At 35.6% G+C, this 288,358-nt stretch overlaps 1 long non-coding RNA gene across 1 annotated transcript; it reads left to right on the top strand.

Annotated features, from left to right (window-relative positions):
- The first annotated feature begins 132,959 nt into the window (after positions 1-132,959).
- On the top strand, positions 132,960-287,827 carry LOC120314325. The gene is made up of 3 exons (XR_005558408.1): positions 132,960-133,162; positions 266,869-266,942; positions 287,712-287,827. It is a non-coding gene; the product is annotated as an uncharacterized LOC120314325 (long non-coding RNA).
- Positions 287,828-288,358: the final 531 nt, after the last annotated feature.

Genomic DNA, 288,358 nt, shown 5'->3' with positions numbered 1-288,358 from the left:
AGAGGGTGCGTCCGTGCACCAGGAAGACGTCCGACGAAACTCCGAGGAGGATCCGGACGAGGAAGTCGACCGTCTACACCCCGCGAAGGAAGAGAACCAGAAGGGAAGCTCTTCGGCTCTGCTCAAGTGCATCGGCTGTGGAGGTCGCCACAGGAGAACCGACTGCAAGTTCCGCTCCGCTACCTGCCGGGCATGCGGCAAACAAGGGCATATTGCAGCTGTGTGTCTGAGCCGACGAAAGGCACAACCCCAAGAAGAACGCCTGAAAGGTACCAGATTCCCCAGCCAGAATAGGGTAGGGTTTTGCGCTTCGCGAAGAAGCATCTGTAGAACAGGCACACACAAGCCCATGAAGAAAAAGCTGTCACTCAACGTGAAGCTACAAGGGGTTCCATTATCTATGGAACTAGACACAGGGTCTGCCCTGTCCATCATTTCATTGCATACATTTAGGAAGATTTGTTCCAGTAGTGGGTCTAAGGCCAAGTTAAGGCCTTCTGATATTGTATTAACAGATTTTCAGAACTCAAGAGTGTGTGTTAAGGGGGAGGCCACCCTTAACGTGCAATACAAGAGCTTTGAAGGTCCACTAGACTTATTAGTAGTAGGGGGTGAACGAACGAGTCTCATAGGACTCGATTGGTTTGAGGCCCTGGGGATACACGTCACAGGACTCAACAGCTTACAAACACTCGACCTACAGGAAGTCTGCAAAGAATTTGCAGATGTTTTCAGCCCCCAGCTGGGCACATTCAAAGGACCACCTGTGTCCTTAAAGCTAGACCCCACTGTCACTCCCATTAGGATTAAAGCAAGAAGGGTCCCTTTTGCTTTAAAAAGTAAGATTGACACTGAATTAGACAAACTAATCCAACAAGGAATCCTAGAACCTGTTGATTCCAGCCCATGGGAGACCCCCATTGTCACGCCTCTAAAGGCAAATGGGGACATTCGCATTTGTGCTGATTACAAATGCACACTCAATAAGGCATTGCAGCAACATGCCTATCCTGTTCCTGTGGTCAGTCACATCCTGGCCTCTCTCAAGGGGGGGCGTGTTTTTGCAAAGCTTGACCTAGCTCAAGCATATCAACAGCTGCCTGTTGATGATGATGCTGCCATAGCTCAGACTATTGTGACCCACAGGGGAGCCTTTCAAGGTAAAAAGGCTACAGTTTGGAGTGAATGTCGCTCCTGGGATTTTCCAAAGCGTAATGGAAAACACACTACGAGGTATACCAGGGGTCTGCCCCTACTTTGACGATGTCTTGATTGCAGGAGACTCCACACACATTCTAGCTGAAAGACTTAGGGCTGTCCTGTTAAGATTCAGGGAATCAGGCCTCAAGCTCAGAAAAGACAAATGCAAGATCGGGGTGCCTTCTACTGAATTTCTGGGATTCAAAATTGATGCTGCTGGGATTCATCCTGCTGAATCCAAACTAACTGCTATTTTACAAGCACCCAGGCCAAAGTCTAAGGCCGAACTTCAGGCCTTCCTAGGCCTCCTGAATTTCTACAATTCTTTTCTTCCACATAAAGCTAGTGTAGCTGAGCCTCTTCACAGGCTACTAGACAAACAAGCTGTGTGGCTGTGGTCACAAGCACATGAGGCTTGCTTTAAAGAAGTCAAGGCCTTGCTCACTTCTAACAGTGTTCTTGCACATTTCAACGAGTCTCTTCCTGTGTGCATCGCTTGTGATGCATCCCCCTACGGGGTTGGAGCTGTCCTGAGTCACCTCAGGTCTGATGGAACTCAGGTTCCTATTGCATACTACTCCAGAACATTGTCTTCTGCCGAGCGCAACTACGCTCAGATAGACAGGGAGGCTCTGGCTGTTGTTGCTGGAATTAAAAAATTCCACGATTTTCTATATGGCAGGCATTTCACGGTCTTCACTGACCATAAGCCTCTGCTGGGACTGTTTACCAACACGTAAGCAGACTCCCCACATCATTTCCCCTAGAATGCTTAGGTGGTCTATTTTCTTGTCTGCATATGATTTTTCATTACTCCACAAGCCTGGGAAAGAAAGGGGCCATGCTGATGGCCTCAGTAGTTGCCTCTGCCAGTAGTAGAAGCTGACCCCGCGCCAGCTGTCAACATTCTATCAATCCAAGCCTTGCCCGAGCTCCCTCTTAGTGCCAGGGATGTTACCGCTGAAACAGGTACAGATCACACACTTTCACGTGTCCGATCCTGGGTCCTGTCCGGGTGGCCTGAGCACTGCCCTAGTCCTGAGTTTCAGAGTTTCTGGTCCAAAAGGAACGAACTGTCCCTTTCTCAGGGTTGTATGCTTTGGGGAAACAGAGTTGTCATTCCCACCTCAATGAGGACTAGGGTCTTAGAATCCCTCCACGAGGGTCATCCTGGCATTGTCCGTATGAAGGCTCTTGCACGAAGCCACTTGTGGTGGCCTGGTTTAGATAACGATATTGAGGCTAAGGTGCACGCATGCCACCTGTGCCAACGATCTCGCCCAGAGATGCCCCAAGCTCCTGTGCATAGATGGGAGGAAACACAGTCCCCATGGTCTAGTGTGCACATTGACTACGCTGGGCCCTTTCAGGGCCAGTTCTTCTTGGTCCTTGTTGACAGCCATTCAAAATGGCTTGAGGTTGTGCCTGTATCATCCACCACCACTGCAAAGACTATTCAGGTACTGAGGGGGATTTTTGCTGCACACGGGCTGCCAGATGTCATTGTGTCCGACAACGGTACCTCCAATTCACCGCCTCGAATTCCAAAGCTTTCATTACAGGCAAACCTGATTCGGTCATGGACAGTCTTGCGCCTTTTCACCGTCCACCAACGGTATTGCTGAAAGAATGGTGCGCCATCGCAATAGGACGCTTGAAGAGACTCACCTACGGGGACTGGCATCAAGGTTGTCTGACTTTCTCCTGTCTTATCGCACCACGACCGTTCCACTCTACAGGGCAGAAGTCAAGCTGAACTTCGTTGGCGGCCTGCGCCAACTTACTACTAGACTTGACCGGTTGCATCCGGACAGACTGCCTTCATCTACCTCACATCCTAGGGCAACTAGACAACTACTTGTGGGTGCCCCGGTTTGGGCTCGCAATTACGGGCCTGGTCATACATGGGTCCCCGCTTCTGTGTCCAGGATCACAGGTCCTCTATCCTACGAGGTTGCCCTGGACAACGGTCGTGTCCTACGTCGGCACATCGACCAACTTCGCTCTAGGCGAGACTTTTTCTGCTGAGACTCCTGGGTCTTTTCCAGGGGGGGAGGGGGACCCTTTGGAGCAAAGGGAAGGGCAAGAGCTACTGCCCATCTCCACTGAGGGAGCCACAAACGGCTCGTCCCAAGATTCCGCAATTGCTTCCGAAAAGAAAGTCATGGAGCTTACACACAACAGGCACTCACGCATACCAGAGGGAGTCACCCCAGGGGCATACTCACTTTCCACACACACCACACAGCACTCCAGTCACGGAGGATACCCGGGGGCATCCCAACAAATCATTCCCCGCAAGAGAGCTGGCACACAATCCCCAAGGTTGGCCTGACCTTACCCCAAATTCCACAGGGGGTCAAACATACAGGGAGGTGGTCGACGAACCAAGTCCCGACTACAACACCTCTAGCCCAAATCAGGGAGTAACTGAGTTTTGGGAAAGTACAGAAACCCACACAAGCCCGGACACAGAACGGGGTTCAGGGAATGGTCAGCCTCATGCAGGTCTTGGACTGAAATAGGAGCGTTCTACAGAGACGCCCAGCAGTGGCTATCACTTCAAGGGGCCTGAGGGTCTACAGCTAGGTATGACAACCAGGTCACAAAGCAACAGAAGCCCTGGCCTGACGAGCCCGGTGGGCAAGCAAGCAGGCCAGGCATCGGGGCACAGTCCTTGGAAGACACCAGGGCACAATAGAGAGAACAGGCTCACGCCTCACTCCAGTCAGGGGACTTATGCCAGTAACACAGAGCTAAGAAGGTCACAGAGAGCAAAGAAATCTCCTAAGTATCTAGAAGATTACATAACCTTGCTGGCAAGGCAAAAGCCAGTAATCAGTGGGAGCCCTGGGGAGCAAAATGTCATATAAAATAAATGTTGTATGTTGGTAGTAGTTTTAGCCCGGGGAAAGGGGTGTTATGTCCCGAGCCTTTGCAAACGGCTCGGGCGTTTGCAGGCAGTCCCGGGCAGGTGCAAAGCTGCCCGGGACCAGACAGGCTGTCGCCAGCGCCGTGCGCATGCGCGGGTGCTGGCGCGGGAAAAGTAACCCATTTACCCGGGAGTTGCCTATATAAGAGGCTGCGAGGCGTTTGGGCGAGGCTGAAGCCATCTTCCTGTAAGCTGAACGCTGAATAAAAGAAACTGAGAACTCCAGCTGCTTCTCGTGTCTGTTTTCCCGCCAAGGACGCAACACAAACTTTTGTTGTTCTGGTTCTTTTAACAATAAAAGAATAAAACAATAAATTTGTGCTATATTTTGTTATTTGTTTAAAGACAATAGAAATAAATGTTCAGAAGGATGAGAAAACATTTAATTGGTTATTGTAATCCAAGTAAAAGAAAATCTGCACACAAAATTTCTACCAAAAATAGTAGTTCATAAATTGAAAGTAACATTTCTCCTAAATCTTATACAATAAATATAAAACCGATGTTTTTATTATCTTATAAAAATTGATTAAACATTCATATGCAGAACACTTCCTTTCTTATTTTATTCATGATGTTTATTCATGTAATATTTCAGTTTAAGTTTTTGTATTCAATTTCTATTCTGATACATTTGCTAACACTAAATTTTTGGTTCTACTTTCAGTCTAGTTACACAGAAGAACAGAATTTATTTACATTTGACTTACTGGCTGCAATGTGTGCAGTATTCTTCCCAATTTTATATCATCAGCAATTTTAGCAATCTAGGTCAGTTATAAAAAGTAAGAGACAGTAGAAGCTGTTGTAAAGATGTCTCTAGTAAGGCTCCTATTTTTCTCTTCACTTTGAAAACTACTTAGAAAAAAATATTTTTAATCTTCCTTGACCTGAAATGCAGATTATATTATTGAAAAAGGAACTCTAATTTTGGTTTTCAACCTTAAAATCCTGGGTATAAGAACAAAAACTAAGAATATTTAGTGTCCTGAATATCATATATCAATAGCCAAGCTGTTGGCAACTGTTGTAGATTGTCTTGAACTCATAGCAAACATTTCTGAATGCCTTTTCTTATTCGTATTGGACCAGCATCTTCACATTTAGTTAGACATATTTCCAAGAAGGACTTATTTTGTTCCCTTACTTATTTTATTTTATAGTGTACTATCTTTTGAAGATTATTAGAACAATGCACAACAGGTGTATCCAATCCGTACCTTATGGACTGCATGCAACCGTGAAAAGCTGCCCCACCAGATAATAAAAATATAGAAAAATAAAGGAAATTTGTTATTTATGCCTATTATCTATTATCAGTGATGGTGAACTTTTTAGAGAGTGAGTGCCCAAACTGCAACCCAAAACCCACTTATACATCATCGAGTGCTGGGTGGGTATGACCCATTGGCTGGGTGTGACCAATTGGGTGGGCATGGGCAATTGGGTGGGCATGGCTGCGGTGGTAACAGCAGACTGGGTGGGACTAAAAAGTTCAATCGATCAATTCCAACTTTGCAAGATCTTTTTTTTTTCCGCAGAAGTTGAAATTGACTGATTGAACCTTTTTTAGGCGGAGGCCTAAAGCAAAAATTTTTTATAAAACCCAGCTGAAGGCCTAGGACTGGGGCGACAGCGCGTGTGCCCACAGAGAGGGCTCTGAGTGCCACCTCTGGCACCCGTGCCATAGGTTTGCTACCACTGATCTATATTATATATTTTATGTGTGGCCCTAGGAAATTAATCTTCACTCAATTTGACCAAAGGTTTGGACAACCAAGGCATACAATATATAAATAGCATTTATAAGAACAAACAACTAAACAGTTATTAATAAAATCACCCATTCTAAGGAGTACAATAATTAAGATAAACTTTGTGTAGGAGAAAAAAAGTCTAAAAACTCTACCTGACCAGGAACAATGAGAGGTCACTTGTACTTTTTCTCTCATTTGCTTACAATATTTTGAAAAGGTCCAGTACTCTACAAGACAGATGTACTGATGAATGACAAGCAGGGTCTCTTTTGCTGGTTTTAGAGTAAAAACTGAGTGATATTGTACAAGATGATCTTGGACACACTTGAGTTCTAAGCCATTTACGTTTTTGCAGTCTATATATTAAATGATCCCAATAATCTACAAGCATCATTCTGGTAAACAGATTTGTGTAGCCACAAAGCAAGTTGCTGCATTCTAATTGAGACATTATTAGAGCATAGATCTTGAACCTAAGGCAGAGGTGTCAAACTTGCAATGTCACGTGATGTGTTGCGATGTATTGTGACTTTTTTTCCATTGCCGGCAATGAGGTGGGCACAGTTTTGCCATGATGCATCTGGCCCATGGACTGGCAGTTTGACATCCCTGGCCTAAGGTATCACAGACCAGATGACACTGCAGCTGCTGCAGCAGCTTACACTAAATGAAGACCATCCCTTTAATAGGGGAAGGAAGAACCAAGACTTCATAAATGTTCCTTTGTAGTGAATATACTATCTCAGTGGCCAGAACCGGCCACGTTCCTGATTCCTAAGTGCATGGACTACCTCTCCATAGCACTTTCATCTGACCTAGATTTAGTTAAGGTTTGTTTGTTTTTTGGCTTCAGTTCAATCTAATTGATCTCAGCATCTGTCAAGCATCTATAAAGTCCCTCCTGAATGAGGCTGAACATGAATTGGAACTGAGTGTCATCTGCATAGGAATAATTTCACACTCAAAATTTTGGGATGGCTTCTCCTAGTGAATTTGTGTCACTAGGCAGGAGAAAAGTGAAGGGCAAAAAAGTTTCACCAATCATTTCTGTACTAATAGTCCTATAGAGAGCAATGAAGATTCTTAGATCACTGAATTGCTTCAGCAAAAAAGTAGGATCACTGTTAAGGATCACTGAAACAGAGTCAATATGTCAATACACACCCTAATATAGTTGCTTATTATACTTCTAATCCATTCAATAACTAAAGTTCCATCCACTGAATCATAATGTCATGTTGCTATCATCTTTATGTTGCTTTTAATTTTACTTTGGCTTCATTTTATTTGCTCCATTAAAGAAAGTATGTAATGAAGAAATGTTTCTTGTGTGATCCATTTCATCTGTAGCTTTGTTATGTTTATTAGGATTTGTAAAGTGATAATTAGGCTACTTAGACAATTTTACAATGAGCTTCCAGTTACACTGGTTAAATATAATTTGATTGCAATTCTCCTCCCATATAAACAGAATTATCCAAAGAATTATTCTCCATTGAAATCTATAGTAAATTGTATACCTCACGTGGATAAAAATACCTTCTGTGGGCTTCAAAAATCTGGAAATTTAATAGATAATGACAGATATAGAAATTTCTTACTTTTCACAGAACCTAATAATCATTTGATTTTTTTTGTAACCTGGATATGATTTGTTTATATCTATGCAGCTCTGATATTGGAGAATAAATAGTATATTTTCAGCTGCAACTTTTTAATGTGCACATTTTACATCAGTATATTATAATGGAGCCATTTGTTTATATAAAACAATTATCATTTTAATATTAATATTAATTAAAATATTTACTTGATTGATACAACTCAGTGACTTAACTTTAAAAAACTTTATGATTAATTTTGTTGAGATTTACTATTGCTGGAAAGAACTGAACAACTGGACTAAATAGAAAAATGAGGTCACAGTATTCTTAAACCCATATGTTTGAGAGTAGACTCTATTAAAACTCAATTATGACCTGTGTCTCACTAGACATGTGTAAGATTTTTGCCTAAAGCAAAATGCATTTCTTAAGTAAATTGTTAAGATTAATCTGTGTTTGTACATCACTACAAATAGATCTAATCAATGAATAGGCAGTGGGACCGTGATTATTTTTCTAACAACTCATTGGCTTTATTACATTACTATAATGTGTGTAAGCTGCTTGGCAAAATACAGACAAGGATAGACTTCCTACAACTTTAATGACTGTGTCAATAGTCTTTAGTAAATGTTGCCATAATGCATTATACCCTATTCTTTGCTATTACCTTGCTATTTCTTCAACACCAGGAACATTAAGAAGATAGATATCCCATGGTATTCTAGCCTATTGGTTGCATATTATTAAGTTTTGCCGTGTTGCTTTTGCTTATCTGAAAAAGTGGATTTCAAAACACAATTATAGAGTGTGTTTTATTTAATATTCAATTATTGAGCTTCTAGTTAAGCTTTGAATCCCTTCTCACACTATTTTTGACCCAAATAACTATGGTAATGAATAGAAGTCTTCATATCCTTCAATATTTGCTGCTCTTATTTATCAAATATTCTACAGCAATTATCCTACTTAACAATAAACCAGTTTTAGTAGAAGTTACAAATCGCAATGATTATGGACATGACTCAGTAATCAGGTTTGTGAAGAGATCAAAATTTTCCTCATTCTGTTTTGTATGGGAATTTTTTAGATGACTTAAAAGATTTCACTAAACGAATATACATTTTTTCCCCTTTTCTTAAAAAAAATTAGAAGTATATTGGTTTAGTGATCTTGTAGTATGAGGCTGAATTTCAGCAATGAAATGTTGGAAATAGCCCTAAAACAAAGCAAAAAACAAAAAAAAAATACAAGATAGAACAGGGTAGGACAGGGAGAGACTTTCTGAAATAGGTATGATCTGATAAACTCATGTAAGTTTAAATTAAAAAAAATATTTTACTTTGAATGTTCTAACTGGGAGTTATATATTAAACTGTTCCATTTTTTAGACCGTTTTTCTTGGTAGAAAGCATAATCCTTGAATTAAATAGCTAAAGCAGGGGTGTCAAACTGCCAGCCTACGGGCCGGATGCATCATGCCAAAACCACACCCACCCCATTGCCAGCAATGGGAAAAAAGTTGCGATACGTTGTTACACATCACCTGACGTCACAAGTTTGACACCTGTGAGCTAAAGCACGGCATCTGTATTATGCAGTAACTGTACTTTTTCACATGTAGCAATAGTCTTAGAAATAAATGAGATTCTGTAACTACTTTCATTAGTTTTCCTACCCTAATTAGTGAACCACATTTTGAGGTAGATTTGGAGTTAACACTGGAGTTAATAAAGATTAGCTCCATCTTCAGCTGGGCTTTTTGAACTTGCTTCTGATTGGTATCTGGATTCTGATTGGCATCTAGAAATCAGCACTGTGGTTTTCTACACTTAATTTTAAGTAAAATCTTACTTTAGTAAACATATAAAAATCAAATTGAAGTTGACTACATAATTTTATATTTGTATATCCATACGGAAGATGATAGCAGGAAATAACAAAGCAATGAATTTCAGTGTAATTATTTAAAAGGCTGTATTTAGTGGATAAGTTGTATATTACTTGGATCCTACAATGGTTATCATATGTATTTTACTACTGGAAGAGCTCTGAATGTAAAACAACCACTGATAGTTAGTAAGTTATTCTGTATGCATTCTAAAGATGATAAAGACTTGATTCACACAGTTTTGATTTGATTTTATACATCCTATGGGGTACGACTAAGTATTGTTTAATATTGTGTAAGCAACAAGCCACTATACCTTGTTTAAGAAACCATGGTTAGAAAATGATGCTTTAGTTTTATATGCAAATGTATTCATTCAGTTGCTAATTAAGTTTGATACTTTTTGTTCATAAGTAAGGCTGTTTATAGATCCTGAAGATTGAACAGGGCCATGGAATGATTGCCCAAACTGGAGAAGAAAATTAAATTAAAAACATGACACATTTCTGAAGAAATGTCTCCTATATTGCCTAGAAAGTGAAATAATGACATTGTCTAAGATTTATTCTTTCATTCTTTGCCTGTTCAGAATGACCTGCTTAACTTTGGCAAGGAGAGCATGTCATGGGACTAAATTATAATTATAATAAAAGTATAGCATTAAAATTGCAGTGTTAAAGAGGAAGAACTGAAGGTGAGAGATAGTAGTTTCTGAATGATTGCAAATAAGCACGTAACCAAGCTTCAATTTATACTAGAAACTTCCAGTTCATATTCTTAACTCCTAAAAGAAATTAAGTACTTTGTATAGTTATTCATACCTAAAAAATTGTACAAGAATTAAAATTATTCTACAAAATAATTGAAATAATAATCTCAGAATCTGAGACTTCAGTCAAGTTTATTAAATTTCTAAGGCAAGAGAAAATTATACTTGCTTTAGATATGATCCAAATTCTCTGACTATTATCAAGCATAAACATTGAATGTGCTGTAAATAAAGGATATATATAATTTCCCAAATTTATTCATTATTTTAAAAGTAATCAGTGTTGTTTTTTAAAAAATAAATAAATAAAACAAATTTAGTCTGTTAAAAGCAAATATATCTTTCGCACATATATGCAAAATGACATTATATTTCCTATGTAATTCATCTATCATTCAAATATTGCCAATATAATGCATATTGAGAGTGGGAGGTAACAATCTGTGAAAAAGGGAAATGGAAAAGTTATACTTGCAAATTGATATTCAATGTGCAAGGCAAAAATATATTTATATATGTTCAAATCTAACAGATAACCTGAAGAAAAATTAGGTGTAAATATGGATCTTCCTTTTGTATGCTGATTGTATAACAAAATCCCTTGTTCAGTCAGATTTCTCATGGTTAGACAAACAGGTTAGCTTGTTTCTGCATGATCCATATCCTGGGGTTCACTGACATAAAATTAAATATTTAAATAATTAACATCCACGAGAAACTGCACTTTTGTAAGAAAATATCAGACTGAAGCATGTAACACATACTTATATTTATAACCAGTTTACTGCTAACTATGTCCTAAAGTGCTCTAGTTCTAAACACAACAGAGATGCTGTGATCTTCATGAGAAAAAGTACATCTCTACATTAAAAACTGCTGGAATAAACAGACATGGTTTTTATAACTATAATAAAATGACAACACAATATCTACAGTACTGTATTTGTTGTTACCTTTTACAAAGGGGTGAAGGACAAGACATATTAACACTGAGATCAAGTAAAATCCACTAGGGACTCAATTACATAGTTCCTGCATACTGACATTAAAGAAATCTATGCCCAAGTGCTGCATTAGAGGGAAGTAGAACCAAAAAAATGCTTTTAATCAAATTTTATATGGTTATTAGCAACAACTTGCCATGATTTTAAATATTCCTTTTATTTGTACTATTGGCTAAAAAATCTGAATTGACTTTTAAGGGGTGATTGGTTATACCGGCTTCAATGTCTTCAGCAAACCTATAACTATATTAAAATGACAGGATGTGAAAAGTGTCTGTAATGAGCAAACTTCTCCTTTATGTGTTTGCATCTCAAGTGTTGTAAGTTGTGGATTTGGTGCCATTATTATTATTCATGTTTTATCATGCTTCCTCCCATCTCAGATAAATAAGTCTGCTGGGACAATAAAATAAAATATCTTCTGTGATTTTCTAAATCTTACTTTCCAGAATACTATTTGCCAATATTTACAGAATATTGGCAACTAGAATAGCATTTGTTGTGGATGAATAAAAATAATAATTTTAGAGTTTCAAAATTATGCATTTGTAGAAAGGGAAAAAAATCTATTAACATTTTAAATAGAATTAGTTAATTATTAGATATAGTGGCTATCCTAAGTAAACTATGGTATCAAAAATAATACACCTAATTCGAAGAATAACTGCATAACCCAAGTAAATCAAATGAAACCTGATTATGTAGCTATATAACATTACTTTATTTTGTCTAGAAGATTATAACAGAAAGTCATTATAATGGAAAGACCCACCTTAATATTGTATGCAGTTCTAGATATCCTATATTAGGAAGTATTCATTTAAACTGGGTTTAGAGAAAGCCAACTGGGAGAATAAAGGAATTAGAAACCAAGCTATACAGAGAGACAGAAGGATCTGGAGATGCTTCCCTTAGGAAAAATAAGATTGATACAACAACACTCTTCAGAAAAGCATGCTACATAGAATTATTCTCTGATATTCCAGATCTCTGAACACTGTTTAATGGTACAGTAGTTGTCACTTAACTACTTGATTGCTTAACAAAATTCAAAGTTATGACCGACCTTAAAAAAGTTACTTAAGTTCTTTCTTCAAAGTTATGATTACTGTCCCCCACAGTCACATGATGACATTTTGGGTGCCTGACAACCAACTTCCATTTATGTCTGGTTGCTGCATCTTGCTGTTATGTGATTGAAATTGCTGACCGTTTTGGCCAGCTTCTGGTCTTTCTTGCTGAAAAAAATGCCCATTTGGAAGAATGAATTTGCTTAACAGCTATGTGATTCAATTAACAACCATAGTGACTTGCTTTGCAAACATAGAGCCATAAAATCTAGTTAACCCATATAATGACTGCAACAACTGATGATGGAAATTCCAAGCTCAATTGCAGTTGTTAAAGGAGAACTACCTGTATAGAAATATACATTTTAGTTTAGAAAAACCTACCTAATAGTACAAAATGTTTGACACTGAAAATAATTACTTTGGGAAGTGATGAATTCCCCTTCCCGATATTTGTGGAAGCCAAGGCCAGAAAGCCATTTGTCATAGATGTTTAATTTGGATTGCTGCACGGAACATGATTTGGGACTTGATGACCTAAATTCCCAATTTTATAATACTGTTATTATTTCTTTTCCTACTATATCATAATCATCCTCATCATCTAAAATTGTATTCTATAAGAACTACACCAAACTTCAAAAGCAGCCTGCAAGTAATATGTTACCGAATTCGATCCAGAAAATTAGCAGGATGTGGTCTATATTCACCAATGAGTCATAGACTAACCATTTGTCATAGATAACTTTTGGATAATTTAATCTAATAAATTCTGTTCTGCCCCATGAAATGGGTTGTATTAAATCACTAGGAAATAAAAAGTAAAAAAAAAAAGGAGTAAACATTATTGCTACTAATCATGTCTAGCCAAATTCGTTTATAACACCACTTAGAAAAACACACTTTGATAATATTTTAATTATGATATTTATAAAAAGGTATCCAAAATTTATTAATAAAATTGTTATGATAAATTGACATATTTGTGTTAGTAAATCTGTGGCAAAAAGGTATACTTTTTATTTCTTTCTACCTGTGTAATGACTGCTGACAGAAAAATGATTAAGATATATCCTTTACCTACAAACCATACAATACCTTTCTTTGCATGTTATGTTATCCTCAACAAACATTGTTTTAATAAAAAAAATACTTTGCAAAATCATTGTTAAACAAATGCCCTTAAAAAGGGAAAATTCTGTTTAATTAAATTTTTAATCCAAGCCAGAAAATTCTGATTCAAGTATAAAAACCAATGTGATCATAATAAGCCAACTGAAGTATTCATGAAATTATTGCATTTACTGGCTTTCAGTAAAGTTGTTTTAGTATTTCTTAACTACACAGTTCTTTGTATTTTCATGCTTGAAAAGAATTTAGTTTTTCGAATCATAGTTGTTGAAATTTCTTTTTGATTAAATAATATATCCATGTTTTTATTTGTAGCTGCTATAGCATTTCTAAACATGCTACAATCTAGAAGCATGTACTACATGTTAACAGAAAAGATATATCTTATGAAAACAAGGATGAAATAATCAGAAAGTTGCAGTTATCATTTCTAAGTCATTACTGTGTTACAGATATGTCAACTTTGAAAATCCTTATGAGATAGTACAACGTATAATGGAAAAATCAATGTACACAGAATATTAAATTTTACTCAAAGCCTTTAGGCAAAGTGCAATGTTAAAAAAAAAAATCTTAGCTTTTTTGTGACTAAGGAAAGTGAGGAAATGCAATTTGGAGTTGCTTTTAGCACTTGGGCTTATGAAGTAAACACTATTAAGTAAACAATGGTTACTTAACAGTATGAAAACTATCCTAATTTAATCATTTGAAAGGTCAGACACTTCTTCAGTCCATTTTTTAAAAGATGTCTGAGATTAGTGATTTTCATGAAAGAAACTGATTTATATAAACTTACTGAATAATGATATCTGAAATAGCTGAAAATGAGTACAAGAAAGAGAAAATGAAATATGATGTTTGTACTATATTTTATAAGAACTTCATCAGAAGACAAGATTCATTTGAAGAAAGCATTTAGTATATTTTTACAGCTGACATTATTACTGTTCTTGTATGTAGGATAGATTGCATGCTGTATAAGCAATCTCAAATTGTACAAAATTAAATGGAAATTCTTGGCATGATATATATGATATTCACATGTTTAACATATGATTACTGTAGCTGAAAATCAGTATGGACATGCAGTTATGATATACAGAATCATGAAATATATATATAAAAGATATATCGCTATATCAGAACTGTATAGATGTCAGATATTATTGAACCATCCCCTACAGTGCATCTGGGTTGATTATTTATTTATTTATTTATTTATTTGTAATTTCATGTTTCTAAACTGCCCATCTTCTTCAAAGAGGGGCATTGGACATATAGTCTATTATACAATATAATATAACTGATAAATAAAACAACATATAAACATTAACATTAGAGATTAAAAATTAAATTAGTGTTAAAAATTCAAAATTATAGAATAATGACAATTAAACATCAAAAGGGGGCAAAAGTCCTAAGATGTAGCATTGGATTATAACAGGCAGGGTGTCTGTGTGTGTGTGGGTGGGTCTCTCAGGGCACTTCTCAGCCCATGGTTGGGAGATCCTCTGGGCCTCCAACGCAAGGTTGCAGAGCCAAGTGTTTGAGGACTTTCCTCACCTCTGAGGGCAAGATGTTCCACAAAGCAGGGGTAGTGGCAGAGAAGGCTTTCTTTCTGGATCCTACCAGTTGAAGTTCTCCAACAGATGGGGTCTGTAGCATATTTCCCTGCCTGATCAAATGAGATGATGTATTTGACGATTAATATTTGGAAGACTATATGTTGCTCACCTTATTATATATTTGTATATAGCTAAGATAGAACTTTTAGCTTCCATTTGTTATCTTTTCCCTGTCAGTTATCATATTATTATGTAATTTTTGTCTAAACATTATAATTATATATCATAACATAAACTTTATGTTATGATAGTATAATATTTAGACAAGAATTACATAATAATATGATCACAGACAAGGAATGGATAACAAATGGGAGCTAAGAGGTTTATCTTAAAGTGATCTTCTGCTCTCAACCTTCTAAGACAGTGATTAAGAATATTTACTATAAAAATAATTAATAAACATTACTACAAGGCGAACAAGATTTTAAAAAAGGAATCAATGTAATCCGATCACTTTTTATCATTCTAAAGCAGAATTTCTCAACCTTGAAACTTGAAGATGTGTGGACTTCAACTCCTAGAATTCTCCATGCTCACTGTGGAATTCTAGGAGTTGAAGTTCACACATCTTCAAGTGGCCAAAGTCGGGAAACACTATTCTAAAGGATAAGCTTAAACAGAACAAATTGTGCCCTTGTATTTTGAGAATGTGAAACATATAAAATCATCCTCCCTCCCTCCCTTTTGAGTCTCAGTGCTATATGTCCTTCTAGAGTTCTAGTAAAAGTCATCACTCCTTGAAATTTTCAGGAAATAATTCTATGTGCATTCAAAGTTGATGAATATATTAAAACAACAGGGCTTGGATTATGACTTCTGCCATTTTTTTTTTAAAATTCCCAAATCCCACTGCTGTATAGAATTACAGAGAGAACTATCTACTTAAGCTAAATCAATATATTAACTGCTTATTTTTTTCTAACATCTGAGTTGGCTTCCCAATTCACATTTTCCAAACATAAAACTCTCCCCAGACAGAAAGTCCCTTAGGATTTGCTACTTATATTTTTCTTTCTTGCCAACCGTAATCAGTCTTCCTATTAGCTGGAGAATTTGTTCCACAATAATTGAGCCTAAATTCACTATTCTTACCAGTGATGCTTACTTTTCTCATACCCAGAAGTAAAACTATCCAATGGTGAGAATCAAATTGAACAAAGACTCATATGTCAAAAATAAGTGTTTGAATGAAGAAAAAAAAATCAAACTAGGAAGATATAGGCTCTAAATTTGCAAATCCCTACATGTAATTTCATGTTCTGTATCTCTTCAACTAATAAATGCACTGAAACTTTATATTAAGCAGAAATATCCTTCATGGTTACTTAGGTTTGGCCCAGGAAAGAAAAACATGTTGAGTTAATGTAAAATAGTATGAATAAAGTTCTGAAATAGCAAGAATAAGACTATTTTCATTAAAAGAAAAAAATGTATCTACTGTAGTGGAATATTGTAGAGTTCAAAGAATATGCAGGGGATTAAGAACTTAAAGAAACCCGAAACAAAATAATGTGCATTTCTAAATAATTGTTCTCAGAATTTGGTGTTTTTAATACTTGGTAAATCCATGAAAGTCAGTTCAAAATTTCAAGAGGAGACAGAAACACAAATGGAGAAATTCAAAAAATATAATTGTTTTAAGAATATGTAGCCTCTTTAGGTAACATCATCATATAATTCTGTTTCTATGTTTTAGAATCAGCCTCGTACCTAAAGCAAAGTTGATGATTTGTTGAGCTGGAAAAGATAAGGATACAAAGTTTTAAGCAATACATCTAATCCTGAATAATTATACAGAACTTATTTATCTCCCAAAATATGTTAGGATGGAGACTTTTTAAATTCTTAATTGTTCTGAGTAGTGGAAAGGAGACAGACCTGGCAGATCATATCAAGTTTTGCTGCTATTTTCTAAAAAAAATTTCCTGGACCTTTATCAGACTAATAATATCCATAATAAACTGAAAATGTACACAAGATGAATATTTTATGATAATGTAGCATATTCTTGATTAAACAGGGGAAAACATATATTTTTCATAATATATATCTCCCGTTGAGTGATTTAGAATGGATTATTCAAGATAAAAGAATAATGATGAAACAGAGAATAAAACAGATTGAATTAACTCTTCAGAGAACACCCATAAGAAGAATGATGATACACAGGCATAGAAAATGAGCTACAGAAGTCCCAAAGACTTCCAAAACAAGGATATAATTGCTTGCCTGTCACATGACAATATCTTTTCAGAAGATCTGATTATACATTGACAGATTTTTTTTTTGTTCCCTGAATACATCATAGTATGATTCTTTTACATTTTTAAGAAATACCAAATTAGCACTTAATTTTCAGAGGCCAGTACGTGAAAATATGAAAACATATGTGATTTTACTCTATCTTCATGGCATCTTGGCCCATAGTCCCAGCTATAAAATATTTGACTGATGCACATATAAAACTTTCCATAGCGGGAGTTGTACAGACATTCCTATTCCTTATATATCTGCAACAATATATGTTTAAATAATCAGCTATTGAGTGTACAAAAATCAAGAGGCAGAATATAGCTATAGCAACCCTATAAAGACCATAGGACAGCTTGTCACAATATTTATATATTTAATACTTTATTAAATATCTATTCTGACATTTTGTTAAGGATCTCAATGCAGTATACATGTGCTATCTCTTCATATTCCTGTCAGCTATATTGTGCTGACAGTGATTGGTCACGGTTCACCAAATGAGCTTTTCTAGCTAAGGATGGACTATAGCAGTTTCCTCAGTGCCAGTAAAACATTATAACTATACTGGATTTGATTTATGAAGATAAAACATCACATAGCTAATAGATACAACTAAAGAGATTCATAGGTAAATTAATAGGTTCCTATAATATTCTTAAACACAAGATGAACCTCTGTTTAGAAAAGCAAATAATATTCAGTATTCATGTCTATACCTACTATTCTCACAATCTCATATCAAGAAAAAGAATATATCTTGAAACAGTTTATGTGAATATATATAGAATCTCAAAGATACTTTTTCACAAGGCAAGTGAACTTTCTTATTTTTCTTGGAAGATATTTCACTTCTCATCCAAGAATCTTCTTCAGCTCTGACTGGATGGTGGAGAATGGAAGGATTTATATTCCTTGCAGACAGTTGGTCATTTGCATTCTTTTAGAGAGTTGTTGAGGCTTTATCTGTGTCATCATGGTCACCTGAGTAGTGCAAATAAGTGTGGAGCCTTCTTGGAACTGTTGAAAGAATTGTACTGTAGACTAGAGACAGACGATGTCATATCTCTCCCCCTCTGTTGAGAGAGGGCTGTTCAAATTTTGACATATATGACGTCTTTGATCCCTCTTTCAAACCAGCAGTGCTCTTTGTCCAAAATGTGGATTTTGCTGTCTTTGAAGTCCACATTTTGCTGTCTTCCACAACAGAGGGAGACATCATCTATCTCCAGTCTACAACACAGTCCTTTCAACAGTTCAAGAAAGCTCCACCCCTATTTGCACTACTCAGGTGACCCTGAAGACACAGCTAAACCTCCAGATGGTTTCAACGACTCTTTAAAAGAATGCAAATAACCAGCAATATGCTAGGAATATAAATCATTCCATTCCCCACCATCCAGTGAGAGCTGAAGAAGCTTCTTGGATGAAAAGCAAAAAGCCTTCCAAGAAAAACAAGAAAGTCCAGTTGCCTCATGAAAAAACATCTTTGGCACAACTATGACTTGGTGACTGAGAATCTCCATAGACTAATATATAGAATGTTTTCTTAAATTATTCATTATATTTTTTGTTCACAAGTAAAAGATTTCATGATATTGAATTAAAAATAGACACTGTTAACACTGGACTAAGAAACAATTTGGTCTGATCATTTTTATCAATATTCCACTATGTTAGGTTTTGGATGTTATACCTGTCATAATTTTGCTTTACATAACTAGTCCAGGAACATATTCGACAATAGATTTTGATATTGTATTAGTGGAAGTAGTTTTTGAGTAAAATTATATGGACAAGTTAAAGGACAAGTTATGGAATGGTAGAATAGCTCTAGAAGTGGCTGATTTATTCATGGAATCATTTAATGGAAAACAAGCTGTTTATGTGACTGTATCTTTCTCCTGTTAAGAAAAAATCAACACAATTATATTTATGAGAATAGAAACAGTTCCTGGTCTTGAAGATGATCCAATTGAGCATTAAAACAGGTATTGATTTTTTTTTTTCTTGTTTGAAGTTTTTAAAGATTTTTAATTAATAAAATGCAACACAGCATTTGGTTCAAGATAGCTGGCCAGAGTTGTTGAGTCGGGGAGCATACAAATTTAATAAATTATGGATGGTAGTACAGTCAGCCAGATGTTTAGACTGGATTTGGCATTCTTTTCCACCTTACCAAGGACTTCAGATAGGCAGATGTTGATGTTGTTTGGTGGTCTTGTAGAATGTAAAATGTTTTGAGTAAAGCTGTCTTTTGAAATTCACCATGATTTTTGTGATTTTTTTCAGTGTCAATGATGTTTAAGTGGTATTTCAGTTGTTGTTGTTATTACTGTTGGAAAATTCAAAGTACTTAAGCTACATAGCTAAATTGTAAGAATTAGGAAACAAGATCCTCAGCTATGGCAGAGAAATAGAAAAACAGATTTTTGCAAGGGATAATTAAACTCATCTATGACTTGGTGCTTCAAAGTAACAGTTTGCCTTGCTGCAGCCACTAAAGGTCTTAAAGTAGAGTATAGAACATAGAGTGACAGAAGAGAAAAATGGAGACAAAGGGACCTAGTTTTGGGAGAAAGTCAAGAGCTCAGAAGCATATAGGTTCAGAAGCATATAGGTTCCTTTGTCTCCACTTTTCTCTTCTGTTTCTGATCTTTCTGTGTCCTTGTATGGAAGGCCTGCCCATTTATTTTTGTCTTGCCATCTTTTTTTTCCCCCACTTGTGGTAGATGTTTCTCATATGACCCTAATGTTGAATGTGGGGAAAAAGAACAGAGAAGCAGGAGAAAAGAAAAGAAAGATTTCCGAGCTGTCTGAAAATAACAGGTAGGACATACACATACCCACAAACACCCCATACACAGAGAGAGTTTTACTTTTGGCAGAAAAAAAAAAAAACTACTTGCGAGCAAGAGATATAAAGGAGCAAAGGCATGAGACTTTTTGAAAAACAGTCCAGAGCATCTTGGATTGCTTGGCAGCACAAATCATTTGGCAACTTGACTAATATAGAATATGAGAAGTTTCACTTGCCTGGGTTTTTGGTTGGAGAAAAAACTGAGAGGAAGAGATTAGATGTCTAGCCAAAAAGGAAGAATCTTCAAAAAAGTGACTAAGAAATTGCTGTAAGAGGCTTTTGCCAAAACAAATTGCAGGGATCATATCTGCAGTGGAGAAGAGATGCTGTACTTATAAATGCATCCTGGATTTTATACATATATTACAGGGCTTTTCAACCTTTTCACCCATTGTACCACTTTTAGGATATGGCAATATCCGAGTACCATCAGTCACCTAACAAGGTGTCAAAAACTTGATGATTTAAAAAAAAAGGAAAAAAGTGATGAAGTACAGATAGTCCTTGACTTACAACAGTTTGCTTAGTGACTGTTCGAAGTTAAAATGGCACTGAAAAAAGTGCCCCCAAGTCACAGCCGAGCAAGACACCTGCCTGCCCCCCCAGCGGCACTCTGCCTCCTGTCTGAGGTTTTCATTGTTGTGAGCATTTCTGTTGAGGATTGGCAGTGGGGATGGGGTGGGAGGTGTTTGGTTTTTATTCCCCCCATCTGCTGGGTGGTTGCAGCAGGTTTTGGTCACTTCACATGACCCTGGGAGACTATGACCGTCATAAATATGAATCAGTTGCCAAGCATCTGAATGTAAATCAGAAGACCCTGGAGATGCTGCAACATTCCATCTGATCGGCGCTTCTTCTGGGCTAAGCAGAAGTGCCAGGATCAGCGCCGAGCTCCAGCTGGAGCCTGGCGCTGATCCTGGAGCTTCCGCTTCTGCTGAGCCCTGACAACCATGCAGCTCCAGCCATCTCTCGCTCAGGCTTGTTCGGTGCTGCCACCGGTTCAGCTCATTCCACTCCCCCACTACCACTTTTCTAGGATGGTCACGTACCACCTGCCAGGTGCCAAGTACCACAGGTGGTACTCATACCACTGGTTGAAAAGCCTTGATATATTACACTTCTAGAGAGACAGTTTATTCAATAGCTTAGAGTTTTTTTGAATTTAGTATCTACTTGTGCATTATATTGTTCATGTGTCTGTATGCTATTTCTGAATGATATAAGTAAAATTCCCCTTTTGCTCTTTGTTGCTGGTTTTCTTTTATCTTTTTTGTTGTTTCTAAATATTAATACAAACAAATTTAAATTAAAATGAGGTGCAACACTAGATTTTTTTAAATAATACATTAACACCATTAACAGAATAAATATTGATGGGACTATCAGTCATTCACTGTTTGACTTCCTTCGCTGTTTCTTCCCTTAACTAGTTGCAGGATTTATTCTTTGTCAAGTAATTTGTAAAATGAGAAATCACCTCTTAAGAAAAGTGAACAAATTGGGTCTCAAAATTTTAGATTTATACTGGAAAGTTATTAATTAAAAGAGGTATAAGCTTTGCATATCATGCAAATACAGTTTTAATATTTTCAGTAGAAGATGAATGACCATGTAGGTATCAGTTCTGCATAATTTCCTCTTTTTTCTAATAATTGTTCTTTGCAAATTCAACAAATGAAGAGTGACATGAAGATATTAGCCAGTCTGGTGCGATCAAAGCAGTTAAGTCCAATCAAAATGTTTAGTGAAAATAGAAATATGCCCCTAAAAGTATGGGAAGAATTTTTAATAGCTGAGGTATATCATTGTACATTCTAGAAATATAATAGAATTAAACTGGATATTACCATCATATTGGGCTTTAGTAAGCGGATGCTATTATGTACTCAGTTGTTTTTCTTTTTACAAAACATTTACTAAATATTGTTTTAATTGTTCCATGATTTATTTGGAAATCACTGGAAGTTATGCTGAAACACAATGGTATCAAAATGTGTAAAATAAAACAATGAATAATGAATTACAGAAAGTCTATTTTTCCTTTTTTTGAATGGATTTATTTTTCAAAGGGAGTGTTTATTTTCTAATTCATTGTATTTAATAATCATGACATGTATCAGTAGTTTTAATATTTGAAGATAGGAATAAAAAGACTGGATATATGTACTTGATGTTTCTTTTCATATTTTTAATTTTAATGCTCTTGAAAAACAACCATACGTCCAAAATAAATTGGGAAATTTTGAAGAACTTCTTTTTATTTGCCAAATAGTGCTGAACCCCATCCATAGTGTCTCCCCCAATACCATTGAAAGCTGACTTCTTAATTGCTTAGTCCTTGGGAGCATGGCGAGGAATCTTCCAGCTTCCACATGCTGATAAGTCACAAGACCAAGCAGTTCAGCTAGCAGGCCTAGCTGATATGAGAAGTCTCCCTTATTGTTCATGTCAGAATAACAGAATAACAGAGTTGAAAGGAATCTTGGGGGTTTTATAATCAAACCCCCTGCTCAAGCAGGAAACCATGCACCATTTCAGACAAATGGTTACCCAATGGTTATCTTCTTAAAAACTTAATGTTAGAGCACCCACAACTTCTGGAGGCAAGTCATCCACTGATTAATTGTTCTAACTGTCAGAAAATTTCTTCTTAGTTCTAGGTTGGTTGTTTCCTTGATTAGTTTCCACATCACTATTCACTATTCAGTATTCCATGTCAATGTTACTACTGTAAAGTGATTTCCAAAGACTTCATATGTATAGCTTATCTGATTTATATATTTTTGTTACTTTAATTATTCTACTTTTATTAACTTCAAGGATTTACTCTAAGAGGTAGTTCAAATATTTTAAATAAATTTGGGGTGATGACTAACAGCATCCACTTCACTTGTATGTTCCCACATTCCCAGATCTACTTTAAAAAGGTGGATGGGAGTGGAGGGGCTTCCAGAACAAATTCAGGGATATGTGTAATGATTGAACAAGTTATATCATGAGAAAGTCCTGCTGGTTTTATCCCTGTTAATATAAATGGGAATGCTTATATCTTTTTATCTGAAACATTGAAAAAAATAATTGGAAATGTACTGCATCTGTATCATGTAGAACAGAACAGAACAGAACAGAATACTTTGTTGGTCAAGTGGACACACAAGGAATTTGTCTCCGATGCATAAGCTTTCAGTATACACACAAACAACAAGGTAATATAATCGATGTATATACAAACACACAAACAACATGTACATACAAACAACAAGGGTACATACAAACAACAAGGCAATATAATCATTAGATACCCATAGGCGAAGGTAGTAGAAAAGATGAGAAGGGTAATAATATAGCCGTACTACATTGGTAAAAATACATGTAAAAAAAATATATCAGTCCCTGACTCCAAAGAAACTATAAAATATTTAAATATACATTTTCTTTCTCCTAACATGATGAGACATCTTCCCTTTCTTACCAAAGTTGCAATCAAATAAGTTACTTGGAGGTAAGCTCCATTAAACAGCCATTTATTTCTGATAAAAGTATATATTCTCCACTTAGATAATAAAGACATGGTGCATTATTTGTCCTTTGTTAGCTACAAATTAACAGAACCATTTATGTTTGTAAAAGAGATCAATATGACTTGATAAATTCATTGTAATAATCTCCTTGTCCTTGAAGTCTTTGTTACTTTTTTGAAAGTAATTAATTGATAAACACCACTCTGCCCTTTAGCCAATTTATGAGCGAAGCATTTAATTTGTAAATAATGAAAGATGGATCATTTGCTATCTTATTGATTTAACTGCTTCCAACATGAAAACATATTCAGCTAATATAAAATGATTTTCCTATTAGCAGAGTAGTATCTTCCACTTACCATTTATTAAAGGTAAGTTTATTCCTTCGAACCCACTGAAAGTTGGAAAATAAATAGGGCCAACTTTGGTTTGGAGCAGAAAGAAAGAAAGAGAAAGAGTGAGTTAAAATACAAGCCAGATAAAGCTGAGAGCTGCAAAGAAAAATATTACAGAAAAATTTCCCCCAACATCTCTTTATGGGAGACGCAATTGGGCAAATACCTTGGACTTGTTCAGAATGAAGCATATGGAACTAACTCGCATTGCATTAATGCAATGCAGACAGAATACAAGGGAAGATCAGAAGCAGATAGGTACACAGATAGATCTAACATATTCGTATTTCACAACACATATGTCCTACAATCACTACTAAGGAAATGGAAGTGAATTCCAGAAGCCATTATCTGCATGCTTCCCCTAAGGGAATAGCTGCTGAAAATGATTGAATTCATCTATACATGTGTACATTAATTATAGTAATAACTATATAAATCAAACAGTAACTTCACAAATACTAATATCAATGATCTCTTTAAAGGGTACAAAATAAAAGGGAATGAACATATTTTTTTAAAAAAGATACCCACGCAAAGAATAGGAGTAGATACTGGATTTACTTGAAATAATGACTTTAAATTTCAGATAACATCCTGTTTATAAAAGGAAAGATTATGAATATCAGTATATATTTTCATAGGGAAACATCTGATGCAGTGCCCTGCTTTTATAACTTGTCAACTATATTTGCCAAATTTAGATGGTCCAATTCCAGGAATTCCTTTCCCCAATATGTGTTAGTATTTATGTGATATACATAAGTATATATATACATGTGTGCGTGTGTGCCTACTTTTGAGAACCGTACTTTGAAAATGGCAGGGCCAATACAAATATTAATTAAAATTTTATGTTAAAATTAATTAAAATTAATTGCCTGTATAAAATATAAAGCTCCATTATAAAATTAATTGAGTCCCCATCTGCCTCCCAGCCAAATCACATGTTTTGAATAACACACAGACCCATGTGGTTTTTTCCCTACCCCTTCTTCATACTAAAATAACAAAAGGAGGTGGTGGTGGTGGTGATAGATTGGAGACGGAGTTAAAAATAATTTAACTAAGGAGAGAGGGTTGATGAAACAAAACTGAATAGAGATGAAGTGAGGAAAAAAAGCAACTGAAAAAAGAGGGCAAGATAAGAGACAGAAAGATTAACATATAGATGATCTGAATATATAGATGATCTTCAGTGCTTATCGGGAATTACGCCTCCAAATTACTTGCACTTTCCACCTGTTTGTTTCAACGGTATCTTTTGGTCTTCACACCAAATGCAAGATGACACCCAATTACTCTCTCTCAGTTCACATCTGATTATTTGGTGAATCAAAATTAAAATAATTATTTTTGAAATGATTACTAATGAGAATTGTACAGAACAAAATGGAATGTAGCAAAAGATAATCAGTCATCGAACACCAAATATTCTAAGATTATTTTTTTAAAAAAGGAAAATAAAGAAAAAGAATCAAATTGAAAGAGCATATTCTGCTTGATGAAATAATATCTCAATATCTATAAATAAAACAAAAATCCTTTTTGGCAATCTATAGAAAATACCTGAGAAATGTCAAGAAGAATGTCTTCCTTCTGTATACATGGTAAAAAGATCCAGAGTAGTTGTCTTTTTAAAACAGAAGTGGAGAACTATGGCCCCTTTAGGACTTGTGAACTTCAACACCCAGAATTCCTGTGCTAGACATAATTCCCCACCCCTGTTTTAAAAGAAAGATGTTATGGTTAAGGATGCATATTTGATTAATCAGATAGTCATTAATGAAAACAGTAATGAATATATATGTATGGGATGTATTCAAGAGTCCAAATTAATAACAACATTAGAGACAAAATTTGTTCAAAACTCTTTTGATGGTTGACTCATTTAGTTTTACTTATTTTGGATTAGCAAAGTAGATTTAAATGGGTGAGTTCAATAATAATTGTATACCCTTTAAAAATATGGAAAAAGTAAAACTGATGAAAACCTAACTTGCCTTGTACACTTATCCAAATCTTAAAATATTAATGCAACACTTTGAGCCTGAAGTAATTAATAGTGGATACAAATAGTTGTTCATTAAATCTTTTACTATTTTTTCTACACTTTAGCATACATAGCCATCTTGCATCTTGCATATTAAAATAACCAAATAAATTGGCCATAAAAGTACAAAATAAAGATGTATTTTAAAAACAACCATTCTCTAAATCAGTGTTTCTCAACCTGTGGGTCGGGACCCCATTTGGGGTCAAACAACCATTTCATGGGGGTCGCCAAACAATGCAGTCTGCCATTTTTTCCCCCTTTTCCTTAGCTGTGCTACTCCCTTTTATTCTATTGGCTTTCAAAAGCCAATAGGAATTGAATAGAGTCTAATTCTATTGGCTTTCAAAAGCCAATAGGAATTGTCCAGGCTGTTTCTGCCCTGCTGAGCCCGCCAAAAGTCCCATTCTGCAAACGGTGCTGCACCAGTTGAATAGTCCTCGACTTACAACCGGTTGAGTAGTCCTCGACTTATGACCGGTTTGGGGTTGCGGCATTAAAAAGTTGAGAACCACTGATCTAAATCATATTCAGTTTTACTTTTAAGGAAAATAAGGCACCAGTTTACTATGTTCTGTTTCCATAAGGCACCTGTGTTCAGGACTTATTTAAATAAGGATTATTATACCTGTATGTTTTGTTCAACATTACTAAATTAAAAATAAGCATTTATGAAAGTCTCTATTTTAACCTATAGTAAAAGTGTACTATCTTTGGACAAGAGAAATCAGCCCAGTCTGCTTTCCATGAAGAAAAGCATCTGTTTCAGTTAGTTACTCAGTTAATTACATAGTTAGTTATCAGATGTTTCTTGCTAGAAAGAAGCATTTCTAAAACTATGATTTGAATTTAAAAATATTTTGAACATCCTTGTAAATAACCTGTTATTGCGTTGTCATCTGTATTAGCAGCACAATATTTTGGGCTGGATCATTATCATAAACTACTGAATGAAAAATATTGATTTCAATATTATTTTGTCTTTGACGTGTTCCAGTTCAAGACAAGATTAAAAGTTCAATTTTAGTGACAGATTTGGCAGTTGTTGTCAGCTAATGGTTATATCTGTTTGAAAACTGTCTTGCATCAAATAAGGACAGACAAGAGTTTGAGGACACAGCTATGTGGGAATCCTAAAGAGGAACTATACCAGATGGCTATCTTGGTGCCTGGAGAATTTCCTACTTATATAGTTTTCTTGCCCAGGCTGAGTTATTAGTAAATCAGTTTGATCAGCCAACAACTACTGTGGTGAAACCAACTTTAAGTATCTGGAGAATTAGACTCTTCTATGGTGCTGGAGTTTCAGATTTTTTATTTTATTTTAGTTTGGCTGTAAATGTCTGATGTCTCACTTGAATGTCAGAATCTAAAATTTCTGATTAATTTATCAAAGATCTAATATGGTTATAACTTTATATTAGATATTAAGAGTTGCCAGACATGTTTGAAAAAGTCATAATGTGGCAACAGCCTTATTACTACTCTCTTTTCTGGAATGTTTGCTGTTTGTTTGAAATAAGTTATGCTTCATAATCTGTGGATGAGGTTCAGAGTTCTGTTTATGCTTATTTTCTTCTATCATTGAATCTGCAGAGCAATACACACAGATAAATACACAAATACACATATGTTATCTTGAATAAAATTTTACTCTAGAAAGTTGTGCTGGAACAAAATTGGACCAGAGAGGAAGAAAATGTTTGCAATGAGGATGGAGAAAATCCCATTGTGATAAAACATTTTTGTTTGCATGATATTAGATTTATTCCCATATTTCTAAGAATTAACTTGGGATAAGTCCCAGTAAAAATAAATATTCAAAATATTGTTTAATAAAAAGAAACAAATTTTAATCAACAGTCTTTTTACCACTTCAAGTATGTATAGTCATTGTTTGAGGGGCTGGAAAAATGACTTCTTACTCTAATGAAGGTATGTCTATGTAATCTGATTGCTGACATTTTGTTTGAAACACCTCATTAATTGGGTAATTGGTATCTTCGATCTCTTCCTATCAACATGGAAAATATTATTCAGCTTTCACCCATTGATTTGTATTGTAAACAGCTCCTCACTTGTTTTATGACCTCAAACATTACATAGGTTTCAAAATAAATGGATTGCCTAAATACCATAATACAATATGTAAGAGCTGCATATAATTCCTTAAAATTGATTCACTAATAATATATAATAACATATAATATTGCTAATAATACTAATAACATGTATGAATTAAAATTCATGTCTTACATTTGGACGAATCTAAATAATCCCACATAGATCTACCCCACCCCAAAATCTCAGAGATAAATATTAATTTTGATGGCCATTTAAAGATGATTATTTAATGGTTAATGGCTAGGTCACAAATAGAACTATCTTGTTTTTTTTTACTTTTTCCCAGACATAAGGTTCTTGTAATAAATTAGCTTACAGTAAGACTATCTTTATGAAAAAAAATTGATTTATATTATCCTTTATAAAACATAGCTGTTCTTATATCTCATTAATGTACTCCACATTCATAGCTATGTTATTACTTGCCAACAATTGGACAGTCATCAATTGTTGATGCTGAGACAGCTGGAACAGAATTAAACTGAACTGAGTAGAGCTTCTTATTATACTTTGGTATTCTTTCTTTGCTTAGATATTAGAATATAGAATAATAGAGTTGGGAAGGAACCTCAGAGGTCTTCTAGTTCAACCCCCTGCTCAAGCAGTAGCTCCTATACCATTTCAGAAAAATGGTAGTCCACTTTCTTTTTGAGTACCCATAACTTCTGAAGGCAAGCTATTCCACTGGTTGATTGCAATGTTTTAGCTTCGCTTTCTCATTGCAACATTGCAACATGGAAAATAGTGTTTTATTTTTCATGATTGTAACATTATATCTACATAATACAACTTTGATGCCCTCAAGATGTGTTGGACTGCAATTACTAGATATCTTGCAGTGTCTTGGAATCTTGAGAGTGGGTCACCACCTTTGTCTTATCTTCCTGCCTAATGAAATAGGTCACTTCTCCAGGCTTAATAAAGAGAAGATAACCCATCTCTGGGATGTATGTCTGCCTCTTCAAAAAAACCTCCCACAATTTTTTCACCCAGACAGTCCGTATATTATGGATCAACCTTTTTTTAAAAATATAATGTTATTAAATTTCCAAAATTAATAAAATACAGAATAATGGAGCAAAGAAAAGTGAAAAAGAAAAGCAAGACAAAGAAAAATTAAAGGTGTAATAGGAAAAGAATATCCAGACCATGTCTTCTCAAACCACTTCCTCAGCTAGCACAATATAGTAAACACTATTTTGGTACAAGAACACCTAAGTAGCCATCTTCAGGCTACTTAATAGGAGAATATAATCCCATAGAGGTGATATCATGAGGACATGTCTTCAGCAAATGGTAAGCAGAGCATTTTTGTGCTGGGATGTGCTCTCAGTGTTTATAGGAAGAGAGAAGGCAACTCTGGAATTCCCAGCCAGACTGGATATTACAGAAAAAGTATCTTCATTTTCAAGGAGCAAATTACTTATGGCTTGCAGAGTCTAATTCTATTGGCTTTCAAAAGCCAATAGGAATCGTCCAGGCTGTCTCTGCCCTGCTGAGCCCGCCAAAAGTCCCATTCTGCAAATGGTGCTGCACCAGTTGAGTAGTCCTCGACTTACGACCGGTTGAGTAGTCCTCGACTTATGACCAGTTGGGGTCCCGGCATTAAAAAGGTTGAGAACCACTGCTCTACAGAGACTCATATTGCTTTGACTTTTCACTTCCCTTTTGACCTACTCATTGTCTATAATATGTATATGTTATATATCTCTTGAGCTTAAATTTTTCATGTATTTGATGAAATCAGATCTGCCCTGAAAAAGCAATATGCAAAAAAAGGGGGGGGTCAGTGGTGACAAATTAAGACTTTGTTTGTTTATATTGCATACTAATGTCTCTAGATCTTTAAACTATCGGAAAGTTCATAATATTATATTATACTGACCATGATGTTAACTTTCACCATAGTATTTTTACTCTCACCTATTTGCATCTAGATGTTTTAATTTGAATTATAAATATGTTCTTTACAAACATAGGTTTATGAAGTACTTTAAGAAGAAAATGAAGACTAATATTCATTAAACTTAGTTAAATTATGTTTAAAACACATATTTTTTTCAACTAAAATCTAAAGAACATCAATTTCTTTTTAGAAAAAAAAGTCTTCATTTTTTATAACCTTTAAATCATAAGACTATTCCATTTAAGTCATAAAAGTAGTACCCAATTATTTCAAGCATTGTTATTACTATGCTCAGAAACAGAAAGTGTCTCATCATCATTGTGTCTGCAATCAAAAAGAAAAGAGGAGAAGTCATTTTAAGAAACAGAGATAGCTACTTTCTATTTCTACAGTACTGAAAGACTGTTTATATTGCTTAATGCCAGGAATAAAAGTTTGGTATTCTGTCAGAGAAATCCATTACACAAATAGCCAAACATTAATCAGGGATGCTTACAGATCACTGAAGCAGAAATAATGACATAGTCCCCAGAATGTATTTTTTAAAACTATAAGCAGACCAGGAAGAGAGGAAGGAAATATGAGCAGTGATCAAATGTTTGTTAAAAATGTATGAGATGAGTTCATATTTGCTGATACAAGATTTTGTGAAATGTTTGTGATTTTAACAAAGGACTTGTGTAAAATAAACCTTTTCTCTGTGTTATAGTTAAATACAACAATAGAGTACAATAAAGCTTATAACTGAAATATCTAAAAGTATATGTGTGTGATTGTGTGTATTCGATGGAGAGAGAGAGAGAGAGTGAGAGAGAGAGAGATGAACAGTGCCAAAGATAAATATTACTCAGGCATTACATAAGAAAAAATGGCACAAACAACTAACAACTGTTAGCTCAAAAGATAAATAATTGTAAGAAATAATATTATGATAAAAGTGTTCTCAGTTTTTATAGCAATTCAGTAATTAAATATGACATCTTAAAAAGTTGAAATACAAGACAGACAAGCCTATATATTTCACATTTGTTTCAAGTACAAATTAATTATTTCCTATTTTTAAAAAACGTATTAATACTTTGTAATTCCACAGCTTCATTTCTGTTCACATGCTTTCTTAAATATATCCGAAGTACAAAATTCATATTGTTAAAGATATAATGTAATATTCAGAAATTAAGAGCAGAGTTCACACCTTCCACCTTGTATCTGTGCGTTTATTATGTAATTCCTGGATCCCCAGCATCATGTCTTGGATGACAGTCCTCCTTCTGCCGAAACATTCCACAGATCCCACCAAGCTTTTATTTATAATTAAATAAAATAATGGATAAAGTTATTCTGTACAGTAATGCAACGATTTCAGACATTTGTAATCCAACTATGCCTTTAAGCACCAGATAAACTTCTGTGATATGCTCAGAAAAATAAATGTTGATTGCTTTCTGCTAATTTTGTGGTTTTACCTACAGTAACATAATCATTTGTAAACATGCCCATAAAATGCTCTCAGTATTTAAACTGTAGTCACTTATCAAATAAGCTAGTTGAAAACTCTGTTTTCCATTCATTGCTGCTTGCACTGCTACAGGCTTTGGTGTAAAGAAGTGTTGTGCTACAGGGAAATAATAAAACCCTATACCATTTCGGACAAATGGATGTCCAGTCTCTTCTTAAAAACTTCCAGTTTTGGAGCATTTATCGCTTCTGGAGGCAGGTTGTTCCACTGGTTAATTGTTCTAACTGTCAGGAAGTTTCTCCTTAGTTCTAGGTTGCTTCTCTCCTTGATTAGTTTCCATCCGTTGCTTCTTGTCCTGCCTTCAGGTGCTTTGGAAAATAGCTTGATTCTCTCTTCTTTATGGCAGCCCCTGAGATATTGGAACACTGCTATCATGTCCCCCCTCGTCCTTCTCTTTGTTAAACTAGACATACCCAATTCCAGCAGCCTTTCCTTATATGCTTTAGCCTCCAGTCCCCTAATCACCTTTGTTGCTCTTCTCTGTAATCTTTCTAGAGTCTCAACATCTTTTTTACATCGTGGTGACCAAAACTGGATGCAGTATTCCAAGTGTGGCCTTACCAAGGCATTGTAAAGTGGTATTAATACTTCACGTGATCTTGATTCTATCCCTCTGTTAATGCAGCCTAGCGCTGTGTTGGCCTTTTTGGCAGCTGCAGCACACTGCTGGCTCATATTTAAGTGATTGTCCACTAGGACTCCAAAGTTCCTCTCACAGTTACTACTATTGAGCAAGGTGCCACCTATACTGTACTTGTGCATTTGGTTTTTCTTGCCTAAATGTAGAACCTTGCTTTTTTCACCATTGAATTTAATTTTGTTAGATAGTGCCCAGTGTTCAAGTCTGTCCAGATCCTTCTGTATCTTAAGCCTGTCTTCTGGAGTGTTGGCTATTCCTGCCAGCTTGATGTCGTCTGCAAATTTGATGAGTTCCCCATCTATCCCTTCGTCCAAATCGTTGATGAAGATGTTGAAGAGCACTGGGCCCAGAACAGAGCCCTGGGGCACCCCACTACACACTTTCCTCCATGTAGATGCGGTTCCATTGAGGACCACTCGCTGAGTACAGCCGGTCAGCCCGCTATGGATCCATCTGGTGGTGATTCTGTCTACCCCACATTTTCCTATCTTATCAAGTAGTAGGTTGTGATCTACTTTATCAAATGCCTTACTGAAGTCCAAGTAAATTATGTCCACAGCATTCCTCTGATTCACTAATTTTGTCACTTAGTCAAAGAATGCAATAAGATTTTTCTGGCATGATCTATTTTTGACAAACCCATGTTGGCTTTTGGTAATGACTTTGTTTGCATCTAGGTGTTCGTTGATTTGTTGTTTGATTATCTTTTCCAGGATCTTCCCAGGTATTGAGGTCAGGCTGATAGGTCTGTAATTTCCTGGGTCCATTTTTTTCCCTTTTTTTCAGGATGGGAACTACATCAGCTTTTTTCCAGCCCTCTGGTAGTTCCCCTGTGCTTCAGGATCTTTGAAAAATATAGTTCAGTGGTTCCAAGATCATATCTGCCAATTCCTTGAGAACCTTGGGGTGTAATCCATCTGGTCCTGGTGATTTGAACTCGTCTAGACTGGACAGGTGTTCACTTACCATTTTCTTGCCTATCTTAACTTGTATTTCTATTTTGTTTTTTTTATGGCACTATTTTTGATAGGTTGGTCTGTTTTTTCCCTTTGTGTAAAGACAGATGCAAAAAACGAGTTAAATAGTTCTGCTTTCTCCCTGTTGCTTGTCATCTTCTTGCCACTTTCCCCCACTAATGGACCAACCATTTCCTTCATTTTTCTTCTTTTTTACATGTTTAAAGAAGCTTTTATTTTGTAATTTTTGACTTTGGTCGCTGTTTTGCATGCTTTCACATTCTGGTTTAATTCATTGAAAGCATAATAGCCTATAAATAAGAACTGCACCAGAGAACCCCCTGGTGATTTTAATAACAGGCAAGTGTTCATTTTACCACTAAAAGGGTGTTTGTGTGTGTGTGTGTGTGTGTGTGTGTGTGTGTGTGTGTGTGTGGTAGGCAGTGGATTGTATGAGTTTAATTTTAGTGAAAGACAATCTTCTTGCAAGATTGGTAAGTAACTTGGCAATTATAAAAATGCAACAAGTAAAGACCAGTTGTATTTAGAATTTTCTTTATTAAAATATTTAATATCATAGTGACAAATTAAAATTCAAGTGCATTTAGGGAGGAAATCCATTCTGAAATTATGGAGATTAGCAATATTTGTCTGTGATTACACTATTTGGTAAAATGAGATATTCATATGTTTAGAATAAAGATAAGGCACCTGGGAAAAGGTGTTTTTTTTATTTAAATAATGGTAACTTTCATAATCAGACAGAAGACAGAGGTGTTTATGACTTCTTGATTTTTAAAACATAACTTAATTTTCTACAAAAATAAAATGATGAATTCTGTTAACAAAAAAAGAAAATAAAATAAATTGTGATGGGAAATATTACTTTAAAAAAAAATCACAGTCTAAATCACCCCATCTTAGTATGGATCTCTGGGTTCTAGTTCATTGTATCCTACAATATATGTGCACGTAGCTCTTCTTAGCAGTCTTTATGATGTTTTTCCTAAGAAATCTGGATGATGCATTTTTAAAGGAGAGTGTTGCCCAGAAATAATCCTCGACAATTGATCTCAAAATTTCTGTTGCTAAGTGAGACATTTGTTAAGTGAATTTTGCCCCATTTTATGACCTTTCTTGCCAGTTGTTAAGTGAATCACTGCAGTTGTTAAGTTAGTAACATGGTTGTTAAGAGAATCTGGCTTCCCTATTGACTTTGCTTGTCAGAAGGTCACAGAAGGTGATTGCATAACCCTAGGACAGTGTTTCCCAAACTCGACAATTTTAAGGCATGTGGACTTCAACTCCCAGAATTCCACAGCCAGCAATGCTGGCTGTGGAATTCTGGGAGTTGAAGTCCACATGCCTTAAAATTGTCGAGTTTGGGAAACACTGCCCTAGGAAACTGCAACTGTCATAAATATGAGTCAGTTGCCAAGCATCTGAATTTTGATCATGTGATCAAGGGAATGCTGCAACAGTCATCAGTGTGAAAAACAGTCACTTTTTCCAGTGCCATTGTTAACTTTGAATGGTCACTAAATGAATTGTTGTAAGTCAAGGATTATCTGTACTTGGTTCCAAAGATGGCAATCCCACTCTTAAACAAATTTATTATATTAAACATTTTTCATTGTAACTGGGTTTGTCAGGAAATATATGGATTTTGCAGCACAATTGTAAACTAAATCAGATTTGATTGGTGAGAAGTTAGGCCTTATTTAGGCTGCTCACCATAAAATACCTTCGTTCTTTGACTCTAAGCTATTATTCACTCCCATTTTTTCCTGTCTGTTTCACTAAGATGTGCAATAAGTGTTTGGGGTTTAAAAGAAGAAAAAAACAGCAGTAACAAAACTGCCTTTTAACAATTTGGTTTTCGTTTGGACTTTTTCAGTATTTTTCATATACTGGAATTGTTTGAAGGATACTCAGGCTTCATAATTCTAAAGCATTCAAGTCGTCTGCTTTGCTAAAGCAAACCATTAACATGATATGTGCAGTTCTTATATAGGGGATGAAAGCACAGGACTGTGTCCCTTAGATAGGCTCAGCCTGGGGCATTGAACAATATTTATGATGGATGATGAAGGTTGGAAACTGCCATTTCACTATTTCCTAGACAGACTTTCAGATTCAGGAAAGATTGCATCATTTCCTGTTTTCATGAACCATATTACACCATCACATGGGAAAAGTTATAATTCATCCTTTGTCTGGAGAACATTTTTGTTTTAGCTCTCTTGTCTTTTCTATTACAATTTCACTGTCTACAAACTTGCCTAAAAAGAAATTTTGTACTATGATATATACATAACAGCACATACACTTTTAGGTTTTCATAAATAGTTAACTGGAAGAATGCAAGCCTACCTTTTACTTTTTGTTGAAAAGCATTTAAATTAATAATGTATTTTTGCTTCAATGGTAGAAAGAGCTATCTCTATGTTTAAAATTGTTCTTTCTCAGTGCCACTTAGCAAGAACTAAACTGTGAACTTTTTAGCAGTTATTTATGTTGCATGTCCCTGCAGTTCATTTCCATTAAGATAGATCTTGCTGCCTCAATTCTCCCTGGAGATGTGTTAATCACATTAAAATTATTTGCTCTGGGCCAGATCTCCTGGTGTGTACCATATCCAGAATTTTAACAATATTGTTCAAGAAAAACTATAGGTTATTTGCATATGTTCACATTCTTGGAAGATAGAATACAAGAACCAGTGCTTTTTTTCTTAAAAAAAAAAAAAAGGTGCTGGAACTCACACACGTCATACAACCCGCTTTGCCTACCCTACAAGTTCCATCCAAAAAAGGTGCCGGAACTCCATTCTGGGCGTTCTATGAGAAAAAAAGCCCTGACGAGAACTACTTGACAGAACGAAATATAGTGTTTCAAGAAGGGTAGGGAAAATCCTTTCAAGCACCAGCATGAAGAAGTGTATATGGATATTACATATATGTTGCCCTGTGTGATCTTGTACATTTGTATGCATATATGGCCTGTTTGTTGCTTTTCTGTAAAAACCACAGTTCCTTTTCTTCCTTTGTTTCATTATACTTTTTTGTGCAAACTATTCACAAAATGTCATGATAAAGCATTTTTAATGTTTGTAGATATGGGTTTCAATAGTGAACTAAAATAACTCAGAATCAGTAACTTTCTTTTAGCTTTTGTTGAAAAAAATACTTAAAATTAATAAGATGGATGACAGACAGACAGACAGACAGATAGATAGATAAGGGAGAATGGTAAGGAATAATGTGTACTATTATGAAAATGATAATCGCCAATTGGAATTACTTTTCCTAAAATGATCTGTAGATGATGATGGGGTCAAATGTGTCACAAGTTTGGAGTTGATAGACTCCCACAAGAGACCCAAGTCCAGCCTCCCATGAATTCCATTGACTCTTATCTAGGGCCAATTTGCCTTGACCATTAGTAGATCAGATTCTTGTGTATAGATAATGTGTAATAAACTTGAAGTGTTTTGAACATAACCTGTTCCTGGTTACTTGGCTGATATGATCAGGGCATAGCTATCTTTATTCACAGTAGATACAACCCAAACTAACTCCCATGCATGATGTAACCTGTTCTCCACTTCAAATGAAGGTTCATGGGAGTCAGGTGGCATAATAAATAATAGTAATAAATAGATAGCAAAAAAAGTAGTAATAAATAAAGATTGAGACAAATTGAGAGCATTCAGTTCAGTTTTCCATTAATCCCAAAATTAATTTACATGTTCAGTAATATTTGAATGATAATTCATGAGGTGTTTTTGAAAGTAACAAATGGGCACTATTTTTTAACCTTTACGTTCTTTTGACCAAGTTCTGCTTTTTGCTGGAATTTCTGGGAAAATATTTATTGCCAGAGATTTTTGAACAGACTGTCAGATTTTTCAATGTTGAAATCTTGAACTAATGTCTGCTGCGGTAAGGTCATTGTCTAGCAAACCACACAGATTTAATATAGAATGCACTTTAACTAAAAAAGTTGAGGTTTATGTTGTTTACTTTTCTGTTATTGTAACACAGCAATTAAAGCTAAGAGATGACTGGATAGTAAGTAATAAAATAGATGCTCTCAGTGATCTCATTAAAAATTTATATTGTTTTATAATGCCATATAGGATGATACTGAGCTGAAAAGAGATTGGCAATAGGAAGTTATTCTTAGTACAAAGCATCAGTGTATATAAGGCATTTTTTTTCATGACATCAGCAATTAGATTTAACTGAGGTTAATGTAGAAATATCTACTATTGATTCAGTATTGGAAAAAGTATGACAGCATAATAATTTACTTAAAAGTAGATATAAGGATACAGTAATTGATATAGTATGATTCATATCTTGCTTTAATATAGAGTTAACATATATACCATTAAAGGAACTCAATATAATTGTGTTGCAGCAGTCATAATACTTTTACCACGGCTTTTTGTATGAATAACAACTCCTCAGTCTTGTTAATCATATCCTGGAAGTAAGTTCATTTATTTATATGAATAACATAATTATACTTTTAAATCTTTGGGAACTCACCTGTCTACTCTCCCCCGGATACTATGTGCTCATGCCAAGCCAGCCATTCATTCACACAATCCCATGCACTCTCCTTGACGCCCACTGCACTACCACACACTTCCCAACTCCTGCCACATCCCGACACACCCTCCCCAACATATGCCACACACCCTCCGCAACTGACACTGTTCCTCTTGTACACCCTCTCACACTATCATGAACCTCCCCAACCTACATTGCATCATTGCTCAACTTTCATGACCTTTACAGCATCTTCATGCACCCTCCCTGACCATTGCTTCACCTTTTGTGCATCCCTTTGCATCTTCTCTGAGATATGCTGTGCTGTGCTTTTCACGTACCCCCCTCCTACCCTTTCACACTCTCCACAACACACACCATGCTCTTGTACATGCTTCCTGGCCTTCGCTGCATCTTTTCTGCACCCCTGTGCACCCCTTCTCCTCCCTTCCTACCGACCAATTACCTGCTGGCTTCCCTACTGACTTTGGTTGTGGGAAGAGGGTGGGAAGTTCAGAGGTTCAGTTAATAGCAGCAACTGGAACTTCAGACGGTGACATTGTGATGCAGGAAAAGGTCTTTAGGAAATCTTCTCTACCCTGGACACCAGTCAAAATTTTAATAGAATTACCTGCTCTGGTGTTTGCTTGTGCAGAATTTTTACTTAGGACCCATTGGTCTCATGGAAATAAATGCCTTATTTGGTCTATAAGGTGCCAGAGGCATGATTTCTAGCAAGTCCAAACTATCATTGTTATCTTTCCATGGATATATAATTATAGAAGTTCCTATACCTTTAGAAAACCCTTAGTCCACAACAGTGCCAGATGCTAGATCTGAAGTGTAACTTCTGAACGATATCAGCCTGTGCTTGAATAAATGTTGTGTTTTCCTTCAAGGTCAAGGCTCTGAGCTTCTTTTTTAACACAATTTGCTAATCACTTTCTGAATCACCCCAGGTTATATGAGGTCTGATGTAGGTTGCTTGCATACTATTTGCAGCAACCAAACAGGGCTGAAAAGAAATTGTGATTAAACTGTATTTTTATCTGTACATGTTGGAAACTATTATTGAAACATACTAAATGCAAAACATTTGCCTTATCAGTAGATTTATTCCCTTACCAATGTACATGTGACTTAGAGTTAGGGCTAGGGTTAGAAGCATATAGATGTTTATTACACTTTATTGTGGGTTTCCTGATCACAGATCTTAATAAAATATCTTTGCATCATTGATATATTAGTCCATCACTCTGAACTTTATCTATAAATAAAAGGTTATACAGTAGGTATGTACATGTCTCTGTTAAAGTCACAGACAACAAGGAGCTTCCAGTGATTACAGTTGTTTCCAGTGCTGTGAATTGTTCACAATTCCTTTATTTTTTAAAAAATCCACAGGAATCTTATCTTCTGCAGCTTTAGTGTAAGTCATATTTTCTCTTGTATTTTCAGATAAATTCATGCAGTACTGTCAGTAGTTATAAACCTTCAACATCTAAACTATTTAAATTTAGCTTTTACATTATAGAAGAAATATACTATTAGAACATATATTCCAAAAGAATATGGTGGCAGCAAGACTACATCTAATTTTAGGAATGCCCAGGCATCCTGTTAACTGTCCACAAAAAGCTGTCATATATGAACTCAGAGAGTGCACAGAATATATATTTTCTTTTTCCTTCTCCAAGGAGGGCCAGTAACATACTTTAGACCAAGTTGCATTGGCAGAGCTAATGAGCAACTATTAACTGCTAGAGTGCCTGGCACTCTCCAAAGTGGATCAAACTCCAAATAGAGAAAGATGCTTCTTTGGGACCTAGAGAACACTCACTTCTTTCCTGTACTATAGTGTCAAGATGGGGAAACTAAGAGGCACCAGTGGAAGTTCTAGCTTAGTGATAGCGAGCCCTGATGTGTGTGAAACATAACACGGCACAGTGCTTTGAGTGACACAGCAGCATTCACCAACATTCAATACCAAATGCTTCTGTTCCTCTAGGGGGCCTAAATCAGGGGTCCCTAAACCACGGTCCGTGGACCGGTACTGGGCTGCAGCATGCTAGCAACCAGTCTGCACAAACAAGCTAAGTCCCATCTGTGGGATGCAAGCAGCACATAAAACCACACATTCTCCAGTCCATGGAAAAACCTTTCTCTACAGAACCGGTCCCTTCTGGCCTAGGTGGTGGAGAGATAGAAAATTGTTTCTCTTTTCTCTGTGTCTTTCTGCCTGTTTCCCTCCCTCCTTCCCTCCCTCCCTCCCTCCCTCCCTCCCTCTCTCTCTCTTCCCCCCCCAGGTGTATGTGTGACACACACACAGAGAGGAGGGGAATGCCAACAGTTTGGCATTTTCCAAATTTTTTGACAAACAGTGCCCCAAAAGGTTGGCTATCGCTGTTGTGGGTCATCAGGAATTCACTCTCACCTTAATTATACCTGTAAGTGCTATTACTGTTTCTTATCAGATGCTTAAAACTATGTCTTCTAGTTCTGCTTAGATTGCTATATAAATTATTCTACAATATAGATCTAAAATTGTGATATAGCATTTCATAATAATATGCGGTTTACAATTCAAGAATTATAAGAACTCTTTATTGTCTTAGAATCCACTGGGTGCAAGATGCATAGTTTGGTTTTGGATTTTGGCCAAGAATAATAATTTGTGATTTGAAATTTTAGAAGAAGGAATAATATGGCTTTTGTTGTCAATCTTCTGATGTATTGTTATTTCAGCTGCATAGTCAAAGAAAACCGTAGTAATCATTTAGAACTTTAAAATTTTATTAGATAAGAAATGTTCGATAAGTTTGATTTGGTTCTTTCTATCACAAAGTCCCATGGTAAGATTTTCTAAAAGTTCTTTTTAGGTTATGTGAAGTTTCAATATGTACCATGAGTAGCCTTAAAATTATACAATAAAATTGTCAGAGGACAAATAAAATAAACTGACACATACCTTGAGTTTTTATAATAATTTAGACATAAATATTTTAAACATTGTCTTGATAGGTACTTAAAATTGATTTTGTGTGCCATAATGGAGAAATGAACTGAAACAAGGCAAATGTTTATAATATTTTCTTCCTACTCTTTTTGTTCTCCTCCTACGTCAATCCCCTTACTAAGTAAAATTCAGAATTAAGCAATGCTTCAGCAATCCACTGCAAAGAAGGTGCATTCTTGGTAATTTCCTCTTGAAATTTACAAATCCTTTGTCCATAAAGCAAACCAAAATGTATTTTTCCACATAACTCATTTTCTTACATTCAATCTGCTGGAGTTCTTAGTCCAGTATTAGTGTCTGGCATTTCGAAGCGGTAAACATCTTTTTATTTTAGCAGCAAATCTTATACATCCATTTCATAGCTTTTATAGCAATAAAAATAGACTACGTACATCATCTAGAGTGGGCTGCAATGCTATTGTTTTGCTTAGTGCTCTTTTCTGCAATGGTCAAATAGTTCCTTTGAGACCAAATACTGGTACTTTGGCATCTGTACAGTCTATGTAAGACAGCTTGTGTCAAATGAAGAACTGTGACAAATATTTGTAACAAGCATGCTAATTAAATAAAATAGTGCTGTTCAGAACTGTGAAGGAAATAAGATTAATAGCAAATTGAAAATAATTTGTCAGTTTCATTCTAATTGATTATGATGTTGCTATCTAGAGAAATGCTGATGGTAGTCCATTTGGGAACAGCTGAAAAGAAATATTTTTTTTTATGAACAGTTTTGTTAGTGTTGAAAGCCTATCCCCCACTTACAGACATTATCACAAAGAGGACCAAAATGGTTTTGTGCTGAGAAAATACAGGCTTGCCCTTGAATAGTTTTTCTACCCTTATTGACAGTAATTAATGGTTAGCCATGTGCTTCTTGACTCCTAGTAGGTTTGGAAAGAAACATGTTACTTAAATCCAGTCTAAATTCCAATCTTGTTCAGGAATACTGAGTGCCTTAATTTCCCTACTAGATTAATTTGCTGAGGACAGAATGTAAGAATGCCTTTTTTGGGGGGAGGGGGGTCTTCTTGTACTTTTCAATAATGCATTTATTTTATTTTCAGATCTGGGATTAGGATTACAATATTCTGTTCCAATTCTCTCATTCCACCCACCCACTAATTTTTATATAAAAATGTAGAATGGTTTTATCTAACTTTTCATCTCTAAGTCTTATCTATTTTATCCATATCATACTGGTTGCTAAAGAGGATTTCCAGTGCTACTTGAATTTTTTTCCTTTTTAATCCATAGACCTGTGAAAGTAGAACAAAAGCAGGTTTTTATAACATTTACTGTTTACTTTGTGAGATAAAAACTTCACTCGTCCATTCATACCACTTCAACCCAAAGTATAATTGGCCAGGTTAGAATTAAACTCTAGTAGAATTAAGGCAGGGCACTAACATAGAATACTCATTATACTCTCACAGGATTATAGCTGCCTTACATATTATGTGTTCCAGTAAGGCAGAGGTGGGGAACTATGATCCTTTTATGACATGTGTTCTTCAACGCCCAGAATCCCTGACCCAGCATGGTTTGATGAATCTGCTTCTATGGAACCTTTCTGCTTCTGCTTCTATAGATTTTGCTTGTATGGCATGCTTAGTTTGGGAAGGTGTTTTTTTTTCAATTACTAAATTGAATTATGTAATTTTATATCTTAACAGTAAATGCCTAATTGCCTAATTTATGCTTTCACTGGTAATTCTCAACATTTTAAACAATAAATGGGAAATATTAAAAACTTCTCATTATCTCCTTCCCTCCCAAAAATGCTTCAAAAACCCCAGCAACAATTAAATGGCCTTTGTTTAAATAAATTGTTATTCTCATTTTTAATAATGCAGTAGAAAATTAGAATGTTAACCAGGGGTACTTTGTTGTTGTTGTTAACTGCGAAGTCGTGTCCGACCCATCGCGACCCCATGGACAACGTTCCTCCAGGTCTTTCTGTCCTCTACCATCTTCTGGAGTCCATTTAAATTCACACCTATTTATTTATTTTATTTATTTATTTATGAGACTTATATACCGCTTTAAGTGCAAGCACTCTCTAAGTGGTGTACACCAGTAAGCAATGTATATATATATTTACATTGCCCCCAACAATCTGGGTCCTCATTTTACCTACCCCGGAAGGATGGAAGGCTGAGTCAACCTTGAGCCGGTGAGATTTGAACCGCTGACCTGCTGAACACAGTCAGCTAAAGTGGCCTGCAGTACTGCACTCTAACTGCTGCGCCACCTCGGCTCTTCAGTGCACCACCTACTGCGCACCTACTGCTTCAGTGACTCCATCCAGCCATCTCATTCTCTATCGTCCCCTTCTTCTATTGCCCTCAATCTTTCCCAGCATTAGGCTCTTCTCCAGTGAATCCTTCCTTCTCATTAGGTGGCCAAAGTACTTGAGTTGGGGTACTTTGTACATACCTAAAAAGAGGAAAAGACAGCATGGTGCCTGCAGAAATGTACCTGAAAATACCTACTCTAGACACTGGTAAACTGGTAAACTCCTTGCTTTATTTGGACTACATTATTTTAATTAAAGCAAAATGAATAGAAAGAAAGAACATTCTTTTAGCATCTTCATTCCCGGGACAGCCATCGAGATCATACAGATACTATAAGGCAGTCCTTGACGTACAACAGTTCATTCAGTGACCGTTCGAAGTTACAACAGCACAGAAAAAAAGTGACTTATGACAGTTTTTCATACTTATGACTGTTGCAGCTTCCACATGGTCATGTGATCAAAATTTAGATGCAGTCACATCACGTAAACATCTTTTGTAAACTTCTGGCAAGCAAAGTCAATGGAGAAACCAGATTCACTGAACAACCGTGTTACTAACATAACTGTTACGTTGTTAAGTGATTCACTTAACAATTGTGGCAAGAAAGGTAGTAAAATGAAGCAAAACTCACTTTACAAATGTTTCACTTAGCCACAGAAATTTTGGGCTCAATTGTGGTTGTAAGTCGAGGACTATCTGTGTATCTTTTTTGCCCTTGAGTTAGTATTGCCAGGCCTCTAAGCTAAATGTCTTCAATTTATATAAATGCTTTTTCTTTTAAATTAGTGCTGCTTTTTACTAAATGTTTTTGCTTCTGTACTTACTACAAAAATGAAATGAATCTTTGTATTATAAATAGAGTGTTCCCAAATACCATCTGTGAACTTTTTTCACATTGAATTATAAGTCTGTTTTAAATATTATAGAATATGTTCATATGGGTTCAATAATCAGTAGTTTAAGATGCTATTGAATTCTCACATTCTATATGGATACATTTAGCACTTCAATAAATATTTATTTTAAAAATGAATATGGCTTATATAGTTTGTTTAATACAAATAATTTTTAATAAGGGGCATATGGATATATGCTATTAATATAATATTTTGTAATAGTGAGCAAGAGACTAATCTTTCCATTAGTCTTTTTATCTGAACTGGCTGAAAGATGTTAGTATGAAGACAGAAAAATGCAATAGTCCAGTAGTCATAGTTGTAATTGGGCTACTAGTACCATCTCACTTTCAGTCTGACAAGTTTTGCATGATGTATTCTGAATATCCATATTTGTGATTAAATGGTTTTATTTGTCTAGAATCGAGAGAAGATTTCTTTGTAACCATATTGTCGTGCCTAAACTATTTCCTGAAAAATCTGCTTATTTTATTTTGAACATCTGATCACAATGTTCCTTTTCTGCCCAAGTGCCTTGACCTATTTCTTCTTTGAAATCTTTTTCACTGATCGGGGAGTTTTTAATTCCTTAATAAAATATTCTTTATATCTTAAGATGATTTAGTGTGTGGACAATGTCACATACACATTGTCCCTTGTGAAGAAAAATCTAGTTTATAATTTAAGTATCCAATGATTTATTTAGGTTTTATAACCTACTTTAGAGTTAATTTTTGCAAACCCTTGAACCAAGTTTCCAAACCATTGTTAAATTGATGGTGTGTAAAATATGTGTTTGTGCCTTGATGGAAGAAATTGAGGCTACCTTTAGAAGGTCAGACTGAAAATTGTAGAAGATTATTTTTTTATGCTTATTTTTTTCCTGTTGCCCTTATTTCATACAGATTAACTATATGTATGACAGGACATTCATTTTAGTTTTACTGTCATAAAGCCTAAAATGTGCATATTTTCTTAGCTTGGTTCTGTTTAATTCTACTCTTCTTCTAAATTTCTGGACAACTACCCATGTCTGATTTTTTTTTTTTAAAAAAATGTGCTTTTGACATTTGATTTTTAAATATTAGATTATCTGCGACAGATACCTAGCATGTACATATTTTCCATTCACTATGTAGATATAAACAATATCCAAATATTTACAATGTATTTTTCATAAGCATCTTGTGGTAGAAGATGTATTAAGGTGTTTTTTTAAGCAAGCCTCTATTTCAGATGCAAAAATGGTACGGTTGTTATTTCTTTTTGAGGGTTAAAGTATGCCTTGTTGTCAAGAGGATGAATGACTTCATTATGACTGCAGTGCACGATAGAAGGAAGAATGTCTGGAGTACAGAAAGGGAACTTGCTGAGCTTAGAGGATAAATAATCCTTGGAACAACTGATTTGCCAGTGATGGCTAATACATCATCTCAAGTAGGAAATATACAAGCCATTCTAGAGAAATCATGCAAGGAAATAAAATGTTGATGAAGTGAATATGTAGTAGGTAAACAATTACCTGATAAGTCCCTACGGAAAGAAAGGCATATTCTCACGATTATTTATTTATTTATTTAAAATCAGTGAAAGAGATGATCATTCCCATTGTTTGCTCCAAGGAAATGAGTGGATTATGTTGATTAGATTCATTAATTATTCATGTTATACCCAGGTGTTCAACATTCAATAAAATGGATCCTAAAGTAGTACATAATGTAGCTTAATTATAGGAAATATTAAAAACATTCAGGGATCTTTGACAGAAAGGGTGGGCACTTATTCTGTCCCTACCCTGAGGGATGGGATAAGATATGTTTTCTTTCTATTTCAGATCAATGTTCTGCTGGTGTGAAAAGCCTTAGTAATTCATTCTTTTGTTAAACTTTTGAAATTAATATTTTAACTGGGTAATTGCATTTTATTTTGGTACCTATTTGAATGATCATAGATGATGCTTCTCTCATGAATTTTTATGTGTTTCTTGGTTTCTCTGAAACCTTGCAACTATGTGGAACCTGAAAGTGAAACAGGAAATATTTGTACCAATTCATTAAGGCTGAGCACTCTGTGTCAGAAATTACTGTGTAGAAAAGGAAATAAAGGAGAACCTGCCCCAGGTTTACCACCCCAATTATTTCCTAGCATTACATTGAATTTAAAGTACTTTTAATTCTGAATATGACACATAAGCTTCTGATTTCTTTTGACTTATTGTGTTGTAAACAACATTGGCCATAGTGATTTTAAGTAAATGGTATTGTTCTCATGAGAATAGCACTAGGACCTTGACCTTAGAAACATTAGTTTTGACAATGATAGAATACTATTTTATTCATTATCTTTGTTTTCTTTCTATCAAATATGCATTTGACTACCTTTTATGCACATTTAAAGTGTATACACACACACACACACATACATACACACATATACAAGTGCTTTTAATCATTTAGGAATGTCCTGGATTTCTAGTCTATCCTTATTTTCAACTTATAATTTTCTGATGTTTTACTGAAAACCGTGCAAAACCTGTGTGTATCAAAATGTCTATTTAATGGTAGGTTTTTATAGGATTTAAGAGTACACTTTCAAATGGTCCAGTGGTAAAACTAGTAGGAGCTTATTGAATGGATGTCTCTTTTAATGGTTCCTTTGTACTTGAAATTTCATTTTCATTATGTATAAGCAAATAAATTATGGGTTATAGCAAAGAAAATATATTGTGGAATGAGCTTTTGGCAGTTCCTTATCATAGAAAGACTATGTAACTGAGTCAAGCCTTTTTATTTTGCAAGGCTAGTGGTTTAATGCTGCACTGTTAATGCTGTACTGTGGTTAAACAGGTTTGCATGAAACATTAATATTATTTCTATTATTTATTTTTATTTCTTAAATTTTTATAACTTTCCAGCTCTCTGCTGTGAGTATGGGTGGCTTAAAAAGTTAAAAACACAAATAAATAGAGAAAGAACAAAAAATATAACTACAGAAATCATTAAAAATAATAGCAATTATTAAAATATTTAAAGAACCCATATTTTGTGGAAGATCATACAAAAAACATAAAAACATTCATTTTTCTAACAGTACAACCACTTATCAGGGTCTCCACCAATGTCATTTGATTCCCAGACCAGTGCAAAGCCAGGTTTTTAGGCTCTTACATAAAGCCAAGAGGGTCGGGGATAATCTCTTCAATATGTGGTTTTGATTTCCCCATAAATCAGATAAATATGCATATTATATGTTGCATTTTTCTTCTATTCTTTTGCCTTTGGTTTAATATTTATGCAGTTTTTAAATCTACATGTAACAAATTACAAATAAATTCTCATTTCCCTTTATCAGTTAAAGATACTATAGCTTATATTTCATCACTTTTGCTTAGGTTTGCTTTTCTGTGCACTAAGTTACTAACCTATTTATAACTTAATTCCCTGAGTGTATACTTCAAGAAGATTTTCTCACTTTTTATTTCATCTGGTAGTAATAGGGCAAGCATAATATTATTAAATTGCTTATGTTGAAACAGTGAATGCTTTCAAAATTATTATCTTGTAAAATAACATGTTGTCAAGTGAGATCTTTTTTTCACTTTGCTTGTCCTTCTTCAATGATGGTTGGTCCCTCACCATTCACTGATTTTTCACTAATTTATCTACTGTAATTTCCCCATAAATTTACATCAGAGTGACAAATTTCCAGGTCAGCTGAATCCTGCCATTTTAAAAATACTTTCTTCAAGTATTAATTCATGTTATATTTAAAAATAAATCAGGATGGACGACATATAACTTCAGTTAATATTTTCTTTAGTGAATGTTTTCTTCCATTCCTTTGTGCTTTAGAAATTGCTGGTTTGGACTATATTATTATTGTAATGTGATGAAACATTGGTACTTTTCTTTTTTTCCTCTTGCTTCATTACTTTATACCCTCCTTGGCTGCCTGTGACTTTTGATTTAGGAGATTCTGCATGACATTTTTTTGTTGAGAATTAAGTGAAACAGAATATTCATGGACAATGCAGATGGTAGCAGAGATAAGTGGTTCTATGAAGAATACAGTCTTCATGTAAACTCTTCAGTCACATGAACATTTGGATATTTTTTCTTAAAAACAGAGAACAATTTCCATTCCATTTATTTGAATTAGAATAGTAAAAAAAAATACAACAGATACACTTGACATAATAAGCATTTAAACAATATTTATTTCAAAATATTTTTGCTATTATAAGGGGTGTTGTCACTTATTTATGCATTGGATAGCATGGAACAGAAGGAGGTTGATACGTAAATTTCAAAAGGCAAAAGGCAAATACTGAAGAGGAAAACCAAACTGTATCTTCTTTCCTTTCCTTTTCCTCTTACTATAATTTTCAGGTAATTATTTTTTCCAGTCTTTTCAATTCTCAATAATAGCTAAAAATAGGCCAAGGGTAGTCTGATCTTGTAAGAAAGAAAGAAGGCTGAAAAAAGTATTGAAGAAATGGAGCATGGACATATAAATTGGTAAAGAAAGGATCACTTTTTTTGTTGGATCTAGTCTGGGCTGGTATGATGACTGTGGGTCTTAACCAATTAGTTTTTTTTAGCAGTTAGTGATAGTGCTGGAGCAGTGACATCAGTAAGGCCTGGAAATTTTGAATAGGATCCTTTTTAGAAGTAGTAAATTTATTGATTTTTTAAAAAAAATGTTGGTGAATTGTTGAGTGCCATTGTGGGCCTTATGTTTTGCAAGCCTGATTCAAATAGCTAGCTAGCTAGCTAGCTAGATAGATAGCTAGCTAGCTAGATAGATAGATAGATAGATAGATAGATAGATAGATAGATAGATAGATAGATAGACAGACAGACAGACAGACAGACAGATTCTCATTAAAAGGAAGTACAGAAATATACCAAACATACTAAATAGGAATCAGCTCCAATTTAGATATCCGTTCAAAAGTATTAGAAAAATAAAACACAGTTTTCAGACAATGAGTTTAAACCACCTAAATCGCTAATAGAAATAAATAACAATTGTATCAAGCTGTTTCAGCATCAATCTAAAGTCTTACAGAAAAAAAATCATTACACTGTTGCATTAAAAAAAGTTTCTGTGGTGCGTGAGATGAACCTCAAATGAGAAAAAAAATTGCTAAAACTAAGATCCATCTATTGAGAAATCAGATACTCTTGCTGTCATGAATTAATGTCTGTGGACTGAAAGGGCATCTATCCAGTAAAGCACTGCAGGTGTAAAGGGAGGTGGAACTAATCTATATACCAGGCCTCTACTTGTGTGTAGTTGAATTACTTCAGAATAAGACCTTGTATTTAATGCCCAGCAACAACAACAACAAAAAAGACTGGTATATTTCTTTTAGATATCAACAAAATTGTAATTCTGTGGGCTTCCTGGTAACTTGGCACAAAGATGCTTCATTAACAGTTTCTGAATAATAAAGCCTCATGATGTCATGAAACCTCATTTGGTATAGTGGCTAAGATGCTAGATTAGAAACCAGGAGACAACGACAACTCGTGTCAAACAAAGATGGGATACAATTCTAAAAAATAAATAAATGTGGTTTGCTGTCAGACCTTCTAGGTAAACCAGACTTGGAAATTTGTTTAAAAAATCTTTCCGCCTCTTTTATCCAGGCAACAATTTCTATATATGTCTGTCAGTGTCATCTTCCTTACTTTCTACAAAAAGGGTGTCAATCTCACAACGTCACGTGATGTGTTGTGACATATTGTGACTTTTTTTTCCATTGCTGGCAATAGGGTGCGCGCGGTTTCAGCATGACACATCTGGCCTGTGGGCTGGCAGTTTGACACCCATACTTTACAGTGTTTCACCCCAAGCCCATTGTGAGGTAATCCACATTCATATATATCTCCTGCATTTTAAAAGTAGTGATTACATTTTTTTTTCTCACCAGCTATACCATATGAGTAATCTGAGATGCCTTCTTAATGCTAGTCATGAAGGATACACCCAATTCCTTCTGGTCAGCCTTTTTTTTTTTTTTTAATTCCCCTTCATCACTGAATACTGACCTCCATGGCCATTTTGGCTAGGGCTACTGGAGGGATTGGATTCCTAGATTTTAGTCATCAAACAGCCCATTAGATAACTAAATTTGCCATCTGTCAAATTCCCCACTTGTCAGCTCAGGTCTCAGCCCACACTAAGGAGATTAATAGGTGGATGTTTTTTCCATTGACAGCTGACACATAAAAATGAAGAAACAAGAATCAATCAATCAGTCACATTTTTAACCTGGTCCCAGTTTCCTGGGTTTTCTCATTTGTTCTTGAGGTAATCAGGGCAGTGCAAATCATGCCAGTATATCTTGCTGTTACCACAAAGACTGGAGGAACGCACACGTTGTGTGGGAAAATATTTTTGTTCAAATAAATTTCAAAAGAAACCACCATAGAAAATGCATATTCTGCTTTTAAAATTAGAATGAATGTCTTCTGTAATAGAACAATAGCAGAGGGTACTTCATGACATAGCTTTAGTTTTAACCTACATATAATACCTCACAACGCTAGTTATATTATCATAAGAAGTAGTTTCCAATTTTACTTTTGCAGCAGAGTCCAATTCTTGGGTGAACGTGTGCTTATCATAAAAGATTAAGGCCTATAGTCACACCGAGGTCTTTTTCATGCTGTGTGTCTCCAGGCAGATATCAGGTGGCAATCTCTTGAGATCCCCTGATATTTAGAAAAAAAAAATTCAGGGCAAATTGAAAAGGACATGTTGCAAAAGTTTTCTTTAAACTAGGTAACATTTAATTATAAAATAAAATAAGACTTGGAGTATCCATTTTTAATAAAATAACAGTTGCACAGTATTTACTTCTGGTAGAGGGAATTGCTCTCACATCTATTTATAAGATTAATTGTGCAGATATAGGAGAAAATATGAATCTCAAATGGTTGAGCTGAAATCCTATGTGATTAAATGAACACATCCATGGCATGTTTTCAATATCAGTATAGAAGTCATTTCTCATTATGTTCTTCTGCATTGGTTTTTTTTTTCTAATTTCCCAGTCTAGCTTATAGTTCAGGGATTGACTGATATTTTCTCATCCAAATAAGAACATTCTGAAAAAGCATTCAAAATAACTGCTTCACAATATGTTTTATCCAGAAAAAGCTCTTGCTTTGGCTGATAAGAGCAGCCACATCTTTGGCAAGAGTTGTGTAGCTGCTTCAAAAGTTAACCCTGATTTTACATTCATAGATACTTAATTTTGTGGGTATGAGTAAGTTCAGAATCTTGGAATGAAGTGAAATGATGCAAGGATTGTCAAAGATTTAAAGAAGCGCTTAGTTCATGATGACTTACTGCAAACTACCTTTCTTAAATATTTCTCATACCTATACCTGCACTGCACTTTGGGGGTAAGCCAATATCAAAAAGTGAATAAAACTTTAAAGTGTAGTCAGGCTTTGATATAGAGTCTTCCATTTCAGAAACAATTATGCAGTTGTGAAGAGATTTTGTTTCTCCAAAAGCTGTGGCAGTTCCGGGCTGAGGCACTGTTCGAGTCCATATTTTTAAACATACCTATTAGTCAGTTGGAGAGATAACTGACTCCAACTGACTGAGTCATCATGCTCCTTGCTTTATTTCAGGAGGCAAAAATGAAGTTTATTAAAAGTTGGTTCCAAACTGGTTTAAATGTTAAAAACTCAAGTGACAGGCCAATGGTTATATATTCAGTTTGGACATATATTGCATCTTGATCCAAACTGATTTCAAAAGATTTATATATCTTGTAAAGTAAAGAGAGATTTCCATAATATCCTGAAACTCTGGAACCATTGTGAAGCTTCAGAGATTCCAGAAAGCTCAAACTCATGCAACTTGGTTTTGAAAATTATTCTGATCATAGTGCTTTAAAAAAGAATGTCAACAGAAGAGTATCACTGGGCTGGGTAATTACATGTAAACTGACAGAAAATCAAAAGATGTAAGTGAATAAATCTATTTCCTCAAATTTTCAAGACCTGTGTCTCCTTGCATGAAAATATAAATTATCTATTAAAAACATAATATTGCTTTGTAACATTAGTTTGTTAGTGGTCATAACTTTCATTATATATCATTTAAATAAAAACAATCATTAAACAGTCAATGAAGCATAAACACCAATGAGACAAATAATAATACATTTATTGAATTCCTCTTTCACAGGGTTTTAATTAAATAAGAGGATAATGCTTAACTTTTAAGCATAGTTCATTTAATCATTTATTTACGCCTTACACAGTAATTATTTTAATACATTTCCCTTTAAAAAGTAATTATGCTTTTAGTCTAAGGTAGAAATTGTGAGCAATATTAGACCCCCCTCTCTCTCTCATACACACACACACACACACACACACACACACACACATACATACACACACAGATCTTTTGTAAGTTCAAAAGAATGAATTACAATGTTATATGTCCCTCAGCTAATTTATTTTAATGGTAAGTTATTCACATGGTTAATGTTAAGTTCAATTCATTCACGGGAGTAATCATGCGGTGGCTGCTTTCACATTCAATCACTCTATGGAGAATATTTTTTGTATAGCTGTTAAGAGCCAGAAATATTCACTGCTGTCTAAAGTATGAGATTATTGCATATACAAATAAGACCTCTGATAACCTGTATGAATTTGAAGCAATCACAAAGATATAAGAAGCAAACTGGCTGAACATACTAGGGCAGTGGTTCTCAACCTTTTTAATGCTGCGACCCCCAACCGGTCATAAGTCGAGGACTACTCAACCGGTCATAATTTTGTAATTTTGTATGCCGCCCTGAGTCCCTAGGGATTGGGCGGAATATAAATTTTATTAATAAATAATAAATAATAAATAAAGTCGAGGACTACTCAACTGGTGCAGCACCGTTTGCAGAATGGGACTTTTGGCGGGTTCAGCAGGGCAGAGACAGCCTGGACAATTCCTATTGGCTTTTGAAAGCCAATAGAATTAGACTCTATTCAAGAGAGTCTATTCTATTGGCTTTCAAAAGCCAATAGAATAAAAGGGAGTAGCACAGCTAAGGAAAAGGGGGAAAAATGGCAGACTGCGTTGTTTGGCGACCCCCGTGAAATGGTCGTTTGACCCCAAATGGGGTCCCGACCCACAGGTTGAGAACCACTGTACTAGGGCCATGGCTAATGTCAGTATTGTGTGGAACAAAATAACAAAATGTTTCTGAAATAATAAGATGTCTAGTATAAATGGCATTGTTCTGATTATCATCCCTGATCCAATAAACCAACTGCCCCCAACCTTTTGGGTGCCAGGGACCAGTTCTGTGGAGAGAGGTTTTTCTCCAGACCAGAGGGGGCATGGTTTCACATGTTCCTGCATCCCTGCACATGCAGGGATGGGGCTTTACACATTTTCATGGCCCAGTTTCTGGTACACTGCAAACTAGAGTTGGTCCCCAGCCTGGGGGTGGGGACCTCTGCAATAAGCTATTTTTGCCCAGACACTGTAAGGATAAGTACTGATTGTTGCAGTAGGTTGATAGAGATAACAAGCTTGACCAGAATAGAATAGAATAACAGAGTTGGAAGGGATCTTGGAGGTCTTCTAGTCCAATCCCCTGCTCAGGCAAGAAACCCTATTGCATTTCAGACAAATGGTTGTCCAATCTCTTTTTAATAATTTCCAGTGTTGGAGCATTCAAAACTTCTGGAGATAAGTTGTTCCATTAGTTAATTGTTTTGTCAAGAAATTTCTTCTTAATTCTAGGTTGCTTCTCTCTTTGATTAGTTTCCATCCATTACTTCTTGTCCTGCCCTCACATGCTTTGGAAAATAGCTTGAATCCCTTTTCTTTGTGGCAACCCCTGAGATATTGGAACACTGCTATCATGTCCCCCCTCATCCTCCTCTTCATTAAACTAGACATACCCAATTCCAGCAACCGTTCTTTATATGTTTTAGACTCTAGTCGCCTAATCATCTTTGTTGCTCTTCTTTGCACTCTTTCTAGAGTTTCAATATCAGAGTCTCAACAACAGTTAAATGTTCATTTTAATCTTATTCACAAGGAGCTAGTATGGACATTTCTTTATTTCATTCACAATACTTATCTGTAAGTTTTATGCTATATATCTTAGAGGAATTAATATCACACAAGTTTATTTTAACAGATAACCTTGAACTTGCCCATATGATAGGATGATTCTTTCAACTGTGATCTAGAGGGATAAATAGGCTTCCAAATTAATTTGTATCTCCCTTTTGGAATTATAACTATTTAAATTATTGTTCTTATTCCCCAAACTAATCAGTACATATTAAAAAGTATTACATCTAATTTCATCACATAAGTCAAGGAATAGTGAAAGTCAAGAAAATAAACTTTTTCTATGGAAAAAGTAGTTTTTCATTATAAAAATTGCAGAAAAAAATATTTGTGTCTATTGTAAACAATAAAAAAGAGCTTTTTAAAAATATCTGTTTCTATGATCTGGATTTTAAGGTAGCTGGATAGTAAAAAGTTGTATAATACATTATAAACTGTAATCCTATGTACTGTTTGATTAAAGTAGTCCTATCCTGATTGATTGATTGGTTATAATTTGGAAAGTAAACAAAATTTAAATCAATTATAAACTCATGCCAGTAGCACATTGCATAATCTGAAAGAAAACTGGCTGTCTATACTGTCATTACCGCAGATTTTACATCATAATTAATGCTTGGAAGTGTGCTTTACTAAATAACTTTGTAACTTCTGATCTACTTATTTCACTCTGTCACTTTTCTTTGTATTGGATGTGTAATAAGGCAGATCTTGCATTAGGATGTGTCACGGCTGAGAAAGCAACAGGCTTCTGCTTTCTTCCCCCACAAAGTTCACAGCAAATAATTTAGTACCACTTAACTTGTTTTAGAGGGCAGACACTGACTGGAGAAGTGCCAGGCTTTTTTCCCATCTGAATTTATTTCCAGTTCAGAAATTTTCAGATTTTATTAGGTTGTGATTACAATTAAAAATGTGTTTGATTGAACAAATTGCTAAATGTTGCTTTTTCACAAATTCAGTAGTAATGTTCATAATGGAATATTTCAAGTTACTTACTTTATATTTATGAAGAATAAGAAACAGGTAGGTGTTAATAAGTAAGTAGAAGGAATCAACTGAAAGAAATGCTTATTGAATCCTTGTGATAGAATGTAGTAATGTGGGTTCCCAGGAGGAAGGAGATGCAGTCCAGAGAGGTAAGAGGCAACTCACTTCAGATATTATGTATGAGAGAAAGAGGATGAAGATAGTCTGGCAAGAGTGGATAAGTGATAACAATGTTATCAATGATATTTCTTCTTCCAACCCAATTACAGGGTGGTGCACTTAGACTTCTCTCTTCACAAGTTCCCAAAAACAGCATTATAAAATTATTATTTTGGTGTTTCAAAAGGTGTTTGAATAAAAAGTGGGGATATGTAGATACATATTAGTCTATTCATTTTTCTTTAGTAGGTAGAAGATCCCATCCCTGTCCCATCCAGCTCTTGGCTCTTGTAGGTGTGGTTTTAGCATAGTTTTTATTAATATTTCAATGTAGATTCATCTTAATCTTTTAATTATTTTTCAGATGTTCTGATAATTTGTAGGTCGCCTAGAGTCACCATGTAGAGGCGGCATAGAAATTCAATAAATAAATACATGAATTCTTTTTGTTTTGGTCTAAGTATGGACTTTAGATAATTTTTATCTTACATAAAAATGTGTCCAGACAAAACCAGTCATGCATAATTATATTACCAGTTTTAAATTCAAAATCTTGGAGGCAAATAATTAAAGCAAAGGAATATATATATATATATATATATATATATATATATATATATATATATATATATATGTGCATTGCAGAGGTATACACTAACTAATTAAGGAAAAAATAAGGTGTCAACGCTGCTAATATTGAATATTCTTGCTTTGACAAAATATGCAGAACTGTAGAACTGTCTGGTATTTTTAGAGTTAATTCAGATGACAGAGAAAAGGGAGGAGATAGTAAGGAAAGCCCGGGAAAATGAACGGAAGTGAATCTTTGCCCTCCAAGTTAATTGGAAGATGTGAATCATGACTCCAAAATAGGGGAGGGGAAATGCCTGGAATGTTATGTGCAAAGGGAAGGGAAATTCAGATCTTGGCATCTATCATGCCGTGCTGACACGTCTCTACACTAATAAAGGTTTTTTTAGGTTAAACCATGCCTGAAAATTCTTTGAAGTGTTTCATTAGTCAGACACATGACATAAGGCTTATAAAAAAAGAAAAAGAACGTTTAAGGAAATTGGTGTTATTTCTATTAAGTTTTGGGGAAAATTACAATTATTGTATAATGTGGTGTTTTAAATGGCATTTATATTATTTTTTATTTAAAAGTAATGTTTAATGGTTAATGATAACATTTAGCTAAAATAGCATATCCACGATTCAAATATTGCAAAATATTGCAAATTTCACATAGAGCCAGTTCGATTGACCAGGTTAGATAGAAACTGAGAGATTGTGAGTTCTTGTCCTGCTTTGGACCCAAAGCCAGCTGGCTGACCTTGAGCTAGGTCAGTAGTGGCAAACCTATGGCATGGGTGCCAGAGGTGGCACTCAAAGCCCTCTGTGGGCACATGTGCCATTGCCCCAGCCTTGCCTCCCCCTGTGACCCCCTCATCACCAGCAGCCCCCCGAAGGAGAGTTGCCCCCGAGCGTGGGCCACGTGGAGCAGCGCAGCAAAGGACATGGCAACCAGACAGTGTAGACAAGACTCTGCCCTCACGCCTCTTTGTGCAAAGTTGATTCTGTGGGGCGGGGCAGAGGGCGTGGTCCCCATGGCACTGCTGGGTGATCTGCAACAGGCCCTGGAGGCAGTGAGTGGCCCTGCGGGCAGGTGGGTGGGGGCAGAGGTGGGGCAGGGGTGGAGCAGGGGGGAGGCCAGTTTTGGGGCACTCGGTTTCTAAAAGGTTCTCATCACTGAGCCAGGTACTCTCTTTTTCAGCCCTAGGAAGCAAGCAAAGGCAAAGGAAATCTTAGTAAATAAATCTTGCCAAGTAAACTGCAGGGACTAGTCCAGGACTAGTCACTGGGAATCCCTATTGATCCAAAGGCAGCAAATAAAATATTAAAATACATCATAGAAAAGCCAATCAAAGATTTTCCTAGCCAAACATAAATTCAGATTGAAATGAATCTAGATATTTAGAAATTCCTAGATTAAGAAGGATTCTTGATTTAGGGAATGATTTTTAAAATGAAGGTGTTTAATGTATGTGGAATTATAACTGTTACAAAGAGATGTTCATGATCTCTATCTTTACTTATAGCAAGTGCTTCCTCTGCCCCTTTCATTCAGATACAAAAGGAAGGCAGTATAAAGTACTGTTGTATTGTTCATAATCTCTTTTCTGTCAAAAGTAAGGTTCTACATTTAGGCAAGAAAAACCAAATGTATAGGTACAGTATAGGGGGTACCTTGTTCAATAGTAGTAATTGTGAGAGGGATCTTGGAGTCCTAGTGGACAATCACTTAAATATGAGCCAGCAGTGTGCTGCAGCTGCCAAAAAAAGCCAACACAGTGCTAGGTGCATTAACAGAGGAATAGAATCAAGATCATGTGAAGTGTTAATACCACTTTACAATGCCTTGGTAAGGCCACACTTGGAATATTGCATCCAGTTTTGGTCACCACGATGTAAAAAAGATGTTGAGACTCCAGAAAGAGTACAGAGAAGAGCAACAAAGATGATTAGGGGACTGGAGGCTAAAGCATATAAGGAACGGCTGCTGGAATTGGGTATGTCTAGTTTAATGAAGAAAAGGACGAGGGGGGACATGATATCAGTGTACCAATATCTCAGGGGCTGCCACAAAGAAGAGGGAGTCAAGCTATTCTCCAAAGCGCCTAAGGGCAGGACAAGAAGCAACAGATGGAAACTAGTCAAGGACAGAAGCAACCTAGAACTAAGGAGAAACTTCCTGACAGTTAGAACAATTAACCAGTGAAACAACCTGCCTCCAGAAGTGGTGAATGCTCCAACACTGGAGGTTTTTAAGAAGAGACTGGACAGCCATTTGTCCAAAATGGTATAGGGTTTCCTGCCTGAGCAGGGGGTTGGACTATATGACCTCCAAGATCTCTTCCATCATCATCATCATCATCATCATCATCATCATCATCATCATCATCATCATCATCATCTATTATTATTATTATTATTATTATTATTATTATTATTATTACACCTATCCAACTGTACTTTAAATCATTTTGGGAATGTATCTTATATTGGGTCCTTTTTCCTTTGAACTAAATATAATATCATGTTAAATGTTTTGTGAACTGATGCTCCCACCCTCCAAAGTACAGAATTTGATTGCTTCTCCTTGGTGGATGTGTATTCTTATTTAAAAAGAAAAAAAGTGAAAAAAAATAAGGGGATTCAGTATCAACACATAATTCAGTATAATTTTCAAGAGGCAAATTAAGACGTTTATTCCTACCAAATTCTCTTTATTTTTATTAATCAGATTGTTATCTTCCTATAATCACATAATTATTTTTTATAACTTAGACTGATTTGACATTCTGTTTAGATCAGGGGTGTCAAACTGCTAGCCCGCGCGCCAGACACGTCACATGGAAGCCGTGTCTACCCCATTGCCAGCAATGGCAAAACCGGCCTGATATGTTGCGTGACATCAAGTGACGTCGCAGGTTTGGCATGTCTGGTTTAGATGATATTTTTTCAGATGAAAAAAAAGTTTGAAAATAAATGACTTTATAGGGTGCCAAGAATCGCACAAGTACTGGGATTCAATACATACAACAGAATAAATGGCCTGTTTAGTACTAAATCTAAAAAAATCTTCATGCATTTTTCTTGAAACACTTGAGAATGATCTTTGTTTCATTTACTGAATATTAGGAGCTCTTTCATACTTTGTCCCATTTTTACCTAATGTTTAGTTAGCACCTATTAAATACTGAATATTTTTCCAGTCTAATATTTTGTCTACTTAATAACATCAATTTAAACTCCTAAGTTGTATTACATTACTGTCATGGTGGAGGAGGAATTGAGAAAGTGTTTGAATTTTTCAAAGTAATGTTCATAAGGATTAGAAAAATATGAAATTGTTTAGCAGATTCTGGCATTGGAGTCTAGCAAAAGTGCAAGTTCATGCATAATATAATTAATGTTTAGAATTGCTGTCACAAAATGTGGTAGCTACTGAGTTAAAATAAATGTATTTTTTTTAAATCACAAAGGACAGGGCTATTAATAACTGCTAGACATAATAGCTAAATATACTATATCTCTTCCAAGTTCAAACACAGTATGTTTCCACAATACAGTATTTTTGTAATTCATGCCACATGCTGAAGACTTCCAGCAAGGGAAACTGATGGTTATATCCTAATTTGGATTTCCTGGCTACTGCTTGAAAGCTGGCCTAGCAGATGTATTTTCTATCTGCACTAAAAAGGCCTTTTGGGGTTCTTTCATTTTCTTAAGGACACATGCATTGTAGCTAAGTTGTGTGTATACATGTGTGTTCAAAGGGATGTAATGAAGGTTTTTAAGGGAGCATTCCTTTTTCTTTTTATACAATGTAGTAGCCTGGAAATCAAGGAATGCTGATTGCCAATCTTTTTAAAACAACACCTGGAAAGAACCAAGCCTTACACCTGCTGTGGGTCATAATTATTGCTGCATTATGCAGACCCCATGTGCTTAGTGTGGTCCCAAGAAAGCCAGCACAGTCTTGTTTTCTGAGCAAAAACAGCAGCAGGCTTTTACAAAGCACTATGATGGCATAAATGGCTTACTTATCAAATAGTCTGCACTCCAAGGACTTGGTTTGTAGCAGAACAAATGCATATATTTGAAGACTTAAAATTAAGTTGTTTCTATAGCTTCTGTTTTGAAAACAGGCTTTTTTTCTTCCCTTCTTTCTTTTATTTTCTTTTTTTTCATGTTACAAGCTAACGGAAGATTTGATACAATTTCTTTCACTACCCTGCCAAACCCATAAGCTTTGATGGCAGAGCCTTATAATCCCTGGCGTGGAAATAGGAAGCTTTAAGCCAAGCATTGATTGGGTTTTAACTATCCTCTTGGGAATCAGTCCTATAGAATTATAAGAAAAAAAATATTATCTTTGCTTAAATCAAAAAGGTTATGTAAATACATTGCATACAAGTTGGAAGCATAAATCACAGATGTTATTGTGATGGAAAGTTTGTTACCAGAGAAATCTACAGCTTCCAAATTCCAATGTGTTAATTAAAAGGTGACATCTGGTATACTAATTTATGCTAAGTGAAGAAATGTTCAGATTAAAATAGGATGTGTTTAAATGTTGTTAATGTCATCACAGGGAAACTAAAAGTCATATAAGTGAGGTGACTCTGACCCAAATGTATGTAAGTGAGTGTGCTTATCTGAATTATGATGTCGATGAAAAAAGAATTATATGCATGTAAATATATACTGTAGCTCAAAAATGATACATCATATTATATTTTAAATACCTTAGATCATTGTTGCCTTAATCTCCATATAAATTTCATGGTTACCAATTTACCAGACTCCACCATGATTACTGAAAAATGTTTTAAGATAAAGTAGCATATAATTGCATACAAGGGATTATTTGCCACTGTTATGCATTTTTTATAACCTGGCCTGAAGCACAATACTGTTTTGTACAGTTATTTTTAACTCTTTATGACTAGATGGACATAATTTTGCCTAAATCGTCTGTCAGCTGCTATGAGTCCTTGTAAACTAATGTGTGTAGCTTCCTTAATAGCATATAGTCATCTTGATTTCTCACAATCATCTTCAAAATTTCCAAGGATCGTGATCTTCTCCAGTCATCCTGCTTTTACATTAATTTCCAGAAAATTTAAGGTTCATTACTAGTGTTTCCACCGAGGTTCATTACTAGTGTTTCCACTTTAGCTTTATCTCATCTAGTATTGAATGATTTGAGGTCCAGGTCTACTGTTTTCAGTTATTACAATTTAAAGGGATACATTTTCTTTATGTAGCCTTTCTGATTATTCAGGTGTTATGGCCAAAATCATGGCCTTGACAACATTTGTTGCCAGTATGGTGACAATGCATTTTAGCATTTTGTCTAGATCTTTCACAATATTCTATGAAATTCTGTGATATTCACATCGATGTGTTTATATGTATATTTTTTCCCTTTCTTCCTTCTTTCAGTAAAATGAGAGCTCAGATTGTTAGAAGCAATATGCTGACGTTGTAAACCACCCAGAGAATACGATAAAGCACTGTTCTGATTCAGGTCACGTAGACAGATACAGGGACCAGTAAAGTTGTTTATTACACTGCTAAGCAGGTGGCGCTCCAGGGTTGTTGGTAAAACTCCACTCCACTTTTCCCCACAAAACAACCACCAATCATCAGTGTAACTCAGTCACACCAGCTGGATCCAATAATCACCAGAACCTGGCCGTGAAACAGGAAGAAAGTCGAACTCCACAAATCCAGTGGACAAGTTGCAAAACTAAGTTTGTAAGCTGCAATCCAGAGTCAGAGTTCGCAAAACAAGGAATGTAAATCAAAACATGAATCAAATTCAGGGTTTCCAAAAGTCAGGGGAGTGAGTGTCGAGACAAATGGTTATTCTCAATGAACCCAACCTCTCCCAGACTTTAAATCAACCCGAACCAGATGTTCCTGCTGTGGAGGGGCAGGGCAGCCTCCTCATAAGTAGTCTTGCAGACCTTATCTGAGTTTCCCTACACTCCACTCTCTGGATCAGTAGATCAGATGAGGAAGATAGCTATTCCTCTTCAGAGGGATTTGTTATTGCTGCTGCCCATCTGCAGTTGATCATCCCCTGCATTCGTGAAGACCAGCAGCTGCCTGTCTGGTTGATCATTTTCCCTAATGCCAAAAAGGTCTGGGACAACATTTTACTCAGTTCCTGGATTCTCTGGATATTCCAGGAGAGATGTATCATCCCCATCGGATGGTCTTGGTTCTGACTCCATCTCCTCCAAACTGGGATCCAATGGGGCCGTGACAAGCACTGTGGGACAGTGTATAAGTCTAAGTGCTATTTTCCATTGTAAATCCTGCTCTGTTACATTAGAATTCTTCAGTTATATGTCCTCATAAGCACTTCATTTTAAAATGTTTATTTGGTTAAAGAGCTGGTTCATCCAAATATAGTGTACTATATAGTGGCTAAGGATTTAGATTATGAACAGTAAATCCCAGTTAAAATCATAAAAAGAATACATTATGATTATGTTCCATGTACTATTATATAAACTAGCTTGAAGTGCCTCACATGTGTGAGGATATATTGTTTTGGGGAATATAGATACCCAAATAGCTCTATAATTGGAGATTTAGAGGTATTTGGATCAACCAACACTTTGCCAGCATAGATTGACTTGATTGTGAAAGGACATTCATTGGTTAAGCAATAGAGATCACTAGACCTGTCATGGATATCTTATGACCCTTCATGAAAGAAAAGTGATAAAGAATACAAGTTTGGGAGACACTTGATTTAATATTTAAATTGAGGATGGAATTGCCTGACAAACTTATTATAAACCATGTTAATTTTTTAATGAAGGCATAATCATCTTTTTTCTCTTCAATTGTCATTTTGGAAGACATATTATTTTTAGATTACATTATCAACTTTCTTATTTTATTGTGCATATTTTTATGTTGGTATTGTGTGTGTATGCGTGTGTATATGTGCATGTATGTATACATATATACATACGTATATGTATATGATTTGATTTCAATTTTTATTTTAAGGAATCTTAAAGTAGAAAACGGAAGAAGGGGCTTATAAATAAATAAGTATAAAAGTGACATGGGCCAAAATAAATGAAAAGAACAATTATTGAATGAAACAATAATTGACATATAACACCATATATGGTATAGAAAGTCCATAAGTAGTCCTAATTTATTAAAAGTAGTTTGATCTCAAAATAAATTAGTATATGAATAAAGTTCTGATTAGAGAACATATTCTATAAGATACAAATGTAGCCTAGGATGGCAAAAATAAAAATGAGACAGAGATGTGCCAATGTACTGTGTCCAGAAATGGAAGATTCTGGGTAATGTTCCATTTTTCTTCCAGATCATGTCAATTCAGAGCTAAATTTTTAGCTTCTGTTCGGCCTAATTCTGGAAAAAAAAAACCCTGCTAATTCACTTCCAGAATGGTTGAATTGGTATAGTCTGGAGGAAAAATAGATTGTTGGGAGGACTTCTTGAACTGAATTGTTTTGTAAGAACTTAATATAAAATGGCCAATAGTTACACAAGTGATGTGGCTCACTTAGCTGCTCTTTCTGAGTTCTGTAGAAGTTAATGTAATATTCACATGGTTTTATTTTAATCATGTTGTTAGTCTCATTTTCAAAAGGTCAGATTTTGAATATTTGAAAATTTGAAAAAAAAAGGCTTTGGATTTTGTGTAAAAATGGCACCCCCTCAACAACTTATTAAAGAGGCTAACTTATTTGGACTTCTCTATGAGCTTGGAAAAAAGTTCTCACAGATTTAAGGAATCTGTTCATTAAAGCTAACATTAAAGCAGCAGAACCTGATTTTCAACTTTGTATAAAAACTTGGAAGGGGGGGGGGAGGAAAGACTTTATTCCATAGAAAGAAATTCTCCTCCTTTTTGCATGAGGTTTAAAATACTCGTTTGAAGATCAAATACCACTATGAATATCAAATTCTTAGCTACCTGAGAAATTAGAACATTATTCTCGCAAATGAATAAATTAATTAATAGATTAACAGTAATTAATCTAATTATTAATAGATAATCTAATTATTAATAGATAATGGTCAATAATTCTTAGATTTCTTTGAGAAACATGAGGCCAATTAAAGAGAATCACAGAAGTCAGTAATATTTCAAAGTTTAGAAATCAAATCCTCTTAAATGTATACTCTTTGCCTTCTGCTATTCGTTTGGGGCTGGTGAGCTTTTCTTTTTAAACTTCATTATTTTTTTCCTAGATTTGACATTAGAGTAAAGAGTGCCATATTTCTTTGAATGAATTGCTTTAATTATTCAGCTGGTAGCAACAATGAGGCTAAGAAAACATTTCTGACATTCTTGGCAGGGCAGAATAGTCTTGCGTGAACTTCTCTAAAACAAAATCTTTAAACAATGTGCTTCAGGATAGAAAAATTGTTCCTTCATCCTGAGCCACATCATATTTGCATGGTCAATCTGTTTTATACATATCAGCCACCCAGTTCTTGATTACATTTCACAATATGTAAGTAGATTCTACTCACACAGAAAATTTTATTTTTTCCTGATGTCTGTTACACTCTATAAAATCTGTTCCAGAAGGTCTCCAAAACCCAAAGCATGTTTTACTGTGTGGCAAAAACAAAGGCAACAGCCCGAAAGAAACAGAGGAGATCTACTGTTCTACCAGATGTCATTTCACTGGTGGATTAATTTTCACAATTCCACTGTTCACATCATAGCATAGCTAAACAGAGAATACAGTTTAATTTCTTGCATTAAGTACTTGCATATACATTTATTTCTAATACAAAGAAGCAACAATAAAGATAAGAGTCTAAGTTTAAAGAGCAATTAATTTTTCATTGCCTACCATGAAAAGAGTTAGTTTCACTCTTTTATTCCATTTGTTGCAGTCCTGATTTATGACCATTCAAAGTTACAGCAGTCCTGAAAAAAAGTGACTTATGACCTGTTCCTTTCACTTAAACCATGATAAGATAAGATAAGATAAGATAAGATAAGATAAGATAAGATAAGATAAGATAAGATAAGATAAGATAAGATAATCTTTATTGTCATTTTTTACTGTGGGCACAACGGCACACATCAAAAATGAAATTTAGTTGCCCGCTCTCAAAGTGAAACACATACATGATGCACACCTAAACATACTATGTACAACATATGTATAGACCCACACCCCTACATATACATAGCAAATAAATATTAAATACTGTCCATCTTGAATATATAACGGAAGGAGGAAGCTTGAGAGTTCACAAGGTTAATGCTATATGGAATGAAACTATGGCTGAATCTGGATGTTCTGCCACCTCCCAGAAGATAACAAGAAAAACAGGTCGTGAAGACGATGTGTAGTGTCCCAGATAACCTTTCGGACCCTGCTCAAGCAACAGTTCCGTGCTATGTCCTGGATGGAAGGGAGGGAACTGCCAATGATCTTTTTGGCCATTCTCACCACTTTCTGCACCGCTTTCCTGTCTGAAGCAGTGATGCCTCCAAACCAGACGGTGATGCTGTATGACAGGATGCTCTCGATTGTCCTTCTATAGAAAGTGGTAAGGACAGGGGAAGGAAGATGTGCTTTTCTCATGCAATGCAAAAAATGCAGGTGCTGCTGTGCCCACTTCACCAGTTTCTCACTGTTGAGTGACCAAGCCATAGTGTCCACACTGTCATATGATCAAAATTTGGGCACTTGGCATCAAGTTATTTATTTAACAACCATGGTAATTTCCTTCGTGACTGCAGCAAAAGTTGTAAAATAGGGCATGAATCAGATAACAACTGCCTCACTGATGTTCCAGTCTCAATTGAGTTTATATGTTAAGGACCATTTATAGTAATTATTATTAGCAGATAAACAGAAAGCAAGCTGACATTTATAATGAACATTGTATAACAGGCAGCAGCTTATGAGTGGGTCACTTTGCAACTATTCAAAATTACAATAGACTTACCTGGGGTACTTATGATCTGGTGCTGAAGTTCCAATGGCCACACACACCTCCCCATGATTAGATGACCTCATGTAGGGTGTTTAGCAACTGGCCATTATTTACAGCTGTTTGCTGTAAACTCAGCATTTATTTCCCGTGTTTTGGCAAAACTGGCCTATAAAGAATCATTAGTTCACCGAAGAGTCATGACATTTCCTTAACTACCTCTGCAAAAAAGATTGTAAAATCGGGCCAGTGTGTGTTACAACTTATCACTGTAATGGGCAGGCTCTCATAAATTGAGGATTACCTGTATTTAGAAAGGCTTTACTTCAGATACCTACTCTTATCTGTAGATAGGCAAATCTCAATCTGAGAAGCCTTTGGTTACCCATATATAAAAGTTTGTGCCGTTCTGTGTTTTAACAAACGCATCATCTCTGTAACATCCTCTCATAAGGTTTTTATGTATCATTTCATCTGCTGATATATTCAAGCCACAAAACACTTAACTTATCATACTTTAATGGGAACAAAGCCAGGTTAAGTGAAGGCGTTTGTGGTTTGTGGATCTTGTAAAAGGTGTTGCTATGTTAAATGTATTATGAACAACCAATTCCAATGCATAGACTGATAGCTATTTAATTTACAAACACTACACAAGTTTTGATTTAAAGGTTGTACCTAGTTTAGAATATCTTTACTCATTACTTATCCAGAGGCAAAACAGTATTTCATATGAATGTAATTCATGCAAAAACAATAATCATATGCTTATTCTCTTTTTTCTTTTTCTCTCCATCACTGTGAAATAATAGTGTTGTTGTTTTTTTACATGTGTCTGGAAGATGTTCATCAGATTTACATTTTCTTATTACAGAATTCAAAAATAAGCCACACTTCACAGCTCAAAGTGTGGAAGATGTCATTAAGCTGGCTGTCTAATCAAGAAGGTGTAAAAAATTTAATTAAACTAATGGCAGTCTGACTTAATTATTCTAAAATATATTTATGCACGTTCTATATATGTGATTATAATTTTCTAGAGGTATAGCTTCCATTATACTAAAGTGAACCTATTTGTAATAATATATCAATTTCTTACCATTCAGCAATAATATTAAAAATATCCTTGGCATCTGTAGAGGAAGTATTTATTGAACCTGTTCGGGCAAAACATTCTTAATTGACATGTATAGGTGTGCAAACATAGACAGAAGAAAGACAGAGATGGGTTTGGCAGGTGCAGAAGCAGATTAACAAATGATTTTGCTGCAGGTTTTCAAGTATGTATTTAGTTTCATGAGAAAAGCACAATTGCTGCACTTCCTACAGTGAAGTTAGCTGAAAACATGTTCTTTGCATATAGAAAAGTCTGTTAAAAGAAGATATTTGATAACAAAAGCAGGAAAGATCTCTGTATTTGTTTCATATTCAGTTGGAAAATATTGAGATAATGTTTATTTATTTAAATGTGTAAGAAACAAGCAAATAGGCCAAATGAAAAATAAGCAATTGTTAATACTTTTCTCTTGCTAATGGTTTGAAAAAGTATGTTTTTCAAGAAATAATTACTTTATCTGACAAATATTTCCACAAATGACAATAAGCTAAGGAGTATTGATTTAATAATCAAATAACAGTTACCAATATGGCTGGCAACGTCTGTTAGGAAGAATTTTAATAGATAAGCAACTGGTTGACAATATTATCAGTAGCTCCATCAGCATCTTAAAAGACTTTCTGAGTGGCATTGGGTTTTTTGTATAGAAACAGTTCTTACATTCTTCTAATAAAACGTAAGTATAATATTTTGAATTTCATTTAAAGTAAGTAGAAATGAAAAATTAATTGCAATATGTCTTCAGTATATTCATGAAATGGAAATGTTGTGTAACAATCAAAATGAATATTTTGATATATATATAAAAAAATTTGCAGACCACTATATGAAATATTATGCCTATAGTGGTCTGCTGTTTTTGCCTGCCTATATTTATTTGTATATATTTTTCTTTGATTTACAATTTTCCATTTAAAGTTGATAACAAATTGTGAAATACTAAAAAATAAGTTGATTTGGAATTTGTGGATTTGTTTGGGAAGTACAACTTAAGTTCTTAAAAGGACAAGTAAAAAAAAAATCCATTTAAAAGAAAAAACTTGGGAGAGTTTTCCTGACACAAAATTTCAAAACAGTTACACAAATTTTATATGTGATGCACAATCAGTTTTTTATGTGAGGGCCACAAGATGGCACCATCAAATTTGTCATCTTTTTCTAAACAACAACTGCCAAACAAATATCCAAATTTTAGAAACATAATTCATAAATTCATTCATGCTTAAAATAATTGAGAAGATGGGTAATATTTTATGTCAAAGCTTCTATATATGTTGTAATATTTTTTTAAAAAAGAAAAATATTTTGTCATTTAGAATAGTCTATTCATTCATTCATTTTCAGAGCAGCTTTGAAACTCAAATTCAAACACTTAATTAAAAATACCTGACTTAATAATAGACATCAGTTGATTGATTTCAAATTGTATTATCACTTAACATGCAGTGCAACTTGGATAATTAATATCTAATTAAATGTAATAAATAAAAAGCACTATAACAAAATTAATTCATCCTCTCTCTCTATTCTGCAAATATTTCCTCATGTTTTAGGAATAGAAGATTGTTATTAATTTCTAAGCCCCTTAAAATCATTTTAGACTAATATGTTTGAACTCAATATATAGATAAAATAGAAATATTTGGGGCAGAAAAATATGATCAGACTAAGACCATGATCTATTCTATTTGGATTTGCTTTTGTTACATTCTTTTTAAAGACCAATTCCACAGCTTGAAAAGTGTCCTGAACTCCCACTGATTGTGGAAGAAATAAAATCCAGGATTTCTTTTATCTGCTTTGGTTGATGTGTCAGCTACAACTTGCAGAAGTACATATTTATTCCCAAATACATTGTAACTGAAAAAAAAATGTTATTGGCTAATAGTGCTAGTTATTTGAAATTTATTTATTTGAATCCAACCTTTATTAGGCAGTGAGCATATCCAACACAACTCCCACCTCCTATTTTCCCCACAACAAAAACCCTGTGAGATGGTTGGGTTGAGAGAGGGTGAGTGTCACCTCATGCCTAAGGCAAGACTAGAACTCACAACCCCTCACTTTCTAGTCTGGTGCCTTAACCACTAGATCAGCATTTCTCAATGTTCGTGTGACGGCGACCCCCGCCACACGAATGTGCTGCGCATGCGCGGCTCGCATGCGCGGCGGTGCCCCCTAAGGGGGGAAAATGGCAGATCGCATTGTTTGGCGACCCCCGTAAAATGGTCGATTGACCCCAAATGGGGTCGCGACCCATAGGTTGAGAACCGCTGCACTAGATCAAACTGGCTCTCCATTACAAATTATATAAAAAAAAATATTTAAGTTTAATGCTATTTGTGTGTTGTTTTCCAATTTGCTATTTTATTTTGTGGATTGCTTAAAAAAAACATTCCGTTGAAATATTGGGATCTACTTTCAAATTGGAATGGAAATACGGGGGAGGGAAATCATGACTCTTTTTTTAGGATGATTCTATGTGATCACTGTCAGACCAATTGCATATTAGCATTTCTAATTTATTTATAACCATAATATGGTTATATTATGCTATAGATTCTACAGATACTTATGTGTATCTGAGACAATTATTTATAAAATCAACTGAATGAATGGCTGCTATGATTTTTATTTTTATATTTATTTATTAAATTTATATGCTGCCTGTCTTGCAGTTTGAGGCAACTCTGGGTGGTTTACAATGTAATAAACTATATAAATATTAAAAAACAGATTAAAATTGCAGAGGATTAAGAGCAATCTAAAAAAAAAAATCACAGGTTTGGAGCAGACCAGAGATGGTGCTTTAACTGTAAATGTACCAATCACCTCCAGCCTAGAGCTTTTCCTTCAGGGCTCCATGCCAGGTGGCATAGCCAGGTTTTAAGCCTTTTCCTGAAGGTCAGAACAGATGGGGGCTGATCTCACCATTGGTGGTAAGATGTTCCAAAGTGCAGGAGCCGGGGAAGAAAATGTTCTTCTCCTGGACTCCAAAAGCAAAAATTCCTTGGCTAATGGGACACATAGTAGGCCTCTTCTGTCAGGATGTGTGGGGTGGGCTGATCCTGTTGGGTGAAGACAGATCCTTGGATATCCTGGACCTTGCCATAGAGAGCCTTAAAGTTTATAACTACCTCAAACTAACTGAATTAGACCTGAGAGCAGATAGGCAACCAGGGAAGTTCGCGTAACAGTGGTGTTACATGTGCCACCCTAAGGGGTTTATTTATTTATTTATTTATGAGACTTATATACCGCTTTAAGTGCAAGCACTCTCTAAGCGGTGTACACCAGTAAGCAATGTATATATATATATATATATTTACATTGCCCCCAACAATCTGGGTCCTCATTTTACCTACCCCAGAAGAATGGAAGGCTGAGTCAACCTTGAGCCGGTGAGATTTGAACCGCTGACTGCTGAACACAGTCAACTAAAGTGGCCTGCAGTACTGCACTCTAACTGCTGCGCCACCTCGGCTCGGGTTGTCCAAAACTGTCCACACTGCCACATTCTGGACCAATTGTACCTTCCAAATATTTTTCAAGGGTAGGCCCCTGTAGAGTGCATTGCAATAATCGAAATGATAGATGGTTGGGCATGAGTGACTAAGTACAGGGTCTCATGATCCAGAAAAGGGCATACTTTGGCCAATCAACAAAATTTAATAATACCTAGATTGTAGTTGACTTGGAGTGGAGTTACTTGGGGTTGATTTTATTTGAATGGAAGGAGGGGTGGTTTTTTTGGACTGACTTGTTTGATTAAATGGCAGTATGGGAAAACAGTGAGATCCACTGAATAAATTTAAAAATTCTACATCTCTCTCAATTGGAAGCACTTCTGATGATCGTGGTGGGGGTGGCTATGTTTGAAGGAATGAAAGAAGGAAACAAGTGTCAACTGGGAAGCCAAAATGGAAATGAGCACAATAAGACCTGAGAGCTAGTGGAGTAGACTATAGAACTGGCTATGCCTACTGATCTGGCAGTAGTCTTGTGTGGCTTTGCTGATTCCTTGGTTGGACTTCAGAGAGAAAGAGGTATCTGGCCTTCACACCCACAGGTTGAAGATTATGAAGAGGAATGTAATCCAGAATTTTCTCTTCCATTCACCAAGTTATATGGACTTGTTGGATGTAAGTGAACCCAGCGCCTGAGCCAGAATGCAGCTTCCTACATTAATTTATCTCACTTCTTGTTGATTTGTTCAAAAGCACTCTTAAAACTTGGCTTTTCTGCCAGGTTTTAGGCCAGATAGGTATAGCTGCTGGCTTGCATGCTCTATGATTTATTAAATATATTGTCATGTTTTCTGGATGGCTTTCTTTATCTTCTTTGTATTTTAAATTGTTTTAAAGTTGTAAGCTATGCAGAGTTGCAAAGGTATATTATGGCCTGTGTAGACTCAACAACGTAGACCAGAGTAGAAATCATAGCCATGTATGCTAATATACTTTTATTATAAAATTATGGTAGAAGGATTTTGAAAGTCTGAATCCGCTTTCCCCTTCTTTGTTTTATCTTGATGAGAACCATGGAGTGTCATGTCTGAGATGGGACAGATTTCTTTTATCTGACCATTGTGTTAGTTGCTGCTGTTCCTCCTTTCCTGATAGCTATTCTTTCTGCCCCTTACAGTTTTATACAGTTATCAAATAGTATAGCTGGGTTAGATTCTCAAAATAAATAAAATTTAATATAGTCACTGTAGTTGCATCTATACTAATTAAATATATGGCTAAACATAATTATGAAAGTGACTGAGCATCTGAAGTTATTTTTCTTCAGTGTAATCTGGCTAGTCCTCCTATGATATTTTGCTGGCTCAGTCTCTAAAGTAATTTTTTTTCATAGAAACCAGAAAGTTAAAAATTCAAAAGCTGCTTTTAAGGTGAGATGTAGACTTATAAGTAAACAACTTTGTAGCATTAATGAAACATGTAGACCAGGCAATGAAAATTATTTGCAAGATTTTGGAAACTATTCAAAAATTCACATATGAAAAATCTCTGCTGAAACCTGGGACTTTGTTTTGTCATTTACAGTGAGAATTCACTGTGCTTCTTGCTACAGCAAAATTCTGCCGTGATTTCCATATCATCTCCCCAAAGAAAACTAAGGTTCTGATAGGACTTTTGAAAAGTTGGGTTTTATGCATCCAGATTTAATTAAAATCAACTCACTATTCAGTTCTTGCTGGTCTTTTTGCTTCTATCAGTAATATAGAGGAGATCTCAGAGCTATGGAACAAATACATTTTACTACTTATGTTTAAGAAAAGATCTCAGAAAGAACTCTCCAATTCTCACCTTGGGGGAAAAAAAGCAGTTGCTAGATTGAATTGATGTTTGTTCATTTTGTAATAAAACAGCTACGGTAGAAAATTCTGCTAGGTCATCAAGATTTCTGTGTAGTCAGCAACAAATCTTGTGCTTCTGTTTTATTCCTTTTATTTACAGAGTGGTTTTTTTATTTATTAGAACAGAGATATAAGTGACAAGTCATTTTGTTGTGGTCTAAGTCTAAAATTATTGAAGGCCTCTTCAGTTTTCTTCAAAATAAAGAAAATCCAAAATTGAGAAGAAATCCCCAAACTTTGACATATTGGCATGGAACCGCCATTTTCTCCAACTTTATATATTAAAGAGCAAGCTGAAAATGTAATAAGCTTAAACAAGCAATAAAGTGTATCTTAAGTATAAACAAATGAAGGATTTGATGGATATGCTTCAAGCAAAAGTTAATACTAACCACAGGCAGAACTCTAGTTAAACAGGATGTTTTGATAACTTTGGAGCAAACTAATTGAATAAAAAATATGCTTACATATTTGGAAGCACAACTAAGCAAGAAAACATCCTACAGCTTTCATGATAAATTTATTCTACAAAATAAATAAAATAAATAATTTATTGATTGGCTCTCAGGTAGAGATCGAGCTGTAATTAAAGCACCTTCACCCACCCACCCCCATAGATGTTCCCCTTTCTGGCAGTTAATTGTCAAATTCTTGAGATTTATAAAAAAAATAAGGATTATCAGTTCATAATCTGAAAAAACTTGTTCTTGGTAAGACTCAGATCACAATATTTCCTGATATTTTGGATATCAGGCAGATCTTCTTCTGTGACAAAAATAAAAATAAGCTTTCAGTATGGCACTGAGTACATGTAAACCTTGACTTATAGCCATTTATTAGTGACCATTCAAAGTTACAACAGCACTGAAAAAGTGACTTGTGACTGTTTTTCACACAGCCCTTTGCAGCATTCACATGATTACGTAAACAAAGTCCAGGCATTTGGCAACTGGCATGTATTTATGACAGTTGCATTGTCCCAGGGTCATGTGATCACAATTTGTAACCTATCCAGTCGGCTTCCGACAAGCGAAATCAATGCATTATTTTCCTGGCTATTTACAAATGGCTTCTATTTTATTTCATTTTTTAAAAAAAAATAAAAAAATAAGCCTAACAACACTTTTTTCTACATCTGTTAATTTATCTGGTGTTTTTTAAAAAAGAAGTCAAAACCTCAACCAATAGTATTTCATTATTTTTTGTGTGTGTAATTGTTAAAATATTGTCGAACTTTTGGGTTTTTTTTACAGTGCTATTTTAATATTTTAAATGAATTCAGCAACTTTTTTGAATTTATTTTAACTTTGAATATTAAAACACAAACATTTAGGGTCCTGATACCACTAAATATACTAAACATAACAGGTTCAAATCTGACATTACATGGTTACATAAACGTCAGAAGGACTTGATGGAAGAGATTTATAGTATTACTGTTACCAAAACAAAACAAAAAACATAAGTAGTGGGAGTTTATATAAAATGACAGGAAGTAATACCAGAAACTGAATAGACAATAATCATTATATTACTATCATGATTGGAAAGAGGATAGAGGTTAGTAGCGGAGAAATTGGATTAAAATTTATGGCTCTAATTTAAATACTCTATGCATATATTATGATTTTTTGGATCTATTTGATCCATATATATCTCGCTATTATAATCTATTTGTGGACAGCAGTTGATTACCATGGGTGTGGGTGGGTGGGTTACACATTCAAATCTAAGCCCAGCTACAACATTGTGGCTTTTCACCAGAGATTTTTCTAGACAAAATCTTTTTCAGATCCTATAAAATTTGTTTTCACTGAAGTGACTTCCCTCTTCAAATTGTGAACTAATTTGCTAATTGGTTTATGGACAGTATAGACAGTATTGAAACTTTACACTATAAAATGCTATTTAATGAAAAGCCCAGTAGTCAGAAACCTCTTATCACCCATACTTCCAAAAGGGATTCACTCTAATTGTCTCTACTACTTCAAATCTCTTGCAGCTGGTTGTGTGCTGTTGCCTTCAAGGGTTAAATCTTCAGTCCCCTCCCTATTGACTATGGGATTTGTTTTCCAAACTATTTTCCCATTTCTCCACGCACATTAAATTTCTAGTTCTTCACTCCATAATGAGTGAGTTCAGTTCTTGCTCTGGTATTCCTTGCACACAGTTTTCACTTCATTATGTGTTTGTGAATAGTCTTTAAGCCAATAAAGAGAAAATCCTGTCCTAGTTTCAAATGTTTTTTTTTTTTTTCCAAAGTATCACAAAGAAGTATATAAATTTGATTTAAAATGTATTAAATCTTTTTCTTCTCTTCAGGTAAATCTTCCATGTTTGTATGGCCAATGACCTACTCTATGACCCTATCCTTATAAAAGAAATTCCAGATGTAGGTGTATGTAGGTATTTGCATGTATCTCCTTTGAGTTAATCTTAATTCTTAATGACCAGTTTTCTTGGCAACAATTTTCAGGAGTGGTTTGCCATTGCATTCGTCCTAATATTGAGAAAGAAGGATTTACCTAGAACTCCAGATTTCCCACTTTCTAGGTCAACATCTTTAACCATTAGCCCAAAGTGGATTTTGGTGTATGTATGCTATGATATAAAATGTATAGATATTTTGAATTCCAAACTTTCTTCTGATTCCTTTTTTTCTGTTTGGAAAATATTTCAGTCTGGTACTGCTGATTACTCTCAGAGAGCTATCATACCATCATAATTATTAAACCAATGATCATACATGTTCTGTCAAGTATAAAGCAATTTTATTAATCTGTATATATGTTCAACTGCTATCTGGCATTTTTTTCCTAATTGTTTAAAAAAGGAATAAGCAAGTTTGATACATCTGGATTAGGTAGAAAGTACTAATTGTAGAGAAGAGCCTAACACTTTGAAATTATTAGTAAAATAATACACATTCATAGCAAATGTTGTAAAGACTTTCTCAGCAGTGTTGCTTAAGGCATAGAAATTTTAGCCAGTGATTCTAAAGAGAAAGATGCACAGGAGAAACAATAGAAAATCCCGCCTAAGGCTCTGCATTGATCTTTTGGTTGAATGATGTCAAACTAAGTAAGAAATTGATGGTGATGGGATTACTGGATGGAAGTGCTGGACTCTCAAGTGTCTTATACAAGCAATTTTCCAAAAGGCAGAGTTAGTCTGGTCTGTTGTTTCTTTTTTCTTGTAGTCTCTAGCTATTTATTATAATACATTTAATGCTTTTAAACACTTAACAGGGCAGCTTATAGCAACAGAATAGTATATCAAACAGTAGTATATCAGACAGTTATAAATTCTATAACTGTCTCTGCCTGCCTGCCTGCCTGCCTGCCTGCCTGCCTGCCTGCCTGCCTGCCTGCCTGCCTGCCTGCCTGCCTGCCTATCTATCTATCTATCTATCTATCTATCTATCTATCTATCTATCTATCTATCTATCTATCTATCTATCTATCTATTTTCTATCTATTTTCTATCTATTATCTATCTATCTATCTATCTATCTATCTATCTATCTATCTATCTATCTATCTATCTATCTATCTATCATCTTCCCTGTGGGAGATACAGTTGGAAGAGGCAATTAGGCATGATTCTGAATGCTGTTGACCATTAGATTTTTTGCCAAATGTTCGTCTCCGTTCTGGTTGTATAATGTAGAACCTGGTGTATGCAGATTGCAGATCTATGGGGTTTTGCCTCATTTATTTTTAGGAATATTATCTTTTTTAGCAAAAAGAAATGAACGGAATATATATTGTGATTGAACTTGCAGGCTACATTCCCACTGCTTTCTTAACCTGTCCACATACTATAATAAACACTTTTTTCAAGTATTTAAAAGTAGCAAATTCTCAGTAACTGCACTGGAAGATATATTACCTTTCATACTAGTAGCAATATAAACCTGGCATCAGTACAAGTCATGAATATCCTTTTCCTCAATTAACTTGGTTATTCTCCTTTAGAAGTGACCAAATGTAAGCCTGTAATGGTTGAGCCCGATTCATCTCAGAATTGCTCAGAATCTTGTTCAGGATCTTTTCATTGTTTTCCTGACTATGGTTAACAGAAGATGAGCTGTGTGATCTGCATACTGATCACAATTTAGGTGATGTGACTCAACTACATAGTGCAGTGCTTGACCTCTGCTTTATATCAGAGATATCACAAGCCAGAGTATCATTCAGTTGCATGTTACAATAAGAAAAGAGAAAGAGATATTCAGTGACAGTCGATATCAGTCAGGTAAACAGATCTTTTGAAGAAATGGACACTTGCTTGAAGCAAATATGTGGATGCTTTTGATCTTCCTGGTTATTGTGACATCAGCACAATGGAAAACAAGAAGGAAATGCAGTTTCTGCAAATTTGAAATCCACTAGTTTATTAAACCTTGCAACTGTCAGAAATACAGTATTTCATACTGTGGAACATTTTATTCATAAACCTCTGATATCTCCAGTAAGGCATAACATCTATATATATGAATTGTTCTTTGTACATAGTACTGAAAGTCTGATCCTGAAATGGATATGTCTCTTTGTAAATTCTTACTCTTTTCCAGACTGCTTCCCTTACTGTTTGGCTGTAAACTCTGTATTAGAAATATGCCTATGCATTAGTTAGAGATCTAAGTAAAGATAACTACTACACAGAAATGGGAAATATGTTTATAAAGATTTTGAAATGCAATTGACTGCAATAATGTTATTATACAATAATAATGTGCAAAAATGCTAGCAAGGCTTTTGCTATCATTAACTGGAGATTTAAGGTTCCTTTGTCCTCTTTGCCCCATATTATATTTTTGATATGCTTTTTAAACTGTGGGCCACTAAAATCTATGTACTACTAAAGTAGGAATAAATGAAATAAAAAGTAGGAATAGTTTAATATAGAAGATGGAATGGCATTAGGTAACAACGTTTGAACAGCATACTGCAAATGCCTTTGATAATTGAAGGAATAATAAATACTATTCCTATCATAACTTTTTTAATTGAAGAATTTTTTTAATATCAAAAGTAGCCTACTTTTGAGAGCAGTTTTTCTCACAATTTTTTCCCAACCCTGTAGCAGAAATCTGCTAGAAGTAATGCACAGTATTTCTTACAATTGTAATAAAGCTACAGTATCCAAGGTGAACAATGGTAATTAACATTAGCTACTGTAATTTCTGGTGTATAAGGCGACTCGGCGTACAAGACGACCCCTGACTTCAATGCTGATTTCCATGCCTAGAAAGTCATCTTATACACTGGAAACTACCATAATTTCCAGCATATAAGCCGACTCGGCGTATAAGACAATCCCCGACTTCGGCGCCGATTTCAACGCTTTAGAAAGTTGTCTTATACGCCGGAAAATACGGTACATGTTATAGTTCCTCTATAAAGGTCAAGGATATAAAGCTATGAACTACAATAGATCAAAAATAAGTTACAGTTAATGGATGTAATTGTTTAATATTTAATTGATTGCTTTTAAGATTACTTAAACATTTAATGAAAGTACTTATTATTTTCTAAACATAAATTATGAACTGCAATTAAATGTATTATTTTTAATATACACAGGCTAATGTTTAACATTTTTCTTGATGTATCTGCCGTGAAATTGATGACTTACAAAAGTTGAAATTAATCTAGGATTTATGTGCATATGGTACATACTTAGTCTCTAGCAAAATCACTAAAATGAAGACTTTTTTAAAAAAAAATACACACCCGTCTTATTGCATTTCGGATAGATTGCTCAATAATGGAAGTTACCTAAGGAAATTCCACCATAAAACTCACATAAAAAAAAATACAAAATCACAGTACAATTGTGTTCTCCCTTACACAATCCACATTTTACATTTACAACAATAGCAAAATGTCAGGCAGCAGCTGAATCACATTGTGTAAAAATTCTGACCACTGTAAGTGGTAGTATTGTCTGGCACAAGATCTTTAAAAAAAATTCTTAAAAAATCATGATCTTTCGTGGAATTCTAGGATTCTCTGGAACTCCATTTGAGAACAACTAGTTAACTGAAAGGTTGATTGGTGGAATTAGATTAACATGTAATGTCTGTAAATCACTATCAAAGCCACAAAGTCCTACATGGATCATTGATCACAGGGTTGCAATCTGTAACAGAGAACACATTTTATCTATACTGCTATATCTATTTTCAGATAATAACAAGAATTCCTTCAGAAACCAGATGGCTCCATGCAAAGTATGAGGGTGAATATATAAAAATCTATATCTTTATATATTCTTAAGAATATATATTTATGTGGCGGATACTATGTTTTCATCTACATGGAATCAGTAAATCCCCCCCCATACACCCCCCCACCAGACCACAGGCTCTTCTCCTCTCTTTGTCAGCCGAGTCAAGGGAGTATATACAGAAAGTTTTTCAGACAGACATATACACATACATACATACATAAAGATGGGAGGGACTTTATTCTGATCTCTGTGAAAAAAGAAATAAGGTCAAAATCTTGAAAGTTGGGTCCTTTAATTTTTTTAGGCTCTAAATAGATCATTCAGAAAAAAAATGTTTCAAGGCTTTTCCCCTAAAAAGTATTCAGAAAACATAGATGAAGAGCACACTTTTGTTTATATCATGGATGGATAGCACAGCATTTTAAATGGTTCAAACTCTTGACCTGAAAAATCTTTTTTTTTATTCAGATTCTCCTGAATTTAGCTAGTGATGGCTTTTAACTTTGAATAGAAACCAAAATTAAAACTTATTTCAGAAAGTAGAATTGCAGTACAACATCTTTCCCATCTCAGGAGATGCTGAAAAGATCTTTTTCTATCAAGCCACATGGCTGTGTTTACTGATGCTTAATAAATCATAAAAAAATTCTACATATACATATATATATACACGTATACATATACAGAAAGTTTTTCAGAAAGTTTTCGGTCTGATTGATTGCACTGCACCTTTGGCATTTTGACTGCTATACTGCAGTTCTACTTTTTATGATCTCTTTTGCCTTGCAGCCCCCCAACTAGGGGTATTAATCAGGCTCAAATTGCTACTGTGATACATTACAAATTCAGATTTCTTTTTGCTGACAAGAGTTAAAGATTTAAGTGGGAGACTAGTATAGCTATTTTGGACTCATTTGTCCTCATCAGCTAGCCACACCCCTTTCTGGGATTCAAACCTGGGCAGTTTACATGCTAGGCAGTTGTATTAACCACCAGACCACAGGCTCTTCTCCCCTCTTTGTCAGCCGAGTCAAGGGAGTATATACAGACAGTTTTTCAGACAGACGTATACACATACATACATACATACATAAAGATGGGGGGGACTTTATTCTGATCTCTGTGAAAAAAGAAATAAGGTCAAAATCTTGAAAGTTGGGTCCTTTAATTTTTTTAGACTCTAAATAGTTCAGAATTTATGGTATCCTCTAGACCAGTGGTTCTCAACCTGTGGGTCGGGACCCCATTTGGGGTCGAACGACCATTTCACGGGGGTCGCCAAACAATGCAGTCCGCCATTTTTTCCCCTTTTCCTTAGCTGTGCTACTCCCTTTTATTCTATTGGCTTTTGAAAGCCAATAGAATAGACTCTCTTGAATAGAGTCTAATTCTATTGGCTTTCAAAAGCCAATAGGAATTGTCCAGGCTGTCTCTGCCCTGCTGAGCCCGCCAAAAGTCCCATTCTGCAAACGGTGCTGCACCAGTTGAGTAGTCCTCGACTTACAACCGGTTCAGTAGTCCTCGACTTACGACCGGTTTGGGGTCACACATTAAAAAGGTTGAGAACCACTGCTCTAGACTAGTCTTTCCCAGGCGATTTACTTCTGGAATAGGTGACTAAGCCTTAAAAAAATGTCCATGTTTTTACCTGAGGCAGCCAAGGTAGGAATGGATAGTCAGATCTATAGATGTTGGTTGGGAAAAAGTTTTTAAAGTTTTGTAATCTGCACTCATTTATGGAATATATAGATTTTATTCAACTATAACTAAAATTAGCTGAATTTGATTCAGTTCTTTCTTCTCCATGCAAACCTATTTACCCACAGGATACCTAGATAAGGAAGAAGGTGGATAAATTATAATTGCCATATTCTCAGCTTTTATTTACAACAAAAGCCAGTTGCAACATTTTAGAAGTAAATTATGACTTAAAATTTGAAGTTACTATTATTCCCATTAATTTTACAAATAGATAACCCTATGTTGCTTTTTTAGTCAATAATTCAAGTCGTAGAAATGATTAATATGCACACAGTCTGCAGAATGAATTTCCTATTTCATTTTTCATGAATTGTTTATCTTCCCTAAGGGAAATGATATTTACCTCAGAAAAAAGGAAAGAAATTTAATAGCAAAAGTGGGAACTTATCTTGTCACACAAAAGAGAGGGAGATGGAGGGAGGGAGGGAGGGAGAGAGAGAGAGAGAGAGAGAGAGAGAGAGAATCTGAGTTTCTAAACACTTTTCTAAAATATCCAGCCAATGCATGTGCCAAAAGAGCAAATAAGGAACTGTGAGTTAGGTCAATGATGCAAGGTATCCTGGAGTTTTAATGCCTATTTTGTTTGGAATATTATAGCAGCCTATGTTTAGTTTTGTTATACAATTGCTTCATCTAACCTCTTTGGAGCTTTGGGATGGAAATGAAATGACAATTGAAATCGATAGCATAAGATGTTTATTAATCATAACAGTGACAACATTATAGACATGTTAGAAAAAAATTAATAGAAAACATAATTGGAATGATCATTGTTTGAGATAAATATCACTATCTTTACCTGAATCAAGTTTCAGTTTGTTTTCCATCATCCAGTCGATTATCAATATCAGATAATGACTGATATTAGATTTCTGTGCTGACCATCTTGTCTAGAGACAACTCTAGACTCTAGATTTAGAACTTGATCAATTTCCTTGTATTCCAACATGTACTTGTACATTTTAATTAAGGGTGAAAAAATATAGTCCAGACCACAGTTCTACCTGATGAGGAACAAGAAGTAGGCTTGGTACGGAAAATCTCAAAATTCAGGCCCAATTACCTTGACACACCTGGTGACATCAGATCTATATTAAAAGAAGTCAAGTAATACAAAAGATTTTTCATATTAACTGATTAAAAAGTGGTTGACAAACAGTATGCCAATCAAATGAATTAATAAAAACATGTTCCTTTTTCTGTTTATAAAGGATATTTTTCACCAATCCCATTAGTATTTGGTACAAACACTTTCAAATCTGTCAGGAGAGTCCTTTCTACGTGCAGATTACAAGGCTTCTTTGAAAGCTAGCTGCTTATGCAAGGGACACTTTGAAATTATTTCTGAAAGAGATAGTGGAAGATGCAAAATAATTAACAAAAAATCTTTTGGGGGGGGATTTTAGATCCCTTAGCAATTTTTTTTTTAAAAAAATACACAAGCTTATTCAGAAATCACACAAGAATAAAGATTCAAAACAATAAAGATACAAAAAGGAAGATAAAAAATAAAACATAATAAAAACACCATGAAGCAGAATTTTTAAAAATACACTTTGCCTTTATCATTCCTTACGTTTTTCATAACTGCACACCACCACTTAAATATTTGTATTAGGCTCAAACATTAAACATTACTGCTCTAATAAGTTAAATAAATACATGTATCTGTTTAAATAGTTTCATATCTTATTTATTTTTAATTGGTCTCTTAACATTCTTCCTTAAAAAGAAAACTGATTTCAAATGTCTAAATTTGCTTTGCTGTGTAATGTGTCATGTATAAGGGAGCCATTCCTACTTGAATGTAATTAAATGTCTGTTATGAATATACAGAAGCAGTTTTGACATTGCTACATATTTTCCAATTTTGGTCTGGCATTCTGATATTGTCAGCAAAATTTCATTTTCCAATGTTGTGCCAATATCTGCTTGCTGCCTTAAGCATATATCTTAGTAAACTATTGTATTGGTCATTTCTAATGTCTAGAGTTACCCCCATTAAAACTATTTGTCATTTAAATGCAAACTTTTATTTTAAAATTTCTGAACGTTTGACACTTTAAATATTTTAGAATTTCTTTACAAGATTACTACACATGAAAACAAGTTCCTTCTTTATTAATAGTAATATATTTATTACTATTTATATTCTGCATCTGCTTTCTTCTTGTATTAACACTTAAGGCAGATTGCAATCATTACAATCTGCCTTACAAATTATAAAACATAATAATAAAATTAAGGCAGTAAGAATCAAAACTACATTCAGAAGCATTTAAATCAACTAAGAATTAAAAGCTTGGCAAAATAAATGTGTTTTCTTAGATATTGGGAAACTGGGAGCCCAATGAGGTTTCCTGGAAAAGCATTGCCCATGTCACAGAATCAGGCTTCTGTCAGTAGGAATAATTTTCTAAAAAGCCTTTGCTGCTGAACAGTTGGGCAGATAAAAAGATAAGTAAGATAAATATCTTATGTAGAATTATTATAATTCATAATTAATTAATTTATCATTAGAGAGGGTGTTTTGCAGACAATCTTTCCTAAGCTATTCAACACTTAGGACAATGCCACTACCTTAAATTTGCTCAGTGGACAACTGGGCAACCAGCAGCCATTGACAGTCATTTAGTGATTCTTTTAATTGTACAGTTAGCAATCTAGCCCATCACATTTACTATTTTTCAGATATTTGCTAAGAATAGTATGATGTATGATGTAGCTGACTGATTATGTATCATTGTTGTTTTTGAGTCATAGTGATCACAAAGACAAATCTTCTGCTTGATGATCTATTCTCAACCTGTTATTTCAAGTGTCATGGTTCTGACAGACAGACAGAGATGAATAAAGCAGAATTCCGAGGCTTGCAAATTCCTCAAAGAACATGTTTATTAGTTACAAAGTATCAGCACGGTCCAGAGCGAAACCAAGTCTGGATACACAAACAACAGTTTCCCAATACAAAGTTAAATGTCCCACCCACAAAAGCTATGTAAGCAACTATGTTCCCAATATGATTATTTGGTGGGCTTTCTATACAGCACCCAGTCTCTAGTCTTGGGAGCAGCCGAAGACCTTGGTTCCCACGAGACAAAATATTATTTTGACTAGTGAAGCACCTAGGCAACCCCCTTCCCTCTGTTCTACAAAATTGAAAATTGTGGAAACCTTTTGGGAAAAGTATACAATAGAAATGCCACCTTTGGTTAAGTTTCCATCAATTTTTCTTCTAATTTTTTTATAACTGTAGCCTTGTTCATTTAATAATACTATTTTATATCGCTTTCTGGGCAACCATTACTTTAATTTTATTATGTTTTACTAAATGAAAGGAGAAAAAAAAACAACCAACTTGATAGTGATCACATAACACACTGACAAATGTCATCTCAGCATCAATACATGACATCAATAACTGAATCCTACCGTGATTGGATTGGCTCATTGCCAAAACAAGATGACACCTGATTGGCTCTCTAAACACTCATGCTCATTGGCTACAATCAGGTGAAGGAAAGCTACCTGATATCAACCTAAGCAAGTTTGCTTCCTTTTTCTGATTATTTGGCTACAACGTTTCATAGAATACAGTACAGATAAATGAACAAACTATGTTGCATTACATTCTTGATTAAATTATCTTTCCATTGATATATTATTTTATGGTACTTCTCCCCCCCAAAAATGGTGTTATTAGCCATCAAACCTCAAAAATACACTTTCCCCAAAAGGTTTCCACAATTTTGGCCACTACTGTATGTGACAACCTAGAATGAGAAGAAAAAATGGCTGCAGCCTTGCTCATTTGTAGAGTTGACATCAAGCCTCTCAATGGTGCACTCATTTTCACTATAGGTAAATCCATCCATCTTGCTTCTGGTCATTCTCTTCTCTTTTCTTCCTCCTTTATGAGCATTGGAGGCTTTTCCAGAGAACTATGGTTTCCCATAATATGTCTGAAATAAGATAATTTGAGCCTGGTCATTTGTGCTTTGGTGAGAATTCTGGACTGAATTGTTGATGATCTATCCATTTGTTCTCTTGACTCTCCATCATTTTCTCAGGAGTCTGTTCCAGCACCGCAGTTTAAAGGCATTAATAGTTCCAACATGCAAAGGACTTTGGTAATTGGTTTATTTCAGTGAAAAAAGTGGAAGCAGGCAGTAATAAGTTTATCAGTTGTTGCATTTAAACTTTACAGTGACAGAACTTATTTAACTGGAAAAGCAAAATAATGAAAAATAAATTTTCCAATTGAGTTTTGAATTTAGATTCCTTTTCCTTAAATCTTACCATTGTTCCACTGCTATTCTCTAGATTTTATCATGCATTTTATCAGGCATTGTATATTTTGAACCCTTTGACATATTTCTGTAACATTCATATATGCATAATCTGAAGCATAGCTTCTAATTCTACAATTTTAAAATATAATTCACGATAGCAGTGTTTATCCAGACACATACAGTATGTACATACATACATATATGTACACACACATGCTAGTCTACATCACCCATATTCTTGTGGCATTATATCACAAAAGAAAACAATCAAATCAATTTTATTGTAATCTTTAATTGACTTTATGCCATGGCAGAGAAATAAGAAACAGTGAAATCTGAATTAAGACCTACAGGTTAAAACTGGTTACACAAATATTGGGACCATACAAAAAATAATGCAGCATTTATTAATTTTTATTTTTGTTAAAGTTTTAGTGACTTTAACAATTTGTTCTGGTGACTCAGTTGCTAAGTAAAGCAGTCGCTAAGTGGAAATCACATCACTGTGATTCTGCTTATGATTTTACATCTGCTTTTCTTTGCTTTACACTGCAGGGGTAGTCAACCTTGGCTCTTTTATGACTCGTGGACTTCAACTCCCAGAATTCCTGAGCCAGCCTAGCTGGCTCAGGAATTCTGAGAATTGAAGTCCACAAGTCATAAAAGAGCCAAGGTTGACTACCCCTGCTTTACAGCATGGGTGTCAAATTCACTGTGTCAGGTGATGTGTTACAATCTATCACAAATTTTGATGCATTGCCAGAGTTGGGGTAGACAAGGCCTCTGTATGATGCAACAAGCCTGCAGGCCAGCAGTTTGACACCCCTGCTTTACAGCATCAGAAGAATATAACCCCAAACATCTGGGTGACTGCAAAAAGCAGACAGGTTTCCAGAACTCAGCTCTTGAAGAAGCTGAGTAAAAGGGGAAACCTTGTAGCTCTTCCCGCCCTCCCACTCCTATATTTGTAATGTTTACCTCAGATTTGGGATAATTAGCAGGAAGAGAATGAATGTTTGTATTTACATTTTTTGGGAGAGGAAAGGATTACAAAAGAGTAAGCAGGCATACAATGGGGAATACGCATTGAAAGGAATGTGCTAGTGGTAACTGTTTTCCTAGTGCACTTGTGGTTATGAGCTACTTAGGAGGCAAACAAAAGCATAGTGTGAACCTGAATAGCATGAGCCAGCTGGAGGGTTCTAATCAACTAATTAAGGTCATAGAGCTTAGCTTGTTAACTTGTGGTTAGTACTTTTTTTAAAAAAGCACTGGGCTGGGGAAAAAAGCACTCAGGAAGAGATAACTTGTTTAAACAAGGCAGGAAGAGGAGAAAAAAATGGATCAGGCAGAGCTTTTAAAGGGGTAATTAGCTATATTGTGTTTGTTCTTCTACATCGAGGATTTTTTTTTTTTTTTTTAATTTCACATGGTCTTAGAATAGTGCTGGTAAGTTCCAGGTTCAAGTTCCCATTTTAGGGTAGGCAAGAAAGGTAGGGAGGCAGGGATTTTTGCACACTTTAGCACAGAGATAGCATGTGCTAAGATCCTTTGTTTATAGTGTAAAATTTTAGTGCAGCTTGCAAACTTCCCTGCCAGCTTTTCGATTGATTTTCTGGGGCAACTGGTGGAGAAGATTGAAAATGGCAATCACATCCTCATGGGCCTTTTGTCAAAAGGCTGTAAGTTGAAAGAAGTTGCCAAGCATCCATCTTGTGATCATGGGATCATAGAGGTGATCCTGGTGGAAAAGGTGGATTTTTTTGCAACAGTTGGAAATGCTTGCAAGCCTTAAAGCACTTTCCCTGAGCCCATCATTATCGTTAAGTGACCAGTCAGTAAGCGAGGACTACCTGTATACCTTTTTTGTATCACAAACATGCTCCAGGAGAAAAGTAGGCAAACATAAGTCAGATACCTCCACATGATTAGAATACAAGCTATTTATTGCTGGAAACAATCAAGTATTTAATATTTTTAAAATGTCTGATTAAACAAGAACCCCAAGGTTTTGAAGGAACTGGTAGATGTGATCTCAGGACCACTGAACCATATCTTTCAAAGATCCTGGAGCACTGGGAAACTACCGGAGGACTGGAAAAGAGCTGATATAATTCCCATCTTTAAAAAAGGGGAAAAAATAGATCCAGGAAATTACAGACCTATCTGCCTGACCTCAATATCTTGGAAGATTCTGGAAAATATAAGCAACAAATCAGCAAACACCTAGAGGCAAACAAAGTCATTACCAAAAGCCAATATGGGTTTGTCAAAAACAGATCATACCAGACAAATCTTATTGCATTCTTTGACCAGGTAACAAAATTAGTGGACCAGAGGAATGCGGATGTGGATATAATTTATGTGGCCTTCATTAAGGCATTTGATAAAGTAGACCACAACCTACTACTTCATAAGATAGAAAAATGTGGGTTAGACAACATCACCACCAGATGGATTCGTAGCTAGCTGACCAGTCGTACTCAGCATGGGATCCTCAATGGAACTGCATCTGCATGGAGGGAAGTGTGTAGTGGGGTGCCCCAGGGCTTTGTTCTGGGCCCAGTGCTCTTCAACATCTTCATCAATGATTAGGATAAGGGGATAGATGGCGAGCTCATCAAATTTGCAGATGACACCAAGCTGGCAGAAATAGCCAACACTCCAGAAGATAGGCTTAAGATCTTGACAGACTTGAACATTCAATGGTGAAAAAGCAAGGTTCTACATTTAGGCAAGAAAAACCAAATGCACAAGTACAGTATAGGAGGTACCTTGCTCAATAGTAGTAACTGTGAGAGGGATCTCAGATTCCTAGTGGACAATCACTTAAATATGAGCCAGCAGTCTGCTGCAGCTTACAAAAAAGCCAACACAGTGTTAGGCTGCATTAACAGAGGGATAGAATCAAGATCACATGAAGTGTTAATACCACTTTATAACACCTTGGTAAGGCCACACTTGGAATACTGCATCCAGTTTTGGTAAAAAAAAGATGTTGAGACTCTAGAAAGAGTACAGAGAAGAGCAACACAGATGATCAGAGGACTAGAGGCTTAAACATAGAAGGAATGGTTGCTGGAATTGTGCGTGTCTAATGAAGAGAAGGACTAAGGGTGATATAATAGCAGTGTTCCAATATCTCAGGGGTTGCCACAAAGAAGAAAGTGTCAAACTATTCTCCAAAGCACCTGAAAGCAGGGCAAAAAGCAACGGATGGAAACTAATCAAAGAGAAAAGCAGTCTAGAACTAAGGAGAAATTTCCTGACAGTTAGAACAATTAATCAGTGGAACAACGTGCCTCCAGAAGTTGTGAGTGTTCCAACACTGGAAGTTTTTAAGAAGAGACTGGGCAACCATTTGTTTAAATTGGTATAGAGTTTCCTGCCTGAGCAGGGGGTTGGACTAGAACAGGGCTTTTCAACCAGTGGTATGTGTACCACTTGTGGTACATTAATGAGTGGCAAGTGGTACGCAGCCCTGACTAGCCAAGTGTAGTGGGGCAAGAAAAGAGCCAGCACAGGCAAGGACTTGCAATGAGAGAGTCCTCCGGAGCTTCAAAGGCCCCAGACTCACTTCTGCTCATCCTCCCATGAGAAAGGAGGGGGGGGAGACAGGAGAGCCTATAAAAGGAGGCAGTTTGGGCAGGAGAGGGAGAGAGAGAAAAAAGCAGCAGCCTTGGGAGGAGGCAGAGTCAGCTGCACCGAAGGGGAAGAAGGAGGGGGAGGGTGGGGGAGAGGAGATCAAGCAGGCTGGCCATGAGCCAATCTACAACTGCTGTGGCAGCCACTTGTGCTGGCAGCAGCAAACAGGCAACAAATGCAGGGGGTGAGGAATCGCCCTCCAAGAGGAATGAAAAAAGGCAGTAATGGCTTGAGGTGAGGCACAGAGGAAGGAAAGAGATGGAGAGTGGAAGGATTCTTATGTACTTTTGTGATTTTGAAGTTCTGGGATTTGTACAATGAGGGCTTTGTGTTCTTAAGGAGTGTTTGGCAATTTGTGTTTGGCTGATGGCTGATGGCTGATGTCTCGTGTTAGCTTCTATTGCTCTGCTGTTGTTAGCTATAAGTTTTGCTGCAAGGGATTTTGAAGTATTTTTCTCCTGAATGGATTTTGCCTGTGGCATTCCTTTACTTATGAGTGGAGCCATTTGGGGAGGTTGCCTTAGCTGGAAGCCAGTACTTACATTTTTTTTTTCTTCCTTAAGTGCCGGCTGCACTCCTTACTTTCCTTTCTAGCCAGTAGCTAATTCTTAAAGGGGAATGTGCCTTTTTAAGCTAGTTCACTCAGCAGCTTGTCTTTTCTGTCTCTGGAGATCTTTCCTTGTTTGATCAATATATATGAAAGAGGGAAAATATGGGAGGGGTTCAAATTCTACCTTCAGAAGGAGATGGGAATGAGAAAAAGGGAGGCAGGGAAGGGAGGGAGGAAAGGAAGTCCCGCCTTAGCACTTGGCCACCAGCAGCTCTGTCATTGACTTTGCTTGTCAAAAGGTTGCAGAAGGGGAATCACATGACCCTGGAACACTGTGACCATTATAAATATGAATCAGTTGCCAAGCATCCAAATATAAATCACATGAACCTGGGCATACTGCAATGGTCATAAGTGTGAAAAATGCTAATAAGTCATTTCAGTACAGTTGCAACTTTGAACAGGTTTTTTCTTTAGTCATCAAGTTTTTGACACCTTGCTAGGTGGTACTCGAATATTGCCATATCCTAAAAGTGGTACAATTGGTAGAAAGGTTGAAAAGCCCTGGACTAGAAGACCTCCAAGGTCCCTTCAAACTCTATCATCATCATCATCATTACTGAATTTAATTCATAAATTACTACTATACAAAAGTGACATCTACAAATATCAAATATATATGTATTTTAAATATATATAAAATAAAATAGTTTTAGGATTTGGATAGCTTTATTAATAGAGTTCCTAATTTAAAAAAAATATTCCTAAAAATTCTTAGACAGGCTTAAATTAGTCTGTGAACTTTTACAGATATACTTTTATTTTAAAAGCACAGAGCTACAGTAAATAAAGCTTTCCGTTATTGTTTATGTGTCTCTGACAAACATTTCTCTCAGGATTTCTCAAGTTGGCTATTAAAATCAAGTGTTCTGCAAAGCTTTGAATATTGTTAATAGTTAAATTCACCTGGAATGCTCCTAACTCCTTAAATGCTCCGTTAGGTATCTAGTCTCCTCCATCTGTACATTGAAGTTATACACTGTGTATGAGAATTGAATTGGAAGGTAACAATAAGACAATGTGAAAAAGTGAATGATATGTTAGGATCATTCTGCCTCAACGATTTCTTTGCCCTCTAAGACTCTGGCTTGGACATCTAAAAATGGCTAGATTGCAATTGTCATTCTAATTTGATAGTAGATTTAATCTGATGTTCACAACCTGTCTTTATTTCATTGACTAGCTCCAAAAGGTAGGCCACTGTGTTTCTCTTCTAGCAGATATGGAGCTAAGATTGTCAGCAACAGGTTTCTAAGGTCCTTTGTTGAACAGAATCCGTTATACAAGTGGAAACTCAAAGGCATTGTTTTAAGCACTGACCTTTCTGGTCCTTGAAATAAACAGGTGCATTTTCTCAAGTTTGTTTTAATATCTGAAAGGAGGTCAAGAATACATACGTGTGCATGTTTGTCAAAAATTGCACTCTGTTCAAAGAAATTGAGCTTTTAGTACATGTATTTTGCTTTCTTACTTGCTAGGATTTTCTTGAGTAAAAAACAGGTGTTCAGCCAAGTGGTCAAGATTCCAGTTTAAGTTGTTAGCCATTATATTTTGCAAAGTAGATGTAGAGGTTATTAATAGTTGAGCATTGTCATCTTGCAATTCCATGAAACAATCTGATATCTGCCTCCATGTAGCAAAGAATACTCACCATTAGGTTGTGCTTCACTTGTGCTGTACAGATGGTCCTTGACTTTAGTGTCATTTAGTTCATTTAGTGACTGTTCGAAGTTGCAACATCACGGTCATGTAATCAACATCACGGTCATGTAATCAAAATTCAGGCATTTGGCAATTGACCATATTTATGATGGTTGCAATGTGCAGGGGTCATGTGATCCGCTTCTGTAACCTTTTGACAAGCAAAGTCAATGCAAAAGCCAGATTCACATAACAACACTGTAACCAACTTAACAACTGCAGCAATTCATTTAACAGTGATAAGAAATGTTGTGAAAAGGCATGTGACTCACTTAACAACTGTCTCACTTAGCAACAGAAAGTTTGGGCTCAATTGTCATAAGTTGAGGACTACATGTATAGGACTGGGAAAGTACCACTTCAGAAAAGAAGAAAGTTTAGATTTCTTCCATCTCAACAATATTATGAAAGTCCCCTAAAAACTCTGTCTTGGAATCAAGTTGGGTTAAGAGAATTATGAGTGTATATTCATGACAATACAGGAATATAGTCAGCCTGCAGTGAAATATGTATGTGGTAAATGCATAATCTTAGCCATATTCAAGCAGATGTGTCAAATAATTAATGAATCCTGCAGCATATTTTTTTCTACTAGATCAAACTGTTAAAGTAGTGGCTGATGATAAACTGAGTTTATGGTGAACTGCTAAGTCCAATCTTTGGTAGTAAATCTCCCAAGCTAACTTCTTTCAGCATGAGAACTAAAGTCAATATAGAAAATGCCAGTCATTTAAATCAAATTCTATCTGGTGTCAATCTCTGTAAAATTTTGTTTGAAGTAATGATCACAAATAGTTCATGATATAGGTAAGAAAGACATGTTACTTAAAGTGTGCTTAAAAGTTTGTTAAACCTGTTGAATTTTCAATATTTCTGCATTAATATGACTTTAAAAAAATGATATGTTCACACAAGTCCCAAAACTAAAGATAACCCATTTAAGCAAATGATAATTTGTTTAATTTATTTATTGTTAATTTATTAATTAACTAGTTAATTTATTTATTGATCAAAATAATCCAAAGCTATATATTTGTGCATGACAAAAGTATTGAACCGCTACACTTATCAGTTCATTTGAGGGGAGATTAAAGTCATGAATTTCAATCAATGGAAATGATAATTAGATGTACGTGTGAGAGGTCCTGCCTGATTTAAAGAACACAATGCTGGGTATTTATTATCATAGTCTGATCATTATAACACGGGGATGTGAAAGTGATGTCTTGGACAAAGGTGATTTCTGAGGAACTCTGAAAAATATTTGCTCATCAGCCAGGAAATGGTTACAAAACTGTTTCTGTAGAGTTTGGACTCCACTGGTCCACTATTCAGATTTTATTCAAATAGAGACAATGCATCACTATTCTTACTCTCCAACAATAACACCAAGAGCAAGACAGAACGGGACAATGCCACCACCTGGCTGTGGCTACCTGGCCACCACCACCTGGCGGACGCTTCGCGCCAGCCAACTTGCCACAGAGACAAATCACTACGAGCGTGGACTCTCCACTCTGGTTTCCAAAACCAGCCTCGATTAAAGGGAGGTGAAAATTCCTTCCAGTCTGCACTCTTTCTCTGAAGGTTTCCTTATCTTGCCTTCCAGTTCCCCCCTTGTGTTGGCAAATGCTAGTCACTGTCAGGACATTATTGAACAACCATGGAATGAATGGCCGGGCTGCAAATAGAAAGCCACTACTCTCCAAAAAAAGAATATTGCTAGCTGTCTATCACCCTGTGAATAAAGTTATTGGAAAGTTACTGGAAGAATGTTTTGTGGACAGATGATACCAAAATATAACTTTTTGGCTTCCACAAAAAGCTTTAAGTTTTGCAAAAGGCAAACACTGCATTCCAGCTTAAGAACTTTAGCTCATCTGTGAAACATGGTGTCAGGGGCCTGCTCTCTGCCTCTGCATCAAGATTGTGTGCCATCATTGATGGAACTATAAATTCTGAAATCTGCCAGCAAATTTGCTAGAAAAATGTCACGATAACGTGAATTGAAGTACAAGAGACAGTGGGTTATGCAGCAAGGCAACAATCCAAAAACACAGCAATCCTATGACTAACGTGTGGTTAAAACTGAAACTGAACAAAGTTAATGTTCTGGAATGGTCAATCCAAAGCTTAATCCTGTAGAAGTATTGTGGAAGGACTGGAACTGGACAGTTCGTGTGATGAAACCAACCACCAACCATGAGCTGAAGCTGTTCTATGAGGAGGAATGCAGTAAAAGTCCTCTAAACTAATATGCAGGAGTTTTATCAACAGTTATTGACAATATTTAATTGCACAAGGTGTTACACCTTAAAAGCAAAGGTTTACCTACTTGTGCCATACACCACCACATATTCCTTATTCAGGATCTTTCTACTATTAGGACCACCCAACTTATCCAAATTGTGACCATTTTGATCTGAAGCTTTACTAGGGAACAAAGAGCCATAAAAGGCAATTTGTCTGATGTGGATGGAGCAGGGTTGTTTTTTCTGGGTTACATTTCCAGGACAAATAATGGAAATAGAATAGAATAGAATAGAATAGAATAGAATAGAATAGAATAGAATAGAATAGAATAGAATAGAATAATAGATGGAGGGGACCTTGGAGGTCTTCTGCTCAAATCTTCTGCTCAGGCAGGAAACCCTATACCATTTCAGACATATAGTTGTTCAGTCTCTTCTTAAAAACTTCCAGTGCTGGAGCATTCACAATTTCTGGAGGCAGGTTGTTCCACTGATTAATTATTCTAACTGTCAGGAAATTTCTTCTTAGTTCCAGTTTGCTTCTCTCCTTGATTAGTTTCCATCCATTGCTTTTGTCCTGTCTTGGAGAACAGGTTGACCTCTTCTTCTTTGTGGCAACCCCTGAGATATTGGAACACTGCTATCATGTCACCCCCCTGTCCTTCTCTTCATTAAACTAGACATACCCAATTCCACCAGCTGTTCTTTTTTATGTTTTAGCCTCCAGTCCCCCAATCGTCTTGTTGTTCCTCTCTGCATTTATGTAAGAGTAAGGGTAGAAAGGGTGTGGTTTTTCAAAGGCTGAATCAATAGCTTCGTATATCAATAGAAAATTTGTTAAAGTTCTTTTAAGATAGTAGTAGGTGTTGCGTAAAGTAATTTTACATTATTACATTCAAGATCACTCATGATTAATGTATTTTAAGTTATATTTGTGTAAAGCAGCATGAATTAGAAATATGTGGAACAAGTATCAGTGTTTAGGCTTCCATGTATTATTCAAGTCCATCAATTTTCTGCATATTTTTAAAGTGTAAGGAAATGTATCATACCTGTCATTCACTATTTGTTTAACACACATAATTTCATATGCATTTTCCCTAGTGTGTACTTCTGAGGGAAAATACAACTATACCAATGTAGTATTTTTTTGTATATAATTCTTAAACATACTATATTTTTGACACATTTTTTCTAAATGCACGTTTCTTCAGGATTGCTTTTGAATAAAAATATTATTGATATTTTTATGCTTTTCTTCCTATCTGTGCCATAGGTATGCCTTTTTGGAATCTCATTTTCAATGAAATCCATAAAATCCTAAGATAAACTCACGAGTTGAGTTCCTGTTGATTAATGTGCTATGAAAACTTAGTTATACATTGTTTGCATAAAGGCTGAACTAAAAAAAGGGAAAATTGTCAAAATAACTTGAAAATTGTATTTTTGGGAGAAAGTGCATTTAGAAATGAATATTTTGCTTGGTTAATAAAGCAACGATACAGCAGAATTATGACTGAGCTTATGCGAAAGAAACACAGATCATATATTGAACTATTATCGTAGTCCATTCTTTTTATTACTTTCTATCAGGCAGTCATTTTATATCAGTAGATGTAGTCCATGTTTATGTCTGTCACGTTCGTTGCTAAGTGAAGTGATTGGAAAGTGAAATATCTCAATTTTACAATTCTACTTCAGCTTTCCTTTACTTTACAGACCTGCTAAGGGCATAAATGCAAAGACTGGTCACAAAATTACTTTTTCATCACCATGGTCACCAGTTGCTCAAAGAGGCAGTCATTAAATGAGGACTTAGATCTATTTGAGCAGCAAAGATCTGAATAACCTCTAGATGACAGAAAATAAAGTTCTATTTATCCTTTGCTGCATATTAATCATCCAGATTTTTGCACCACTGAACTGGTAGACTCACTATAATAGTATTTTCTTGGAAAACTATATAATATTTAATGCAAGCAAGGCATTATTATATAAAATATGAGTGGCACATCTAAGGAAAGTTATTCTATTTTGTGAATGTGGCATGAAGTCAATGTATGTGCTGCTTGATTTATTTTCAGGAAGAACTGCCAGCATAATAATACTTCCACATACTTAAAGGCAGAAAATGTCTTCAGTGCTATTTCCTTTTAAAAGAATAAGACATCATCTTTAAAGTAATACATTCTGGGATGAAAATAAAACATCAAAATATTCCACAACTGCAAAACAACCTCCTTGTATTGAACAGTTTGAATATTAAACATATTTTAATATGCCACTAAATTATTTGTACAGTGAAGAAATACGTGGGATTACAGTTAATCATGTGTTTATACTAAGATTTTTAGTAGGATTTGCCTGTGGCTTTGCATATTGGCAAAATTGTGACAGACAAACATACCTCTGAATTCTTGCAAACTATCCTAGCAGGTGGATAAAATTCAGATGTCCTGTTATATTTAAGAACGTTATAAGTTATTTTTGCAATATAATATAATTATATTGCAAAAAAATCACTATTTTTTTGCTACTGATTTTCCTGAGGTGACTTCAGTAAACATATGCTTGGATCAGCTTTCCTACTTGGTACCCTCTAAATGTTCTAGATAGCATCTTTCACAATTTTCCAGTGAAGAACTTGTAGCCAACATATCTGAAACTCAGATTTTCAGAGAGACTGGTTTAAGGTCTTCATAAATTACAGAGAATTAGCAACACTTTAAAACATGTTTACTAATACTGTGGACTGTTGTTCATGGGTTTGTCTTGCCTGGTTTGTACTTGTTTTGTACTATGCTTGCTCTATAATTCATACTTATCAATTACCAACAAGTGACAAGAAGTTTTATTTTTCAATTAGCTTGCTGCAAAGGCTAACATTGATGTTAGGGCTGAGAGGAAGAAAGTTGTCCAAGATACATTCTTTACCTAAGGAAGGTCTATAATCTGGGTTTTTCTATTGCTAGCCTACACTTAAGCACTGAATCATACTTTCTGTATTTATTGGTAGATTATGTTTCATTAGCAAGTAAGACAACATTATCAGTGCATGATAAAGATTTTCATCTTTAATCTCTTTTCCCCTCTGTGTCTGTCTGTCTGTCTGTCTGTCTGTCTCTCTCTCTCTCTCTCTCTCTCTCTCTCTCTCACACACACACACACACACACACACACACACACACTGCCTTGGTTGGAATGTGTTTTCTTTAAAATTCCTTGATCGGTGTATGGTTTCTTCCCTGACAGAGGAAGGAGTTAATTCCCAAAAGGTAACATCACCACTGAAAAGCCCATTTTCTATGCCAATCCGTATTATTTTTTAATAGTAGAATTGGAAGCATCAGATGTCAGGTTTTTTTGGTTGGGCAGTTCTGCAGAACGGTCAGATTTCACAATATGTAAAAAAAATAAGAGTAGCACAATTTACTTTTGTAATATTTTCAGTAAGTATATCTTCCCATAAAATACTGTTATTGCCATTTGTGTACCATTTGTCACAATCTTCGTCAGTAACATAAAAAGTGTAACCTCAATACAAAATAATCTCTGTACTCTGTTGTTATATTGTTTTCCAAATACGTAGCAGATACATTGTAAGAATTATTAAACAACTCCTGAATGCAATATTCTACACAAATGTCTCAGGCAACTTCAGTAATGAAAAGAATCCATGCAATTTTGGATACAAATTAGTTAGACTTGCATCACATACTAAATATCTGAATGACATTTAACTAATCTATGTAGCTGTTAGCTAGTGCAAAATCTTGAGTGCTGGCTGACGATTTATTCTTGTTTGACTTAAGACAATTTTATATTAAATGAAAATTCATACACACACATATATATGATGCAGTGATGCAGTTGTAAAGAATGACATCACATGATGGCAATCTGGGTGTTGTTCTTGTTAAGGGAGGATTGCAGGTCATTAAATACAACTTGTAACTTCCTGTCAGGTTCCAACAAGCAGGATCAATAAGGAAGCCAGCAGGAAGCCATAAATCCTGGTTGACTCATAAGCCAGCAGAAGTGAGAGAGGCAACATTATTAAATAATCTGAATATTGTCTTTATTTCCCAGAATTAGAAATGTAAGAATATAGTGTGGTTCTTATCATTAGCTATCATGTTTACTATTAAAAGGCTCTGGAAAACTAAAGATCATTTTTTTTGTGGGGGTCAGTAAAACTTAAAATGTTTAGAAGCTGTACTACCTGAAAAATTAGAACAGCATGAAAGAGCTTTAAAGATCCAAACAATCAATACAAATATTATTTAATATTTCTTACTTATATAAGCAACATTGGCAATAGTCTTTGTGTCTTTGTGGATAGAAATACTAAATTAAAAATGGTCCATTTTTTCACTCTTAATCTTAAGTGTCATATGTATTCATGAATATGTACTATATTATGTTCTTTATAAACTTGTTTTTTTTTCCTTTCTGTTTATTTTTCTATATACTTATCCTTTGTTTTAATGTCCAGTTCAAATGCAATAAAAATACAATTCAAAATTTAAATGGGAATTTTTATTTCATGACAATATATATTTTTGGCAGCTTAATTACTTGAATAAACCCATGGTTACATTTTTGTCCTGTTAAAAAAAGAATTTTATATAGCAGAAAATAGAAAACAATTCTGCATACTGCAGTTTGTAGCAATGAAAATACTAAAAAAGAATGAAGAAACACTTGTGTTTGACATTCATTTTGACAGCTGAAGTACAGGTTGTCCTTCACTGTCCTTCATATTATAAGGAGGAAAGTAGATTTGTTTTATCTTGGGCATAATAAGTAACAGTGTCAATGAGGCTAACAGATGGCATGTATTATGTGGCCATGCAAAGAGATTATCATATGCAGTGAGAATGGCTTTTACAAATTCTATAAAAATTATTCTTGCTTATTGTGACAATAATTTAGCTCAAAAATATTGTTCATTTTGATGTTACTGATTTATCTTTTTTGTGTAATGAAGATGATGTAATACTTGGAATAGTATTTAATTCTGACCCTTTAGAGTTAATTTCAGACAATAAAAAAGACTAATACATTGTTTTATTGGGTTAGATTTTACATAACAAAGATAGTACAAATTATGAAGTCTTAAGAATCTGTTAATTTTTTTTCCACTGGTTCTCCAACAGTTTTTTTTTAGTTAAATAGAAAAGTAACATTTTGCCTTAAATTGTTAACTTATTCATTATATTTATTGAGCTGTGTTCAAGCTTCATGATTTAGAGCATGGGTCTTAAACTGCTGGCCATGGGCTGGTTTCATCATACTGAAGCTGCGCCCACCCTATTGCCGGCAATGGCAAAACTGGCCCGATATGTTGCACGACGTCACTTGACGTCGTGAGTTTGACACCCCTGATTTAGAGACTGTGGTCTGGAAACCTGAAGCTCAACACAGCCCAAAGATATCAGCTATAAAAGCCTACATTGGTATATATTTGATATTTATATTTACTTCAATCAAACTTTTATAAGTTCTTTAATTATAAATGATATTTGAACAGTACTTTTGTGATACAAGAACATTTAAGGACAAAATAATATTAGTGCATTGATCTAAACTATAAATATTGTTTGGTATCATTTAAAATAGAATAAATAACAGAAATATACAGTATGTATTAATAATGTAACAAAAGATATTCTGGAGATCAGAGCTCTGCTACCCCAAGGAAGAAAAAATAAATGAAAGTCTTTGGGGGAGAGACACGTTATCTATCCCTGCCTTAATTTATGACTGGTCCTAAACTTGGTTCCCTCTCATGATATCCTTTATATTTTATTTCTTTAAAAAAAACAGTAATGCTTGTAAAGAAACAAATGCTTCTTGTTTGTGTGTTTCAACCAAAGTAGCCCTCAATTAGCCTGCAAATATTCACTTTAATGTATGTAATGGAAGTTAACAAACAGTTGCAAAAAGATGTTAAAATAATGTACCATTTTTACACCATTCATCATAAACTGCTATTTAGACAACTGAGCTTGCTGATTCATCCAACAGACTTGATTAGTTTTAACTTTATTATTATATATGTGAATGCACTTTGAACAGGTAAAGTGAAGTACAGTAATGAAGAGAATCATTTTTTAATCTAAAGATTAAAGTTATCCTGCAAAGCCTGGGTTTGGATGTCACTGACATCATCATTCAAGGGGTTAATTAGGATGTTTATAAGGAAATTTTCTAGCTACTTCTTGAAAGTGACAACATTTTACATTTTTAATTAGCTAATTGTGCAATCAATTAATAAGTTAATTTCCCAGAATCTAACCTAGTCATATTTTGCTATAAATAAAGAGAATTACTTCTAAAAACTGAAGAAACAGACATAATCTAAGCCTTAGATTATTTCTGTTTCTTCAGTTTTTAGAAGTAATTCAGTTTATTTATAGTATATTTAGATTCTAAGGAGCTAATGTGTGTGTCAGAATTTCTAGTTTACTATGCCATAAAGGAAAATGTATGAATGGCATGCATAATATCAATAGTTTGAATTTCCTTTAGGGTTGTTAAACAGATTAAACAGAAAAACACATTGACATTGTCTTAAAAATACATACAATTGCAAATTTTGCCTTCCTTTTCTGTTGCAGTCAATTTGCAACATGATTGTTGACAGATGTTCAGTTTGGTGTGTAATTGTTTCTAAAACACAATTTTTATGGGAAGCATGACAGCTTCAGAATCTATTAAACATTATACAAATCAACTCAAAGACGTGTATATAACTACTGCAAAAATTGTTTAGCTAGAAGTATCATCTTCTAAGCTTACTCTAGATCAGCAGAAAATTTAATGACATTTTCAGTTTAAGGTTAGGAATACATGTGTTTATTTTTTATTAATATCAACTGTTCCAATTTGTACTAATGAAAGTAATCTGCACAAGAATGATTTTTAAATCATTAATATGGAAAAAACCTGATCTTATAAAAAGCTGAAACAATACCTGAAGCTTTCTCATTTTAAAAACCTTCCTGCCCTTTTTCTTTCTTGGAAATCTTTCTACTCTGTCAAAATCAACTTGAGGCAACTGACAGCAGAACATTGGCTATAAGAATATACTTTTGTTCTTTTGGAAATCCACCTTTCTTTATTCTGACAAATATTAGCACAGGTATCTTTCCTGTTGTCCTGGAGAAGATCTAGTAGCATTATTGCACATAATTAATCAATCTTTCTAAGAATCTGAGATTTAATAAAATCTTTTCAGTGTTTTTAGATGGAATTATAATGGTTTTGGGGGTATGACTTAGGGGACTTTGTGTTGTTAAGAGTTACCCCCACATAACAACATTTCAGCAAAATAGTTCAAGGAAAAATGCAACCTGTCCTGCTTCTCCATAATGTTAGATACTTCTTCATAATTGTTTTATCTGGCATTGTTTTGCTATCAAATCAACAATATTTACTGCAGTGCAACCCTGTTTAAAAACAATCTTGTTTCTTGATGTCAATATGATCAGTTAGAATTGCTGCAGTAGAAATCTTCAATTGTGTGAGAAGAACATAGCACAGTGGGGGGGATTTATAATCCTGTGCTTATGACTGACGCTTGCATAGTATATCAAATCCATTGCTTAATGTAAAAAAAACAACATCATTTATTTTAACCTTTTTCTAGAAAAAAATCTTATGTCGTGGAATATTTAGGGTCTTTCCCAGAGGTTGAAGAATAAATGAACATTTTAAAAAATAGGTGGGCTCCAGGAAAGGGTTCTTTACATGACCACCTCTTTTAGTTTAGATAGCATTATTCCCTCCATCAAAAATCATTCACATTCATGACTGCCTGACTATTAAAGCCAGGAAAAACATGTGTTAGTTCAAAGATGGTAGAGCCTGTACTGCAGAAACCACTTTCTTGGGGACAGTGAGCTTCAAAGAATCCCATGTAAGAGCACAAGGTCCAGCCATTTTTATCATCTGGGATATACTATTCTGAGGTAAGCAGCTTTATCTGCCAAGAATCACTCCAAATCATCCAGAGAGCTTACCAGCTCACCTCTATTAAATCTACAAGAAACCTGGTAACTTTGAATAAAGCTGCCAGGTGAGAATCAGTGGATATCAGAGAAAAAAACTTTAAATCTGAACTTCAAAGTTAAATTCTTTTTTTTAATCAAAAATATAAAATATAATTTATAATATTTTATTTTATTATATGTAGATCATATGAGTTTGTTTCAATTGAGAGAAGTTGGATATGTCATAATAAACAATGTAGAGCAGTTCCCATTTGTAGGTTGATTATAACTTTCAGTGAAGGAAATGGTGATTTAGATGCTTCTGATGCCTTTGAAGACAACATCCCAACTCTGTTATCTTCCTGTATAAAAAGAGGGCTTTTTCTTCCTCCACATCAATGTTGGAATCCAGGAATCAATGCATGTAGCTCCTGAGCTATTTGCTCTCATGATTAAATCATAGAAATGGAGATTTCCTCAGTTGACTTATGAGTTGAACAGCAAGGGCATGGGGATCATCATCAAGATCATAGCTGTGGTGTAGCCAAAACTATGGACACAAGAACCAACCTTGTTCATTTCTAAATCACATTTTGGATTTATTCATCTCTACAGTTAGAGATAGACTTTTTTGGATCAGAGAAGTACTGCTCTTTGGAGGCTTTCATTATTTCTTGAGCTGCATTTGAATTGAAATATTGTTAATTCTTATTGCTCAATTGGCAAACATTTGGAAGAAAAGAGTTTAATAAGATTTAGATGGAAATAATTTTGTTTTATTTTTGAAATACAGAAAGTTGGACAATTTCTTTTTAACAATCTGGGATTACAATCTGAAGCTTTGAATGGGCTTGGTGGTGTTTTTTGTTTTTAATTTACCTTGCCGCCAATTGGTTGACTAGATATTAAGAAAGAACATTTCATTTTGGGAGCTTTGATAAATTCTTTCTTTGAATATGGATTAGAAATTTAATATGGAATATAAATGAGGCAAATGCTGCTTAGAATAGAAAAAAGACTTTTTGTTATTTGAGAAAATTGAAACAATATACAGTTTGTTTGCAAGAAGCAAGATATAAGAAAAAAAAGATGTGAAGCATCTGATTTGTAATACTGGGTGAAAAATTTATATCACTTGGTTTAAAAAAGATCAATGCAGCAGTTTTGTATATTAACCCACAATTAAAACCAAAATTATTATTGATAGATGAACATGGTAGATATGTTGCTATTAAGGTTGAAATTGTTGGTCTCTATGTTTCAAATGAGAAAAAAACATTTTTTAAAAAAAAATATGGACTAATTGACTATGTTTTGTATGAGAACTTGTATTTTAAGGGGGAACAGGAATGGGGTAGTAGCTCCATTGTTTGGTTGAACTCCAGATAAGGAAATTAAACCTAACCAAGGCAAATTACCAAAATCTCTGGTAAAGAATTTGTGGTGGACAATTGCAACAAGAAGCTAATTGAATTCTTTGACAATAACTTAGATAAAAGAGCAGAATTAAAGTCCGTTTGGGATGCCAGCAATGTTTTATGAGAGGCTTTTTAAATTCAACATAAACAAGAATTGAAAAAGAAATTTCAAGAAAAAAATGTAGACTATTGGGGATGAAATTAAAAAGAAAGAAGAAGATTCACAAAAGACACTAACAGATAGAACTATTATATACCAAATTATAATTCTACAACAACAATTATCTCTGCTAATAGTAAGAGAAATAGAGATATTAAAATATATGAAACAGAAGAATTTTTAGTTGCAAAATCCTGGGAAATGGGTGCCATATAAATTTTAAAAATGCAGACAAAAGAAAATGAAGGATATAAGCTATTAGTGAATGAGTATACAGAAAAGGTGTTTTTTATTACTATTCTAATTTGTATAAAACCCAAGATATTTTCCAAGAAAAAATGAATGAATATCTTAAAATACAAAATTTACCAAACCTTTCACAGTCCTTCAGTCAAATTATAAATAGTGCTATCAACAACTATGGAGATATTGGAGGCTATAAAAAATTAAATTAGGAAAGGCACCAGGACTTTATGGTCCTTATCTATATAAATAAAAATGTAAATGTTCATTTGTTCAAAATCTTAAATTTCCAAAAGTTCTTCACCAATTGTTTTGAAATTTTGACACAACGTTGCATTCGAATACACGCGTGTTTTTATATACCTATATTATATAGATGTCATACCTGTGACAGGTAAAAACATGCTTTTTGTGAAAAACAGCGCCATCTGTTGGACATAAAAGCAACACACGCTACAATTTCAGAAAATATCTATATCTGCACAGACAATGGAACAACAAAAAATATTGTATACCCACATATTAAACATATTACAAACGTGTGCTTTTTCTTTTCTTTCTTTTCCATTTAACCAGACTGAGCCACAGCAACGTGTGGCCGGTAACAGCTAGTTATAAATAAATGCTTTGAAGATCAGTTTTTACAGCTGCTTCAGTAAATGGTGAATTTCATTTAACAAGATGATGTAAAGCAGAATTCTTAAAAGAGGCAAATATTGCATTGTTACCAAAGGAAGGGCAAGATTAAATTTCTACTAGGAATTATAGATAAATTTCTTTTTAAACAATGCTTGTAAAGTATTTTCTTTAAGTTTTTATAAGTTTTTTCCTAAAGACTAATGTAGATTTTTTTTACTTTAAAGGGCAATTAAAAGATAATTGAGAACTATAACAGAAGTATACTAGATGTAATAGAACATTTACAACAAAATTAGAAATAAACTATATTAATTTTCTTAGATGCTGAAAAAGTCAGCATCTTCACAATTTGAACTGGTCTTTCTAGTTTAATGTTATGGCAGATATGTATTTTGATAAGAATTTTCTTCATTGACTCAAGTTAGTATATACATCTCAAAAGACTTGACTTATAATTAATGATGGTTTGACCAAACCATGTGGTATTTAGAAGGGATAAGATAGGGTTGTTTTCTGTTGGGTCTTGAGGTTTTGAACAGAAATATTGCCCAAGATGAGAAGATGATGGATTTTTTTTTTTAAAAAAAGAGATCTTTGGCTGACAATTTTGATTTTACAAGCCTCTCTAAAAGGGATTGACTTTTTAATAAAAACACTGAAAGATTTTGGCGTGTTAGCAGGTTTTAAGATCAATACATAGAAAACAAATATATTGGTTAAACACATAAACTGCACAAGATGAAGATGTTTCGATGAAAAAAACTGCTTTCCAAATTGGAAGTAGGTTAAATATTTCAGTGTTATGTTGACTAGTATGAACTATGTCATATCAAATAACTACATTAAGGCATTGAACTTAATTAAAGTTACACTAGGATGGAGAAAATTATAATTATCATTTTTTGCAAGAATTTATGTAATCAAGATTACATAATCTATGTTTTATTTAGAATGTTATTTTTATGTCAGACAATACCTATACTGATGACTGGCATACCATTTAAAAAATGGCAAAAAGTTATTTTTAAATTTCTTTGGCAAGGCAAGAAACTGAGAATTAAATATAAATATAATTAAATATAAATGCCTGCAGGATATTAAAGAAAGAGATGGGTTAGGGCAGGGGTCTTCAAACTTGGTCCTTTTATGACTTGTGGACTTCAACTCCCAGAATTCCTCATCCAGCGTGGAATTCTGGGAGTTGAAGTCCACAAGTCATAAAAGGGCCAAGTTTGAAGACCCCTGGCTTAGGGTTACGAAATTTGAAATTGTTTCTTGCAGTTTGTTGTCTAGTTTGAATGAAAGAATGACTGACTTTAAGAAATAGAAGGTTATTGAATTTGAAAGAATATGACTTAAGATATGGATGGCACAGTTATTAGTGCTTGGATAACATCAGGGAGAATGTGGATTTCAAAACTTATTTAGCTAGATGTGCCATATTGAGATTTTGGATTAGGTATAAAACAAATCCTAAGATCCCTTTAGGGTTGTCAATCCATGAAGCCTTTTTTAGAGGGAAGTTAAGTTAAACAAAAATGTTTAATTGCGCTGATTTGTTCATTTTTTCTCAACAATTTAATTTAAAACAAAAGGTTAGAAAGTATTACATCCCTTCAGTTTCCCTTCGCTCCACTAATGGCAAGATGTAAGTAGGACAAGATGATTTATGAATTTGAAAAAGGTAAAACTGAATTTGATATAGCAATAGCATTTAGGCATATATGCCACCCTATAGCATTTACAACACTCCCTGGGCAAGTCTACAATGTAAGAATTATTTGTATATTGCCGAAAACAATCTAGGTCCTCATATTACCACCCTTTAGGAATGGAAGGCTAGTCAACCTTGAACCCCATTAGGTTCAAACTCCAGGCTGTGGGTAGAGTTTGCCTGCAATACTACAGCATATTTTAAACACTGCACCATCAGAGGTGAAGATATAGAGATATAAAGATGTGGAACTCTGTACAAATGGTGAATCCCTATTGATGAGCTACTTCTCAATGAGAGAAAAGATGCGGATGTAATTTATTATTTATTTCTTCACTTATTACATTTATAGAGTTGCCCATCTTATATAGTGACCTTCTTCATATTCTTCTTCCTTCTGTTAAAGCCACCTTTTAAAAATTATAGTATTGTGGGATATGGGTTGGGAATTCTATGAAGAAGAAGTGATTAGTGAGAATCAACTTCCCTGTATTCTCTCAACAGCCCTTCCTTTACATAAATCTCAGTTTGCTAAAATGAAACTCAGATATTCATGGAAGGAAAACTCTGGATTGCAATGTACAGCTATGAACAATAGAGAGAGGTTGAAAGGTTAGAGAAAAAAAAGCAAGCCTGTTCAGTACTGTAAGATAATTAACTATGCTATCTGTTTCTTAGTTCAAAAATATCCAGAGCTTGTATCCAATATAATTGATGGAGGTTAAGCGAATTGAAGAAATGGGTTTAGCAGATAGATAATAGCTAGCAGCTTTTTACAGCTGAATAAGCTAGTGGGCATTAATATCTTAAAATAGAATTCTATAAATTAATTATAGTTACTTTCTTTCTTTGACTATGTTGGCAATCAACTTTATTGGATAACCTCAAGGTCTAATATAGAATATATAAGAAAGAGAAGGAGTTTTCTCTCTTTTTTTTTTTAGTATTTCTTCCAGCATTCACACTTGTGTAAGCATGGCCTATTCTTCATTTCTTGTTCTATTGTTATATTAAAATTACAGAATGTTTAGCTTTGAGTGAAAGCATTTGAACAAATTTAGTTGCCATTTTTATATTTTTTTAAAAAATTATGGTTGTTCTATAACTGTAGGTATATAAAAATCAGAGCTTGATAGAGTACATTAAAGTACTTTTTTTCAGTTTGTTGCATATATTTATTAAATAAACAAAAAGCCTATTTTAAACAGTTACTTAAAAATAAATTCAGTACTGAATGGCTCTTTCCCAGCTAAGTGACCATAAGATGAAGGAATAAACTCCAAAGATTGCTTCTCTAGTTTTGGGTGGAGGAATGAGGAAGATTCTTCACTGTAATTTGATTGGCTTACCAGCAACAATTTGTATATACACAAATATTCATAATTTTATTTTAATATAAGCATTTAATGATTCATTTTGTATGCATCCAGTTCCTGAACTCATGCAGCATGCAGCAATATACAATAATGGATATATGGCTGGCTGGCTGGCTGGCTGGCTGGCTGGATAGATAGATAGATAGGTAGGTAGGTAGGTAGCTAGGCAGGTAGGCAGGCAGGCAGGCAGGCAGGCAGGCAGGCAGACAGACAGAGACAGATAACCTTTATTATCATTTTTTACTATGGACACATTGGCACACATTAAAAATGAAATTTAGTTGCTTGCTCTCAAAGTATAACACATATTTAAACATGTTATATACAACATATGTATAAACCTATACCAGTACATATAATAATAAATGTATTATATGTAAGGGTATACAAATAACAAATAAATAAATAATAAAATAAATAATAAAATTTCCATGGTTACAAAAATATGGTAACCCTAAACCCCATCAACATAATAAAAAGCAGAGAATCCAGCAAATAGTAGCTTAAACACTCAGCAATTAACCAATTGTGCAAAATCATTGCTCACAGGTCCTTGGAAAAAGCTTGTTTTTTCTCCAGGGCAGTCTAGCTTTCAGGAAGATGCTTTAAAGATAATGGGTACCATGATGGAAAAGCATCACATTCTGGCCTCAGTTTTCTTCATCTCACAGAATGGGGCACCAACAGCAATTTCTTCCAGAATAATCTTCTCAGGTGGTCAACTCCTTTGCTGCTGAGCAATTAACTCAGAATAGATATTGCCTGAAGAATAGATACAACATGATCATAGCAACATGTGCCAAGGCACATGCCAAGGTACAAGCAAGTGAGCTCGAGGCATTTTCAAACAATTGTAGTTTCTACACACTCTTCAAAACCATCTAGAGAGCAATGTAGAAAACCAGCTCAATGATAAGGAGGACATGGATCACTATATCAAGCTCTTTATAAACATTACGATTCTGGATGATGAATTTTGGCTTTACTTTCACATACCACGAAAAAGGATTGTTTTATTTGAAATAATCCCTGAAAAAAATTCAAAAATAAAACTGGAAAGTCACTTAATTGTATAGCCACATGAAATGGCTGGATTTCCTACAGAAGAAAAATCAAGAATAACTTAACATATACTGTTTGACCCACAAAATTATCCCTTTTCAAATTGAATATGTATTAATATACAGTTCTCTCTCTCTCTCTCTCTCTCTCTCTCTCTCTCTCTCTCTCTCTCTCTCTCTCTCTGACACACACAGTCTCACACACACACATTCCCTCATTTAGAAAGGAGTGGGGAGATGGAGTAGGTTGTCAATTAAATTATGTGGCGCAAGAAACTGAGTATTATGTATATTTGTCTTTTTCCTAATATAAGTTAAGGGTTCTTTCAAACTAAAACTGGGCAGTTTTGAGAATCTGTCATGGAATTTTGACAGCAAATAATGGCTAACTGTTCACAGAATACCTATTTACTAACAGCCAAATGAGTGATTTTGCATCACTCTTTGGATCAACCAGGTTCCCTAGTTCATCTCTGCCTTTTTTGTCTGAAGAGGTGGTACACTTCCAAACAAAGGGTTGGGCTGCAACCAAATACCAACTTTTATCTTTTAAAAATATACTTGAGACAGGTTTTATCTCAGGAGCATCCTTTTCAGTGAAGATGAAGCTCTGGAACTGCCGGTGCCTTATTTCATAGTAATCCAGTTTTTTTATTTAAGTTTCTTCTTAGGAAGATCTTAAATTAGTTATGAATTAGGTCAGACAAGATATTTGAGTTATTACTCAAAATTTACTGTACATTTATTGCAGCTTTTCCTCCTTTATGGATTCTTTTTAGAAGGAAAATGTCTGCAGAATTAATGCTGCAGCAGGATATTTTAAATGCTAGAATTTGTATATTTTATTTACATTTTTTTACTTACAGATACAGTGACCTGTGGCTTTTATTTAATACTATTATATTTTTGTGTATACAATACTACTAAGATAAGATACTTGAGAAAAGGTTTCCCCTAAAAGATTAAACCTATAAATATTTTACACTAGTTAAATACAGTGATGGTTGGAAAGGGAGCTATACAAAATGAGATGATGACATAAGCTTCTCTCCTCATAAAATTTTGTGAACAAAAATTATATTTTATGAGCCATACAAGCATAGTCTAGAAGTATATATTTTCTATTACTTCTACTTTTTTTTGTAACTGTAGCCAACTTGAAAATGAAGTTACATGATTGCAATACAGACATCTCCAGACCTGGTATGTGTAATCTACTACCATTTTATTAAGTATATCTTAAAAATACTTATAAATTTTAACTGAAACTCTTCCTTTCCTTGTCATCTCTTTTTGCAAAATTCTACTTTTACAATTTACTTTGTAGTTAAATGATTAGGCATGTTTTTGAAGACATTATATCTAGAGGTAAATGCTAATTAATATTTTCCATTTTTTTAGTGTAGTATATGTTTCTATTATTAGTGGCTGACTGAAAGACTGGAAGACTAGCTAAGCATTCTGTTGTATATTTTATAAAACCTTCTCCTTTTTTATATTGCTTTTAAAAGCCTTCTAAAATGGATAAAGTAAGATTTGTCTTATAATTTTAACAGCAAACAACCCTAATCATTTCCTTTAGCTTTAGGAAAAGTCATTAACTAATCTCTTAAACTACATGAATAAATAAAATGATTTATTTGCATTGTAAATGTTTTAAAACTTGATATGAAAAAAATGCATCCAGAACCATTTAATTGAGTCCTGAAGTTAGAGGGAACTGAAAAGTGCTTCTGGCAAAGAAACAGCAGTTCTGAATATTCAAATAATAAAGAAAAGAGAGTGCAGCTATAATTAGGATTTAATATATGTAGGCTATACTTAACCAGTATTATTCATAGCTTTGTGTAATCTTAAAATTGTATGTTCTTAGAATTTTAAAGTAAGTTTCATGCTGCTTATGTATCCTTTTAGTTACTAGTATTTACACGATGACATATTACTGTATATTAAAATGAATGGTTGATCTGAGAATTAGAACGTGTGCTTTGTTACAAAGATTTTGATGGCAAAATGTAGGAAAGATATAGAATGGTATTTGAGCTTTTCCCCACTCAGTGTTTTAGCCAATAAATGAATCACATTTGTTTAGGGAAGGAGAGGCATTATATAATTTTCATTGTTTAGAACAGACATGTCAAACACAAGGCCCGGGGGCCAGATGCGGCCCGTGAAGTGGTTTCATGTGGCCCGCAAAGCCATCCTGGAAACAGTGAGGGAACACCCCCCACTGCCTTGGCCCTGGCCCAGGCTGGCCGGGAGCCAATGTACAATTTTGTGGTGGCCATCTATGCTGAAACACATTCATTCTCCCTCTGACTTTGCTCTCGTACCCATCATGAGCAACCTGGCTAAGGAGAGCAAGCATAGCAGCAGCAGCCTTGAGGAGGAGGTAAGTGCAGCTAGCCACCCCCTTGGGGAATTGGAGCTGGGCTTGGTGCCACAGGTGCTTCAGGGCCAAGCTGGGGCATTTGACCTCTGCTGCCCAGGACTCTGGGCAGCCCACACCACCATCCAGACCCCCCCACATGGCCTGAGAGGAACAGTAAGGCTCCTCCAGTGGACCATGCTTTGGCACTTGCCCTGGTCCCACCCTCTTTTGCCAGAGACCCTTAGAACTGTCCCACTCCTGCCCAGGCCTCCACAGGCACCCTTCACGTGGATGATGTAGAGCTGGCCATGCCCACCCAGTAAGCTGCACCTACCCTGGCCACAGCCACTTGGTCCCCCAAGGGCAACTGCAATGCTGATGTGGCCCTCAATGAAACTGAGTTTGATACCCCTGGTTTAGAAGATGCAGTCTTAGTTCTTTTAAAAAGTCCCCCCCCACCCCAATTACCTTACATGATACATAAATCGTAACTGTTTATAAGAGGAAAATGAAGAACTTCTCATGATCTTGGAAGCTAAGCAGGATTAATTCTTAGATAAGGTGTCCACTAAGAATTCCAAACTGTTAGCTAGACAAGGGCTAAAAATTTCAGAAGGAAATGGCAAACCTCTTGCATTCTGCTGCCAAATGAGCTGTGAAAGTGAAGTCAGCAGTGCTGAATTTGACTTAAGACAGCATCTAGAATGAAAGATAGAAGGAGCCAAATAAACCATCACCTAAGAGCTCTTCATCACGAAATATTTAGCAATTGATTTTGTTAATATTTAACAAAATATTTAACGAAATATTTAACAATGGATTACCCTTAAGTTGTAACAGAAGGTGGAAGAACATTGGTAACTTACCAGCCTCAGGGGAGGGGAAAAAAAAAAAAAAAACTTTCTCAAAAGATGCTTTAAATTCCTGAAATTAACACTGCCCTGGAGATAGCCAGTTGTGAGTGGAAATATGTGATCCTGAACTATAAGGAAAAGTCTGGCTCTTGATGGTGAACCATCCGCTTGGCTGTAACAGGCTATAGATGGGACTGCTTTTGAAGCCAACTTGGAAACTACAAATGTACAGAATGCAATGGCCAGATTTCTCTGGAGAAAAACTTGCTAGTAGACTTTTAGGCCCATTTCAAAGTGTACATAGGTGATACAAGCCTATGCAACACAGCTTTGGGCTGCCTCAGGAGATACATTTCCAAGTATGAATCTGTTTAACCTTTCAGCTTGTATACAGAGAGGACCTACTAAAAATATCACCCCTATGATAGGTAGGAATATGAGCCTGGTGCTGTGAAATATGTTCCTGCTTCTACTAGTTTTAGGATAACATTTTTGTAACGTAAATTGTTTTTTTTTTCCCTGTTAAAAGAAAATAAAGTTGTTGCTATTGATGGATGAATGGGATTGGTGTTGTAGGGGACAGCTTTTATGTTTGTATTGATATATAGTGTTGAGAAACAATGAATTGAGGAAACATATAATTTTTGCTAATAAAAATACTGAACAGACTTGAATGAAAATGATCCCAGACACCCAAAAACCTCAGAATCTGCCACTGTAGACAACTGCCTTTGTTTGCATGCCAGAGTTTTAAAGAGTATTGGTCATTTCCATCAAATTGTTTCAGCATTTTTTATTTCCAGGTAACAGATGGATCCGTTGGGTTTTTTTTTTTTTTTTTTTTTTTTTTGCATGTATAAAATACATGGAACTGAAAGAAATTACTTTCAGTTCAACTAATAAGGTTTCCCAGTTTTAGGGATCAAATAACCATAAAATAAATTGCATACTTTGAATGGAATAAATTATCTCGTAAGAATATTCAGTTAGAGTATAAATACAACAAGCTTTTTTCTTTAAAAAAAAAACTATGCTAATGTAATCCAGTGTTGTTCATGGAACAGTAATGAGAGTGACTGTATTTGCTAACAGTTCTGAATACACAATGCAAACTGCTTGTCTTAGGAAATGGTGAAATTCAGTAATAGTAATCACTGTTGAAAGATGTTTATGCAATTGTTTCTTAACTGGTAACTGGCTGCTGTGCTTTATAAATATAATACTTGGGGTTTTACAAAGCTTATTTTTAACTTAGTTGTATGTCTTTGGAAACTGACGGGCCATGGAAGTAGAGTTATGCCTCATTTTAATTTTGAACAAGACTCTTTTCATCAAATTAGAAAACTAGATTTGAATTTGCTGGAGTATAACTGATGGGTAAAAGAGAGGTGAAGGCTAATTTAAATAGAGAGTACACATACACATCAGGAGCTCAGTGCCATTTCACTAGAATTCTTTATGATGCTCAAGAGGAAAAATAAATATCACATACTTAGAAAAGTAAATTCAGGGCTAATTTTAATCAGAGTTACAACTTGGGGGGAGAAATACACTGAAAATCTTTGCCTTCTTTACTGACCAAATTTAAAACTGCCATTTCAGGTTTGCTTATATGTTTCCTTTATCAGCTTTATTCTTACCCTAGGACTTTTTATGATCTAAAGTGCAACCATATCTGGGGACACAACACTCTGCTCAGATAAAAGAACAAATCAGTTAATTGTGATGTGGACCTTCAAGAACTTTTTACATTATAATTAATTATACACTTTTGTGGAAAAAAAAAGATAGAAAATAAAATGCAACCATTCATTTCACAAAAACATGTGTATAAGGAAAACTAACACTATCTCCCTTAACAATTAACATGATATAATCAAAATCTCTCATAGGATAATGAGTGTTAGAAGTTAATTATAAGAATCAACAGCCACTTGAACAAGATTATGCATAAGCGAGTTGCAAGTTCAGAAACATTTTGAATTCCAAGCTTTGAACTTGCTTTGAACTTATAACAAGTTGACATGATCTTACTATAAGGCAAGAGTGTCAAACTCGCAATGTCACATGACATGTTGCGACATATTGCAACTTTTTTTCCATTGCCGGCAATGGGGTGGGCACGGTTTTGGCATGACGCATCCGGCCCGTAGGCTGTCAGTTTGACACCCCTGCCATAAGGTAAGCGGAGGGCAAAGGTGGGGATATATGTGGTGATTGTCAAATATCTTACGGAGTTCACAAGCCTCTGGTTTTGAGACCATATTGATTAAGTTGGGCTCTAGGAATCAATAAAGGGGTGCAGAAAACATCTTAAAGGGGTATTCATTTGCACAGCATCTGTCCAATAAAGTTGCAGGATTAATTTCCAGTTGGCCTTGTTACAGATCCAGAGAAGATGCCTGGAAAAGAGTCTTGCCTAGTTATCTGGGAATAGTTTGACTCTACAGTACCTTAAGAACTGGACAGATTCCTCAAGACTGTGAACTTGGTTACCTGCTCTTTAAATTCATGCTTCTCCTGGCTTTCAATCTAGCCCAAGTGTGTTGTGGGAGTGAGTAATTTTTCTTTGAGTGAGAGGGTTTTTTTTTCCCCTTAATTTCTTTGCTTCAATGAAAAGATAGAAAGAACTGTTAAGAATTGATTGAAGAAACAAAATATGGCCTTCTTTTCTGATATCTTTAAGAAATTTGCCCATCATTGTTAGCAGTTTGTAGTGAATATGTTTGTTAGTATGTGGAGTAATAAATACAAGAAAGAGAGTTTTTTTTCCCAAAAATGATTTTTCTGTTCATTTATTAAAACATTCCTATTTAAAATAAAATTTAAATATGTGAAAGAGTGACTTTTCATTCAACTCACATACATTATAAGTACTGATATGTACTTCTGGGTCATTCACTGGAAGGCTAGATTGCTACTATATGTGTAAAAACTTGACCTTCATTGTTGACAATATTTCAAGGTTATGCATTTAGTATGACTTTGAAAATATTTGGAAAAAATACTTTAGACCATATGAAGGCAAAGCATCACTCTAATGCTCTTTACAGCATCCGATTTTTTTTTCAGATAGGAAAAAGTAAATTGTATTTCTCAATATTAAGACACATACAGTTAAAATACATACAAAAAAGAGAGATGCCACAAAACAATAGATAATTATATCTGAGTGTAGAGCTTTGTTCTATGAGGGCTAATTATCAGTATAATTTTGTTCATCATGTCATGGTCCATCAGTCAATATATATTATAGATTATATACAGTAATACTACATATAAACTGACAAAATGATAATCATTCATGATGGTGTAATTTAAAAAACAACAATTGATAATGGAATATACAACTGATCTAAATCTAAAACCTGTAATATATTATTTGTTCTGATCATTAGTTGTCCAATATCACCCTTAGAACTATATTGGGCCTTAAACATCATTATCAATGCATTCTGAACCACAATAGGAGTTATTTATACAACTCCTAGCAAGGTTAATGGAAGATTTCATTGTTTCACTTCTTTTGACCAGGTTTATTGTTTTGCTGTAATTTTAACTCTATGGCCCTAGGGCAGACATGTCAAACTCGCAACATCATGTGACGTCACACAACGTATCGGGCCAGTTTTGCCGTTGCCGGCAATGGGGTGGGCGCAGCTTCCACGTGACGCATCCGGCCTGCGGGCCAGCAGTCTGACACCCCTGCCCTAGGGTATCCACAGGAGGGAAAGATCAACAGTGTCAAAATGGTGGCATTATCAACCAATCAAAGCACCACCCTTTCTTATGTGCTTCATTTGCTTGATCTCACCTATAGTGTCAACAACCATTGATAGCCCATTTCACCTTGGAAACAGCTAATTCTGTCCCCATATTATTACTGACCATATGTCATTCAGCTTCAAGAACTTCTTTTTCCAGAATAACTGTTTCAAGTGTTATGAAATTAAAACATATAAATTCAGAGCACTATTCTGATCCTTTATTCTGAAAAGTGGGAGATTTTGTGGCATTGTTTAAAATAAGCTGGTTGTGTTGAATCAACTGCAGTTTGACTGTTGTATTATTTGTTGACATTTGTCACCTCCCTATTCCCACCCAGTCTGCCTTCATAGCAAATAAGTCTGACTCTCAGGACACCCTCAAAATGGTTTGTCAGCAAGATGACTTAGGACATCCTTTCAGGATAATTATTGGGACTTGATGTTTTGGATGCCATAGTAGGAGAACAGAGCTAAAGAGTTGTTGATCACATCTGCTTCTAAATGCTTATTGCTGGATACTAAAAATGGGAAACAATGCTGCAAATGTTTATGAGGGAAGTAGTCTGTAGCCTTGATCTTTCATTCTTCCCACTCTGCTATATGATGTAGACATTTCTGAATATGGACATTAGAATAACAACAGATAATAAAAATAGTATTGTGATTTAAGTGATTGCAACCTTATTACAGATTTAAAAAGTTTATCATATATTGGAGGTAGCATATACCATGCATATAATGCTTCCAAAATTAAAAAACCTTTGCAATTTCAAACTGAAGGATTATTAAAAAAATCTTACTAGAGATGTTCAGAATTGTTCTGTATAGGAACTCAAACTTGATTTGTATTATCTGAACACAGCTTGTTTAATATATCTTTGTCTTCCTTGAGAATAATTATTGTATAAGCTTTTCTATAGGTGCAATTTGTTGGCACTACCAAGGACAAAACCACACTCCCACCAACACTGGCAAGCAAGCTATTGTATATGAGTAAAGAGCAAATCCCCCACTAACACTGATGTTGACCTCTAGTCAGGTAATGAACTGACTGCAAGCAAACAACCAAGTTCTGACAGTACCAAGGATTATATGGTTCAATCTTGAGCTACATATACTCTCTTCTGTTGGAATCAGTGTCAGTACTATGTGATTACTTATATTTTCTTTCAGTGAATCTATTGATATCCTGAACCAGTAGCTAGAGATGATAATGGACTGGGATGGAACTGATAAATTACACTTAATTCACTTACTCTCAATGACTCTGGGTAGCTTACAAAAATAAAACCAATAATCCCCAGCCTTTCAGACAAAAATTAAACAATCGGATAAGCCATTTGATGGGCTCCATTCCATTCTGGGTTCCCCATTGGTAAAACCAGGTCTTCAAAGTGGGTACCAATCTAAACTCCACAGGAGTTTCAAAGGGAGAGAACTACTGTGGATAAAGTCAAAGTACTTTCTTAGAAGAGGGGACTCCCTGCCTTCACACTCTGGGGGGTCAGGTAGAATTGACCAGGCAAAGACAGTCCTTCAAATAACCTGGTCCCAAGCCATGTAGGGCTTTAAAGGCAACAACCAACACCTTGAATTGTATTAGAAGCAAATTGGCAGCTAATTCAGTTCCCATAGGAGAGATGGCACCTGTGCACATCTGGATCTGCACAAAACCATACAGACTGCTGCATTTTGAACCAATTGGAGCTTCTAGATACTTTTCAAGGGCAGTCCCATCTAGAGTACATTGCAATAGTTGGGACAGTAGATAATTAGGACATGAGTGAATGTAAGCAAGGATTGTTGGTCCAGGAAAGAGCATATCTGACACACAACCAACAATTGTGTAACAATTATCACTGTTCCTTGAACAGGAGACATGAGTCCAGGAGAATTCCCAGATTACACACTGGGTCTGTCGAGGCAGTGCCACCCCACCCAAGACCAGAGATGGCAATTCTCTGTGCACCAAAGAATCCCAAATCCAGAGTCATTCCATCTTTCCAAAGTTCAGTTTCAAAACTTTGCTCCCTCTTAACAGACTCCAAGGACTGCAAGAGGGAAGTCATGGCAGAGCTTAACTCACCATTGGCCATGACATATAGATGAATATCCTTAACATAGTGTCCATAGTGCCAGATGATTCATCCAGCGCCTTCATGTAGAGCAGGGGTCTTCAAATTTGGCCCTTTTATGACTTGTGGACTTCAACTTGTGGCTGAGGAACTCTGGGAGTTGAAGTCCACAATCATAAAAGGGCCAAGTTTGAAGATCATTGATGTAGAGACGGAGACAGTACCAAGCCCTGCGAGACAAGCTCTTGCTTACTATCAACACTGACTGAGAGCAGCCACAGAGGAAGGAAATGAACCAAGACAACACAGAACCCCCTGCCTCCCAACCTCTGAAACCATTTCAGAAGGGCACCAGGGTATTAATGGCTGCCAAGCGGTCAAGCAGAGGATGGATGGATATACTACCACCCATCCTGCTCCCACTAAAGATTATCAAAAAGCATGACCAATGCCATTTCCATCCCATATACAGGATTGGAAAGGGTCTTAATAATCTATTTCATCCAGGAACCTCTGTGGCTGCCATGCAACCACCTTCTCAACAACTTTTCCCAGAAAGGGAACATTGGATACAGGTTGAAAATTATCCAGTAGGGTGGGATCTAGTGATGGTTTCTTTAGAAGATGGTGGACCACAACCTCCTTAAAATGCTGGGGTACGCCCCCCTCTCGCAGGGAAGCATTAATCACCACCAGAATATACCCACATATCACTTCCTAGGAAGGTTTCAGAAACCATAAGGGGGATGGTACCTGAGCTCATATTCCCTGGAAGTATGTTAAGCCTTTATTAAGAACAGATGATAAATATATGTTAAAATTTTCTTTATAATAATCCCTCTTACTGGAAACGATTCTTATGGTGGAATAGAATTACACTTACCGTATATTCTGGCGTATAAGGCGACCCGGCATATAAGATGACCCCTGTCTTCGGCGCTGAGTCGCATGCCTAGAAAGTCATCTTATACGCTGGAAACTACTGTTATTTCCGGCGTATAAAACAACTTGACGTATAAGATGACCCCCGACTTTGGCACCAATTTTAAAGCTTGCGAAAGTCGTCTTATACGCCGGAAAGTATGGTAACTTCTTAGGAAGTCTTATAATGTTCAGGGCAATGATGCAAAATAGATATGGTGATGTCACATATAAGCAAATATAAGGTTTTCTGTATTTTTTCCCCTGCAATTAAACATAACTGCCAACCTGACTATCAATCTGCCTACCTACTTACATAATATATTAACCCTATTTTAGAACTTACACTATATCTGAGGGTTCCTATTAGAAATTGACAGAAAATTATGTCAATAATGTTTGACAGCTGTGATAGGATGTGCTTTGCGGTTTTTCAAAATAGTGTTTGAGGATTAAATATAGTTCCTAAACCTTGGGGTGCCTGCCCATTTCTATGCTAAAGAAATAATTGTTATGTCAGATTGACTTTGGGTGTGCTTTTTAAATAGTTGGAAAGATATCGGGAATTCCCCTTACTTTATTCCAATGTCTCTCTGTGTTGTAAAATGGTTATCACTAAAACTGAAAATGAAAACTATGTAATGAAATATGATAGTGGTGGGAGAGAAACATTTAAACTGTAAAAACAAATCAGAAGGCTTTTAATTTAAACCATGTGTAATTATTTTAGAAAAATAGCATAAATGTAATATTTTGAGACATAGAAATTTCTGTGTCTCATAAATAAAGCTAAATAAAGTATTGAACATTTCTCAGTCAGCTCTAAAAAAAAATAGTTTGGTTCCAATAAATATTTTAAAATAAATAATATGTAGAGATCCATTAGTGTAAGCTATGTTAAATTTCTTTTACCTGAATATATGTATTGTTGGTAAATAGTTAGACTAATTATAAAGCAAGGCAAAAACATTATTTTGGCTTTCAAAATGTTAGGTATAAAGCAAATACTTGTTTAAATGCAGACCATTTTTGCTTACACTACAAAATGTATAAATATATAGTATGTATAGAATAGTTAACATGGAAAGAGAAGAATACCCCACTTATGCTGGAACTTGAAAGTCATACATTAAAATCAAGAAGATTCCAATTTATCAAAATGATTTTTTCCCACACAGTTAAGATAATTAATTTAAAATGTGGAATTGGTTGCCAGTATTTTTGGTAAAGAGGGCTGAATAGAATCATTGAGAATCAAATTATCAATGGCTACTAATAGTTAAGCTTGTTTACTACTCCTGATTCATAGGTAGCATGCTTTTAAATAGAGATGAAATACAAATTGACAGTATACATACAGTACATACATAAATACCAGTTAGTAAGAAGTGACAATGGAGGAGGTTATAGCCTTTCAAGGTTGTCATGATTTCTCAATACATCATGTTTATCACTATAGAACAAAGAATGAAGCACCAATTTTCATATATTCTACTAGATAATATTATCCTGTGGAAAAAAATGAAATTGCATTGGTCTGAACCTTATCATATCCAGGTAATGTCTTTGGCATGTCCATAAATTATTTTCATATGCTTGATATTTTTATTCTTCCTTAGTTTTGTTTCCTACTCATTATGTTTGTCTGTGACTAAATTATTTCACTCTTTCTTTATCTGCAACATTTTAGGCTACCCAGTCTCAAAAGACTCTGGGTGGTGACTTTATCAAAAAAAACAAAAACAAAAAAAATGCATTGATAAGGAATAATGAACTTCTTAAATTTCCCAATATAAAATCACCCAGGTTTCTGTTTAAATGTACAGGTGTATTATTTATAAACTGAACCATGTTTTCTTGGCATATTAAAGAGAGGTGGAGTTTTATTGCTTTAAGGCCTGCAGTGAATTTGTACTCTACTTTTAGAGCAAAAACAATACTTTAAAAAGCTAATGAAATATAGTATTATGAGAATGTAGGAAATCAGATAAAGAAGAGTTACCATAAAACTTCTTCTGATTTGATTTAGGAAAGCTGAATTGATGTTCAGCATCTGCTCATTTTTTCTCTACCCTTCCCCCATTTGTAAATATCTAAAATCTCCAATACTTTCTTACATGAAGAATAATTAGGCAGTAAAGATGGTTTAACATGATTATTCTGAAACTCTGTTACAACAAATACTAATGGTTGATTTCCCTATTCAGTTAAATTTATAATGTTATTAATTTGTCCCTGGCAATTGCTGTTCCCAAGAGTATCTGCCTATCCCACACAGAGAGGTACATTGTGGGTCTCTTCATTGAAACTATGTCATCTTATTCACCCAGAATCATCTTCTCAGTAGCAGTTGCTGCCTTTTTGAACACTCTTTCCTGTGACTTGGTTGGTCCCAGTCATTCAATTCTTTACAAAGCTGATTAAGACTTGATTCTTTCCCTGGGTCAGGAAAAATAAAGTTTTCAATTTGAGGAATTATAGAATAATAATTATATAGAATTCTATAGAAATCAGGATTTCAAGGCAGTTCAAATGAATATAGGTTTATTGTATGCTAATGATCTCTACAAGAATCTGAACTACTAACAGTCAAAGCAAATTGATAGTAGATAAGAGTCAAAGGAATTCAAGGTAGGCTGGACTTAGAGTTTTTATGGGCACAAAGGAACTCAAGACTGATGATGTGTTTGGCCCCTCCCTCAGGTTTAGCCTGGTCATCTCCTACACTCTGGTTGCTGTTTTATAGTCTTACTCGCTTTTAGTGGTACAGATTGGTTTCTCTATGTGTTAGTTGATTATTTTTCTTTTGTGCATCACATATTGTCTAAGTTGGGCAGCCATATAAATTCCATAAATCAATAAATAAGGTACTGTACTATCTGCCTTCTTATGCTTTACACATATCTATGCAACACTTAAACACATCTACATCAAATCATTCTAATTTTTACAAGCAACAACAAAATCCTCATGCAGTGGAGATGTAAAGAAAGTATAACTGAGTAATATATTTGAAGCTTTTAATTGAAGTAACTACTTGAGAAACAGCATTTAGATTTGAACCAGAAATATGAACTGAGAAAGGAAACAACTAAAAATGAAAAGTAACCACAGTTTTCTTCCATTTTCAAGTAATATTTTCTTTTTTCAACAAATATACAATTCAGTTGATATTTACAAATAGAGAAGCTGAAGCAATAAAAAATAAACCAGAAAAATGATATAGTGTGGAATGCAGCATAGAGTCATTTAACAAAGGTTACTTATAGACTCTGCTGTTTAATTTAATTCAATCTAGTAATATCTAATTATATTGCTGACATAAAAGTCAGTATAATTATTTCATTTCCAATGTATATAATGGCATTTTAATATAGTTTGAAAGCCACAAAATGGAGTGGTTAAATTCTACCAACCACAGAATATATATCTTGAAAACTGAATTTGACATCCATTTCTGTCTGATAGAATTATCCATGATATAACCAAACGGGCTAGATCCAAGCCCTGTCTGGCCTCTTCATGAAGTAGTGGGAGGAGGGAAGTGGCTGGAAAGGATGATTGCTTCCTCCCTAGAGGGTTGTGGTAAACATTTCCCATACAAAATCTACCAGCTTCTAGCAAATTTAAGCAATTACATCAAACCTCTTCTTTAGAGAAAGTTGTTGACTAAATGTCAAGAAGCCAAGATAAAGTGATTTATTTGGATCCTTCATTCAGGACTGAGGCCTAGGTATAAAGTGAAAGCCTCATGGCTACTGCTAGATCCTTTGGTGGTGTTGGCTAGAGGTCTTGTCCCGAGCTTCATCTGTGCTGTCCTTCTTGGAACATGTAACCCTGCTGGTTATCCATGTCCTTATCACCTCTAGAATCAACTATTGATATTGCTTGGTTTGAAGACTACCTAGTAGCTGCAGTTAGTACAAAATGCAACAGTCCACTTGAGGTGTGTGAGAACTGCTGTGTCATATAACATCAGTTTTATGAGCAGTACGTTGTTAGCTAATTCAAACTGCTGGTTATGACCTAAAAAGCCCTTCTTGGATCAATTACTACTATTGGCACAATTGCTTCCTTCATGTAGAACTGGCTTGTCTATTGTGTTTGTCTCAAGGTCGCAAAAATGATCACATGGCCCTCGAATACTGCAACAATCATAAGTGTCTGAATTTTGATCATGTGATTAGGAAGACGCTGCAACAGTTGTATGTATGAAAAATGGCCATAAGTCATTTTTTTAAATGCCATTGTAACTTTGAATGGACACTAAACAAGTGGTTGCAAGTTGAGGACTACCAGTACGGACATTAAAATGCTTCTTAGCAGTACCTCTGCTGCCAAGCAATAGTAACAATAACTTTTTTGTGGTTAAGGATCAAAATCACTGAGATTATTTATTTGCACCTAAAGAACTGAAACAGAACACGTATGCTCCCCAGTTAAAATAGAATACAATAGAGCTGGAAGGGACCTTGGACATCTTCTAGTCCAGCCCCCTGCTCAAGCAGGAGAACCTATACCACCTCAGACAAGGGACTGTCTAGCTTCTTCTTAAAAACCTCCAGTGATGGAGCACCCATGATTTCTGGAAACAAGCTGTTTCACTGGTTAATTGTCCTCACTGTCAGGAAATCTCTCCTTAATTCTAGGTTGCTTCTCTCTTTGATTAGTTTCCAACCATTGTTTCTTGTCCTGCCCTCTGGTGTTTTGGTGAATAATGTGTCCTCCCTCTTCTTCGTGGCAGCCCTTCAAATACTGGAACACTGCTATCATGTATCCCCTATTTCTTATTTTCTTTAGACTAGCCAAACCCAAGTCCTGCAGCCAGTCTTCTTATGTTTTAGTCTCCAGGCCTTTGATCATCTCAGTTGCTCTTCTCTGAATTTTTTCCAAACTCTTAACATCTTTTTTATGATATGGTGACCAAAATTGGCTGCAGTATTCTAGGTGTGGTCTTTCTAGGGTTTTATAAAGCGGTACTAATACCTTGCGTGATCTTGATTCTATGCCTTTGTTTATACAATCCAGGATTGTATTGGCTTTTTTGGCTACTGATGCACATTGCTGGCTCATGGTTAAGTGATCATCCACTAGGACTGCAAGGTCTCTCTCACAATTACTGTTCTTATGCCAGGTCTTGCCCAATCTGTACTTGTATCTTTGATTTTTCCTGCCTAAATGTAAAACTTTGCTTTTCTCCATGCTGAAACTCATTTTGTTGGATAGGGTCCATTGTTCAAGTTTAACAAGATCTTTTTGGATCTTGAGTTTGTCTTCAGGGGTGCTGGATACACCTGCAAGTTTGGTGTCATCTGCAAATTTGATGATTTCCCCTTCAATTCTCTCATCTAAGTCATTGATGAAGATATTGAAGAGTACTGGGCCTAAGATGGAACCTTGTAATATCCCACTGCTTACTTCTCTCCATGTGGGTATAGTGCCATTGAGGACTACTCTTTGAGTACAGTTTGCCAGTCAGCTACAGATCCATCTGGTGGTGATATTGTCTATTCCAGCTTTTTGTAGCTTACCAAAGAGTAGGTTGTGGTCTACTTTATCAAATGCCTTACTGAACCCTAAGTATACTACATCCACAGTATTTTGCTGGTCACTTTGTCAAAAAATGAAATAAGAATTTTAACTCTGGGATGTAATCTGTCAGGCCCCGGTGATTTATATGCGTCAAGGTCGGATAGGTGTTCTCTTACCATTTTCTTGCTTATTTTAATTTTTGTTTCTAATTTGTCTTGGTATAGTTGTCTTTTTGTGTGAAGACTGATGCAAAGTATGTGTTAAGCAGCCCTGCTTTCTCCCTGTTGCCTGTTATCTCCTTGCCATCTTCTCTCTTTAGTGGACCTACAGTTTCCTTGACTTTTTTCTTGTTGTTAATATGTTGGAAGAAACTTCTTTTATTATCCATGATTTCTGTTGCAAGTCTTTATTCGTTCTGAGCCTTTGCTTTCCTGACTTCATCTTTGCATGTTCTGGCTGTCTGCTGATAATCAGCCTTAGTTATGTGCCTCTCTTTCCATTTTTTGTATTTTGTCTTATAGTTTGTTAGAGAGATCATTGTGCAGCCATGCTGGCTTCTTCTTGAATTTCTTGTTTTTCTTTTTCAGTGGTATTGTATTGGTCTGAGCTTTTATGATCACATTTTTCAGAGTTTCCCATGCTTCTTGGGTTGTTTTCCCCTTTAGGATTTTCTTCTATGGGATCTTTCCTAGGTTCTCTCTGAGTTTGTTAAAGTCAGCTCTTTTGAAGTGCAAGACACTGGATGGATTGCTAGTGTTTGTATTATATTAAATTCCAGTATGACACAGTCACTTTCGCCCAAGGTTCCGGGAACTTCAACTCCCTCTATCACTTCTTCTCTATTAGTTAGAATTAAGTCCAGTATGGCTTTATGTCTAGTTCCCTCCTCTACCTTTTGGTTGACAAATTGTTGGCTAGGTTTGTTAGGAATCTGTTTGATCTCCCACTCATTGCAGAGTTTGTCTCCCAGTTGATATCTGGATAGTTGAAGTTTCCCATTACTACTGTGGTATGCTTGCTATATACAATTGTTAACTGGTTGGCAAAGAGTTCATCTATTTCTTCTGATTGGTTGGGTGGTCTGTAATATATACCTATGATAAGGTCACTTTTTTTCCTCTTTTATATTAACCCATATACATTCTGGAGAGATTTTATCTTGGATCATGTGCATTTCTATAGATATGTAGTGTTCTCTTACATATAGTGCAACTCCCCCTCCTCTTTTTGTAGACCTGTTTCTTTTGAACAATTTGTATCCATCCATCAGTCCATTCCATTCATGGGTTTCATCCCACCAGGTTTCTGTAATGCCAACTATGTCATACCCTCCCTACTATTGCTTCTAGTTCATCCTGTTTTCTCCCCAAGCTTTGAGCATTTATATATAAGCATTTAAGACTTTTACGCCTGTTTGTGGGTATGTTTCCTGCATCTCCTGATTGTTGTTTGGGTTTGTTTTTTTCTCATCTCTCCCTACCTAATAGTTTGATTTGTTTTCTTGGGATTTATAATTGGTTTTGGGTTCTAGAGATTCTAAAGATTGGTCACCCTCCTCCCTCAATTTTAGTTTAAAGCCCTCCTGATGAGTTGGGCCAGTCTTTTTCCAAGTACATTTTTCTCTGGTTTTTTTGAGGTGCAGCCTATCCCTTGCCAAGAGTCCTTGTAGCAATTTTGTTTTTCCACTTTAATCATTCTTGTTAACATTTGTTAATGTAGACATTTTACCTGTGGTTTTAAAATAGTACTATGATCTTCTGCTTAGTCCTGCAATGGTTTATTGTATTTTCTCAAATTACAGTAAAATATGTAATTTCTTGCAGTAAACACCAAGATCAATTCTGGGGGTAAAATAACTAATCCCAGTTGAGCCTTTCTGCTTAATTATGCCCCCAAGTAGTTAATCTTTTAATGCCAAAAAAACATAATTTAATTACATATCTTTTTGTTTAAAGAAAGGCTTGAGTGTCAATGATATGCCATTTCTCTGTTGTTTTAGAATATACTTGGTTTATGTAAAGTTAATATATATTTAAAAAAACCCACACATTTGTAGAAAGATTAGGCATAGTCAAATAATTACTGTTTTGATATCCTCCATTAAATATGTATTTGCTACTGTTAATAATTCTAAAACAAATGATATATATTCTGGAAGAAACTGCAGAAAATAGTACCAATATGAGAGAATAGTTCTACGTTAATTGCTATATAATTTTCTCTTCAAGTCTATAATGCTATTTTCTATGTATTCCTGCTTTTATATTTTAAAAGTAAATAAACCATTCGTTCACTGATTCTATGCCATCTTTCCTATTAAATGGAAATGTACATATTGGTTCTCAACCTGTTAGCAGTGTGATCTTTCCCATAGTTAGAATTAAATCCCATTAAGTTACTTAAAATATTGTATGAGCATAATTACCCTCTTCTAAAGCCCACTGAGTCTACCAAAAATAGTAATTTCTCCAAGTGTTTCTGATTTTTTTAAAAATATATATTTCTGCCTCTTATTTTTCATAATCCAAAGCAATTAGATGTAAAATATTACTTGCTTGAAATTTATAGTTTTAACAGTATGAGATACTGTACAGTGCCATTTAGAGGGGAAAGTGTTAGGTTGACAATGGAGAGACACTGGATAACCCAGGCCAAGTTATTTTCCCACAGATAGGGTGGTGGTATCTCTATATATAGTGATAGTCCTTGATTTACAACCATTCATTTAGTGACCATTTGAAATAAAAATGGCACTGAAAAAATTAGCTTACAATACCCTTACAACCAATACAGCATATCCCTGGTCACATGATCAAAATTCAGGTGCTAAGCACAATTGACATCTACTTATGACGGTTACAGCGTTCTGAGTTGACGTGATCACCATTTGCAACCTTTCCAGCCAGCTTCCGATAAACAGATCAATGGGGAAAGGTGGATTTGCTTGATGACTATCTGATTCACTTAATGACTGCAGTGATTCACTTAATAACCGTGGCAAAAATAGTAATAAAATTAGACATGACTCACTTAACAACTGCTCTTCTCAACAATAGATGTTCTGATCCCAATTATGGTCATAAGTCAAGGACTACCTCAAGTAGTCCTCGACTTATAGCAGTTCATTTAGTGACTGTTCAAATTACAACAGTACTGAAAAAAGTGACCTATCACTGTTTTTTAAACTTGTAATCATTACGGCATCCCCATGATCGTGTGAACAGAATTCAGATGCTTGGCAACTGGCATGTATTAATGATAGTTGCAGTGTTTCTGGGTCATGTGATCATATTTTTTAATCTTCTGACAAGCGAAGTCAATGAGGAAGCCAGATTCAATTAATAACCGTGTTACTTACTAAACTGCAGTGATTCACTTAACTGTGGCAAGAAAGGTTATAAAACTAATTTAACAAATGTCTTGCTTAACAACATAAATGTTGGAATTAGTTGAACTCTGGGTGGAAAAGAGAGAAATAAACAAATGCCAAAAAAGTTTCTTTTAGCAGATTATTTAAATGAATAACATACATATTCCTAATCATTTCAAGAAAGCCAGTAATAAAAAAAAATGATAGGAAATGTGATTGTGATGGCCATATATTACCCATTACTAATAAATCTTATCTGGATTGAATAGAAAAATCTTTCCAAAGATTTTACATTCTTCCCTTATATTCTTGCCTTTTCAATATATTGCTTTTACCTTGGAAAAGCCAGCAGGGATGTTAACTTCAGTTTAGTTTAATATTTCCTTGTTATTAGAAATAGGAATTTTTTTCAAGTATTTGATAACTATATTTAAATATAGGAAAATATATTTTTATTTACAGTGTTGAATTTAACTTATTGTTAAAGAGTCAACTTGTAAGGTCCTACCTCAGCTACTCCACCCAAGAAAGCAGAACTCTTGAAACAGGCATTGTTTCAGAAGGAACTTTTATTGAGAGATAGTGACAGCAAGAGACCAAAGCAAGATCTAAAGGTTTCCTGTACAAATTGCTACATTAAAACTTTCGTTTCACAAAACCCCACCTCAGAGTCTAACAATCCAGACCACGTCCAGCCAATTCACAGGTGCGAAGTTGATATGGGAACCGGAGCTGATAAGGGATGGTTCCCAGTGGCTTCACCTGATCTCGCAATGGACTGGAGATAAGGCAGATGGCCCCTGGCACATTCCATTCCCCTCCTCACACCCAAAGAGATACATCAGAGTTGAGGAAGAACAGCCCAAGCCCCCTCCCAGCTGTTACAAACCTCCCCCCTCATACTAGAATGACAGAGCCCCAAAAAGAAAGATTGAAGGGGTCTCTGAAACAACTTTTCAGAAAGTTTTTTAAAGAATTTTTTTGTCCTCCTTTATTATTTTTATAAATAACTTAAGGTGGCAAACATAGCTAATATTCCTTCCTCCTTTTTTCCCTAAGAACAATAGCCCTTTGTGGTGAAATGAACTAAGAGTGAGGAACTAGCCCAAAATCACCCAGTTTTCATACCTAAGGTGGAACCAGAACTGACAGTCTCCTAGTTTCTAGCCTGGTGCCTTAACCATTACATGTATAGTTCTATATTTATATGTAGGTCTTTGGTTGTTCAGGTTTTCTCCCGCGTAAAATTGGAAGTGTCTTGGCGACGTTTCGACGAAGTCCCATTTGTCATCTTCAGGCTGGTGTTTTCAGCTTCGTGCTTCGAGCAGCAATGTGTGGTCTTAGCTGTTTCTTCCTTTTAACTGCCAGTGGGGGTATGAACTGATTGGGTGGGAGCTTGGCTGTGTTCTGATTGGGTGGAAGTGTGTTCTGATTGGTTAGGGGCGTGGCTGTGCTCTGATTGGCTGGGGGGTTGGCTGTGCTCTGATTGGCTGGGGGAGTGTTTTGTTTGGTTGTGCTCAGGTTAGTCTGAGTTGCAGGGGGGTTTAAGATTTTGGGCTGCCTTGCTATTTTTTGGCTTCACGTTCGTGGTCATGCCTCCTCTTCATGGAGGGTGTCAGTTTGCTTCATGTATGGATTGGAGGGGTTTAAAGTGGCTAATGATGTAGCTGTGGTCTGGCTTCTGGTTTGTGGTCGTGCCTCATCATCGGTGTGGCTTTAGGTTTGCTTTTTGAGTGGATGTGTGGTGGTGACATCCTGTGTGGTTTTTGTGAGTGTGGGTCTGGTATCATTTTTTGTGTTAGGGAGTCGTTTGTCAATAAGGGCGGGTTTCCAAATGGCTGGTAGGCGGGAGGTATCATCTCGCTTGTTCATGCTGTGTGGGCGTTTTTCTATCTCGATGGCTTCTCTGATTATTCTGTTATTAAAATGTTCACTTTTGGCAATGGTTCTGGTATTTTTAAAGTCAATTTCATGTCCTGTGGCTTTAAGGTGTTGGACCAGGGAGGATGTTGGTTCCTCTTTTTTGACTGAGTTCTTATGTTATATATATATATATATATATATATATATATATATATATATATATATATATGCCTTTCTAATATAGGTAGCAATAAATTATTGCTTTAGTCAACAATATTCTATAATATAGAATATTACAATATTATATAGATAATATCTAACATTTGATTATAAATTATAATTAATATATAGAATATTATATATATTAGATGTTCCAGAATTTTAATGACTGTAACAATAAATAAATATCCTATTATATGTTCTCCCAATCTTCTTTTCCTTTTCTTAAAATTTTTTCACAAATAAAATCTATCAAAATAGGTATTTTGAATTTTCACGGTTGTATTCCCTTGGGTTTGCTGTCATTCTTCTTCATCCTTTCCATGATTAGACATAACAAGTCAGCATAAGTGACAATTTATTCCTTTGATATCTTGGATTTTTCTGAAAACTTTTTTGTCTTCCACTCCAGGTCCTCTTTCATCTCTTTTTAAAGTAATTGACCACAAAACAACAAATCTCTGCCTGAAGGCTAGCACTCTCCCTTTTTCTGGCTGAGTTCAGTTGACGGGCTGACATGGAGATAATCAGTTCTTCAAGAAGAAAGGCACAGAAAGATTCTGATTCAAATTCCCAATCAGAGCAGTGTGCTATGGTTCTGTTATGTGGCAACTGAAGAAAAGGATGCAGAAAGGGAGTGAAAGTAGCCATGTTGATTTTGTTCCATTACTGTTCAGGCCCAATTAATTTGTGAATGAAGGTATGGAAGGGAATGGAGGAGAGGATAGAAATAATTTACTATGGGAAGGAGGGAGTTATGGTTTGTTTTGTTTTAGTTTAGAGTAAGCTCAGAGAACCTAATCCAAATCAGAACTTAGCATATGGCTTTAGCTTACCTGCTTCCTTCGCTGCAGCCCTGTACCAATCCTTGGGTTTGCCATTTATGATTACAAGAATTAATCCATTTTTTTTTTCAGCCTAAAACCACCATAAGACTAGAGTGAAATACAAACTTTTGGATTTAGTGGAACATAGTAGAAATGCTTCTGCTGCTCTGTAAATAATATCAGTTGTATACTTATTTTAATTTGGTTTCCCAAAGTGGTTGCAATTGTATGGCTTTTATTTGGGGGGGGGAGCCCATTGCATTGGCTGTTTACTACTTCCTTGATTTGGAAACAGAACAAAGTTGCCTTTTGTCACTCATTCTTCCCTGTGATTTATGTGATATTACTTTATAGTCTCATAAAGAAAATAAGCCTGTTTTATTTGATGTTACATTCTAAGCTCTCTCCACCAAGCAGAATAATTTAGAACAAATAATAGGTATAGATTTTGGCTATTTTGATGAGATTTTCTTCCTTGAAAACTAGAATTTTGATTAGAGAAACATTTGAGTTGCATAGGATTATATTCAAATATATAACTCATGAAAATGGAAAATAATAACATGTTAAAATGTTTTCAAATAGGGATGCATTATATTTGAAAAGATTGCACTAAGTTCAGAATTAAGTTGTATTCTATTTAGAAAACAAAATACAAATTTCTAAAAATGGAGAATACGTAAGCATAATTAATTATTTCCAAATGATCGTCAGAACATAAATCCTATTTTTCCTGCATGTGATTACATCAGTTACATTGTTTACTTTATTTAGCTTGAGATTTTAAAGTAAACAATTTAATATTAGTGTGTGAAATGTTTAACAGCATAATATGAAACATATTATATAATTTACTATTAAGGCAGGTATTAAGCTTCTAAAAACATAACTATTTCTACAAGAGTATCTAATGAATGGTTTCTGAGACTGTGCAGGGATCTGAATGTGAATGGTAAAATATAAGTTTGAGTGTACATGGATTTGCATGTAATAGCTGTCATGAATAACAAGCTTTCTGCGGTTGATATACAAGCTTAGAAAAAAAAATCCTTGGTTTAATATGTTCCTGAAATGGCTACAAATGCCATCCGTATTGCCTTTCAAATCTAGTTAATTTCAAAACTCCAATTCATACACACACACTAAGCTTAATAATAATATAATCCTGTATTGGAAATAGTAACAACAATTATTTTACTGAATGTCTTCACATTTTCATTAACATACTCTTTCTAGCTTAAGGTAGGTGTAGTAATAGACTAAGACCTTCATATGACTCCTTGCAACTTACCTTCATTGTCTAATGATATGCAGCCCATGACTGGTAATACTGTACATAAATATTGTAAATAAATCATATTTGTTGCTTTGATAGGACATCAGGATCCAAGATATCCATTAATGTATTTTTCATCTCACAGGTCATCAATCATATCAGAGAAACGTGGTAGCAAATTGCTGATTTTCAGCATATTTAATCTTTTAAAAAATAATCCAAGGCTTAAAATAGATGCATTGAGTCTTTGATAGACATAAAATAGCTATTTTGAGTAGAAGTAATCATCCAAAAAGCAGAATAAAATGGCTTTGTCTCTTCTATCGCATCATCACATCCCTGCTTATACCCTCTGGGGCATTCAGAAGCCATAAAAAGATTGTTTATCTTTGCATTTGGAATTGGACATCAGCCTACATAACGAACAAAAACTGTCTGAAACGAGAAAATTCCATTCCTTTGGATTCTTACATTTCCTGATATTGTTATGCCTTCTTTCAGGATTTCAGGAATAAACATGCTTTAAAATTCTCCTCTGAACACACATTCACTCCATTATCTAAAAAAGATAGAAAACAGACTGCATGAATATAAAAAGCAAATTAATAGAAATAGATCTAAAATGACCTATTGTTTATTATGAATATTTATGGAACTGTAATGGAAATAGAAGTGAAAAGAAGTTTTGAAATGTGTGACACTGAATGTGTGACAATGTGGTGTCAAGAGTGGATGTGGAAAAAAATGGATCTGGGAGAAAAGGAAGCAAGAGAAAGAAATGAGAATGAAAATGGAATTACTGGAAAACAAATTTCAAATCCTATGTGAAAAAATATCAGATGATATATTAGTTTCCCAAAACAGTGAACAGAAAGCAGATATTTAAAATTTAGAAAGAGGATGGTGCTAGATGAAAGTAAAAAAAAAATGTTGCTGAATGCCACAGAAGTATAGGGATGCTAATGGAAATATGGAAAATAATTCTGGCAGGAATAATGAAATGAAAAGTTATGGATGAAATACTTCTTCCATCATTCCCTGTCTTAAATGTCATCCCACTTTTTATCAGTATAATATTTAATTCCATTTGTGCCATTTGTGTTCTTCAATTTAAAGTCTCTTTAACCCAGTGTTTCTCAACCTTGACAATTTTAAGGCATGTGGACTTCAACTCCCAGAATTCCACAGCCAGCAATACCCAATCTGTTCCTTGGTCTGTTTTTAACTGTATTTGTTGCCAGTAATCATTGTTTTCTATACACATAATGTATAGAACAAAATATTTGTTTTTAATCCATTCTTATTTATGTAGTAATTCTATTTCTATATTTTACCATCCAGAGTTTTTTGCTTCTTTACCTTTCCTTCCTTCCTTCCTTCCTTCCTTCCTTCCTTCCTTCCTTCCTTCCTTCCTTCCTTCCTTCCTTCCTCCCTCCCTCCCTCCCTCCCTCCCTCCCTCGTTCTCTCTGTCATAACGCATACAACCAAATAAAGCAAGAATTTTTAAAATCATTATCATTAACAAATATTTGAAAATATTTATAAACTATAAACAAGTCTATTAGATGGAAGGATGTTAATAGTAATGGAGCCGCCCCACTAATCCATCTCTCCCCTAATGTCCCTGGGTCTGCCATAACCACATCTTGAGGGATCCATACTTCAGAAGGGAGGAGATTCCACAGCCCAAGGGCCACGGCAGAAAAGACCCACCACCTAGGAACCACCAATTATAGCTCCCTAGATAATGGAATCTGTAACATTCCTATTCTGTGAGAACTGGTGGAATGGGAAGGTGAAATCAGAGAAAGGTGGTCTCTCAAATAACCCAGTCCCATGTCATTAGGGCTCTAAAGGTTAATACTAGCATGTTGATTTGGACCTGGAATCAAATTGATAACATTGCAGCTTGCACAGCAGAATGCGATTCTTCTATTGGAAGAAGAATTCTTTATTGGGCTGCCTTTGAAGAGTGTCTGGAAATTTTAGCTGTGACAAATGCAGCCACATGAGCCGTTTTGTATGTTTGTTACAGAGCACATATTATATATGATATAACATGTGCTCTATGACAAACACACAAAACGGGTCATACTATTGCAGTTGGCACAACTAAAATTTCCAGACACTCTTCAAGGGCAGCCCAGTGAAGAATCAAACTCCAATAGTTCAACTGGGAATTTGTTGGGCCATGAGTGACCATGAGCAGGGACTCTAGATCCAGGAACATGCACAACGGTGCACAATATGAAGTTGTGCAAAGGCTTTCCTAGCCGTGGTTACTGCCTGAAGGTGTTATGAGTCTAGGAGGAGCCCCAGATTGTGCATATTGTTTGTGGGGCAGTGTAGCCCAATCCAGCACCAGAAATGGGATAGTCCTAGAACCAGAAGAACCAAAACCCAAAGCCATTAGTCTTTCTAATCAACTGTCAGAGACAATTGGAATAAGATTCCCAGATGTGATTTGGCTAGTGCAGTCATAAATAAAATTGGGTACATTAAATATTATACACTTGTGTGTGTTTGTGTGCGTATGTGTTTGTATCTGTGCGTTATTTTTTTTTTTTTTTTGGTTAATACCTTACATCTAGTATGTGCTTAATAAAAAATGTTCATTATATTTCAAAATTTGTAACTATATGACACTTAAAATATATTTATTATTTCAGGTTGTCCAGAAAGTGGATTTTGCTTTTACGGCTTTCATTTTGGTGAGTTTTTCATATTTTTTTAAATTATAATGAGTTTAAATACCACACTGAATCAATTTGTTCCTGTTTCCCCGTTTGAAAGAAACTGATTTCATTTAACTTTTGTTCTTAAAAATTCTCAGGCTTAAATGATTAAGATAGAAATAGGACTTATATTTTGTATTCCATTAAGATACCATTAATGTATAAACAGTGACAAAGAATAATTGGTTTGTAAATTATTGTTTAAAAGATTTTGCTAGTGATTTAGCAAATCTCTGAACCCTTAGCATACAAATACTTAAAGAGTTTGAATTTATTTAAGGACTTTCAAAAATCAAGGACTAGCAAAAGCTTTAGGTGACTTTTTCTGGAATTTGAACTGCTTCATTAAAAAAAAAAATCAAGTGCTTTTTGCCCAAAGTGTTACATGTTAAATGAAACCAGCATATATAAATGTGTCATCTTCACTTCTTGCAATTTACTGGCATATTCTGTAACATGAGATGTGGATATGGAAGGGAAGGAAAAAATTGTTGGCACTGAAGTTGTTAAATTAACAATACCTATTCCACCTGCCATGTGTGTCAGAACCTACTGTCGGTATATTTTTTTGCAAAATATCAAGTACTAGTTAAGTAAAGGAAAACATTTCTTGTCTCAAGGTATATGACACTATCTTTGACTTTGCTTGATAAGTTTGAAATGTCTTTTAAAATTTTATTTGGAGCAGTACCACTTATTTTGAACCATTTGTTGCACTGTATAATTTATTTTGTAGAAAGAAAAATAATATTCCTAACATTTATTTTTGAAAAAAGAAATCAGGATGCAATATTAATAATAATGTTTTCAGTTTTGTCTCTCCTTTTTTGTGCTTATAACAATTTTGGAAACCTGTTGTCAAAAAAAAAAATTCTCTTGCTTTATTAAGAAATATATTGCATTCTAAGAGAACTTATCTGATGTACAAATTGTACACTATTAAAATAAAAATTGAAACATGGTTTATTTGTTTATTTGTTTGCTTGTTTGTTGTTTGTTTATAAATTTTATTGGCTGCCCATCCTACCACAGGTAACTCTTACAATTATAGGTTTTCAGATGGAAAACAATATATACTCTTCAGAATGTATTATAGTTTGAATTTATAATATAAAGTTGAACCAAATTTTATCAGTGTGACATTTTAAAAAGTGAAATGGTAATAAAAATGTGAATTTAATTTCATTGTTTCAAAATTACATTTAAAAGTTTTTTTAAAAAAAAATCAAATGTCTTTGGTAAGACAATCTTCCAAAAGCTAGTGCTTTGAGCTATTGGTAGTCTTCTTCTATATTATTTCTACATTTAGGCAAGAAAAACCAAATGCACAAGTACAGCATAGGTGGCACCATGCTCAATAGTAGTAACTGTGAGAGGGACCTCGGAGTCCTAGTAGACAATCAGTTAAATATGAGCCAGCAGTGTGCGGCAGCTGCCAAAAAGGCCAACACAGTACTAGGCTGCATTAACAGAGGGATAGAATCAAGATCACGCGAAGTATTAATACCACTCTTCAATGCCTTGGTAAGGCCACACTTGGAATACTGCATCCAGTTTTGGTCACCACGATGTAAAAAAGATGTTGAGACTCTAGAAAGAGTACAGAAAAGAGCAACAAAGATGATTAGGGGACTGGAGGCTAAAACATATAAGGAACGGTTGCTAGAATTGGGTATGTCTAGTTTAACGAAGAGAAGGACAAGGGGGGACATGATAGCAGTATTCCAATATCTCAGGGGCTGCCATAAAGAAGAGGGAATTAAGCTATTTTCCAAAGCACCTGAAGGCAGGACAAGAAGCAACGGGTGGAAACTAATCAAGGAGAGAAGCAACCTAGAACTAAGGAGAAACTTCCTGACAGTGAGAACAATTAATCAGTGGAACAGCTTGCCTCCAGAAGCAGTAAATGCTCCAACACTGGAAGTTTTTAAGAAGAGACTGGACAGCCATTTGTCCGAAATGGTGTAGGGTTTCCTGCCCGAGCAGGGGGTTGGACTAGATGACCTCCAAGGTCCCTTCCAACTTTACTATTATTATTATTATTATTATTTCAAGAATTTATCTTTTTTAAAAAAAACACCTTATCGTGTATACATAAATATTCATATGACACAGTATTTTAATTTCTAGCTGCAGTAGATTAAGTAGTTTGAATGTATGACTTTGTAACTCAGTAAAGTTTAACTTTCCTCTTGTTAGGAAATAATTCAGATTTCCTTATAAGTGGTAACCTGAAATCAGAGTATTAAATAAAGATTATAACCTTTGGGAACTTGCAATACTATACAGTATATGAGATAAATTGAAAGGGGAAAAGAAACCTTGACAGTAGGCCTAATAGAGGAGAGTAGATAAAGTAGGTGTAAATTGAGTTGTAATAAATTAGTAATATGGCTGGAAAAAAACTGATCAGAAATTGAATAGCAAGGCTGGCAGGACTGTATCATACTTTGGATTCAAAGACAAAGAAGTGCTTCAGAATATGCAGGAGTATGAGTGTAACACTTGTCTGTAGGTCCTTAAAGCAAAAATGTATTTTTCTGGTCTTTGAATGTATTAAAGTACAATACTAGGAAATGTTGTAATTTAAAAAGTTGGAGGAAGCTTCTACATGTGCATCCAGACATGTTCAAAGCACTTTTTTTGCCTTCAACTCCAAAGCGCTGCATATTTCCAATCAACAATATTGATAATGGGAAAAAGGTTTTTAAAAATATACTGAGGCATAATGTGTTGTGCACTCTGTAAAAATGTATATACAACAAGATTTAAATTCTTTTGCTAATCTTTCAAAAAGTAGATGGATGTTTGCATTTGATGCAATTCTATTAGCATAAAATTGTAAACATAGAGAATACTCTTATGAAAAGATATGGAATCTCTTATCTATTAATACTTTTAATTCATAAGGCCCAGTATGCAAATGCAGCAAAATTAAACACGGGTACGTAGAAGGAAGTAATCATCTTATTGCACTTCTTGTTCTGAGTTTAAGATCTCTGCTTTCATGGACCATCCTAATGGATCATTTAAAGAAGGGGAACACTTACAAGCCGGATTTTCTGAAGGAAAGGAGAAGTCATATGGTTTTCATTTATATCTCAGCAAAGCAGTTAAACATTCCTGCTGCCATTTGAAATGGGAATAGGTCAGTCAATGGGATCAGAGGTTTAGTCTTCCGAGCTTTCGGACTATTCTTTGTGTGGCATTTATGTGGTGCCTGATTGGTGTGGCTTCTTATGGTTTGACTGGGGTGTTTGATGGCCAGTTATTAAGTCATTGGCTGTTGTTTCCCTGTATTGCCAAGTCCTTGGCTCCTAAGTACCCAGTGAATCAGCACTCCTGTTGACTGACAAGGAGCCCATGTCTCAGGCTTCAATCATTTATTAATGTATTTATTCATTTGTTCATTCATTCAGTATATACCGGCATATAAGATGACCCCTGACTTTGGAGAAGATTTGTATGGTTTAGAAAGTCGTCTTATACGCCAGAAAATACGGTAGTCCACTTTTCCATTTGTAGAATGTGTAAGGAGCTTAATGTTTTTATTTACAGAATTTTTTATGGTTTCCCTATGATTCCTCTGTAGTTTTCCGGACAGCTAGCTAATTAGTGTTATGTGAACTGAATATTATATAACATGCAGTGTTGAGGAGGAAGTCTGCTGTGTATGCAGACTGCAAGCACACATGCATTTATGCATTTATATGGCTGCCAACTCAAACAATGGGATGTTGGCTGGCGTACAAAAGGAAAAAAAAAACTCTAAGTAATTAATATGAAATAATGAAAATTTGTATTTTGCCCCCCTAGTATGACTATATATAATCCAATGCTTAGGTTATGTGTTGACAGGATCACCTATTTTGATTCCAAAACAAACCTTTAGAAGAATGAATGTTTATTCAACTATGTTCTGTGTGCAAAAAAGTGGCATGTTATCCAGATTACAGCTGCTTGTAAATATTGATAAAATCAATAAGCAAAATTGTTTCAGATTATCTAGTTGAAATATTTATCATAATATCTATCCATCAGCTCCAAATAAATCAGTGGATAAAAGAAGAAAATGCAAGAAACTTTCAAATAAAAATATCTACAGAATTTCACAAATGATACATCATAAAATACTTCCTAATGGATTAGTTAACGACGTGGATAGCAAGCTACACATTAAATTCCTTTTACCTTTTCCACTTTTGAGACAAAGTGATTTAAGACTTTCATTCCAACCCCCTCCAGAAGGATTATAAATTGCCATCCTCTGTTACAGGGCAATATATATATCATGTAAATACAGTGTATAGTATGCAATTCAAATGCAGTGTATATTCACACACAGAGAGAGACAAAAAAAAAGTTGCAGTAAGAGTAGCATACCCCCTAAGAAAATCCTTTCAACCTCTTACAAGATCAATACATTTATTTAGCCTAATGTCTGGTAAGAACCATAGGGGGCACTTGGAGTCAATCTGATTGAAATAAAACAAAGAGCTGAAATCAAAGTCACAGCTTTCACACTAGTAGCCATGCAATTACAGAACTTTCCAATTTCAGTTTCTATCTCAGATTCACTCAATGAACAGTACTGCTTGAAGAACACGAGACCTCCTATGGTTCCTCTTCTTGAAATCCCAACAGATGCTAGTCTGACGAAGATGTAAATATAAGCTAACCCTTCTTACTATTTCTAAAACCGTGTTGTTATATCTTCTGGGATGGAATATAACAAGTATAATATATTCTTGAATATTATTCAACACTTCCACAGGAGACAAATCATGAAATGTAGTAGCAATGCAAATCCAGCCCCTTTCCTACTTTTATTATGTTATCACATGCAAGTATGTAAGAAATGGAGTTTGGAGTTTGTGTCACCATATATTATATCACTGATAAAGTCACATGTTAGTTTTTAAAGAGATCTGTACGAATAAAGCATGTTCTTTTTAAAATAATAGATTAAGGATTCTGGAAATAGTTTTATAAGCATCCACCTACATGTTCATCCTTTATTGGAGAATTGAGCCATCTTCTTGCTGGTTCTAAAATGGAAATAGTACATTAGCTAAATCTTTATAACTCAATTACATTCATCTAAAACAGTGGTTCTCAACCTTTTTAATGCCGCGACCCCCCCCAACCGGTTGTAAGTCGAGGACTACTCAACCAGTCGTAAGTCGAGGACTACTCAACTGGTGCAGCACCGTTTGCAGAATGGGACTTTTGGCAGGCTCAGCAGGGCAGAGACAGCCTGGACAATTCCTATTGGCTTTTGAAAGCCAATAGAATTAGACTCTATTCAAGACTCTGTTCCTTAGCACAGCTGAGGAAAAGGGGAAAAAATGGTGGACTGTGTTGTTTGGTGACCCCCGTGAAATGGTCTTTCGACCCCAAATGGGGTCCTGACCCACAGGTTGAGAACCACTGATCTAAAAAATCTTGTTAAAGAAGATTCGGAGAAAAATTACTTTGTACTCTTTCTTGTATGGGGACATCTCCCTAAGGGAAACTATTTCTCTAATCAGTTGCCAAGCCCAAAGCATTTGTTTAGCTAGCTGCGTGACCAGTGACCAAGAAGCTCTGGCTGAATATAACATTTTTCTTCACAATCAGAAATCTGTGGAATCTGGGACAAAACAAAAAAAAGCCCACGCATCACAATAAACATCTTTTTTTAAAAAAAAAAATCCTTTGTATAATGCACCTCAATGAATTCCAAAAGAGGAACTGCATGTTGCAATTGCATATGAATACATATTTTTTTAAAAAAATGACAGACTTATTGTTGGCCTTCAAGCCTAAGGAAAAAAAATACTGAATAGACTGTATGAATATACTATAGAGTAGTCCTCTGAGAATCAATTGTGAAAGAGAAATGTATGAGGAGTATTATTATTCAGTCAGGTATCCTTATATTAAATACCAAACTATCCATGAAGAACATCTAAAATATACAGTACATCTTCTCAATCTTAGTCCTACAAATAGCTGAGAAAATTGGAGTTTAGTTCATATATACAGGTTGAAGAAGGCTGATCTAAGTGAAATAGATGAAACTAGAATGCAAACCAATCTCACAAGAGATTTTTATGAAGTGTTATTATGATTTGTTTCAACATATGTTCCAGCATCAAACTGACAATCTTTTTTTTTTTTAAAAAAAAAAAACAATCTTCAAATTTGACATTTCTCAACCACCGGTATATTTGAGGCTTCTATAATATTTAGGACCAGGGTCCCCAACTCCTAGTCAGTGGCACACTACCGGGTTGTGGCTGGTTTGGAATTGGGCCATGTGAGCAGTTGGCTGGTACATACATGCGTGCACAGCTCAACTCATGCACTCAGCATGCATGTGCACACAAGTACCAACCAAATACTTACACAGGCCAGTTCCTCTCTCACACCCACTTGCCAGGTTGCCAAGCCATAAAGATTGGGGACCACTGGTCTAGCGTCTTTCTAGCATTATTCTTGCAGGTGCAGTGTTCACTTTTCAAATCTATGAATGCCATCTTGCACAATCAAATGCACCATCTGGGTCCAACTGGACAATTTTCTATTTGTGTGGCAGTCAGGCGAGGCTGGCACATGTTGCCTCCAGGGGAGGCCCTAGTATTGTTTGACAGATATGGTTGTTGATCAATTGATTGTGACAAAAAAATGGACCAAATGGCTTGTGTCCTAAGCCTGACGTTGGTTTGGCCTATGTTCACCTCAGCACCACTCTGGCAGAGGGAACAGTATCCAGTGGCACCACTGGAAGGAGAAATCTTCACTGCCTCTATAATGTCTAAAATGCTCTATTAAAACCTTCAGTAGTATGTGTGTGTGTGTGTTTGTGTTTGTGTATATAATATCTTATTGCTATAGCAGATGTTAATTCCCTGGCAAACATTGTTGAAAGTTTCTATCATAAAGAACATTTGCACTGCACCTCATATCTCTTGTCCACCTGCCCTATATCATCTCTAAAGGTTCCTTGTGTCATACTAGCAAAATACAATAAATATATATATATATTTGAGAGTTTTTCTGCATTTTATAATCAGGCCTATGTTACATAATAATAATGGTAAAGTTGGAAGGGACCTTGGAGGTCATCTAGTCCAACCCCCTGCTCAGGCAGGAAACCCTATACCATTTCAGACAAATGGCTGTCCAGTCTCTTCTTTAAAACTTCCAGTGTTGGAGCATTCACCGCTTCTGGAGGCAGGTTGTTCCACTGGTTAATTGTTCTAACTGTCAGGAAGTTTCTCCTTAGTTCTAGGTTGCTTCTCTCATTGATTAGTTTCCACCCGTTGCTTCTTGTCCTGCCTTCAGGTGCTTTGGAAAATAGCTTAATTCCCTCTTCTTTATGGCAGCCCCTGAGATATTGGAATACTGCTATCATGTCCCCCCTTGTCCTTCTCTTCGTTAAACTAGACATACACAATTCTAGCAACCGTTCCTTATATGTTTTAGCCTCCAGTCCCCTAATCATCTTTGTTGCTCTTCTCTGTACTCTTTCTAGAGTCTCAACATCTTTTTTACATCGTGGTGATCAAAACTGGATGCAGTATTCCAAGTTGGCCTTACCAGGGCATTGTAAAGTAGTATTAACACTTCACGTGATCTTGATTCTATTCCTCTGTTAATGCAGGCTAGCACTGTGTTGGCTTTTTTGACAGCTGCAACACTGCTGGCTCATATTTAGGTGATTGTCCACTAGGACTCCGAGGTCCCTCTCACAGTTACTACTATTGAGCAAGGTACCCCCTATACTATACCTGTGCATTTGGTTTTTCTTGCCTAAATGTAGAACCTTACTTTTTTCACTATTGAATTTCATTTTGTTAGATAGCGCCCAGTGTTCAAGTCTGTCCAGATCCTTCTGTATCTTAAGCCTGTCTTCTGGAGTGTTGGCTATTCCTGCCAGCTTGATGTCGTCTGCAAATTTGATGAGTTCCCCATCTATCCCCTCGTCCAAATCATTGATATAGATATTGAAGAGCACTGGGCCCAGAACAGAGCCCTGGGGCACCCCACTAGACACTTCCCTCCATGTAGATGCAGTTCCATTGAGGACCACATGCTGAGTACGGCCGGTCAGCCAGCTACGGATCCATCTGGTGGTGGTGCTTTCTACCTCACATTTTTCTATCTTGTCAAGTAGTAGGTTGTGATCTACTTTATCAAATGCCTTATTGAAGTCCAAGTAAATTACGTCCACAGCATTCCTCTGATCCACTAATTTTGTCACTTGGTCAAAGAATGCAATAAGGTTTGTCTGGCATGAACTATTTTTGACAAATCCATGTTGGCTTTTAGTAATGACTTTGTTTGCCTGTAGGTGTTCGTTGATTCATTGTTTGATTATCTTTTCCAGGATTTTCCCAGGTATTGAGGTCAGGCTGATAGGTCTGTAATTTCCTGGGTCCATTTTTTTTTCCTTTTTTGTAGATGGGAACTACATCAGCTCTTTTCCAGTCCTCTGGTAGTTCCCCTGTGCTCCAGGATCTTTGAAAAATATAGTTCAGTGGTTCTGAGATCACATCTGCCAGTTCCTTGAGAACCTTGGAGTGTAATCCATCTGGTCCTGGTGATTTGAACTTGGCATGAACATGCCAAATAAAATTGAAACACTCTGAATTGAAGTGCTGGCAAAAACAGCAGAGAAAATATGTATCCTTAGCAACAGAGCATAAAGCATCTGAAACCAATAAAAAGCTGACCATTCTCTCTCTCTTCCCCCCCCCCTCTCCATTTTATAGCTCCTCTTACAAGTCTTTCCCAGATGTTATTACTGTCTCAAGGCATATACTGTAGCACGCTCATCCAAACCTTTTATCCTTCATTAGAACATGAACAGTGAGACTTGCGTATAGCTTAGTGGCTCTCAAAATTGTTTATACAATTTTGTTATACAGCATGGGACTATGATTCAGCATTTGGAACCAGTCCATTTCCTCAGTCTAAACTGCAAGTTTTTTTCTCAGATTTTATGACTTTGTAAAATCTTATGACAGTTTAATATCTTGCAAAGCTAGCATTTATTCAAAATTTTATAAGGTCTGTGCGCACTTTGAAATCTTAAAAAGCTCAGATACCCATGATGTCCCACAGTTTGTTTCTTGATATCCTCTACTGTGTAGAATTATCATTATACACTGTTGGGGAAGTGATAATTGTAACTCAGTGTGGATATGTTTGTGAATTTGTGCAGCCACCTAGATGTGACTGATTTTACTGAGCCTTGATGGCGAGGTGGTTGGAATGCAGTATTGCAACCTAATTGTGCTTATTCAGCCTTCCATCCTTCCAAAGTTGATAAAATGAGAACCCAGATTGTTGGGGACAATATGCTGACTCTGTAAACTGCACTATGAAACGATATATAAGTCTAAGTGCTATTGCTATTGTTATTTATCTTGTGAATATATGTTCATGTGAATATTTGTGTACATATGAACATATAGGGCGGAGGCAATAAGTAGGATGAAGAAACTATAAGTGTGAGAAGTCTGGATATCTCAATAAAAACTCAGTTATCCAGGCCAAATATTTGTATAAAGGTTGAATCATGGCAATAGGACCAAACGTTGTTAATCTGAGATGTTTTGCTGTAGTATATGTGGATATAATTTACTTGGACTTCAGTAAGGCATTTGATAAAATAGATCACAACCTACTACTTGATAAAATTGAAAAATGTGGGTTAAACAGTATCACCACCAGCTGGTTGACCGGCCATACTCAGTGTGTGTTCCTCAATGGAACCGCATCTACATGGAAGGAAGTCTGTAGTGGGGTGCCCCAGGGCTCTTTTCTGAGCCCAGGGCTCTTCAACATCTTCATCAATGATTTAGATGAGGGGATAGATGGGGAACTCATCAAATTTGTAGATGACACCAAGCTGAAGGAATAGCCAACATTCCAGAAGATAAGCTTAAAATATAGAAGGATCTTGACAGACTTGAACACTGTGCGCTATCTAACAAAATGAAATTCAATGGTGAAAAAGTAGGGTTCTACATTTAGGCAAGAAAAACCAAATGCACAGGTACAGTATAGGTGTACCTTGTGCAATAGTAGCAACTGTGAGAGGGATCTCGGAGTCCTAGTGAACAATTACTTAAATATGAGCCAGCAGTGTGCTGCAGCTGCCAAAAAAGCCAACACAGTGCTAGGCTGCATTAACCGAGGGATAGCATCAAGATCACGTGAAGTATTAATACCAGTTTACATTGCCTTGGTAAGGCCACATTTGGAATACTACATCCAGTTTTGGTCACCATGATGTAAAAAAGTTGTTGAGACTCTGAAAGAGTACAGAGAAGAGCAACAAAGATGATCAGGACTGGAGGCTAAAACATATAAGAAACGTTTGCTGGAATTGGGAATGTCTAGTTTAATGAAGAGAAGGATGAGGGAGGACATGATAGCAGTGTTCCAATATCTCAGGGGTTGCCACAAAGAAGAGAGAGTCAAGCTATTCTCCAAAGCACCTGAAGGCAGATCAAGAAGCAACGGATGGAACTAATCAAAGAGAGAAGCTACCTAGAACTAAGGAGAAATTTCCTGATAGTTAGAACAATTAATCAGTGGAACAACTTGCCTCCAGATGTTGTGAATGCTCCAACACTGAAATATTTTTAAGAAGCGACTGGACAGCCATTTGTCTGAAATGGTATAGGGTTTCCTGCCTGAGCAGGGGGTTGGACTAGATGACCTCCAAGTTCTCTTCCAACTTTATTATTATGGATCATCGCACAGTCAGCCAGATGTTCAGACTGGATTTGGCATTTTGTCTACCTATCGAGTCCTTACCAAGGACCTGGAAAAGGCAGATGTGGATGTTTGATGGTATTACTTATATCGTCGCAGGATGGAAGCAGTTCCTAGTAAGGCCGCCTTTTGCAATTGACTAATAGCGAATTTGTCAATGCCAATGGTGTTCAAGTGGTGCTCCAGTTGTTTTGGGATTGCACCCAAGGCCAAGGAGCCTATTACTATTGGTACTACCCTTGCTTGCTTTTGCCACAGTCTTTCTATTTCTATTTGTAGGTCTTCGTATTTTGTTATCTTCTCCAGTTCTTTCTCATCTATTCTGTTGTCTCCAGGCACTGCCACGTCCACTATCCAGACTTTTTTGTCTTTCTTATCGACAATTGTTAAATCTGGGGTGTTATGTTGCAGGTGCTTGTCTGTTTGAATTCTGAAGTCCCAGAGCAGTTTAATTTATCATTTTCTATGACTTTCTCTATTTTATGATCCCACCAGTTTTTGCTTACAGGCAAATGATATTTTTTGCAGATCTTCCAATGCACCATTGTTGCTACTTTGTCATGCCACTGCTTGTAGTCAGTCTGTGCAATCTTCTTGCAACAGCTTACCAAGTGGTCCACTGTTTCTTCAGCTTCTTTGTATAGGCGGCACTTACTGTCTGTTGCTGTCTTCTCAATTTTGACTTTATATGCATTTGTCTTTAAGGCTTGGTCTTGTGCAGCCAGAATTAGTCCCTCAGTCTCTTTCTTCAATTTTCCTGCTCTTAGGCATTGCCAGGTCTTGTTAATATCTGCTTTCCCAGCTATTTTTTTTTAATGTATTGGCCATGTAGTTTTTTTGTCTTCCCATGCCTCTATTCTGTTCTTCATTTGGTCTTTCTTGTAGGCCAGTTTGGTCTCTCCAGTAATCAGTAAGCCTTCCTGATATACTAATTTCAGTGCATCTTCATCATTGTTCTTCAGATATTTTTTATTATATTCTATTATTATTATTATTATTATTATTATTGTTGTTGTTGTTGTTATTCAGTATATGAAAGGCTAAGCTATACAATAATACATTGCTTATTTAGTCAATGACTTTTTCAAAGCTCAGTACATATACTGCATTTTATAATCACTGTGCAAATATAAACAAGACTTAGGCATTGATGCTTAGTGAACTTCATTTTGCACCAAGATCCATACAGTATCAGAATACAGTAATGTAAAAGCATGAAAAATGTAGCTTTATTTGTAGATTTATTTATTGAACAGAATGGCATAAATCCTAAAGTAGATAAAGCCTAATCTTAAATGCAGTATCTCTGCTTACTTATGAAAATGAAAGGCTTTGTTTCCATGGCCAGCCAGCCAGTCTACCAGCAAGTCTTAAACTTGGTGGTATCTGTTGACAATCAATTGTTTTCTGGACTATAAATGAAGGCTAGGAGCCAAGTGATTATATCGTTTCTGTTTTAAAAGAGGTTGCATATGGGTGGAGGTGGGTTGCAGAATTAGAAGTGTTAGCCAATGCCGTTCAATATTCAGGTGTTCAGTTTGCAGCCTGTTGCAAAGATCTCAATTTTCCCAAGCCATTGCTTTCTATTATAGGTCAGCCTTTTAAGTTCAGGAGTCATTAGGAGTCTTGGAGGGTAACTTTTTAGTGCAATTAGATATTGTAACATAACCTTGAAATCCTGTCACAGTCTCTTTCTTCTTCCACTTACGCTTAATCCAATCAGCCCATAGTTGTTCTGAGTTCCTTTCTCATTCTGTCTACTTTTGCAGAACTCAAATATCTTTTCTCCAGTGTCTCAATATTCACCTCCTCTTTCTCAAACCCACATTCCTTCACACTATGATTTTGCTTTAAAATGCAAGCAACCTGGTTATTCCATAATCTATGGTCTTGATGCTTTCAAATTGGGAAAACAACCAATTTCTTTGTCCTTAAGTATGGGAGTAATCTGACAACAATACTACCAAATACAAACTATGTATTCAACTCACATTGAGATTGGTGCTGAAATGCAGATAGTAGCAAAATTATTTCCTAAAATCCATTTCCTGTTTTTTGTAAAAATTTCTTCTGATAATGAGTTTTGGAAAACTTGAAAGATACACTTTTGTGACATTTCATTGTTCTAATAAAGGCATTGCCCACCTGTGGATTCTGGATTTTGTATCATTATTTCTATTAGTATTGATATATTTGTTCAGTGGATATAAGTATAGTATTTTAACTGCATGTGCTCTGGTTGGATATAGCCAGTGATATACCCCATATTCTATTCTGAGTTTGTGTTGTAGTTATAGCATGTAGGAGATGACAACTAATTACTTCATGCACCTGAATGCAACACTATTTTATTTTATTTAAATGCCATCCATCTTTTTCCATAATGACATGGAATCCAATGAACTCAGTGTATGCAAAGCAAATTCACAGATATGTTGTAGAAATACATTTTTGAGTTCTTGCCCCAAGAAACTTTGCTTATCTCATCTTGCAGACTTTTAAGGCAGAGGAGGAATATACGCCTTTTGTTGTGTCCTGAGCCTGCAAAAGCAGGCTCAGGACATTGCATTGGTCTCGGGCATTCCAAAAGCTGCCTGGGGACCAGACAGAGTGGCACCAGCCCTGTGCACATGCGCAAGGCACAAAAACGCTCTGTTCCTATTGGTTGACACTGTCTGGGTTTCTGGCCATAGAAAAAGGCCTGCGTGCCTTTTGCTTTTGCTTGGTTGTTGTAGAAGGAGAATAAAGAGTTGTTCAGCATCGCCATGTGTCCTCATCATTCGCACGCAAACGAAGTATACAACACCTTTATTTCACATATTTCCAGTACACTCTTACCAGATGCAACTCCCTGGGTGAAAAATTTCAACATCGCTTTTATCATGGTTGTTTTGAGGAGAGTCTGTGTTCCATGTACCAATTCTATCTGCGGCATAATTTCCTTGGCTCAAATGGGCTCATTATGTAAGTCAGTTTTTGTTTTAAAGTGCTTTTATTATTATGCATGGGGCAACTCTACAAATAGCACTGTCTTTTCAAAATTGCATGAAACACTGTCACAATCTTGCATTCTCTTGATGTCCCATGATAGTGATTCTGAAACAATCTTTCAGGAGCTTAATATAAGTTTGCTTCAGGAAATATTTAAATCCTCCAAAAGGTTGAGTGATTGATGGAAGGCTTCTTTGTTTTTTTCCCCTTCCCTCTTTCTTATTTCTTTGCTCAAAGTACAGTGTTTCATCTGCATGATATATGCATTCACTTATAAACTAAAAAAAAATAATCCTAGTTTGTTCTTTTTAGGAAACTGTTGTATTTGTAACAGAGGAATGGAAAGTAATAAATTATTTCTTGGTGATTCACCTTTATGGTATAACTATTGTTTCTCAGTGTGATATTCTGGTACTGATTTCAATGTTTGTTTACTGTGGTGAGTCTCTGATATGTAAAATATTATAAAGATTTATGGCTGCTATTTATGATAATGTTTTCAATAGTGTTCACTCTTCCTTACTGCATTTATTGTATTTCATTTGTTGCTTTATGGAATACCATTAGGGTATGAATATTTATTCTTAGAAAGATGAAAGCTCAGAAAGCTGCTATTGATACACAGTATTACTGCATTTTCAGTCCTAAAATTTGTAATAAAATAATGTCATTTCTGTTTTCACAGAATAGTTTTGTTAAAGCAACCCCCCCTCCAAAAAACCCCCCACAACCACCATACATTTAAATGAATATGTTCAGGAAGCAATAACAAGATTATATAATGGCAAAAACTTGAGGATCAAACTGTGCTAATACAGTGCTGGTAAGTACTATATATACAAAAGAAACAGGATGTGCAAGCAGATGATACATTTTGTACTCATTTTAAAATGTCAGCTATAGAATATATACAATTTTCAGTTTACCTTAGTTATGCAATTTTAAAGGGTCATGTTAAAATTAAGGTTTCTTCCAACTAATAGTTTTTATAAACAAGATTACTTTGCATTTGCCCTTTGCACTTTGAAAAAAGTACAAAGAAGAGCAACTAAGATGATTAAAGGCCTGGAGACTAAAACGTATGAAGAATGGTTGTAGGATTTGGGTATAGCCAGCCTAGAGAAAAGAAGGACTAGGGGAGACATGATAGCAATATTCCAGTATTTGAGAGGCTGCCACAAGGAGGAGGGGGTCAATTTATTTTCCAAAGCACCTGTAGGCAGGACAAGAAACAATGGATGGAAACTATTCAAGAAGAGAACAACCTGGAATTAAGGAGAAACTTCCTAACTGTGAGGACAGTTAACCAGTGGAACAGCTTAGCCATCAGAGGTTCTGGGTGCTCCAACACTGGAGGTTTTTAAGAAGAGACTGGACATCCACTTGTCTGAAATGGTATAGGGTTTCCTGCCTGAGCAGGTGGCTGGACTAGAAGACCTCCAAGGTCCCTTCCAGCTCTGTTCTGATTGATATTGCATACGTTTTTTTAAAAAACTGACGGAAACAAAATATATGGAATGAATTAATGGTGAGGGTTTTTTTTTCCAAAAAGCAGTTCAAGGAAATCTAGTCATTATTCAAATCCTGGATTATGGCTAAAGTAGCACTTTAGATTGACATTTTAGCTCTTTGTAAAATTAATTTAATTCATTTAAATGTTGTACAGAAATTACTGATAGTCTCAAGTTTTCCAGTGAATTTTAAGTGAAGATGTACAAACTCTACTAAAATCAGATGTATTCCCAAAATTTTAAAAAATACCAATTTAGTCCATAATTGTCCAAATCTAAAACAATTACATAGAATAATACTGTCGTTCTAACTTTGTATTGGGATTTGGGTTTGAAAACAAATTGTATATTTGTGTTGCAATTCCAGGACAGATCTCATGAGTCCTCTGACCAATCTGTATGATTACAATAAAAACTGAGAAAGTAATAGATAACAATGTTCCTGATTTGAAAATTACTTTCAAAGATCAACAATTCTCAGCATTGTCAGTACTGATTGTACAGAACGTTAATCTACCGTGTTTCTCTGAAAATAAGACCCAGTCTTCCTTCCTTCCTTCCTTCCTTCCTTCCTTCCTTCCTTCCTTCCTTCCTTCCTTCCTTCCTTCCTTCCTTCCTTCCTTCCTCCCTCCCTCCCTCCCTCCCTCCCTCCCTCCCTCCCTCTTTCTTTCTTTCTTTCTTTCTTTCTTTCTTTCTTTCTTTCTTTCTTTCTTTCTTTCTTTCTTTCTTATTTGCCTCCAAAAGAGACACCAGGTCTTATTTTTGGGGGTGGGGGTCTTTTCCATTCACCTTGCGATGGCGGTATTGACAACTCCGCCCAGCCGGCCCACTTCTTCTACGGCAGAAGGAGCAGCTTCATTCTGCAGCTGAGAATGGCGCTCAGGATTGTATTTCACTGTTAGAGCCCTTTCCGGAAGGCCTGTGCAGCCAAGAACCAAGTTAGAATCATGGGAGGCCTGGCTGCAATGGTAAGTTCCACCCCCACGCTACCTTGATTTTTAGGTGTGCGGCTCACCCAAAACTAGGGCTTATTTTGGGGGTAGGGCTTATAGTAGATGCACCCCCAAAAATCAAGCTAGGGCTTATTTTTTGGTTAAGTCTTACTTTCAGGGAAATACGGTAGGAGAAAAGTCTGAAAATCGCAAATTATTTTATACATTCCTAGGAAATGTCTCAAGAATTTCAACTTGAGAAAACATCATCATCTTGTAATCTTTTAAGAAATGCAATTTTCTTGTAAGTTTGAAACCAGAGTGTTTAGAGATTATCAAACCAGATATAAGAGCATGCTTCCCACTCATACTTATTAAAATACGTATTAAGCAGTTGACTTATACAAGGCCCTCAGAAATACTTCAGCTTCATTTAAGTCTTGTAGTGAAGCTTATATCAATGTACTCCTTAATTCTTTAAGTGGTATTATTTGGGCTGCCAGATCTGGGCTGCAAAAATCCAGAAATACACAGGATTGCAGCAAAGAGTTTAAAGTTTTCTATAAATATTTGTAGCCATCTGTTAGTCATCTAGATATTTGCAGGCCAGATATGGTAGTCCAACTTATTATATCAACCTAAAACAATGCAGGTATTTTATGAAACAGGAACCAATCATATATACTCCAAACAAACCCATAGGACAAAATACCATTATCAGATCTACTATGGTGTGGTATCTCAGACAAAACATCCCAGAGGTCTTACTAGACCAGGTTCAAATTATCCTACATCACAAACATTAGGTAAAGACCTTGCTCTCTAAAGAAGACCAGGAAAAATGGAAGAAAATGGAAAGCAGAATGACTAGCAGAAAGGTAGATAGACTTAATAATACTGGTGATGGGTGTACCATTAACATAACGTTAAAAACAGTTGGGAAAGATTGTCTGATCACCAAAGGTTGACACCTACTTGATAGTATTCCTGGGTTTTCTAGTATTTTTTTCTAGTATTTTTGGGTATGCAAAATGACTACATTCTTACTTTAAAAACCAGAGTTTTTTCCCAGTGTTTCAGGTATTTATTACAGTAAAGACTGCAGTTAAATCCAATGTTGGTTTGCTATCTCTGTTCATGGGTAATATTCTATGTGTTTAGGAAGATGTTCACTGATTTACCTCCAAAATTCTCACCTGTCTATATGTGGAAGAGAGAGGAGATGGAGATAGAGAGAACCATTTTTTTTTAATTTTCAAATCATGATACTACATAATGTCTTATGGATGGCTTAACCCATTTACAAGTTAATTTGGTTTTTTATTTGAAATTAGAATCTGTCTTTTCCATCTTAAAAGTCTTAAGAACCATATTATCACACAACAAGATATGATTAAAAATACATATCTTAACCTAATAGATGAATACAACAATCTATGGATTGTTTTATTTTAAAAACTTTATCATTGATCATCTTAAATAAATAAATCTGGGTATGCAACAATACAAATCAACAAAAAATACTATTTAGCACAGTACGTTTATGAATTAAGATCTGCTAATGGTCAATGGGCCAAGGGAAGAGCAAACTAATCAACATACTACTTTGATCACCATCCTTATGTATCTATATTGAAATATACCTTATTTGCTATGATATTAGATCACTTCTATTTTGGGTCAAAGAACCATTCTCCTTTACAATCCTAATTTTATTCATAAATGATGATGAAGTAGGTAGAATTTGTTTTCTGCAGTTGTTTCCTGCATCTGCATTTATATCTTGATGGTTGTGCCTGTAAAGAGGTATAAGACTAATAGCAGTTATTCACCTAATAGTCCTTGAATTTCTCCAGTTTTCTTTTGAACTTTACTCATTTGGTGAACCTTAGTATAGCTGAGGAAAGCAAATTCCTTAATTAAACTGTGCCTTATTTTATTTCACGAATGCTGACTTCTTCATATTTGGTTTCAGTAAAGAGCTTTGTCTTCTACTAATGTAATGAGGGACAGAAGGAAGAGACAGCTGTCTATCTAGATTTTATCTTTATTTATATAATGTCTTTTCCTGCTGCAAATGAAAGAAAACAGCAGGTTACAATCCTAACAGACCCTCCAGTGTAAGGTAACAAGAATATAATGGTAAACAATAAACAATTTCCCCAAATTAAGCCTAAATTAAAATAATAAAACAGCCAGCCATAAAGTAATAAACATAAGATGACACATATAAATGAAAGGCCCTCTTAAGAACCTCTCTTAATAAATTCCTGAAGGTCCCAGGCTAGGCCTGAACTGAATTTCAGGAATCAGGGTATTGGGTTGGATAATACCACGATTCTCTGTTGTGAGAAACTCCTATGCCAGGTGTGAATTACCTGAAATTATGAAAGTTCTAATTAGTATAGTCTTTCCTTATGTCATAGTTATTCTGGTTGTCCCCCTTTTTCTTTGTGATCTTGCCAACTCTACAATATATTTTTGGGATGCAAGCTTATCAGAACAGTAAGCAGTATTCTAGTTGCTATCTTATTGTGCATTTATAATAGAGTAAAATGCTTAATTATTTTTTTCTCCATAACTCAAATAGGAGACCTGGGATACCGGAGAAAGGCTGAGACCACAGCATGGGTCCATGCTGAAAGTGCAGTCCCACCATAGGTTGGGTCTCCTGCACTAACCATTTAGCTTTGAAGCCACACCTACAGCTGCTCATGGCTTGATAATATCCTGTTAAGTTTGGCTTTAAGCTCTATCTCCATGACAATAACAGCAGGAAAAATGTGGAGAATTTTGAATATTTACCATCCTAAACCTCTAAAACCTACATTTGTAAAAAGTCGGATAATCTAATCTAGTTGTAAAAAGGTGTGCTGAGAATATGGTATAGTGAAACAATTCATTAAATTCCACATAATAAAATCCCAGAGTCATGGACATAGAGAGAACTGCAAGATGATTAAGAACTTTGGTATAATTAACTATGTAGGAAAAGCCTGTAATGTTTTAAGTAATAAGATTCACTTCATAAAGCCACAGCAGTGAAGCAGATAAAAGATAACCGAAATTGTTTTTATGAAAAGCAGACACACAAGGTATAGAGATACTATAAATTTTTGCCAAAATATTTATTTAAATGCTACTTTTAAAAAGGTTTAAATGTTGATATTACTTATTTAAATGTTTGTTTTAAAGAAAAAAATGGTATCAAAATATACCTGCTTTTATCTTGATAAGAAGCATAATTTTAGTTACTTCCAATCTGAAATGCTATAGCCTATAACTTGATAAGGTATAGGCTAGGGCTAGGCACTTTATTATTATTAACTCTGCATTTATTTTATTGGTATTATACTACATTGATTCTTATTGTGCATATCAGAAGTGGAAGCAGTCTGGGCTGAAAATTTAAATGGTGAAGTTGTAAACTGCATGTTGCAGCTTTAATATTTCAAGATTTCAACTGAACATCTATATGTATAACTGAATATTACTGGATCCTAACCATAAAATTGACTTCATATCTTGCAATAATCCATTAATACGTTAGCCGTGTTTGTTAAACAGGTCACAATACCTAAGGCTGTAATTAAATAAATTACTTGATTATTTCAAATTCCAATGAAGTAAGTTTTTTTCTCTGATATGTTCTAATTTTATGTAGTTGTCTTTTAGTCTTAATTTGGTCTGTTTGATTTTGGTTTCATTTTTTATTTATCCTGTGGTCCTGTCTTTATCTCATAGCTGATATCAGGTGTCAGGATATACCGGGCCAGGAAACAGACACAACAAGAAATGGTGTCTATTGTACTGTTTTAAACTGTAATCAGAATATTGAAAGCCTAACATCTTCCCTCTTCCTTTCATCACATAACAGAAAAGATTCAATGCTATCTTGAAGTTCTTTCTTGCACTTCATGTTTTCTTAATAGCTGTTGCATCTTTCCTTCAAGGCTATCTCTGAACTTCTTTACGCCTAGTTCCTGGGCTCACTTGAAATTGTTTCTAGCTGTTATACTGTGACAATATCTATGGTTTTCTTAATGATATATTTAAACTGGTTTTACTTTTCTGACCAGGAATAACAGAGTTGGAAGGGATCTTACAGATCTTCTAGTCTAATGCTCAAACAGGACACCCTATATAAATTCCAAACAAATGGCTGTCCAATTTCTTCTTGAATACCTTCAGTCATGGGATGCTCACAACTTCTGGAAACAAGCCGTGCCACTGATTAATTATCCTCACTGTCAGGAAATTTTTTCCTTAATTCTAGGTTTGATCTCTCTATAATAATCTTCTATCCATTGCTTCTTGTCCTGCCTTCAGGTGCTTTGAAGCACAGGTTGATCCTCTCTTCTCTGTGACAGCCATTCAAGATAGCCTCCAAGGTCCCTTCCAACATTATTATTATTATGGATCATCGCACAGTCAGCCAGATGTTCAGACTGGATTTGGCATTTTGTCTACCTATCGAGTCCTTACCCAGGACCTAGGATAGGCAGATGTGGATGTTTGATGGTATTACAGGTATCGTCGCAGGATGGAAGCAGTTCCTAATAAGGCCGCCTTTTGCAATTGACTAATAGCGAATTTGTCAATGCCAATGGTGTTCAAGTAGTGCTCCAGTTGTTTTGGGATTGCACCCAAGGAGCCTATTACTATTGGTACTACCCTTGCTTGCTTTTGCCACAGTCTTTCTATTTCTATTTGTAGGTCTTTGTATTTTGTTATCTTCTCCAGTTCTTTCTCTTCTATTCTGCTGTCTCCAGGCACTGCCACGTCCACTATCCAGACTTTTTTGTCTTTCTTATCGACAATTGTTAAGTCTGGGGTGTTATGTTGCAGGTGCTTGTCTGTTTGAATTCTGAAGTCCCAGAGCAGTTTAATTTTATCATTTTCTATGACTTTCTCTATTTTATGATCCCACCAGTTTTTGCTTACAGGCAAATGATATTTTTTGCAGATCTTCCAATGCACCATTGTTGCTACTTTGTCATGCCGCTGCTTGTAATCAGTCTGTGCAATCTTCTTGCAACAGCTTACCAAGTGGTCCACTGTTTCTTCAGCTTCTTTGCATAGGCGGCACTTACTGTCTGTTGCTGTCTTCTCAATTTTGACTTTGTATGCATTTGTCCTTAAGGCTTGGTCTTGTGCAGCCAGAATTAGTCCCTCGGTCTCTTTCTTCAATTTTCCTGCTCTTAGCCATTGCCAGGTTTTATTATTATCTGCTTTCCCAGCTATTTTTTTCATGTATTGGCCATGTAGTGCTTTGTCTTCCCATGCCTCTATTCTGTTCTTCATTTGGTCTTTCTTGTAGGCCAGTTTGGTCTCTCCAGTAGTTAGTAAGCCTTCCTGATATACTAATTTCAGTGCATCTTCATCATTGTTCTTCAGATATTCTTCCAAAGCCATTTTTTCTTCTTCAACCATCTGATGTACTTGTAGCATTCCACGCCCACCTATTTGCCTTGGTAGATAAAGTCTATCAATGTCACTGCGTGGATGAAGGGCATGATTCATTGTCATTATTTTTCTGGTCTGCCTATCCATTGCTTTTAGTTCTGCTTGAGTCCAGTCCACTATTCCAGCTGTGTACCTAATGACTGGGATTGCCCAGGTGTTGATTGCCTTTATGGTATTTCCTCCATTGAGTTTGGATTTTAAGATCTTCTTCACTCTCTTGATGTATTCACCTCTAATCTTTTTCTTGACTTCAGTGTGCTTGATGTTGTCAGCTTGAAGGATACCCAAGTATTTGTAGTACTCTTCCTCATCCAGACTCTTAATGTTATTTTCGTGGGGCATCTTGATTCCTTCAGTTTTCACTATTTTTCCTTGTTTGATAGTAAGTGTGGCACATTTGTCCAAGCCAAACTCCATTACAATATCTTGGCTATATATACGGACAGTGTTGAGCAGCGATTCTATTTCAGATGATGTTTTTCCATACAGCTTCAGATCATCCATGTAAAGGAGGTGGGATAGTCTGGCAGATGTTTTTGATGTTTGATAGCCATGTCCTGAGTTATTCAGTATTGTTGACAGAGGAAACAGTGCAATAACAAATAGTAATGGTGATAATGAATCTCCTTGAAATATTCCTCTCTTGATATTAACCTCTCCCAGCTCTCACCATTGATCTGCAACTGTGTCTTCCATTGTGCCATCGATCTTTGCACAAATTTTCTGATGTTTCTACTGACTCCTGTTATTTCTAGGCACTTTATTATCCAATCATGTGGCAGAGAGTCAAATGCCTTTTTGTAGTCAATCCATGCCACATTCAGGTTGGTCTTCCTTCTCTTGCAGTTTTCCAAGATCATTTTGTCTATTAGGAGTTGATCTTTTGTTCCTCTGCTATTGGGGCGGTTTCCTTTCTGCTCAGGTGGAAAGAGATTGTTTTCAACTAGATGCTGTTGTACTGCATCAGCTACCACACCAGTTAGTAATTTGAAAGTTGTTGGTAAGCAGGTAATTGGCCTGTAGTTACCTGGTGTTGCCCCTTTTGCTGGATTTTTCATTATTAGGTAGGTTTTCCCAGTTGTTAGCCACTTTTCAATTTCTCCTCCTTGTAGTATATTGTTGAACTGCTTGGCAATGAGTGGGTGTATAACAGTTAGATGTTTCAACCAAAACCCATGCAGTTCATCTTCACCTGGTGCTGACCAATTTTTGATTTTCTTTGCTCTTTTTTCTACCATTTTTGTTGTTATTACTAGTTCTTTCATTTCAACGTCTGTTTTATTTGCATCCACCTCTTTTAACCAAGCCGCATCCTTGTTGTATTTCTTTGGGTTATCCCATATCTGCTTCCAGAACTGCACTGTTTCTTCCTTGTCAGGTACTGACTGATTCCTTGCTGTTTCTCCATTGATGGATTGGTAGAAACGTTTCTGATTGGATTGAAATTGGAGGTTCTGCCTATAGTTTGCAATTCGAGCTTCATATCTACTGATTTTCCTCGCTATAGCTGTTATTTGTTGCTTTATTATTTCCAGTGCTTCCTTGATCTTCCTTGTTTCTAAGTGGTATTTCTTGATTAGGTATTCTTTGGTCTTCTTGTTCTTCAGCTTCTTTTCTTTCATCTGTTCTAGCTTGCTTGCATGTGATCTTAACTTGCTGATCTTATTTTCTATTCTAACCTTCCATTTTTCTGGTGCACTGTTTGTTTGTTTTTCTTCTTTGTTGATTTTGCATCCCAGGTATTCTGTTATAACTGCAGCTGTGCTGTACATTAGTTGGTTTGTTTCTTGCAATGAATTGGTGCTTATACTTGATATTGCAATATTTGCATCTTTTAATGCTTGTGCTAGCTGTTTCTTTGGAACAAGCTTCAATGCAGGTAGCCTTATTCTGTTGTTTTTGTGCTGTTCTAGATGCTCAGTTATTCTTTGTTTCAATTCTTTTATTTCTTTAGTTAGAGGGTTTTGTTCTTCCTGAGGTAGAGGTGCCTGATTTCCAAATGAGAACAGTTGTATATCTCTGCTAGATTCCTTCACTGCCAACTCCCCCTGGTTTGCCTCTACATTCTGAATTACTTCTGGTAAGGCTTTGATTTCTTTGCCCTGGGTAAACCTTTGCAGTTCGTCCAATTCTGTTTCTGTGAATACTTTATTTCGTGTTATAAATCAGCGTTGATCTGCTAGTCTCTGTTCTGTTATTTCTGATTCTGGATATTGTTCTTTCCAGAACTGGTGCATTCGTTTTAGATATCCTCGTCTTGTTGGACTTGATCTGTAGTAACAGATCATTATTTCTTTGTTTTCCATCACTGTGTATCTGCGACGGGTAAACACCTTTCCTTCCAGTAGTTCTGCAGCTGCTGGCCCTGGTTGCTCAGCCAACAGTCCTGAGTCCTGTAACCCATTTTTCACCAGATATCCATGAACTCCAATATCTAGTGCGGACCTTGTTAACCCGGGCGACGTCCGAGCCGGTATGGCATTCTGAAATTTACGTCTCACCATATTTTTTATGGGAGAGACACTCTTTGTCTGACTCCTCTGATGAGACCTGTCCAGTATGGTTGAACCTCTGGCATAGCTCTCATCTTCCTCAGAGTACACAAGCCCCACAACCACGTCAAGGTAGTGCCTCACTGGGGGATTATTATTATTATTATTATTATTATTATTATTATTATTATTATTATTATTATTAAAATGCATTAGTTGTAAATCCTCACAAAGACTGGACAGCCATTTGTCTGAAATGGTATAATGTTTCCTGCCTGAGCAGGAGGTTGGACTAGATGACCTCCAAGGTCCCTTCCAACATTATTATTATTGTTGTTGTTGTTGTGTATTGGAAAATTGTTTTCATGTCACCCCTAGTCCTTCTCTTCATTAGACTAGACATTGTGGTTCCCACAACCACTCATCATTATATTTCCTTATAACACACAGTATCTCAATAAACAAAAATTGGTACTTCCCAAGGGATAAGCAAAGTCTTGAAACCTTGAGTGCCAACATCAGCACATTAAGAGACTGATAAATATAATATATGCTTTTAATATCAGCTTTACATGTCACTGTAAAGTCTTCTTTATAACCTGTGGTCCAAGGGAATATAATATATGTTATAAATATTAGGAATGCTCATTTTAAAATGGAGACTGGGGAGCTATTTATTAGGGCTTCAGATTCAGACTCCAAAAGTTTTGGCACACATGGAAATGTGAATATAGCACCTTTCTGCAACACATTAAAGCAGCTGTGTCTTTTCCCAAGGATGTGCCTTACCACAAGCATCAAAATGTGCTAGATCTCATTAATATAAATTGTGCATTGCTAAGATTAAACGCAAATACTGAGCTCAATCAGGTATTAAGCATAACATATGTAAGTGGTACAAACGTCTTTGTCTCTTAGGCTTCAGTTCAGTTTAATTAACTGGAAAACCTGAAGGTGATATAGAGGTTCTATTGAAAATCATGGACCAAAGTAAACAAAGCTCCCAGATTAAAATAATTATTCTAATCATATATAAAGATTTAATGTTTGTGACAAATCGATGTAGTATTGACTCGCTGTTAATAAGCAGATATTAAGGTATTTATTAAAATGTGTTTTTTTTAATCTGTTACAAATTCAAATATTTGTCAGTCTTGGCTGCTTTCAGCCAAGTGAATGGATGAAGCTTAATCCAGTCTGTTAAAATGTGAGTTCATTTTCCATCCTCTGAGATTTTTTTCCCCCATATAACCAGGGCAACTTTGAATATATCCAGCAAAAAATATAATTACAGATAGGCAATATTTGTTGTCTGTTTTGAAAAATGTAGGATTATGTGATGAATGTTCCCAAATTTCAGAGGCAAAAAAATAAGTTTAACTACTACTATTTATGCCTAAAGCCATCAGAGTGTAAAGACAGATATTTGCTTGCAAGTATTTGAAGTTCTGAACTCCTCACCCCCTCTAATTTTTGCTTTGACACTGACACTGTTATTGCTGTTGTTTGTTAAGCAAGAGAATAACCCAGGGAAAACTGTGGAAAAGTGTTATTCTCACAATTAAAATAAGAAATGAAAATGAAAAGGTGAAAGGAAAAATGTACAGTGAAACCTTATTTTAAAAGACAAATTGAGAATGGGAATTTATTCATGAATGCCCATTAAATCAAAAATATATGCACTGCAGTGATTTACATTATATGGGTGATGTCATCATATACAAATGATGCTAGTGATGTTATTTGCATCCATTTCCATCATTTGAATAATAGTTCATGCAAACAAATGTATTGCTGCCATTTGTGTGTAATCGTGAAAATTTATTCTGCTGCGCAAAAAGTCTGTCATATTAAGGTCCACTAAATTGGGAATTCACTGTTATGGGAAGACGATCGTCCCATCTACTTCCTATCTTTAAAGTATGGGGAGGAGGCTTATTTTGCAGAAAAAATAAATGTTGTTTAATGATGCAGATACTGTTTAAAGGGACAAATGCTATTGAAAGTTGGAGGGGAGCTTCATCTGTTTTACTAAAAGTCAAGGTTAGACTGAATCCATGGATGAAGCTGGCAGAACTTAGAAGAATCATTTCTTCCCTTCAATCATCATTTGAGACAAGGAAAAAAAACAATCTAATTCTATTTAGGCATTTCACAAAAGATTTAATATTCACTACCCAAATATCAGGAAGAAACATATGGTTAATTTTAACTTTTTTTCTGCGACTGAGCAAAGCATCTTTCTCCCTTCCCATATTCTTTCAAAGACTGCATTCTAGTTTTCTCTCTAGTTTCAAAATTTTAACCTTCCTTCTCTACTTGCTCCTTCGCCGGTTCCGCAAGGATACATTAGTGCAAGTATATGTATGTTCATGTGAAAAATAGTATTTAATGTGTAGAAGTGCATAAGAGCAAAATTTGTCCTTAGTAGAATATGGTAATATATCTCTGTAAGGAATAATAATATTATAAATAGGTTGCTTTACATTACAGAAAATTTTAATTAGTAGATATTATTAACTTTCAAAAATAATTGTTTTACCTTTCATAAGACCCAAACAAAGTCATAACCAAAAGCCAACATAGGTTTGTCAAAAACTGATCATGCCAGACAAATGCTGTTGCATTCTTTGACAAAGTGACAAAATTAGTAGACAAAGAAATGCTGTGGATATAATTTACTTGGACTTCAATAAGGCATTTGATAAAATGGAACACAACCTACTACTTGATAAGATAGAAAAATATGGGTTAGACAGCTTCACCACCAGATGGATTCGTAACTGGCCAACCAACCAACTCAACATGTAATTCTCAATGGAACTGAATCTACATGGAGTGAAGTATGCAGTGGGGTATTCCAAGGCTCTATCTTAGGCCCAGTACTCTTCAATATCTTCATCAATGATTTAGATGAGTGGATAGAAAGAGAACTCATCAGATTTGCAGATGACACCAAGCTGGCAGAAATAGCCAACACTCCAGAAGACAGGCTTAAGATACAGAAGGATCTTGACAGACTGCAACATTAGGCCCTATCTAACAAAATGAAATTGAATGGTGAAAAAAGTAAGGTTCTACATTTAGACAAGAAAAACTAAATGCACAGGTACAGTATAGGTGGTACCTTCCTTAATCATAGTAACTGTGAGAGAGACCTTGAAGTCCTAGTAGACAATCACTTAAATATGAGCCAAAAGGCTGCTGCAGCTGCCAAAAAAGCCAATACAGTTCTAGGCTGCATTAACAGAGGAATAGAATTGAGATCAGGTGAAGTGTTAATAGCACTTTACAATGCCTTGGTAAGGCCACACTTGGAATACTGCATCCAGTTTTGGTCACCACGATGTAAAAAAGATGTTGAGATACTAGAAAGAGTACAGAGAAGAGCAACAAAGATGATTAGGGGACTGGAGGCTGAAACATATACGGAACAGTTGCTGGAATTGGGTATGTCTAGTTTGATGAAGAGAAGGACTAGGAGTGACATGATAGCAGTGTTCCAATATCCAAGGGGCTGCCACAAAGAAGAGGGAATCAGCCTTTTCTCCAAAGCACTTGAAAGCAGGACAAGAACCAATGGATGAATGAACACTGAGTACATTCCAAAAAGCAGTGGAATCATTTTTCCAGTTTGTAAAGCAACATGAAAAAAATACTGCTTTGGAAGGACTGAAGCCTATTAATAAACATCAACATCTGAAAAACTTAATAGGTGGATAAAAATTCCAAATCTAATCTGAACATTTGGCTTGCTGTGTGACAAACCAACAATAATAATAAATTACATCCTGCAACAATATCGGTAATAGCATCAAACATTCACTTCTACCTATCTCAGGTCCTTGGGAAGTATTTAATAAGTAGTACTTGGGAAGTATTTGATGAACAAAAATGCCAAATCCAGTCTGGTTAATCTGAACACCTGTGACTTTGCAATGTTTAGTCAACCTCACAATGGCCCAAGTGAAAAGCCAGAATTTCAATCCTTTTGAAGCATCAGCTGGATAACCTTGGGCCAGGCACATTTTTTGTTTTCCAGGAAAGAGGCAATGGTAATTATGACAAACCTTGCCAAGAAAACTGCATTGATTTGTCCAAGCAGTATCTGAAAATCAGACATGACAGAACAGAAGGGGAAAAAAGACAACAATAATGGATTCTGAAGGAACCTTTCTTCCCTAAGAACTTTCCAAAAAACTGTATTAAACTATGACTTTTGAGCTATTGTCAGAATATTAAAGGCTACTTTCTTACTTTCTTTTTGAAGTGATCAAACAAAATTTAAACATTCTTACAGAGCAGATTTTATTTGTAAGTACAGCTTTGAGTAAATCAGTTTAGTTCTGTTCAGGTGTTATGTTAAGATGGGCAGGTTTCTACATGATTCTGCTCCTTTCCTATTTCAGGCCAGCACTCGGGGGCCCATCCGTGTTATTACAATTACTGAAGTATACTACAGTCAGGCATAATGCCTGAATATAGTTATAGTACACCAAGAAATATGCTCTAAGTCAGTGGTGGGATTCAGATATGTTAACAACTGGTTCTCTGTATGGATGCCGCTTCTAGAAGTCCATTCTGGGCAACAAAAAATTAGCTACTGGTTCTGCTGAACTGGTACGAACTGGCTGAATCTCACCACTGCTGTAAGTCCATGATTAAAACATTTTAAAGTCATTAGGCCTAACATTATAACTAAAAAAGGATCTGAAAAATTATGTGTAATAAATTTTCTACCTTTATCTTTTAGTCTAGAGTAGACATAGTACATTTTCAAGATGAAGTAATAACATAAGATAATCAATTACTTTATATGATATTAAGAAAATGAAAGTCGCCCATATATATGCATGAAAAGAATAAGCAGTAGTAAACAATGATTTTGCTTTTATCTCCTGGAGGTAGTTAACTGAAGTAATTCACCTTCTTTCTATACATTTCTATCTTGCTTCCACTCTATCCTTGCACAATTGACAGTATACATTTTACATTTCCCAACATCTCATCCTTTTTTTCTGAGACTCCAGTTCAATCAGGATTTTTTTCCTGTGTTTCCCTTTCCAACAACTTATTCAATTTTCCTTCTTGTAATTGTTTTGTGAATAAGTTGCCATTCATTGTGCTCATATCTAAATATACAGAGAATACACAGAGTGCAGAAAATACACCTCAAAACACTTCTTTTGTACTGATCACTCACTTTTGTATTCAGTTCGCATTGAGTTATTGTACATTCATTCCTGACCCAATCTCTCTTTGTTTTACCAAGCATACCTCTTAAATACCTCAATCCCTCTAAGTTTCATTTAGTGTTATGTTTCTGCTGACATGTTCAATTCTCACTTTCATATAGCAAACAAAAGCTGTGTTTAGCCTGGTTTTTGAATTAACTCACTTTCTGGATTTGGACAATTCACTGAATTGTACAAATACTAATAGATGAAAAAAAAACCCTTCAAAACTGAGATTACCATATTGCTCACATTCAACAGCTGGAGGTTTAACAGATTTGGTTAGCATAGTGTGCTAAATCTATGTATGTTTATTCATGGCAGAATATATATATATATGCTATTTTTTTCATGGAATATGGCATACGTTAAATTAGAAAGTAGATAGAAATTACTTTTTTCTTGTTTTGCCTTTCCATATGTGCATATACATATATGCATATGACATGATAGATAGATAGATAGATAGATAGATAGATAGATAGACAGATGATATATATAGAGAGATATGTATTCATATTTAATTTTCCTTTACTGCACTAACCAATAGAAAATATTGGGTATCTTCAAAATATAATTTCAGCAATAGAACCACAGTGCTTTCTTATACTCTGCCATGGCATAAATATGGAGGTAACCATTGACGAATAACTTCATGCAATAATTCAAAATACATCCTTTGTATCAGTTATCATAGCACCCATAGTATCATCATAGATTGTACCGGATACTTAGGAACTTAAATTTCTAACATGAATGTGCTTTCCAATCTTGTCTTCATTTTCGTTTACAAATCCTTTTACAAATTTTGTTTGGCTTGCCTTGGCTTCTGTAGCAAGTGCCTTAGTTAATTCCTACTAATGATTCTGAGGAACTAATATGCCACTGTTTTCTTCCCTTGGCAGCACATAAGCCATTGAAACAGTGCAACACTAATGCAGCTGTAGTCATGCTTCTCCTTTTTTTTTGCAGGGCTTAAAGCTGATAAATGCCAACAAAAACACTGAGTACAAGTTGAAGAAGAATCAAGGGATTTCTACTGCAGTTTTTTGGGGGCTGCCAAGTAGTGGAGTTAGCAATAGCATAAAAAAGTGTCTGTTCTCCTTATGAATGGTTTAATAGCATATAATTTCCACAAAAAGGCATGGCCTTCTTCTCAAAGAAGGTCCCAAAGACTGGCAAACCTATACCTAAAGAATAATACTATGAAAAGATAAAACAAACTCATCTGCTCTCTGTATTCCATCTTCTAGAATGCAGAAAGAGATTCTAAGCACAGATGTTTTGAATAAAGCTACCATTATGTTGTCCAGTTCACTGTTTCTTACTTACTTTGGACCAATTGCCACAACACAAATGGAGCAGCAGGTAGCAAATTGCTAGAGTATATTCATGGAACTCAACCTAATAATCTTATTTGAATTTATATTTAAAAGCTTTTGTTCCAGACATATGCCAATGTCACATTTGTTTCTGAAAACCCATTTTAAAAACATTTAAAACCATAGCAACAACTCAATATTTGCTTGAGCAAATCTATATTTTTATTTATCCATTTATTATGCAAACTTTTACAAAGATGTTATATGTTTTTAAAAGATAAGCTCTTAATCAGTCTTGTGCATGTGCTGAAAAAGTTGGTCACTGTTATACTAATCTAATTTTAACATTATTCAGCATCAACTGCAACATAAATTGAAGATGTGCTGAGATTGTATTACTGCCACTCTAAATTACTGTTAGGTATAATATATTCTGCAGGAAATTACTGTGTTGTACCTTTGTTACCTTATATGCAGATACAGCAGAAACAGACACTATGCTGAGATTAAGTCTGTGAAAACTAAAGTAAGATCCATTTTCCCAGCTGATTAGCCTTTTGAAATATAATGCTTTGTAGTGGAAGATTGCCAGAAAAAACATCCTACAGAAAGTCCATTTTCATTCCTGTTTTTTTCTTTGACTATTCAGTGTTACACATTTTTCAAGAAAATACGTGATACAAGAGAATCCTGTAATTCAACCTTTCTTAACTTGGTGAGTTTCAGAGATGTTATACTACAGTATTACTTTCACATTATTAGGCAGCATAGAGGGGGATTATACAATCTATAGCCTTGTTCAATATATTTAGAGAGTAGCAAATTAGGGAAACACTAGAGCAGGGGTGTCAAAATGCCGGCCCGTGGGCCGGTTGCATCATGCGGAGACCGCACCCACCCCAGCTCCAGCAATGCAAAAAAAAGTTACAATATGTCGCGACACATCACATGACATAGTGAGTTTGACACCCATGCACTAGAGCAGTGGTGGTGAACCTATGGCACGGATGCCAGAGGTGGCACTCAGAGGCCTCTCTGTGGGCACTCGCGCCATCACCCCAGTCCTAGGCCTTCAGCTGGGTTTTATAAAATGTTTTCTCTTTAGGCCTCCGCCGTGTGCAAAAAAAAAAAAAGGTTCAATCAATCAGTCAATTTCAACTTCTCGTGTGAAAAAAAGATCTTGCAAAGTTGGAATTGATTGATTGAACTTTTTAGTCCCACCCAGTCTGCCATTACCCCCTCAGCCATGCCCACCCAATGGGCCACCCCAGCCAATCGGCCACACCCACCCGGCACCCAACAATGCATAAGTGGGTTTTGGATTGCAGTTTGGGCACTCGGTCTCTAAAAGGTTTGCCATCACTGCACTAGAGATTGCCTGAATACTCTAGAAGAAAGGGGGGGAAGCATTTATTTTTAATTATTGCTTTATTATCCAATATTTTAATGGGAGTGCATTGTCACAGGCAAAATTATTAGTGTCAATACTTTTGCCAACTGTAAGTTTTCCTACTGTTACCAGAGATGCTACTATTCCCATAACCAAGAAAGCAAACAAACAAGCAAACAAACAAAATTAAGATTTAGTAGATTTGATAAGGATAGTGCTTTCAGTATTGGTAGCACCTGGCTGATTGTTCCTGGGTGTAGAAACTAAGCAGAATTGGTGCTATTCAATATATAGATCTGTATTTTTCAACCTTTAATATGTGTGGACTTCAATTCACAGAATTCCCTCGCCATCGCTAATATAAATGGAAAGTAATCCCTGGCTCTGGAGTAAACAGCCTAGAAAAAAGCAGTTTAAACTTTCCCGATTGCTGCCAATAACGCTGTAGGAACATGTCCAGAAATTCACCAGGAATTGAACTGGGTTCAAAGGAGGCTTTATCTTACTTTTTATTGAGAAGAGCAGTTTGAACTGGGATTAATTTAAAAAATAAGACACAGACATAGATTCTGATTGCCCTTTGAGGTTATTATATTGCACAAATATATCACTTGGGTTGCTATGGGATCATTTTATTTTCTTTATAATAAGGGCCGTTCAGAGCTTTAGAATCACAAGGTAATGAGTGTGTGTTTTTTCCTTTGTTGTTTGCTTTGTGTTTTGGGTTTTGATTTTTTTTTGGGTGGTCATACAGCACTTTTTTTTTTGCAAATTCATAATGCAGATATATGTTTTCCTGGAATTATACAGAGACCCTCTATAGTTGCAATGAAATCTTCAGGAAATATATATTTAAGTAGTTGCAGATCAATGAAGCATCTTTTTTTTTCCTTTCTTTTTTCCTTTCCTTTTCCACAATTTAGGCTACCACAAGAAAAAAAAATCCTTCCAAAACATTAGCATTAAGAACTAGCTAGCATATTTTAGAAAATTGCTTCTACAGACACCATAGCAAAATAAAGTAAAATTCTTATAACAACTACCTAAGAATTTCTCCCTTCCTGTACCTGTACTGCTACCTTGTAGAGTCCATTGGTTTTTACAGAACCAAATTCTACTCCCTATCACTTAAAACCTGCCCCTGCAATAATTAACTTGCTTTTCAGCCAGAAGAATTTATCAAGACTCACATCCAATAGACCGGAATACAATTTGATTCAAAATCATTTGTAGGATGATATTAGGGAAATGTGCATATTACTTTTTTAAACAGGGGAAACAAATCTGGAAAATTCCTATAGCTGTTATGAATCTGACTAGAAGTGAATACATGTGTAAAGAAATCTTATTAGAACTGAATGAAAGATGGGATTAAAGTCCCAATACCTTTGAAATGAACTACAGAATAGGCAAGTCGTCAATCAACACATGACAGAAGGTGTGATAAAAATAATTTCATTCTTAAAACAAAAAATATTAGGTATATGTATGTGTGTTTATATGTGTGTGTATGCACATGTAGGTATACACACAAACATATACAAAAAATATGTTTTCTATCTTCATATTTCACAGTGCAAAAATGTAACTAAAAAATAATGTAGAAGCTACTGCATTACAATTGTATTGATTGTCTATAACACATAGCTTTCTAATAACATACTATTTCTTCTATAATTATATGTCTCCTGCTCATATAGTAAACATAGTAGCTTTTACTGTGCTGTTTGTCATTTGCCTTGTAAGCAGCGACTGTGTTGTAAAAAATAACTTCACTGCTAACCTTAACCAAAGGAATGGTGATGTTTCTTCCATTGCCATGGAAAATGTATCCTGATTGAAATATGGATAGAAACCAGGGTTGACATTCAGATATGTTACAAAAATCTATAAACTATATAATTTCAAGGACTGAGAGGAATATTTATTTTCTTATACACTTAGAGTTACATACCGTATGTGTGTATAATAACATATTACTCTATAATAATTCTCTATGGTTAAAATACAGAATTTGGGATGTGTAGCTCTGCAGTTTGTAGCAGCTATTTTGTTAGTCCTTAAATAAAGAATTCTTAAGAAAATAATAATGCATGGTCCTGCTACTTGATACTGAAGAACTAAAACAGTTTCCCAGTACTTGTGGCGATGTTGTTCACAAAGAGATATTTTACTCTTTAGGCTGACATTTTGTGAAATAAGGACTTTTTTTTTTTAATGCTGAGGACAAAAGAGTTATGTTGCTGCTTTCATATTGTCCCTCCATTCTAAATGGACAGGAATGGCCTTCTGTAATGAGATTTCAGGTAATAATTCAATCATATTTAGAGTATTTTTTTTCTAAAATGTATTTTAAAAACAGCCCAGCCTCTGAAGCTATAGGTAGTCCTCATTTAACAATCACTTATTTAGCATTTGAAGTTAGGACAATGCTGATCAAGTGGTACTTACAACCGACCCTTAACATTCTGGCTATTCCTTTACCTCAGGGGTCTTCAAACTTGGCCCTTTTATCACTTGTGGACTTCAATTCCCAGAATTCCTCAGCCAGCATGCCTGGCTGAGGAATTCTGGGAGTTGAAGTCTACAAGTCATAAAAGGGCCAAGTTTGAAGACCCCTGCTTTACCTCATGGACACGTAATTGCAATCTAGTACTTGACAACCGCTTTGCACTTAAGCTGGTTGCAGTCACATGGTTGCCATTTGCAACCTTCCCTGCTTGCCTCCCACCAGCAAAATCAATGGGGAAGCCAACAAGGAAGGTCATAGGTTGCTCCAACAAGTTGACTGCACCCAGGTGTAAACATTTTTCTTAAGAATCAATAAAATTAGTGAACTTTGGGATGTGAAATATCCTTTTTATTACTGAGCTTTCGTCAACTAGCTGTTGACATCATCAGAGTAAGGGCTGAGAATAAAGGAGAACCTACATGTGTATTTGTGTAACCGTTTTAATGGTCAAGATATAGAACATATATATAGCATGCTCACAACATGCTCACTCACATTTAGTCCCAATGATGTAAAAGCTGGCCTTGGTCTGAAATTAAAAAATCTTTCCTCTCAGCTGTTCACCGCATAGATCTTGCTAACTCTATGTGAGTTACTTGCTCCTTATGTCCATGCCACAAGTAATGTCAATGGGGAAACCAAGAGGAAGGCAAAATAATTTATATTCCTACTGCTGTTTTCCTTTGCCTATGATCATTCTGATTTTTTGTTTAGATAAGAAAATATCTGTGAAAGAATGACCTAATGCAGGGGTGTCAAACTGCCGGCCCACGGGCCAGATGCATCATGCCGAAACCATGCCCACCCCTTGCTGGCAATGGGAAAAAAGTTGTGATACGTCGTGACACGTCATGTGACGTTGCGAGTTTGACACCTCTGACCTAATGGGTCAAGGGTTGTCTGGTTTCTTTCTAAACTTCTCTTATCTTGCAGTTTGGGAATGTGTCAGTTAATTAAATATATTCCTATTTTTTCCCTATGTCACTGTTTAATTTACAAATAAACTGTTTCCTTAGGACATATGGACATAATTTCTCTGCTAAGTAATATTGTTTAATTATTGTTCTGTACATTTTCTTTATCCTTAGTTGTCCTTATGTGTATCCTTATAATTCACTTAGTAGAAATGTTTTTTTTTTCAGCTATGTTCAGCATTACTTAATGTATATTAAAATCTGGAAAAAATGAGACAAGCAAATTAATTTAATCTCTAAACTAGTATTTATTTATATATGTGTAATCTTTCAGAATAAAAATTCTGCAAAGCTCTGTACGACACACTAAATTAAAATATAAATTACTAAAATTATGCACTGAAAATGCATCCATTTCCCAATGCAATCTAAAAATAGAAAATCTGCAAAGGTATTTTAGCTTAATGACTCCTGAGGAATGGAATTCAATAACTTTGTGACCGTTGCTAAGAATGTCCTTACAGAGTCATCATTACCAATAGCAGGATAAAATATACATGCAGGGCTTTTTTTGTCATAGAATGCCCAGAAAGGAGTTCCACTTTTTTGGGGGGATGGCATCTTGTAGGATAGGCAAAATGGGTTGTATGACATGTGTGAGTTCCGGCAACTTTTTTTTTTTTTTTACAAAGAAAAGCACTGTATACATGGATTCCAAAACTGATACTAATCTGGAAGGGACTTAGAATTCACAGTCTAAATGTAACAGCTGTTTTGTATTACAAGTTACTTTAATGGTAAATGCAAGCTAGTAAATGCTATAGAGAATCATTATAGTTTTCCACCCATATTAATTCTAAACCAGAATAAGTTACTTTTTATTTTCCCTTATTTGGTTTTGAAAATAAAACAACAAAAGTGCAATAATGTTTTCTTTCTACCATTTTTCCTAGTGAAAGACCTCAAAGTGGTATGCAATAATAACAACATCTGCCTATCCCAGGTCCATGAGAAAAACCCAGGTAGCTATAATGTCAAATCCAGTCTAAACATCTGGCTGACTACAATAAACCAAAATAATATTAATTTATTAAATTTTATGCCACTCAATTCCCAGTGACTCTGGGAGATTACAGTTATTACACCATTAAAAGTTGTATACAGGTAGTCAGCGATTGGGACCAGAATTTCCATTGTTAAGCAAGATGGTTGTTAAGTGAGTCACACCCAGTTTTATGACCTTTTATACTATGTTGTTAAATGAATTATTGCAGTTGTCAGGGGAATCATGTTACATGGCTCTGACTTTCCCCATTGACTTTGCTGATCAGAAGCCAGTTGGGAAGGTCACAAATGCCAATCACATGACTTTGGGATGTTGGTTGCTAAGGGTGCAAATTTTGATGATTGTGAAGATGCTATGAAGTCACTTTTTTTTCAATGCCACTGTAACTTTGAACAGTCCAATGAATGGTTGTAGGTCGAGATACAGCAAATGTACAGATGTGTTCATTCTTCTTCTTCTTGTACCATATCCATTATCCGACATTGGCAATCATGTTGGCGATCCTGTTTTTATCAGCAGCCACACGAAAAAGTGCTGCTGAGTTTTGTCCAAACCAATCCCTTAGATTTTGAAGCCACAATGTTCTTCTTCTGCCTGGACCTTGCTTGCCTTGAATCTTTCCCTGGAGGATTAAATGGAGTATGCCATATTTTTCTGGGTGTCGCATCAAAAATATTCTAATTTTTGTTTTTTAATTGTTTTGATGATTTCCCAGAGGCGTATCACCTCCTCATTTCTGATTTTGTCAACCCAGCTTATACCTAACAGCCGCCTGTAAATATACATTTCAAATGCTTCTAGTCTCTTCAGGTGGCCTTCTGTCAGAGACCAACTCTCTACTCCATAGAGCAGGATAGAAAAAATATAGCATCTGACAAGCCTGATTTTCAGTCTTAGGCTTATGTCGTGACTGCAGAAGACCTTTTTCATTTTGAAGAATGCTATTCGAGCTTTCTCTATCCTAGTCTTTACTTCAGTGGTCATGTCCCAGCTTTCATGTAAATTAGAACCGAGATGCGTGATCCTTTGAACTTTTTCTAATAGTATTCCTTCTAAATTTATTGGTGGTAAATTAACAGGCTGTTTGCTGACGACTATGATCTTGGCTTTTGAGGTGTTAAGCTTCAAGCTGTATTTTTCAGATATTCCTGTGACTCTGTTGATGAGGAGCTGAAGTCTTCATGCTTACTGGCAAGCAGAACTGTATCATCAGCATATCTTAAATTGTTGATCCAAACACTGTTTACTTTGATGCCAGCATCGATGTTCTCCAGTGCCTGGTTGAAGATTGACTCAGAGTAGATATTGAACAGTGGAGACAGAATACATCCCTGTCTAACCCCTCTTCTTATATGTGTTCATAGTTATTGTTAAAGTAGAAAAGAAAGTTATGGAACAATACAGTGGAATGTATATATAGCTTTTTATCTTATTTATATTTATAAAGATTTATAAATATAAATAAGATAAATATAAGTGAGATATAGTGATGTATCTTTCTACTTATTTTGTATCTGTTTTGTTGAGTAATTCCTATTTCTTGTATGCACTTAACATACTGGTGCTGACCGTAAATGGGAATAGAATGTGTATATGTATAAAAATATGAGAAAGTGAAAAAAAACTATATTTTTATACTGCTCTCCTTTTTTTTTTAACTTCTACTCTACTACATTTGAGTATTAAAGCCAGAGAGTCTGATGTTAAAGGCATTAACTGCTCTACAGAGTGGTAATTAAGATAGGATTATTATAAATTATTATACCTAGCTAAAACTGTTTCCTGACAAAATCAATCTCATAAACAGGCACCTATAATTACTAGTACACCATCAGAAGCTGTTGTTAAAAATGCTTGTTGTCAGCATTTTTTAAAAATCAGAGTTAATTTCAGAAATATAGACCCCTGATCTGTGAAATTCCCTTGATGTCATCCATAACCCTTGCTGTGAAGTTAGTATCTGCATCTCATGTTCTTTAGTTCTTACATATGAACTTCACCTCTATCATAATAGAAGTACAAATTCTAGTAGGCTGTTCTGGGTGGCTACTGTTTTTCTCTCTGTGTCAGCTGACACATTTTCAACTTCACCAGTAAGAGCTGTGTGCACCAATAACCATTCTCCTGAGATGGCCTCTGGCGTAACTCGGAGTAGGCCTAGGGCTGTTCTAAATTAAACTACTGACTGTAGCCTCTAGTGATCCAGTCAAAATGGAAACACAGCTCTGCTTGGAAACACCTGCCATATTTCTTCTAATTTAAAAATATAATAATATCGAAACAAGAGAACAAGAACAAATGAGAGATGGAGGCAGAGTAGTAGGAAAATATTAATCTGATCAGTAGTACTATAGGGAGAAGAGTTGATGGCAGCTTTAGTTAGGCTGTCTAGAAAAGTTGCTGAGTTTAATGTTAGTAAATGCTAAGGAAAGAAATACACAACCAAGGTTAAAAGAATCCCCAGTGGAAGCAGATTTTACTGAGAACAATATAAATAAAAGTTCAGTGTAAGTAGAAAGGGAGGAAAACAGCACTAAATATATGGTGGTGGTGCTGCTACTGGTGGAGGACAAGGATTATTTAAATTTATATGCCACTAGACTCCCAGAAACTCTGGGAAGATTGCAAATGGTTAAAAACTTTTGAAAATAAGGAACAATCCAAAAATGGCACAAAAGGAAGAGCAGAGGTGATAGAGAAATTAGAGAGAGACATATTTATAATAGTAATGAAAAGTGTTCGTTATAAGATACATCGAGTTATAGCTTCTTCTATTACTAATTGTTGTTGTTTTAACTTTTCAGTCTTGTCTTGGTGACTTTTTTGGCAAATGTTGTAAGCACTTGTGTAAAAATTAAAGTGATGTAATATCATCAAGGTGAGAGACTTTCAAAATATGGGCCATCGGATTATCACTGGTCTGCAAAGTTCTGCTAGTGATTACCGCAGACTCCTGATGTTTATAAGGTTGCTGCCTCAACCCTGCTTTACTCCTTGCACCAACAGTCCTCTGACCTAAGGGCCCTACTCACTGGATCTGTCCCTTTTCTCCTTCCTGCAAGCAAAGAAAGACCATTCAGAAGAATGGATTCAGGAATTCACTAAAGCATGCAGGTGATCATACAATTAATGATGAGTACCAAAATTCCCCCCAAAAATATAATAATTAATGTGTCATCTATCTTCAACAATAGAAGAGAGGCAGCTATTCTTTTATAGGTATTTCTCAATCCAATTTTTAATTAGATTTAATTAGTTACAATAAAATTTTATTCATTCCTGATTGCCATTGTGGATACTTCCAGGGTTAAAATAAGTATCTTTTCTTCTACTTCCTGATATGCTAGATAGATAGATAGATAGATAGATAGATAGATAGATAGATAGATAGATAGAAAGATAGAAAGAAAGAAAAGCAGGAAAGAAGGCAAGCAAGCAGGCAGAGAAAAGGCAATATACATTTACTCAAATATAAGATCCATGGCTATTCTTGTAAGTAAAATTGAGATTAGAGTTTCATTCTGTCCTTTGTAGCATACTCATTTTCTTTTTTAAAATTAACAAACTATTGAAAACAATTTTTTAAGTCAAATGGGATAGATAATTTGTAGGCCCAAAATATTTATCCATGGCTTTTTGGCAAGCACAATTCTGGATCATTGATATATGTAGGAATCACACTATAATAGTAATGGGGGACTTCAGTTACCCTGACCTCAACTGGAAGACTAATTCTGAAAAAGCAAATAGCTTCCTGACCAAACTAGCCCACAACTTTGTTGTCCAAAATGTAGACGAGGGAACTAGAGGAGCAACCATACTGGACCTAATTCTCATGAACAGAGAAGAAGTGATATAGGGATTTGAAACTGCAGGAACCTTGGGTGAGAGTGACCATGTCATACTGGAATTCACTATATTGCAAACACAAGCAATAGAACATAATGATACCAGAGTCTTAGATTTTAAAAGAGCTGATTTTCACAAACTCCAAGAGAACTTGGAAAAAATTAATTGGATGAAAATCCTGAAGGGGAAAATAACTCAAGAAGCTTGGGAAACTCTGAAAAATATGATCATAAAAGCCCAATCCAGCAGAATACCACTGAAAAAGAAAAACAAGAAATGTAACAAGAAACCATCATGGCTGTACAAAGATCTCTCTGATAAACTCAAAAACAAAAAGGACAAGTACAAAAAATGGAAAGAGGGACACATAACTAAGGCAGAATATCAGCAGATAGCCAGAATCTGCAAAGAAGTAGTCAGGAAAGCAAAGCCTCAGAATGAACAAAGACTTGCAACAAACTTTAAAGATAATAAAAAAAGTTTCTTTCAACATATAAATAACAAGAAAAAAAATCAAGGAAACAGTTCACTAAAGAGAGAAGATTGCAAGAAAGTAACAGGCAGCAGAGAGAAAGCAGAACTGCTTAACTTGTTCTTTGCATCAGTCTTCATGCAAAAAAAAATTATTGCCCCTTCTACCAAAACGTAACTGAAAAAGAAAGACTAGAAATAAAATAAAATAAAAGACAATAGTTGGGGACTTTCACTCTCATTTTGCTCATTCAAACAAAATCAAAGCTTCTCTCTGAATCCATAGCAGCAGTGGTGGGATTCAGCCAGTTTGCACCAGTTCAGCAGAACTGATAGCTAACTTTTTGTTGCCCAGGCCCAGAATGGACTTCCGGAAGTGGCATCTACATAGAGAACCATTTGTTCACATGTTTGAATCCCACCACTGCATAGCAGCTACATGTTGCACAAGTATGGGGATAATTCTGCCATTTAAAATCAATCTGTTACATTTTCATTTTCTGATCCACAAATTGACTATGGCAATTACCACAACAAAAAAGGAGAATAAATGAATGCAAATACGCATTATGACCCATCCAGCATCATCAAAACAGTCTTGGCTATACAGCATCTATCTGTTGGAAAGGCAGGATGGAGGAAGGGTAATCCACACATTACAAATCAAAATATTAATCCCATATTTTTCTGATTCAGAAAAATACAGCTGAGCAACACAAAACATCATTCTGAAGAATAACCAATCAAAGCAAGCAACCTTAACAGTCTGAATGCATAGGAAAAGGACACATAACAAATTGACAATATTCCCTCTCTGCCAATCTCTCCAATACAAAAATAGAGGGAAGCATTTTTAAATGGGATTGAAATGCAGTTTTCCTTGCTGTTTCATTTAAGTTGAATTTTGAGCAATAAAATGGAAGTGGCTTTTTGCCTTTCTTTCCTGTCTACTTTTAGATACATTAAAGGTGGGACTTTTTCTCTCATTGCAGGAAATGACTTTTTTTTAATCAAGAGTATAATTCCAGGTTTTCAGAATGAATTACTTCCATTCAAGTTTATGATTAAGTCCTACACACACACCAAAAACTCCTCCTACATACTGATCATTTTCTATTGCAAAAACACAGAAATACACACAAAGAAACACAGACACACAAAAACAGAGTCACAAGTCTGAAATTTGCAGGATAAACATACCTTTTTGCCTGCTTTAACAGTTTTCAGGGGCCCAACTTCTTAAACAAAATAAGAATTATTATCACTCTTTCTATTTCTCAAGATGCGATCCTGACACTTTGAAGTATAAAGGAACATGTTTTGCATTTCTGAATATCCATTGTCCTTTCATTTGTCCAAGAGCCTATCCACATTCACCAGTCTTCCCTTCCACCCCAAAGCATATGCATATATATAGGCAGTTCTTGGCTCACGAATACTTGTTTAGTGACCATTTGAAGTTACAATGGCACTGAAAAAAGTGACTTATGACTGATCTTTGATGCTATGACTGACACAGTATCCTCACGTTCCTTTGATAAAAAATTTGGATGCTTGGCAATCAGCATGTATTAATGACAGTTGCGGCATTCCAGACTCACATGATAATCATTTGTGATTTTCCCGGATGGGCTTCAACAAGCAAAGTCAATGGGGATAGCTGGATTCACTTAACAACCATGTGATTCACTCAACAACCACCTTGCTTAGCAACATACATTTTGATTCCACTTGTGGTCATCAGTCGAGAACTAATGCATTCCTGAACAGCAAGAAAAGATAAATATGTGTGTGTGTGCGTGTGTGCGTGCGTGTGTGTGTGTGTGTGTGTGTGTGTCTTTTCTCCCCCGTCAAATTGGAAGTGTCTTGGCGACATTTCGATGGAGTCTCATTCGTCATCTTCAGGCTGGTGCTTTCGGCTTCGTGCTTCTAGGAGCAATGTGTGATCGTAGCTGTTTCTTCCTTTTAACTGCCAGTGGGGGGTATGAACCTCAGAAAACATATATATATGTATATGATAAAATCCAAAAACAAGTCGATCACCAAGAGAAACAATAAAAGAGTTTTAATAACTGAGCTTTCATTGGGAATCATCCAACATCATCAGGGTTCTAAAAGGTAGGCGCTGGGGATACGCTTTTTATAAGATGTTAATAGCTTGCATGCTTGGGAATATTGTGTGACAGTCATATTTTGCCCCCCCTGCAATTCATGCAATTCTGAAAGAGCAGTAGCTTTTGAGTGGCGTTTTGTCACCAATCCTAACAGTTTCTTCATAAAGAATAGCTATTTTTAGGCCTGTGTGTAATATTTCACTCCCTCCTACTTTGATATAGCAATGTGCAATTCCAGAATATTTGTTTCTCTCACCTATCCATTCACAATTTTCCTATCACATTTTCCCCCCACACCTACACTGAAAAAATAATTTCTGAAGTAGATGCTTAAAGTGTAGGCCAGACAGCTGCTTTCTTTTGATGTGCTGCAGCAAAAACTCTGGAGGCAGCAATTTAGATCGTAACAGTTTTTAAATGCTATTTTGCTTAAAATGAGAATCAGCCAGGGTAACAGGAACTTTCCTCCACCCCTGAAAGAAATGTTAAATCTTTTTACTTATGAATGTTCTACTCAGCTGTGTGGATTACCTACTATTCTGAGAGAAGAACATTTTTTTGTTCATATGCCTTGCATACTGTTGTCTTCATGTACCATTTTACCTTTGCTAAAATACCAACACGCTTGAACTTTTACTTGTAATAGAATCCCCTGGTCATTTTAGTTCTCCTTTTCTGACCATTATTCTATCTATCTATCTATCTATCTATCTATCTATCTATCTATCTATCTATCTATCTATCTATCTATCTATCTACCTACCTACCTACCTACCTACCTACCTACCTACCTACCTACCTATCTATCTATCTATCTATCTTCCTCATAGGTTTGGCACCTAAATTATAAATTATATTTTCAGTAGCTTCAAATTATAGTTTTTTTTAAGAAAGCCATTATTATATTAACTATTTTTCATTTGATTTCTTTCCTATAGATCTTTTCTACTGATCTCTGTCTCACTGAATCTACTTTTACTACAGCTCCTAACTGTTATCCATCTGTTCCCATAAACCCAAAATCACTTTCCTGATCACATCAGATCCTTTTAGCATTGAAATTATTGAGCCTCTTCTTAATTTTTGTTAAGGGATTATGTTGTCTTATTTCACAAGTACTAGGTTTGTTGCTTTCACAATTAAGTTTCTTTAATGAATGATTTCCTCCTATGCTGTTTGAAACTCTAATCGCTCAGCTTTGGCTGAACTATTAATGTTTGCAGAAACACTCAGTATTCCACAAAATACTCCTAGAGAACTTAAAGTACAGAGCTTTTGTTAGAAGGAAACCCAGTTTATTCAGAGCCTGGAACAAATTATGCAGCTTGAGGATGCTGCAATTGTAGTAAGTGTGAGCTGGTTGCTAAGCACTGAATCATGATCACATGACTATGGGAATGCTGTGACACTTGTAAGAAATGGTCATATGTCACTTTTTTCAGCACCATCATTTCAGTTGTGAACACCATATCTACAAATGAAGGTTCAATTAAACTGATTTATTGCTAAAAGTCTATGCACAGGAATTTTCTCAACTAACAGTCAGCACCTGCTCAGAGTTAGATAAGGGTCAATGGCATTCAAGAGATGTTTGAGTTACTTCTCTTGTGGCTATGTAGGGATTTTAGGCTGATCCCCCTTTTCACTTCGCTCCTCTGCCATTCCTTTTCCTATACATCGACACTTCACCTAGTTATTAAACAAATAGTTGTATGCAATAGTGGCAAATATCTGTAGCTTAGTTATAGGATGAGGGTGAAGGTTCATTCTCTGAGCTTGTGGGTTGGTTTCTAAACATTTTATTATCAGGCTAGCTAACACATTCAGCAGTTTAGGTGATGTCAGTGTTCTATTTATAAGGGCTTCAGGTGTGGGTCTGTCAAGTTTGGGTTTGTGATGGGTCTTGTGATGGGTCAGGCATCACAAGACCCATCACAAGTGAGTCTTGTGATGGGGAGGTTACATCAGGTCAAGGTCATTGGTAGGTGAACTGGTGGGAGTTGGTTGCAATGATTTTGTAGATTACATTGTTTCTTTCATCCTACTGTATCTTGTCTTTGGTTCGGGATAGTTCCTGGCAGAGTATGGCTGTGGGTTTGTGGGCTATTGCTATTCCTAGGAGTTGGAGAATTCTGGCTGTCATGTTCAAATGGTTGTATGTCAAGGACTTCCTGTAAACACTATTAAGACTATAAATAAAAAATGTTGACAAATTGTTCTAAAACTGAAAATCTGGAATAACAATTGAGCCATTATTCTAGCGCTAATCTTCTCCTATGTAGTAAATAAAAATGATGCAATATTTACTAAAATGCACATTTTGGAATATTAAAAATAGTTTATGGTGCAATGTCTCCCTCAAAATAAAATAAAATAAAATGGTTAGATGAACCTTTATATCTGAAATAATGTCTTATATCCATGTAACAATATGATAAAGATTTTTCTTGTTTGTGATGTCAAGTTATCAAAAGCTAAAATTTAAGAGACCCTTCAGAGGATATTTGGGTTTTGTGTTCACTAAATAAGAGGCACAAATAACTGGTCACTATGGAGTGGAGCAGTATCTAACAACTGCCTAGGGGCATAATCCAACTCTGCATAATTTATATTTCTAACTATCACTTCATTTTAACACTTTGATACTCCTTTTAGGTTCTTTCCCAGAAAAAAAGTGTTCCTTCCTTCCTTCTTTCCTTCCTTTCTTCTTTCTTTCTTTCTTTCTTTCTTTCTTTCTTTCTTTCTTTCTTTCTTTCTTTCTTTCTCCCTCCCTCCCTCCCTCCCTCCCTCCGTCTCCTTCCTTCCTTCCTTCCTTCTTTCTCCCTACATCTTTCTTTCTTTCTTTCTTTCTTTCTTTCTTTCTTTCTTTCTTTTTTCTTTCTTTCTTTTTCTAAGCCGCCAATCTCCCTCAGATTTTCTTTTGATTCTTCTTATTTTGATTTATCTTAAATTTTTCCTTCTCCCATTGCACAGATTAGTGAACCCTTCATCACTGGATATTTTCAAGTTGAACTGGAGATCCATTGAGTAAATGGATCCATACACCTAAAAGCTGGATTCAATTGTTTTAGTAATTCCTTTATAGGCCGATATTCAGTTGCATAATATATTCTAATACAAGCTTTGAGCATCATTAAAACCTGTGCTTTTTAATGTATATACTGCTATTCAGGGACAGTCTAAATAGGAAAAAATTGGCAGTATTAGTATTATGTTTAATGTTCCACTTTTATTAAAAAAAAAGATTTTTCAATCCAAATATCTGAAATTCAAACTATGCCTTATTAAGCCAATGGTTCTATTCAATTCTCTAAAATTGTATCCTGTTAAAAACTAAAATAGTTTAACTGCAGTATTTTACTTTGCATATAATTTTAGCCATGAACCAGACAATCAGCCTGGAACTTAATCCCTCTATGTCTGTTTTCATAAATAATATTGAGTCCCAATCTTACTTAATAATTGATATATCAACAAGTCATTTTGCCTTGAAGAATAATGTAATGTGAACCTTTAAATATGAGGCCTTCTGTCTGCATATTTTGCTTTGGTTTTTCAAAACCTTTTCAGGCACAGTCTGCAGGGAGTGATGTTTAACAAGTATTCTATTTATTTGCTACTTGAACTGTATAAATAGGTATGACGACAAGACTCAGTGATGGCTCAGAATGACACATGGGAAAGCTAAGCTTCATAAAAAGAACTGTTAAAACAAATTTTAACATCCCGTATGCTCATTTCTCCTTTTGCTGCATCTATAGCTAGAGGGTAAAAGAAAAATACTCATCAGAGAGATCAGTTTGTGTATGACTTTCTATGTACCATCTTTGAAAAAAGAGCAGAAATGATTCCCTTAATAAGTAAATATTCCCAGTAAAGGCTGTAATTGTTTCCCTTTAAAGGGTGGTATGTGGCTTTAAAATTATAAAATTTTAATATCCACATTTGTCTCCAGCGGTATTTCCTTTACAATTTAATGATATTTCTTTTGTCAGTACAGGTAGTCTTTGACTTACGACTACAGTTGAACCCAAAATTTCCTTTGCTAAGCAAGACAGTTGTAAAGGGAGTTGCATTCCATTTTGCAATCTTTTTTCTGCCACAGTTGTTAAGCAAATTGCTGCAATTGTTAAATGAATCATCTGCTTGTTAAGTGAATCGGGCTTCCCTCCTTGACTTTGCTTGTCAAAAGCCAGCTGGGATGGTAACAGATGGTGATCACATGACTCTTGGACAGTGCAGCTGTCATAAATACAGGTCCATTGCCAAGTATCCAAATTCTGATCATGGGGATGCTGCAACATGTGAAAAATGGCAATAGATCGCTTTTTAAACTACCACTGTAACTTTGAGCAGTCACTAAATGAATGGTTTAGGTTGAGAACAACTACCTGTAGTGATATCTTCAAACCAGAAGTATTTCTCCTCTTTCTTAAAGATGAGTATTTTTAATCCCTGGGTGGCGTTGAGCATAAGAAGTAGAGATAGACAGACAACTGGACCTGAAGTAAAAGTTTTCAGCCAAACTAGGAAATCTGGTCAAGCATTCTGAACCAATATAATTTGTACTGATTTTAAGGGCATGTTGCAATAGTCCAATGACCAAGGTATGAACGACTATAAGAAGGGCCTCCCAATCTAGGAAAGGGAACAACTGATGTATAAAATGCAATTGTGCAAAGGCTCCTTGACCAAGCTTCTACTTGCTCTTCAAGCAAGAGCTGTGAATCCAGGAGAACTCCCAGATTATGCACCAAGTCTAAATAAGGCAGCACTACCCTAACCAAAGCCAAGACCCTCGTTGCTTCTGGACAATGGAATTTCAAAAGCATCTGTTGGACAGCTATGGATAGAGATGTATTGCTAGGTATCATTAATGTGTTGGTAATACCTCACCCTGAACTGAGAAATGACATCCCCAAGCAGCTTCATGTAGATAACAAAAAAGAAGACTTCTCTCTTTGATTAGTTTCTATCTATGGTTTCTTGTCCTGCCCTCTGGTGCTTTGGAAAATAAATTGACCCCCCCCCTCCTCTTTGTGGCAGTCTCTCAACTACCGGAATACTGCTAGTCCTTTTTTTCTCTAGACTAGCCAAACCTAAATCCTGCAATCGTTCTTCATATGTTTTAGTCTCCAGGCTTTTAACCATCTTAGTTGTTCTTCTTTGCATTCTTTCCAAAATCTCAACATCTTTTTTTGTAATATGGCAACCAAAACTGATGTGGTCTTACTAAGGCTTTATAAAATGCTACTAATACTTCACATGATTTTGATTCTATGCCTCTGTTTATACAAAGATTATTAGCTTTTTTGGCTGCTACTGCACACTGCTGGCTCATATTTAAGTGATCATCTACTAGGACTCCAAGGTCCCTCTCACAGGTACTGTTTTTGAACTGCCCTCTTTATTTGTTTTTAGGGAAGTGCTAGAAAGGAACATACTAAGAGCAAAAAGGTTGTATATAACAATGTTCCGCTTATTCATATAATAGCCATAAAATAATAGCCATAATAGCCCAAAAGATTTATTCCTTTGTTCCCTTGTGGACCTCAATGCAAAAGACCTTTTTGTACAAGGGACCAAATTTAATTGTAATATATCATTTGCAACTGGCATTACTTGTGTGATAATATAATTTGTGCCATTTGTATCAGTCTGATAATCTACTCTTTGATTTATATCAGCTCTTTAAAGCAATCCAAACAAGAAGTACAAGCCATGAGTACTAACACTACTTTTGTTGTAACACTACAACAGAATCAATCAGAATCTTTCAAGTCTGAAAACATTTCTCTCTTCCTGTCTTTTATTCTCCAGAAACCTAGGGAGGTCCTTTCTGAGTTGCTTCCCATGCCCCTATTATTTCTGTGAACTGAAATACCTTTTGCATGATAGTTGTAATAATAACAACAAAACAATAATATAACAACAACAGCAACAACAATAACAATGCTGCTGTGCTGCTGCTAATGTTGTTGTTGGAAGGGACCTTGGAGATCATCTAATCCAACCCCCTGCTCAGGCAGGAAACCCTATACCATTCCAGACAAATGGCTGTCCAGTCTCTTCTTAAAAACTTCCAGTGTTGGAGCATTCACTGCTTCTGGAGGCAAGTTGTTCCACTGATTAATTGTTCTAACTATCAGAAAGTTTTTTCTTAGTTCTAGGTTGCTTGTCTCTTTGATTATTTCCATCCATTGCTTCTTGTCCTGTCTTCAGGTGCTTTGGAGAATAGCTTGATTCCCTCTTCTTGTGGCAACCCCAGAGAGATTGGAATATTGCTAACATGTCAACCCTAGTTCTTCTCTTCATTAAACTAGACATGCCCAATTCCAGCAACTGTTCTATGTTTTAGCCTCTAGTCCTCTGATCATCTTTATTGCTCTTCTCTGTACTCTTTCTAGAGTCTCAACATATTTTTTGCATTGTGGTGACCAAAACTGGATGCAGTATTCCAAGTGTGACCTTACCAAGACATTGTAAAGTAGTATTAACACTTCATGTGATCTTGATTCTACCCTCTGTTAATGCAGCCTAACACTGTGTTGGCTTTTTTGGCAGCCACAGAACACTGCTGGTTCATATTGAAATGTTTGTCAACTAGGACTCTGAGATCCCTCTCAAAGTTACTACTATTGAGGAAGGTACCACCTATACTATACCTGTGCATTGGTTTTTCTTGCCTAAATGTAGAACCTTACATTTTCACCACTGAATTTCATTTTGTTAGATAGTGCCCAATATTCAAGTCTGTCAAGATTCTCCTGTATCTTAAGTCTACCTTCTAGAGTGTTGGCTATTCCTGCCAGCTTGGTGTTGTCTGCAAATTTGATGAGTTCACCATCTATCCCCTCATCCAAATCATTGATGAAGATCTTGAAGAGCACTGGGCCCAGAACAGAGCCCGTAGTTGGAGTACTTCTGCTTGATTCTCAAGGTCATTCTTATATACCATTACAATTCATCAAACTGTTGGGAAACACAAGCACGCTTTCCTCCCAACTATTCTTTTAAAATGAGATTTCACTGTAATTATATAAAAGAATAGAGAAGATATAAAATATCATTTTATGTAATAAATAAAAACAATATAAAGAAGCTCTACCCATTTTTTAAATATCTGGACTTTAATATGCTGTACTGAAGTGTCCTTTTCTTTAAAATAGTCATTCAGAGAATACATCTAACAGAGTTTCATGTACACTTCTGAAAAGTCAGCATTTCAGTAGCAGCCCCAATTGGGAGGAATTTTTAGAACAATTTTTTTCAAAGTTCTGCAGTGGCAGGAGTAAAAAGTATGGAAATAATGAGAAAAGCTAGGGATAAAAAAAAGAAATATCTTATTTTTTGTTTTTTGTTTTAAATAGAAAGCCATTTGTATGAAGTGACAGCCATGTGGTTTAGACTCCCAGTGTACCATTTCTAATCTAGACTATTTTGAGAGGAAAGAATATTTTCTCTAAAATTAGTATTGCATGCTAGATTGGCTTTCTGAAAGCCTAATTCATGTTAGTCCAAGGGAAGAAAAAAGAAACCTATTGAGTAGAAAAGATTAAGGAAGAAAAGGGGATCAGTAAAGATAAAACTTAAACTAAAATTTGACAGATGTCAAATGCTTTAAAGATCTGCATTCAAATGACAAAACAATTGTGGTCGCCATAATAGTCAAATAAATAAGATTCAGAGTTCATACTACGTGTGATAATGCAGAGGGCCCCAACCTTGGCAACTTTAAGACTTGTGGACTTCAACTCCCAGAATTCCTCAGCCAGCCAAGCTGGCTGAGGAATTCTAGGAGCTGAAGTCTACAAGTCTTAAAGTTATCAAGATTGGAGACCCCTGTGGTAACGGAAATTCCACTTGCCAATTATGTGAACATAGTTGCTTTTAGATCAGAATTAACTAACATAGATTCTATATTTTTATTTACTTATTCATAAGCGAGTTCCCTTCTACTCTTGGCCATCCTAATTAGGGATCAGCAGGAAACATCCAGGATACATAGGCCTCTCATATTTTTCAGAGATTCCTATCAAAGTTTTTAATGAAGGTCTACGGAGATTATCAGTCATTCAGGTCATGGTTGTCCCAAAGGTGCTTTTTCAAAAGGCAACTGAACTTTGTTTTTCCTTGAAGACATTTCGTTTCTCATCCAAGAAGCTTCTTCAGTTCATTAGTGAAGGTTGTTCTACTTGAATTTAGTTAGCAGGAGCAACCACGATTAAGTTTTTCTGACAGACATTATTTGAGGACTTCTGGGGTGTCCTTGTAGCACACAATCAGGAGCTATAAGAAGTTTCAAATTTAAATTTATCCATCTACACCATCTCCTTTAAGAGCTATTTACAATATTTATAGTGATAAAAATATAATTGCATATTTATAATGTTTGGCTACATGTGGTCTTTTGCATTCATCATAGTTGATGATGTTACTGTCCTTGGACTCACGTCTTATGGATTGTAAAATTCACCTCTATACTAAATTGCCTCTTCCATAATCATTCTCTAACTTAAGAGGCCCCAACCTTTTGGGCACCAGGGACCCTTTACGTGGAAAGAGGTTTTTCCACGGACCAGAGGGAATGTGGTTTTGTATGCTTCCTGCATCCCATGGATGGGGCTTTGCTTGTTTGTGGAGACCAGTTGCTGGCATGCTGTGGCCCAGTACCGGTCCATAGACTGGGGGTTGGGGACCCCAGCTCTAACTCATGCTATAATGTGGTTTGGACAACTTTTCTTTTCCTGATTTATTCAGTGACAACAGCAGCAGTGGAATGAATAAGAGTGTCTCTTTTTTTCCTCTCTTCTTGAATTATTACTTCAGCAGTATGACTTGTACCAGAATCCTAGGAAATCTTGGAATGGGAAGTGCAGAAAAAATAGAAGAAGATCAATTCTTTCCTGCTTGTTGCCATTCCTATAATGACATTGCTATAAGGGCAGCATTTATAATAGAAGAGTAGTAAAAAAAAAAAAAACCAACAACCCTACTTTGTAGTTATTCTGGAACTAGAAATTTCACACTATCAATTATCTTCCTATTAACTTTCTAAATTAACGGGCCTATTTTCTTATTTTTGTTTGCTTTTTCATTTGCAAAATTGCTGCCTTCTCTCCCTCCCTTCCCCAGCAGCTTAACTTAATATGCTTTAGCAGATAGCAACATCTGATTGACTTTCTCTGGGTTGGACAGCTAAAGACATTCGGGCCTAATTAGCACTTGGAAAGGAAATCTCCAGAGAACACGAGGGCAATAAGCTACACGTGGAAAAATAATTCCAGAAAAAGACAATGGCAAATCATTTCTAGGCTGTTGCTAAGAAACCTACTTGGATATGTCCATGAAGTCATCAGGATTCGGGCTTATCCCAGAAGAGACATTTCTTAACCTAACACAAAGTATGGCCAAAAAGAGGTCACCCTTAAGCTGACGTAATGAAGACAGTTTTGTAAAAATAGAATATAGAGACTTACAGAGTGAAAAATAGGGTGGAATTTATGGTGTGGCCTAGAAATGCAGCTGCTTTTACTGGTTGCAAGTGCAGCAGTTTATGCATTGGAGCTAACCTCAAAAGATTTGATGGCATCATCTTCTTTCTTCTGCAGAAGCATTTTGACAGTAATAGAGATACCTGCAGCTGCTCCTAACAGGAAATAAACTAGTGTTTCCCAAAATACCACAATGTATTTGAAACCATACACTATTTAAATATGAAAAATAATTTAAAGCGTCTCTTCCCTTATTATCTCTTTCTTCCTTTTCTGCCTCTTACTTATTTTAACAATTTTAAGTAGTTTTAAAAGATATGAATAGTAGAATGAATTTAGTAATATAAATCCAGATTAGATTTGACCACATTAAATTAGTGCCATCTAGTATAATACTTAAAAATCTAAAACAATAAAAATGTATTATATAGTTTAACTCTATGTATCCAAACAACAAGGACTTTGGACTTTCAAATGTACTAAATACGTAACTTTTCCAATGGTGAACAATCAGAAAATGCTTTTTTGTTTGCTAAACATTTTCAAACCAAGATCTTCCATAATATAGTTATAGGATAAGCTGGGAAGCTTACAATTCTTTGAAATAGTGATAATTCTATTGTGTTTCTGAGAGCACAGTGTGAGATAAATAGCTTTGTCATATACATCTGCTAGTGTAGCTTAATAATCTTAGACATACCATCATTCAAACTGTGTGGAAGAAAAAGAATGTTACTAAAAGCACCTTGGTATTCCTATGGGTAAAGCTGAAGAGCCTTATGCATATAAAAGCAATAAAACACTTTCTTCCTATAAAAGAATTGTAAAAGAGAATCCTAAACTACCATATTTAGACAATATAAATTATGATGGAGCTGCATTGAAGTTAAATTTGATAAGATGATTTTGATTTTGAGCAATACAGCAACAGAGACAGGTAAATAAATAATTTGGTTTTCTTTCCTTCTCTAGTAGAATGAGCCTGAAGCTTTTTGTATTGTTCAGATAGATCTGTAAGCAAATAACACGAATGGTAATAGTGGTGGATCATCTGGAACAAAATAATAACTCTCGCTAAGTTTATCTGCTTGCATTAAATAAACATTTTATTTGGAGTCATGAAATTATTTAGCACCACTGAGGTTTTGTTTAAGAAAATCCTCCTATTATTTTAATTTGACTTTTTATAAGCAGAGCTTATTGTTATTCCAAGATTTTTATCAGTCTTTTCCAATTCAATATCCTGTCAGCTAGGAATTAATGCTGGGCAGAAGGTTAGCAAGCCCATATTTGAGACCCTAGAACTGCTTTGGGGTGGGTTGAGTTCTCGTCTTTTACCTCAGCTCCTGCTGGGGACACGAAAATAGCTCCCATTGGGCATCCCCAGGGCAATGGTGATGTCATCGGCTAATCCTTTCAACCCAGAAGTGCCTCATGGTTCTGACCGAGTGCAAAAAAACCAAAGACTAGGAATTCTGGGAATGGTAGTTGTAATATATTCAGAAGACAGTAGCAGCATGAAGAAGACTAATACAACCGTTGGAATTCAGTGCCCCAGAATAAAGCTGATTTCTAGTTGAAAGACAAACAAATCTTTACTATGTTTGTTTGAGATAATTATTTTTTTGCATAATACTCGTACTTGAGAAGGAGAATAAACTTTTCAACTGTTTGTAATTTGAGAAAGGGACTGAGATGATAAACATAGTAAATCTCCTATATTAAGGCCAATAATATGGGGATTTTATATAAATATCCAATTGTTATGTGTCATTTTGTCAATTTCTATACTTTTCATTTAGCAAAAATGGCCAAAGCATTGTTAATCCTTATCAAAGTTAGAGAGTTTGAAAAAAAGAGTAGGCATATTCATTAAGATTTAACTTTTAAAATTTTCCCAAATTTGGTTAATTTCTAAAAATATTTACTGAGCAGAAACTGGCATTCATAGTTTCAATACTGATAATTTCTGATCAAATGATAGGATTGTTTGGAGAAACACATATTGACCTATTATCAATCAACCCTAAATTGGGTTTCTTGAGGCATTCAGTATTTAAATAAAATGTAAACTAAATTGATTGCAACTTCTGTTGATATATATATATAAATTAATATATATATGAATTACCTCATGCCAATGTAATAATGAAATAGAAAATTTGGTAAAACATGTAAAAATATGTGATTAGAAAAAATTCATACATCATAATTTTTAAACTCTGATTTTACAAATAAAAGAACTAAGTTTTTACAGATTAACAGTCTGTTTTCAAGCAAATAAATGCAGACTATAATGTACATTATTCTCCATTATATATTACTTAGTTCATGTTAGATATCTGTTGCAACTTTCAAAAACTTACTTTTATTTGAAAGAGATCATATGTAACCCTATCACACAAAATTATTCAAATCTGAAAATGTTGAAGTCATAACTCTGCATAAATTGAGTATCTTTAATTGAGATCATAATTACATTAGAGTTTTATTATCAATGTTGTGTGACATTAAAAAAGCCATTTTGCAAATGAAATAGAATAAAAGCACAATTGGTTAATATCCATACTGAATAAAATTATACAACTCTAGATAAATGAGTGATTTAAAATGCCTGAGAAAAAGTTGTTTAGCAAATGAGCTAAGTGTTAAATCACATAACATTATACAAACAATGAAGAAATGCCATTTTCTAATTACATGACACAATTTTTATAGAAACTTCCACTTAATGCAATATTTAGAATGAATATATTTTATAATTTAACTATATGACTACTGTGTTACATGCATTGAAATACTACGTATTATTGCCCATATTGTATTGTCACAGTATGTATCATCACATAGTATTATAATAGATTGTAATCATATTCATAGACTTTCCAAATTAACTTTTTTTTAAGGATTGGGTGATATTTTTTACATTTTTAGGACTCCAGTAACTTAAATGACAATTCCATACATTCCTTTCTTTACAGCAGTCACTACAATTAAGCAACTAAACTGCAAAGCAAAACCACAAGTATATTGCTTTTATTTTAAATTCTTGTAAATATACTTTAGATAACTACAGATTAATTATATTAAAAGTCGTTATAGACCCTGATTTTTCCATTCTTCTAAAGGTGAATATTGATATCCCATGAAATGAGTTTCTTCTTTGGAGTATTATTTGAGATTTTTATGTGTTGATTTGGAACTGTATGCAGCCTCCAAGCCTAAAGCAATACTATACTATCATCCTAGCATATTTTTATAACAACAATTCATAAATAATACTTTACTCATTGACTGTCTCTAAAAATGAAAAATCTTATGAATTTAATTGAAGCAACTAAGAAACTTCTTAGCTCCTTGACACATAAAAATCTAATTCTATTCCGATGCACTGCACACATACAGCTTTTCAAGGTTTCAGAAGCAATGAATTCATACTTCTCACTATCATTTTACTTTGACACCTTTTCCATCACATTCAGCATCTGTTGAATAATATGAAATTGGACTTGGAAGGGGAAGGGAAAAAGCTGTCTGCAGTGTTCACAGCTGGCACTCTAGTGCTGTGGTGCCTTGTCATCACCTGCCTACACTCAGTTAATAAGCATCTGTTTTTATCCTCACCGCCTCCCCCCCCCCACCTACAAACAACTTTCTTTTTTCTTCATCTTTGGGTCTCAGACTTACAACAAGAACTGCTATGTTTGGTTGTTACTTTTTTTTTTTAGACAGCAGGTTATTTCATTGTTTATGCAAAATATTAAGTTTAAAATAAATTCCGGAAAAAGAAGAAATGGTTTTAAAAATAAATGTGTCTAGTGTTATATAATAAACCAAGTGTTTTCAACTTAAAATCAATTTCTTTTAGAGTATAGGAAACTGAAACTTTCAACTTTGTCACTTAGAAATGTGGTTCATATTTTAAAGACTGATGTATTTCATTTGAATGATCTGGACATAGATATATAATACATACTCTGTTTGTTGTATTACTACTGTTTTCTTCCATCCTTTCTCTCAGCATCTAAGAGAACCGTTATTGATTTTCTTTTTCCTCACAAAATCCTGTGAGGTTAGATCAAGGATGCTTTCTAACCTACTTAGCACAGTAGAAATTTGAATCTCCGCGGCTCTCTCTTTCTTGGTGTACCACCCATAACTCCAATCTGGTTCAATCATATATTTTCAGGTTCTGCTCTTAAGAGGAATGAAATATCACAGAGTTTGTTTCTATTGACTGATCAAGCAAATGCAGTTGTTTAATTATATTAAACTTATAACTCTTTTGCCTATGTTTGGATTTTTAATTAGATATAGTATCAAGTATGAGTTTCAAACGTTCTGATTTCAGTTTTAAAAATATGAATTTGTGTTGTAAAATTTAGTAGCTTTCAAATCCCTAAGGCTGCAGTTTAGTAAAGACTAACACAACAACAGTTAATTAAGACAGAACAGAAATGCTTATTTTCCATAGATCTTCTTCCAAATATTTGCATGTTATTGCAAGTATGGTAGTTTTTGTTGTTAGTATATACTCTTGGGATTTAAGTACAGGGATTTCAAGAAATTTGGTTCATATAATCAGGTTTTGTGTATTGCATCTGTGAAATTTAAAAGCAATACAAATATATTGGCAACATATGTCATATTAAAATATAAGGCTATGCTTGATTTTAAGAGATGTTCCGTGTACACCATAGTTTCATTTCTGTGTCAGTATAGCTCCTATGTCCATCCTGTGATGGTATAGGTGCAAGGTTATTCTTTGAACAACTAATGTTGCTTAGTTAGTTGCTTTTGGAACAACTAATGTTATGCTGAACAGTAGTTGTTTGCTCAAGAATTTGGTCTGAATGTTTTAGGTTTGTGGTTTGTGAAAAAGTATGATTTAGGATTCCATTATATGAAATTATTTGACATTGTTTCATTGTATAATTTTCCCTCAGTCGCAATATATACAACAGAAAGAATTATATTACCAAAACCATCATACACAATCTATCTTGCTACATATAGAACTATATTATTTCATTTGTGCTATTTGACTGTTGACATGTGTGTCTTTCTGAAGCAGTGACCACCGAAAACATTACTCCAGTGCTTGGCTGCAAAACTATCTGGAAAATATCATTCTTTAGCTTAACTAGTATTGCTGGAAGTAATAGTAAGTCCATTTTAATAAACTTTTATACAGATAAAAAGGTTATCAGATATATCCAGAGTATGATCACAGCGTTAGAAACCAAATAAGAATAACAGGCGAAGAAACCCAAAGCAGCACAAATTGTCAAGAGAACAGAAACTCTGAATGCAAAAGTCATGTACAGATAGTGCATTCAAAATTAAAACAATATTCACAAACAGTAGATACTATACATCAAGCTTGCAAAGCAGGGGAAAATTACAGAGAAAAACTACTGTGTGTTTTCAATTCTACTACAAAGCATATAGCAATTAACTGGTTTTGTGAATGAGGTGATAAAGATGGTGCTTCTGGCAATGGCTGATTGAGTCTAGGCAGAGGCAAGGTAGAAATGGAGGCCAAATTAAAAGTGGTAGAAGGGTGGTAAATTTAGAATGTAAAGACTTCCTCAAGATAAGCTTGACCTGTAGCGATGACACAGACAACTTCCCTGTAATTGTTTTGTCCAAAATACAGACTGTTTCGCCATTATTTTCTTCTGAATTGTTTTATTTCTTAACTTCACAGCAACTTACAGCCCTGATCACATCAAAGAAAAAGTAGTCTTGAAAAATAAGATCTGACAATAGGAATCTGGAAAGTAATGTCTCAAAAGACAATCAAATACAGTATGAGTAAAGAGTTAAAAATGCAGAAACACACAACTCATAAACAGCTTTTGAAAAAGCATTCCAAATGTGACCATTATCCTTTAGTGTAAATGTATCAGAGTCGAGATGTATTGTGTACAAGCAATTAACTACAGGTTTATCAAAGGCTTTTGGAAACCTATCCAAACTTTTTTCTTCAATTAATTGGCCTCTGTGGAATCAGCTTGCTGGAAGAGATGGCAAACTGATGGATAAATTAAGCAGCCAGAGATGGAGAGAACTGGTGCATATATGCAACATTTACTCCCCCCCCCGAAAACAGGGGTGGCAAAATCATGGAAGATTTGACAAAAAGAATGGTTGTGATGGAAAGGAGGATTTGTACTAATCCAATACTATGGTATTTTATTGCTGAAGTGTAATTAGGAAGGGCTGCTTTTAAATCTTTATATAGTTTTTTTTTTTTTGAAACACCAGCTGTTTGAAGGAGAGTTTGAAATATTTTAAATAAAAAAAAATCAAAAGAGATTAAATACACAGTTAAATACCAGTTAATGTTTAATATTTAATAGTTGATATCAGCCTAACCAGGAAACAGGGCCAGATAAGCTAATTCTACTTTATTATAAAATTTTTCTTTATTATAATAATTCTACTTTATTGCAAAGCTAGATTAGAAGAATTTTACAAGTCTGAAAGTGTAATTCTCCTGCTATCTCCTGTCTGGCTTGTTAGCTTAGGGGTGGTCCCAGTGGTGGGATTCAAATATGTGAACAACCGGTTCTCTTTGTGGATGCGGCTTCCGGAAGTCCATTTTGGGCTTGGACAACAACAAAAAAAAAAAATAGCTATCAGTTCTGCCGGTGGCTGAATCCCACCACTGGGTGGTCCCTCCTGAGCCTATTGCTCCACCCACTGTACTCCTGCTGAGAGCCTACTGTGCATCTTGTTCCTCGGTGCAGCTTCAGGGTATGTTTCCTCTTATCTGACCATTCCCTATGCAGCGTCTCTTTGCTTAGTCTCCTAAGGTCATTCCCACATATTATTACAGTGGACTATGAGTGAGTTCTATTGTTTTCAGTGTAAGGGTAAAAACAAAATTGTGATATTTTAACCATGGAATGTAACCTTATTTCTAAAGTTGATTATGTTTGGCCAATTGAGTTGCAATTCCATCCCAATTTCAAGGATGGAATTGCCATTATTGCCCAATCTAGAGTGGACTTCTCAGTTTATTTTATACTGAACCATCATAGTAATGTTAATGAGACTGCTCTTAGATACCTTCTCATATAAAAATGGCAACGGCAACTTACTAGTATCATAACTATGTGGCCCACTGTAGATATTGAAGTAATAATATTCCAAGGACCTTCTAAAGTAGCAACTCCCAACCTTTTCTATACCCTGCACCCCTACATTGCTTCTGATATATTCTCGCACCCCTTACAAAAGTTCAAAATAGCGGCAACGAATTATGCATATAATTTTGAAAACCCATGTTTTCGCAACCCCTGGTTGGGAACCCATGTTCTAAAGTCTAGAACAGGCTATATTACTACCAGTCAATGGATGAATGATCATTATCCTGAGTAAAATAATAAATCCATATTTAAATGATATTTAATTTTATTCTACCAGTAGCAAGCTGCATAGACATTAATGGGAAGCAATTACCTGTCCTTTAACATACCATTAATACCAGGTACCCACTGGCACATGCAAAAAACCCTTTGACTTTAGTCCATTTAATAAAGAAAATCATAAAATATCATGTTCAACTGCATTTGAATGGCAACTAATGCTGTCCTGTTATAAGTCAAGCATAAAATTCCTGTGCTGATACTGAAACACAACTCTACTGTTAGCCCTTTAAAGAGGCCAGGTCGAAAAAGAGACATTGCAGGAATTCCAGGGATGTTAATTTTATTGTTACAAGGTATAGTAGCAGAAATTTTAAAGCCAGAAAGCCTTCCATCCCCATATCTGTGGCCCTCTTTCATTCTGATCAAATTGTACATGATTCTTGATTAGCAATCTAATCCGAGCTAGCAGATCTATTGCTTTCCTCCTTGCCCTCAATCTTTCTGGAGGGTCTGTATTCAGAGAAAAAACAAGGTTGCTTAGTTCCAGGATTGGAGTAGAAAAGGATGAGCATGGAAATCATATTCAGATTTACATGATGGTGCAGAACATAGGTGAAATAAAAATTGAAATGGGCCTCTCAAATCTAATTTATTGAAAACGCATTGCCTTTTGAAGGCAATCCAAGCAGGCAACCCAAGCAATAAGACACAGGGAGAAATGATTCATAATGGTCACAGAAATCAGAAGTCCTTAATCATGATCAGCCCTCAATGAATTATCTTTTAGAGTAACAAAACATAGATGCAGATATATTTTGCAAGAGGATGGATAAAACTTTTTTTTTCAGATTGTCATCCAAAAAGCCTTTTAAGGTAGCTATTTTTATTTTTTTTAATAGATGTAGGGTACTATCTTTTAGCTGAGATCTACGCATTGATGGTAGAGTCACATGCCATCAGAGGAGACAAAGTAGTTGCTTCCTCTTCCCCCAAAACACCAGTAAAGTCTGCCTGCTTTATTTCTGGCAGGGAAGGAAATTCAAACAGCTGTGAGGGTGTTTGAGTGGGAGGGAAAAGAAAGAGAGTGGGATGTGTACAAATGGTACTGTTGACACTGGAAAAGAAATCGTTCTTTGCTCTCAGTGAACATCTGAATTATGAGTTTGCAGCCAGTCTGTGCCCAATACTTGAGAGAAATGTAAAGGAACTGTGGTAAAAAAAACCCTGTTATCATTTATTTTCAGGTGTAAAAGAGTTGTACATTGCAAAATAGGACCAACTTGAAACAATTGCCTGTCAATCATTTCCACAAGCATAGATTTTTCTAACAACTGTATGGGCAATTCATACAGAAGCACTATAGTTTTATTTACGAAATTGGTGATTGCACTAGTGTCTCAAAGAGCAGAGGTCTATATTTTTACTTCTTATGGGATACAAGTATCACATATAAAAAGAGCTCATTCATTATTGGCAGTGTGAGTGAGCTCTTTTAATTGTCTGAGGAAAGGAAACAATTCTGGATCAATTCTAGCACTTGTTTGCTAAATGACTTGTAGATCCAACTAATTCAGAGGTGAGTGTTTTAATGATCCACGTCTTGGCTATATGTTCTGGAACACCACAGCAATGCCATAAACTAATGTCTCTCCTTCTCTAGTTTCCTGCTGAGTACAGGGATCTCATTACTGCTTCCATTTGCAGGCAATTAAATAACTGGAGTCCAATAAGGCCACAGTGAGGAAGAGATAATGGCAATCACCCATTAATGATTGCATAACATTTGAACACTTTCTTCTACATTCTTTAGGGTACCTTATCTGACTAATTCAGCTGTCAGGTCATCAGTAAATCCTTCCTGAAACTGTTCAATAAAAGCAAGATAATTCCATCCTACAATTATGGCATAATTGGAAATCCAATATTACAGAATCAGCACTTTCCTTGCTTCAGATTGCAAATCTCCCAATGTGTTGTTGGCCCCATGAGACATTAAAAAAACAACCGAATTATAAATCTTTCTATGAATTCTGGTAACTATCCAATAATGGAAGTCACTTGACTGTCCCTTCCTTCAGCAAAACAAAGACATCTTGTAGCATCTGTAAAAAATTTTGCTACCTGATTCTCCCGTAAATCATTCTTTTGCAGTCAGAATTTAGTCCTGGACTCCCTTAGATTTTTTTCATCAAACTTCCATGAGAACAAGTAAGATACAAGCCTTGCCACAATTGCTGAGTAACTTGAAATATAGTATACTCATTACAAGTTATATCCACTTGCTGATGATCTTATAGCAATGCTTCAGCAATTTATTCTTCAGACAACACAACAGCCCAAGATAAAAGTTGATACCTTTCCTATGAAAAAGTATGAAGGCTTTCTATCTGTTTGAGATACAGATACTGCAGGAATATTGGGAGTATTTTTTTTTTTTTTTTTACTGTTGGAAGATATGGAATGGTATGGTAACAAAATCTCAAAACCATGTCAAAGGTTCTCTTTTTTCCATCTTATAGAAAACAAAACTCAAACTGGGATTATTTTGAGTTTCTTTGTCACACTTGCTTCAGTCATTCCCTATGTAATTTTTTTCTGCAAGTCTCTTTTTAACAGTTCTTTCATATATTCCTCATGGTATAGAAGCCATCTTCTTTCAATATATATTCTCTAAATTCCTTTATGGTATGGAAGACATCATGGCCTGCTATTCCACACTTTAATCACACTTCACAAAGTGTCAATGCTTCTAAAGTTAGCAGGCAAAACATGTTCTTCACAATGTGGAGAAGAGAGTGAAATAATGAGCTAAAATGAACATCCCCTACTAAAACAATTTTACATTGCAGAAATATTAAAGAAAATGTAAGTAAATGTGATTGAATAACTGCCGATTATATTTCATTCTTTATTTTGTCTGTCTGGTGTGTGTGGGGGATTAGCTATAGGTATAACTAACGCCCCCTGTGGTCTGCACCAGTTCATTCAAATATCAAGTCCTATTGTTTTAAACATAATCTTTCCTTTCATATATCTTGTCTGCTTGCCAACTGAACAAGCTGCCTGGAACATGATGTCTGATTTGGAATAACCAGATTTAGTTGCAAGAACATCTGCCTAGTTAGCCTGCTGTGCAGATAGAAGTAATTTCAGATTATTATTTCTGGGTTATCATAATGTTCCCATGTTACAACATCAGTAGGATATGATATATTTGTGATTTTCTTTCTAAACATGGAAAAATAAGCAGTGAGCTTTCTTCAATTTTAATAAGAATGCATTACAGAAAAAAAATACTTTCTGTACTTAGACAAAGAAAATAGACAATGACACCCTTCAGAATAAACTTTTGCCAAAATTATATATGAATGTTACTGTTTTATACTGGAAGGCAGTTTAAAAAATATACAAACTCTTAACTAGCTAGGATTGGAGGTGATAATAATCTAGAATGGCCTAGACATGCCTTCCTTTTCAGTTCAGAATGTGATCTTCAAAGTTTCCAGAAAAGCAGTTCTAGAATTTGCAATTCCTCAAAGTTGAAGATACTAGAATGCAAGAATCAGGATATGATCAGTTTTTATTTTAGTTTTTATTTTACAATTATATTAGTTTTGTTCTCAAAAGACTCAATGAAGTAATTGGGGAATGGGGCGGGGAAAGAAAAAAATATAAGGCACAACCAAATTCTGGAAGTAAAATATTGTCTTGGGAAATTAGCAGAATAAACAAAACCATTTGGAAGGAAATTAATAGCTTTTCCAAAATGTTGATTAAAATATATCATGCTGTATATTGATTGTATTGTTTTTGTCCGTCCTTCTGAGGTAGGTAAAATGAGGACCCAGATTGTTGGGGGCAATGTAAATATATATATACATTGCTTACTGGTGTACACCACTTAGAGAGTGCTTGCACTTAAAGCGGTATATAAGTCTCATAAATAAATAAATAAATAAATTTGATAAATAGATGATTGTATGTACGTTTATCTACATAGACCAATAATGTACTTTTTGCAGACTCCTGTACATTAGAGACATACAGTGGTCATCCATTTTGATGACATATCCCACCCATCTCATCTTTGATAATTAGGAACTCAGTGCTGATAGGCTCTCTGCAATCCAAGGCCTCAGGGTTGGAGCTGCTTGCCAATGAATGCTGAGGATGAGCGGAGAACACGGATGTGAAATTTCTTCAGTTCAGACTGATGTGCTTTCAGTTCAGAATCCAGGACTCAAATCCAATAGGAGGAAAGAGATAACCACTGTAGACTTTCAGCTTTGAGGCAATACATATGTTGTGTTGATTGAGCAGTCTAATTTTACAGGCTTGGTATTTGGCACATGATGTTAATTTACTTCAGTCTTGTTCAGGATGATAGTCAAGCTGAAGAGCATTGTGAGATGTGAGAATTTATTTAGCATCTACTGTAGATCCCTGTCCTTGTGCACTGTCCTTATTTTTAAAAATGTTTCCCAATTCCTTTCTCGTACACTAAACTGAAATATTTCCCAACCAGGGGTGTCAAACTGCCGGCCCACAGGCCGGAGGCGTCATGAGGAAACCACACCCACCCTATTGCCGGCAATGGGGGAAAAGTTCTGATACGTCGTGCAATGTCACATGACGTCGTGAGTTTGACATGTCTGTGTTAAACTAAAAATTACTTGTTATGTTCTAGCAATTTCTTGGAAATAAAATTTCTGATCAATGATGTTTTCAAAAGCCATTTTCATTTGTCTTTTCTTTTTAGGGTGGAAAATAACCTTAAAATACCATCGTTTATGGTTTTCGGGAAGACAAAAAATCTGCTTTGTTGCTTGAAATTTTTATTAAGATAGTTTCCCATTTAATCTTTTCCTAGATTGGGCACAAATCTATATAAATTTCTGTTATTCAAAAGGCAGAAAAGCTTTTACACTGAGTCACATATAAGGCTTTTCAATAAAACTGATCTCATGCTTTCAATATAATGAGGACAGGGTATAAAAATAAGTTGCAAGTTATTGTTTGCATACTTGTATAGTTAACTAAAATTTAACTAAATCAAAATTAAAGGCTTGATTACATTCTGTATTAAAGTCTCTAAAGTTGGCATGATTGTATAGGTCAGGGGTAGGCAACCTTGGCTCTTTTATGACTCATGGACTTCAACTCCCAGAATTCCTGAGTCAGCTATGCTCAGCTATGCTGAGCTATGCTGACTCAGGAATTCTGGGAGTTGAAGTCCATGAGTCATAAAAGAGCCAAGGTTGCCTACCCCTGGTATAGGTCTTTTACTGCCCCAGTGAGAAACGATTAATAAGGGGTTTGGACAGAAAAAACACTCTTTAAATCTCTTTTTTTACTTCAGTTATTTAAATTACTACATTTCATCTGTTGAAAAAAAATTGTTCATGGCACCTTACAAATGGATCAATAAGTAGAAGCCAAAAGTAACACTGAAAGCTTTTCCAGAGCTTCCTGGACCAGAACAATGAAAAACTCAGGGGCAGCATGTGAACAAATTAAAACAAAAGCAATCACCGCTTAAATGAATTAAATTATTTCTTATTAGGGGATGAGATCAAAGCCTTACAAGAATGCACAAGTTACATAAAAAAGGATGATTAGAGAAATTCAGCATGAACAAACTCTTGTAGGCACATAAATCGTACAAATAATTATCTCTGTGTGGTGACAGGTCTTAGTAGACTTCTTTAAAAAGAAGTCTCTGGAGATCCTACCCAGCACTTATGAGTTTTGGTCTCATTTATATAAAAGACAGGTCCTTGTAGTGCAGAATATCCAATTTAGCATTCAAAATTATAGTGCAACATTTATGGATTATAGTGTTTCATGCTTCAGTTATTTCTCTTAAGAAATTTATAACACAATTATAAGAACTATTGAAGAGATGAAGCACTTGTCTACCAAATGCCTTATTATATATGAAATAATAAGCCTATTAAAAGAGACAGTCAGCAGTTACAATCAAGTGTTGAAGTTGGGATCACTAATTACGCATTACGCTTTGGAAAAGTGTAAGTATAAGAGAAGAGGAATAAACAGACTAGCAACAGATTTCAGCTTCTGCCTCACCAATATTTGTAACCTCAGGCAGAACTTATTTCTCATTCTGAAAAAGAACAATATGTCCATTTCTTATAGTTACATTCTGAAATGCTGTACACCTTTTGCATTTTAGCCAAGGCTGAAAAAAAGCATTATTTCTGTAACTGTGTAGAAAGATTCCTTCTCACACTTACACCCATACTGAGAATAGGCAATATATCACCGGTAGATGGTAGATCTCCTGTGTTAGATCTCATGATCAGAATTTTCTTTTTACTTCAGAGTACCCATGAGTGCTAATGATTTCACTGTCAAATATGTGCAGGGGAAGAGGATTAATTCTTCCTTCCCCCCAAAAAATAAAAGCATAAAACGTTGCATCTATTGTTCTCAGTCTACCTTCAAAATGTCACACCTTTATGGATTACTCAAGCCCACTTCTTCCTTTCTCTTTACCTTCTTTTTCAATCAATCAATCAAACAAACAAAGAAAAAAACTTAAGCAAACCATTTAAAATGAGCATCCTGTATTTAAAAAGTACTTGTATTCATCCATGCATATGTTGGAATGGAAAGAATTCTTTATCGTGGTCATTAACCAGAATGTATATTTGAACAGAATTGTCTCATGCATGGTATCATGAAGATTTTATTTTATTTTATTTTATTTTATTTTATTATTATTTTATTTTATTTTAATATTATTTATTTTATTTTATTTTATTTTATTTATTTTATTATTTTATTTTATTTTATTATGTATATTATTATTTATTTTATTATTTTATTTTTCACAGTTTTGAACCGCCCATCTCCTCAGAGAGGACTCTGGGTAAATAGTATATAAAAATTAAAAAAATTAAAAGAGGTAAGGGTGATTAAACATGGTTAAAATTAGTTAAAAGGCTCTCTTCCTAGACTCTGCCAGTCAGAATTCTTTATGAATGAAGGCAAATATACATGTCGCAGGATAATGCTGCAGAATTCAATCAACGGGACCATATTGGTACCTCACACTGCAATGAACAAGGACACACATTCAACTTTGCAGTTCTAAGATTGTTGGACGAGCAGGCACAAAAACAGCCAGGGAAGTGATTGAAATCTAGGAAACAGGCCCCTCGTCAGTGAACAAGAGTGCTGATTTACCACCAATTACTTAGAAGGCAAGGGCTGAGCAGCACAAACAAATGAAAGCCAAAGACTTAGAAGCCAGCAATCAGCATTTAAAAAGCCACATACAATAGGCACCATATAAATACCACACACAGAACAGCACACACTCTGCTAGCGAGAAATTCCCTGAAGATGGGCTCCAGCACACATCCAAGACAAAACCTCTGGTCCCAGTGACTGACCCAGATGGGATCCTTCAGAATTCTTTAACTGACGGAACCTGCAACATACCTTTTCTGCCTGGCTGGATGGGACAGGCCAATGTAATGGCTGTTAAACATGGCCGTTTTGGAAAGAAATCAAGATGGAAGTGAGAATACTTAGATTTGCTCAGGCACATAAATAATATCTAGGACTATCGTAAGAACATTGCACTTGCTCCCCCAAATATAATCATATTTGGCAGGATATGCAACAACTCTGTAAAGGAGCTTTAATGTAAAGTTTCTCTATAATAATGAAGATACTGCATCAGTATTTTATTATTACATGTGTATCCCAATTTTATTTGCATAACCCAAGATAGTGTACCCTCTATTCTCCTCACAGCAACAACATTGCGAAGTGAGTGTGCTTGTAATGTGTACGCATGGTAGAGGTTTATTAGCCCAAATTTACAGCAGCCACATAGTATTTCAATGTTGACATTTTTCTATCAACTTTCTACTGAGATACAGAGAAAGATGGCAAAAGACTGATACTGTTATTAGATTCCAAGGAGGCAGTTTAGAAATGTAAATTGCAAAAGCCATTGTAGCTTTTCTCCAATATTGCTTTTATTATTAAACTCAAAATTAAACTAAACTGAAGTAATTGCTTTAAGGCAAACATGATTTCAGTATTTGAGCCAGTGTGCAAGTTGTCAAATAAATAGGGGAGAGGAAAGGAAAAGGAAAAGGAAAAGGAAAAGGAAAGGGAAAGGGAAAGGGAAAGGGAAAGGAAATTGAGGGACTGAAAACAAAAAAATCAATTGCATTGCATTTGGACTCCGATTAATATGACTCAATCTTAATAGAACTAGTTTATTTGCATTGATTTATTCACTGTTTTAAAGTTACCCACCTGGCTTTGTCTAACAGAGAACTAAAAACTCATAGTCTCCTGGTTTATAATCTATTATCTTAATCAGGTCACACATACATGATATTATGATGTTGGTTGTAGTGATGGAATTCACATTTCTAGAAATTAAACAATTTATAGAATAATAGGTTAACCAAGTTATTTGTGCTGGTATTTGCTACAGGCTAGAAACCTAAAAAGATCTTGAATTCCAGTCCTACCTTGGGAACAAAACCAGGTGGATGACTTTGGGACACTCTCTCTCTTTGTCTTTCAGCTCTGTGGGTGAAATCAGATTGAAAACAATTTGGCTTGATTTAACTTTGCCACCTGGTGCTCTTAAGATCTATACAAAATACTCTGCTTCTATAATTCAATAATAATTCTATAACTCCATTCATCTATTTCTTATATACATATTCCACCATTATTCATACATATCTAATGTTTCCACTTTGTCTTTTCCCACATAACAACAATCTTGTGAGGGTGTTGAATTCACCCAGATTCACTAGTTTAAAGTTACCCACCTGGCTTAGCCTTAGGGAGAACCAAAAACTCATGGTCTCCTGGTTTATAGTGTGTTACCTTAATCAGTTCACACATACATGATGTTATGATGATGGTGGTAGTGATGAAATTCACGTTTCTAGAAATTAAACAAATTTATTTATTTATTACATTATAGGCCTCCCATCTTATATGGCCTTGAGTCACAACCACAATGGGAACCAGAATTTCTACTGCATGTCATTGTGGTCGTAATTAAGTCATCACATGGCCAGACTTAATTTTATGACCCTTTTTGAGATGGTTATAAGTCATACGTTCAAATTCAGAATAATAAATTTGCCATTGCAAATTGCGAACACATGATTACCGAACACTGCAACCGGCCGTAAATGTGAGCTGGTTGCCAAGCACCTGTACTGCAATCACATGACTGTGGGGGGTGGGGTGATGGTCATAAGTTCAAATTTAGGTCATAACTGACTTTTTCAGAGGCTGTCATTAATTTGAACCAGTGTTAAGTGAACAGTTGAAAGTGGGGAAAAAACTACGTGATTCTGGATGGTCACCAATTAAAACAGTACAAGAGCAATTAAAAACAACAAGAATTAAAACAACAATCCTTTTTCTGCAACTGTTTCATGTTTGCAGCTCAATCACAAATTTTGATTTATTTTTATATGTAACAATTGCCATTTTCTGGTTCTGTGTGATATTATGTGTTATATTCTATCATGTTGAATAGCCTTTTGAAACCAGATGCCCTCCAGATATTCAAATTACAAATCCAATATTCCCAGCCAGTGTGGTCCGGCTCTACTGGCTAGGACTTCTTAAATCCAATACATCAGGAAAGGGCCAGGTTGAGGAAGCCAATATAATAACTCTGGTATACATTAATAAATGGACAGAATTATCTAAATTCTATTCAGAGTGTTGCAAAGCCATTATTAAATACTTTGTAATAAGGCCTGGAAATTAGAAGGGTTTACCAGGATTACAGATTAATACTTACTTCATTTTACCGACCTTTGAAGGATTGACTCAACCTTGACCTGGTCAGAATCGAATTGCTGGCAGACAGCAGAATTAGCCTGCAATACTGCATTCTAACCACTGGGCCAACATGGCTCTTAATCTCTTATTGGGCCCCAAGCCATTTGGCAGAGTCAGGTCTTTGGGCCCTTACAGGAGGTCAGAAGGGTGGAAGCCAATCTCATCTCAGGGGTAAGATGTTTCAAAGGGCAGGAGCCACTGCAGAGAAGGCTCTTCTGGGCCATGCTAGCCGAAATTTCTTGACTAATGGGTCCTGCGGTATGCCCCCTCTGCCGGCATTGACGGGGTGGGTCAGTCACATTGGGATGAAGCAGTTCCTCAAGTAACCTGGAACGATCCCATGTCGGACTTTAAAGGTAATAACCAACACTGTGAATTGCACCTGGAAGTAAATCAGCAGTCAGTGCAGCTTGTGGAATAGTGGTGTAACATGGGCCACCCTATGCACCGCAAAAACTGCCCATATTGTGATACTCTGCGCCAGTTATAGGTTCTGAATTCTCTTCAAAAATAGCCCCATGTAGAGCGGATTGCAGTTGTCTGAATGTAAGATGACCAAGCTTGAGTGAAGGGACTCATATTAGGAAAATGTACATTAAGGTAATTGTGTTAAAAATAGCACAAACTAAAAAGACATTTTTGAAAAAGGTCTTCAAATTGTATTCAAACTCCACATAAACAAAACCTGAACTTCTTATACATCTTTTTTAAATATTCAGAGAAATTTTTCTGGAATCAAATAAAAACTGAATACAGTATGGACATATATTAGATTTAGAATATCTCTGCATAGTTGGTTATATTGTTCTCTTCATGAAAGAGGCAATATTCAGAAGGATTTTTTATAAATATATATACCAATTTTGCTAATATATACATTTAACATTAGTTACATTCTTTCCCTATCTGACCAGGTTATTACTATTGTCATAAAACAAGTTTTAATATTTGTAGAAAATTGACACCTAATAAATAATAACACCTCAACATCTTTTGCATTAATATTCTTTCTCAAAGTACCAAAAACATATATACTGTGAATAAATAAATTAGATCCATTCCAATATATGCTTACATTGCCAGCATGGTGCAGATTGGTTCTGATTTAAGTAAGTGCCAAACTATGCAAGTTGCTTTATAAAATGGAATAAAAACTCCAGGTGCTTCTGCTTTGGAAATCTCTAAGTACATATACCAGAAAATATGTTTATCAGTCTTTAAAGAGAGATAATTTTAAAATGTATTTTACTCTGTTGTTAATGAAAGAGTGACAGATGGCCATAGCTTCATTTAAAATAATGCATCCATTTCTGTTTTGTTCTTTAACTTTAAAAAAAAGTACTTGAATAGAAAAATGAAGCAATTTTAGATGTAGAAACATAATAACCTGCAAAAAAGAAGAAATATCACTAACTAAATCAAATATTTTTAAAAAGCCGTATAGGAAAACAAGTAAAAATATTCCACTGAGTGAAGCTTGATCTCTGGCACTTCTTAGGAACACCAGTTACCAAATGTTTTTCAGAGATGGTAGCAACATCTAGCTGGTCTTAGCTGATCTTGTTTTGTTCTTGGATCAAAGACTACTAGGAAGTTCCTATAAAAACACTATAAAATACAGTATTTTTTGTTAGTGAAACTATTTGGGAGTAGAAACTCTGTTAAGCAATGTGGTTGTAAGATGAAAAGGTGGCCTTCTAAAGTTTTGCTCCTTAACTAGCTTTTTTTAAAACTAGATTCTAACAACATAACTTGCTCCATAACTCTGAATCATATAAGCTATATTAAATAACCTAACTAAATAGCGTTGGTCTTTGCTAAGTTTGCAGCTTGAGGTCTGTTTCTTATTGTAAAGAAAGAAAAATATCCTGACTGTACTATACTTATTTTCAATGTCTTGGCCTATCTTACTGGCCATTTATTGACTTTAATCACCCTGGGAACTATCTATAATATCCAAGTAACCTTTCAGATCCTGTTTGTGCAGCATATTGAAGCAATTATCACAACGATCATTTCCTAGTGGCCTTTTTTTTTAACCCTCTGAAGGAATGTCCTATGATTAGATGGTGATGAGCAGACAGATTTCTAATCAGGGTAGTAAATAAAAAAAATCAAATAATAAAATTTTCTAAGAAAAGTTGTGTGTCTTGAGTGAGAACTCTGGGTTGATTTGTTTCATTGATCATTGCACAAATCAACCCATAGTTCTCGCTCGAGGCAAAAATGACCAGGGTCAATTCTTCTACTTAGAACATATTATTAGAAGACCTAACTCTCTGGAAAAGGTTCTAATGCTGGGAAAGAATTAGAGAATGACCAGGAGCAATGTATTTACAATGGTGATGGGAGCACCATTGGAAAAGCCAGAGCCAGGTTAAGGACAGATTCTCATTATTGAGAATATCTACCTGTTTGCCAACAATGACTTGCAGGCATGTAATCAATCAAGAAAAGCTTTTTTGCTATGTTCCAAATCTATCATGACAGTGTAGTTCTTAACTTAGCTTGAGTATTGAGTTCAGGTTACCTGAGGGACCATTTTTTCCAAATAATCTGCCTTTTCCATATGCTTAGTCCAGGAAGGGATATTCTTTGCCCCCTTCTCTGAAAAAGATTCCAGAAATGAGAGCATGTATTCTGTAGACCCTCTCACGTTTTTCTATTCTGGAAAGTGGTGAGTATCTTTCTTTTGTACAGACTATTCAAGAATAAAAATGGTTTGTTTTTCAGGTCTGTTTTTTAGTATGGTTTTTATTGTGGTTTAAAGTTACTGTTTTATGATACCAAATTTGTGTGAGGCACCCAGTGTTCATATAATTTCAAAGAAAAAAGCTATGTAAATAAATACATAACTATCTTACTTTGTCTCCCTGTAGTTTTTGGACTACAGTGTCCGAAACAGTGTATTTTTCTGGGCTCCAAGATCACCTCAGGTGGGGACTGCAGCCAAGAAATTAAAAGACGCTTGCTCCTGGGGAGGAAAGCTATGGCAAATCTAGACAACATACTAAAAAGCAGAGACATCAGCCTGCCAACAAAAGTGCGTATACTCCAGGCCATGGTTTTCCCAGTTGCAATGTATGGTTGTGAAAGTTGGACCATAAGAAAGGCTGAGCGCCAAAGAATTGAGGCCTTTGAACTATGGTGCTGGAGAAGACTCCTGCGAGTCCCTTGGACTGCAAGGCGTTCAAACCAGTCAGTCCTTGAAGAGATCAACCCCGACTGCTCTTTAGAAGGCCAGATCCTGAAGTTGAAACTCAAATACTTTGGCCACCTAATAAGAAGGAAGGACTCACTGGAGAAGGGCCTAATGCTGGGAAAGACTGAGGGCAATAGAAGAAGGGGATGACAGAGAATGAGATGGCTGGATGGAGTCACTGAAGCAGTAGGTGTGAACTTAAATGGACTCCAGGAAATGGTGGAGGACAGGAAGACCTGGAGGAACGTTGTCCATGGGGTCGCGATGGGTCGGACACGACTTCGCAATTAACAACAACAACAACAGTGTCCTATCTAGGCCACATATCTGAACATCAATTTTTCCAACTGCATTAAAATATATTCTCATATTCCTTAATTCATGGTTTCCCAATATTTATAAATTATACTTTTTGTAAGTTATTTAAATGAGAGAGGGTAGCTTTCATCTTTCATAGTGTTACTTTTTATGGGTGGAATCTTCTTACTTTAAAATACCATTAGGTAACTTAAATAGAAGTGTGAAAAATAACACCCTTGCCTGTGATCTTTAAGAAGTGGTGAACCATTGTTTGTATGTCTCTGTAAGATGATTTCAGGCAGTTTGCTTTGTGTTACATGGATTTTTTTTTTTACAGAATTATAGGAGGAGAATTAGTAGCTTTCTAAAATTAAAAGTGTGAATTCTTAAGCCTGTTTAGATAACAGAAACTTGACACTTTATATTAGACATAGAAGCGAAGATGTTTGGCCTAATCCTAAACATATAGGAAAATTGACTTGAATTTGAGTAATAAGAGACTTTATTTCATAATTTTGTTGAAAAAGAATTTTAATATTGAACCAGGTAGATCATGTGTGTAATTGACCCTTATATGTGGAGTCCTTGGTGCTCTCTGAGCTTAATTGTTTACTGTAGAAGTTTTATTATCTGATTAGGTAACATCAGCAATGCTAGTGAGTGAACAATTTTCTCAGTGTTGGGCAGTGTTAGTGGGGGTGTGGTTTACTCTCTGGCAGTTCCTTGATTTGGGTATTGTTTTCTTCTTGATTGTTTGTCTGATGTTAATCCCTGCTAATCTGGATGTAGGCTGCTGGAAAGTATGGGTTGTGATCTTTTTAATTCCTTTTTAGCTTTGTTATTGTTCTTTTCAAGGTATGTAAATGTATATACATTTTTTATAAACAGAAACTCCCATTTAATCGTTAGCATTTCTGTGGAGCAAAAAAAAATTCACATTTGAAATGCCAGAATTATAGTGAAGCATTCCTCGTTCAAAACTGCGAATAAAACAGCATATATTTCATGCAGTTTTGTCCAACAGAGGAAATGTTTCATGATAAAGTTGTATCTGAAACATTTGTGTTATGTGTTAAAGGTTTTTGCAATGAGTAAACACACCACAATGTAGATGAAAATTTTCTTCTTCTTCTTCTTCTTCTTCTTCTTCTTCTTCTTCTTCTTCTTCTTCTTCTTCTTCTTCTTCTTCTTCTTCTTCTTCTTCTTCTTCTTCTTCTTCTTCTTCTTCCTCCTCCTCCTCCTCCTCCTCCTCCTTCTTCTTCTTTTGTATGAATATAAACGTTTGTGGCAAGCTTATGCTCTCTACAAGAATCTGAACTACTAATGGTCAAGGCAAATAGGGGTAGATAAAAATCAATGGAATTCAAGGTGGGCTGGACTTAGATTTCTTGTGGGTGAGAAGGGATTCAAAAATAATGATGTGTTTGATCCATCTCTCGAGCTCAGTCTGGTCATGTCCTACAACCAGTCTTTCAGACTTAACTCTTGTTAAAAATCTCAATGTCATATTTTGCCTCCCTTTTTTTTCATTTGTTGGGACTAGGTACTGCCTTGGTGTGGTAACTTCTTTTATAACTAAATTTGTTGACAACTTTCAGGCCAAGTCCAAGGTCTTATTTTAAGCAATGTTACTATTGAGCATTGATGCTGAAGTCCAGGTAGGCTCATGCCAGATGGTCTGCTTATCATAGTTTGTGGTTTTGGCAGTATACCTCTAGCATGCCTATATGCTATTGCACTTACCTAGGCATTGCTTGCTCTAGTCTTCCTCTTCTATAAGAGTATGGATGGGGTAAGATGTGCTAACCTGGGTGCCTATGGGCCTTTGACCATTCTGGAAAAAGCCCAGGTATGGTTAAACTAGCCAGTTGGGACATTGTACCACTGGGCGAATAGCTGGGTATGTCCAATGGCTAGCTGTGACTCCTATATGAATGCTTATGGGTGGATCTGTGCAGATCAGTCTGTGTTTAACTGCGATCTGATAGGAAATGAACATTCTCCTGCTTTCAGGCTGTAAATCTTGTGCAGTAGGTTCTCTCTCTCTCTCTCTCTCTCTCTTCCTCTCTCTCTCTCTCTCTCTCTTTCTCTCTCTGTGTGTGAATGAGTTTAGCCTAGCCACAGGAAGAGTGAGGGAAAAATGTTTGCACTTAATAGTAGTCACTCTGGTCCACATTTTCAACTTTCCTTTTGTCAAATGCAGAGGGCACTTTCAATGTTACTCTTCTCTCCCTCACAGTGTGACTTAAAAAAGAAAATGTAAGCTCCAGGTGATACTCCTAAACTAGCAGCAAGGTTTATACTTGCACTGGAACTGGGCAAAATTAATTCTCTGCATAGAAAAGAATTTGTTAAAAGAACATACATTGGTCAAAAAGATGAAAAATAGTGTGACCTTCCCTAGGTCTTCTGGGATGTAGACTTCCATCTGCTGTTAGTTCAAAGTGATATCATTCTCTATCTCCCTCTCTGACATACACATATACACAAATTAATTTCAACAAGGAAGATATTACAGAATGTCAGTTTAAACAATATGTTATTAAACTTACTAAATGATACACAGTCTGTTGTATGCTATAGGATAGCATGAGTTTTATTGCCAAATGCTGCTTTGCAAATGTACAGAAAAGAATGTAGGATTAAATAAGTAATTATGTCAAAATTTATAAGTTTCCCAATCTTATGAAAGGTTAAATAAAGATTAATGTGGTTTCTATTGCATGCTTAAGAACAAATTCAGGCTTATTTGAAAATATGAGTTGATAAAATCCTTTTAAATGCTTGCATTGGCCATATCAATACACTAGGATAATTTGGTGCAATCTATCCCTGTTTTTTTCAGAGAATAAATACAATCATGTACACAAAACATTTCCATCTCCATAGCTGTAAATAATAACTTTTAATTTACCTCATGTTTAGGCTAAATACTAGTAGTTTGGATGGCACTGGAATATACTGGAATAGGCCACAAATAATGTTGAATATTTATTCTTTTCTTTGAATAGAGAGGTAAGGCAGGCTCCTATTCAACTGATCTAGAAGATGAGATAATAAGAAGGTGATCCAGTAATGATTAATGAAATAGAAAGTAAATGTTGTAACTCATCAAAAGGTAGCTCTTTGAGTACATTGCAAATCCTGAGTTAAGGATAATTTATTTCATGAAGTTCAAAAGAAAATGAACATAATATCATGAGCACTTCCTTTTGTTCCGTACTTTCCGTTTATGAAATCAATACATTTTGCACATATATTACATTTTTTGCAGGCGTTTCAGAATGCCAAACATTATTTTTAGCAACTTTGTGTACCCTGGAGAGAAATACATCCCTATAACAAGTGCTGCCATCTGCTCTCTGCTTGTTTAATGAATTTTGGGAACCTTTTGCTTTGTGGTTATTTAGAAATTAGCGATAAAAATTTCAAAATGTATGCATATTTCCAGTTTTAGTCTTTTTGTATTAGAAAGAAAACCTATTTTCTTTATTGTTCTGATCTTTTTAAAAATCTAATTTGCATGTTAGATAGAAAAAAAATGAACTGCTATGTGTATAAGATCAATTTGAAGACAGGCATCTTGGCTTTCAAAGTACTATTATGTCCCATCTATATTCCCATAAGAAAACATAGTGTGGCATCTCCTTTGAAAACCATTTTCAAGTAGCTCACTTATTAGTCAAAATCCAAAATGATGTGTTTCATGTTAATTTTTCTCCATGCCATTTTTTTAAAAAAAATCCATATAATTTAATCACTTTTAATATGGATTATAGATTGCATTGTTAAAAGTACATCCAGAATTACTTTTCAGAACAAATGATTGACAAGCCGTGAGGATTTTCAGGAAAAAATATATAACACTGCTGAACCAAACATTAGTTAATCATAAATTTATGTTAGCCAATATTGGTTTAATTTTTCAGTGTCTGATAGCAAAGTAACAGAATAGCAAAGTTGGAAGGGACCTTGGAGGTCTTCTAGTCCAACCCCCTGCTGAAGCAGGAGATCCTATACCAGGGGTCTTCAAACTTGGCCCTTTTATGACTTGTGGACTTCAACTCCCATGCTGGCTGAGGAATTCTGGGAGTTGAAGTCCACAAGTCATAAAAGGGCCAAGTTTGAAGACCCCTGTCCTATACTATTTCAGACAAGTGGCTGTCCAGTCTCTTCTTAAAAGCCTCCAGTGATTGGGCACCCACAACTTCTGAAGGCAAGCCCTTCCACTGATTAATTGTTCTATGTTAGGAAATTTCTCCTTAGTTTTAGGTTGCTTCTGTCCCAGTAAATGCTCCAACACTGGAAGTTTTTAAGAAGAGACTGGACAGCCATTTGTCCGAAATGGTGTAGGGTTTCCTGCCTGAGCAGGGGGTTGGATTAGATGACCTCAAAGGTCCCTTCCAATTTTACTATTATTACTATTACATTGTTTCTTGTCTTGTTTTCTAGTGCTTTGGAAAATAGTTTGCCCCCCTCATCTTTGTGGCAGCCTTTCAAATACTGGAACACGGCTGTCATGTCACCCCACTACTTCTTTTCCTTAGGTTGGACATATCCAATTCCTGCAACTGTTCTTCATATGTGTTAGCCTCCAGTTCTCAAATCATTTTGTTGCTCTTCTTTGTATTCTTTCCAGTGTCTCGACATATTTTTATAATATAATATGTAATATAATATAATACAATGTGGCCAAAACTGGAATCAGTATTCTAAGTGTGGTCTTACTAAGGCTTTATAAAGCAGTATTACTACTTTACATGATCTTGAAATTTCTAGAGGCTAGAGACCATATGGAATATTTAGTTTGTCTATATACTTGTAATATGAATGTGTGATACATGGGATGTATATGTCTATTTTTATGGCTATATCATCATGAAATCTTGAAGAGGTGCAATAGGGTTATATTATCTAAAACAGTGGTTCTCAACCTTTTTAATGCTGCGACCCCCAACTGGTCGTAAGTTGAGGACTACTCAACCGGTCGTAAGTCGAGGACTACTCAACTGGTGCAGCACCATTTGCAGAATGGGACTTTTGGCGGGCTCAGCAGGGCAGAGACAGCCTGGACAATTCCTACTGGTTTTTGAAAGCCAATAGAATTAGACTCTATTCAAGAAAGTCTATTCTATTGGCTTTCAAAAGCCAATAGAATAAATAGGAGTAGCACAGCTAAGGAAAAGGGGAAAAAAATGACTGTGTTGTTTGGCGACCCCCATAAAATGGTCGTTCAAATGGGGTCCCGACCCACAGGTTGAGAATCACTAATCTAAAATCATTAAAACATGCTTACCCTGTACAAAGTATTAGCTGCCTGCAAGGGGATTTTGTTGCTATAATAAAATGCATCTAATTGCTAAAATTGATGTCTTTGCATAACTGAGAATATTATTAAGACATAGACTTAATTGCAGCACATTTCAGTATGTTGCAATAAACAATAGCTACCTTTCTGCTAAACTGCATAGTGAGATGCAATTTCTTAGTAGCAGCATAAATAGCATAAGTCAATTCTTTTATTTTGATTATATTTTTTTAATTTTAATCTTGGTGAAAAAAATATCTAACAATTCTTCAGTATATTTAAATGAAAACTGATCAGATCATATATGTTTGAGAACACGGAAAACTTGAGTTCTTTTAGAACTATCTGGTTCTGCAGTTAGAGTGAATGTGTGTATAGTTTCTAATCAAGTTAAAATAATCTCATTGCTTCCTTTTCAACAAGTATTGGCAAAAGAATGGTCAGGACTGCGGAGGCCTAAGTGGGTAGACAATGACTAAAACTATACGAATGAATGTCTTGCTTGTTTGCATCTACAATATATCATGCTATAGCAGATCACCTTTTCAAAATAAAAAAAAATTCTCTTACTAAAATATTTTATTAGTAAATTCATGAGCCACAAGTAAATGAACCATACATTTCTTTTCAATGAAAGCAAAGCCAAATAGTAACAACTAAAAGCCCCAGTAAAATCAAGCAAATCAAGGGACGCTATACATTCAAGTGATAGTTATCACTTGATAAGAACAGCTTTATATAATGCCTTTGAATAAGACAGCTAGTATCAAATCTGGACTTATTTCTGCCTCCGTCATCAGAGCTGCCAGTAGTCATTTCTGGAGGGCAGAAAAAGATCGTGTTGCCTTTTATTGATCCTCCACTCATTCATGAACCAATTTCCATTCTTGTTTTTCTGTTCCATCAAAATACTTTTCTCTCCCTAAATTGCTCAGCTGTTGTTATCAGTTGGACTAGCAGAAGTATCCATGGTGTGTGTCAAAATAGTCAGGATAGTGGCCATAGTCATGTGATCAATGCCCATTTTTTTAACATGTTTTATGATCACATAACAAAACAGGTAGGACGTTGATTGCCTATTGACATCCTGTGGCTTGGAGAACTTCAATAGGCTGCAGGCTAAACTGTGCAATTCATTGGCTGTTTTAAAGAGAATGGACCACCCATTTGCCTGAACCAATGTTTAGCATACACTGAAATTATGCATTTATACCATCTTGCTAAGGACATAGCATAATGGTTAAAATCTTCTATTAGCAGAGGGAGGTTTGCTGGTTTAAAATCTGACAGGAACCCTTAAAAAAATCCTTCCTAGGACTCTGTGATGACTCCGGGTGCTTCCCCAAATATCTCTCTAGATGTCACCTCGGAGGATTAACCAGTTCCAGGCATGTCTGGAAGGGAGTTGGTCAGTGGCTCCAAGCAGCTGTCTGAGAGGGATTTGGGTCAAGCACAACTGCAGCAGGACAGCCCTGAGGTTTCAGGTTGGGAAAGCACCTAGCGGCAGCCAGTCAGTGATGAGGAAGAGGAATTGTCTTCTGTACCTGATTCAGGAAAATGTAGGGCAGAGAAAAGGCAGGAGCAGAAAAGGTCCGCCAGGTTACTTGTGAGGAGAAAGCCTCACCTTTCTTGATGGGCTGCACCAGAAGCTAGCTATTTAGCACAGCAGATAGATGGAGGCGATGGTGGGAATAATGTGTTCATTTCCTAGCTTGCCTTGCTTTGGATTGACACTGTGCCTTGATTTGGATCATGCCTTGTGAACTTTGGACTTTTCTTGCCTCGTGGACCCTCTTGTACTGTGGATTTAATTTTGCCTGGTGGATTTATTTTGATTGGGAAACTTTCAAGTGCCTTGTGGACTCATTCGCCATTGTTCTATGGACTAGCATTGGGCTGCTTATGGCTGGACTTTATTGGGACAATTCTGGGTTTTTGGTGAAGAGAGTTGTGGTGGAATATTAATAAATCCACTTAACAGTACACTTAATAGCAAGGTGTGTGACATTAAAAGAAGATAATTATCTTAAACTATTAAAACAAATAAAATTAGATTTGGAAAGATAGACAAAATTACAATTATCAATCTTGGGGAGAAAAGCCAGAATAAGACTGAAATTGCTACAAGAAGTGAAAGAAAATGGAGGATTTGAGCTATCAGACTGGGTTCTATACTATCAAGCAGCTGCATTAACATGGTTAAAAGAGTGGATAACCCTCAGATACAAAAGACAACTATATTTAGAACGACATGACCTACAACTTGGATGGCACATTTTTCTATAGTATGGGAAGAACAAAATCCATAAATATTTTCAAAATCAAAATGCCTTGCTTTTGACATGGGAAAAGATAAAAATGAAAATTTATATGAAAATACCAGGACAGACCTCAACAATGGAAGTGTTTGTCCACCCAAATTTAATCAACTATGACAAACTTGTGACATACAGAGACATTTTGAATTCTTCTTGTTGTTGTTGTGCCATATCTGTTATCGGACATTAGCAATCATGTTGGCAATCCTGTTTTTATCGGCAGCCACACGAAAAAGTGCTGCTGAGTTTTGTCCAAACCAGTCCCTTAGATTTTGAAGCCATGATGTTCTTCTTCTGCCTGGACCTCATTTACCTTCAATCTTTCCCTGGAGGATTAAATGGAGTATGCCATATTTTTCTGGATGTCGCATCACATGTCCAAAATATTCTAACGATGAGCTATCAAGGTGGCCACACTTGCTGCAAATGAGATAGGAAAAAGATGCTAAAACATATAGTTTTTATAAAGATCAAACAGTGTTTGACCAGATGCTATTGTCATCAGATGAAGAATTGATTAAGAAACTCTATAAATTTTTGTTAAACTTGAAGATGGAAGATGAACAAGTTAAAGAAACAGTGATAACTTGGGCAAAAAAAAAATTGGACACAATGTAGAATTAGAAAAATGGCAAAACTTGTGAGAAATAAACTATAAAATAACAAGGGCAACTATTTATAAAGTAAATCTATATAAAATTTTTCTAGATGGCATTTACCACCTGCAAGATTAGCAAAAATGTTTTAAAACATGTCTAGTAATTGTTGGAAATGTACGCAAAAGCCAGGCACATACTATCACCTCTGGTGGACATGCCCTAAAGCATAGGTCACCAACCTTTGTTGGTTGGTGGACCAGAGGAAAAGGGAGGAGAAAGCATTTTACACATATGCATGTGTGCATGTGGACACAAGGCCATGAGCACGCATGCACCACAAACGGGGTAGACCTAGTACCCACATGATACTCACTAGCCCTGCCCCATTCTTGCATGGCACAGCACCTTGTTTCTGCACCCTGCGATGTGGTGGCAGCCATTTTTGTGCCTTGCAGTGCAGCAGCAGTCTGTTTTTGTGCCCTGTGGTGTGGCAGCTTCCATTTTTGCGTGGTGGGGCAATGGCCCATTTCTGCACCTTGTGGTGCAGTAGCATCCATTTTTGCACCTTAGAGTGTGGTGGCGGCCCATTTTTTGTGCCCCGCAGTGTGGTGGCACCTTGTTTCTGCTCCCTGCAGTGCAGCAGTGGCCTATTTTTGCACCCTGAGGCATGGCAGCATCCCATTTTCATGCCCCGGGCACAGCAGCAACCTTTTTTTGAGCCCCATGATGTGACGTCCTGTTTTGTGTCCTGTGGCACTAGCGCAAGTGGGAGGTGTGCACACGCTAATGTGCACACTGGCAAGCCTGTCCCTGGCTCAGTTGCCAGTAGGCCACAGCCCACTACCAGGTCACGTCCCACAGGCTGGGAACCCCTGCCCTAAAGCAATTTTTTGTCAAAAATACACAAATATGATGTGTATAGATAGATAGATAGATAGATAGATAGATAGATAGATAGATAGATAGATAGATAGATAGATAGATAGATAGATATAGATATATAGATATACATCAATGTCTAGACCTACTTCCTTTTTAAAAAAGCAAAAAGCTTTATCTTTGATATCCATGTTTTTGACAATTTTTTCAGGAATATATGGACTATGATTAAAAACTAATTTGCATTTTTTTATTTGTATACTTTCAGATGATGGATTGCTATAAAGATGTTGGTATATATTTTAACAGTCTTCTCTAATATGCTGAATCCAACTATGTGGGGGCAGAGTTAAAAGAGGGATCAGCCTAGAATTTCTATATAGCCACAAGCAGACTAAGTCCAGCCCTTACTGAATTCCATTGGCCCTTATCTAACTCCAAGCAGATGTCAACTGTTGGTTGAAAATATTCCTGTACATAGGTTGGTTAGCAATAAATCAATTTACTTAGACCTTCATATGTGGCCCTGATCTTTCACGCCTGACATCTGACCATTGATAAATGAACTTGTTTCATTAATAATTGTATTAACTGTACATCTTTGTATGGCCTCATGGCTAATCAATGATAAGGTACTGCTCTTGTATGTTAAGATTACAGTATCGCTAACATCTATGCCATCTGCATTTCACAGACAACAGGTGTAAAGATTATTGTCTGGCTGACTTAAATGCTAGAGGAATTGAGGAGAGCAACTATTTTAAATTATGGCAGTGCTGAACAAAGGAACTTATGATCTGTATCCCAGGTAACGGCAACTGCACTGTCTCCACCAACATTTTATGAAAATTCAGACAGTTGGCACTCCGCTCGCTATTATGACCAACCAAAGTGGTGCTGCAACTGCCCCCATCTGCCTCTCTCTCGCCCCCCCTTCAATTTAGCCACATACCCAGCATGTGCAAAGTTGCCGCAGTGCTGGAGGCCTAGACATTCTCTCCATCCCACCATGTCTGGGACATCTCGACTAATTACATGGCTCAGGCAGCATGCATAAATTATTCCATTTAACTTTGCATTTCTCTTTAGCTGCTGGTATTGTAATGTACCCTGTTGGCCTTCCTATTGAGGTCACTTTGCACCATTCTGCAAGCCTTGTTCAGAAAGCTTATTCTCTAAATCATGCAGTTTTGAAAATGACACCAGACTTGTGATTGATTGGAAGACTAGAAAGTCGGGAGGCTAAAAAGAGGCTTTTTGTAGCCTCCCGAATGATTTTTTTCCCATTATCTTTCTACACATCCAAGGCTGGAAAGGTAGAAAAGCTAGCAAAGCTAGCTCTTTCTCAAAATTGCAAGGTTTCAGCTGCAGAGAAACACAAATACGAAGGTAAGTGCAGCAAATTAAATGTGCTGCCAGTTCTGTCACTGGTTGAGGCCTCTCTGGCACGATGGGATGGAGAGAATGCTCACTTGCATTTCTATGCTCTGCTGGGATCTGTAGCCTACACCGGGTTTCCCTCTACAATTCCCTGAGGCACCGTGCATTCCACTGAAATGATCAAAACTGGAATTGTAATCTTTGAATGAAGTGACTACATGAAATTTTGCTTAAAAACTGTTTTATTCAATTATCCATCATTCCTGGCTCAATTGTGGTCATATGTTGAGGACTACCTTGCATATCTCTGAAAAGCCCCTTGATTTTTTGAAGAACTTTTCTGTAGTCCACCATTATTGAAGACATTTTAAAATCTGGTGAGGAGATATCTCCGAAACAACGACTCAAGAGGTCATGGGTTTATTAGTTTCTACTACATGCTGTACTTTCATATATGAATATCAATTCTTTTACATAAGCCTTCTGTACAGGAGCTTGGAGTCCCTGTGGATATCCCTCTGCTAGTCGTTGCTGACTAGAGGAGGTAGTGCTCATCTCCATTTTCATTGAACCAGCATGACATCATGGAGCGCTGTTACCTTCTAAGTGAAGTGGTACCTATTTATCTACTCACATTTGCATGCTTTTGAGTTGCTAAGTTGGCAGGAGCTGGGGCGACGATGGGGACTCACCCTCTCATGTGGCACTTGGGTTTCGAACCTGGAATGCTGGTTTTCCAGTCAACAAGCCCAGCTTCTTAACCACTTGACTCTGTATTATATGTATATACACATATATCTTCGGACATCTATGAAACTTTTGCCATTTTCCTTTATTCACTATGTCACACTGTCATTGACAGCAGAGATACAAAGTTACATCTTGTTATTACAATAAATCTTTATTTTACATCATCACCTTGTGGGAATAATGGGATCTAAAAAGAAAATTATGTGACTCAATCAATAAATATATGTTTTGGAGGGGAAATGCTATAAATAAAATCCCATTTTGAAATATCCTATGACATTTAAGTTGATCAAGTGACTTGCAAAATGAAAATGTTAATCTGCTGTTAGATTTTTCCAGAAATTGTATTAACTTTTTTTTTTTTACTCTTTAAATCAATTCACATTGAAGGGTTGATTGCTGCAGTAGCAAATATAAAGCTAATGAACAGACTTGAAAATGCATGATCATTCTTTCTAATGTGGGAAACAAATCAGGAATACTAATTCTCCTTCATCTGGAGAAGTACATGATTATTGGAAGGAAAAGTGGGGGGGGGGAATAGTGGTTTGATAGAAGACCAAAGAAGTGAAAGCTTTTCATTGCTGATTGTCAAAACATTTTTGCAATTCTCAGACCTTGAAAATTAGCTTACTATCATCACAGCAGCCTTCTGCCACAAGAACAATTATTTTAATTTCCCACCATTGCTCTTGTTAAGAAATCAAGCTATGCAACTTCTTGTTTTACATAAAGTAGACACGGTTATATCTGTAGATCATAAATATAGCATCTGTTACTTCATGAAATTAATTGGATTTATACCATCCTTGTAAAACTAGTTCATAGTTCTCTAGATATATTTTGATTAGTTCCTTAGCTTTTCTAAAATAACAAGATAGACATATGACCTTTTTCAGTCATACCATTAGGAAATTTTAATAAGAGATACCTACATTTGAATGTGGCCCCTTTAGAGTTAAATAATATTATATTCAGTGTTTTTTTCTAAAAAAAAAAAAAAAAAGGTGCTGGAATTCACACACTTCATACAACCCGCCTTGCCTACCCTACAAGGTTCCATCCAAAAAAGGTTCCAGAATTCCGTTCTGGGCGTTTTATGAGAAAAAAAGCCCTGCTTATATTAATGAGTTTGGGCTGATGACTGGCAGACAAGATTAATTTGCAGGATTTCATTCTGAAACAATATATACAGTAAATTGGGAGACCATACTGCTTTCTGATAAGACTTTTGCAGTGATCCAACAAAAGATTTTATGTATCTGAAAGTTATAAGTAATTTCAAAGGCTTAATAGAATTAATAAGATATATCAGTGCCTTTTCTTAATCAATTTAGTTTATTAAATATTGGAATATTTAATGGAAGACAATCATACATAAAGTTGGGAGAGAAGGGGTGTGTGTGTGTGTATGTGTGTGTGTAAGAGAGAGAGAGAGAGAGTTAGTTTTATAGTTTCAGAATGTCAAAAGAATTTTCCCCCCTATATTTCCCATAGACTAAGCTAAGGAATATTTATATTGCAATTCTTGAGGGTTGCGTGTCACTGAGCATCATCTCTTGGGGTTGACAAGCTTGTGGTGAACAGGATCAAAACTAGAGGTGAAGTGGATTGTATTTCATAGCTTTCCCTTTTACAGATACTGATACTATTTCAATCCCTCCCATCATCCTTTTCTTTTTTCAGCCTAGTGGAGTTTGCAGAAGTTAAATTGATCCTATGCTTTTCAGCAAGCACGAAAACACCTGTAGTATAAGGAGCATATCAGTGGTTTGCTTGCTACATTTTCCATGATAGTCTGTAGTGCAAAATTTCCTGACAAGCTACAGTTATATATACATTAAATAAGGCTACCAGTCAACATTTTTTGGTCATTGCGTGTAAAAGTAATAAGAAGCCAAATATAATATCTTTAATTTAAAATTTTGCAGATTGTTGTTTTTAAATGCTAGTATTAAAACAATTGATACATTAAATATTTTTTAACTATTGAAATATAAAATTTTGTACTGGAGGAAAAAGAATCTGAATACTGTATTTAGCTCATGTAGCTCATGGGATTTTTCTAAACTATCATGCACAATGCAGTTGATTCTGTTGTAGTCCTATTGGAATATATGAACAGATTTTTTTTTTAAGATGCAAGTTTTTAAATTCTTCTCTAATAATGCACAGTACAAAGCAAAAACTCAGTGGACTATTGATTTAATGCATCTAAAAGCAACAAATGGATGCCTTTGAAATTTGGTTAATTATGCAAGTTTCTCTAGACAAAGTCAATAGTTATGAAATCATTGTAAGTAAACTATAAGAAATATAATTATCTGCAGCAACCAGGTTCCTGAGTTCCCTTTATTTATTTATTTTTTGGATTTTTTTTTTAACCCCATCTTTATTATTTTGTAAATAACTCAATGTCATGAACATACATAATATTCCTTCCTTCTCCTATTTTCTCCACAACAACAATCCTGTGGGGTGAGTTAGGCAGCAAGAGAGCGACTGGCCAAAGGCACCCGACCAGCTGTCATGTCTAAGGTGGGACTAAGGTGATTTCTAGGTGCAATTTACCATATCCTGATTGTGACAACGAGTTGGCTTCCTTTAGAAGTGTGTAGGCATGTATCAATGAAGATTTGCACATTTGGCTCAAGCTTTGACTCTCAAGAGGACAGTACTTCCCTGGACATTTCTGATGTGGCAGTTCATATGGTCCCTGGAAATATCTGAGGTGGACAGCTGAGGAGGTTCTCCTGATCTTGTGCTTCCTGGGGAGGGGGAGGTTTTGGATAGATCTATCAATCTGTCTGAAATGTTACAGGGTTTTCTGCTTGAGAAGGGGGTTGGTCCCTTCCCATTCTGTTATTCTATCCCAGCCCTGCAGTCTAGTAGATTTCTACCCTTTCAATCTTCTGAAAAGTCTTCAAAGGTTGTCTATTCTTCAAAGCACTGGGTTGGGTAAAGCTGGAGTCCAGTGGTTGTTGTTATTGGCGGTGTTATCTGATGCCACCAGGCACTATTCTCTTTTAGGACCTTGATAGTGTATTTATTTTTCATTTTTTTAATTATTGGTTTTATTATTTATTCATTTGTTTTTATTATTATTGATGTGAGCTTCCCAGAGTTATGTTGTATAAGATGAGTGTCCCTGTAAATTTTCTAAAATAATATAAATAATAAAATAAACAAACTTTTTAATAAACAGTTTACTTTCAGGTCTATTATTTTACTTTCTGGAGCATCAATAATCTTTTCAGACAGTTATATTCCTAATTGGTACAGGAATGAATCTTAAAAATACAAAAAATTGAAATATAATCTATGAAAAGAATACATATTAAAATCAAAGTTTACTCACTCTGAATTATAATCAATTAAAATCTTCCTGGTACAAGCACATACACAGCCAAATATGTATATATTACATATATATTTAAGCTTCTTTTGCAATATCAATTTGAGAGCTAACATGTAAAAAGATGCATATTGAAATTGCAGAAATGCATTCTCTCCCAAATTCATTATTAAACTGGAGCTTATAGATGCAAATGTGGACATGAATAAGCTTGTATAAGATTTCTCTTTACAGATCCTATTTAATCGAGACTTGCCTCACAGGTATTTATACATATAAATCCCAGTTTTCTTTATATATTCCTGTTTTATCCTCTCAAGTAACATCATTCACCTTTACAGTTAACCTGATTAAACTGTCTTTGATACTTATATTAAACTGAAATAAAATCTTGAATAATTCCTGACTTTATCCTATTAATCCACCTTGGCTGTATTGACCAAGTCATTTAGCACAGAGGTCCCCAACCTTTTGGGCACCAGGAACCGGTTACATGGAGAGAAGTTTTTCCATGGACCAGAGAGAGTGTGGTTTTGTGTACTGCCTGCATCCCGTGGATGGAGCTTTTGTTGTTTCTGCAGACTGATTGCTGGCATGCTGTGTATCTGTATTGATCCACAGACTGGGGATTGCGGACCTCAGATTTAGCAGACATACCAGCACTGGCTTCTAAAATAGCATACTATAACCATATAACATATTAAACATTGCTCATTGTGGTACGATGTATAGCTATACTGAACGAAAACACACTCAAAATGTTATAAGCTGTATAAAGCAGCTGGTCAGTTCTATAGTTAAAGATAACAGGAATCGTTATGCTGGTACTGTATGTGATATGTAAATTAAAATCAATAAAATCAAACCTATTAACGTAAAAGAGAAGTAAACACAAATAGCAGGAAATGCTATGATCTCAGTCTCTCTCTTACTTTCTAGTCAAACTTAGAAATTGCTATGAATGTTTATCTTTTAACATGACTTACAGTAGGATTAACCGGATAAACCTTTTGATCTAATATCTGATAGTGTACTTGATTTAAGAATTGTTGAACTAGAACATAATAAAGATTAAAATAAAATTTAAAACTTGGGAAGAAACATGCATGGATAATATATTTTAAGAAATAAATGTGACGTTCATTAGCTTTTCTAAACATCTTTCTTTTTACTTCTTGAAAGATTAAAATTGTATTTAAACTTTTACTTGGTATGATTTTTTGCCTTCCCTAACCATTATCAGGGTTGATTGTAAATCAGGGTTTTATTAGGATAATATCTATCAAGATTTATTTGGAAGTATGTTTCAGATTATTGTCTTGCTGAAAAAGCCATTCTCTTTTTAAAGTATTTTTTTTTCATTAACTCTGATACATAAATTATAAAATACAGTGAAATTTAGTTGAATCAATTTTTCCTCCCTGCTCCAATTCCGCAATATTTACAGTGCCAATGGCTATCACATAATCTTAAAACAAAATAGAGCCACACCTGTATTTAACAATTTGCAAAGACTTCTTTTCTTCATTTTTTTTTTGTCCAAATGTGACAAAACAATTCTATGTTTTCAATCCAAAGCATTTGTTTCAAGTCATTTCTTTCATTCATTCATATTCAGGCAATGGCTTTTTTTATTATTATTATAAATTTTTACAATTTTACAATAAAAAACCCCTTCCCCAATCTCTCCCAACCCTCCCCAAAACCCTCCCCCCTTCTTCCCAGAGCTGAATACAGGGTTAACTAGAACTTAAAAAGAAAAACTTTTAAACTCAAATAAACCTCAAACAAATATAATTACATTCAGTAAACAAATTATTAAGTACTTTAACTCCATTATGTATGAAAAACAGAAAGAGAAAAAGAAGAAAGAAAAGAAAAAAAAACCTTCTTCCAATACTAGCCTATTAACAACCATACCACTATAATTAAATTTAACATTAAAATAATTTCTTTGTCATTACAAGCCTACCAATTTACCATTATAATTTATTTTATCTATAATTCACAACTTCTGTTTCTTTCACAATTAATAAACCAATCATCTCCCTAACTTAATAACATTACAAAATATCATATTTCATATAAAGTAAATTAATTAGAATCTAGTCCACCATTAAAATATTATAAACTTTAAGTATAAATTTAAGTATAAATTATTCAGAAAGCTAAACAATATTTTCTAATATCATACTTGTATTATATAAAGTTTATCCATCTTTCTTTGTCATCACAATCAATACACATATAAGCGTTACTTATACCATTGAAATTCCCTTATACATATTTAAAACAAAATATTCCTTTAAATACTCCTTAAGTTTCTAAGCATATACTTCTTATCTAAAGTTTTCATTCAGTCTCCATAATCTTCTCTCCTCTTTTCCAATAGCCAGTTCCATCCGCAATGGGCTATAATCTGTCAATAACCTTGGAACATTCTTTACATTCTTTACCCATCTCTCTTATCCAATAACCTCGAGAAAGCTGCCTGAAGATCTGCCATTGAAGATTGCACCAAAGAACTCTTAGGTCTTGCTTCTCCCACAGTCTCAGAAACAGATTCTTGTAATACTTCTTTAACCTCCTTTTTCTGTTGTTCCTTTTCCTTACATTTGTATGCTGCCCGAGTCATTCTCTGCTCCTTCATCTTGACTTGTTGAGACCCCTCAGTCTGTAGTTTTCCAACTTTCATCAATACAGCTTCTTCAGGCTGCTGTTCTACCTTCTTCTCTTCCAGAACTTTAAACATTATAGGTGGTGATGAGCGTGCTCCCAGGACCGAAGTATAAAACTCCTTTGCTTTAAAAACAGTATTAAGTCTATAACGTATCCCTGCATAGCTCACCACTATTCCAATCGGAATATCCCATCTAAACGGCATCTGCCTCTTTTTAAGTTCATCTGCTAAAAAAGCAAACTCCTTTCTTCTTCTTAAAATTTTAGATGGGATCTCCTTTAAAATTATAACATCTTGTGCAGCAATCTGAAACCTCTTATTGTAAAAAGCTTGTATAATTTCATTGTGCAGGGATCTTTTCCCAAAGTAAATTACCACATCCCTTGGCAAATTTCTTTGCTTTGCAACCCAAGAGTTGACTCTAAATATTTTTTCAATTTCTCTGAATATTTCCTCTTTTTCTCTATCCAAAATCACAGCAAAGTCATTTGCAACCATCTCTCTCAGATCTCCTTGCAAATTTTCTCTCAAGCCTCTGATTCTTAAAGCGAGTTCCATCTCTCTATATTGAAACATAAGAATCTCATCTTGTGAATTTTCCATCTTTTTTTCCATGCCTTCAAATTTTTCCTCCAACACCTCCACTTTATCTGCAACTTCTTCAACACGAAAATCCAACTTTTCAACAACAGAAGCAAGTCCTTTTAAAGCCAAAACTATATCTTGCCTCAAGATCCTGTTATTCTCCACTAAGATCTCTTTCACTTCTCCCCTAATTTGAGATATAACATTTCCCATTACATCTTGCAAATCTTTTACCATTAATGACTGTGCAAGAGGAGAAGGTAATAATGTTGATTTAGGTTGTTGTGCCCAAAATCACAGCAAAATCATTTACTACCATCTCTCTCAGGTCTTGTTGCATGTCCTCTCTCAGGCCTCTGATTCTTAAAGCAAATTCCATCTCTCTATATTGAGACATAACAATTTCATCTTGAGAAATTTCCACCTTTTTTTCCATTCCTTCAAATTTTTCCTCCAACACAAGAAGTTTATCTGCAACTTCTTCAACTCGAGAGTCCAATTTTTCAACCACAGAAGCAAGTCCTTTTAAAGCCAGAACTATATCTTGCCTCAAAATACTATTATTCTCCACTAAAAGCTCTTTCACTTCCCCTCTAATTTGAGATATAACATATGCATATCTTTTACCGTTATTGGTTGCGGAGGAGGAGAAGATGGTGGTGTGGCTTTAGGTTGTTGTGCTGGTAATATTGCAGGAGAAGAGGCCACCTTGGGTACTGTACACTTGACTCTTTGAAGCCATCTTCAAAGATTTATTTCTTCTTTCCTCCTTCTTGAGAAAAAAAAATACAAAAAAAATACAAAAAAAAAAAATCCGTTAAAAAAGTAACGAAAAAAAGTTAAACAGAGAGGGAAAATAATCCTCCTAAAACCCAGATCCACCTTCAGAAAATCATTATAAGTAATCAAATCCGTTCCGTTCCGATCGCTTAAAAAGAAAAAAGCCTGCCGATCGCCATTTTACTTTCCCTCTCAGCAAAAGAAAAAGAAAAAAAGGCAATAAAAATAAATCTTTAAACTTAAAGTCCAAATAGAATAAAAAAATAAAATAAAATCCTCTATTTAGCTCTGTCCGCTTTTAAAATAACTCACCAGATCACTTTAACAGCGGAGGTGGGAGCGGCGTCTTGCTTTGTCTCTAGAGACAAAGACAGCTGAGAAGCGGAGACAATCTGAACTCCGTGGGAGCACTCTTTTCTCCCCCCCAAAAAAATTCTTTGGGGGATTTCAGAGGCTCTACCACTATTCAGATGATACTTCCCTCCCTCCCTTTGCCCGGGAAGGAGGTTTTGAACCGCAGAACAACTGATGCCTGCTGTTCTCAGTGGTTCTAACACTTTCTCAGGAGGACGGATACAAAGTATCCGCCATCACCAGCGCAAATCCACCAGAAGTCCCAGGCAATGGCTTTTGTAATGAAGTGGCATAATAATAATTTCCCTATGCAGATCCCATGCTTATTGTTGCATAAGCTTGGCTTTAATGTGAACCAGTGAACAATTGTGGAGATAACTAAACTTTACCGTTCTGAACAGTTTTGGTACTGTGCTAGCAGAAACCTTTTTAGTCTTCTATCTAATGGTAGAAAAAAATGAGAATAAGTTCATTTTTTTTTTTGTCAGCAAGAGAGAAATCCAAACTGTATCTCCAAATCAACTCTGAAGTACTTATACAAAAATAAAGATAAAGAAGAGCCTTTGCAATCTCCAGACTTTACTCCTATTGAAAAAAAAAAATAAACCAACTTTGCAGGGAAGATTCAGGGATAAAGCCAAATAGAACAGAAGTAGAATAAGAGTCTCTTAGCTGGCTAAAGGAAGCATTTGGAGTTAACAAAATACTGTTTGAAAAGTTCTCCAAACTCTTGTACCTGCTATATTCTCTTTCTTCTTGAGCGCTTCTTGGTGCTCTGAGCTTAGTTGTTTTCTTACACTGATGATGTTACCTAGTTTGGCTAATGAAATGTCTGCAAGTAAAAAAACAAGCTCAGAGAGCACCAAGGACCCTTCATTTCAACCCTGAGATACAAATACTCTCCTTTATTGGTATCTTCTACTTTTGAAATCTGTAAATAATAGCACATTAAGGGCACATCTTATACCCATATCTGCAACAAAATGTATTAAGTTTATACCATGGGGAGGTTGTGTTTTAGCTTCTGAAGGAATCAGTGAGCTTAAAGAATCAGTAAAATATTCAGTTGGACCAAGAGATCTACCGCATACATATAAAATCATCACACAATTGTCAAATATCAGAAACCTCTTAGTGTGAGCCTTGCATGTTTAATTTTTGTATTTCTAGGCTTTGCTTTTTTGTTCCACCAAAAGTTTGAAAATAGGGGCAAGATTAGTCTCAAAGCACTCTTTGAACGTGGCTTACACAGATAGAGTTTTTTGAACACTGAACTGAAACAGTGGGACTTCCAAAGTTGGGCCTTATGCCTGTTCTAATGTAGTTTGTTACATAATACAAAAATATGATGTAATGTTGCAATGCATTGTTAAAGTAAGAGCATTAGTCTGAGGAGAAAAGCACTGCAGGTACAGTATTGTATAGCTTAACAGGACTTAATTAAATACCAGATGAATATAAATAGGAAGGACAGATTGCATGAGTTTATTCTTTATGTAAGTAAGAACAGAGGGAAATGCTGATTTTTGCATCCTGAAATAAACACAAGTGACACCATTTTTTTTTCAAAATTCTATATAGATAATAAATAAAGGGAAGAACTGGCTCTATGTAGGTACTAAGAAGCAAACTATAAATAGAAAAATAAATTGGGTTATTTCTATGCCTAATTAAATTGTTTTGGATATTTGAAAGCCTTATTTTCGACAATGCAATGAATGTCTGTTACAATGTTGAATGGATATACAAAGTTTTCATGTGCAGAAATATGAGTCTAAGCTAGATAGTTATATTTACCAAGAACTTGTAAAATAACCATCTTTACATGGTGAGAGGCTCAGTAGTTTCAGTCAAGGGTCCCCAACCCCCGGTCTGTGGACCAGTACTGGGCCGCGGCACACCAGCAACCCAAACAAGCAAAGCCCCATCCATGGGATGAAGGCAGTACACAAAAACATGCACTCTCTGGTCCACAGAAAAACCTCTCTCCACGGAATTGGTCCCTGGTGCCCAAAACGTTGGGGACCTCTAGTTTCAGTAATTTAGTCAGGATTCTCCTAATAATACCAGTAGGTATCAGTAACATGAGTTACTGATAGGATCCCCCTACCAAAATCAAAAGGGGAATAGTGAAGCTCAATAATCTACATTTGTAGTGAATGCAAGTAAAACTGAAGGTATTCAGAACAGCAGCCCATGTAGCTCTGATAATGTTACCTAGTTAGGTAATGAAACTTCTGCATGCTCAGAGAGTGCAAAGTTCAGTCCTGATCTACAAACATTGTAGTTCTTTATTATTGTCAAGAAAACTATATGAACATGACCAAACCATTTAGACAGTTTTAAGTAACCTATTATGACTTCATTTTGTCAGAAGCCATTTCTTTAATTGGTGAAGAAGAGTAACAAATACAAAGGTAGATAGACTATCAGGTGACTTTCAGGATACTTACCAAATGTCAGGCAATCTAACATAGCAATCTAACAGTAGCATTTTATCCATGATTAACACTGGGTTTCTGAGCTGTATAAGTACTGCGTATTTCCCATAGATTTTCAGTAGGTAGCTAAAACAAGGAGTAGTTCAATTGTGCCTCAGAGGCCGGAGTTTGCCCATCTCTCAATATATATGACTGAAAAAACAGTGTTGCATGATTAGAGCATTTCCTTAATACATTCTTTGAAGGAATGTAAATTGAATTTCTCCAAGCTGGTGAGCTCTAGGTAGTCTGATCTGCATTCTCAGAATTTCCAGGGTAGCTAGCTCTACTACCTTGGAATTAATTCTCTCATCTCATGTAGAAGACACTTGGTAAGCTCATCCAATGTGTTTCCATAAGTGATTAGATCCAGATGAATGATAGTAAGTTAATAATGGCTTTTACAATCTATAGATTTGATAAGCAGCAGAAAATATTTCAACTGAAAAGATAATTTATTCAGAACTGCATCAAGGGCAGTGGTGGGATTCAGCCGGTTTGCACCAGTTCGGCAGAACCGGGAGCTAATTTTTTGTTGCCCAGACCCAGAACAGACTTCCAGAAGTGGCATCCACACAGAGAACCAGTTCTTTACATATTTGAATCCCACCACTGATCAAGGGATATTTTGTTAATATTAAAGCACTTATATTTTAACTGATACTATATTTTAACTGTTATTTTGAACTTGCTGGTGTCATATTAAAAGTGTGTTTTTCAAATATGACAATTTTAAGAAGTATGGATTTCATGCAACCTTGGGAATTCTGAGATTTGAAATTTGTACACCATAATGTTTCCAAGTCTGAAAAACACAAACCAAAATATTGAAATAGACACAGCTCTGTCTTATCATTTATTTTTATAATTCAATGAGAGATGAAAATATTCAAGTTAAACTACATACAAAGTTATAATAATATTTATAATGCATCAGTATGTAGCATTTTAGATAGCATGGACCAATAACTATTAAATAAAATTGAAAAATTGAGATACTTTTTTGAAAATGTTTCAGACTTGCATTAGAATCTTTATTAGCCTGGTCTTGTTTCATTGACTGAAAGGATTTTCAAGTCACAATATCAGTAAGCTCAAAATGTTATCTGGAAATAGGTAATAATAATAATAATAATAATAATAATAATAATTGACGTGGTTGTGGGGCTTGTGTACTCTGAGGAAGATGAGAGCTATGCCAGAGGTTCAACCATACTGGACAGGTCTCATCAGAGGAGTCAGACAAAGAGTGTCTCTCCCATAAAAATATGGTGAGACGTAAATTCAGAATGCCATACCGGCTCGGACGTCGCCCGGGTTAACAAGGTCCGCGCTAGATATTGGAGTTCCTGGATATCTGGTGAAAAATGGGTTACAGGACTCAGGACTGTTGGCTGAGCAACCAGGGCCAGCAGCTGCAGAACTACTGGAAGAAAAGGTGTTTACCCGTCGCAGATACACAGTGATGGAAAACAAAGAAATAATGATCTGTTACTACAGATCAAGTCCAACAAGAAGAGGATATCTAAAACGAATGCACCAGTTCTGGAAAGAACAACATCCAGAATCAGAAATAACAGAACAGAGACTAGCAGATCAACGCCGATTTATAACACGAAATAAAATATTCACAGAAACAGAATTGGACGAACTGCAAAGGTTTACCCAGGGCAAAGAAATCAAAGCCTTACCAGAAGTAATTCAGAATGTAGAGGCAAACCAGGGGGAGTTGGCAGTGAAGGAATCTAGCAGAGATATACAACTGTTCTCATTTGGAAACCAGGCACCTCTACCTCAGGAAGAACAAAACCCTCTAACTAAAGAAATAAAAGAATTGAAACAAAGAATAACTGAGCATCTAGAACAGCACAAAAACAATAGAATAAGGCTACCTGCATTGAAGCTTGTTCCAAAGAAACAGCTAGCACAAGCATTAAAAGATGCAAATATTGCAATATCAAGTATAAGCACCAATTCATTGCAAGAAACAAACCAACTAATGTACAGCACAGCTGCAGTTATAACAGAATACCTGGGATGCAAAATCAACAAAGAAGAAAAACAAACAAACAGTGCACCAGAAAAATGGAAGGTTAGACTAGAAAATAAGATCAGCAAGTTAAGATCACATGCAAGCAAGCTAGAACAGATGAAAGAAAAGAAGCTGAAGAACAAGAAGACCAAAGAATACCTAATCAAGAAATACCACTTAGAAACAAGGAAGATCAAGGAAGCACTGGAAATAATAAAGCAACAAATAACAGCTATAGCCAGGAAAATCAGTAGATATGAAGCTCGAATTGCAAACTATAGGCAGAACCTCCAATTTCAATCCAATCAGAAACGTTTCTACCAATCCATCAATGGAGAAACTGCAAAGAATCAGTCAGTACCTGACAAGGAAGAAACAGTGCAGTTCTGGAAGCAGATATGGGATAACCCAAAGAAATACAACAAGGATGCGGCTTGGTTAAAAGAGGTGGATGCAAATAAAACAGAAGTTGAAATGAAAGAACTAGTAATAACAACAAAAATGGTAGAAAAAAGAGCAAAGAAAATCAAAAATTGGTCAGCACCAGGTGAAGATGAACTGCATGGGTTTTGGTTGAAACATCTAACTGTTATACACCCACTCATTGCCAAACAGTTCAACAATATACTACAAGGAGGAGAAATTGAAAAGTGGCTAACAACTGGGAAAACCTACCTAATAATGAAAAATCCAGCAAAAGGGGCAACACCAGGTAACTACAGGCCAATTACCTGCTTACCAACAACTTTCAAATTACTAACTGGTGTAGTAGCTGATGCAGTGCAACAGCATCTAGTTGAAAACAATCTCTTTCCACCTGAGCAGAAAGGAAACCGCCCCAACAGCAGAGGAACAAAAGATCAACTCCTAATAGACAAAATGATCTTGGAAAACTGCAAGAGAAGGAAGACCAACCTGAATGTTGCATGGATTGACTACAAAAAGGCATTTGACTCTCTGCCACATGATTGGATAATAAAGTGCCTAGAAATAACAGGAGTCAGTAGAAACATCAGAAAATTTGTGCAAAGATCGATGGCACAATGGAAGACACAGTTGCAGATCAATGGTGAGAGGCTGGGAGAGGTTAATATCAAGAGAGGAATATTTCAAGGAGATTCATTATCACCATTACTATTTGTTATTGCACTGTTTCCTCTGTCAACAATACTGAATAACTCAGGACATGGCTATCAAACATCAAAAACATCTGCCAGACTATCCCACCTCCTTTATATGGATGATCTGAAGCTGTATGGAAAAACATCATCTGAAATAGAATCGCTGCTCAACACTGTCCGTATATATAGCCAAGATATTGTAATGGAGTTTGGCTTGGACAAATGTGCCACACTTACTATCAAACAAGGAAAAATAATGAAAACTGAAGGAATCAAGATGCCCCACGAAAATAACATTAAGAGTCTGGATGAGGAAGAGTACTACAAATACTTGGGTATCCTTCAAGCTGACAACATCAAGCACACTGAAGTCAAGAAAAAGATTAGAGGTGAATACATCAAGAGAGTGAAGAAGATCTTAAAATCCAAACTCAATGGAGGAAATACCATAAAGGCAATCAACACCTGGGCAATCCCAGTCATTAGGTACACAGCTGGAATAGTGGACTGGACTCAAGCAGAACTAAAAGCAATGGATAGGCAGACCAGAAAAATAATGACAATGAATCATGCCCTTCATCCACGCAGTGACATTGATAGACTTTATCTACCAAGGCAAATAGGTGGGCGTGGAATGCTACAAGTACATCAGATGGTTGAAGAAGAAAAAATGGCTTTGGAAGAATATCTGAAGAACAATGATGAAGATGCACTGAAATTAGTATATCAGGAAGGCTTACTAACTACTGGAGAGACCAAACTGGCCTACAAGAAAGACCAAATGAAGAACAGAATAGAGGCATGGGAAGACAAAGCACTACATGGCCAATACATGAAAAAAATAGCTGGGAAAGCAGATAATAATAAAACCTGGCAATGGCTAAGAGCAGGAAAATTGAAGAAAGAGACCGAGGGACTAATTCTGGCTGCACAAGACCAAGCCTTAAGGACAAATGCATACAAAGTCAAAATTGAGAAGACAGCAACAGACAGTAAGTGCCGCCTATGCAAAGAAGCTGAAGAAACAGTGGACCACTTGGTAAGCTGTTGCAAGAAGATTGCACAGACTGATTACAAGCAGCGGCATGACAAAGTAGCAACAATGGTGCATTGGAAGATCTGCAAAAAATATCATTTGCCTGTAAGCAAAAACTGGTGGGATCATAAAATAGAGAAAGTCATAGAAAATGATAAAATTAAACTGCTCTGGGACTTCAGAATTCAAACAGACAAGCACCTGCAACATAACACCCCAGACTTAACAATTGTCGATAAGAAAGACAAAAAAGTCTGGATAGTGGACGTGGCAGTGCCTGGAGATAGCAGAATAGAAGAGAAAGAACTGGAGAAGATAACAAAATACAAAGACCTACAAATAGAAATAGAAAGACTGTGGCAAAAGCAAGCAAGGGTAGTACCAATAGTCATAGGCTCCTTGGGTGCAATCCCAAAACAACTGGAGCACCACTTGAACACCATTGGCATTGACAAATTCGCTATTAGTCAATTGCAAAAGGCGGCCTTACTAGGAACTGCTTCCATCCTGCGACGATATCTGTAATACCATCAAACATCCACATCTGCCTATCCCAGGTCCTGGGTAAGGACTCGATAGGTAGACAAAATGCCAAATCCAGTCTGAACATCTGGCTGACTGTGCGATGATCGATAATAATAATAATAATAATACCAGTCCAACCCCCTGCTCAGACAGGTAACCCATTGGATAAATGGCTATCCAGTGTCTTCTTAAAAACTTTCAGTGTTGGAGCATTTACTGCTTCTGGAGGCAGGTTGTTCCACTGGTTAATTGTTCTGACTGTCAGGAAGTTTCTCCTTAGTTCTAGGTTGCTTCTCTCCTTGATTAGTTTCCATCCATTGTTTCTTGTCCTGCTTCAGGCGCCTTGGAAAATAGCTTGACTCCCTCTTCTTTGTGGCAGCCCCTGAGATATTGGAACACTGCTATCATGTCCCCCCTCATCCTTCTCTTCATTAAACTAGACATACCCAATAATTGATTGATAATTGATTGATAATTGGTTATTTTATTATCAATTATCAATTGATTGATAATTGATTATTTTAGTTATTGAATTTTATATCTGGTTTTTCTCCTTAAATCTTCAAACTGGTGTATAGGCTTTGGCGTAATGATAGGAGAATATTGTTTATAAATCTCCCTGACATCACACTAACTTCCTCTTACTTAAAAATTGTAAATATTCAAGCAGCAACCTTTTTGATAAAAGTAATGGGGCTAACATCATACAATGAACCTTCTAGACATCAATATCATACTATTATCAGCCTGCAATTTAATTTCTATTTAAGTAATTATTAGTAGTATAATTAATTATTAAAAGCCAGGTTTTAATTATAGTAAGAATTCCATTGGGAACTTTGAAGAGATGAATTTATCAACCTCTTTTATTATCAGTTTCTTGGATGGTAGGGGAGCATGATGTATAATATGGAGTGATGGGATGTGGAAAGTATATTAGACGTGACATAAGAGAAAAAAAAGATAAAGGATTTGTCACCGAGCAAAGTACTTCAGGGCTTCTGACTAAGAACTAACAAAGTGTCCCTGATGAAGAGAGAAAAGGACTGTAACAGCATCATTGATGCAAAGATTAAAATGTTAAATGCCATGGAAGAAAGATTGAAGTCTACTTGTTAGAAGAACAATCAGAATTAAAGAGAATGATTAACAAAACATTTCAATTAAGATTCTCTCTTTTTTGTCCTATCTCTTGAAAATGCCATCATGATGGCACAATGGTATGATTTTGCAATCATACCAGATTATAACACATTGATACTCCTGCTGTGTACAGAATTTATCATCCAAGATAGTTAGTTGTAAACAGTTATTGGTTTGGACAAAACTCAGCAGCACTTTTTCGTACGACTACTGATAAAAACAGAATTGCCAACATGATCGCCAACGTCCGATAACGGATATGGCAGAAGAAGAAGAAGAAGAAGAAGAAGAAGAAGGAGAAGGAGAAGGAGAAGGAGAAGGAGAAGGAGAAGGAGAAGGAGAAGGAGAAGGAGAAGGAGAAGGAGAAGGAGAAGGAGAAGGAGAAGGAGAAGGAGAAGAAGAAGAAACAGTTATTGCTTGTTGCAACTAATTGGCTTTATTGTTCCCTTCAAGCATCCAATTGCTGAATTTGGGGACATGTCCAGTTGCTTTGTCTTAAAACAAATGTCTTCAGAATATGATAAACAGCAGCACGCACATTATCTCAGGATCTTAGGAAAGGATATGTGCTATTCCTTTCATTTGTGGGTGAAAATAACCATCAAGTGAACATAAAGGTCATGATCCTTCTAGACAAAGCATAATTTCTGAATTGGAAGGACCTTAACAGTCGGAGTATTAAAAGGAAATTTTCCAACCTCCATTAATGCAGGCAGCATATGTTGAGATTTTTGCATGTGTAAATGAACAATTTTGAGCAATCTCATACTTGGGTGAAAAAATAAAATAGCCATGTTACATGCATTTTCTTGATTTATTACTGTTTACTAAATGCCAAGCAAATAAGCAAATGATTTATTACTGTTTACTAAATGCCAAGCAAACATTAGATGGCATGCAGTCAAGAATAAAGCAGTAAATGCTTTTTTCTTCATATTTAACAATTATTTATTATATGACAATGCTAATATCTGATATTATTGTTTGATGATTAGATGAGTAGTTACTGGGGAATGAGGAATCATTCTTTGCGTATTGGCCCTTCCTCTTGAAATTCAAAGGTGCAAATTTTGCAGAAAAAAATGAATAATCATATTTCAGATCTTTCAATTCATTTACAGACGTATGAACTGTGTTCATTTAATTAGAAAAGAAACCATGGAAATGTATGTCAGAAAGTATTATTTGTATGATATGGATTATTGTACTTGGTGATAAAGTAGGATTTCATAGTTTATGTAAAGTTGCAAATTTATAATGATAATGGCAGTTTGCTACTTAAATGGTGGGTGGGAAAAAGAAGATAAATTATAGAAAAAGTCATCAGGCTATTCAGAGTTTGATATAGAGAATAACTGCTTTATTATTGTTTTGAATCTGTGTCAGGCACAAAGAATGGGGACCACACATTAAATTCTAATAAATTCTTTATTGTTCATGTCTAGAATCTAGTTAGTTAATGGTCAGCACTAAGTTGGTGCTAGAAAAGAATTAATGGAAGGGTTGGAGTCAGACCGTTTATGGAAATGTAAAAACTCTAGGCTGATGACTTGCTAAACTCCACCCCCAGGCTCTTCTCCTACAATCTGTTTAACTATTCCCACATACATATTAAAAAGACATGAACCTGAAGAATGATTGATTGTTTACTCTGAAATAGTAACAAAATTTATGTTGTGATGTGTAAACAGGGGGCTGAACATTATTTGATAGTGTCAACAACAGATTCTGCAAAGCAAAAAATTAAGAAGAGAACATTACAAATTCTGCATGAAAAAAATTGAAGATAGATTAATGCTGCAGCAGAAGCTGTTTGGAACTCAGTGAAAATAATTATGTTACAAAGTGCTATAGGAGTATGTGGAATTAAAGCACAAAAAGAATGTCTGGTGGAATAATAAAGCCAAAGAGGCTGTGGGGAAAAAACATATTGATTGATTTAATTTATCCTGCCTTTTATATAAGAGGTTAAGACAGTATTCCTTGCTCTTCCCCTGCCTCCCAGTCAGAACTTTGAAAAGTAGGTTGAGCAAAGAAAGAAGATTGGCCAGGTCATCCAGTGAGTTTGTATGGCTGAAAGTGAATAAGAATCTGGTGTCAGTCCAATACCTTAACTTGTTTATCATACTGACTCTGGAGAATAGAATGTTCACTGTAAAAGTGAGGATAATTAAATAAAAATAGTCTATAATGTGTTTGGATAATTACATAAATTATTAATTAAATAAAAATAGTCTATAATGCAAAAAAAATTCATCAAAACTGTAAGGAATGGTTAACATTTAAAGGTAGATAATAGACATAGAGGTAGATGATAGATAAGTAGATAGATACATAGATAGAGAGATAGAGAGATAGATAGATAGATAGATAGATAGATAGATAGATAGATAGATAGATAGATAGATAGATAGATATGGAAATTAAAAACAAAACCTAAAAATCTACACTAGGAGCCTCTAACAAAATAATTTGAATTAGAAATAGTTTTTTGTTTTATTTTATTTTATTAAATTTGTTTTCCATCTGTCTTGATGTGAGCCAATAGATATGATGAAATTGAAGTGAAGGGATGCTGAAAGGAGATTTTTATGGGAAAGATAGTAATATAGAGAAAAAAGAAGTTGTCATGAATGCTGTAAGTATGGCTGCCTTGTGGAAATGGGCAGGTTTTGGTCAAACTATAGCTGAACATCCTAAAAAATCCCCTTAACAGCACCAAATGAAAATTATTTTATTCTTTGAATAAATGTTTTAATATCTATCAACCTAATTGCACTGTATATAATTTTAAATTTTATTAATGATTTTACTGCCTTATATAATACATTGTGCAATTAAATCTATGGCTTGGAATAATAAATAAGCTTACTTTTAATTGTTGGCATCAAAGAAAATTTTGCAAAGAAGTAATAAATAATGTAATTAAGTTGAAAAAAGGAAAGACTGCAGACATAGATGGTATAACTAGAAGAAAATGGTGTGGTTCAGTTGCAGTGTGACTGGGTGACTTAAGCAAAAATTATATCTAACCCTAACATCTAGAATACTCTATTGTTGTTCCTTACACAAAGGGAAATATAACAAGACTGAAATGATAAAACCACAGGAGGATTAGGCTAAGTATGCCTGTGAAAGTGATTGGACAAATTCTACTTCAAAGATTATAGTAGTGATATTGAACAAAATTTGAGGCTTTATGCATGCCAGATATGTACATCAAATTTGGGTCTTCAGCAGCTGGATGGGAAATGCATGAGTGTAGAAAGGAATGTTTATTGTACTGAGGCAATTTCTTTTGAGTCCACAACTGGAAACAAAAGCTTCAGCATAGGTGAAACCTTCTTCTATTTTATTTCTTTATTCATACAATAGATTGGCTCTTAGTTTCATTTCCAAGCATAAAAGAGTGATGAGGCATTTTTAATCAGTTCAGATAAATGAGCAGAGTATCCAATCCTCCTCCCACATTTTATAGCAATGGAATGTGGCTACAAATTATGACCTGCTGTTTTAGTTATCTAACTAAACTACATGTAAGTTTTGCTTGTAATGCAAAAAAACTACAAAAAACATTCTTAGTTGTATTTCTACCTCTCCTCTCCCTTTTCTTATAGATAAACAAAAGCATCAGGTACACTTATCTGTCAATTCCTCAGGCTGATAGGTTGGAGTCTTCGCATATCTTTCAGAACATGGCCCTATGTTGGATGGTTAATTTCCTTCTAGATAGAGTAGTACAATGAGATTATCTTTCCATCCTACTTCAATAGCCTCCTGCGCTTTTCAAAAGTCCTAACTCTAGTTCTGGAACAAGCAACAGTTTCAGCATCTTAAAAGCTTTCTGGTCCAACATTTGGTTTGTCAAATGTCTATGGCAGAGGTCTTCAAACTTGGCCTTTTATGACATGTGGAGATTCTCAATCATCCAGGTCATGGTTGTCCCAAAGGCGCTTTTCCAAAAGGACTTTCTTGGTTTGGTTTTGTTTTCCTTGAAAACATTTCGCTTATCATCCAAGACTGAAGAAGCTTCTTGAATGAGAAGTGAAACATTTTGAGGCAACCCCCCCCCCAAGAAAGTCCAGTTGCCTTTTGAAAAAGTACCTTTGGGACTTGGTTTTTCTCTTTCTCTCGTCATCTCCTCTGTTCTGCCATTTTAGCCTACCTTAACTTCTCTTCCCCTTTTTGGAAATCCACTGTGAGAAAATACAGTATAGAGATTTTTACCTCTTTGCTAATGAGTTTATGATTGCACAAGAATTTCTTGCTTGTCTAAGAAAATGACATGACAGGATGGCAGGTAACACTGAGCTGCAAACTACTGTCACATGCAGATTATAGGTCTGTGCATTCAAAGTGAAAGAAAATGATTTGAATTGTGCATGAGTGCTCACACATTACTTGTCAACAACCTCTTAAGTGTGTCTTTTCTCTGGATTGTGCTGCAGTTTCATGATCCTGGATTCAGCTGCTTCTTTTGATCACTAATGAACATCAGCATGGCATGAGCAAAACAATATTGCTTAAACTTTACCTCCAGCAGTTTTATGTGTGACTATAAATATATCTCCTGCAACTTTATACAATGATTTTAAAAATTGCTTGTTTAAAACATAAATTACTAGTGTTATTGATCCAACTTTGACAAAGCAAGAGAACTGGAAGCCAATAATGACACCTTAGCTCATTTGTTCCTTTGGTCAGCCATGATATCGAACAATGTTATAAATTGTGTTGCTTGTTCATGAAGAATCTCCTACCTTCATTTGAAAATGAAAGAGAAAACATATAGATGTAACTTTCTCTGCAAAAAACCTGTTTGGCTGTTGAAATAAGATTGTAAATTCCGGCCCAAACAATTTCTCCATCAAGAAATAAGCAATTAAGATGTGGATGCACTATCATTTCAAGTAAGCAACATCACAAGAAAAATGTATGTTTATTAGAGTCAAAAATCCATCATGTGTTTTGAGTTTGTGGATTTTTATTATTATTATTAGCATTTTTGCAACATTACAAGAAAAATGTGTAATGTTGTGTTTATTAGAGTCAAAAGTCCATTATGTATTTTAAATTTTAGGATATTTATTATTATTATTAGCATTTTTCCCACAAATGCAAGGTTCTTTGTTTTCAAATCGCCCTAGGTTGATCCATTAGTTGTGACAGGAATTGACTGACAGGAATTGACTGTGACTAGCCCATAGTCAGCCAGCCAGCTTTCATACCTAAGGCAGAACTAGAACTCAGAGTGTCCTGGTTTCTAGCCTGGTGCCTTACTTTCTACATCAAACTGGTTGTCATTTGGGAGATCTCTCTCTCTCTCTCTCTCTCTCTCTCTCTCTCTCTCTCTCTCTCTCCCTCTCTCCCTCCCTCCCTCCCTCGCTCCCTCCCTCCCTCCCTCCCTCCCTCCAGACATACACACATACATACAAAGTATACACTCTTATACATATACCGTAGAAATACAAGCACAGATATCTATCTATCTATATATGCATATTGCTAAACATGTAGAATTCTTGGAATCTGCTGTTTTAGTTTTCCTTGTGTTAGAGCCCATATTATAAATAGAAAGAAGAAAGGGGAAATGAGGATTTATCATGTTTTCTACTGTCCAAAAGATATCCTTAAAATACTTTGATGATGTACTTTTCTTGTTCAAAACACATCTGGCAAAATGTAAGTAGTAAAAACATCCATCGGAACAAACTGTCCATGGGTATCTAAAAATTGAATTACCCATTTTCATGAATATTTGATCTGCTTATTACCTGCAAATGTTCCAGATTGGATGCTCATAATTTGAGTTTATTAATATGCTTGAGGCAAAGTTTTGTGTGACAGGTACACTGCAGTTCTGAAAGGTAGAGAATTGTGAAGTATATTAAATTTAACTGAGTAGATAGATAGTATGTGTATATAGACTTTTAGGGCATATTATTGGAACATTAATATTTCCATTAATGTACTAGTTACAAATAATTTCTGATTTGCCATTTCTCAAACATAGTATTAGGGCATATAAAACACAGTTATGTAGTTCCAGGCAAAGCGATGAATACAATATTTCCACTCATTTAATATTTTTAAAGCCTTCTCAGATTCTTAAGAAAAATAGATATAAACTAGAATCTTTTAAAAAAGATGAATCAGTAAGAGATTGCTTCTTGATATAAATCTGGAAATTCCATGTGTTCTTACTTTGTTTCACAAAATGAACTCAAATGTTTTTAATGTTTCCATTAGTCTCACTGTGTTTGTTGGGTTGCAACTTATTCTGTAACAAATACATTCATATGCAACTCTTTTTTTAAAAAAAAAGTAGTGATGATAGAAACAAAAAAATAAAACAGGATAGGAGTAAAAATAAAACAAAACAATCCAATGATATAGTGAAAAATAATATATTAGATAGGGGTTAGTGGGTTTTTTTCTTAAACAATGAATTAAGTAATTAAGTATGGGATCCTCAGGCGCTCTCTCTCTCTCTCTCTCTCTCTCTCTCTCTCTCTCTCTCTCTCTCTCTCTGCTAACACTGATGATGTTACCTAGTTTGGTAATGAAACATCTCCAAACTCAGAGAGCACCAAGGATCCCACAATTCAACCCTGAGCTACAAATATCCTCTTGTATAAGTATTTAAGTTTACTTAAATAAATTATTTGACAAATCCTCTATATACAGGTAATCCTTGACCTACAACCATTTATTTAGTAACTGTTTGAAGCTACAGTGGCACTGAAAAAAGTGACCTATGACTGTTTTTCACCCCCCCGTGGGGTTTTAGTATCCCCCCATGGTCACATGATCAAAATTTGCATTCTTGGCAACTGGCATGTATTTATTATGATTGCAGTATCCTAGGGTCATGTGCACACCTTTTGCAACCTTTTGACAAGCAAAGTCAGTGGGGAAGCCAGATTCACTTAACAACTGTGTTATTAACGTAACACAATTATAAACTTGTTATTCATTGATTCGCATAACAACTAGGTCAAGAAAGGTCATAAAATGGAGCAAAACACAATAACCATGTTGCTTAGCAACAGAAACTTTGCACTCAATTGCAGTTGTAAACTAGTAGCCTTAACCAGGTCCTTACACTTACTTAAAATTCTTACTTCTCAGCCAGTGGTCAGCTATAACTGTTCCTGAGCTTTGATGGTTCCCTTTGAAGGCCATCTGCTAGAAGGTTAGTGGGGTTCCTTGTATAGTTGTTTGGTAAATGTGAGAATAGAGTGTTAGACTAGATGTCTTATGAGTGCACAAGGATAATTATTGAACAAATAACAATTGTCAGAAATAAGTAGTGAAAGTACAGGGCTGCCCAGTCTTTTTGGTTCTACCTCATCCACTCAATTCTAGAGGTACATAAAGCAATACAACTTGTATCCCATTTCTAAAATATTGTTTCCAGATAACTATCAAAAAATCTTCTCTTCCAGCAATACACAAGACTGAACATAAACAGCCATGGTACATAGCAACCAAAGAGCCTTAGTCACATTCAGCAATTTAATATTGTTTATTTAACATTTAATATTTAACAGGGTTAATAATATTGATTAAAAACATGGTTTGGGGTGGATTTTACCTATAGACATCAGTGTCTACAAGAAAGGCCAGCTGGTTGTGAAGATGAAGGCTATCTTCATCTTTGAATTTGAATGCATTTTCATTATGGAATTGTGGGAAAGAAATTAATAGTATCTATTTGTTTCTATATCCATCAAACAGGAAGGAAAAAAATCATCTCAGCTTTTTCTATGAAAATATTTTCATTTTTTCTTTCATTTACCATCCTCAGTCACAGTAGCAACATACATTTTTCAGGAATTTTTGCACTTACATGGGTTGGCGGGATAAAGATCATCTGGGAGATATAGTAATAGTCAGATACGTTTTCACTCCAACTGGTCCAATCCATCTGTAGAAATGGATGTTGCTTCTGTCTGCAGTTGTTTTTGTTCATATAAGTCATGCACGGGAATAGAAATAAAAATCTCTTCTAACAGTAAAGCATTAAGCTTGTGAAAGTTACCCTCTTTCCTAATTTTCTTCTAAGATAATTTGGACATTGAATATTTGGCCATTTAAGAATCAATTTTAAACTGACTGAAGTTAAGGTGGAAGGTGCCTCTCCTAAAAAAGAATATAGAATATTGACCAAATAAAAAAATGCCAAAAATAAGAACGGAAAAATTTGGGCTTTTTTATTTTCTATACTGTGTTTTTATTGCTTGTAAGCTGCCTATGAGCAAGTAGGCAGCCATACAAATTTAAGAAAGAAAGAAAGAAAGAAAGAAAGAAAGAAAGAAAGAAAGAAAGAAAGAAAGAACTTCTGCTCTTTTTTCAGCCATAAAGAGCTATATGCAATTTTAAAAGGTTTTGCCTAGCAATACATGATTATTATATAAAACAATTACAACTGAATAGACATCATTATTCTTTAAGAAAGATTGTTCTTTCCCTCTTGAATTTTTGGCTGTAGTAAAAAAAGACGTGATTACTAGTAAAGAGAAGAGGACAGGAATCTGAGGATATATACCAATAAGAAAATGTAATTCACTTGGATTTAGACTGGTCTTTCTCAGCAGATAAATTTTCCCATCTTAAGGGCATTTCAACATGACCCCAAAGCCAGTTGGAGGCTAACCTTAAACATCCCTGACAATTTTTTTAAAAAAAAAATCCAGCTGTTTTCCAATTTCCGATAAGTCTGCACAGAAAAATGCTGGCACAGACTACAACTGTGGTGACATTGTGGAGACAGGTAGTCCAGAACTGAGCTAAAAATGTGTGTGAAAAAGGTTCTAATATATGCTTCATGCCCCTCTTTTTTATGTTCAATTGGAATAGAAATTATAGTAAAACCACTTCCTGAGACAAGCCTTGATTTATACTTCCACAATCACAATCCTGTGATTTAGTCCAGTGATTTATTAGATGCTAATCCTGTGCAAATTCTGAATATCTCTGTGGCTCGTGTGAGGAAATACTGCTTTTCTCTAGCATGATAAGATCATAAAAATTACTCCATGCCAATTTTGATTTAAAAATAGTAGGTCTGAGAGAAATGTTAGAATCAGAAAAAGGAGAGGAACTGTAATGCTGCCACCAAAATTGCTCCAGCCATTCATATAATCATGTACATATATTCCCATTGTGAACATCTTCTTATTGTGAACATCTTCCCACCGTAATCATCTCACATTGTGTCCATTTTTTTTTCAAAAATACGGAATCATTTGGGGAACATTTTTCTGTAGGAATTGCATCTGTTGATTCACGTTCTTCCTCAGTGGTTTGAACGTCTGTGTTTTCAGCAATCATATTAATATTCCATATTGCACAGAGTTTCTCACCGTTTTGCTTTAATGCTTTTCCTTGATTTCAGCGTTTGGATCCACAACTTGGTATGCCTTTCAGTGTTGCACAAAATTAGTCTTCCTCACAGGCTGCCTTTCTATTTTTCCACAAGCTGCAATCCAATGATCCAGTGCTTTCTCATAAGCATTCCTCTTCTTTCGTCTGTCATTTTAGCCCGCTTCTTAGATTCTCAAGTGAATGCCTCCGGCAAAGAACAAAAGAGCTTTATCCATTAAACATTTGACTCATTTTCTGCTTGTGCCTGGCTTGACAAACTAATGTATCTCTTGATCCACACCTGCTCTAGGAATCTTCAACCTCCTCTGCATTTTTAGCCACTTTATTTTGTGAAGGTACCAAAACCTTTCACAGGTTAACCTGCAAGGATGGCCTATAACAGTTTTAATATTCTCCCTCAGAAAGGCTCCAGGCCCAAAATTTAAAGATTAAATAATTTAAAAACAAATTCATAATGTTGCCTATCACAGACTAATACAAATAAGTCCTTAAATGAGTCAATATGTACAAAACAAGGTGCTGGGTAGCTAGCAATAGTATGTTGGTTTGTACTGCTATCAGTGAAAGCTACATATGGCAGGAATGTGATTAAGGCTGATATTCTATCTTTACAGCTTGATTAACTAAAGCTCTGATGATCAATATTTATAGACCAATGTGCTGATAACTTCGGCATATGAAAGATTGTTACATGTAAGAGGAGTAACTGCTCAGAGTTTCTGGCAGTCTACATTAATTTATAATAATAATAATTTGGAAGGATCTGTCAGATCTGAATGAATGTCTTCCGATCTGGAGTAAAGTTGATGAATGTATGAAGGCAAAGGAACATGCAACTTTAATTATGGTAGGTTAAATTCATCTAGGTTGTTACAAAAATGTAGGAACATATAGACAGGTAGTAGTGGAATCTTATGCTCCAGTGAATAATGATAACAGAAGAAACATAAAATATTGACAAAAGTGGCTAAGCTCTGACTGAAGGGAAAATTATTTTGACAGAAATGAGCATGACATGAATGTGTGTGAGAGAAGTAGACATCAAAGGTGGAAGAAGTAGGAGAATGAGAATGGGATTGTACTGGGAACATTTGCTTAGTCTGTTTTGAATCCATGATTTAAGTGTTCATCCACATAGATCAAAAAGAAATGAATTAAAAGACATGATTGACTTGATAGTTTATGTTGAAATATTGAGAGAATGAATGAAAGGTATATTACGTGAACACAAGATAGATTATTATTTAATACTGTCAGGAATGCATCCTGGGAACTGAAGAAAACTTGAATGAAGGTCTAAGGAAGAGAACATACAAGTCCTGGATGAATAGAAGGGGAATAGAAGGCGAATACATCTGATTTGCAGATGACACTAAACTGGTAGGAATAGCCAACACCCCAGAAAATAGGCTGAAGATTCAGATAGATCTTGGCAGACTTGAACATTGGGCGTATCTAACAAAATGAAATTCAGTGGTGAGAAGAGTAAGGTTTTACACTTATGTAAGAAAAAATCAAATGTACAAGTATAGATTAGATGCAACCTGGCTCAATAACAGTAACTGTGAAAGAGATCTTGGAGTCCAAGTGGACAAGCACTTAAATATGAGCCAGCAGTGTATGGCAGCAGCCAAAAAGCTAATGCAATCCTAGGTTGTATTAAGAGAGGGATAGTATCAAGATCATGAGAAGTATGAATACACCGCTATATAAAGCCCTAGTAATACCACACTTAGAATACTGCATCCAGTTTTGGTCAGCATATTATAAAAAAGATATTGAGACTCTGGAAAAGAGCAACAAAGATGATTAGGGACCTGGAGGCTAAAACATATGAAGAACAGTTGCAGGAATTCGGTATGTCTAGTCTAGTGAAAAGAAGAATTAGGTATGATATGATGGCAGTGTTCCAATATTTGAGGGGTGGCCACAAAAAAGAGGGGGTGAATCTATTTTCCAAAGAACCAAAAGGCAGAACAAGAAAAAATGGATGGAAATTAATCAAGGAGAGAAGCAACTGAGAACTAACGAGAAATTTTCTAACAGTAGAACAATTAACCAGTGGAACGGCTTGCCTATAGAAGTTGGGTGCTCCATCATTGTAAGCATTTAAGAACAGGCTAGACAGTTATTTGTTTGGAATGGTATAGAGCAGGGGTAGGCAACCTTGGCTCTTTTATGACTCATGGACTTCAACTCCCTGGCTCAGGAATTCTGGGAGTTGAAGTCTACGAGTCATAAAAGAGCCAAGGTTGCCTACCCCTGGTATAGAATCTCCTGCTTGAGCAGGGGATTAGACTAGAAGATCTCCAAGGTCTCTTGCAATTATGTTGTTCTGTTAAATATTAAATGAAAGATTAATCTCTGAACAGAATAAGTGGAAAATAGAAGTTAGAAGTACCATATTTTCTGGCGTATAAGATGACTGGGCATATAAGACAACCCCCAACTTTTGGCAAGTCATCTTATACAATGGAAAATACGGGTACTTTAACTTTCTAATAAAAGTAATGTAAGTCCTAAACACATTAGCATTTCATCGCTTGTTCCTGATCTGCTGAAGACAAATGTAGCTGGGTAACATCCCATGATAAGTGTGGGGGTGAAATTGTGAAGCTTTGCAATATATGAGGAGAACTAAAGGATAGCGGAAGGCGGGAGGTGGGAGGAAAGCGGGTCGCAGCGCTAGCCAAGCCCAGCTGTCCAACAGTTAGAGACTTTGGATCCATTTTCTCCAAATGGATCTGAAAACACCCTCTACTCCCACTTGCCCGACCCCCAAAACTGCCCACGCCGGGTGGGGCTGGCAAAAACGTCGCATTGTAAAGTCCGTTGGTAGAGGCGCCTGCCAGACTGCAAGTGGATCGCTCTGTCATCTGCGCAGCGAGAGCACCAGCCAGGGCGGCAGGTTGCCAAAGAAGTGGCCGAGCACAGAGGAGAAAATGCTGAGCGTCCATCCGTCGAGGACACAGGGCTTCTGGCACTCAGTGCGACAGCACCGGGTTTGGTCAACCCTGAGGAAGCGGCACCCTCTGCGCAGGCGCCAGCTCCCACCAGCTGCTCCTGCCAGCCACCCGAGTAGAGACTGCTGGTAGTGGGGGTTTCCCCAGGAGAGGAATCGCCTCCCTCCCTAGACTGGGAGGGGCAGGGTCCCCGCCCGGGGACGGATGCTTCTGCGAAATCACTGGCCTTCTGCGAGTGCTGAGCAGCATTTCAGCAGCAAGGGAAGCCCCTACCGCTGACCCAACACAGGCATTCTTACTTGGCTGGCTCTCCGCCAGTGCTCCTCTCCCGCCATTGGTCCGCCAATGCTCCAACCTCGCCCCTTCCTCCCAGCTGTTTCTCGGAGGGACACTTTTCTAGGGCTATTTGGCTGCATGGGGCTCATCCAGACAGCCAATCCCCGTGCCAAGAGGTGAGGAGCATGGGGCGCAGGATATGGGGAGCTTGCTTTGATGTATCATATTATCCGGCGTATAAGACGACTGGGCATATAAAACAACCCCCAACTTTTGAGAAGATTTTCATGGTTTTAAAAGTTGTCTTATACGCCAGAAAATACGGTAGTCTTGTGAGGTAACATTGTGTGGAATTAATGCAAATAGTAATATGACAAAGTATATTTGGAGGAATGATGAAGTGAGAGATTCTGTGATGAGATAATAATCCCCCAAACAATAGCAAAATAATAATTAGTTGTTTCAAAAATGATGAGAAAAAGTTGCTGTATAATGTGTGTAGACAAAAAAGAGAGTTCCAGAGAATGTAATCAAAGAGAACATGGAATGATTAGGATCTTAAAAGGCAAAAACAATATGCCTTTGGCAGCAAAGCTAATTATTGCTCAGCTCAATGTTGGATTTTTTTAAAAAAAAATATCAGTTAATTTATGGATTAATAAAACTTATTCATCACCATATTAGAAAAAAATACTGATTAACTTAGAATAATGAATGTCTAGAGGCAGTACTATAGTTTAACAAATCTGGGTAGATTATATTCATTATGTTAATAGCAACAGACTTAATCTTGTCAATTTCCATGATATATGGAAATTAAAAAGTACTTTTGATTTTCTTTTTGTCAACCATGCTTGTTTCTTTGTTTATTTTCCACTATTGTCTTGTATAGTCTTGATTGAAGTCTTTTCTTTTTTGTTTGGACTGTTGTTCAATAAATATATTTTATAAAAAATAAAAACAAAAGAATATGCAGAGATCTTGACAGAAATAAAATATTGTTTTTACAGTGGATTGACTAAACAGAGAATGCATGTCAGAGTGAATAGAGTTAAAAATAAAAAAATGATTATATGTTTAACTGAAGTAAAGAGATGCTGGAAAAAAGTATTTTAGAAATTTGCATGGGAATGATAGTGATATGTAGTTGAAATAAATTATAATGACAGCTTAAAATGCTAAAGCGTGATAAAATTATTTTAAAAAGTAATAAATGGCTAATGTAATAATAGAATTATGGAACATGTTGCTAAATGTGTAAATGATCTGGAATCTATAGTAATAAAAATCTACAAGCACAATAAAAATGGAACTAAAGTTATTTAATTATTCAGTAAAGAAGACTAAATTAATTACAAGAATTAGAGGAACCAGCCATACAAATAAAAGTGAAGATACTTAGGTGATGGATATAACTTCTGCTTTTTACTATCAACTATCAACAGAAAAGAAACCAGCAATCAAGATACACATCACAAACTAGCATTAAGGACTTAGAAAAGATATTCAGATGCTGGGATGTGTCTGTAACTGCGGGGAATAATTTTCCTAATGATAGTCTATGTAAGAAATAATTGAAAACTTTGAAAAGCAGAAAAAAAATATTCTGGAGTATTGTATTGGAGTGTGTGGTTGACCCTGGGGAAAGAGAAGAGAAGCTGCATAGAAAACAGTCAGAGAGAAGCAAGAGTGCCCAGTGGCTTAAGGGTCAGAGAATTGTTCAGTCAGATAAAAGTGGTGTCCAGAAGTTGTACTTTCAGAATTGCAAGACTCTGTTAGTGTAGTCTTTCAATAAAGTAGATTTATTTATTATCTAGTCATGTTTTCTGTATGGTTTACCTGGGAAGGCTGACAAATATTGATGCTTTTGAAGTTTAGTATGGAAAGATTAAACACAGTGTTCCCAGACATACAATTTACAGCGAAGGAGGAAGCCAATGGCAGTTTGGCCTTCCTGGACATGTTGGTCACATGCCAAGCCAATGGTGCCCTCCACACAACGGTATATAGGAAAGCAACCCACACTTATAGGATGCTACATTACACGAGCAACCACCCAGTAGCCCACAAGGTCGCATGCATTTTGGACATTCACATGCATAAACACGCATTGTAGAACCAAAAAAGCCAAGCAAGTGGAGCATGCCCACCTCCACCAGGTGTGCAGGTGGAATGGTTATCCAACTAGTTTCATCCAAAGATACAGCAAGCGCCAGAAACCCCACAGAACACCGGATGACCCAGGGACAACGTCCTGGACAACGATACCTTATGTCCAGGGGGTATCAGAGGCAACAACATGCATATTAGCGCCTCATAACATCAAAGTGGCTCACCGACCTGACCAAACACTTCGGATGAAAGTGATGCGCCCTAAGGAAACGCTACTGGAGGGGAAAAATCATCGGTTGTCTACAGAGTACACTGCAAGGATTGCTAGTGTAACTACATGAAAGAGATGGCCAAATGGATAAAAAACAGAATATATGAACACAAACTGGCCGTCAAAAGGCAGGAGCAGTATTCTCAAATATGGACACATATGGTCAACAATGGGCACGGAAGCCATCACCCAGGATACCTCCAAAGGAGGGCACCTATTGAAGGAGGCCTGGCTCTCGAATTTGGATTTGGTTAGCCGATATATAGAATTGCCCCCAGCATACCAGGCATTAAAAGCATACGAGGAGCAAGCCATGATGCGGACATCGCTCACCAGGGGCAGAACCGGTGAAGGCAATTATCGCATGGCCAGGCAAAAAAATAGATTCGGAGAGAACAGGGCCAGTAGGGATAGATAGCATAAGACCAGAACAATGGATAGATGGCGAGATAAAAAAAGGGGGGGGAGTGACAATGGAGAATTATCGATGGTGCTAGGTTTGAGCGTACGGCCCAGAATGATCATGGGGGGGAGGTTGAGGGACACATCAATGACAATGACGCTAGGAAGGATAGGGGCAATAAGGATGAGAGAGAGGGAATCTGGGGGGGAGTCAGCAGGCAGCTCAGCTGACCAAGGACAGACAAGGTGGGGTAATAGGATGCTCACAGGGAAGTCAGAAGAAATAGGGCTGGCAGGGATGGATGGTGGAAAACTGGACAAATGTTTAGATCAATACCAACAGGGGGGATGGGAATGGGAAGGCATTGAGAATGCCGGACCTAGCTGTATGACCCAAAATAAGTAGGGGGGTAGGGATAGAAGGCGTATCAGCGACATTGGCACCAGGAAAGATAGGATCAGCAAAGAGGGGGGAAGGTGGAACTAAGGGTGAGGCAATAGGTGGTTCGCTTGAGCATGGACGCATGAAGCAGAAAGATAGGACATGACTGTGCGCACGCATGGACAGGCACGCAGAAAGTTTGGAGGCAATGGAACCTGGATGGATGAACGGGGAGGTTAAAACAGCAAGTGGATCAACAGGATAAAATAGAGAAGGGGGTAGGGGAGGTGGTTGGTAGAGGCACCAACGGCAACAGCATTAGGAAGGATAGGATCAGCAAGGATGAGGAGGACGGGATTCAAGGACAAGCCAGCAGGTAGCCCAACTGGCCATAAATGGAGCAGAGAGATGGGATACGGTTACGCGCATGCACACCCAAATATAGAAGGGAATCAGAGGAAATAAGACCTACAAGGATGAGGGGGACTGGGCTCAAGAACCAGCCGGCAGACAGCCAACTGGCCGTAGGCAGATGGAGCAGAGGGATGGGACACGGGTGTGCGTACGCACATCCAGGTGTGAAGGAAATTGGAGGAAAGAGGATTAACAGGGACAGACAGTGGAAGGCGAGAACTACAGGCAGACAAATGGGATAGAAAGGAGGAGAGCGATAATGGAAAGACTTTTGGAGCATTGGATCTGAATGTGCAGTCTGGAATGAGTATGAGGGAGTGGTTAGAAAGTATACCAGTGGCAACAGCGCTGGGAGGGAGGAGATTGACAAGGATGGGAGGGGGAAAGGGTGTAGAACTGGAGTGCAAAAAAGAGGAGCGGGACAATTAAGGCAATTACGGTCAGCCAGGAGGGATGGCCCTATCACATGAGCAATGAGTAAGCAGTTAGGCTAGCAAGGTCTACAAAAGGAACTCCCCACCCCTTAAGCTTCACTCTGAGGATGCTGGCAGTGACCAGCGAAAGCTAAGTTGTTTTTTAATATTGTAAATAGTTGCTTTTATTGTTTTTTAAAATCCTTTTAACAATAAACAGATGATTTATACCACTCCCGGAGATTGAGGATTGTGTTATTGATTTTTATTTATTTATTAAATTAATTCACTACCATCTCACTGCCACATGGCTGTAATATTACGTAATAAATGTAAATGGTGCATAATGTTAAAATATTATTTTCTTACAGAGGGACTGTATCACTTGTTTAACATTTATGTGAATTTGAAGATATGCCTGGTGATTATAAGAATATTGTCTCTGTTACCTTATACAAAAGGAGAGGTAGCCAAAATAAGTGCAAAAACAACCATAAAATCAATATATGATGTCCCTTTTTATTTTTAATGTTTCAAGAAGCATAAAAGGAACGCTTATAGTTAAAGATGTGTTGATTGCAGATGTGAATCAATATGTACTGTTGTATGCAGCTGATGCCATGCTATTGGCCGAGAACCCAAATTAATTGCAATAGTGTAGATTACATGGTGCAATGAGGACTATGAACATTACTGAGTCAAAAGCCAAGATAGTTTTGATTAAGTAGAAACATTTAATGAATTGCATGTAGAATTGCAAATTCTACATAAATGGTAAAATAAAAACCTTTAAAAATATGAAAGTTGCATATGTTGTTAGAATGTTTACTAAAGATGGGAAAATGGATGAAGACATTTTAACATGTGTAAATGTTAGTGGAAAAAGAAGTGCAAATTATGGGGTCTGTTGTAAAGAATCAGTGCTTGTCCCCCCCCAAAAAGCAAAAAATGGTTATTTGTAAAAGGCAGCAGACTTCTATCTACTTTGTTTTGTTTTAATGAGAATTTGTTATGTAAGGACAACCATACAAGTTGAATGCAATGGGAATGATTGCATTGTGATCAAACAAGAGATAAGATAAAGAATGTGTCGTGAACCAATGTTGATTGAATATGAGTGAGAAGTTCAAAAAAGTATACTGAAATGGCTTGACCATATGGAAAGAATCCATGATTAAATTACAAAACAAATATACAAAGGAAATGTGAGCAGATAGAGAAGGAGATGACCAAGACAGTTGTGATTAGATGAAGATGATGCAAAATAGAGAGAAATGAGACATTTAAAAACAAAATGCAGTGTGTAAGTTAGTGTAGGGGAATGATGGAAATAATGATAGTTTGAAGGATAGGAGGGTATGCAGAAGTCTAGCATTGATTTTGATATAAACTGCATTCAGATTCCTTCATTTTGTTTTAATTCAAGCCTTTAATTTCTTATGCTTATTCCTCATTTCATTTTCGAACGTTGTTTGATGTGATCTTGAAAGGGAATACATGATGGATATGAATGTACTGTAGGTAAAGAGGTTTTCTTATTAAAGGTAACAGATGGTTTCCTTTGCTTTTTAAATCATGATGTTGCATTGGAGAATTATTTTAGGGTTGTTATTATTATTACGGCTGGAGTGAAGGATGTGCTGAAGGAAATAAAAACCTGGAAGTCTATCTCTATAATCTGCATTTCACATATCATGTACTTATTGTTCACAAAGTCTCTACACAATCGATATAGATAATCCCCCTTTGACCTTTCAGCTCCTTTTATCTGGTTAATCACTTCTCTTTTGTTTCATTTCGGATTTCTTAATGCCTATGGTAAAGCTAAGACCTTCTTCTTACTTTTGTTTAATGTGTCGTAAAATGGAATTATTTATTGTTGCATAGAAGATTGTTTATCACAGTTTACACAAGGGAGGCTCTTTGTTGATATCTTTGAGAAAGCCTCTAGATCAATTATGCTTTGATGTGCAATTCTCCCTTGCAATTTTCTAATGACCCCCAGCTGCCTATATTTAGACTCAGGATTTGGGGATGATTATGGTGCCAGACAAGCACAACCTTTCAACAATGTTATTGTTCATAAACAGCTTACTGATTGACAATATTTTCAAATTCAACAAGAAGCTTTGTTTGTGACTAGTAGGTTTTTCAGGTTCCCTATACAGTGCATAATAAAATATGAAGGAGCACCTGAAGCTCCTGGATGAAAGCTGGGATATAGATAGATTCTATGGAAGACAAAAGAAAAAAAGAGTGGCGTGATTAAAACAGCAACAACAGCAACAAATTAAACTGTAAATGTTAAGGTGGGCTGTCTATACAGATTCAATGCTTGTCATTTCTGTTTACTCAGAGTAAATTCCATCAAGTTCAGTGGAGTTTACTGTTAGATTATAATCATATTTACACTTTCAGTACATTGTTAATATGATAAGACTCAATTGTTTGCTTAGCAGTTGGAGATACTGTACTAAATATACTCACAAATCCTTTCTGGTGTTCATATTGGCACTGTTAAGTGCTAATAGGTTCCTGTAAGTACTTTTCTCCCAAACTACTATTAAATAATATTGAGTGTTGAAGTAATTTCAGCCTACATGAAAAGCTTAACTCCTAAAAATTGTACACATAACTATGTTGCAACCTAAGATAATACACAGTAGTTTGAACGCTGTCTAGATCTTTCAGTTTTTATATACAGTATATAGAGATGGGTAAGAGGCCATCTTAAAAAAAAAATCTGCCTAAATCCAATGTCGCAAATTAGTTCTTATGGCAACTTTGGAGAGCTGTTTAAATTTTTTTTTCACTCTTGTACAAAACATTTCCAAGGGAAAATAAGAAAGCTCCTGAGATTTCATTGCTTCTGTGTAATATAGACCTTCTAAGGCCAAAAGACTCACTAGTCTGTATTTTTATTACAAAAAAAATATTATCATTTTGTTGAAACAATGTGCAGTCTAAAATAGAAAGTAGTGCTGAATGCTGCCATTTTTATAAATCATTTGCCTGTTTTGTAAACAATATTTCTTATACAACAGCACAGACTAGTGGTTACCCAATTATTAACAATTCAGTTATTAGACAATGGCATAACATAAAACATGGAAACTTCACTAAAAAGTTACCCATTTAAGGTTTAAATAGAAAGAACTGAAAAATCAGCAAATTTATAATACACAGTGATTAAAGAGTCTGTGTCTAAAATTTTATATTCTAACTTAAGTCAGTTTCACTGTGCATTTAGAATTAGTACTACCAATAGTGACAAATTGAATTTGTCTTGATGCTTCCTAAAATAAAATGTGAAGTATAAAATGATGTAATCATTTGACCAAATAGTCCCCTTTAGAGATACAGTTTGCCCCATTTTTTAAAGAAATGTAATAATATTTTTTTGTTCCAGCAAACCTTTTCCAAATTGGAAAATCATTCTGGAAAATCCAGAATGATGATGATGACACACACACACACACACACACACACACACACACACACACACACACAAATGAATTCTTATTAATACTTTGTAAATTGACTTTATTTTACTTTTTTTTCCAAAATTGAGCATCTATATATTATTAATCTCTTTTATGGGAATATCTATAACAATTATGTAACATACCCATTTAAAAATTTGAACTTTGTAAAACTAAGCATACTGAGGCTTCTAATCCTTCCTAATTCTTTATTTGATAATCAATACAGCAACTATAAAAATTCATTGAGTTAGAATAAAACACAATACTTCATTGCTGCTTATAGTTGATTCCTTGATTGACATGGTCTTTTAAAGCATTTAATTACATTGAACAATTGTCTTTGTAACATCTAATTTTGTTGGTATTGAGAGAAGACTGTTTACATCACACGTGTCAAACTCGATTGCATCATATGATGTATCGTGACATTTTTTGCCTTTGCGGAGCTGAGGTGGGTGTGGCCTGCACATGACGCACCTGGCACGTGGGCCCCCAGTTTGACACCCCTAGTTTACATGAAGAAGGAATTCTGAGCAACTTCCTTCTAAAAGCACATATCAGTGTAGACCAGACCCAGCTTCACCTCATTTATTTAAAGCAGCCTAAAACATGAGGCAGGGACTAAAAATAATAAATAATTAAATAACAAAGCAAAATTTGGGAAACCAATCCAGTGTGACTTCTTAAGAGAAGAATCGGTGTATACTTAATGTCATAAGGACATTTAGAATGTTAAAATGTTCTGTAGGTAAATTTAAATAAATAAATTGAAATAATTTTACTGCATAAAATCTGCATTTTGCAGTTTAAATTGGTTACGATTCTTTTGAAAATCCCTTCTTTATATAGAAGATTAAGAAAGAAAGCTGAAACCATTGCTCTTAATAGAACTCAAGGCAAGATCTATTCATCAATTCCTTGACAGAATCCAATTTGTTCTTCTTATTTTTAGTGAAGTGACATACTGGAAGGATCTGGACCATTTCATTATGGCGATCCATTTTCCTGACAGTTCCTTGTTTTCCATGAGCCTGACAACAATATTCTGCACATTACTCTCTAACAAATAGTTACTATTTTCTGTTAAACAATTTTATTGATTGATTTGATTTAGATGAAATACCACTACATTCCAGGCAATTGCTTGGAAATATTTAATGTAGTAATATATTTTAACAGAAAAGTGGTACAAGTGATTTCATAGTATCTTTCATTAATGGAAGGCTTAACTCACAGAATAAGAGTGCAACAGTGTTTTTAGATTCAAACGAAAATACTATTTTTTCTTTTTTTAAAAAAAAACCCTTTTCAATAAATTGTTTCAAATATGGATGGAAGAGAAGGTAATTTACAGCATTTAGCATAAACCAGGGGTAGGCAACCTTGGCTCTTTTATGACTCGTGGACTTCAACTCCCAGAATTCCTGATCCAGCCACGCTGAGAGGAAAGGGAGAGGTTTCCAAGCTGAGCTATGCTGGCTCAGGAATTCTGGGAGTTGAAGTCCACGAGTCATAAAAGAGCCAAGGTTGCCTACCCCTGATATAAACGGTATGACAATCTGTACATCTGAGCCATAAATGTCAAAAGTAGATATTCTGATTGTAAATTTTAAGCAACATAAATTTTTTTTTTCCTGCAGCAGCAGAAAGTGGAGAAACATTAAATGGATTGCAAAAAAAGAAAATGAGGAATATTTCTAGAAAGTCAGGTCACAAGTTCACACCAATTTCTGAGCAGTTAGATTCTGAAGTATGTATACATTTGAGATGAGATTTATTAGTGGCATACAGAAAATTAAAAAAAAATAACTGATGATCTTGGAAAACAAGAATTTTAATTAAGTTGCTTAGTGCAATCTTGAGTGGATTACGAATTTCAGGTTGTCTGAAACAATCTGAGGAGAATAGTGCTACTTGTCGCAAGAGATGTTTGCCTGGGCTTTCTAATTAAGGCCATGGTTGTGTACGTGTTTGTCTGGGTATATACATATATATTCCTTTGTTGGTGATTCCTGGGAAATCAACAACAAAAGTCAGTGAGATTAACAGATGTAATTAAACAAAGAGACCTTAAGCCACAGGAGGTTTTGATCTGAGTGAGCATTTTGTTGATGTGTAAGTTAAAGCTTTTTTTTTTCTTCCTTGCATAAAATTAGATACTGGAGAAATAGTGTAGAAGAAAGGATGCAACAAAGAGAAAGTAGGAGTAGAGTTGCAGAACTGTTGATTGATACATTGATTGATCATATGCTTAAAAAGTCAGTGTTGAAGCTTGGAAAACACAAAGATTTTCTATAGGATAATCTGTTCCCAACCCAACCTATCAGCAATGTAATTAAGTTCATCTGATTTGCTGCTGGTCATCCTCTTCCCTTTCCTTGCAGTCTTACCATCATTAAAGACTTTTGTAAAGAGCTAGGTTTTCCTATAATGTGCTCAAAGTATAATAATGTGTGCCTTGGGGTTGGTAGTTCTATAACTGATTTTTTTCCCCTTGATTATTTTGGGAGGAGGTGTATTCTTGAGAATCTTGTCCAACAGCAATGTTTAAACAAACAGGAGCAAGAATTGACTAAAATATCTATACTTCATTTCATTTCAATATAAATTATGTTTAAAAATGAGTAGCTCTTTGCTACTTAGATCAATATAGTGCAAAGGCCATAGAAATGTTTTTTGTGTGGAAGCTAGATTTCCACATGGTTATAGGAATATAAACAACAAAAAAGATAAAATAATTCATTTGCATCAATTAATTCTCAAATAGCAAGTTAATACTAAGTCATGATTTACCTTGAAATAGGCTTTCCCATTTCTCATTAAAGTTTTGGTAAATAACAAAAAGAAGTCCAGTTATATTTTAAAACACACATTTAAGTTCCTATCTCATTTAAATGGTCTTACCTTATCATTCTGTTACAATAAAGACAAATCCTTCTCAACAGTCTTACTATTATGAATATACCCCAAAAGAATCAGGAAAATTAAATGTTTCCAGCAGATGGCGATAAGCTTCCACTTACCCCATAAATATATCCCAATTGCAAAACTTCATTTATATTATCTTTTTACTAGAAGAACAGAAACTGCTGTATCAATGAAGCTTTTATTATTCAGAGGTAACCTCTGTAGTAAAAAAAAAAAGTGTCTTTTTGTGGTATGCTGTGAGATTTTGTTTGGCTCTATTTTGCAAAGTAGATAATAGACTCAGATAGGATTATACCATTTCTCCTTTAAATGTGCATATTAAAACCTCTTAGGAAAAAAGATTATATAGCATATTTCTTATATTTAAGATGAATGCAGATGATATGAAAAATACCTTTTTTAATGTACAAATGTCAGTGACTTAGATTGTGACCAAGCCTAATTTCAGTGGTTGAAAGGAAGAGGGATGAGCTGTATGTTTCAGAGATTACACTCTCTCATCCTTTATTATGAAAGCATGTGATGGAGTTCATTAATAATTTTGTAGTAATACATACAGAATGTGAGAAAAGCATAAGGCATTGTGCCACTGATACCTTTGAATCTCCCATTTCTGTCTATGTCTGATGGAATTTGGGTAGTTGTTTGAATTTTTTTTAAAAAGCATTTATCATTTTAAAAAAGACATTGCAACTGTCATTTGGTTTTATAGGTAGTCCTTGACTTCCCAACTGGTCATTTGCTACCATTCAAAGTTACAGTGGCCTCAATAAGTGGGCTTTACAGCCTCTAAAGCAGGGGTGTCAAACTGCCAGCCTGGGGTCTGGATGTGTCAGATGGAAGCCACGCCCACCCCTGTCCCCATACATTGCGCAACATCATGTGACATTGCGAGTTTGACATGTCTGCCCTAAAGCATTTAAGCATAGTAAAATGTCATGCCCCACCCCTTTTTCCCAATGACATGACCACATCTGGGCACTTGGCAATTATAACTGCATTTTATGACTGGTTGTCAAGTGGCCCAGGATCATGTGACTATCGTTTACAATCTTATATGACAATTTCCCCAGAAAGTCATTGGGGATGCTTGCAGGGAAATGTGGAAGCAGAGGGGACACAGGGGAAATCCCTTTGATGAGCTGCAGGAACAGAATTTAAATCTTCAGGGTTTCAGTTCTGTAACTGCAGCCTGCTGAAGGATTTGCTCTTCATGTACAAGGAAGGAGCTGAAATCCTTTAGAGGGCTGCAAGGATATTTGAGAACAAGTGGGCTGCCTGGCAGGAGGATTTCAATCTGTATGGAAATGAAGTTCTCCTGGCTGACCCCTTGTTCACTCCATACACCTAACAATCTGGGAGACTACTTAATGACCACAACTTCAAGCACCAGAATTGCAGCCATTCAATGAGCCATTCATTAAGTACACGAGTGTCTTGCTTAATGACCACTTTGCTTCATAAAAAAGATTCCTATCCCAATTGTGGTCATAAACCGAGGACGTTCTGTACCTCACTTTGGCAAATTATTCAAAGATTTTGAAGTCTTTTTGGAGTCCAGCTTTTAGAAATCTGATTTGTAAAAAAAGGCAATGCCATATTCCTTTTGGCATGTTGGCGAAATATAAACTCTTAATTGAAAATTGTTTTTATTTTTTTATCAGAGTCAAAATGTTATCTTCTCATGTCACACTTTGAAAAACAACAACAAAAACATTACAGGCCTGATGGAATTAATATGAAGACAAAAGGCAAGAGACTGACTGTGGATGGGTAGGTGGATATGTTTGCGAAGCAGCCTTTTTCTGTCAAACTACTAAAAAAAAAAAAAAAGCCTGACAAGTCTTGATAAGCTTTTTTTTAATTATTAGCAAAGTGAAAAATATTTTTTGTTTTCCAAACAACTCCACAAACATTTCTAAAATTAGTTTATCTAATCTTTGATATGTACTATATCATTGATTCTTCTTACAAATATTGTTACATTAGTGGATTCACATTCCACATTCTAATAATTCCTTGTTGTATTTACTATACATCAAACTTGAATTCAATTTGTTAATGTTTTTTAGTGGTTAAAACAGCAGGCTAGAAACTGGGAGACCGTGAATTGTAGTCCTGCTTTAGGCACAAAGCCAATTAGCTAACTTTGGGCCAGCCAATGTCTCTCGGGGAGGCAATGGCAAACTGAAATCTTTCCAAGAAAACTGCAGGAACCTGCCCAAGCAATTGCCAGGAGTCAACACTGATTCAAAGTTACACACATTCTCCCCCAACCCTCCCAAAAAAGTGTTTGCGTGGTTAAAAAGGAGACATGAACAGAATTCCCAAAGTGTAATCTACAGTATATGATTAAACTGTGTTCTATGCAAAAGATGAGACAAAGATATTTGCTGTTACTACTCTTGCAGTTGTTGCTAAAAATCACTGATTGCCCATTGCTGTTGTTGCTGAAAAGGACAGCTACTGTCCTTTTATGGACTGGAGCCACCTTTTTTGTCTTTGCCAGCTGCCAAATTTGAATCTGAATCAGAATAGAGTTGGAAGGGGCCTTGGAAGTCTTCTAGTCTAGTCCCCTGCTCAAGCCATTTCAGACAAGTGACTGCCCAGTCTCTTCTTAAAAACCTCCAGTGATGAAGCACCCACAACATCTGAAGCAAGCTGTTCCACTAGTTAATTGTTTCTGTGATAGTTGTGATCAGGGCTTTTTTTCTCATAGAACGCCCTGAACGGAGTTCCGGCACCTTTTTGGGATGGAACCTTGTAGGGTAGGCAAGGAGGGTTGTGTGACGTGTGTGAGTTCCGGCACCTTTTTTTTTTTTTTAGAAAAAAAGCACTGGTTGTGACCAATTCATTCTTCTACTGTTTCAGGAAGATTTAGGCCATACAAACTGTCCTTCATCCAAGGGGTACTCCTGATAGTCAATGGATTCTCCCTTTCTTTCTCCAGATAACTAATGACTAAATCCTAATAGCTAACTCCTAACTCCTTGTGTTGAGGCATATCTTCCTCAACGCGGCCTGCAGGAGTTAGAGCAGAGGCTTTCCCATGCCATAGCAGTGAACATAGCTTGCAAAGTTGTAGCATAATTCTATGAAGTGGCCTTCAGTGCTGAGGCCACCTAGTTCATAGGTACCTTTGATCCTCTTACCAATGCTGGAAAGTATTTTCCAAATCAACTTTTAATTTATCCAAGGCAGTTTTAAGTATATGATATTAATCAGGGTCTCCATTTGTTGCAGTGATTAGATTGAAACATTCAAAGTTTTGCCCAGCACCAGAAAGGATCTCTCTGTAAGATCAGAAAAAATGTTTCATGGGATGTAGTTAGCTTCTGTGGCCAAGAAATTGATCTTGCCAGTCAAAATTGATTTTTTAAAAAGGTAGATTTCTTCTTCCAATAATGGAATTAAGTGATTTTGGTAATTGACCCACTTCTTATAGCCTTGTGTTGTCTTTTGAGGTAATCCAATTGCTTATTCCAAAGCCTACTTTATTTTACCACAGGAAGAACGTTCTCACTACACTAATGTATTATTTTACCACAGTAGGTATAATATCTGTCTTGCTGCCATATTTAACTTTTCAAACCCCATACTAGTTCTTTTCTAATTAACACCACATAAGTCACATATGGAATGTCTCAAAATACACATTATTTGCAGAATAATTCTTTAAATGGATTTTATAGCATATCTAATTAAAACATGTGTCCATGTCTTTACCTTTCAAAGATCATCATTTGTTCAGATTAAAATAATATATAGTTACCTAGTTGGCCTCTAACATTAATCAGACATGTGAGGGAGATAACATTTCCAGTGGTAAATATAACTGCTGGTGCTTCTTTCTCTGATCTCAAAATGAGTTATTTATATTAATTCTTATATTATACTTATATTCATTACAGACTTCCAAATTTTTGTCCCGCCTTCAGGTGCTTTGGAGAATAGCTTAACCCCCCTCTTCTTTGTGGCAGCGCCTGAGATATTGCAACACTGCTATCATGTCCCCCCTCATCCTTCTCTTCATTAAACTAGACATACCCAATTACAGCAACCGTTCCTTGTATATTTTAGTCTCCAGTCCCCTAATCATTTTTGTTGCTCTTTTCTGTACTCTTTCCAGAGTCTCAATATCGTTTTTACATTGTGGTGACCAAAACTGGATGCAGTATTCCAAGTGTGGCCTTACCAAGGCATTGTAAAGTGGTATTAGCACTTCACGTGATCTTTATTCTATCCCTCTGTTAATACACCTAGCACTGTGTTGGCTTTTTTGGCAGCTGCAGCACACTGCTGGCTCATATTTAAGTGATTGTTCACTAGGACACCGAGATCCTTTTCACAGTTACTACTATTGAGCACAGTTACTACTATACTAAATGAGGGATTGGATATGAGGTCTGCAAATCTGCTTTCTCCTATCATTGCTAAAACCTTATCAAGATCATTCTCATTTTCAACATATTATATGTCATATTAAAAATAATTAATGTTAACATAGATATAGTCATTGTTGTTCTGCTATCAGAAGATAATTGGACATTACCTTTGTGAGAACCAGGAAAGGAAAGTCGTCCCTTCTTCTAAATTGTGGACAATGGCAATATTCCATCATCCACATTAACACAATTGATGAAAGAAACAGGCAATTTATCTTCCTCCTTAATTATATACAGAGTTTGAGAAGTTTTCCCTACCTTCATCATATAAATAATTTCTCTTATGCTTTCTTTTTTTTCTGGTTTGTATACATGATTACTTAGAACATAATCAGTAACTTAAAAATGTCCATATGATTTATACTATTTTGTAGTTAATAAAAGTTACAGTTCAACATGACAGTAAAAATTGGTGAGGACTGATAATAAATCTATCAGGTCTGAGCTGGAAAAAATCCATATGACCAATAAATTTCTGCAATGAGACTTAAAATTATAACCTGTCACTTACTGTTTATCTGATGTTTTGCAACTCAGATCTGATAATAGTTTATAAACATACATTTATAGTGTCCATAGTTTGTTTTATACAGAGTAATTTAGGAAAGAAATGGTTTGTGTGCGTGCATAAACACATACACACATACACATAGGTTATGCAAAAATCATATTGTTCTTTCAGAAAAAATAGTTAGAAACATATTTAGAAAAGAAAAAAATCATATAAATCTGAATGCCCCTTTCTTTAAAAAAAATGGGAAGGGAAGCATTCAAAGTGACGTAAATAATAATGTACTGTATCTCATATTAATATATTGTTTAAATTAATACAGAAATTGGAGTAGTTAGTTTTTTTATTTCATATTTCTCAAGTTTAACACTTCTTAAGAATACCAAACATGTTAAAAGTACTGATAAAGTTAATATTATTTTCTTATTGTAATATTATATTAATTTTCCATTGTTATTGGAAAATTAAAGACTAGGAAAAATGATAGAATCGTATTTTGTTTACTTTTTAGTATAACTATAATAAAATATTGAAAATCTAAAACAAAAGAAAGGGAAAACAGAAACTGTATTTTCTATCAGAAACAGAAATGCATTTAACAGTATGTGTCTACACAAATTCATTTGTATAGGTGACAAACTATTAATAATTACGTCACTTGTAAGTAAAGATGTACAGCAAAAGTAAATCCAACACTATTTAATTAAAAGATTCTTTGGAATTCTTTCCCACTATGCTAACATTTTAGCTAATGCTGTTTCTACAACTGTAAATAACACTGATTGAAAGAAATTTGTACTTTAGCTTTCCCATATTTGCTATTGTAAAACTGGCAACTAACAACAAAAATTAATTTCAAGTGTTGTACAAGTACATGCATCCTTGGAAAAAAGACAATAAAATTACACACAAATTTATTATTATTTTAATCATTTTTTAACTTTTTCCAAAATTGCCTTACTGTACTTGAATCTAGTTGCAATAACAAAGTGAATAATTCAGTATTTTTCAAAGTTCTGACATTAAAATGGCAAGGTTTTTTTTGTGTGTGTGTAGATGACCATTTTTGAATGAGACAGAGTAATTTCTGATAGCCTTGGGACCACATGAGTAGTTCACCCTTCCCTTCCCCTGCCAGAACCTATTTAGAAAGTCCGGACCTTGGCCAGCAGCTTCCAATGATCACACCAGGCAAAATATACCCATGTTGTTCAGGAATGCACACCTTAATAGACACAAATGTTGAAGGTTTCTCTGCTTTGTGGATGAAAGCATTTGATTTTAGCATTCAAAATCCTGGAATTAGCCTTATATTGATGGTCTCTGCTCCACTTGATTCTAGCAAAACACAAATATACCTTGACAAGATGGCTTTTTCTGCTGTGACTCAATGATTACGTTCATCTTCTCCCAACCTCTTAAATGAACTCATTGTAACTTATTTTTTTCCCAATAAAACCAACAGCATTCAATAGCAAGTGATCCATAGAAATGGAATCTACCTAGCACTTGTGGGCTATTGAAAACTGATGCATGATCTCGGCAATCTCGTTGGCAGCCATTCTGTCTTCCTCCACTATTCCCAGGAAGACCCATTTATAGATGTTGCTTTTATATTGTGAAGGTTGGGAAAGGTGTCATTATGAAGGTTTTGTGCACATGTATGAGTCATTATTGATTCCTAGTTAATTCTTACCTGGAAAAGTCCCTGCAGCTTTCTCAGCAAGATTTCAGAATTGGTTTGTCATAGACTAAGAGTGAGTAAATCCAACTGGCTTTGTGGCTAAGTGGGATGGGAACTCAGGATGTCTCAGTTTCTAGCCCAGTACTGTAACTCCTACACCAAATAGGCTGTCATGATTATGTTTCGTAGAAAAGATATAGAGTTGTAGAAGATTACAAAATGGAGTCGTCTACTTTACCCATCCTCTTCTCTTTAGATAAACAGGAGTTTGAGGAGAAGGAGATAGGAGCACAGATAGCTTGGATCAGATGCAGTCATAAGGTACACAATCATGTCAACTTATGATGGTAGTTTCAGCAGCCCCAGTTAGGCAAATCACCCTTAGTTGCAACATCCTGCAGTCTTCTGACTCCAGCTTCCCCATTGACTTTGCTGGTTGGAAGCTGGTACTGAAAGTCACTAATGGAAATCACATGACCATGGGATACTGCAATGTTGTAATTGCAAGCAGTTGCCAAGTGCCTGAATTGTGATCATGTGACTGTGGAGATGCCCCAATGGCCATTACTATGAGGACCAGTTGTAAGTCACCTTGGTTCAATGCCATTATAACTTTGAATGGTTACTGAATGAGTGGATATTAAGTGAGGATTACCTATAGTAGCATATGAGTGCAACGTTGGGCAAGTTGTCTGCTTGTCCCCAAACTAAGATGAGTGGTAGCACTAAGACAAGCTAGCTAATAGAACTGCTGGGAGATCAAGAAAGCAGTTGAGAAACCAAGTAACAAGTCTCACAGAGCATGCTTTGCAGATCTGTGAAATTTGTTACTTGGTTTCTCAACTGCTTTCTTGATCCCCCATCAGTTCTGTTAGCTAGCTTGTATTAGTCAAGAGAAAGATTGCTGCAGTTCAAAGATATCAGCATTCTGATGTCAAAATTCATCTGTTCCTTGTATCAGTGTCATAACTGGTATATATTTCTCACCAGTCTTGGTGTCCTGAGATGGGAAGTGGCAGTAAATCCAGAAAACTAAACCCAATCACTTAACAAGCTTGCATCTGCATAATCAGGACAGTTGTATAGCTGTTTTGCACTAACCTTTATAATGAGAGAAAGCATATAGTCAAGGTTTGTTTTCCAGTAATAGACTTGTAAAAGCGTGTTCTTTTGAAGAATATGACAAAAGCAGCCATGGTTTGGGAATGTATGTTACCCCAAGTAGAAAATCAGCCATTGTTACTCCTCTATTTCAGAAATTAGGCAGATCAGATTCTGTTCTGCTTTTGATGAACAAACTAAAAGACTAACATTTACCCCAACTTTGTCAGTCAAATAATTAGGCAAAATATTGTCATACACACATTGCAATACATACTCTAGTATTTGAGCAGAGGGCAGTGGAGGTTCAATTGTTGTGCTTCACATAGAGAATATAAAGGCTAACTTACAATATATTTTTTTTCTTCTGGCAAGTTTTCCTATAGTTGATCATCATTTCTTGCTCCTAGTTTCAAAGGGATGAATAAGCTCTTCTATTAACTGTACCATTACAAAATACGTTCTGCTTATGGCCAGCGAACCTGTCTGATTTCAGTGAATGATGAATTGCCACAGCTCTTTAAAGCAAAGCAAACAAAAAAAAATTATATGTTAGTCTTGATAGATGCATTTTTTAGCTTAAGCTATTCATTATCACTAATTATGATCAGTGTTCCTGACTAACCTTATGCATAACTTAATGGAAGCATTGACAGCATGAATGTACCATACAAATTTTTACTCCTATTCCATGTCAAAATAATTATTACTGAGTTAATAAACCCAAGCTTAGCTGTCTCTTTATTGTAGCTCATTATAGAACATGGCTCAGTTTATGTACTAAAATGTAAAACATTTTTGGTGTCTGAATTTTAAAATCTATTTCTGCATTCACAAAACAATCTAATTAATTTATATACATTTGCATAAAGAGAATATGAATTATAAAAAGGATATAAAGTATCCTTTAAACAGTGAGTTGAACTCTTATTTTTGTGGATATCCTACTTTCTGATTTTACCACATTTATTCTTCATTCAAATAACTTCAAGTATGGTCAACAAACTCCTATATGATAGGATTGTGCAAATCCTATGATGAGGCACTTTAATTGCAAGTGAACTATTGCTCTATGTTCACTTCTCAAATAAGCACAGCTGCTATCTCAAGACTTTCTTTGGATCAGCCTAAACATAAGATATTTTGGGCGGAATGGCTGACTATGTATATACACCTACTATAAAATTTAGTAGCAAAACTTAGATATAGTGGGAGTTAAACATAGTAAAATTGGAAAACATAATGGATCCTTGAGGAGCAAATTCAGCTGACCTTGAAGCTATTATATATTTCACATACCTAGAGCTTAGGAGTTAGAAGTGTTGCTTTTTTAAAAAAATGGCAAGAAGAATCTTTGGGGCCTTAAGGAGTAATTATGGCATGGGTGTGTTTGTGTGTGTGTATTAGCATAATATATTTCAGTAGAAGAATCAGTTATCACAAAATTTAGGTCATGTTTATCCATGATTTTATTTATAGTATAGTATAATGCTACAGTATCATATCAGTGTATTTATTACATATACTATATAATTTTTACAATTATATAATTAATATATTGCCAATTTTTATTTATTCCCTCTTTTTGCTCACATATAATATAAAGAATTATTGTAAATTATTGGAAATCTGAAATTAGTTTCTTTGTAGATTTCAATTTAAAATATATGCAACAGTCAAGAAGATATATGTCATTATTCATATGACCCATTTAATATGTTGTATTAATAGTAGATCTTATGAGAATACCTAAACACTATTGATTTTGACTATATATATATATATATATATATATATATATATATATATATATATATATATTGTAAGCCATTAGAATTATTTGATATATTAGATATTGACAGGCTTCATATTGTAATAGGGCTTTACAAAGAAGCAAAAATTGAGTCATTCTTTTTTTAAAAAAATATTCAGTCACTTATTAATAAGTTGTCTTAAGGACAGAAGGATTGATAAATAAATAATGGTAAATAATATAGAAAACAATATTGCTAAGAAGCTAAATCTTTTGAGGTTACTAAATGCAATAATCTAAACTATACTTAGTATTTATTTATTTATTTGTTATATTTTACAATTATAGGTATTCATTGAAAAAATACCTGATGTTATCTTTATATACTATAAACTCAATAACATTATATAAGATTGATGATGTATGGTTTTTTTTTTAATAAGGTTACCTGTATTGTACAATATCCTGCATTAATCCATATTTGATGTTTTTTGATGTTTAATGTTTGATGGCTATACATGGCATTTAAACAATTTTGAATTTTTTAACAGGGAAATCTTGAGGTGTCTTGGATTTCTAATCCTCCAGTCAGTGATACCTTTGGGTGTTGAAAACTGAATCTCTGGTAAGTTGTTTATTTCGTACTTTTTCATTTTTTTTATTAATGGAAACATTCATAATCAGTTCCGTAAAAAGATCACGGTCCACATTATGCAAAAGCATTTTCAATAAAAGAGGACAAAAATTACATTTTGGAAAATTAGTTTACTTTGCTGACGCCTGGAACGTCAATTTGAAGAAGCATAAAACTGGAATAACGTATGTTATCAGGGGCCCTTTTTATTTGTATAGCCCTGTTGCAAACAGTAATGCAAACTGTAGAGTTTGGGGAAAGCATTATTACTGTATCATGCTAGAGGAAGGAACCCCTTAAGCAGCCTAGTGTTCAGTTGGTTAGTGTTTTTAGTTGAACAGAATGCGTCCTATATGGTTCACTTGCTCTCAGCTGCACACAAACAAAGGGAAAGAATTTAGAAGCAATGTATTCCAAAGAAATCTTCACCCCATTTCAAAGATTCCAAGTCTGCAGAAATGCTTCAATAAGTGTGGCAGAAAAGTAGATTTTATTTTAAAAATTCCTTACCTCTGGTTTTGGAAAGAGGCCAGTTTACCTGCCAAGGAACTGTTTGGGTCTAACATCCTGAATTGTCTATGGGTAAGTCCCAGTGTTCAATATATGTTTAGCCATGAGGAAGAAACATGTTCAAGCTTACCTCAGCAATGGGGGCTCCAGAGAACTTATCAACAAAATAGCAACTAGAGTAGTTGGTTGTCTTCCTAGCTAGGGCTAAATGAATAAATAAATGAATAAAACAAAAATGAACCAATCAAATGAAAATAATGCAAAAAGTGTCACAAAACAGAGATAACAAACCCAAGGAGAATCTCCTAGAGCAGTGATGGCAAACCTTTTAGAGATCGAGTGCCCAAACTGCAACCCAAAACCCACTTATTTATCACCGGATGTCAGGTGGGCATGTCCCACTGGATGGGCATAGGTGGAGTGGTCATGGCAGATTGGGTGGGTGTGGCCAATGTGGGTGTGATCACCTCAATGTTGCTCGTGAGGAGAGACGTCTGTGGGGGCCAAGCAGGGTTGGGGAAGATCCAGGGGGTCTCTGGCAGGTGGGGCGTTGGGCAGGAGGCTCATCATGCAGGGTGAGGTGAGGCAAAGCAAGGCAGGGTGGGGGTGCCATTGTCACAGGGAAAGGTGAGGCAGGGGCCAGGGCAGCTGCTGCCTGACACCATCAGCCCCTGCACACAGAGGCCAGTGAACGCATGGGTGCTGGGATACATCCGGCCATGTGAGACCTCGACCAGTTAGCAGGTGGCTGGTTGAAGAGGGAGAGTTGCCATCTCCGTGGCATGGTGCGTGTGCCCACAGAGAGGGCTCTGAGTGCCACCTCTAGCATGCGTGCCATAGGTTCACCACCACTGTCCTGGCAGCATTAAGCTAGTATAAGAATCTAAAAGGTGAAAAACACTTTGAGTTAGATTCCCTATTGTAAAACCCCAAAAATGTTCTTCACAGTTAGTTAGCTCTGTAATCAAAAATAGCAGCGAGAACTTTTGAAAATACATTTCCTAAGTACATATATATGCCATGATTTCATACATGAAAAGATCAACCTCAAAGAGGAAGGGGGTGATCATAGAGAAAATGTAGGATCTTCCTCATCTGTCCTCCCCTATCCTATCTATCCCTATTGTGCTCTAAATTAGGTAAGGCTATGCCTATATTGGTGTGGGATTATATTCATTCTTAGATTTATAAAAACGGTCTGCAATCTTATGCATTTTCTTGTTTTACTTTCTTGAACCTCTTACAATTTGTTCTGTTAAGTTCTTGCTAAAAATGAAATGAACTGAGAAAAAGTATATTGTTAGACTTTAGCCCAACATAGGAAGGCCCCACAACATTAATTTACATCAAGATGGCCTCAAAGTTTCTTCAGGAATGAGTCATTCAGATTGAGATGACAGTTATTAGCCAGCATTTGGGTGGCCAAATATATATATATATGATTTAGCTAAATAGTTTCAGACCATCCGGATATTCTCTGACTTTACTCTGAAATTACTCTTATTTTGGAATGCATATTATAGTTATTATGTTGTGATTCAAGTTCCTGATCTTAATTTTCATCCATTGCCATTTTTTTTATTTTGCAAACTATTGTGGTAGCCACAGGGGATCTATGACTATTTACCGCAGCCAACTTGCCATGGCCAACTCACCATAGTCAATTTGCCAACCCAACTTGCCATGGCCAACTCATCATGGGACAATTCACTGCGGAACAAGAGTTACATTAATATCAAAGAAATGGTGGGATAGAATCATTAAAGAAAGGGTGAAAAAGGAGGGACAGAATGAAATGTGAACGACAAAAATTAAAATAATTTTTAATTTATTTTAAATAATTAAATTGAATTGTTAAATTATCTCACAACAAGTTATCTCTGTTGAGTTGGCGGTGGTGAGTTGTCCCATTCCAAGCCCCAAGTACAGTGTGTTTGCCTCCCCAGGAAAGATATTAAAAGGCAATTGACAGTTTTGTCAGTCATTGTGGCCAACTGGAATTGTCAGTCAGCAACTCCTACAAATCTATCAAATTATTTCACGTATCTGGGATGGTTATTTACATTCTTTCAGCTTTTCTGCTAAATGAGTCAGATTTCTGGTACAGACCAGTATGAAAAATGGATGCTACCGCAATGTTATTCTAATTTTCTCCTTTACGTAGTTAGCAATGCCTGTAGGATATGTGTTTTCCTCTCCCATGAAAAAAAACACATCTCAAAAGGCAGGTTAAGTAAACTGCGAAAAGCAAAGTTCATGGCGGCTTTCATTATATCCAACTGGAGACTGCTTTTTTTCCCATGGACAAGAAAATTGGAAACAAGTTAACTGCATTTAACTCAACCAAGCACTCCTTTGCAATTATATGCCTCCATAGTAATGTGAGCTGTTGCCTTCAGGAAGTGAAATCAAAGCTAACAGCTTGAAACGTTGCTGCTGATCAGCCAGATTTCTCCTCAAAAATAAAGAATCTGATCTATATTTTCCTCACCTTCATAGTCTTTTCTCTTTTTTATTTCTTTTTCTGTCTTGTTTTGGTTTAATTATGCCTAGGCTATAATATTCATACCACTGAGTCAACACAGTGGCCCATGATGAGGTAATCTGCACCTCCATAAAAACCTCATCTGGCACTGAGGGGAGCTGAGTAGATGCCTCTGCTTCTACTAAAACTGATGGAATATAACTCAAGGAGAAGCAAAGGGTCTACTTCAGATGTAGAAGTGTGGATTCTGCATGGTTTTGCAAAGCAGATTCAAAGTTTCTTGTGACTCTTCATCAAAGTGAAGAATCAGAGCTTTGCACAACCCTGTAATTCTCCTTCTGCTCCCATTAGTTTTTCTCTAATAGAAAGCAAATTGTCTTGACCACAATACTCATAAAGTTATATCCAAAGAATTAATTTTGTGCATGTTTAAGAAGGTACTGGTGAATACCTCCTACTTAATTTATTCAGCTGTATAATTTAAAATCAGAATACATATTTATGCCTTTATTTTTTTATCTATTCCTTCTTCAAAAGTCAGTGGGACCTGATCCATACTAGGAACATGTCTATTAGTTCCAGGGCCTTTCATTTCCGATAAATAAATCATTCAATAATATTGTACTACAAATGCCATATATTTTGGGAGGAGTGGGTTAGTTAGGAAAGTGCTAATGAACTTTTCCTAGTGCAGAGAATAACCAACAATTTTATTGAACTAAAATTGCAAATGAAACAGACTTGCGCTCTTGACTTCATTTCATGTTATTCCATTTTAAGGATGAAGGGGATTTTTTTCTATTTTTGGGTGGTCATCAAAAAGGTGAAATCGGGGGGGGAGGAGGGGGTTGGTCAGGGACAGAAGTCATTGTTTGCTATCATTTTTATTAGATGGCAAGAAATAAAACTGGAAATATAAAATTACATCAGAAAAAGGTTGACAACTATACAGAGTTCCAGTTTACATACAGTAATTCTGTGTGATTACTGAAACATCTTGGCCAACACTCATGATGACACCAACCTGGATAATGAAACATCTGCAAGAAAAAAACCAAGTTCAGAGAGTACCAAGGACTCCACAGTTCAACCCTGAGCTACAAATATTCTTTTGTATTTTCTATATTCCTATATTTTATAGAAAAATATATATATTCCTTTATACAGTAAGAATAGGAAAGACGTTTTGCTGTTGAGTTCTGTCTGAGTCCGTTTGTTCTTTTAATTACTTTTCTTCTGGCTTGCTCTTCTATATGGAGGATAATTAAGGCATTTTAATAGATGTTTGTGTGCATGGGCATGTTTGGACACCTGCCTCCCTTATCAATGCCTGTTGTGATTCCTTGTCAGCCAGTGGACCCGGCAGCTGAGTCTGGGGAATCAGAGGAGGAGGAGGAGGGCCTGGAGAGACATCAGAGGAGGAGGAAGGCTCTGATGAGCTCCAAAACTTACAATCTGAGGAGTAGCCTGGCCCCTCTACTCGCGCTCAGGCTGAGACACCTGTGCTGGGAGTCTGAGTTGGACAGTGATAACTCACAGCTGGCAGATATCCAGGAAGCATGTAAACTCCAGCAAGAGAGTCAGACAGAGGAATGCAATGGGGCGGCTCCAAAGGCAAAGGAGAAGGCATTAGGAAGCCACACTTTGGCTGCATAATAAAAGGGAAGGTATGGGAGGTGCTGGTTACTGAAGGCAACCGTTTGTGTTAAGGAATCAAGTTTCAGTGAACTGTGTTTTGTTTGCCCTTGGACATTGACTCAAGTCTGTAAATAATAAAAGGGGATTGTTTTTTTTCCTGTGGTTCCAGCCTGCTTGTTGGAAGAGGGGTTTCTCCTTGTGAGCTTAACAAGGACTCACGTAGGCTGGGACAGAACAATGCCTATGGTTTATGCATGTATGTATATAGCACACATGCATATAGACAAACACACATTGGACACTAACTAGATATTGTTAACATATCCGTATGAAGGTTAAAATCAAATGAAACATTAAAATATTCACCTGACTTTTAAAAGTTGAAGAGATGTGATTAATGGTCCTTCAAAAATAGGGAGTAATCCAAATGGAACTCTCAAGTGGAGGGCAGAGGAAATGTTGCCACATCCAAAACATGTTATAATGTAATAATGAACATATGTAGGCAAGATCAAAATGGGCTGGGTGAAATATATTGTTTAGGCCACACTTTTATCGAGGAAACTGTGACTTCAATGTTTTTCTGTTGTTTTTGATCCATTTCTCTCAAAGTATGCACAAAAATGACATTTGCTAGAAAATTGGTGTCCCAAATGTGTTTGTGTGTATATTTCATATTTAATTGAAAGGCACTATAAAAATATACGTTAACATATTTGCCCATTCCTAGAGCAAGCACACATTACATTGAAAATAGGGATAAAAAGTTCGGCATAGCATTTTATTCCCACAGTTTAGGTTTCATTTCCAAATTTTCTGGCTCTCCGAAGAAATCATATACTGAACATTTTTAATTTGGCAGATGAGAGAATATAAGATTACAAATTTCCATTTTAAGAACATAAAAGACTTTTCCTCTAGGTTTTTGTTGGTCTGAAACAGTTGCTCCTGACTAATTTGAGGCTGTAGGGTTTTAATTCTAATACTTAGTTTTATTTGTAACCAAATAAAATAAATATGACTAAATAAAGTTCAAATGCAAAAGGATACTACTACTGTTCATGACTATGATAATGATTCCATTCTTAATGAGGGAATGTCTTCCTGGATTACTGATTATGTTCGTTTTCCATGGAGAAAGATATAGCTGAGCACCCTTTTGAGGTGTACATTAATTCTGTCTTTGGCCTTTTTAGGTATTCTTACTTAAGGAAAGAGAAAAGGGGCAGAAGAAATGTTTCTAATAAATCACAAACATTACAGATCATTTGCTCTAGCTATTTTTGATGCACAGTAAATTTTGCTGATATATATCAAGATCTCTTTCCACAAACATATCTGCATGTGTGATTCCCACACCACTGAAGATGTGGGCCTATTGCTGGGCAACTTACATAATTCAGGTAGTCCTTGATTTATGTCCATAATTGGACCTGGATTTAGGGGCTTAAGATGGGCCTGTCATTAAGTAGGTCATCAATGAATGATCCAATTTTATGACATTTTTTTTTGCAGTGGCCTTTGAGCGAACCCACTGTTCCCAATGGCATTTTTCTTTTAAAAAAATATCAGATATAAACTCCATTTTCTGCCCAATAATGTTATAAATTATAGTTGTTGAGTACCTAAAATGCAGTCATGTGACTGTGGAGGGGGATGGACAGCCATCAGAACTTTCAATCTGGGTTGTAAAAGTCTTTTGCGGATCTGTCTTAACTTTGAATGGTCACTAAGTGACTGGTCATTAAATGAGAACTATCTGTATGTTGATTCGGCCCATCATAAAAGAATAAAGAGCCAGAGCGATGACAAGTATACTTCCTTTCTCCAGCATACCATAAGAGTACTGCTATTCACTATGTAGCCAAACTCTGTCTGGCTGCTATGCATTCCTTCCATTTCTTTAATGTTAATTTTAGCCACAGCTCTAACTTTCTATCTGTTCCTTTTTTCCTTGCATTCTTGTTTTAATGAACAATGAAGAATTAGGCTGATTTAATAAAGCTTATGCTGAGCTTTGATCAGTGGTGGGATTCAAATACCTTAACATCCGGTTCTCTGCATGGATGCAGGCTTGGGCCTAGAATGGACTTCCAGAAGTTACATCAATGCATTTCCTATGGGCTGCTCTAGGCCTGGGAGTCTCCAGGTCTCCAGATGGAAAGTCTGGAAGTCTGTTGGGTTCAGCCGGTTCTCTGAACTCAACAAAATTTAGCTGCCAGTTCTACCAAACCAGTGTGAACTGGCTGAATCCCACCACTGGCTTTGATGTTTGAAAAGTTATTTAGGATCTTTAATGCATGTGCATTCTCACAAGCTCTTTTTCATGGTGTACTTAAATTGCTTTTCTGCAGTCTTTTGAGTCTAAATAAAAAAAATTGACTGCATTGTTGAAACATATTTTACCTCAGTAAGGAGTGGTATTGTCCTTGTATTATCAATGCATAAGGAAAACAATAGTTCTACTCCCTAGTTCTGCTTGCTACTAAGCATCATCTGCTGGTGAGGAAAACGTCCACCAATCACTTCCCTCAGTGTGGATTGGGGCTGATGTGAAAGTGAATTTTGACAGTTGAGTAGAAAAGTTGGCCTAGCCGTTTGTCAAAATTTGTTCGGGTCTTGTCAAATGTCCAAGAGAACTAGATGACCAGATTACACCAGATAATAGTTAAGATCTTTGGGACAAGGTTTTAGCACAATACCAGATGGCCCTAATATTGAATTTGTGTGTCATGTTTACAATATATAGATAATTGTCAAGCACAAACAAACAGAACCACTTATGGGATTATGGGACAGGTCAAGCCTTTGTCACCTTCTGCGGTGTGAAGATTCTAAACTTGTTCCCCTGCTAACACCTCCTCCAGTCTAGCCAGAGATTCCACCATAAGAATGGACTCACTTTTCTCTCCTAGGTACTCCCCCCTCAAAAAATACTTATTTAGAGGTAAGTCCTCTGGATTCCACAGAGAATGAAATGTGTATTTTACAACATAGGCAATCAAACTTTTCTTTATAAACCACACAGTCCTAGAAATGCCTCAGGAATAAGCTTCTTTATCAGTTTAAAAGGTAATATTTCTGAGCTCATTCTTTCCCTCCCTACTCCCTTGGTAGAAACCAGTGTATTCTGCAAAACCAAAATGGCAATGCTGAGGGAAGGGGGAGAAGGGCTGACACTTATGTGAGCTTCAAGTGCCCAATAGGAGCTGGGCAGATCCTATCCCCTGATTGTATATCATCAGCATTGGTAAGGTGTCATAGGTAGTTTGCATAACAAGATCTGTGTCAAGAAAAGAAAATTATCAGTTGTAAACTGGAACATCTAAATTTGAATGTAGGCTTACTCCACAATGGACTGGGGATAAGAGCAAGTTGGCTTCATAACAATATGTTCTTTAAAAATGGCAAGTGAGGCATCTTTGTGGGAAAACAGGATGTGACACAGACATACATTATTTTCCCCTTTCCAAAAAATATGCTGGTGCATCACTAAAAGAACTTCTCAACTTTTAATAGTGAGCAAACAAATAGAACTAATTCAGAATGTGGAAACAGTTGTTTTAGCTATTTTTTAAAGGATAGAAATTAGAACTTTGGGCTCAGACATTCTTTAATGTCTTCTTTAATTGCAGTTGCCAATTTCCCTTAGAGGTAGACAACAAATTAAATCCAAATCCACAATCTGATTTGCACAAATAGCTCAATAGTGGAATATAGCCAGCACTGTATTGGCTAGGATATTGAGAAATGTGTCTGCATTATCTTGTCTTTTAATTAACTCATGCCTTGGGAAAAAATTGATTCTTTTTTCACATTTACTGTATTACACTGCAGAAGTAAACTTCTGGAGTTCTGTGAAGAATTGCTTTGGCCCAATAGGAATAAAACATATATTTGCAGCATTGTCCATGTGAGAATTTTGTTTGTGTGTGTGTGTTTCAGAATAAAGAAAGCAATACCACAGGCTCATGAAGCAAGTCTGTCCCTTATCTATGAGTATTGTAACATCTTATGCATGCTTAATATGTCTCATCACACAGTCAGTTATACATTTAGACTGAATTTTGCATTTTTATCCATCTGTCCCAGGACCTGGGATAGGCAGATGTGGATGTTTGATGGTATTAGAGGGATCCTCACAGGGGGTAAGCCAGGGGTTCTCAACCTTGGCAACTTTTAAGACTTGTGGACTTCAACTCCCAGAATTCTCAGCCAGCTTTGGGAGTTGAAGTCCACAAGTCTTAAAGTTGCCAAGGTTCAGAACCCCTGGTGTAAGCTATTCCAAGTAAAGCTGCCTTTTGCAATTGATTTATAATTTATAATGAATTTGTCAATGCCGATAGTGTTCAGGTGGTGGTCCAGTTGTTTTGGGATGACACCTAAGTTATTTATTTATTTGTTTGATTATTTATGTATGTATGTATGTATTTTTTATTTATTTATTTATTTTGGATGCTCCATGTCACTGATATGACCATAAAAAAAGATAAATGTGATATAAATAAATTTGGGAAGAATTACATAAGAACTAATACCAAGGGAATGGATGGCCAATGGATCAGATCTTCTTCTTTAGCCTGTCTGCCACCTCCATTAAAGAGAGGCACCATCAATGCCCAAGCCAACCTGCAAAATCATGTTTTAAGACCCTTCCAGGAAGCCAGAAGGCTGAGAGCAAATCTCACCTCTGATGGTGAGATGTTCCACAGGGCAGGGCAGGGGCCACAGCAAATTGTCATGACATTGCTTTTCCAACATTCTTTTCCATTCCAAGAAAACCAGTAAGATCCTATAGATGCTGCCATCTGCTTGATTTCACCATAACTAGCAACAACAGATACTTTTCAGTAGACAGTGTTTGTTGATTTTAATCAAGTATAGATGTAGCATAAAACATGGAAAAACAATCTTTATTGTGGCTATACAAAATTCCACAGGATTACAGAGACAACAGCTATTTTTTTATGCTGCTTTATTTTAAGATTAATGGGGGTTATAATTTTTATCTTAGTCTGGCTCTTTATATGGTTATTAGAGTCCAATTTTAATTACCCTGAAGTTACTCAAAATGATAGGATTGTAATACAGTATAAATGCTTTTCTTCCTCTGTGAGAACATACATAAAGCCACCTTCATTCACAGAAAGCTATTCTTGATGTTTACGGAAACTTTAGAAAAAGGTACTGAAGCAAATAATGAATCAGTTATTTCAAAAAATGAAACTGAGAACAAATTTTCTAGTTCCATGTTTAACAGAGCTATTCAGATAACACTGTGAACAGAACTATTCAGATAACACTGTGAATATGGCATGAGTCTCGTGCCATATTCAAAGGCCAAAATGTTATTTGGAGCATGTGAGGACATACACATATCTTAAATGAAGCATATATTGCTTAGCATTCCACCTCAACTGTGGAACATAGCCTGTGCAAACTGGAAAAGACGCAGCTGTTTAAGAACTTCCTGGAGGGGGCTTTACATGCATGCATAAACATGCCAAATCACATTTTGCCCTTTTAATCAGAATCTCAGAGCAGTGATGGGACAAAAAGATAAATTAAAAACTGTAAAATTGTCAGTCTCTTTGGAAAAACATTACATTTGTTATGTTCTATGTCTCCTATTAGGTATTCAATAAATTACACATAACCTAAACAGCAATAGTGTATCTAAAGCTATCCTACAAATTTATTTGGGCTGTGAAGGTCTTTGATGGGCTACTTCGTTTGATAAGAGTTCACTCCTTTAAGCTGGATGACCCCCTCACTTCTAAAAGCAAAGTGGTTACATTTTGTGCTTTCTTAACATAAGTAGACAAATATAATTTGTTGATAAAATCATGATATGAAACACTTCCCTGAGGCAAATCAAAGGCACTTTACACAGCCCAAATACTTCTTGATCAGATGTTACAAATAACTATCCTGAACTATTAATTTAACTATCCACAAAGAAAAATGTATAATAATAAAAGGTTACTATGAATACTTATTAACTACTATACATGCTTAAAGTTATTAATACTTAAGGTTATTATTAACCTAATAATACTAGATGTTTTATTTATGTAGGTTTTACAAAGAACTACTTTGAAAGTGAAAGAACTTCAGAGACTGAGTCCCAATCTACTGTACAGTTCCAATTATAAAATCATTCATTATTCAGCTATAAAAATATTATACAGTATTTATATTATTATAACTGCTAAACAACTGTGTTATTACATCATTTTTCCCTCCAGTTGTGCCAGCCCTTGTGCTGTTAATTAGATTTAATATGCAGCTAGAATATTAGAGATGTATGTTTTCAGAACAATAGGGTGATAGTTATTTTGTTGTGTTCCTATATGCAAACATCATATATTTTCTATTTACTTTCCTGTTGGTAAAATTTACATGAATCATGTCACTAAGCTTCTACAGGGGTGAATATTTATTCCAAAGTAACTCACTCATGCTGTTGCTAGGCATCAAGTATATTAGATATTTCATACCATTATAAGTGCTCACACACAAACACACACACACACACACACACATATGTGTGTATATATGTAATATATACTTCGTGTAATATTACACCTTTATATTCTACCCTTCCTATGCTGCTCTATGAGCATAATAAAGATTTAATTGATTAATGGCTTGATGGAAATGTTCTAAAAGCATTCAGTTTAAGATTATTTATGCATTAGCATTCTTGTTTCAGATATTTATTATTTTCTGAAAAACTCCGATTATTTTATTTGTCCATTGAACACAAATGATGCAACATAAATGACAGATATATTAAAGCAGAAATATTTGCATAGGTAGCTTTTCTGATTATTGTGCTTCAATTTGTATTTCTCAGAACTTCCTTTGCTCTCTAACAAGGGTGTATGCATGTTTGTGTGTATGAGACAGAAAATGAACATTGATTGTGTTAAATCAGAAATTTGTGCCCAGTTATCATTGACAATGAAAATAGAAACTGAGTTTTAAGTACTCTTCTATTTCAGAAAATGTAATTTAGAAGAACCCCAGAGTTAGTAAGGCATAAAGGATCATAACTCATTTCATAGGATTTTGTTAACAAATGCAGCATCCGTCACTGCTATTGCCCAGCAGGGACCACTATTGCAAACAAGGCCTTTTAATTGAAAAAATAAACTAAATACATCCCAGAGCTAATACGATCCTCAAAATGGTGACAACATACAGCTCACAAAAAGATGTTGAATTTTACTCAAGAAAAGCACATTAAAACATTCATGAAACACTCTGGGGGGCTTACCAGTCAATGGGAAAGAGCAATAAAAAGGAAATAGCAGTGGTTGGGAAACATCAATGAAGAAACGCCATTCGCAACAATAAACTGTACTGAGGGACACAGTAACACAGGCATAAAAATGTTCACAGGGCATTCAGTGGGAATAATTAACAGTCAGTAAGAAGTAGGATAAAAAGGGAAAGTTGTAATGATATCATTTCTTTAATTGATGTTCACCTAAAAAAGTCCTGTTCTAATTTTTTCACAGAATAATCAATCATATCTTTGCTCATATAAATATATAATTATTTGGCTGACATAACTGTATTACATTTCTGGTGTCTTTGGCACTGGGAGCTATTACAGCTAAACTAGCAAGCAATATTATAATTTCTTCTGCAAATTCCCATCTTTGGAACTTGGTCAGAACCTTACAGACTTTATTTATATTCCTGTTCTACATTCAGCTTCAGCTTTGGAAAACTCAGCCACTGAATTATTACCCTTTCTTGGTTTATTATTAAAATAGACATAATTGTTTTCTCTTAAAGTATTGTAATATGCTATTTTAATACAGCCTGAATGAAATGCTTATATAATCTTATTTCTCTCACGTTCCACAATGTTAAAGTAAATAAATTATGAGTTTTTTTCTTTTGAGACAAATCTGCTATCAGATATCGAAAATGGAAAGTTGCTAATTTCTACTATTCTAAAAGGTTTTCTATTTTTCCTCTGTAGAAAGCAAGGACAATTATTTACACCTTCTCCTGCAGGTTAAGTAGTTAAAACTCTTGTTCCAACATGGTTTAATTCTGAATGCGTACTTGAGTGGCATGTTAAAAATCAGCATTGTTTTCTGATGTCTCAAGGATGGACTCAGCAGAGGGAAAAATTCCTTGACTAATTCTGAGATATCAGAATTAAAATCTAGACAAATCCCTACCTGAGTTGTGTATACATTTCATAAACGTTAAATCTGCAAATGATTTGATTGATTATGCGCGATCAAGTTTTTGAAAATCATCCACATAATTACATTTTATTCCTGACAAAATATCCCCAATTTCTGGCAACTTCTTTAAATAAAATAGTCTATTAAAGCACAAGTGGCAAAACACAAATTCTACAAATTCATCCTAATTACACAAGCAGCTTTACAGCTGGTAATTTTCAAGCTGTAGCTGGATAAATGTGTAACTTGGATGTCTGCCTCCAAATTTTCTTTCTCCTACATTTTTACAACTGAAGCAATTGACCGCTGATTGACTTGTATAGATAACTTCATTTTTTTTTAAAGACTTCCTGATACAAATCCTAACTCCCCCTTCTTCCAGGATTCCCAGTGAAATACGATATGTCACTTCCATAGATGTATGTGTTTTTGTTTATGTTTTTATATTGAACAATTGAATTCCATCTTCTTCCATCTTGTATTTTTATTGATTACTATATTGTGAACCACTCAGACTAGATTTGGATTTGGGTGGCACACAAATTTAATGAAACAGATACAGTACAGAAATATCCAGCAGGAGAATTCTCTGCCCTTCTGCCTTTGTCTTCTCTTTTTAGCACAAAATCTGGAAAGACTGGAGAACATGGTGTTTTGAATCTTACCTATAGAATCTGGAGATATAAACCATTTATCAGTCTTGAAATCCAACAAGCAGCCATGTAACTTGGATTTAGGGGAAATTTTAATGGGGAATTTTATTCTAAAACCAACAAAGCTAAAACTATAGATACAAAAAGTTCATTGGGAAATAAAGACAAAATGATAGGAATTTTATACTCAGAATTCTCTGGGGTGGGGAAATATAATCTACATATTCTTTGTATATAACATGAGAACACCCTGGTATATCAAACAATGCCAGCAGGAAGTAAGGAATTACTCCTCACTATTTGTTATTGTTAAGCTCCTTTATTTAAATCTTATAGCCACTTAGAAATGTACATAATGTTATATGGTTGTCAATGTAGGTTTTATAAGAGAACAACAAGTACGGCCAAGTAACCAAGAATAAGCATATACAGCAAGAGTGAATAATATACACAATAATACACAACAAAAGTGCACAGCAATAGACTGTCCATACCATGCAGTAATATAATGTGCCATATTTACACCATATTTATATGGTGTAATAAAATATATACATATATAAATAGTTTTAAAAATAAATATAGCCATAATTTGAGCAGGGAAGATTTAAATTAAAAAAAACCCTTATAATCAATACTATATTGAACTGATCAAAGAATTTCTATCCCAGTTGTGTTGTTATTTTAGACGTGGCAATATAGTCCCACAATTTCATCTGTCAATCTCAGAAGAAACGTATTATTGTGAATTCCAGTATTTGGCATATTGAGTTCTCACTCCTGAATAAAAATACTATATAGTTTTAATCCAGGAAACTGTTCCAGAATTGTAAGACTTTGTAATGTTGAACAAAAAAATACATGGATGGTAAGTAAAATGCAAGGCTAAAATGTATTGCATGCGTCACTTTCCAAACTTATTGATAAACACAAATGTTCAAATATTTTTATTTATTTATTTATTTATTTATTGCATCTCTGACAAATTTTAAATATATAGAATCTCTTTCAACAACCATAACTGGGATAATATACCAAAATAACAACAACAACACCTTTTATACAGTCCTATAGGTTTATGGGTAGGAGTTGAGCTTACCCCAATCATTTGCACCTATCGGTATGTAAATTGTCTTCTTCCTTCCGAGTACTCTATTCTTGCAGAAATCCATAGTTGTAAGGATACAATTTTCTAAAATTAAAGCTTTCCTATTCAACATTTAGAAAAAAAATCCAGGTGAAAAGGAGAAACAGGCAAGATCACTGTCCCATTTTGGTGACAGAAATTGAGAGTGCTCATTCCATGAACATAATTCCATCCATGGGCTTTAGTCTTTATTACACGTAATTGATATGGAAATATTCACACTCTAGAAGTACAGAAAACTGCTATAGAATAATGATATTAATATATGATGAGTTCTGCCAAAGCTCAAGTTTTAGTATTGCCTGGAAATCCTGTAAATCTTTATTCAGGCAGAAGTAACTCATTTAAATAATAATGCATAAATGTGGTGTTTTAATCTGTGTTGAACTGGATAACAGAGCCCAAAAGAGAAAGTGGATTAGAAATCTGAATAGAACATTATGCCTATAAAACTCTTTTATTTCAAGGTAAAATGTTGTATTTAAAACACACAATTTTATATTTCTTCACTTTCCCCTTGCATTTCCTTGTACTTCCCCCCTCCCAGCTTCTTATTGCATTCTCTGTGACAGCCTTTTAGTTCACGAACCTGGACCCTGGGCTAAAGGTTAAGGGACTTGAAAAAAGATGCTTTTTTATATATACTTCTTTCCATTAGTAATTATGAGCACTTTGCCCAGTGTGGTGAGTGTAATAAAAGATTTTGTACCCCACAACGAAGCAAAATGACATTTTATGGTGGCAACTCTCTTCTACAGTCCACAGCGGTTTCCTTAACAGATGTGTTAGCTTCTAACAGATGTGTTAGCTTCTACATATTTCCGTGTAGGAAATTAGGGTAATTTATTTGAGGCTTCACTACAGGTTAAGTACCACAGTTCCTGACATGCATAAATAGGACAGTATTGGAGCTTTTAATGCAGAGTTGTAAGATGAGGTTATGCAGCACACAAATCACTTGTTCTGAAAAATAAAATGTTCTGTCAAATTATTACCACATTTTTTTTCCCATTGGATTCTGACAGAATGATCACTCTTAGCATTCCACATTGCAGAAGGATAATCTGGTTCATTATTAAATAAAACAGCAGAAAAGTCAGAAAGTGGCCCCGTGGATATTAATCAGGCTTAGAATTGATATATGTATTTGCAAACAAGACCTGGTAATTTAAAATAGGTTTTACTCTCACCTGAATTCTGAAGAACAATCCTTACCTTTGACAAATATCTTCCATTAGGAATATATTTGGCTTTTTTATTAATGATCCTGGTTGATAAGAATATAAAAAAATCATATTACAGTATGGAAGTTGGGTTTTCTTAACAACTTTAATTACTTACACTTTTCTTTCTTTTGCACGTGAAATCATGAAATCTTACACCAAGATAATTTCAGAATTAACTATCACAACGTTGTCATTCTCTATCCACATCAATTTCAGAATTAAGTAACATGAGATCCTAATTATCCATCTTTATAATTCTCCTTTTTGTGTACCTTTTTCTAACGCTTTGGGATCTATGCAAGGCTAGGGCACTCATTTGGCCCAGACAGCTTATTTATTTACTTTTTTAAAATGATAACAAAGCAGGCCTAGACATGTCTGCTCTGGAGATCTAGTGGTTCAGCAAAATTCGCATAATTGTATCCAGGACAGCAGTTTAAATATGGATGCTTTATAAGCTCATCTCAAGGTCTTACTTGTGTTTAACATGCATCACATGTCACTAGGCCAGGAGTCATTCTTCTCTTTGAAATGGAGAAAATGTGCTTTTTCAGGGTCCTTTTAATATTTGCTGGGTTGAAATGGGGGGAGGGATTTGATTACAATAAGCAAATCTTTGAATAGGTCTTTGATGTGATATAATGTCATAGATTGGATTCCCAGGAGGGTGGTGGTGCATTCCAGGGGAATAAGAGGCAACTTAGTTTAGGTAGTTTATGTGAGAGAAAGAGGGTGAAGACAACCTCTCCCTAATGGTTCTCAGAATATATGTTTGATATCAACAGTAGAGTGCTTCAGTTTGGCAAGATTCTTTCTATAGGTGTGGAATAATAAAGAAATCTGTTTAGAAGAATCACCATGTATCTTTCTTGGTTTTTAGACCTGACATCAATCAGGAAATATAAGGGTATAGTCAGATGACTCTTATTTCTGCTCTCCTCTGCAACCTTCTGGTCAAATTCTAGATATGCATAAAATATAATACTGTAGGTAAAAACTGAGGGTGCATAAGCATTTAGTAGGAATATGTTTATTGGCCTGCTGCATCTATTCAACTGCTAACAAATATCTCTTGAAACAATCTGTAATTTTATAAACTTAGATATATTAACCCAGGGCAGAGACTTCAACCTAATGTTCCCAGATATTATAGTTGACATGATATATAAACTATAATCAACATCTTAGTTATCTTCAGCTTCTGTTTTAACTTCTGTAGACCATTGCCCAGGACCCCAAGGCCAACAATTCAGTCATTGGGTTCTGTTTTGTGATAGGAACCATGAAGAATATCTGAACAGTTACTAAAGTTAGAGGCCACCAACATTTTGAAAGTAAGGGGAGGGGGAAGAAAGATTATAAATATTCAAAGGAATAAACGTAACAGACTAAGAAAAAAAATGGTGGAGCTCAGTAACTCCTACCTCCAGACCTGGGAGCAAAACCATGTTTTTTAAGACTTTTCAAAAATTATCAGGGTGGCAGCCATACAAATTGTTTAATGGTACTGGGATTCCATATTTGGAATAGCTTTCGACATAGCAACAGCAATAGCACTTAGATTTATATACTGCTTCACAGTGCTTTATAGCCCTCTCTAGGCAGTTTATAGAGTCAGCCCCCCCCCAAAAAAATTTGGGTCCTCATTTTACTTACCTCGGAAGGATGGAAACCTTGAGCCAGTGAGACTCAAACTGCTGGCAGCCGGCAGTCAGCAAAACATGAGAGAAACATGGGCTCATCTCTAAATAAGAAAGAAAGAGTTTATATATACTAATTCAAGGGCTAGTATCTTGAAAACTCTAGGCTGGGGCAGTAAAATCAGGATTTGAACTGGTTTCTAGAAAGAAGTAAAAGCAAAGTGTGTAACTTAACCAGAAGAGCTTCTACAGCACAGGATGCATCAGGTTTAACATCTAATATCTAGGATATTAAAATAGTTTCTGCAACTTAAAGAATGAATTGTATATTAAAACTTTAGCAAACAATATTATCAGAAATGATCATTAATGAATGTTTATGAAAGATCTCTTGAGCTCATTTCTGCTCTCTCTTTTTAGCTTTTCTTTTCTTCAGATGAGGCTATTTAAAATGTCATTTTATAAGATTTGCTAAATAAATTAAATGCAAATGAACTCAAGGGAACCATTTTCCATACATTGCTACTGATCTTTATTATTAAATGGGGGCAATGTTCAATGTCATATAAGCAGTTTATTTTTTTTATTTTCTGCTTTTAATAATTATTTTTTTTAAAAAAAGACAATGTACATTTTTTTTTCTAGAAGGTGATTTCTCTGTGCAGCTTTTTAAACCTAAACATTTTATGCTTTAGGCATTGATGTATAAAATCAGTTTATATATGTGTCTCACAGCAACTCCAATAAATTGTCAATGTTTCCATTCTTCATTTTAAAGCTCTTTTTTTCACACCTAGAATAAATAGAATGTTACTGTCCGCTGATTTTATTTTATTTAGATAGGCATAATACCATATTACTGACAATTATTCACGGGCAGCCCTAGAAGGCTTGTGCATTGTCTTATGGCTGTTTCCCTCATTAAATTTTCATTTTCACAAGTTATATTGCTCTCTTGAAATGAGTAGAGGCATGCCAGTGAATATTTTGAGCCCAATGCACTTAAGATGCTAACATCTTTGTAGGCAGGGTGCATTCTTGGTAGATGTTTACATGGGCTGTTAGAGTTGTAGCTATTCTAATCTGACAGTAACTGCTGGTGCCAATTGCAACTGTTTCCTCCTGTTTGTTTTATATCACTCGTGAAGAAAATTGGATGGGTTACAGGGAATGCAGGCTGAAGGAACAACCCTTTTTGGAATCAACATGGCTTGGATGATGGATGGATCACTTACAAATATTTATCTATTATTTTTTCTTTTCCTTTATTATTTTTTTCTATTTTAAAAATGTCCTTTCTGTCAATGATCAGGTGGTCATTCTTAGATAGAAAGAAATGGCCAGAGAAAGATGCTATGATAGACACTAGAAAAAGATACATTAAAAAAAAATGGAACAACTATGCCATAAGGAAGCAAAGTTAATACCAATACAATCCCAAAACAGCTGGAGCATCACATGAACATTCTAGACATGGACAAATTTAACTTCAGTCAATTGCAAAAGCCAGCTTTACTTGACACAGCTTACATCTTCAGATGATGCCTTTAACACTATCAAAGAACATCTGCCAATCCCAAGTCCTGGGTGGACAACAATGCCAGATCCAATCTGAACAACTGGCTGACTAGGTGACAAAACAAACAAACCAACAAAAAATACAATAAAAGTACAATATACTATTCCCTGCATCTTGGATATAGCCTGGAAAGATCCAGGGAATAGTTTATTGTATTTTGGATGTAGCCTGGAAGTAATTATTGTAACAAGTAAATTATATCTTTAGCCATCACAATAATTATTAGTGCATTTATAGAATAGTCTCTAGATCTTAACGTGATTTCTAACTGTGGATTTATTGGAATATTAATATTTACTAGAAGGGATTTCACATATACTTTAGTCTTCAAGACAAACACTATTCCAGATACCCAGTGCAACTGTGTCATTGTCCCATATAGTTGAATACTATTTGGAAGGTCACAGCCTTGTCAGATCTGTAGGGCCTTGTGATCAATGCTTTGTAACTGTGCTTCAATGGCTAGAAATATATCACTGACTATTGTGCTTACTCGACCTTCTTTTCTCTTGTGATTTCCTTAGCAGCTCTGAATGCCAATTGGTCAACCAAAACAAAATATACGCAAAACTATAAAAGTTGATTCTATAAACCATGGAGGATTATTTCCAACTCAATATATTTTCACTTTGTCTTCAAAATTAAAGTTGTCTAAATATGTGGGGGGTGGGGTTTCTGTGTTTGAAAAGAAATCTATGACCCAACTGCATACAATATACAAGCTTTGTAAATTAGGTCTCACTTAGAAGCTTAAGTATTTTATATCCTTCTACATCACCAGGCAATCAACTTGAAAGTAGTTATAGCAAGTGTTGACAAACAAAAGGGACAATTCTTACTTTGGTGAGCCTCTTGACAATGATACAGAACTCCAAGAAAAAAAAAATTGATATAACATAAACTGCCAAGTATATTGCATCCTGCAGGTTTTTTTTTACAGAACAGATGCTTTTAAATGTTTTGAGCAACTATTTTTTTAAAAATAATCAATATTAAGCTATTGTTGTTAGAAATGTTTAAACAAATATTGCTCAACATTTTATGAGCTTGGAAAAGTATGTACTAGTAAGTTTTAATAACAAGGAAACCTGTCTAAAAATGCCCATAATATCTCTTTTATGATATAACTGTGGATAGGACGATCTGATACTAAAATAATAATTTTACTTCTAGCACTCAGAACAACACTAATAGAAATTATGCTTCGAAATGTCATTCTTTTTTAAAAGTTACTATTTAAAAGTTACTATAATAATTGCAATTCTAGCAGTGGGCATATTATTTAATGTTTTTTTCTCATTCAGAAGTGATGTTTATTTCTAAGATTCTTTAAATAAAATATAATTAAACTTTCATAAACTTTAGTAAATGCCATTTAATTCATGTCTTTCCAATTCACCTAACTTTGATCAAAATCTAGTCTAACTATTTTTATTACTTTTAAAAATAAAAAAAGATAAACAACCTAATTAATTTTTGTAGATATCTAGGTTATTCACAGTCACCGAAGAGTAACTCATACAGGTGAATAGTATATTCATCAGCTTTTTGCAAAAAAGAGTTCAGTGCATTGCTTAATGTGTCAGGCAAAGATAACAGAGTGAGCAACTTATTATGCATCAGAGGCCATAAAAAACTGATAATATATGTATATATATATATATTCCAGGTGGGGATAAAAAGGCATCTGTCTTTCTGGCCTTGACAATCAAATTAAGTAATTGATTGACAGAATGTTGGCACCAGTTTTGGAAGAATCGATCAGCCTCAACTCAAGGTATGGAAGTTTGTGAAATGTGAAGATATATAACAGGATTTCATTTACAGTGTTAATTAGACTTCACTGCCACACAAGAATATATATTAAATGAACAAAATGGAATTAAGAGTCTTTTTAAAATGGAAAGTGGCATCATAAAAACCAAAATTTGTTTTAATGTACCGAAATGCTATTTTGATCAAATCTGTAATTCGACTTTTACTAAATTAAAAAAATTAATTTAGTTTCCACTGGATAAACATAAGCCCTTGATATAAAAACATGATAAATGTTGGTATCTATAGAGTTCTGATTGGATTAGAATTACGTTATGAAACAGTGAATTAAAAAGATAATGTCTAGGAAGACATATTGGCAAAAAAACCAAGCTTCAGATTGTATAAATCCATATTCTCCAATCTGGTTTTCTAGAATGCAATTTTCTTGATTCTTTGCAAGGGAAAACAACAGACTGGAAATAATCATTTAATATATCTGGAAATTCTGAAAATAGTCATTTAACATATCTGGATTTTCCTAGACTTGGTAAGATTGCT

Source organism: Crotalus tigris, unplaced genomic scaffold, assembly GCF_016545835.1.
Source record: "Crotalus tigris isolate CLP2741 ecotype Arizona unplaced genomic scaffold, ASM1654583v1 scf7180000018890.296412, whole genome shotgun sequence".
Lineage (NCBI taxonomy): Eukaryota > Metazoa > Chordata > Lepidosauria > Squamata > Viperidae > Crotalus > Crotalus tigris.
Note: the sequence above shows the minus strand (reverse complement) of the source record. Positions and strands in the feature narration are given on the sequence as shown.